The following is a 288,358-nucleotide window of genomic DNA, read 5'->3' as shown; positions in this document are numbered from 1 at the left end:
AGTGTCTCAGGGACCTTGGGGACAGCAGGAGGGCCTGTCCTGTCCCCTTGAGGCTCTGGCACTTTGGTGATCCCAGCACCACCCCGACAAAGCTTCAAGTCATTTGGTTGGCTTTCCGCTTCTTCAACATCCTTCCTGCTCATCCCCAGGCCTGGGCCCCCAACCTCCTGATTTGAGAAGGACCCCAGAAGCCATCTAATACTTCCCTTTTACTTGAATTGGCACCGTCCAGACATACTCCCAAAGTGCAGGTTTCTGTCAAGCCAGAAACTGTGGGCTGCAGACCTGGTCTAAGAGGAAACTGCCTCTTGCCCCAGAGGGGTGAGAACTTGACAAGCCCCTAGCCTGTGTGCTTGTTTCCAGCTCCTAGCCAGACCCTTGTGGAAGTTGCCCTCAAGACCAAGGTTAGAAGAGCCCTTTCCAAGAGGCTTCCCCTCTCTGGTACTTCCTAGCAGCCCTCGTGTCTAGTCTGAGCAATAGGCTTGTCCCTGACTCACTGGTGGGACTCTGGCAAGTTGCTGGGTGAATGAGCTCATGCACACTGAAGTCTTGATCAGTGTGTTTATCTCCCACTCACCCACCTCTGCAGTAACTGAATTTCTTCTCCTTGCCCTTAGGGTGTCTTTCCTCTCCCAGCCTCCACAGCCAAGCATGAGTCACTTGCTGCAGAACCAGACATCCAGGCTGCAAAGGCTCAAAAGCCACTGGTCCAGGCACAAGGCAGGAAGATGCTGATAGACAGGGTTTTGTGTTGGCTGGGGCTGAGGGGGAGGAGAGGTGGGAGGGGACCCTGTGCCGGATTAGCCTGGATTAGCGTGTCACGAGGCTCCCTTTCACACCCTGCCTTCCTGCTCCTGCTGGAGGACTGCCTCCATGCTCTGTGCTCCGTGTCGCTGCATTGCCTTGAGAAGCATTGTAGGCACCTGTGGTCACCAATGGTCGGTTGGCTCGCCAGCAGTGCTTTGGAGAGGAGTGACACTGGTCTGAGCGCCAGGAACGAGAGGCTACTTCCCCATTCTGGTCACCCTCCAGAATGAAGGCTGGAGAACCGTGAGAGGGGACAGTGGCATAAAGAGAAAGACATTTCCTGCCCCAGGTCATGGGAGCAGAGCTTTGCAATTGCTCATGAATCCAGGAAGGCTGTAGGACACATCACCCAGATCACAGGCTAAAGGTCTGCCCTGTGCCTCTAGGACAACAGGTAGGCTCCCTTGGGGGCAATACTCAGTTCTGAACTTTGGTGTCCGTACCAGAGTTACAATCCAGAAAAGAGGGACGGTGCAGTCACCCGTGGAACTCTGCTAATTCACAGTCATGCTGCTGAGAAGTTCCTGGTCCTGTGGCGAGGCTGTGCCTGTCAATCAGCTGGTGGGGCGTGAGCTCTGTCCGCTGAAGCGATCTTGAGGCTAGGGGACTCACCAGAGGAGGAAAAGCTTCTAAAAAGGATAGTCCAGAGTGCTGAGCCTTGTGGTCCAGCAAACATTTCCTGGAAACTCCCTGGCTAGAAGCCTTCGTATCTGCCCCTCTGGTATCTCCAAGTCTGTGCCAGAAGTTTCCCGGGATGATTTCAACTTGTCCACCAGACCCCAAGCTCCCTGTGGGTGGTGGGGCTCAACACCAGAATCCTAATTTCTGGCAGAGAAATTAGGTACTCTGCAGGTCTTCATTGCTATTTGCTGGAGAAATGAATTAATTACTCCCAAGTAGACAAGAAGCGGTCAGCTAGTTACCATCTGGCTTAGGTCTGATACAACCGCTCAAATACTGGAACTGCACTGGTCACGTCAAAAATCAGAACTAAATCTACTCAGATGCCACGGTTAAAAAGACCCAATGATATATTGGCCTGGTGGTTTCTTTTATGAAAACAGCACTAAAGCGTTACCTATTTTTCACTCAGAGCTCACTTAAAGCACGTTCCATTTTGGACTTTATAATTTATTTTAGGGCTCCTGCTGCATCTCTGCTCTCTGAGTCTTGCCATCACTCTGGGCTAAAAGAAATAACCGACCTCCGAAGAAGAAGGAGAAAGGCTCCGCGTCGCAAGAGCACAGCCTCTGAAAGGAGAACATTTTCTGGACACCTCAGGTGGTAGCCGCAGCAAGCTGCCTTCCATCCGGGAGGCCAGCTGAGGCCACCTTTCATCAAAGGCTGCAAACACTTCAGCACAAAAACAACCCACAACCACGGAGTGGGAAAGGTTCTGCTTCCGTGTGCGGGCATCGGTTGCCAATACCCCAGTAATAATGAGTAACGTTTGAGTAATGCTTGGGCAAAGTTTCCTGGCGGGTGGGTGGAGGCTCCGGGAATGCTGGCTGCGCCTGGCATGTTTGGCCACCAGACGAGGGATCCTCTCCCGGGGCTGCTCCCCAAGGGTGGAAGGGGCACATCCCAAAACACTTCCAATGTTAATTGTTATTTGTTTGAGTTGATCTATAGCAGAAAAAAATAATACCCTCATGCAGCAAACCTGTGATTTCACACATTACTTTAAAGAGGAGGGTAAAGGTATTTAGATTTAAAACAAGTGAGTCAATTTGCTGGAAACATGTAAGTAACAGTATACATAGTACATAGGTGTAACAGAACTCACGGGAGGGGCTGAAGTGTGGGGAGAGTGCCTTTGTGCTGCGTTGCTGTGGCCCAGGGAAGCCCACATGGACCCAGGCTCCCTGTTTCTGCCTTCTGTTAACAGTAATGAATGTTTCTGAAGCCATAGAGTGGTGGATCCAATACGAATCCACAGTGGGATGCGGAGGGAAGATGGGGGAAGGGTTTCTTCTCCTCCTCCTCCTCCTCCTCCTTCTTCTTCTTTTTTCTGGTCTCAATAACCTCCTCCCCAGATTTCTTTGTCTCATCTTTACAGAAGGAGATAATCAAGCCATGAATGAGAGATCAAAAAGAAACGGACCATATGGGGAAGTCTAGCCCTGTCACCCATTTCACAGAGGAATAAACCAAGTCTCAAGAGGTGAAAGTGAACTAGTTATATGGTAAGTTAGAACTGGCTTCAGAAAGGTCTTTCAAAGACAAAGCCCAAGTTTCCAGACATGGAAATAAATGCCCACAAATCAGTAAGAAGAAAGACCCAGTAGAAAAATGGGAAAGGATTTCAAAGAAAACACAAACAACTTTTAAATATCGGAAAAGACGCTCAACCTCATCCATAATAAGAGAGATGCAAATTAAAATTATATTGACACATCTGCTTCTAGCTATGATAGGCTAGCTTGTATCAGACCAATCATTCTACTGAGAATAATTAGGAAAACTGGATGAAACTGTACAAAAACCACTGTTTGAAGATACTGGATCACTACCAAGTCTCCAAGATCCCAGAGAAAGGGGAAGCTCAGAGAGGGAAGCCTGATATCTGGCAGTGCTCTACCTCTTGAGGCATTTTCTAGTTCTAAAGCAGGAACTGAGAGGCTGAGAAGAGCTTCTGGCAATTCTGTGGGGTTGGGGAGACAAAAATTGGAGTGCAGGTCTCTGAAGTAAGGACCCTCTTTGTACACCCATGTTCACAGCTGCTTATTCACAATAGCCCAAAGGTGGAATCAACCCAAGTGTCCATTGACAGACTGGATAAAAAAATGCAGTGTATACATAATTCTGACACCTGCTACAACATCAATGAAACTTGAGGACATTATGCTAAGTGAAATCAACCAGTCACAGGAAGACCGATACTGTATGATTCCATTTATAAGAGTTACATAGCGTAGACAAATTCATAAAGACAGAAAGTAGAATGGTGGTTGCCAGGGGGTGGGCTCGGGGACAATGGGAAGTCATTGTTCAATGGGTACAGACCTTCTTCACTTTTGTAAGATGGAAAGAGTTCTGGAGATAGAAGGTGGCGATGGAAGCACAGAGCAATGTGAGTGTAGCTAATGGCATTGAACTGTACATAAAAAATGGTTCAGATGGTAAGGTTTATGTTACACGTAGTTTAAAAAGAAAGAGAGAAAGAGAGGAAAAGGAAAGAAAGAAAGAAAGAAAGAAAGAAAGAAAGAAAGAAAGGAAGGAAGGAAGGAAGGAAGATGTGAGGACCCTGGTAAACAGCCCAGGCTTTCACTTAGGACCCAAAGGATTATATACTAGGAGTATTATATACTAGGAGTAAATGCCCCAGAACTAAACCAGCCCTCTCTCAGGGATGGGCGGCCCATGTCAAATCATCTTAATTCCTGATTTGATAAATGCAGCCTGAGATGACTGGTGCTCCTGGCTTAGGAAAAAGTAGAAGTAAATTCTCCTTGGAGAAAGGTAACATCCAGAGCCTCAAATTACCTTTTCCATGTTCATCTAGTATGTCTGATACTCCATGAAATACCAAAATGTAGAAATAAAATGAATGGGACAAAAATCAAGAGAAAAACCACACATTAGAAACATATCACAGGGATCCGGATATTTTAGGCATCAGGGCTAGACTTTAAAATAACTGTAGTTACTGGGGTGCGGGGTAGGGGAAAGAAATAAAATAACTATAGTTACTATGGTCAACGAATTCGATGACGAGAAGAATTTCAGCAGGGAACTGGAAACTATCAAAAAATAATCAAATGGAAATTCTAAAAATGATAAAAGGAGATGATAAATTTGACAAAAGATGTGCAAGATCTGCACATGTAAAACTCAAGACATTGCCGAGAGATTAAAGGAGATATAAATAAACAGAGAAATATATGTGTTCATGGATCAGAAGACTCAATGTGGTTAAGATGTCAGTTCTCCCCAAATTGATCTATAAATTCAATGCAGGATTTTTTTTTTTTTGGTAGAACTTGACAAGTTGATTCTAAAATTTATATGGAAAATACAAATGATCTGGAACAGTCAAACATTTTGAGAAAGAAGAGTAAGTTGGGGGAACTTACAGTACCTTATTTCAAGACTTATTATAAAGCTACAACAGTCAAGACAGTGTAGTATTGGTGTAAAGGCAGACATATAGATCAATAGAGCAGAAATGTGAGTCCAGTAGTAGACCACACTATTTGACAAAGATATCAAGGCAACTAATGAGGAAGGGCTATTATTTTTAAGAAATTTTGCTGGTGGGATGCCTGGGTGGTTTAATCTGTTAAGTGTCTGACTCTTGATCTCAACTTAGATCTTGATCTCAGGGTTGTGAGTTCAAACCCCGCATTGGGCTCCTTGTTGGGTGTGATGCCTACCTAAAAAGAAAAAAAGAAGAAGAAGAAGAAGAAAGAAAGACACATTACTGGCACACTTGGATAACCATATGCAAAAAGAAAAATAAGAACCTTGACCCTTACCTTACACCACGTACAGAAATTAAGTTGAAATAGATCATAGATCTAAACATGAAAACTAAAATTATAAAGCTTCTGGAAGAAAATATTAGTGATCTTAGGTTTGGTAAAGATTTCTTAAATATGTCACAAAAAATGAGCTATAAATGAAAAGTCAATAAATTAAATTTCATCCAAATTAAAAATATTTACTCTTCACAAGACATGATTGTGTTTGGCAGTGTTTTAAAAAATTAAATATACACTTGTCGTATGACCCAGCAATTCTAATCCTAAAAGAAAAGATAGGTCCACGCAAAGACTTGCATGTGAATAATCATAGCAACATTATTCATAATAGCCAAAAATTGGAAATAATCCAAATGTCCAACAAATAGTGAATCATATAATAAATACTACTTAGCAACAAAAGGAAATGAGTTACTGATAAATGAAACGAGATAGATGAACTTCAAAAATATTTTACCAAGTGAAGTCAGACTAAAAAAAATAATTTTTTTTTCAAGATTTTATTTATTTTTGACAGAGATCACAAGCAGGCAGAGAGGCAGGCAGACAGAGGGAGAGGGGGAAGCAGGCTCCCTGCTGAGCAGAGAGCCTGATGTGGGGCTCGATCCCAGGACCCTGAGATCATGACCCGAGCCGAAGGCAAAAAAATATATAATTTGTATATTTTTACTTACATTAAATTTCTAGAAAAGGCAGAACTATAGATAAAGTAAACATACCAGTGATTTTCTAGGGCCCATGTTGGGAGTAAGGAGTGACTATAATAGGCACAAGGGAACTTATGGGGGTGATGAAATTGTCCTAAAATGGGATTGTGGTGATAGTTCAACAACTGTACTATGTACTAAAAAATCACTGACCTATACACTTACAATGGTAAATTGTATGACATGTGAATTATACTTTAATAAAACTGTTAAATATGGGAGGAAAAGATGGTATTCGGAACACTGAAAGTAAAAAAAATTTGCAAAACATAGGTCTAAGAAATGAGTTGTATTTAGAATACATTAAAAACTATTACCATTCTATAATAAGACAATTGTGAGACAAACTCAATTTTTAAAATGGGCAGGTACTTATTCAGACACTTTACCATTGAAGATAAACGGCTGTCAAATATGAAACATGAAAAGATGCTCAACAACACTAGTCATTAAGGAAATGCAAGTTAAAATCACAATGAGATTCCACTATGCAGCCACTATAATGGCCAAAATTAAAAATGCTGGTCATACCAAGTGTTGATGAGGATCTGGAGCAACTGGGACTTTCATGTACTGTTGATAGGTAAACAAAATTGGTATACTTATTTTAGATAATAATTTGTTACTTTCTCAAAAACTTAAACAGACAACTACCATAAAATCCAGACATTCTAGTACAAGGTATTTGTCAAAAGAAACAAAAGTGTGTCTGTGTAAAGATTCGTGTATGAGTGTTCGTAATAACTTTCTTGCAATAGCCAACAACTGTAAAAACCCAAAGGTCCAAAATCCAAAATCATCAAGGAATAGATAAGCACATTGTAGGCTATCCATATAATAGACTACTTCTCAGCATTAAAAAGGAATGAACTATTAATACAACATAGTTGATGCATATTGATGCAACAACAGGGATAAATCTCAAAATAATTATTCTGAGTTAAAAACAAGTCATACCAAAAATAAATTCATACTCTATGATTCCATTTACATAAAATTCTAGAAAATGCAAATTAATCTATAATGATAAAAAGCAGACCCGTTATTGCCCAAGGAAAGGGCACAGAGAGGGACAGGTTAAGGACACGAGGAAACTTTGGGAGTGATGGATATTCTCATTATATTCATTATGGTAATGGTGTATTCCTATGTCAAACCTGATCAAAGTGCATACTCCAAATGTGTACCGACATTTATTCATCACTTATGATCCAAAAAAGCTGTGTAAAATGGAAAAAAAAAATCTTAAAACAGAACAACTGAAAGCAAGAACTAAATAATTGGGTACAGACACTGCTGAAGGGAAGATTGTGGAACTGTAAGACAAATATCCCAGATTGAAGTATGAAAAAATTACAGGAAAGAAAATAAAGAAAAGAACATAAGGGACATATGAGTCATGTAATAAGTATTTAGAATCCAGGAAGAAGAGGAAAGAGAAGATAGAAGAGTAGGTAGTTACAGTGTTTGAAAAGATAATGGCTAGGAATTTTCTGAAAAAACATACAAAAGAGATATGCCATAGAGTCAAGCAGTTGGGAAAACCACATCTAGGTATATCAGTATAAAACTACTGAAAATCAAAGACAAAGAGAAAATCTTGAAGGCAGTCAGAGATAAAACAATTTTTTGTCTGTGGAAATTGACAGGCTCGTTCTAAATTTTACAAAGAAATATAAAAGATGAGAAATAGCCAAGACAATCTTGCAGAAGAAAAAGGAAGTGGGAGGACTGGCACTGTCAGATATTAAAATTTAATATAAGTCATTAAGAAAGTGTAATATTGGCACACAGGTAGACAAACACACCAATGAGACAGAATAAAATTCAGAAACAGATATACACAAACATGTGGAAATTTGGTTTCTTATGAAGCTGATATCACAGTGAGAAAAAGATGGTCTTTCCAGTAAATGGCAGTATCAATTGGATAGCCATATGGAAAAAATCAATCTTATCTCTTACCCCACACCATATGAAAAGTGAAATAATAAAGCTGCTTGAAGATAGCATTGGAGATCTTTGTGACTCTGGGGAAGAATGGCACTAGGAAAATATTGATAAATTGAAAAATTGATAAATCAAGGAAAATATGGATAAATTAGACTACATTAAAACCAAAGACTTCTGGGGGGTGCTGGGGAGGGGTGCAGTCAGTTAAACACCTGACTCTTGGTTTTGGCTCAGGTTATGATCTCTGGGTCATGAGACTGAGCCACATGTTGGGCTCTGCACTCAACACAGAGTCTGCTTGAGATTCTCTTTCCCTCTCCCTTTGCCCCTCCTGCTTGTGCTCTCTCACTCTCTCTCTCTCTCAAATAAATTAATAAATCTTTTTTTTAATTTTAAAAATAAAGTACTTCTATTCATCAAAAAAAAATACTATTAGGACAGTGGAAATTCCATCCACAGAGGGGAGGAACATATTTTCTGGCATATTACTGGTAAAGGACTTTTGTCTAGTACATAGAAGCAATTCCAACACATCAAATAAAAGAAAAAAGACAATAGAAAAATAGGCAAAAGACTTGAATAGGCATTTCACAACAGGGATTAAGGAATTGGTCTATAAACACATGAAAGCATGTTTACCTTCTTTAGTCATCTGAGAAAGACAAATTAAAACCACATTAAGATAACTACTACAAAAATTAAGATTAACCTTACCAAGCGTTTGTTGAATTGTATGGTAATTCTAGTTTAAGTTTTTTCAAGGAACTACCATCCTGTTTTTCACAGTGGTTGCACCATTCTACATTCTCTCTGAAAGTGGTCAAGGGTTTCAATTTCTCCATATCTTTCCCAACAATTATTATGTTCTGGGTTTTTTGGTCTTTATTTAGGGGGGAGGGTAGCAGCTATTCAGATAGGTGTAAGGTGATATCTCATTGTGGCTTTGATTTGCATTTGCATAACGATTAATTATGCTGAGCATCTATTCATGTATTTATTGGCTATTTGAATATCTTCTTTGGAGAAACGTTTATTCAAGCCTAAGGGAAAACTGTTTCTCTATTCACAGTACTTTTGACACCAACTGTATGGGAGTTTTTCCCTCATACCAACCAATTTTCAAACTGTCTGGACACCAACTGGGTGTTTTACAATTTAATTCAATTCTGACACTAACTCTCTGGAGTTAGCATCAGACTCTACGGGTTAAGGCCTCAGTTCCACAAGACTGCCCACTTCACATGCCAGTCAAAAGTAATGCGTCCTTGGGGTATCTACACTTCTCTCTGACTTGGCTACAGAGTTAGATATTCCCATAGCACCCCATAAGGTTCAATAATTTGCTGAAAATGGCTCACAAAACTTGAAAACATTAACTTACATTTACTACTTTATTATAAAGGGTATTATAAAAGATTTAAATGTACAACCAGATGAAGAGGCACATAAGGTGAGTTTATAAGGGTCCAGAATGCAGGAGCTTCTGTCCCCATGGAGTTGGGACGTGTCACCCTCCAGCATGTGGATGTGTTCACCAATTTGGAAACTCTCTGAACCCTGTTGTTTAGAATTTTTATGGAAGATCTATCATGTAAGCATGATTGATTAAATCATTGGCCATTGGTGACCAGCTCAATCCCTAGTCCCTCTCCTCTCCCTGGAGATCTAGGGATGGGACTGAAAGTTCCAACCTTCTAATCACGTGGTTTGGTTCCTCTGGCCACCAGTGTCCATACTGAAACAATCTAGGGACCCACCAAGAGTCATCTCATTAGCATATGGAAAGATACTCTGTTCTTGAATGTTATCTACTTTTTCCATTAAAACCCTTAGCATATTAATATTTTTTAAAAAATCGTTTTATTTTTTTTAAGTCACGTCTACACCCAATGTGGGGCTTGAACTCATGATCCTGAGATCAAGAGTCACATGCTCTACCAACTGAGCCAGCCAGATGCCCCTAGAGCCCTTAGCATATTAATCATAGTTATTTTAAATTCCCAATCTAGGCCACCTGGGTGGCTCAGTTGGTTGAGTGTCTGACTCTTGATTTTGGCTCAGGTCATGATCTCAGAGTGGAGAGATCAAGACCTGTATCAGGCTCCACCCTCAGTGTGGAATCAGCTTGAGATACATTCTCTCTCTCTCTCTTTGTCTCTCTCTCTTTCTCCCTCTGCCCCTCTCCCTGCTCACACTCTCTCTTTCTCTCTCATAAATAAATAAATAAATAAATAAAATCTTTAAAAAAAAATTCCCAATCCGATCATGATCATTCCAACATCTCTGTCATGTCTGCATCTGGTCTGATGCTGTTCTGTCTCTTCAAATTGTGTTCTTTTGCCTTTAAGGATGCCTTGTAATCTTTTGTTGAAAGATGGACATGATGTACTGAACAAAAGGAACTGTGGTAATTAGGCATTTAGCAATGTGGTGGTAAGGTGTTGAGTGAGGGGAAGCTTTCTGCAGCCTTATGATTAGCTCTGACTTTTAGTGAGCCTGTGCCATGGACTTTGACCTTTGCAAGTATTTCTTAGTTCACCACCACCATCTCTTCCTTCTCCAACTCCACCTTGGATGGAACAGGAAGGCTACACTGGGCTGCAGGTGAGTATTTTCCCCTGACACTGAAAGCTAGATGGGGCTGAAGTTGGGTATTTCTCTCCCACCAGGTCATTTAAGCTCTGGCAGAATAGTTCCTCTTGAGGGGGCAAGTAGGCCTTATTAAGAGGAGCAGAATGTTCTGGTATATTTCAAAATGGCTACTTTCTCCCTTCCCCTGCCAGAAGATAGAGGGGAGTTAGTTCTAATCTTCACTCTGAATACTTGGTAGTGCTTCTGGAGGAAATACTCACAAAACCGTGGGGGCCTCCCCAAAAGTGGGTCCCCCATGAGTTTTTAACTCTGAACTCCATCCACACCAAGCCTCCAGCATTTCATCCATGATAGTCTAAGTTTCCCTACCATGACTGGTTCTCTCAGGGATTTCTATTGCTGGGTTTCTGCTGTGAGAAGTTGTGATTCTCTGTATCATAATTTGGGGAATGGTAATTTGTCCTATGACTTCCATTCCCTTCTGGGTCTAAGAAAAGTTGTTGATTTTCAGTTTGCTCAGCCTTTCTCTTCTGTGGATGGGAGAGGTAACTTCCAAGCTCTTTGTCTGAACTTCAGTCCCATATCTTTACCATTTTTTATTACGGACATGTTTAAGTATGCATAAAAGGAGAAAGAACTGTATAATGAGTTCCCAGGTACTGATCAGCTTCAGCTCTGACAAATATTCTGCACTTCTCGCTTCACGTGTTCCCTCTTCCATAATATGGACTTTTAAAAAAAATTTAACAAATGCGAGTTTGTTCCCTCTGACCAGCAATTTCATTTCCAGGAGTTTATTGGAGAGACATACATGCATATGAAAAAAATGACTTCTGCCCAAAATTATTTATTACAGAATTGTTTGGAATAGCAAGAGACAGGAAACGATATGAATGTCCATCCACAGGGGACTGGTTCAACTCACCATGGAAGGTCTATGCAGCAGAGAACTATCCGGATGTAGAGATGACTGAGGAACCGTGTTACGCACCAATGTGGAGTACTCTCCAAAATATATTGTGAAGTTGGGAGAAAAACACAAAGTAAAACAAAACAAGGGGCCAAAGGATACATCTAGTGTATTGCCATTTGTATAACAAAAAGGAGACGGGTGACATGAACCTATTTTCTCATGGGTGCATAAAATATGTCTAAAAGGTTAAACAAGACACAGGCAACACTAGTTGCCTTTGTAGAAAGGAACTGGTGCCCTGGGAACAGTGGTGTGAGGGAGATTCTCACTGTACACCCTTTTCTACCTTTTGATTTTTGAATCATGGAAATGCATTACCTTATGAATGAATGAATGAAACTTAAAAAAATGAAGGTGGGGCGCCTGGATGGCTCAGTCAGTTGAGTGTCTGGCTCTTGATTTAAGCTCAGGTCATGACCTCGGGGTGGTGTGATTGAGCCCTGCGTCATACTCTGCTCTCAGTAGGGAATCTGCTTGGGATTCTTTCTCTCCCTCTCCCTCTGCCCCTCCCCCTGCTGCCTCTCTCTCTCTTTCAAATAAATAAATCTTTAAAGAAAAAAAGAAAAGAAACGAGGGAAACTCCATCCCCTGTAACCTGTACACATTTATCAGATTACGCACACCACTGGGCTAACCTACTTACCATACAGTGCTCCCAACACTCCTGGGAGGTAGGCTGTTTATACCCATTTCACAGATGAGAAAGCTGGGGCTGAGAGAGAAGAGGAGCTTGGCTGAAACAGCTGCCACCAGTAAGAGTCAGAGCCCGCTGAGAGCCTGGGTCTGACTCTGACTGATTCAGCTCCTTCCTCTGTGGGGAGTAGACAAGGTAGCCTCACTTCCCGAGTGACAGTCATAAGAGCAGATCAGAACTACGGGGGTCTCCCAGCATGACCCCCACGTTGCTCCCTGGGGAGCCAAGTCCACCATGGCGGCCAGAGCAGCCGTACCTTCAGGTTCATCCGTTCCCAAGGCAGAATCACCTGGCTCCTTCCCCAGGGATTTTTGAGCTGCTGGATGAATCCCAGCATTCTCACTTCCCCCACCTCTGAAAACAAGATCCAATTTAATTTAGGGAGAAAAAAGTGCACAAAAGCCATAACACTCTGTTTATCCCTTGAAATGCAATCAGGCTGAAGGAAAGAATTAATTTTTAATTCCATCTTAATTACTCAGAGAAATAATCTATTGGCACAGCCTGGCCCTGGGATAGCCCTGCCTGATCTCTGCCTGCTGCCACGGGCACCTGAGGCTCACTTCAGGGGCTGACGGGACCTGGGAGTGGGAGGCAGGGCCGGGGCTGGGGCTCCTGCACGGGGTATCCTTTGCTGAGGAGAGTTATTCACTGAAGAAATTCCTGTGTTATCTTTCCTTTAGCCTGATCTCAGATTCCTTTAAGAAAGCCACAAGATTGATTCCTTGGAGATGTACAATGGGCAGGGTAGGGGAATCTGCAGCGTACGCCAGATCGTTTGTGACCCTGGGCTGAGGGGTTCTGCCTTCCTCATCATCTCCCGCTTGTTAATGAAATTTTAGTTGAGTACCTACTATGTGCCAGGCTTCTTGTGGGAGACAGGGACCCAGCAGAAGAGCTCCCTGTCATGGAGCTGACACTCTAGGGGGAGGGGACACAGACAGCCAGTAAGCCAATATATATGATCATTTCAATTGGTGATAAGCACCTTATTATAAATAAAATAGGGCAATGGGTTAGAGAGTGATTGGCAAGGATTTACATCAATGGATAGGAAGTCAGAGAAAATCTCCCAGGAAAGGGATCTTGGGGAGTTGAGACTTGAGAAGAGCATGCCAAGCAGAGGGCATAGCAAGTGAAAAGGCCCTGAGGCAGGCACCCCTGGACATGTCCATGAAGGAGAAGGGTTGGTATAATGGGAGGGGCTGAGCTATGGGAAGGGTAGGAGTTGCCACTTCGCACCTCATTCTTGGACCAGGGAAAGCCACCGTATGCCCACCACACGCATACACCGGAGGTGCTCACTAAGTGCTCGCTGCAGAAACAGCACCCTCTGAACTGCTAGCATTCGGGAATCCGTTTACTGCCATTTTGTCCCTTCCCTGCTGCCAGAGAAATTCAGACAACTGCTAATGTCCAGGAAGCCGCCCTCCGCCAGCCCTCACCAACACTGTTTTGATGTGCTAACAACTCTTAATGAGGATCCTAATGAGTCACTAAAAATGGCATCATTAGGTTGAGAACAGAACAGTCTACACAAGCAAATGTCCAAAACAACCAGGCGATTAGCCAGGGAGCAGACACTGCCCCCTTCCAGCCTGGGCTGGACAAGCCGCCCCTTTTCCCAAACAAGCAGGAAGCCCATTTTTCTGCCTGTATCTCCCTGGCTGTCATTCCCTATCCCAGCGCACTGTCACAGACTGTTTTGTTTCTACCGTTCCCCACCCCCCCCCCATGAAGATAAGACAAGAACGGAGAAAAACCTTTCTCCAACCAAAAAAAAAAAGTATAAGAATTTGCCTGGATATAAAAGTAGACGTGAAGACATAGCTTGAGGCTGGTCCAGACTTCAAGTGCTAATGCATTAGGGCTGAGGTTCTAGTGAGGGCTGCAGGCTGGATCTGACATGACTGTGTTTTATTTGGCCTATACAGCAGTTACAAAAAAAATTTAAATCAATTTCTGACATTAAATTATTGGGAGAGCTTATATACAAATTTGGATATTCAGTTTCTCCTGAAAAGCCTGAAGCTCTGGGGTGCTGGGCTGGGGTTGGGAACAGGCCATCCCTTGGAACTCTGACCTCTTTGTCACAGTCTCCACCGTCCCTCAAGGTCTCCCCACCCCGAGGCCAAGTGTCAGTTGCCATTTGTCACCAAGTTGGCCCGGCTGATTTCCTCTCTGGAGATTTAAGAAGAAAGGAATATAATTCTCAAAACTCCTCTTTATTGAAAGTGGTCAAACAAAACACAGAGCAAGAGGGAGAAAAGATGGGGGAGAGACTATTTCTTGGCCATGGAGACAATTCTAACACGTTTAATAGGCAAGCAAAATGTGTCTGCCTGCAAGCAATCCACTAAGACGCTGTGGGAAATAAGCCCCACGCCACCCCATCCCACATCACGACCTGACCCCTCGTGGCATTGAAGGATCCTGCTTGTCCTTTCTGCAGTGGGGACGATTCCTACAGCATAGATACAACCTTGGGAACTAAGTTTTCACTACTGGGATCTCTGTCTGTGTCTCACTTGGGAACATCTTGAGTTCTGAAAGCTGAAAGTTGCCATTGTTTCATTTGAATATGGATTTCAAACCCCATAAGCAGGACCTTCCTGACATCTGCTGTGGGTTCGGCTGTGGAACCCACAAAAGATGTTTAAGGCCATCCTCTGCCTTGGTGAGCTGGACACTCTGGTCAGGGCCTCGAGTATGGGCGGTTGGCGTTCTGATGAGATGACATGTGTGAAAAGACCCTTTTAAGGTGTTCAAAACATTGGCTAGCTGGATTTCTTCAAGTTTGTAAAAATAAGTAACGTGCTCATGGGAAAGAAGTCGGCAGCCTACGGAGAACGGTGTATGAGAAGCGAGTCTCTGCTCACCTTGACCCCTGGTCTCTTGATCTTCCTTCCCAGAGACCTCCGCTCTCCCATGGAACTGAAATCCGAAGTAGGTCGAATGGTGGAATGCCCCCCATAACTATGCCCAGGCCCTAATTCCTGGTACCTGCGAATGTGACCTTACTTGGGGGGTGGGGGAGAAAGGAGGGTATTTGCAAATATAATTGAGTAAGGATCTGGAGATGAGGAAATTATCCTGGATTAGCCAAGTGGGTCCTAAATCCAGTGTGAGCATCCTTATCCAACAGATGCAGGGAAGGGGGGAGGCAACGTGGCAACATGACCCTGGAGACAGGGACTGGAGCACTGGGGCCACGAGCTGAGAAAGGCTGATTGTCACCAGAAGCCACAAGAGGTAACGAATGGATTTCCCCCAAAGCTTTAGGACCGAGTGTGGCCCCGCTGACACCTGGATTTCAGACTCTGGCTTCCGGGACAGTGAGAGAGAGAGAGAAAAAAAAATTCTTATTGTTTAAGCCAGCAAGTCTGTGTCATTTGTTCCAGCAGCCACGGGAAAGTGATCCGGAGTTCCTGCTCCTGTCTCTATCTCTCCTCCTCATTTCCACACGCGTGAAGCGCAGCCTGCTCAGTGTCATTCCTCTTGCTTTTTTCATTTAACCATTGCTCGAGAATCTTCACATGGACAACTGCCATGGTCTCATCTACGTTTGCCTCGTATCCCATCGTATGGATGCACGGTGGACAGGTCTCCCCCGCCCTTTACTCATGACTTTGAGGTTGTTCCCGATCTTTGACTCCCATAAACAATGCCAAGAGAAGCATCTTTTCCCACACGGGTGTGAATGGGCATGCAAACGCCATTGGACCCATTCTCACAAGCAGAATTGCTACACGTAAGAATGTACGCGCTTCCCACTTTCATAGGTATTGCCAAATTGCCCTCCGAGGACGGTATGGCACAGATTCCTTTTTCTCATTATAAAAGTAATCTTTTAGTAGAATTCTTAAGTGTGATTTGATTACACCCTGTAACCAAAATCTTTTCTAGCAGAACATAGTCAATGGGAAAATAACATCAATTACCTGAAATTTTCTTGCCAGCCTGGCTGGACTGGCCCTCTTCTGTTAAATAGTGGGTTCTTGTATTAGGTGTCCGTTTTTCCTCCAGATGGCCTCTGCTGGGGGCTCTGAGACAGGGCAGGAGGACATGGCTCTTTGAGCCTGGATGGAGGCCTGGAAGCCCCCCTCCGCTCTGGCCAATGACTAATCCCCACCCCCGTGTTGTCTCTGCGGAGAGAAGAGGAAGTGAAAGGAAAAGTCACTGCCACCATCTGGATGCTCCTGTATTGGGTGTTGTATGTCCAATTTGTCCTTGTTCTTTGTGTTCCCGGACCAGCCTTTGTCTCAGAAGAGATTTCCCCACCCCCCCACCAAAACGGAGACAAGGATTGCCTGGTTCCTGGTGAGGCCACCCAAATTCCATCCCTTAGGCAGAGGGGGCCCTGACTCCTTAGCTCTTGGCCTGGATCGGCTGCCAGGACTGAAAGTCTCCTCCACGGTGTGCCCACTCCCAGGCAGTCCCCCACAATGGCTTTGAAGTCCCAAGAGACCATCTAGTCGGGTTCCTCCTATTAGGGACGCACACACCAAGGCCCAGGGAATGAATTGACCACGCTCACAGCGGCCTTGGAGAAAGGCTCTGAGGTGGGCCTCACTTTCTTCTCCAGTCCCATCTCCTGCCAGGCCCCGCCTCACCTGAAAGGGCTTGAATAACTCTAGGGAATTTGAAGTTCTCCTGCTATTGCCTTCCACTGCCTGGGCCCCCACCATACACACAGCCCCAGGCTGTACCTCAGCTCTCGCCCAGGCTCACCCCTTCCTTCCTCTGCCTTGTCTCATATTTTATGATGAAGCTCAGATACCCCCTTTTCCAGGAAGCCTGCCCTGATTTTCCCTAGCTGGATTAGGTGCCTATTCTGGAAGCCTGAGCTCATCTTTAGGGCCTCACTTGCCACATTCATCGTGATCTGCTTGGGGTCTACCTCCTTACCATGACCACATGGAGCTCTTTGAGGGCCAAGAAAAATGTTACCTAGGTATTTCTATCAACACAGTTGTTGAATGAATGAATGAATGAACAAATCAGAAGCTAGGTGACAGTCCCGCAATGGAGTGGAAAGAGGGAATCCCAGGCTAAGAATCAGGAGACCTCTGCAATTTATCATTTATACACCATTGGGCAAATCCCTTACCATCTTGAAAGCTCAGTTTCCTCACGTGCACAATGGTGTGATTTGACTGTATCTCAGTCAGCTATTGCTAAGTAACAAACAGCCATAGACTCTGAGTGGCAAACAACAATGAGCATTATTTGATTCCCGTGTTTGCAGCTGTCAGGGTGTTGGCCAACCCAGCCTAGGCTACACCAGGTAGCAGGCTGGGTCTAGCTCTAGAGGGAGTAGCCAGTTCATGTCTTCAAGTGGGGATGGCAGAGGCCCAAGACGAAAAGCAGAAATGTGAAGAGGACCCTGAAGGCCAAGTACAGGCACGTTTGCCCACATCCCATTGGCCAAAGCTTGTCCCATGACTTAACCCAAGTTTCAAGAGCAGGAGGACATTCAGCTTCTGTACAGACAGACTGCAAAGTCACACAAGAGAGGAGTAGACATCAGGACCAACAAGTCAGTCTGTGCTGGGCTTACGTGGTCTCTGAAGACCCTGGCAGGCCACCATCCTCAGAGGTGCTCCCATCCCCTGTCCCCTGCTCTGTGTCCCCTCCTGCCTCCTGAACTTCCCCTGCCTCTTTCTGTCAGCCTGGCCTAGCTCTCTTCCAGTGGAAAGTCTGAGAGTACAATTCTGTCTTCTTCCCATCTCAGCCGCCAATTTCACCTGTATCTCTCCTTCTTGCTCACTCTCTCTCAAGTAAAGAAATACATAAATAAAATATTTAAAGATTTTATTTGTCAGAGAGAGAGAGAGCACGGGCAGGGGGAGCAGCAGGCAGAGGGAGAGGGAGAAGCAGGCTCCCCGCTGAGCAAGAAGCCCTGTGTGGGGCTTGATCCCAGGACCCTGGGATCATGACCTGAGCCGAAGGCAGATGCTTCAACGGAGCCACCCAGGCGCCCCAAGGAAATAAAATCTTAAAAAACAAACAATAACAACAACAAAATCCCACAAAAAAAAAAAACCAGAAAATGAAAACCAGGACATTAGCTCCCTTCTCCTTTCCTCCAGGCTCTCACCAAGGCTTGTGGGTAGGTTTCACCTCCCTGCTCCCTCCTGACTCCGCCACCTCCTCTGGTTCCATCTGGCCCGGGTACGGGAATATCTGCCCCCATCATCTGTCCTCTGAGTCTAGGTCTTGCCCCCTCCAAAGGCACTGGCCATGCTTTTAACCTGTAAAATCTTTGTAAAGGCAGATCCAAATGGTCCAAGAACACTTTTCTGGATCTTCACTCTTTTTTTTTTTTTTTTTTTTAAAGATTTTATTTATTTATTTGACAGAGAGAGATCACAAGTAGACAGAGAGGTAGGCAGAGAGAGAGAGAGGGAAGCAGGCTCCCTGCTGAGCAGAGAACCCGATGCGGGACTCGATCCCAGGACCCCGAGATCATGACCTGAGCCGAAGGCAGCGGCTTAACCCACTGAGCCACCCAGGCGCCCTGGATCTTCACTCTTAATGGCAGAGACAGTCAGGCAGGAAATATTAAGACCACAAAGGGATGGGTAGGTGAGTTGTGCCTCCCCCATAAAAATATGTTGGGAGTTCTAACCCCCAGTACCTCATAATGTGACCTTATTTGGCAGTAAGATCTTTACAGGGGTAATCGAGTTACGATGAGGCCATTAGGGTGGGCCCTAATCCCTTATAACTGATGTCCTTATAAAAAGAGAAAGTTTGGACAGAGAGACATGCATAGGGGGCAGACAATGGAGAGAGGGAGACAGGGAGATTCTCCCTGGCAGACCGGAAGAATATCTCAAGAATGCCTGAGGCTACCCAAAGCTAGGAGGGAGGCATGGAACAGATCTCACAGCCCTCAGAAGGAACCAAACTTGCTGATGCCTTGATCTTGGACTTGGGGCCTCCAGAACCATGAGACAATGCATTTCTGTCACTTAGGCCACCCAGTTTGTTGTACTTTGTCATTAGGCAAGCCTAGGAAACTAATGCTGTTGGTGGGAATGGGGAACAAAGCATTAGCACAGCAGGGGGAACATAAGTGGTAGGCAATAGGGAGTGGTGTAGATTCTGGCAAACTGGAGAGACCATGACCTGGTGAAGGGCCTCTGGTGGCTTACTGCCCCGGAGGGTTGAAAGCCTGGTGTAACCCGAGCTTCAGACTTTTTAAGGAACCCCGGGAATCTATATGTAGATTAATCAGTTCATCTTTGAATGTTGGCTAAACAATACAAAAATCTGTGGGACAGAATTGGCCTGTGGGCTGCCAGGGTGTGGCTCTGGGCGGGGAAGGGGGATTGACAAACTACAGCCACGGCCCACACCTGGGCGGTGGCTGTTTTTATAAATAAAGTTTACTGGAACACAACATGCCCGTTCATTTACATACCCTCAAACGCTGCTTTCACTCTGCGGCAGCAGAGCTGAGACATTGCAGGGGAGACAATATGGTCCACAAAGCCTGAATATTTGCTCTCTGGTCCTTTACACAAGAGGTCTGTCAATCCCCAGCTTAGAGGATAAATCCAAACCATTTGTCTGGCGTAAAGCCACGCCCTTCCTTGTCTGTCAACTCAGGCTCCCCGCCTCTCCACGGTTCATACACACCAACCCGCCTCACCGAACTTCTTTAGTTGACAGATTGGTCCCCACAGGGACAGTGCGCTTGTCCATGCCGGCTGCGCCCATCCCTGAAGACTGCTCTCCACTTGTCTGCCCACGGAGCAGGGGCTGGTCTCCCTGGCTCAGTTGGTGCTCCCAGGGCGCTCTTTCCACACTCGGTTATGCAGACTCTGAAACCTTCTTGTTTTCACTTGTTGTGCTCTGGGTCCTCGGGAGATTGTAAGCATCTTGGGGGTAGGGCCTGCCCCCGTGGTGCCCTTGAGTACCGTTGGCTCAGCCCCAGCCTGTCCCATGGGCCTGGTGTTCCGGGGGGGGGGGATGGAGAAGAGGAGCAAAGGAACAGAGGTACCAGAGATGGTGTGTCTGCAGGAACCGCACCCTCCCGGGCACTCCGCACCCCTCAGGTGCCCCCCTCCCCGCCCCACAAGGGAACTGAGCTCTTGGTGTCTTCTTCTCCACCCACACTGCAAAACCCTCACCAGACAGATGAGTTTGTGCTCTGCCAGCTGTGATCTCCAGCTCACCTCCACTGCAGTGAGAGACACTAAGCCTGGATGCGGGTGTCCTGCCTGTAGGAGTTCATTTGTTCATTCATTCATTCGTTTACTTGACGCATTTTCATGCAGACCCAAGCCAGTAAAAAACAAAGTTGTAGGACAGTGGGAAAGCAAACACGATTAAGATGTGGCCCTGGAATGGATTGGATTGTACCCCCATTTCTCCCTCCTCCCTGCCTTCAGCAACAGACTCCCCGAGAGCTGAGTACATCTCCTGAACCCTCAGCTTAGAACTTGGCCAATGGGACTTGCTTCGCCCAGTGGCAAATGGGCAGAATTGACAGCTCAGAAGGCACTGTGTGTTTCCTCCCTGTTTTGCAGTGCATCTTTGTCGCTGCCCAGGAAAGACACACTTGGCTGCCTTGCTGGTCCAAGGGGATGAGAGGAACATGAAATAGAGCCACCCACCCCAGCCAACACAGATGCCCAGTGAGACACTGAGGGGACCAACAAGCAACTGCTCAGCTGAACCCAAGCTGATCCCCAGATGTATGAGTGACAATAAAGAAGTGTTGCTTTCAGGGCGCCTGGGTGGCTCAGTGGTTTAAGCCGCTGCCTTCGGCTCAGGTCATGATCTCAGGGTCCTGGGATCAAGTCCCACGTCCGGCTCTCTGCTCTGAAGGGAGCCTGCTTCCCTCTCACTCTCTCTGCCTGCCTCTCTGCCTACTTGTGATCTCTCTCTGTCAAATAACTAAATAAAATCTTTAAAAAAAAAAAAAAAAGAAGTGTTGCTTTCAGCCACGGAGTCTTAGAAGGGATTGTTACATGCTGTAGGTAATCCAGTCTGTCTTGTCCTGTCCTCTAGATGCTTCCACCACTACAGAAAATAAACCAAGCCCCCAGGGTAACCAGCACATAAAGCAGGTGGGCCAAGTGTTTTCTGCTGGGCACCCACGGTAGTCAGAATAATAGCCCTCCAATCATGTCTGCGGTCTAATCCCCAGAACCAGGAATGTTTTAGATTGCACAGCAGAGAGAATTAGGGTTGTAGATGGAATTAAAGTTGTTAATCAACTGACCTTAAAATAAGATTATCCTGGATTCTTTGGGTGGGCCCAATGTAAGCACTGGGGCATTAAATGGGGGTGGGGGCAGAGGATGAGAACCAGAGAGATGGCTGCATAAGGCTTGGCACCATCCGTGGCTTTGGAGATGGGGGAAGGGACCATGAGCTAAGGAATGCAGGCGGACACTAGAAGCTGGTAATGGCAAGGAAACAGATTCTCCCCCATAGCAACCCGAAAGGAAAGCAGCCCTCCTAACATCCTGATTTTAGCCCCGTGAGACTCATTTAGGACTTCTGACCCCCCAGAACTGTAAGAGAATAAGTGTGGGTTGTTCAAAGTCACCGAGTTGGTGGTGATTTGTGATAGCAGCACTCAGAAACCAATACAGCACCCTCCTCCACCTCCCACCTCCACTCTGTGCCCCACTCCCTCTGCCCCTTCTCTCTCAGCTGTGTGTGGGGGGGGGGGAGGCTGACGCTCTCGAGGCTGCACACCCAGGCTCCCTGGACCTCAGGCTCCTCCTTGAGAACATCCCCAGGACACTAGGGGGTGGAAGGAGAAAGGGGAATATCTCTTCCCTTCCTCGCTCCATGCTTCCGATGAGGGCAGCCACTATGGAGGGTCCTTCCCTGCCACAGCTCTGATCAGCTCTGGTCACACCACTCCTCCCTCCCCTCCTCTGCTGGGTGGGGGGGCGGGGCTGTGGCTTCCCAGTGGCTTATCCCCGGTGCTTCCACACCCATCGTGGCTTCCCTTTTAACCCTGCCTGCATCTCTGCAAACGAAGCCCTCATTAAATTCTTCTCAGAGCTCTAGCTGAGCGCCCTCTGTCTCCCGCTGGAAACCTGCCTGATAACGTAGGGGGTGAGCATCAAAAAAGATGTCAGTTGATTTCTATGGGGAGGTTGAGGGAGCGCTTCAGGAAGGAGGGTATTTGATGTGGCATTTGCAGGGTCTGCACGGGTAGGAGTGGGAAACGGGGATGCTGGAAGCAGGAAGGGGTTTTGAGCCAGGCACAGGAGGTTTGGATTCTTGACCCTCTCCCTATAATTAGGTGAGCAGAGGGACTCACCCGACCTCTCTGAGAGCTTGCTTGCCTGTCCCTAGAAAGGGCGGTGATGTATAGAGCCTGTGTTGGGAACACTATAAATGGTGGCTGTTTGGCCCATGGGGGCATTCCGGGGACAGGGCGGGACTAGCAAGACAGGATGTGCCTCGGGAACAGCCAGCAGCCAGAGTGCCTAGAATAGGAAGATCTAGCTCGAGAAAGGTACGAAAGGTACGTGGAGATCATGGCCCAGGAGGCATTTAGAATCAGGGCCAAAACTTTAGATTCAATTTAGTCGGCAGTGAGCTGCTGTGAGCAGGGAATGGCACGGGCTCTCAGTGATGCAGGAAGGAAACACAGAGAGACAGAAACAGAGACAGGGAGAGACAGAGAGGATTCTGAAGGTAAGGACCTTTGGCAATTCTTTGGAGAATTTTTCAAAGCCATCTGTGTCCTCTTTTGTTCGTGCAAAAAGGAGAAATAGAGCTAAGCAGGGCTCAAGAAGTAATGTTTTGACAACTTGGGGCCTGAGAGCGATTGTTTTCTTGGGTACTGTGTTTTTCGATTAGAATTCTTTGCCAGCCTAGTATTTGGGAGTGGCTGGGAACAGGCAGAGCCTCCATGTTGAGTGCTCTGGCCAGGGGGCACTCCCACTGGGGTCTCTAGGACCCTGTAGAGCCTTCCTAGGAGACCGGGGAGCAGGACTCATGTGGGACTTGCCAGACTTCCCTGCTCTGCCTAGAGCCCCCACCCTCCTTCCCACTGGGCATGGAGGTGGGGCACACAGCCAGCCTTCAGGACCCTGCTAACTAATTGTGCCTCCTGTTTTTCCCTTCAACAGGAAACAGAGGAAAAACCTGAGCCAGTCAACAAAGTTGCAGAGAGCCACCTGGTAACTGAGGCTGGTGGAAGCTATCCCATCATTTGAGAGTCACAGTATACACCAAACGCTCAAGAGAAAAGCACCACTCTATTTACCCAGCTACTCAGAGCCTGGCTCGCACAGAGGGGCCGGTCTGCTCTCAGTACATTTATCCTGTTATCGATCTTGTCTACTATACCAGTCATTCAGGACTTTGGCACCTTGTAAAATGCTGTCATTGTTATTTCCTTAAAATGACTTCTTTGGAATATTTACTATATTCATCCATACTTTTTTGTTTGCAAGAATCAGAAACCCAACTCAAGAAAACGAGGGAACTGGGAAGTCGAAGGGTATGAGCTACAGCATCAGGCATGGCTGGATCCAGGTGTTAAAAAAAAACCACTGTCATTAGGATTCTGCTCCTCTCCCACAACCCAGGTCTGTTTCCTCTGCACTGACTTTATTTTTCATCGGCCCCTTCCATGAAGTGGTCCCCAGCAGCTCCAGATTTGTGTTCTATAGGCCAACTACCCCAGAGGAAAGAAGGGGCTTCATTTTTCATGATGTAATAAATGACCCAGAATGGAGTTCCTCTTGTCTTGTCCAGGACCATGTGACCACCCTGACATCATTATGTCAGGCATGGCAGGCTTTGGGTGGACAAGCCTTGGCCAGGTAGGTGCCTGTTCCAAGTGGCCATCTCCTGAGAGGGGTGGTTTCAGAGGAAAGGTATCTAGGCAAAGAGATTGAAGAGGAGGGTGGAAACTGGGCTGGGTGCTAGAACAGGGGCCACTCTATGTTCATTTCTAATTTTCCTTTTTATTTTCAATAGCCCAATGTGCCTTCTAACACAAGAAAACGTGAGCTAACAAGTCTACATGTACACTGATTTACCACTGGAAGCATAAATTGGCTAGCTAAGTCAGCTGTATTCTTGCTCACCTTCTTGGGAGCCAGGGTCTGGGAAAAAAGTCACGATATGGACCTTCAAGGAGCCTGGGCAAGAGCATCTGGCCCCTTCTACTTAATGTATTTGTCCCCAGAGTGACAAGCAGCCATGGTTGAACAAACTAAGATGACCCAGCTTTCACTTGCGGAGGGAGTAACAGAGCCAAGAGCTCAGACCCACGCAGGTCCTGAGTCTGCTCTCTCTCGCAAGAAACTGGGAAGAGGCCATTACAGGGTCAGCTGGGTCCTTAAACAGGGGGTCTTGCCATATTACTCAGAATCTTTTCAGTTACAAGCAAAAGAAACTAAATTCAGATTGGCTGAAGCAAAATAGCAATAACAAAATTACCATTCACAACATACACACCACGACAGCAACAATAGTAATTAATAGATAATTATATCATTTTAAACACAATCATATCACTATATAATCTAATAATTATTAATATCATTATAAATAAGATTATTTCCTGGCTCCTATCATTTCAGGCACTGCTGGGTCCAGGTGCTCAACAAGCCCTCAAGAAGTTGTAAGTTCCCACCTCTACGCACCTTCCTCTGCCACTTACTTCCCTGTCAAGTACTCGGGCAGCCTCAGGCTAACCCACTCAGCTCAGCAGTCCCAGCAGAAAGAGGACTCCTCCCCGCAGTCCCGGGATTGGCCTTGATCAGACTCTGGTCTTCCTGTTTATCTCGCAACTATTCTGATAACCAGGGCAATGAGGTATGCTGAGGGCCAGGCCTGGGGCACGCACCCCCCCCCTCCCAGTGATCAGCTCCTTCCAGACCTCAAGGACTGAGCAAGGGGGAGGGGCAGTCACGCAGAGGGGGATGATGCCTGCAGGAAAAAAACAACAGCTGTCCCTCACTCGGGGAGGGGGCTGGTGGGGGAGCGTTGGAAGTACAGAAGACGGCTGTGTGCCAAGCAGGAGAAGAAGGCTGTTGCAGGGGGGAGGAGTCCAAGAGCAGAGAATGGCAGAATGGGGTGGGGGGCGGATACAGCCGGCTGGGAAGCAGGTGTGGAGTCACAGATGGCAGGGGTCCTCCTCAGCAGAGCCGCTGGGCAGCCCTGCAGGTGAGATAGAGCTAAACAGAAGCTGGGGTCAAAGGCCCAGAGAGCTGTGTGCATCTGGGGAACAGTCCTGTCCTCTCCAGCTTGGAGTCTGACACTGCCTTAGCTGGCAGGCATGCCCTTCGCTCCTGAGGATCTTAGCTGCTGGGTAGCTGCTAGTCGGCGGTTTTCTGGGGTTGCCCCAGATGGGCAGGGGGTAAGGAGGACACTCCTAGCAGAAGGCATTGGGGGCTGCTGCTCTGAAGTCTGTCCCAGTGGCTTCCTGGAGTCGGGAGGGTGTCTTTCCGAGTGCACACGTGGTGTGAGGGGAACAGACAGGAGCTCATTTTCTAACTGAGGCCAAGGACGGGCCCTTGGTGTTTTCACTGGGCTCTGGCACAGAGTCTGGTTCCTGGATGGGCTTCGGGAAGTGTCTGTGGGATTAAGGCGGCAGTTTGGTGGAAACGGGTCTCACTGCCCACTGGAAGAGGAACTGCCTTAGTCCGTCCTACCTATATCTGGCTGGGTGACCTTCACTTAGTCACCAACCCTCTCTGGACCCCTAGGTTCCTCACAGGTCACATGAAGGGGTTGGAGCAGCTGGTCCCCGAGTCCCATCCAGCTCTAACAGGCTTTGGCGCTGCTGCGGTGACGCGGGTTGCACCCCTTGTCTCTGGAGGCCTAGCTCCCCAGTGGGGCTTCCCGGTGCCCCTGGCAGAGCAGGCCTGGACCAGCCAGGGCAGGGGGAAGAGGCGTTCAAGGCGCTGTAATTATTGTAAAGAGGAGAGTTTAAGTGTTTAGTTTTATGAGCTAGCCGGCCCTCTCTGTCAGCAGAAAGCCGCGCAGCTCCCTGGGTGAGAGTTAATTTCCTCCGTGGCTCGTTTCCTCGCCTGCCGTCATTTTTCTCTGCTGCTTTACGGCTTTCGAAGCTGCTCGGAGCAGTGTGTGGTGGCGGTGGCTTCTCACACCGGAGCGGGAAGCCCCCCTCCCCGAGCCGGACCCAAGGGCCGCCTGGCCCTGTGGGGGGCAGTGGGTCTGGTGACCCCCGCACTGACTGCGACTTGAGGCCAGGGCAGCCGGCAGGGAGGGCGAGAGGAGCAATGAGGTTGGGCCAGACTGTCCCCGGCCAGGCCATGGCCCCTGGCACTTCCTTGACAGGCTTGCAAGGAACAAGTCTAAATTAAATGGTGGTCAGGCCAGCCTTGTAGAGGTCCAGGCACCTCAATTAAACAGCGCCAGACTCTGCCCTGTGGCTCATAGAGAACAAGGGCGCGGGGGAAATGCATCACCTTTGGCCTCAGACAGACCTGGGTTCAAATCCCAGCCACCACAGCTGTATCACCTGGCCAGGTGACCTTCTCCCCCCAGGCTTGCTTTCCTGAGCCGCTGTCACTCACAGAACTATTTTCCCGCTTCCCTGGTGAGCCCTGGGGAAGCCACCCGAAGACCTCTAAAAGACACCATCGGTCCCCCAAGACCCCCAAGCGGCCTCTCACCTACATCAGGTCTGGCCATGCACGTGATGTGGTCACAAGGAGGACCCAAGGGGACCCGCCAAACAGCCTTGCAAGGTAAGGATTGTTGGTTCCACTTCAGGCTGAGGGCCCTGAAGACCTGGGCTTGAACCCACTATTCCACTTGTGACCTTGAACAAACCATGCATTCTCTCACCCACAAAATGCCGACAGCAGCGACTTCGTGGGGCACTTGTAGGGGATTGGATTAAAGGAGGGGAGGGCTGGAGAGGGCTGTGCTCATAGTGAGAATGTTGTGGTGGTATCCCACCTAGGCCCAGAGGGGCAGGGAACTGGGAGACCCAGATTCTCTTTTGGATTCTGTCTCCAGCTCGCTTTCTAACTTGAGCACGTAGCTGCCCACCTCAATGAACCTCCTTCAGGCAGCCGACCCCTGTGAGGCTTCATTAAGTTGTGGATTCTCTGCCCAGAAAACCGCACACACGGGACCCCGCGGATTGGCAAGTAATTTCAGAGGTTCCTGTCTGTGCATCCTAGGTGAAGACGCCTGAGCTGATGGTTCCTCCAGCCCGAACCTTCTGTGAATTTGTGTGGGGCCTGGAGTGCGGTTGACCGGGTTCCTCTTGTCCTTTTTGAACCCGGCAGCACCTGGACTCAGAGATAGGCCGCAGCCTGGAGTCCCACCCAACTGTATTCTGGGGAGGAAGAGAAGCTGTTACAAAACTCCAACAAGCCCCACAGTGGCTGGCTTGCTTGGCTCCTCCACGTCCTCCACGTTGAGGACATCTGCAGTTTGCCCCTCAAAGCCAGAAACCAGCCTCCAAACTCCCCTCAGGACCACCCCTCCCATATCTCAGCCTTGATTGGTGCACTGATTCCACACCCACCTTCAGGAGCAGACCATCCGATTGGCCACCCACCATAGTCCCTCCTCCTGGCCGTGGCTATTGCTTCAGAGATGGTCAGTTATCGTAATTAGAGTCAAGGAAACACAAGAATGTTCCTAGAGTTTCTGGGAAAGCAAGCCTGGAAGAGATCTTCACTCTTCCGCTGAAGGATGCAGTATAAGATGAGAATGGTGGTAGGATTTTGCTATCAAGAGGGGTTAGCGTGGAGTTACACAGGCGAGGGTCGGCGGAGGCTTTGTGGGGAGCCCCAGGGTGACACTGTCAAGGAAGAGAAGCAAGGTCTCTGGTGACATCTTGGGAGTTGCTGGACCAAGCCTCACCTGATGCTAACGCTACCTCCAGACTTTAAAACTGCAGAGCTCCACAACCCCCTCTATGATGTAACCAATCAGACCTGAGTTTTCCTGTCACTTGCAACACAAAACGTTCTAACTGCAGCTCTGCCAGCTGGACTAAACTAAGAAAAGATCAGGAAGGAGAGCTCGGGAGTCAGGAAGACGAAATTCTTCCAAAGGATGTGGGAAATCGGAATATCCACCCACTCACCTGGTGCTGGGAGAACTTCAGAAAAAAAGCCAGGGCTGAGAGAGTAGATGATTTTTTTTTTTTTTTTTTTTTTTGGTATTATTTGTCTGGACAGGAGGAAATGTCAGCTATTTTGAGTTTGATTAATCACAAATTCTCATTCAAGTCCAAAAATGTTTCTTGGAAGCCAGTCAGATGCAGGAACCTGCCCAGCGATGGAAGACACACGTACAAACAGGATAGTCCTCACAGCAGGGAGTTGCCAGTCCGGTGAGGAAGACAGGCTCAAGCAGAGCTCACTGAATCCCAAGCAGGGCGAGGAGTGCCCAGATGGAGATTGAGGCCCCTGAGTCCTGGGAGCCCCGGGGAGATGGTGCAGGAAGGCAGAACCCAGGAGACAGGGTGAATTTCTCTGTCAATGAAGTCATACTGTTACCTCCACCCAGAGGCCAGTCTTTCCAAATTGACACAAAGACACCTTAGGGGCTAGCATGGTCCCAAGCACCAGGTACGGTGGGGGAGCAGTCCCTCCACACGTAGCCCTATTGAATTCTCCAGATTCTCTGTTCCCCAAAGTGTGGGATGAGGACCATGAAAGGTGGGGGATTTTAGGAGGTTCTGAGCATGGCACCAAGCCAACTGTCTCACTGGGATGCTGAGGAAGTTGTTCCCATGCAGTTGTCTCTAAAACCTATCTGGGACAAAGTCTCCGTTTGGTGCTGGCCTGTCTTTAACACCTCTCTAGCACTTGCTGACCCCTCCTCTTAGCAGAGGGGGTGTTGGGGGGAGAGTGGGCCTCAGCCTCTTGCCTTCTGCAGGCAATAGGCTCTTGCTCAAATTCCCTCACACTGTTTTGTTTTCGTGGCATTTATTTTAACAGTTGTCTTCTATTTATGGCAAGTGATATTGGCTTTCCATTTATGGCAGTGATAAAAAGCTTTCTTTTACATTTCATTTCTGTAAGTTTTTTAAAGGGGGATGGTTGAAAGAAAAATATTAGATAAGACAAGTGGGAAACAGCTATGACCACAACTGTGAAGGTGGGATGCGAATGACCAAAGAAGTTTGGAGGAATATTCATCGCACAAAAAAGGACTGCCTACCAGCTACCACGTGCTGGGAATCCAGCAGGGAACGGAGCTGGCCAAATGCTGGCCTCACAGAGCTTGTAGTCTAATGGTGCAGGAGGGAGGTGAGACATGAACAAAACAAATAAAATGCACAGATTGTTAGATGGGGGTCGGGACCTGCATGACTGCAGAGTGGGGACAGAGCAGCCTGGTCAAGCTTCATGGAAAACCTGGCAATGAGTGCGGGCTTGGAGGAGGTGGAGCCCTGGTTTCACAGGGAAGGCCTGCAGCAGGTGAAAGAGACAGAAGGACCCATCCGTGCTGCCAGCCTCTCCTGCTTGGGACTAGTTTTAGACACTCCTCACAGTCACAGCGACATGTCCCAGGAAACCTCACATCAGTGTCCCGTGCTCCTTTCTTCAGTACAAAAAAGCAAAAAAGCAAGGGATGGCCTGCCGGGATGAGAGGTGTCAGCTGGAAAGCAGCCTCCTGGGGCACAGCTTGGGGCCACAGCAGCTTCATCCTGGTCCCACTCGGGCACAGTGGTGGCCCCACACTGGAGATCAGGACCCAGATCGACAGGGCCCTGAGGGTCTCTGGAATCATTGCCTCCTGAGTCATCAAAGTGCCATTAATTTACAGTCAATAATAGTGCAGGGTGCTAAGTGCACTTTATTATTCCACTTTGTTGGAAGTTGGTCATTTATCTGTGGTCACCTGCAGCCCGGTGGGTAGGAAAGCCGAGAATCTGAACTGTGTTCCCCAGTTTACAAGATGCCAGCTTCTGGGCAAGTTCCTTTATTCTTCTGAGCTTTCATTTTCTTCTGAATCAAATGGGGGTCCCACACTGAATGGTCCCTTGGTTTGTTCTTGGCACGGTTAGCCAGTCAATAAGATTGTCCTGTCCCTCTGTATACCTAACTCCACGTTCCCCAGAATGCTCCCAGCTCCTTCCACAAATCGGCTGTTGGCACGAGGAGGTAGACAGGAAACCCGTGTGCTCTTTCAACAAGAATTTACTATTCCACACCAGGCACTGTCCCAGCCACTGGAAGTACAGCAGCAAACAAAGAGAAGGTCCTGATCCTATGGGAACGTCCTCAGAGCAGTACAGGAGATTTCAGCATGACAAGGACCATGAAGAATGTTCAGGGGAGCCGACTCAGATTGGGTATTCCGGGAAGGATTTGCAGAAGAGGAAACACTGGGGTGAGAAGGGGTGTGCTCTAGAAAGGTTTTGGGGGAGAGCACTCCAGGCAGAGGGAAGAGCAAGGCAAAGTCCCTGACAGTTGTCTGAGAGACAGAAAGCAAGCCAACTGCGGGGGAAAGTGGGTGCTGGAGAGTAGATTACAGGAGGAGGAGGAGGACAGTCAGCCCCTGTTGGGCTCAGGCAAGAGAGAGACCCCTGAGGGGTGGCTGTGTGGACCGGGCAGGGTGGGGAAGCCTGCTGTGTCCATTCGGTGCCCTGGCCTCTTTGAAAGAGTCTTTAGAAACCCACGACTTGATCCATAACCCATGCTCCCACCCGCACAGCTAGGCCCCCTCTGCTGTCCGCCGGTGCCTCTGGGGTCAGTTTAATGTTGACCAGACCCACAGGGCATCCACGTGCTGGCCGGACTCCCCCTCACCGAATGCCAGTTCTCCTCCAGGTTGGAAGAAAGCTCTGTGGTTTGGATGAAGGAAGGGATGAGGAGGAGGGGGAGAGAGAAAAGTGTGTTTGCTGGCACCAGGATCATAGCAGAAGCCAATGCTGGAACCCTTCCCAAGTATTTAGAAATTAAAATAATAAAAGAAAACTGAGCATATGGAGTTTGTAAAGTGCCGTCCATCTTCGAGAAGGGATCCGACTTGCTCAAAACACGCGGCAGAGCTGGGGGCTAAGGGGAGGTGGAGTAAAGATGGTCACTCCTCTCTCAGGTGGGGATGAGGGGCAGGGGCATGCACGGCTCCAGGCACACGGAATGAGGGGATCCCCTTTGGGTTGTGCTTTTGAAAGAGGAGAAAGAATGTCCTTTGTGTCTCCTCCCTAACTACATAGGAGTCCCCAATCCTCCCCCATCTAGGGAATGCCCCCTCCGCCCAGCTCAACCTTAAACATAGCTTTCACTCTTCCTCTTCTATATCCAACTCCAGAGTGGTCCCATGGGCTCAACCTCTAAAACACACCCAAATGCAGCTGCTTCTCACCCCCTCGCCATCTCCATTCCAGTCCAGCACCCTCCTCTCACTCAGCTGACAGCAGACACCCCTACCTAATTGCCCAATACCTCCCTCCCTTCCCCACCTCGTTCGTCCTGTCCTACCCACAGTCACCAGATGGATCTTTCCTCCAAACACTTTCATCCCACATAGGATGAAAAGCTCAACTCCTCCTGCTGCCCTTCAGGTCCTGCATGATCCAGGCCCTACTTGCTCCCAATATCACTGGTCTTCCTTCTGTCCCTCAAACAGGCCAATGTCCTTCTTCCCCAGGGCCTTTGCACATGCGATTCCCTCCGCTGAGCACACTCTTCACCCCTTTTATGACCAGTTCCTCACTGGGTTCTTAGCCCACCAGAAAAGCCCTCCCTAGCCCCCTCAACTAAAAAAACCCCTTTCCAGTTCCTTTTGACTTCACTCTATTTATTTCTACATAACTATCACTATCTAAAATCACCTCGTTTTGGGGCACCTGAGTGGCTCAGTGGGTTAAAGCCTTTGCCTTCAGCTCAGGTCATGATTCCAGGGTCCTGGGATCGAGCCCTGCATCACGCTCTCTGCTCAGCAGGGAGCCTGCTTCCTTCCTCTCTCTCTACCTCTCTGCCTACTTGTGATCTCTGTCAAATAAATAAATAAAATCTTTTTAAAAATACAATAAAATTATCTTGTTTATTTTTGTGCTTGACTTGTCCCTTTGCCATGTGAGGGCCATGAGCCCTGGACCTGTCTGTCCTCTTTCCTGCTCTGCCCTCCATATCTGATACAGTGCAGAGCCCAGAGCGGGCCCTTCACAGACATCTACTGAGCGGAGACTGAGGGAACACCAGAGCCACCTGGTTTATTTGGGCATAAACCAGGTGTTCTAGGTAGCACCATGCACAGCCTTGCAATTGCTGAGTGGCAAACGTCACTCAGGCAGAACTCCTGAGGTTCCAGGGGAGCCCACATGGCCATGAGTCAGGGTACTGTGGAGTGAGCCTGTTCGCAGCCAGATCACCAGACAGCACGTGCTGGGGGCTCCCTGTCCCGATGGAGCAAGAAACCGGGCAAGAAAACTCAACTTGCCCCTCCTCGGATAGGAAGCGCACCTGGGAGACTCAGGTGCCCCTGGTGCCAGCTGGCACCAGCTAAAGAGGTGAGCTGGCTGGAAGGTATGGGCAGCGGGACAAAAGTGGAAGGCAGGTGTCCCATGAGCCCTTTAGGGTAGGAGCCCAGCCAGCCTATGGGCCCTGAGGACCTTGAGAGGTCTTGAGTGCTTTGGCTTGAATGTGCAGAGGTAGCTGTGTGGACACGTGTAGACACTCCGCGGCGGACCCCAGGGGTGGCTGAGCCTGTGGAGGGGAAGAGAGGGTCCCTTCCCCACAGCCCGTCCCCCTCTACTTCTCCATCCTCCTCCTCCGTCTGGCTGCTCCTCTACCGCTTTGCTGCACGCTGGCCTCCGCAAGATGGATTTTCCTGGCTGTGCCAATCTTGCTGCCACCTGTTCGCGCTGTGCTGGAGCCAGCAAAGTGGCTCAGCTTCAAACCCAGAGCAGCTGGGAGAGCGGTTGCCAAGCCTTGCTGTCCCCCTCGCTCCCCTCCTTTGTTGCAACAGCAGCAGCTTGGGATCCGAGTCATCCTGTCACCTGCTGTCAGCTGGGCAGCCCCTTCTCTCTCCCACCACACCCTCACCAGCCCCCTCCAGCCACCCCCAGGTGTCCCTAGCCCTCAGCCCCCATGGCCAGGCTGCAAAGAGGGGCACAGGCAGGGACATTCATAGCAGCCCTTGCCACCCTACCTGCCTCCTACCCACAGCCCAGACTCTCAACCCCTTTCCTCTCCCCCACTTCTCATGGGATTCCCCAACTTACTGCTCCCCAGAGCCTCCCCCAGGACTCCAGACAGGAGAACTGAGGCTTGCATCAGTGACCTGAAGGAGCCAGGAGGTGTCCAGTTCTACCCGGAGAGCCTATAACAGAGCAGGTGGCCCAGGACACTCCCCAGCAGAGCAGGTTCCCAACCTCCGGGAGTGGGAGAGCTCTGGAAACTTTCTGCAATAGCAATCTAACCCATGCCAGAGGCTTGAGTCCAGCCCTGCCCCTAATGCTAACTAGCTCTGTGACCTTGACAAAGCCCTTCTAAACCTCAGTTTCCTTGGTTGCCAATGGACTAGGTCGGCGCCTGCCTATCCCGCAGCGTCACTGCAAAGAACAAACATAGGACTAGTGCCTTGAACTCCTTCGGGAACAAGACAAGGATATAATTAAACACATGCGTGGGACAGAGAAATGCAAACTGTAAAGTACTGTGCAGCCCAAGGAGCTGTTTTGCTCTTTCTCACGGGCTGTGGACCTGCTCCGAGAGAGGCAGTCCGGCCCCGCGGCCTGAGAGCATGCACGCCCGGCCTCCAGGAGAAAGATCCGGGCTGTCTGACTTCAGAAAGACCAGTGGCAGCTGAGGGAGCATCTGACGGCTGAGACGGACACATCAGAAGATAGAGCAGGACATAGGCAGGCAGACAAACAAAGCCAAATGAAATAGCCGGTGTGGCCAATGGCTCTCCTCATAGGAACGGACAGGCAGTGGTGGCTGGATTCCTGTAGCCTGAGGCCTCTCTCTGCTCCACCAGAACCTCTCCCTGCCTGCTGCCCTTGGTCATCAGTGCTCACACACACAGCCTGAGGGCACACTGGCACAGCATTTGCACATGCATGCACCCTAATGCTCATCAGGGGTGGGAGGAGTCGGGGCTGGACCGTCTGGAAAAAAATTTCTTTGGAATTGGGCATGGAACCCAATGCAGGGCTTTGATCTCATAACCCCGAGATCGAGACCTGAGCTGAGATCAAGAGTTGGATGCCCAACCAACTGAGCCACCCAGGCGCCAATGGACTCCCCCAGATTAGAAGATGCTACTGAGGAGGGAGTCTCTGGCGGGGAAGGGGTCTTCTCTTACACAGATTACTCGGAGTCTGAGGAGGTGTGTCTCTGTTAGTGACAGTAATAGGAAGGTACAGACCATTTTAATTACAGAAGCAGGTGTGGAGAGTGTTGAACCCTGGGGATGAGGCATCAAGGAGAACTGAGGATGCTGGTGGAGAGACTCTAGTGTCTGCTCAGATTGTGAAGTGCATCTTTCCCTGGGTGCCCAGAGCTGTTCACCAGGACCTTCAGATGAGTGGAGAGCTCAGGAGCTTTTGACGTCATCTGATTGCTGGGGGTGGGCTGGGCTGTGGGGCACTAGCTCCAGCAGGGTGTGGACAAGGCGAGGGCTTGGGCTGACAGCCCTGCTTCCTCTTTGCCCCGCTATGCATCCTCCCACCACTGCCAGACTGCTCTATCCAGAATGAGCGCTGGATCTGTCCCTCCCCTGCTTACGTACGTATGGCCTCCCACTGCACATTTAATAAAGTTCAAACCCTACTCATGGCTGACAAGGCCACCAGGGTCTGCCCCATCTACCTCTCCCGCCTCGTGTCCTACTTCTTCCTCACTTACTGCTCTCCATCAACACCAGCATTATTGTTCCTCCAACCTGGCTCCACCTCAGGGCCTTTGCATTTGCTGTGCTCTCTGTCCTGGACATTCCAGTTGCCATTTTTGCTTTAGTTGCATTATGATCATTTAGGTCTTGGATGGCCTGACACCATCCCTGTTAGTGTCCCCCTCCTTCCTCTGAGTACTATCACACCTCCCTGGGTTTTGCTTATTTGCATGCTGTGCAACATAGAGCCCTATGTGAAAATATGTCCTCTGTAAGTTTTTAGTCTGCGTCTGCCCTATAGGACGCGAGCTCTTGTCTTGTTCACTGCTGTTTCCTACTATCTGGAGCAGAACCTGAAACACAGTAGGCATTTAATAAATATTCCCTCAGTGAAATGAGTGAATCACAGAGGGAAAGGCCAAGTGTCCCCAGAATGTGGAGCTCACATCCAAGAAACCAAATAGAACAGAGAGGAATGCAGATGGAGACAGGAGTTAGGACCACAGAGACCTCCAAGGCACTCATGATGTCAGTGCTCATTTGACCACAGGTTTTGCTCAGTTTACCCCATCGAAAGTTCATCACCTGGAGCTGGTGTATTACTAACCCCATTTGCAGACGAAGTAGTTGCAGCTTAATTGTTAATCATGTATTCAAAGTTTCTCCTCTGTGGCCTGTGGCCTCCCAGCTGGTTGGAGAAAGGTCTTAGGGGCCTGGTCTAGGTCCCTTGAGCCACTCCCTGTAACATTCCTTTTTTATATAATTCTATTTCTATTCGATTAATATATAGCATATTATTAGTTTCAGAGGTAGAGGTCAGTGATTTATCAGTTGCATAGAACACCCAATGCTCATTACATCACATGCCCTCCTCAATGCTCATCACCCACTTACACATCCCCCCACCCACCTCCCCTCCTGAAACCCTTAGTTTGTTTCCTAGAGTTAAGAGTCTCTCTCTCTTTTTTTTTAAGATTTTATTTATTTATTTGAAAGGGAGAGAGATCACAAGCAGGCTGGTGGGGCGGGGGGGGGGGGGGAAGCAGGCTTCCTGCTGAGCAGAGAGCCTGAGGTGGGGCTCAATCCCAGGACCCTGAGATCATGACCTGAGCTGAAGGCAGAGGCTTAACCCACTGGGCCACCCAGATGCCCTGAGTTAAAAGTCTCTTGCAGGGACACCTTGGTGGCTCAGTTGTTGAGTGTCTGCCTTCAGCTCAGGTCATGATACTGGCATCCTGGGATCAAGTCCCGTATCGGGATCCCTGCTCTGCAGGGAGCCTGCTGCTCCTCTCCTTCTCTGTTTCTCATGAATAAATAAATAAAATCTTTTTTTAAAAAAAAGAGTTTCTTACAGTTTTTCTCCCTCTCTGATTACATCTTATCATTTTATTTTTCCCTCCTTTCCCCACGATCATCTGTTTTGTTTCTTAAGTTCTATGTATAAGTGAAATCGTATGATAATTGTCTTTCTCTGATTGACTTACTCCACTGAGCATGATACTCTCCAGTTCCATCCATGTCAGTTTAAATGGTAAGATTTCATCCTTTCTGATGGCTGAGTAATATTCCATAGTATGTATATGCCACATTTTCTTTATCCATTCATCTGTCGATGGACATCTGGGCTTTTCCCGTAGTTTGGCTTTTGTGGACATTAATGCTATGAACATTGGGGCACATGTGCCCCTTCAGATCACATGTTTGTATCCTTTGGTTAAATGCCTAGTAGTGCAATTGCTGGTCATAGTGTAGCTCTCCCAGTAACATTCCTAAAGGGGCCTTGCCTGCTTGAAATAGCAGAAGACAGGGGTCACAGGCAGCAGGCTTACAAGGATCCCAGGCCAAAGGGGTCAGTGGCCAGACGAGAAAAGCCAGAAAAGTGGGTCATGCTCCTTGGTAGACAAAGGAAGGGCTAACAGAGGTCTGGCTCATGACTGAAATGAAGCTCCTGGTGGATGTCTTGCATGGCAGCCTCGCCCTCACCTCCAGGATGGGAATGACTGAAGACTTCGGTCTGAGTACAAGCCCTACATCTGGCAACATGGCTCAGCTTTCAGCCTCATCATTCTCCTCTATGGACTGGAGATAATAATGCCCACCTCCAAAGTTGCTCTAAGAGGGAACCAAGCCTCGTTTGTGTAAGGCTATTTTTATAAACCTTCGAGGATGGTTAAAATATGCCTGAGGAATCATTTGGTTTCAAGGGTCAGAAATACCCCTCAAGGGGCACCTGGGTGGCTCAGTGGGTTAAAGCCTCTGCCTTCGGCTCAGGTCATGATCTCAGGATTCTGGGATCGAGCCCCACATTGGGCTCTCTGCTCAGCAGGAAGCCTGCTTCCCTCTCTCTCTGCCTGCCTCTCTGCCTACTTGTGATCTCTCTCTCTCTCTGTGTGTGTCAAATAAATTTAAAAAAAAAAAAAAAAAAGAAATACCCCTCAAACTGACTGAAACTCAAAAGGGTTCTTATAATTAAAAAGTCCTCCTAATTGAATTTAAATAAAAAGATAAATTAAAACAAACAAACAAACAAATAAATATCTAGCTTCAGGGTCTGCACTCAGCAGGGAGTCTGCTGAGGATTTCCCTCCCCTCCATCTACCCTCCCCTTTCCTTTTGCACATGTGTTCTCTTCTCTCCAATAAATAAATAAATCTTAAAAAAAAGTTAAAAGTCCTCTATATGGGGGATGTTGGCTTCAGGCTTGGCTGGATCAAGGTGCTCCAACAAAATGAGTCCCTCTCCTTGTCTTCTTGTTAGCTCTTCTCTGTAGGGCCTACCTTCTTAAGTAGGCTGTCTTCAGTGGGTGGCCATCAGCCATTCCAGGCCCCCAGGCTCGCAGATGACCAGTCCCATCTGAAAGGGAGCTTCTCCTATATAAACCCTGGCTAAAGTCCCAAGATTGATTCCCATATGAACTAAAACTCAACCTGAACCAACCATCATGGAAGCCAGGAGACTGGGAAACCCTGGCTGCCACCTTTGGAGCCAGGGGTGGGACTGGCTCAGAACCATGGAGACTGTGAGTGGTGGCAGTAGAGGTTCTCCAAAGGAGAATGGGGGTGCTGCTCCCAGAAGAGGGTCTAGGCGCCTGGCTGGCACATATAGAAGCTCCCAGCAAGACCAACAGTGGTATTCTTCCTCTTCCAGCTGGCATGGCAGAGCCGCACCCTTTAGGGCTCCAGATCCCAGGAGGTTCCACTCTAGGGCTGCTCTGCAGGGGCCTGGACAAGCTGCTTCCCCAGCAAAGTGCTGAATGGGGCTGCTGGGAGGGTTAAACAGAATCATTCTGTGAGTAGGATTTGTAAATAGTGAAACACCCTTCAAATGTGAGAGATTATCCTTAACCGTTTAGAATAGAATAGGGGCAAGAACAACAGGATTCTGGAACTGAAATAGGGCCTAGAAATCACTGGCCACCCCCACCCCCTACTTTACCATAGTCAATACAAATCAGCCAGAAGAATGACTTCAAGACGCAGATCACATCATGTCGCCTTCCCTGTCTCATCCCTCTGCCTAACTCTCAGATTCCACCCCCCTTCTCCTTTGGTACCACTTCCACACTGCTATTCCTTTGCTTGGGCAAATACACCAGGCTCATTTCCTTTTCAGATGCTTTGCATATGCTGTTCCCTCTGCCCCAAACACTTTTCCCCCAGATCTCCAAATGACTGCCACTTTCTCCTCACTCAGGGAAACATCATCCTTTCATGGGGTGCTCAGGTGGTTCAGTCAGTTAAGCATCTGCCTTCAGCTCAGGTCATGATCTCAGGGTCCTGGGATCGAGCCCAGAGTCAGGCTCCCTGCTCAGTGAGAAATCCCACTTCTCCCTTCACTGCTTCCCTTGCTTGTGTGCTCTCTCTTCCTCTCTCTCTATCTCCAATAAATAAATAAATAAAATCCTAAAAAAATGAAAAACAAAACAAAATCATCCTCTCAGAGATGTCCCTTGGCCACACTTCTGTACTGACGTCCACCACAGCTCTCCCTCACTCCCTCTCACTTCACCTATTTTATACTCTTCATCATCTGGAATTATCTTGTTGGTTTGTTTGCTTATTTACTGCCAGTTGCTCTCCTGCCTGCCACCCTCACTGGGATGATCGGATCCAAGAAAACAGAATCTACACACAGTACCTGGCCTGACAGAGGGTCAATAAGTACTTGTTGAATGAATGAATGTGTGGGTCGACAGCTGGTCGGTGGATGGTGGATGGTGGATGGCTGGGCAGGAGGATGGGTAAAAGTGTGGGTAGATAGATGGGTGAGTAGGTGAGTGGGTGAGTGGGTGGGTGGGTTGGTGAGTAGATGGGTGAGTGGTTGAGTAAGTGGATGAGTAGATGGAGAGTGGGCTGAGCCCATGCCTGTCTGGTCCTGCCCTAACTCACTCACTTATTTCTTGCCCTTTAAAAAAAAACTATGTACTGTTGCCCTTTTCTTTTTTTTTTTTTAAAGATTTTATTTATTTATTTGACAGACAGAGATCACAAGTAGGCAGAGAGGCAGGCAGAGAGAGAGAGGAGGAAGCAGGCTCCCTGCTGAGCAGAGAGCCCTATGCAGGGCTCGATCCCAGGACCTTAGGATCATGACCTGAGCGGAAGGCAGAGGCTTAACCCACTGAGCCACCCAGACACCCCTGTTGCCCTTTTTCAACTGAGAGTTCTGGTTGCTAAAGATCCTCCAGACCCCCCACTTCACACCAGATCATCCACTGTGGCCTCAATGCCACCTGCTCTAGTCATTGAATTCACCTGATTTCAAAGCCCATTAAACCGATCGTTAGGAGATTAATAAAACCTTTCCCCCTGCATGGTCACACGCCCACCCTTGCCTGCTGCCTGCTGTGCCCATCAGCTGGGCCTGCCTGTCACTGTAACCAGGAGCCAGGAGAGGGATTGGCCACCTCTTTTGCCTGGCAAGCCATGAGGTTGAGCTGAGTGCCTTTGTCCTCACGTCAGCTCCCAGGGTGGGGTGCCCCTCTAGAACTGTTCTGGGATATGAGAAATGGGAGGTGGCCTGTCACTTTGAGGGCTCTGCTCCTGAGCTGGGGGGATCCGTGGTTGGCATGTGAGCCTGAGGGTGCCTTACATACAGACAGCCTGCTGTGAGCTGCCCTGATGTCTCAGGGACAGAGGCTGAAGGATGGAAGGAAGGTGTGCTGCAGGGACTCTGGTTCATTCCAGTCATTGAGGAGCAAAGGGTCCCGGGGAACAGTGGGCAGACAGGCTAGTGGGTAATTGACCCATGGGGGAGCAAGGTGGACCCACTGGGCTGAGAGCCCACATTCAAGGGATGCCCTGATGTAGGTCGCAGGCCATTCTTAGCATAAGGTCCTGAGGACAAGGGAGGCTCCTCTCCCTATCTGGAAAATTCCATTACTGCGAAATCTGTTGGAAGAAACATCAAGTCTCCACATCACTGTTGAGTGGGGGGTGGGAGGGAGAACACACTGCAGGAGGAAGCATACAGTAAGACCATGTTGTAAAAAGTCACAAATCAAATGAAACTATGCCTAGTCGCTGTAACAAACATACCCGTATACATGCAGAGAAAGGCCCAGAAGCCTACATACTGGACTTTCACCTGCAGTTTTCTCCTTAGAAAAAATCCCTGAGACTTGGGCCAAGGTTGTTTGTAGTCTTTTTTAAAATTTTTATAAAAATAAGGTATTTGTGTTTTATATGAAAAATTAAAAATTATTTTTTAAAGCTATTCACCAAGGTTGTAATTTGGACAGTGAGGGTCAGACCTAACTCTTAAAGGAAGTGGCATGAAGGGTCACAAAAAGACACAAGAGTGTCCTGGCTGGCATAGGTGATGATCTGGGCCACCACCCCAGGAATCCTGCCTGGGCAGTAATCCCCACAGGTGCTGGTGTTTACCTTTGAGGTTCCCTGGGGCCGGGCACCCCGGACTGCCTTCCTAGACCAGACCCTTCCAGATCCCACACTGAGGTGGCTGCAGCAGACCCAGGAATCGGTTCCAGGACTTGAGGAGCAGAGAGGGTGGGAAGCCAATGCCCAGAGGGAATGCGGAACATTCTGCTGGACTGATCCCACAATACCAGAGCGGCAGCATCTCTGCTCCCGCTGGCCGACTGACAGCGTCCGCACGCTCATGCAAGGGGGGTTATTTTATTAACCAGATAGATTAAGCATCTCTCCTTCTAATTACCAGTTTAATTAACCTTGGCACACAGTATGTACCAACCCCCGAGGGACTGAGTCACAACTGCCACGCTGGGTGAACATCGCCCATCTGCTCAGTGCTAGCTTCAGCTAGCCCTCAAGGGACTGGAGCAGTGAGCTCCAGAGGGCCTGGGGTCTGGTGGCCCTGGAGGAGCGTCGGGGAGGGAAAAGTGGGTGGAGCTTGTTAGGGACCTGTCAGGAGGGTCTTGCTGTGGATGCTGGATTCCAACAGGGCCCCTCTTCCACAGCCCTCCTGCAAGTGACCCTGGGTGAGATGAGACAGAGAAGTCAGCCTGGGCCACCCCACTCAGGTCTCCCAAGTGTCTGCAGGGTAGCCTGGGGACCAGGAGTTGTGTGTTCATCTACCACTTGCTGGATGGGGACCGTGCAGGTGCTGCACTCGATTTTCCGAGCCGGGGTTTTGTCATCTGTAAAATGAGCACCCTAATACATAGGACATGAGGCTTCACGAAGACGACGAAGGTCAAGATGCCTTGTAAAATTGCATTCATGTATTCATTCATTTATTCAGGGCATATTTATGGCTTATGCGCTGCATGTTAGCAAAGGTGAGCAGTACAGCGATGAACAGAGAGAATTTAGAGACCGACTTCTCTGGAAACTGGCTGTGTCTGCCTCACAACTCCAAAGTCACCCTCATGTGCCTGGACACACACATGCACACGCACACACAGCGCCCCACATTTAGCACACCACAGGCAGGCACACACATTCCCCTTCGCAGCCACGAACAGAACGTGCGCCGACTCGGAAACACGCCCACATTCATGGAAGGACCACATGGCTCCTCTGTTCTCGAGAAGTGTGAGGCCAGAGATGTCACATTAATAAGACGCATCGAGGCTCTGAGAGAGGGGTTTTTATATATTTATTTATTTGAAAGCTTATTCAAATCCTAACCTAGTCTTCTCTTCACTAATGCAGTGTTATTGGAGCCTCCTGATGTCTGTGTGGGAGGGTGAAGACAGGAGTGTGTGTATTTGCATATGTGTGAGCGAAGACTTTCGATGCATTTGTGTTAGGGTGTGCTGGGGGTGGAGGGTGTGCATGTCTGTGTGTGTGTGTGTGTGTGTGTCCCTGGGTATGTGTGTACGTGTCTGGGTGTGGAGGGTGAGTGGGGTGTCATGTTTTTATGCTTCTTAGAATCTTTTGGTGGTGAGCGGTTTCTCAGTCAATTTTTCACTATCACCCCCATAAAGAGTCTTTGTAGACATTTGATTCTGAATCGCCCCCTCTCTGAATTGTATACCTCAGATACACTACAGATCTCCTTATGTACTGTATATAGATCTGTGCTTTATATAGAGAAAGAGTCCAGCTTTTTTTTTTTTTTTTACCTGTCACCACCCCCAAAGAAAAATTTCCACCCCCTTGGGGGTCACACTACCCTTGTTGAGAATTCATGAAGCAAAGCAAGAGTTTCTAGCTCCAGAGGTCTGGGACCCCTGATGTTGTGTGCTCCTGGGCAAGGAGTCTAGGAATCCAGGTTTTAGAAAGCTCCCAGGGATTCTGATGCCCTGACTGGGAATGGAAGGGAGTTTAGAACCATCAGGGACCATCTAGTCTGAGAAGGGGTTTATGCAGGGCCTTCACCTAGTCCGAGAGAACTTGGAATCTCAACCCACAAAGGCTGGGGTCCCCCCCAGCAGGACCTTCCTATATCAGACTGCCCCAGGGCTCCCCAGGGGAGAGTGAGGCAGGCTGGCAGCTGGGCCAGAACTCCTCCCACAGACCTAGTCCTTTCTCAAGGCAAAATGAGGAATGTGTCCCCAAGACCAGGATCATGCAGCTGGAGTCTGGGACAAATACTGATCCAAGGTGTCTGGAGCCCCATTTTCCATCTGTTCAGTAGAGCTACAGATGCCCATACACTATCCTGGACCTCCCTCCTGGGAGCCCCAACATACCCTGGTCCTGGGTACTCAATATGCCAGGCACTGGGAGAGGAGGCAGAAGGTTACTTCAGCCCTGTCAGCCCAGCCCAGCCCTGGATTTGGAATGGGAATTCCAAGCTGTCAAGGGCTGGAACCCTGTCTGGGAGTTGCCAAGGACCTGGTAGCAAAATCAATCAAAAAGGGAGACCTCCTACCTGGACCTGCCCTCTGTTGGGGCCAAAGAATAGCTGTGCCACTTTGGAGGCCTGGACCCGTGCCAAGCCCCAGCCCTGGGTGTCTGAGTGATCAGAACACAGGGGACCAACTGATGCACCGTGGGCAGTGGTCCAGTACAGGGCTGGCAAGGGGCAGATGGGAGGCTGGAAAAGGGAGGGAGGGGCCATCATGTGGCCAAGGAGTGGGGTGGGAATAGAAATGACTCTGTTGAGGGTCTGATGGCAGGAGAGGGGACGATGGGATGACAGTGGATGGGAGATGGAGGGAGCCTGATAGAGGGAGCACAGAGAAAGAGTGAGGAGGAGGGGCACTGTGGTTTGGTAGGGAAGCCAAGAAGCCATCCTTCTTCCTCTCTTAAGCTTTTAAAGGCATCAGAGCATCTTGCTAATTGTTCATCTCCCAGAGACGCTAATGAAATTAACTGTGCAAAATGCCCATCAGGTCATCTGCAGAGGGCACAGTGCCAGGCTTCTGCTTGGTCCAATCCTCTCCTTCTCCTCCTCCTCCTCCTCCTCCTCCTCCTCCTCCTTCTCCTCCTCCACTTCCTCCTCCTTCTCCTCCTCAGCTCCTCCTGCTGTTTCCTGATGATTCTCCGCCCCCGCCTCTTCAACAGGCCCTTCAGCAGGGAACATCTCACCACTGAACCTGCCTAAGAGTGCCCAGTGAGGAAACCAGAAATGGGGGCTATGTAGCTCCTCAGAGTCTGGGATGCCATGGAACTGGAAAGGTCTCTGGGTGTGTATGTTTCTCTATGTGTGTTTCTGAGTACAAACATTTCTAGGGCGTCTTCTAGGTTTAAGTCCCAACCCTCTTACAAGTTGAGTGGCTTTAGGCAAGTTGCATCCCCTCTCTGTGCCTTAGTTTTTGTATCTATACAATGGGGATAATAATAGCATCTACCTAATAAAGAGTTGTGAGAACTGAAAAAGGATAAACCAGGTAAGGGGCACCTGGGTGGCTCGGTTGGTCAAGCGTCTGTCTTTGGCTCAGGTCCTGATCCCAGAACCCTGGGATCTAGCCCTGAGTTGGGCTGTAGGTCAGCAGGGAGCCTGCTCTCCCTGCTTGTGCACTCTCTCACTATCTCTCTGCATCAAAAAATAAATAAAATCTTTTAAAAAAGAAAAAAGATTAACCAGTTAAGAATCTTGGGGCGCCTGGGTGGCTCAGTGGGTTAAAGCCTCTGCCTTCGGCTCAGGTCATGATCCCAGGGTCCTGGGATCGAGCCCCATATCGGGCTCTCTGCTCCGCGGGGAGGCTGCTCCTCCTCTCTCTCTGCCTGCCTCTCTGCCTAGTTGTGATTTCTCTCTGTCAAATAAATAAAAAAATATATATATAAAAAAAAAAGAAAGAAAAAAAAAAGAATCTTAGTCCTGTGCTGAGCACAAAGGAAGATCTGGAGAAGTGTTGGGCACTGTCCTTGGTTCTGGAGGTGCCAAGGCAAGGAGATCTCCATCCCTGTGCTCAGCACAGGAGAGGCCCAGGCACAAAGTTCTCTGTAGCATAGGGCAGCTAGAGAGTGCAGTAGTCGGGACATGAAGGAAATGGGGATATCTGGAAGTGTTTTCACGTGTATGTAAGTATATACGGAAACGTGTTTTTATTGATCATGTTCAGTTGCTGGGCATGCACGTGTGTGATTTGGATGAGGGAAGTGCACTTGTGTTGGGAACAGACTGAGTGGGTGCTGGCATGCTGTGTGTGTGTGTGTGTGTGTGTGTGTGTGTGTCTGTTGGATTCAGGGATGGGTGGATGTTGGAGCTCTGTGTGAGGGAGACACTGGTCCAGATATGGCTGATGGTCCTCTGAAGAGGCTTGATTCTAGTTCTCTCTCCCTTTTAACCTCTACACATTCTTCACTTGTCTTACGACCTGGCTCTCGTTCCACCCTAACATACAACTGGGAAGACATCTATGTCTTCTCCCACAGGCTGCAGTTTCCCCAAGTGGATGGCATTAAGCCTTGCAAACAGTAGGCACTAATAAATGCTTGTTCCATCTTGGGCAAGGCTCGAGAACAGATTTTTATAAAAGATGATTCTGTATCATTTTTTAAAGTGTACATGACAGGGTGCCTGGGTGGCTCAGTTGGTTATGTGTCTGCCTTAGTCCTGGGATCCAGTCCCACATCAGCTTCCCTGCTCAGCAGGGAGCCTGCCTCTCCCTCTCCCTTTACCCTTCTCCCTACTCATGCTCTCTCTCTCTCAAATAAATAAATAAGATCTTTAAAAAAATTAAAGTGTACATGACAGAAGCCTTTCAAAATGGGCTTAAACAAGAAAAAGGGGAATTTATTGGCTCATGTAACTGAAAAACCAGGGGTATATCTGGCAGCTTCAGGAGCAGCTGGATCCAGGGGGCTTGAATGATGAACCAGCGTTCAGTGTCTCTCTCTTCTCCAGGTTCCGCTTTTCCTGATCAGACTCAGTCTCAGGCATGTGCCCCTCACGTGGTTCTCCTCTTTTCTGCTCCAAGTTTAGCAAGAAAAGAAATTCTTTCTCTCCTCAGTTCTAATAAAAATCCCAGAAAAGAGCCTGAGCCCTTGGTTGGGTCATATGTCCATCTCTAAGTGAATGACTGTGGCTCAAGAAATAGTGGATACTGAGTGTTTAGATCTGAAGCATGGATTATCCTCTGGAACTGGGATGGGGTAGTCTCATGTGAATCTCATACACTGATGGTGGGGCAGGGTGAGTCCTCAAAGGAAAGACAGGAAGCTCATGCTTCCAGGAGACAGAAGCTGGATGCTGAGCAGCGGGAAAATATAGATGCTTGGATCAAGCCAGGGACTATCAAGAACCAATGTGGGGTCACCAAGAGCAAGGTCAGCCTGCCAAACTAATTTCTTGTTTCAGGTATTGGCCTGGTGGATGACGACAAAGCTTATGAATCTGGGGCTCTGGAGGGTCTTTCTGTGTATTTTCTGGGTGCAGCTATGAGATGGGAGTTGAAGGATGGTGTGGCCAGAAGTTTCCTGAGCGGAGGAAAGAGATGGTGATTTATTGCCCTAGTGCAACTGACAAGGTAGTGGGGAGTGGGCAGCCACTAGGCTCTCTCCTTGGTCCTGCCCTCAGCAACCTGTTTATGAAGGACTTGGTTGAAAGAATGTATGGTTTCCAATCTCATCTGGGAATGACTGGAAGCTGGAGAAATAGCAAGTACCCTGCCTGACAGCTTCCACACCCTGAGAGGGTGCCATATAGGAAATAGGGATTGGATGTAATTCAGAGCAATAGAATTGGGATGAATTGGAAGTCTCTGCACTTAAATTCAGAAAGCCAGTGTCCCAAGCATGGATAGGGAACATCCAGGTGTTGGCAGTACCTATGGCAAAGACACAGGGCACTGTTCCTCAAAGTGGGGTCTTCAGAACACTGGCACCAGTAGAAATAGTCAGGAGGGAGCGGGAGGGGTGGTAAAAGCTCAGATTCCTAGACACGTCCCCAGACATACTGAATCCGAGTCAGAATTAGCAGGGCCTGAAGATGGGCATCTTATCCAGCATCACAGGAGCTCCTGGCACATCTCCAAGTCAGTGATGGCCTCACTGTGGGCTTAGAGGTCCCGCGATGCAGTGGGCACCAGCAGCTGACTGCGACCTTGCTAAAGTATCAGGCACATGTGCAGGAGATGTGCCAATTCCCTTCAAGAGTTGCCTTCTGAGGAGCAGACGTGGAGGAGGGCACTTGCAGTAGGGGCCAGGGCGGCAAGGAGAGGGCCCCAGGGCTCTGTTGCCATGCCAGTGACAGAAGCAGAACTATTTGGTCTAAAGGAGAAAAGTCAGGATAGACCCAGACTTTGTCTTTGAAAGTAAAAAAAAAAAAAAAAAAAAGTAGTAAGAGTCTTCTGAATAACAGAAATGAACATGGGGGCAGTGGGGAGAGAGGTTTGATGAGGCCCCAGAATGTGAATCCAGTGATCCAGTGAGGGGTAGATTCCTGCTGCCTAGCGAGGAGAAATTCCTAGCCAGCAGCAGCAGCTGGAGGTGAAACCCAAACATGGTCACTGGGATATTGCAAGGCGGCCGCAGACACTTATGGGAGGGTCCAGCCTAGGCAGGGTCTGGCCTCTCCCTCCCTTTGAGTCTGAGGCTCAAAGGCAAAGAAGGTTAAAGATGTTAGGAGCCCTCCTATCTGACCATCTACATTTGAGCCTGAGACCAGCATTTCCTGGCAGCCCTCCAACCTGGATTCTTAAGCAGAATTCAGGTGAGACATTTACTCCCCATCTCTGCAAGGACATCCCTGCTCCTTTACCTGACATGCCCTGAGTACCAATCGGAAGGGGACAGCTAAGCCAAGGCCCGAGAGGCTAAAAGGAACCAGCCATGTGAAGATCTGGGGACAGAGTGTCCCGGGAAGAAAGGCAAATGGGATGGTCCAGCAGTGGGGATGAGCTTAGATGCTGGAGAAATGGAAGGGAGGCCACCATGGCTACAGTCCAGGTAGGGTTGCAGAGTGAGGCAGGTGACCCCTCATGCTGGGCTTTGAGGCAGTGGTCATCATTAATGCTACTTTCCTCATATTTCAGCTGCTGGCATGGAGGAGACGTGTACTTCTTGGTCCTTTGGATGGGGTCATGGGGTCAGTTCTGACCAATGAATTGTCAGTGGAAGTGGCATGTGTCATTTCAGGGCTGAGCCATCGATGGCTGCTGGGTATACCTCCAGAGCTCTCTCTTCCTCTGCCTCACTGATCAAAGATGCTCCTGAGAGTGGCTGTTTTGTCAGCCCGCGTCCTCAGTGGAGGATAATCTAGAGCAGTAGATCCATGGTGACCAATTGAGAAACAAAATGGAAGCCACCGAGATTTGGGGACTGTTTGTTACCATGACATAACCTAGTCTATCCTGACTGCTACACAGATCATTCTACTCTAGCTGAAGGAGGCCAGCGAAGTGACCACAGCCGAGAACTGAAGAGAAATACAGACCCTTTCCTTTCTTGTTCCCCAAACCTTATTCCCAAACTCTAATCCCAGAGCAAAAGCTGCAGGAAGAGGAAATGTAAGGAGCACAGACATTGAAGTCAAAGCCGCCCTAGGACCAATCTTAGCTAGCCCTGCAAACATTGAATAAGGCTGGCCCTGGACATAAGGCACTTCCTCTCCCTAAGTCTCAATTACCTCATCTGTATAATGGGGATGATAATGTTCACTTAACAGGATTGCATGTGAGGATCAAATTAAAATGTAGGCAAGGACATAACAGAGTCCAGCAGAGACCATTACGATACCATCTAATATCCCAGTCCCCAATTCTAGTACTTCCTTCTCTTCAGTGCCTAAACCCCAGTTCCTAACTCTCTTCCACCAGGTGCCCCAAATGATCGTCCTAGTAAGGTTTCACCTCTCCTACCCACCTCTTCCCTGGGAGCATGCAAAGCATAGGGTCAGAGGGAGCAGCCTGGGCACACACCGCTCCTGGCAACACACACACATATGCATGCAAACGCACGTGTGCGTGCATACACACACACACACACACACACTCACACTCCAGTTGGGTAGATCAGGTAGACAAAGCCTACATACAAGCAATCACCAAAGCAGAGTTCAAAACCTGGAGGCCGTTGGATATTTGTGGATATTTTCATCTGGACTCACATGAGGTAAAAAAAAATAAAATAAAGATTACTTTTTAGTTAAAAATTTTAAATGCCAAGATTTCACACACAGTGGCTTCTCTTGAAAATGTGGATGATATGGCCGTACTGGGCCCCAGTTCAACACCAGTTGGCACCTGAAGTAGAAAAGCCAGCTGCCCCCCCCACCCCGCCCGCGATGGGATTCCACGCCCAGTGACCGGGTCACCATTGTCTCCTCCACGCAGAAGCCCAGCGTCCGTACTTGTGTATCCGGACATTGGCTGATGTATCTTATACTAGTTAAGAGAAAAGCAAAACATTTCTCCTAACCCTTCTCTATCAAAAGTGGGAAACAAAAGACAGACCGAGAGAGGGCCTCGTGGTTTCAAGAAAAATAGGAGAGCTCATATCGCTTTGTGGAAGCGTAGACCATTATCATAACACCCAGCCTGCAGGACCAATTTACATCATGGACTGGTCCCTGTAGGAGGTTTGGTCTGCGACCATGCCCTCACCCTTCTCGTCCTTCTCCAGACGCAGAGTAGGACCTTCTCTTTTTCTGATAATTCGCCCTGGGTGTATGTTGCGCGTTTGCCATTTCCTTTCTCCTTCAGGGCAACCGTCTGTTTACTTTAACCAGATTAGGGAATGGGGGTGGGGAGCAGGAGACTCCAACAACGGTCACTGCTGGAGGCTCCGGGAGACAACATGACTTGCCCAAGGTCACAGAGCTAGAAGGCGGAGGCGCCTAGACCCTATCCCGGGTCTCCTTAGCTTCCGAAGCCCGGCTCAGTCCTTCACGCCCACATCTCTGGCGTCGTGTGCGCTCGGGGCGCAAACACCGCTCGCTCTGGCAGAGACGCTGTGCCCTGGGGTTGTTTTCCTTAAGCTAGAGGCGCCACGGTGTTAGAGAAATCTTGGGTCACACTGGGATCCACCAGGCTGCACGGTTGGGACTGCAGGTGGCCCCGAGTCTGGCCTGCCCGAGCGCCGGGGACCCGGGTGCTCTCCCGCAGTCCCCTATCCAAGCCGCGGGCTGGTGGCGTACCGCAGCACGCTGACCGCCAGGGAACATTGCCGGGAGGCGGGGAGTGGGGTGGGGTGGGGGGAGAGGACTGCAGCGGAACCTGCCCCCCGCACCCCTGCCCCAGGCGGTTCTCTGCAGGCTGGCTCCGCGCCGGGGGTCGCTGCAGCCTGGGCCCCTCCCGGGCCACCTGTGCGCAGGCTGGCGGGCCTGGGAGAGCCCGGATCCGGAGAACCGATCCACTCCGGGTTTCGGACTCCAGGCCCTGTCCCTGGAGACCGCTCGGGGCGGTGGGAGGCCTCCCCGCCCACCACCCCAACCCCTCCCCGGGGGAGCCTCGGGCAACGCCTGGAGGGATCCCCGGAGCTAGGGGTGGCCCGCGCGCGCGGGCCCCTCCTTCCTTCCCCCGCCCCGCCCTGCCGCCGCCCCGCTCCGCTGCTCCAGTCCGGGTTTTGCGGCGCCCGCCGGCCCGCTCCCCGGCTGCGGGCTCGGCGCGGCGGCTGGCTCCGTGCGCGGCGCGGCGCGGCTGGCGCTGCGCTCCGCCCCGGCTGCATTGCTGTGCTCCCGGTGCCCAGGGGAGCCACGCGCCGTGTACGCCCCGCAGCCGTCCGCCCCGAGGCAGCGCAGTCCGCTGGCATGGGCCCCGGGGGCGCCCCGGGCTGGGGCTCTGGGCTGAGACGCTGAAAGCCGCCCTCCCGCCCGCCGGGCCCCGCGCCCGGCCGGCCCGCTCGCCCGCCCGCCCGCGGCCATGGCAGTCCGGCCCGGCCTTTGGCCAGCGCTCCTGGGTATGGTCCTCACCGTCTGGCTCCACGGCTCGGGTGAGTCACGCGCGCGCTCTGGGGTGGCTTGCGGGGGACTGTGCGCGCGAACGCTCGCTGCTCTGGGGGGTCCCTGACCCGCTCTGCCGGACCCGGCTGGAAGCCCCCCGAGGCCAAACTTTGCGAGGCGGGACGCGGGGGCCGCCTCTCGCTGCTGCGCAGCTTCCCCGCGCGCTTCCCCGGAAGCCTGGGTTCTGCCAAGTGCTGGAGCAGCTGTCAGCGCGCCGGGCTGGCGAGTGTAAACGCTCCACGCCTCCGGGCGGGGGAAGTTTGCTGGTTGCCCGGCCCCAGAGCAGAGTCGGGGGTTGAATGAACGCCCGGGGGAGCCTGACTCTGAGGGTCGCAGATTAGAAGATTTTGACCATATCCCAGTGCCCAGGAAAATGAGGAGGGGGGTTAAGATACCTCTTTCCGGTAGCATCTGACCCGAACAGCTACTCACAAATCCGACTTGGCACCTGGCCTCTGCCCATGTCCAGAACACAGTGTCCTCCTCTGTCTCCGCCACACGCTCGCACACGCACACACTCAGGCGTGGAGGCGCATACACCAGTCCCCGGCCCTTGCAGCCCGCACTGTCAAAGGTCCGTGGCCCCTGGCCAGGGCTGTGGCTCCCAACCTCCTTGGTGCATGGGGGACCAGAGTTGTGTACTGTGGGGTCGCTGCTGCTCTCCCTTCTAGCTTTCATTGCACCGCCCTTCTTTCTCCCTTCATGTCCCGTTGGCCACCCTAACCTGCTTGGTAACTAAGCTCTCAGCCCACCTCCCTTGGGGTGGGGGGAGTTCCCCAGCGTCCTTTGTCTGCTCTCCCTGAGCTTCTACCTGAGCTGAGTTGTTAGGGCCTTCTGATCATCCCCCCTCCCCACCATCCATGCACTTAGCAGAGCTGAGCTTATGTGTGTATTTGGGGGGGGGGGGGTGTCATTTGTTTGATCAAGGGAGCATGAGGCTCACCCTAACAATGCTTGATTCTTGTTGTCCTGAGAACCTGGGGGATGCCTCCCAGCCTGACTGGGCCATTGTTAATCCTAGGGGTCAGAAGGGAGCATTGGGGTTCCTGAGATGCGAAGCCAGACTGATTGGAGATCAATGAGTGACAGCCGAGACTAGCCTGATGATTGAGGCTGATGGCTGTTTCTTTAAAGGGTCTCTGCGTAGCATATCCTGCACCCACACTGCCTGGTTGCCCTCCCCAGTCTATCCCCTCAGTCCTTGCTCTGCTCTACCCCATCCGTTTTCCAACACCCCATCATCCCCCCCACCCCTGAAAGCCTCACTTTAACAAATCCTCCTGCCCCATGACCTCCCCTATTCATCCAGATCGAGCTGGGAGGCTGCGCTGCTGCCGGGTGTGTGTTCCTATTGCACACATATCCGTGTCCGGGTGGTGCGTGCAGCCCTCAGGGGGTGCAGGTTTGGTGAGCCGACCATGGTGAACTGGGGGCGTTCAATGTCCTCACACAGGGGAGGTGTTGCCAGATACCAAGTAGGCACCCAGGAAATGTTTACTGAGTCGGCTGTGTGTGAGAAGGCGGTGTGGTCATATCTGCATGTCGCCCACGTGAGCACGTGTGAGGGCTCTGGCTTGGCATGTGTGCCCTGGCGACGATGGGGGCTGGCAGTGTGTGCGGCATCGGTGTGTGGGGGACCAGCAGAGCTTGTGTGATGACTGGCCTGCTGCACGTGTGTGACGGTTGTGAGCAGTGGCACAGGTGAGCCCGTATGAATAGGATAAGGGGGTGATGCGTGCTGGCGAGTCAGGGTGCCACAGCCTGAGTGGGGGGGGGTTGCCACATGGATGCCTCAGATGGTCAGAGTAGGGGAACCACGTCCCGGGTTGGTGGGGCACCTGTTGGGGCCTGGTCCGAGGTTGCCCCCAGAGCGGGCAGGTGGGCACCAGTGCATGAGGGCCGCCCTGGAGTGGAGGCTGCCACTGAGGCTCCACTCTCAGCCTGTGGGAGGAGCCTCTGAAGGGCATGCAGGGGCCCTTCTCCTTATCTGGGGTCCCTTACTGCTGTCCCCCACAGGCTCTGGGCACACGTGCCCAGGCAGGCTGGCCCAGAGATGACCCCAGCTCCTCCCGCACCTCCTCCCACACCACCCATCATCTCCTCGGCAACAGCAGCCAGTGAAAAATGTGTGTGAGTGGCTGAGGGAGGGATGGGCCAGTCGGGCAGCAGGGGGCGCAGGGGGCCAGCAGGACTGCAGCCTCCTGCTCCCCAGGCCAGGGGCCCACCCTCTGTCGCCACCTTACGCAAAAGCCTGTCCCTTCAGCACACTCACCCCACCCCGTGTGCCCCCCCACACACAGGTACCCCGCCCCCACCCGGCCTCATAGCTTTTCCCCATTCATCCCAGTCACACAGCTGGCACCCGTCTCCCCACCAGGGTGGGCCCCTCACACCTGTTGGTTGCCCAGCCACACAGATCTCTGCACTCCCAGGGGGAGGGACCCGTGAGGAGCTGGCTCTCCTGGAAGGTGGTGCTGAGGGCCTCCAAGCTCTGGGATTATTGTCCATCCTGACCTCAGCCGTCGGTCCTGCTGGTCTCTTCTTCAGGCCCCACCCCCATTCTCGGGGCTGGTCCTGGACCCCTCTGTCCCTCACCCCTGGACTAGAGCAGCTGGTTAGGGGGAACGTGTCTTAATTCTTTAGGGCTAAGAGATACCCTGCTCTCACCTTGCCTCAGGGATGGGTTGGGCTGGACTTTAGGGCCCCACAGGTGTCCCCAGGAGAGGGTTGGTCCTCTGACTGGACTATCTGTTTTCCCTTGTCCACGTTGAGAGGGGCTGGCCTCAGGAAGCTGGGGACTGGCACTGATCCAAGTTCCAAAGCCCCAGCCAGGAGCCACTGGCAGGTTCCTCGGAGTGCCCAGCTCTGGCCTCAGCCAGGGGCCAGGAGCCCTCTTGTCTTATGTAACTTTGTCCCTCCTGGGGCTGCTCTGGGCCCCAGACCTGCAGACCCAAGCCACACAGTCTTAAAGTCAGGAGCTACCTCCAGCCTGGGGTGGAGGGACCCCGTCTCTGTACAGAGGCCGTGGTGTTGGCTGCCTGGGAACACACGTGTCCACATACATGCATGCCTGAGCCATCTCTATCCAGGCCAACCCTCTCCTGCAGGCCCCCTCCTTGCCTTCCCCCTCCCTCTAGTCCTCCAGCCCGGGGCTGGAAACCTTGCAGTCTCTCTTGGCTCTCCCTTCTCCTTCACGCTTCATGTCTAATCTGTCACCAAGTCCTCCAGCTCAGCTCTACTTGTGACATTGCTTGTGTCCCTCTCTTCCTCTGTCAGCACTCCCGCCCCCCAGCCCCTTTCTCCCTCACCTTTCCCACCTGGATCAGTTCAGTGGCCACCCCCATTCATCTCCTTTCTGTGGCTCCAATGCTTTGATTAATGTCCCTGGTATCCAGGCTGGAACCCCACTAGAAAGCCTTCTATGGCTCCCCAGTGCCTGAAGAAGTCCAACCCTGAGCCTGGGGACCCTTAGGGAAACACCTGTATCATTACTGGGACTTGGCTTTAACTGCTGGTGAGCTGGGCATCCGTGCCCCCCAGACAATCTATAGCTCCCTTGCCTTGCAGAACCTGGTGCGCCCAGCCCCTCCAGCCACCCTCCCCACCCTATAGCCGACATCTTCTGCTCTGTCCAGACCTAGGCCAACTCCCCCTGCTGCTGCCAGTCCCAACTCTTCTGCTTATCTCGGCCCCCAGCTTTAGTCCATCTCCCTCCAAGAGGCCTCCCCGACTCCTCCTAGGCCCACGGCACATTGCTGAGCTTCGAGTGGCCTACAGGACAGATTCCTCAGCCCCGGAGAGGCTTGTGGGGCCTGGGGCAACTGCCAGAGCCTCTGGCCTGATCTACCTCCTCACTCATGCCGGTGCTTCCTGCGGGCATTGCCATTGTCTACGGCGCCGTGACCCTGCTCTTAGCCCCTAACATGCTCTGAGTCACGGCCAGTCAAGTGCATATTTTTCCTCCACTTGTGTTTGGGTTCTCTGGCTAGGTAGGGAGGGCTGCTGTGGCTAGGGAGAGAAAGAGAAGTTTACTCTGCCCCCCTTGGCAGCCCTCCCCCTCCCTGTCCCTGAACACAGACTTCTTTACTCTGGAGAGGTTGGAAATGGCTCCTGGCCAAGGTAGGAATGAGCAAATTAAAGTCCCACCATGGGGTGTCTGTGCCTTGGACCCTCACACAGATGGCAGCCCAGCTCATGTGATCATGTGTGTTTGTGGGTCCTTTGTACAGGTGTACAGGTTGTATGCCCAAGACTACTGAGTAGGAACGTCCCTGCTCATGCCTACCCCTCCTGGGCATAGATGATCCCAGATCAGTGTTTTGTCATGCAAATGATGTCATGCTGGGCCCCAGCCCTGAGGACTCAAGCCCTTGGAAGGTGGGGTAGGGGGGCACGGAACCATGGCATTGCCCATCCTGTCCCCGCCCATCTGCCCTGGTGGCCTCTTCCTTAGGCCCCATCCGGTCCGTCCTAAGGAATGGAATTGACACCAGGACTCCGGCTGCTCTGTGCAGAACCTGTTGGGACTTCTGATTCCTGAGACGGAGCACCAGGACAGTCAGGCCCCTGAGCCCCTGGGGATGGTTTCCTCACCACCCAGATGGAAGCTCAGCTTCCTGTGATCGGTCCATCCCTTCACTCCTCTTGTCTGCTCCCATGGCAATGGCATTGACAGGTGCTTCTGCCTTCTGGGGAGCCTCAGCCCTTTCCTCCTGTCAGGTAGCATAGAAAGGGCAGGGGCTTGGAAGACAGACAGGCCTGGGTTTTAGTCTGAGCCACTTGGCCTTGGACAAGTAGCTTTTATTCCCCAGCCTGTTCCATGTTTTTGAATAGGTTATAGTAAGGAGATGATGGGTCGCAAAGAGGGCCCCGGATGAAACCCAACATGGAGCAGACAGCTCTGGCGTTTTAACTCCTCCCATTTTCCCTGGCGTTGAAGGGGCATGAATTAGGACAGATCTAGAGTCTTGAGGTGATCAGGGCCTAAGTCCAGAGATAAAAGAGAAAAACATTTGTCGCTGCTCCAGCCCCAGGCAGGAGTCCCAGGAAGGAGTCATGGTTTTAGGTGGAAGAAGTAAACACCCGCCCTTCCAATCTTTACACATACCGCCCCCTGCAGGGACTTGGGCCTGACTCACACACCAATTCCTCCAGTGTGCAAAGAACTTTGGGGCTCTATGAAAATGATGATTTGGGTTCAGCTTGTCCTAGAACCGGGTCCTGATGGTCAGCTCTGACACAGACCATGGCAGCAAAAGGGTGCAGACCCTGGACCGGACTAAATTCTAGTCCCAGCTCTGCCATTTGATTGCTTTGTGATCTTGGACAAGTCACTTAACCTCTCTGCGCTGTTTGCCTCTTAGTATCCCAAGCATCAGACTCGATGACTCTATTGGAGCAGAGGCTGATGCACAGGGAGGCTGCCTTGGGAGCCTGGGGTGGACCGTGCCCTTAGCAGCAGGTTCCCCCAGGACCTGCTCACACCTGCCCAGCACCCACTGAAGCCCCCAACGACCCCCGCGGTAGCCGCCTGCATTGCCTTGGAGCCAGGTGTCTGCCAAGGCAGGGCCGAAGGTGGCTGTGAAGCAGGGGTGGCAACTGTGAGTCCCAGAGCCTGAGTCAGGAACCAGGGCCCTGCCTTAACTGATGAACACCCCCAATGGCAAAAACAGGCCTTCTTAGGGCCGCCCAGAAGGTCAGAGTGTCAGTGTCCGCAGCCCACCCTCTCCCCGGGGCACAGATGTCAGAAGCCGCAAGCAGCCTTTGGCCCTCAGGAGCCAGGATCCCGGCTCGAGGTGGTGGTGGAATGGCTGAGTCGGCAGTTCCAGAGTCTGGGTTTGGACTAGGACTTGGACGAGGGTGAGGAATTAAGTCGTGCAAGTGCAGGGTCAGCCTCCTTCAGTTTTGTGCCCTTGGCACCCCCTGTGCGCCGCCCTAGTCCTAGCCAGCTCTCTGGCTTTCTTGTCTATAAAAAATGGTGTGCTGAGAGGACCTAATTCACAGGGCTGTTGCGTGGATTAGGTGGACTAATGCACGTCATTGGTGTGTCATAGTCCAGGCACGCAGTAGGCACTCCGTAAATGTTAGCACTTGATGGTGATGGATACGGCAGAGGACACTGTTTTGTCCTCACTTCCGGGGAGTCCTTGGTGCGGGAGAGGGTGCAGCTGGGGGTCTGGGTGGGAGGACAGAGGCCTGAGGGGAGGCCTGCATTTTGGCTGGCATTTTTTTCTCTCTTTTGCCAGCCCCCCCCTTCCTTTCTCCAGGTGTGGTTGTAGACAACCCCATCCCAGCTCTGTTTGAGAGGGGAAAGAGGGAGGGAGAGACTGAGAAATCTAGAGAGGCCTGAGTGGCAGCTGCTCTACCTACCCAGGGTAGGTCACAAAGAGGCAGGATTTAGGTCCCACTTAGATGGGGGAGGGGCCCCCTGAAGAGAGCACCAAGGGCCAGCGCCCTGATGGGTGAATTCCCAGAGCTAGGACCCTCCCCACACCTGGATGTCAGAGCTCTGTCCATCTGGAAGGCTCAGGGTCACCTTGAGCTCCAGGCAAATATGTCCTGCGATTTGGGGAGGGGAGTCAGGCTAGACTGAGTCCGAACTGCAACTGCAGGGCCCTTGGCGTAGAGAGCTCGGACCCTGTACTACACCTCTGCCGGGTACCTCCCCAGCCAGGAGGGCAGGTAGGACCCTACCTCCCCCCACCGCCCCACCCCAGCACGTCCCGCAGAGAGCTTGCTGGGAGTACACTACCCCTCCTAATTGGGGCAGAGACCACATTGAGTTGAGAGGCTGCTGGGTACCCCCCCGCCTGCTTCTTTCCAGCCCTCTCACTCCTCCCCAACAAAAGGGTGCCAGGCACGGGCAGGTAGAAGTGCTTCCTTAGAGTCCCCGCGTGACCGGAGCCTGACCTGCTTCCAAAAAACCATCCCCACTCCGCGGCCCGGTTGTTCGGGTAGCTTGGCAGGCAGGGGTCCCACCCGGGCTAGACGCCGGCTGCCCGGCACGTTCGCGGTCGAGGGGCGGCAGAGACCCGAGCCAGTGGGAGCGCGAGCCCGCGGGATTAGCAATTAGCTGGCTCGCCCGCTGGGGCTCTGGGGAGGGGCACCCTGGGGGTGCGTCCGGCCCCCGCGGCCCCGCCCCTGCCCCGGCGCCAGGGCTGATTGCGCCGAGTTCCCGGCGGCCGCGGGGAAGAGGCAGGGGCTGGGGAAGGGGCGGGATCCCTCCGCCCGCCAGCCCGCCCGCGGCCGCCCGCGGGATTAGCGGCTCTTTGTTCGGGGCCTGTTAACAAGTTCCTGGCTGAGCGCTCGGCTGCCGCCGGGGGAGCGGGCGTCCAGCCTCCAGCCTCCGGGCACCACGGCTCAGCGGCCTCCGCGGCGCCTGGATTCTAGCGCCCAGCTGCACCCCCCCGCCGCAGCCCTCCCCGGGCCCCCGAGACGGGACTAGCCAGTGGGCCCCACTGGCGGGTGGGGTGGGGTGTGTGGGACTTCCAGGGCACCCCCAATGACCTCGCTTCCGAAGGGACGAGAGCACGGAGCTCCGTGAGCACCTCCTGTAGGCCGGGGCTTCGAATGCGCCGCCCCGTTGGTCCTATTTTACTCATGAGGGAGGGCACGGCTTCCTGCAGTTCGGGCCGAATTAGGCAGGGCTGGAGTTCGCGTCCAGGTCTTTGACTCCAAAACTCATCCTGCGTCTGCTAGGCGAGAAGCCTGAGGTGGGGAAGAGGTGGAGCCTTCAGTGGCTGTAAACTGTTACCTTTTTTACTCCTAATTAAATTCGTAATGGTAATAATCATGGCCCAAGCTGGGCTCTGCCTGCATCATTTGATCAGAACCTCAGGACAACCCACAAGATACGTGAAGTTAATCCCATTTATTAGATGAAGACACTGAGGCTCAGAGAAGTGGCAGGGCTGGAACCTTGTTACTGCTCAGCCTGACCCCCTTCCCTACCCCCTGCCACACTGTGGGGAGCAGAACACTGTCCCATGTGGTCATTTACTATCAGGATCTTGTCTGGTGGCCCATGGACATGAAAGACTGTAGGAGAGTCAGGGGATCTTAATTCTCTGTGTGGTCTTGGGCTAATCCCCCCACCTTTCCAAGCTCATTGCCCCCTCTATATCCTGCCCCATCTTGGGTGCTTCCTGAATGTCCAGGCCACAGGGTTTTGAATATAAACTCCCTGGGTGTTGGCTTTCCAACTTGCCCCCACCGTACTCCTTCAGGTGGTTGGGACTGTTCAAAGCCACTTTCTTAGAATGAGGAGGAATCCTTCCCAGTAAGCTCCCCCAAATGGCTCTTGGCTCTTCCTTCTGGGGCCACGCTGAATGGCTTCCCCCTTTTCACTTATTTAAGACAGGGCCCCAGCCTGGCCCCATCTGCTCTTAACAGGCCGGGCACCTCCAGTCCTTTCAGCTGTTCCTCATGTAGCATGGTTCCAAGCCCCTTCTCTGTCCCCTGCATCCTTGTTACCTGCCTCTGGATGTCAGTCCCAGCTCAACCCACTGTGACACAATGCCCTGGCATGAACTCGCAAAGGATACTAAGTGTATCCATTGCAAATACTGGGAAACCCAACCCAAAGTGACTTAAGCAAAAAGGGATTTATTGGCATGTGGAACTGAAAGACCAGGAGTAGGTTAGCTTCAGGCATGGTTGGATCCAGGAGGAACACTGAGACCAGGATTCATGCCTCTTCTCTGCTCTTTGGGGGCTGGCACCGCTGTCCGACAGCCTCTACCCTCCCAGTTCCAAGGTGACTGCCACAACTTACCAGGGTACATTCTTGCAGGCCCAGTCCAGGGAGAAGGAGGGAGCATCCCTTCCCTCAGCCATCCAACAAATGCCCGGGTCCTTCTTCATTGGGCCAACTCAAGTGCTGTGCCGTGGGAACCAGTCCCCACAGCCAAGCTGTCTATGCCACTGTCCTGCGTGCCATCACTCACAGCTTGTCCACCGAGAAGAGATGGCACATTGTTCTCGGGTTTAACCAGTGTGTCATCAACGTAGGTTGCCCAGATATTTAATAAGAACGCTGAAGAGCACCAAGGTCACAGTCTGAGGCTCAAAGGGGAAGACCCAAATTTGGATCCACATTAGCTATTTAATCAGCAGTGTTAGAAAACAATGCTGGCGGTCCAACTGGTTTTGCATCCCTTTAAATATGCTGCCATCCGGTTCCTGTGTCTCCATTTGCAGATCCTGAGATACTCTATCAGGTGTCTGGCGGAAATCCAGACACACTGTTTCCAATCTGGCCCTGACCCACCAGAACAGTAACTCTGTAATCAGGGAAGCTGGTCTGGAGGGAAGGGTCTGCGGGAGTCCCAGTATGGCCTTGTGTGGCTCTACCTTCCTTGCTCAGCTGTAGCCAACAGAGAGGCTCCACTGGAAGCATGCCGGGGGTTTGCATCCGGTCCTCAGGCTGAGGCCCCTTCAGTGGACATTTTTTGGGTTTTGCATTTGTCCCGCTTCCATCACTGGGCCCACTAGGACCCCGTGACCTCTTGCCTTTTAGATACAACCTTAGTGGGGATTTTGGGGAGCCCGTAATCTCAGCAGCAGGACCCAATAAAACAGGTAAGTCATTTCCCTGCTCCTAGTTCCTTTCTCACTTCAGGGCCTGCTCTTAAGCCTCTTGTCCCTTCTCTCAACGACCTAATTTCTTGCCAGGATTTTCCCTTTTTTACTTAAATTTGTGAGAATGGATTTTGTTGCTTACACTTGAAAAACCCTGATGCATTCACCAAATCCAGCTTGCCTCCTCTTCTGAAAATTTAGCTGCAGCTCAGGCATCTCCTGCTCTATGACCACTCCCACTCTCTCGGAGATCAGTACGAGATCCCCTGCCAACACCTGGGGTGGGATGTGTCTGGCCCAGAAAACCTGAACTCATTCCAAACAACCACTTGGCCTCTCTGATCATGCCTTCTTGATCTTCAGTGCTTTCTTACTAGAGTGTGCCCTGCCCCTCCAGTTCAGTGTCCTCAGCTACAAACTGGTGGGGTGGGAAGTCTAACTTCCCAGAGCCCCCCCAGACAGCAGGCTTGCCCTTTCCTGCTCTTCCTCCTCCAAGCCCCCCCTGCACTGTGTGGCTTTGGCATTTCCCTGCAGGCCACAGCTGGACCTGAGCTCAGCCTTCCCTACGTGCTTCTCCATCCCATGTCTCTTGTCAGTGGTTTTGTACTTGGTTTGGGGCCATCTTTCCGTGTTGGTCATGTCTGGTCAGAATCTGAGCCTACCAAAAGTCTCAGAGCTTCCCTGACACTACCAGAGCCTTTTTTTCCTCCAGATGCTTTGGGATCATACAGCTAGAGGTCCACTTTTGAGACCCACCCATTCCTCTCAAGACCCCTTTCCTTTTAGATCCCTGGCTCTACGGGGGGAGAAGGGGCTGTTTTTGTGTGGATTGCCTGAAGCCCACCACCCACAGGCCAGGCTGCTTTTCTGAGGGTGGTCAGCATTCCCTCTCCAGCAGCCATGTGCTGCTAAACGTTTAACACTTGGCACTCTGGGAGAGCTGGAGGGCTGATTTGCCAATTTCCATGGTGTAAATACTCCCACTATGGCCTATTTTAAGCTACCAACATGATGTCAACTGGCTTGCAAAATTCTAGAAATTTTAACGAGGGGTTCTCTCTCTGTGTGTCTCTCTCTCTTTTTAGATATATTTATGTATTTTAGAGAGAGAGCACACGTGAGCATGAGGAGGGGCAGGGGGAGAGGGACCAAAGTGATTTGGGAATGGACCCTGAGACTATGGGCTGAGCCAAAATCAAGAGTTGGACACTTAACTGACTGAGCCACCCAGGCACCCCAGTGATGGGCTCTCTTTAGCAGAGGCTGTTCCCTGGTTACCCAGTCCTCTGAAGAAGTGGACACAGGAAGGGAGTGACAGAGGCTTCTTAGTCCTCAGCCTATAGGCTTGGGTTGGAGGGCTGCTCCTTCTGAACACCAGGCACTTTGGTGGGCTAAGGCTGGGGAGTCCCTAAAGCAAGAGAGCCACTATGAGCCAGGGCTGTGCAGGTGATGGTTAGAATCTTCAACTGGGTGACCTTAGGCAGGGGACTTCAGCTCTCTGTGCCTCATCCAGAAAATATGGATAATGAAAGGTTCCTGCCTCATAGAGTTGCAAGGAGTAAATGAGATATTCCATGGGGAGCAACTTAGCCCCATGCCAGGCCCACACAGCAGGGGCTGCCCATGCTATGGGGACACTTTGGACCTCCCTCCCGGGACCACAGCCCAGAAGTGTAAGGGAGTGGAGCCCCAGGTCCTTGGTGGACAGAAATGGCAGAGAGCCGTAAGGGCAAGGCCCTGCCGGCCTGGAATCTTGGGAAGGTGCTTATTCTGGGGTACGAGCTTTCATGGGAGGGTTTGAGAAGGAAGGCTGACATGGTGAAGGGTGACGCGCCTCCAGTCACCCTTGTGGCTAGGTGTGACGCCTCCCTGCCTAGAGGCTGCAGGATGAGCAGAGCAGAAGGGTGGCAGGGGCCACAGCAACATTGGAGAGCCTCAGTTGGCTGGGCAGGGGTAACCTACCTGCCGGCCTGCAGACTGGGCAGAGCATGGCTCCAGGGCTTTTCCTGGCTGCCCCCATCCTCTGCTCCCGAATTCCAGGGGCCCCCAGGCCAGAAGAAAGGAACTCCACCTGGGGCCTTGGCAGGTGGTGAGATGGGCCAGATGATGAAGGCACAAGAGTTCCCTGGTGACTGTGTGTGTACGGGGGACGCTGGGAGGCACAGCCAGCTGGAGCAGACGGGGCCTGAGGGGAACCAACAAGTGATAGGGCTGGCTTCGTAGTCACTGGGGAGTGACAGGAGGCGAGTGGTGTTTAAGGAAGATTAATCTGGCAGTGTGTGGAGGATAGATGGGAGCAAGGAGAGGCTGGAGGCAAGGAGACCCAACCAGGAGGCCGTGGCAGTCATCCAGGCAAGAAATGATGAGCCCCCCGCACTTTCCCAGTGAGCAAGCGGCAGGGATGGAGTAAAAGAGATGGATGTGGGAGACATTTGAAAGGAGGAGCCCCTGGATGTTACATGTTGGGGGCAAGGGAGCGGGAGGAGGCAGACCTGATTCAGAGCTCTTGAGTCAGGGGAAATGATGTCAGAAAGAGAAAATGGATTGTGATCTGTGTAATGGAGGGGAGAGAGGCTGAGAGAGCAAGAAGGCTGCCCAGCGCCGGGGGCTCCAACCAGGGAAGTGCACTGTGCCGAGCCCGCTTCAGAGCACGGCCATCCACCTGGGCGCTTTGGCCATAGGCGACAGCACCTGCCTCAGGCCTGTGGGTGACCAACAGACAGACTTCAGTCTTGTCCTAAGAGAGAAGTCCTCAAAGGCCTGGATGGGGATGGGGTTGTACTATTTAATTTCAGGCACTGAAGCCAGGAAGGGAAGGTAGATAGGCTTTGTTCTGTGTAACCCCACAGGGTAGGGTCAGGACCAGCAGCGGGAAGACACAGGAGACTGAGAGACCATCCTAACAGGTGGTGACGCAGGTGGTCTCAGCAGGCAGTGAGCTCCTGGTCTGGCAGGAGGAGGGTGTGGGGGAGGCTGTTGAAATGAAACAGGCCCTTTTGGGGCCTCTCAAGGAGACCATGGGTGGGAGGCAGGTAGCCTTGGTGAGGCTCTGTGGTAAAGGGGCAAGGCTGAGGATCCAGAATCGACTTGGGCTCTACTCTGCCCCTCATTGCCCTTCCTCATTGCCCTTGGGAAGTTTTAGGCCCTTTGGGAACTGGGTTTCTGGCAAGTTGACCCCCATTGTGTGGGATGTTGCGGTTTCTCTGTGGTTTTGAGCATTCGAAACATGTCCTCATGGGCACAGCACCTCTCCCCTTAGGTGACTTTCTCCCTGACACCAGGTGGTCCTGTTGGGACGGTCAGTCACAGGCAGATCCTGGTGCAGATCCTGGGCTCTGTGATTGGTTCCAAGCGTCCACGTGACCAGTCGGGATTCTTCTTGTGGCTTTTCCCACGGGGAGGTGAAGAAGTTGCCTTCTCTGCCTCTGGGGCTGGCAGCTGTGAAGATGCAGGTGGGGATTTGGGCCAGCGGCAACTGCTCCCTCCTTGTGTGGAGAGAGCCTGTTGGGTAAGGGCCATGAAGCCAATCCATAGGGAACTCAGAGACAGACAGCAGGGAAGATCGTCCTGGTGGCCCTAAGGCCCTAGAGACTAGGGTCCCTGCACTCTTCTGTCAGTCCCATGAGCCAAGAACTTCCTCTTTAGGCTTACAACTGGTGTGGGCTGGGTTTTGGTACCGGCACCTGAAAGGGGCCTGGCGCAGGATCTCAGGAGAACGCCATGCGGTTGGCAAGGCACGCACCGGAAGGCAGCAGTGTGGAGAGCATTCGGCCCCCAGCTTGCAGATAACAGCATTCTAAAAAATAGAGAATTCACACACAAAAAAACCCAGATCTTGGGCTTCCCTTAAAGAGTCAGATCTGGGTACTGAGACCCCATTTTCCTGAGCAGGCAGCAGCCAGGACCAGGCTGTCCCCTTGGCTGGTGTGCCCCCACCGCTCATGCACACAGGCTGCGTTCTGTGCCTCGCACACTGTGCTCGGCATGCGGTGGGCATGCTCCTGCCCCTCCCTGCCTTCCAGCTTGAAGAGCCTGCATTTGGGGCCTTGGATGTCACCTGTGCATTTTGAGGCGGCAGCAGAGGGTCAGGCGGAAACATCTAAATGACTGTTGGGAAGGCAGGACTGGCACTTGGAGATGCGGTGAGCGTGGGAAGTGGAGATGAAAAGGCCCTTTCGTAAGGAGCTGGTCACGGGCACCATGAGCTCAGATCCCATTCTGAGGAGCGACTGGGGATGGCTGCCACTGACACGGGGAAGAAAAATTTGGGAGGAGTTTCCGAGGAAGCCAGAGGCAGACCAAAGAGAGAGCAGTGGAAGCCAGGAGGGTTTCAAATTTGGAGCAGGGCTGGGAGGTGGCGGCAAGGAAGGCTGCAGGTGGGGACGGAACTTGCAGCTGAGGCCTAGAGGACCCACGCCAGTCGAAGGCCAGCAGGAGCCGCTTGGGACCTATGCTTGGATGTACAGAACCAGCACTAGAGAGCAGAGAAGAGTGGGTGTCAGGACACGGCGGATGCTCAGAAATTGTCGAGCTGGGGTGCAAGGATATTAGAGCCAGAAAATGTTCTGTTCCTGGTAGATTCTTCAGAGGAGGAACCTGAGCAAAGGGAGCAGGGGCAGCACGAGGTTGAGAGCTGAGTGTTTGCAAAGCGCTTGTACAGAAGCTCTCGGCAGGTGGGCTGCGACATGAAATGACCACCCAGAGTCACACCCGCAGAGCCAGGTTGCAGCCCCCGCCCCTCTGCATGCCATCTGTGGAAGAGGGTGCGGCAGGAGGCCCAGAGCCCCAGGGAGCTTGTGAGGGAAGTGGAGCGGATGGACTGGGGGACGGGGCGAGGTGAAGGTGGGGGCACACCCGTCATGAAGAGTTTGATCGAGCACCTCCTGGTGCCCGGCCAGGCCTCCTGCACTGTGAATACGCGGTGAGCAAGGCAGGAACTGTCCCTACCCTGAGGAACTCCCATTCTAGTGGGAGGAGATGACCATCAAGCCAGTAGCCGCAGATAATGAGGAATGTTCTCCAGGAGCTGGAAGGCAGGCAGAGAGACCGCATGGCCAGGTGACCATGAGCGAGCTCATGCGGGCATGTCAGGTGCTGGTTAGACTGGATGGTCAGACGTCTCTGAGGAAGTGATGTGTCAGCTGAGTCCTGAGTGACAGGCAGAGCCAGAGCGTGCACCAGCCTGGAGGTGGGAATGAACTTGGTTACTAAGGGGTCCGTTGTGGTCTGGGCGCAGGGACCTATGGAATTACGTGAAGAGAAAGCAGAAGGACTTCTCTCTGTGTTCATTGTTGCGATAGCCCCCACCCCTTGTCTACGAGAAAGGCACTAAAGTGCTGAAGTAGATCTGATGAGGCCAGCAGGGGTGACAGAGGTGGCTAGGAGGCAGGGCGGGCCACTGGAGAGCCAGGTCTGGAGCGGCCAGACCCTGCTCTATCCTGGGGGGGAAGGGGCCAGAGCCCTAGGCCAGATGTGCGCCTTGGCCTCACTGTGAAATGGAGCCAGTAATCCAGAATGACCCAGGCCTGGGCTGTCCTGGAGCTGCTCCTGAGGCAGGGGCGGGGAGAGGGCGGGAAGTCGGGAAGGGCACAAGGAGAAGGCAAGACAGGCCTGTAGTCTTGGAGCCTGCTGCTCCCACCACCTCCCGGACCGAATACTGGCCTGTAAAATGCGCGGAAGGAGGTCCAGCGAAGCTGAGGTTCATTCCCTTCTCAAGTGCTTTGATGCATGTATACATACACGCACACATATATTTTTTAATTGGCCTGAAACTCCCGTCGCATTTTAAAGTACACGATTTTGTGGCGTTGAGTACATTCACAATGTTGTATAACCATTACCTCCTTTTAGTTGCAAAAGATTTTCTTCATCCCAAGGAGTTACCCCATTAGCAGGTGCTCCCCACCCCTCCTTCCCCCCAGCCCCTGGCAGACACCAGCCTGCTGGCTGTCCCGTAGTGGCCTATTCTGGGTAGTTTTCATGTAAATGGAATCGGACAACATGTGGCCTTTTGTATCTGGCTTCTTTCACCCAGCGCAGTGCCTTCCAGGTGGCGCCACGCTGGGGCGTATATCAGTACATGGTTCCTCTTTATGGCCGAATAATACTCCTTTGTAGCGATAGACCACGTTTGTTTATCCATTGTCATCCGTTTGGGTTGTTTCCACCTTTTGGCTCCTGTGAACTGCGCCACTTTGAACACTTGTGTGTCAGAATTCGTTTGAGCCCCTGTTCTCAGTTCTCTTCGGAATATACCCCGGAGTGGAATTGCTGGGTCCTATGGTAATCCTAGGTTTCATTTTTTGAGGAAACACCAAATTGTCTTCCTCAGCAACTGCACCATTTTATGCTCCCACCAGCAATGCATGAGGGTTCCAGTGTCTCCACATCCTAACGCTAATTTCTGATTCATTAAATTCTTGCAAAAATTGTTTTTCTCCTCTCCTGGTGCTCCTGCTTTGCTCACACCTGAATCCACGTGGAGCGTGCCACGAGGCCGGCCAGTGCTGCGCAGTGTGGCTCTCAGGGTCCAGAGATGGCATCGGAGAGCAGGCCCGGGGGTGTGCCTGCCCCCAGGCGGCTGGGGACACCTGGTCCTGCAGCAGGCAGTGGGTCAGGCCTGCTGTCAAGGTTGGGGCTGGGCCTTCCTGGGCCCTCAGAGACTCCCCTGCACCTCTGCTCCTCCCTCTCTCTCCATACCTGCCCCCAGCCCCTAGCTGGGAGCTGCCCTCGCCACCCCTCTGCTCTGTTCTGTGTGTGCGTCTCATCATCAGGATAAATGTAGCTACAAACAATGCGGCGGGCTGGGTGCTAATTTGTCAGACGCAGTGCATGGCTGTGATTCCGAATACATTAACATTTTCACATGAAATCATTTCAATTTTTAGTGATTAAGAAGTATTTGTTTTAAAGCATCAGGGTGATTTACTGCAGGCCTGGGAGGTGGTGGGGGCAGGGGTGGGGGAGCCCCCAGGTGTGATGTCATTCATGGGCACCAGCGTAAGCCAAGCTCACGCCAGTCGTCACCCTGTGCCTACCTGTGCCCGTTACAGGCTTCCTGGGTGTGGGGCTGGGGTTGGCAAGGAGTGGGGGTGTTGTAGGACCAGGGGGTAGAGACAGTGGTCTGAGGGTCCCTCAAAGGCACTGGGGCCCATAAGCTTCGGCTGCCACTATCTTTTCTTGCCTCTTCTCCATGCACTCAAGCCTCAAGAAAGTCACCTCCTCACAGAGATTCCTCTTGGCCCCCTAGCCTCATGTGTCAGCTTTGCAACATCAGAAGTGACCTTCTTTATTGATTTACTTATTTGTTTATTTTCTCTCCCCCATCCCAATATTAACTTCTTGAGGGACTTTGGCCTCCCTCCTGCTATATCCCCTATGCCTAGAACAAGCATGGCGCTAAGTAGAAGCTCAGTATTTGTTGGATGGATGGATGGGCGGATGGACAGGTGGATGGATGGATGGATGGTTGGATGGTTGGATATGGAGTGGCACGGAAGACCCCTCACCGTACGTCGCATCCTATCATCTTTGAATCAAGCTCTCTGTGACTTGCAGAAACCCACCGCTTTCCTGGCAAGTCACCTCTGGTGTGCCAGACTCTGGACACCTGGGAAATACAAGTTCACTAGCACTGGGGCTGTACTCATAGGCCTCCAACTCACCCCCCAACTTGTCCTCATCACCTCCGCTCTTTAGAACATCTGTGCCTCCCTCTCTGGATGGACAGGAGCTGCCGGAAGGGGTTCCCAAGGGCTTTGAATAGATGAGTTCCTCCAGGTCGCCACTGCTGCCAGCCCTCTCCTCCCCTCCCAGGGGAGCAGTTCATGGGGCAGCCAAGGTGTGGGGTGAAGGTATGTGCCTGCAGGGGATGCGTGTGTGGCATGAATCTGCTTGTGTACTAGTCTGTGTGTGATAGGAGGTACTCAGAGCTTTGCCAAGTGGGAATCGGGCTCCTGCTGGCCTCTCCCCACAATGGCCACTCAGGAGGCCCTTTCTCACCCTTCTGTACCTCCTAAGCTTACGTGGCTCCACACCCTACCCCCATACCCCCAGATCAGACCCCTCCCCCACTCACCCCAGTGAAAGGAAAATAACTGGAAGCTTTTATCGTTCAGCAGAAGCAACATCAGAAAACAATTATTGTTTTAATTACCTGCTGTCGCCGTACAAGACAGGGAGGTTGTAAAGCGCGATAAAATCTTTCATGTTAATGGACTGCCAGCCTGGGCCAGGGCACGATTTATGGGACTGCAGCTGGCAACTCCAGTCAGCTGGTATAGGGCCCCCAGGGCCCCCCTCTCCCTGTCCCTCAGGCCAGGTCTCCTGTGCCAGGGGTGATATGCCAGCCCGTACAGTGGAGCCTGGAGGCTCCATTCCCTGCAGGGTGAACTTTGGATTGACCCCTCTTTCTGCTGCATGGAAGACATGCCAGCATTGGGCTGGAGCTAGAATGGAGGCCTGTCTCCCCACAACCCTGCTCCACTCTGGCCACCCCCATCCTCCAGCCACACAGGGCCATTGCCCTGGGCACCATCTTGGACTTGAGCTCTGTGCAGAGCTGATCCTCCCCATAAGCCCTGTCTCCTCCTCATCTGTCCTCTTTCCCTCAACCAACCCAACCTTACTGCCGTCCGTGTATCTCCCCAAAGCCCAAAATGGCCCACCCCTGCTTGGGGGAACCCCCCTCCCTTTTAAGCACTTTCACACATTTGCTTATCACAAATGGGTTTGGGTTTCCCAAATGTGTTGGGTTTCCGCAAGTCACAGAGCTTTGAGGGGGTACCATCATTACACTCCTTATTTTACAGATATAGAAACTGAGGCATGGAGAAGTCAAGCGTTTGGTTGTCAGTCTGAGTTCAGAGAGAGGGGTGGTCTGAAGAGTAAATGGGGTAATAGTTGTGAAGTGCTTGGAACCGTGCCAGGAATCGAGTTCATGGCCAATACATTTTAGCTCTCATAATAATCCTTGTTGTTGTTATTGCTGTTCAACTTGGAGCAAATCACTTAGCTGCTTTAGTTACACCTTACTTTCCTTATCTATAAAATGGGGGCATTGCTCACCTAACCTATAGGATGAGGGTGTCAAAATAACCCATGCCATAGTGAGTGGCCTAGGGCAAGGTGTGTGGTGAGAACTGAGGACCTATTAGCTGCTGGCCTTGCTGTTGCCATGGTAACGGTGGCAAAATTTGAGGCTGTGGAGATAAGTTGAGTCCACATTATGTTAAGGCCCTTAATGCCACACCAAGGAGTTTCAAGCCATTCCAGAGACAGTGGGGACCTGCTGAAGATTTGAAATCAGGACACACGTGATCAGATCTGTGTTTTAGAAGGTTCATGGTGGCCCAATGGCATATGGATGGGTGAGAGAGCAAAGCTCAGACCCAGAATGATCCAGAAGAGGGCTGACAAGGCCCTCGCCCTGGCCATGGCAGGGCGAGGCCAAAGCCATGAAGACCCAGTGCCAAGCATGGGTCTGGCATGTGTGGTGGCCTCTCTCGTCTACAGTATGCAGGTAGTTGGCTAAGTCCCAGGGCACAGCAGGAATAGCTGGGGCTGCGGCCAAGTCCAAGTACGGAGGAGAATATTTGGGCCATTGCCAGGGACTGGGGTGGGGCTTTCTCTGAGCAACCTTAGGAGCCTGGCCGTGTCTCTCCTGGACAGGGTTGGGTGCAGGCTGGGAGTCTGTGTGGATGGCTTCACTTGTTAATTCATTCATACACTCCTGACTCCAGTCCTCAACAAATGTTTGTTGAGCACCATTTCTGTACCAGGCTCTGAGCTGGCCCCTGGGGATGCTGGGAAGTATGGGGGCGCCGTCCTGAAGCTGCTGTTCTAGTGGAGGAGATGGGCAACAAGCCAGTGAGCAAATGAAGAAATGAAATAATTGCATGCTGTCGTGAGTGCAGAGGAGAACAAAGGAGCTGAGATGGGGGTCCCCCTCCTTTCTCCTCCTCTCAGTCCCTGGCCTGTCTGCCTGTGAGAAGTGGCTCGTGGCTCCCCAGCCCTGCCGAGATGCATGGTTGGCATCAGTGGCCCAGGCTGCCCGATATGTCTCCCTGTCTTCTCTGGATTACTTCCACCATTTTGGCCATCACTTCACCACTCTAATCTATCCCCCAGGGCCCGGGAGGGGCCATTCATTTAAAGATCTTTCTATGGAGCCTTCTCCTCTGAGGACCCCGAGGGAAAGAAAAATGCCAGGAGAGGACGAAAAAGAGAGCAAGAGGAATCTGATTTCAGAACTCCCAAGCAGCAGGACAGATGCCTTAGGGATCAGGGCCCAGCTTGCTCAGAGACATAGCTATCCAGTGGTGTAAGTACTTCCCCTCCCTTCCACCTTCTGCCTGCACCCCTGCAGGAGTCTAAGCCCTGACATCCCATGCCCATCAAGGGCAGGCTGTCCTCAGGTGTTGAGAGACTGATTATAATTCAGTTTGCAGGCGTTCCTCCCTCCTCCCTCCCTCCTCCCTCCCCGTTTCTGAGGGGCCTTGTGTGTCCCGGGAGGGCTCCTGTGGAGACAGCCTTGGTGTGCTCTGACCCCTAGAGTCGGGCCAGAGTGGCCACCCCGTACCAGGTGGCTAGAGAAAACAGACCAGCGTGACAGCCCCAAGACAACATGGAAGGCAGGAGGGAAATAAGCATGCTCTGGACCACAGTTGGAGCTCAGAGGACTCTTTAGGCTAGGAGTCATTGCCCCTTCGGGATTTCAGGTGGCAGCTACTTCTCATGAAAGCATTCGGAAATTCTAGGTCCCTGCCTGGCACTGCACATGACCTCTGTACTCTGCAAGCGGTGTGGCCAGGGAGAGAGGTGGATTCAGAGTGTCTTAGTGGGTCCCAGGAGTTCTCACATATCTCATGAGGCTGGAAATGGGGTCTCTAGCCAGGGGCTGGCTTTGCACACCTGGTATTGGTGAGACTGAGAAGATACGTGGGTGAAGGTGACCTCACTGCATGCTCAGAAAGCAGGGATTCCTGCCCCTGGGGGCTTAGGGTCACCTGCCAGGCCTGCATCTCTTCTAAGTGTGAACAGAGGCTGCCTGCCCAGTCCACTGTATGGCAGCTGTGCAGCTAGCTGGGTCCCTGCCCATGGCTGAGAGAGGTCCTCATCCTGGCTTCTCTAACCACCCTAGTCCAGATTTCAGGAAATTCCCTGATCCCCTCCCAACAGTTCCAGATGCTCCAGAGCCTCTGATCCATTTCTCTCATGTGCTGGCATTTTTCTGCCTGGCTCCATCCCCTTCCCTCCTGTCAAACATGGGAAATCACTGGGCTCCTCAAAGGCCAATGCCAAGTCTCTCCTCAGCATACAGGTGTATATGTGAGTGTGGAGGGAAGTGTGGTGTGTGAGTAAACACTTGTGTGCCTGAGCATCGGTGTAGAGGCATCAACATCAGTAGAAATAGATGTTTTGATAAAAGGTGTGTGTGTGCATCTGTGTCTGTGTGTGTGTCTGTGTCTGTGTGTCTGTCTGTGTGTGTGTCCATCCTCTGATTCTGTATCCTAAGTGTTCTGGGGTGTGGGTCCCATGTGTAAGTGTATCTTAAAAATGGATTAATCTGGAATTTGAAGCAACTGTTTTATCATTGATAAGAAGCTGACAAAGAAAGGAAACAAAGGGTCTGAATTAATAAACAGTGTTCTAGATAGAGAAGTGTAAGATGTGAGCTCAGCCAAGAATTGGAGCTAATCTTTTTTTTTTTAACATTTAAATAAAAGATCTGGAAGAGAATGTGTACAGTGAAATCACCAAGTTTGCAGTTAAATCTAAACTCTCCTGGGTGGTAGTAAAATGCCAAGCTGGTGAAGGATAAGCTTTAGGAAAATCTTATCTTGAAAGGTAGTGGGCTGGGCAGAGAATGGCCAGCAAGTTTTAGTTGGGGGGAAATAATGTGAATGGTGTCTGGGGAAAGTTTTTTTTTGAAGTTTGATATTTGAAGTTTCTTTCCTAAAGAGGGCCCAGAAAGGCAGTAGAAGTCTGGACATGGTTGGGAAGGGAGTCTGAAACAAGCCATAAATGTTCCCTTCTCCTGTCACATGAGGAAAGGGCACCTGCATTCTGATGTACTTGTAGTCATGCCTCCTTAGGAGAGCCACCCACCCGAGACAGGGAGAACCTGGGTTTTATTATAGGCTTACATGATCTGAGTAATTCATTTCCCTTCTGTTGCCCTCAGTTTGTATATCTGTGAAATGGAGGTCATGATCCCTGGGACCTGCTTCATAGGAGTGTGAGACAGACTGAGATCTTGCACCGATGACAATGTATGGGTCATTATAAAGTTCAGCACAACCACGTGTGGTTGTTATCAAGAGGGTTGTGATGAGAGGGGAACTGTCATATAAAATCAGACTAGCCCACCTGGGACAACTTCTGGGTACAGAGAGAAGCTAAGCAGGAATATGGTAGAAATCTATAGCATCAGAAAGGGTGTAGAGAAGAACAGGGGCTCCTTCACTAAATCCCAGCCTGACAGAATGAACCCCTCCCCACTCTTGGACCCCACCAAAGCTCAAGAGAAGTAAGCTTAAAACCAATAACAGGAAATCTTGCTGTACTCAGCAGGGAATAAACTTTGAAAATCATTTCCCCTAGAGGTGATGTAAGCTGGAAATATAAATTGCTTCCAGAAAGATTTAGATAGGTTCATGGATGGCAGAGTCAGAGTGGTTCTTAGGCAAAATTAGAATGTTGGGAGGCCTCCACCCCATGAGGATGATGTCAGAAGGGAAGTCTTGTCAGCGCCAAATGCCTGGGCCACACCTAACCACCTGGTTACCCTGTCTCTGTATATGTTTGTGTGAGCCTGTATTTGGAGCTACCTTGTCCCTATCTGATGAAAATGGCTTCTCATTCATCAGTCCACTGCTGTTCTGAAACTTTACTTCCTCCCCATTTCTTTACCCCCATTGCCGTTCCCTATCTCTGCTCTCCAGTTTCCACCTTCACAGTGTTGACCTGTGCTCCTTCTTGCCCCTTCCATCTCACCTGCCATCATAGTGCAGCCACATGCCCTCCCTCTGTTTACTGTCTTCTAGCACAGGCCCCTTCCTTGGCAGCGCCGGTGAGCCAGGGAGGACTAGATGCTCCTGCCAGGCCCTCCACTTAATGCTGTTGGCAGGCAGTCTCTCTCTCCGGCTGCCTGCCCAGGGCCCATCTCTGCCTGGCTGTCTTTCCCAGGGTCCCCAGCAGAGGCTGACCGAATGAAGACTGACGTTCAAGCCCTTCAGGAACCCATAACCCTGGGGAGCTTGGACACCTGAGGATGGACTAATACCTATGCTGGGGACAAGGTTACCATCAGGAAGCAGGCCTGCTTGGGTCTGAGCCAGGTTATCTGTCTCATGCAGAAGGTCTTGGGGGACTTGGATTAGCAAGGGGAGGCAAGGTTGTGAAGTCTGCTTCCCCACAGTGGTTCTTAGGTCCTCTGAACCCTTTCCATGTCACCACGGATGGGCCGTGGGCTCTAATTTCAGCACCACGGATAGCGGTCCCTGAGGCGGCCTATGCTTTCAGCACCATGGACAGTTTCACATGGTGCTGCTGCGCTCTCTCTGTTCACTCTGGGGGCTGCCCCACTGCTTACCTCTGCTAGCTCTCCTGGGGAGGTCCCCACCACCACCTCCAGAGAATTCATTTATCCATTCACCAGGATTTACTGAGCACCTGTCTACTATGTGCCAGCCTCTATTTTAGATGCTGAGAGCACATCACTGAACAAAACAAACCCTTGCCCTGTGGAGCCTCCATTCCTCCAGGTGTGGACTCCTGCCCGATAGGCTTCCATTGATGTTCCCAGAGCTTGCTCCAGGCAAGGTGGCCCTGCATGCCCACAGAAGGGGAACAGGTAGATGATGCCTTCTTACAAACCTGATTCTGCTGCTTAGCTTGTGGGAGGGAGCTGGAGAGTTAGAAGGTAGGCATTGGTGAGGTCCAATTCAGACGGTATTTTAGGATTCTAGGAAACCAGCACATGTAGTCATGCCTCTGCTAAAAAACCTTCCATGGTTCTCCAGTGCCTCTGCAAATGAGTAGCACTTCCCCAACCTGTCATTCAAGCCCCTGGTAAAATGTTGCTGCCCCATCTTGCCGGTCCTGTTTTCATGCCTCTCTTCTCATGTTTCCTACACTCCAGCCAAACTGGATTCTCAGTTAAGCATCTTATGGTTGCAGTATGACAGAAAGCTCAACTCAAACAGACTTAAACAGTAAATGGATGTTATTGACTCTTGTAACTGAAAAGCCCAAAGGTATGGCTGACTTTGGGCAAGGCTTGATCCACTGGCTCAAACAATCTCACTCCACAACTACTCTCTCCATTTCTCTGCTCTGGCTTCTGTGCCATTGGCTACATCCTTGCCATCCTCAGGGCACCCCCCAACAACTCTATACTCTCCTTGTCTTGGTAATAAAATGGCTGTAGCAGCCCAACCCCCACATCCTGGCCCCCACATCATTCATTTACTTACTCCTGTGCCTCTCCCAAACCAATCACCAAATCCAGGACAGGAAATGCAGTTGGTTTAAGCCAATCAGGATCCACTCCTGGAGCTGGTGGGAGTGTCATTTCCACCCAACACACACAGCTGGATGTAGAATAGCAGGGGAGCCCCAGAGAAGTGGTTTGGGGCAATGAGAGAGACGGAAGCTGGGGAGGGGTCAGCAGGTGTCCAGTCATTGAGCCCATTATTTTCTTTTCTTTTCCCCTGATTTTGTACCAGCTGCTCCCCTGTTGTCTCACCTGCTGATACCCTGTGCCACCTTCATGGCCTTTCTCAAATGCTGCTGCCTTCCTCACACCACTCCAGTTCCTGACTCCCATCAGGAAGTCCTGTCTACCTCTTCTGATCCCTCACTGCACTTAGCTCGCTTCTCCCTTCTGTCTTCTCCCCGTTAACCTGATCCATAAGCAGCGAGCGGAGTGGACATGCATCCCAGGGCACATGTGATGGATGGCCACTGTCACATCGGCTCAGTGGGGTGGGATAACAGCATTGCTGATCCACAGACAGGCCAGGAGGATCCGCTGGCTGGGCAGGCTGGGGCCCGTCCCTTATGGCCATGGCCACAGGGCTTGGGCTGTCCCTTGCCATCACCCCCCATGAAGGCTTATACTTGCCCAGTCAGTGGGTAGAGTCTTTGCCTCTGAGGCTGTCCTGGCAGTGCGAGTCTGGAAGTGACAGGAAGGCCCACATGCATGGTGACCTAGCCTGAAAGTGGAGGCACTTGGGGGAGGGTCCGATGCTAGGATCCAGGCAGCATCCTGGGTTCTTTTTCTTCCTGCGGCTTCGCTACCTCCTCTTTCTCCTCAGTGTTAACCTCCTTCAGGCTTCTCTCTCTGGCACTGGCGGGGAGAGGGAGGACTTGTGAGGAACCTGCTGGCCTAAGAGATGTGGGGCACTGGAGTGGAGTGTCAGAGAGAAGGGTGAAGGAGCACAGCCATGCGGAGGGGGAGGCAGACATGAGGTGCCCTGACAAGAATTGGGCTATGAGTCTGGGGAGGGACCAGAGCCATTATTCATTCCCACCACCAAGCCTTCCAGCTTCCCTCAGTGAGGTCACACTCACACTTTCAAGCTCTTGTTTTAAGAGCTGGTTGGGTCCAGCCAGGGTCTGACCACATCTCTTCATTTCTTTCTTTTTGATAGGGACCCTCACCCTGTACAGGAGCCAACTGATCGGGAGCAGACTCCAGGGTGGCCAAGGGCTCAAGTGAGGGATGAGTAGGGATTCCCTGTGAAGGAGCTGGTGGACAGGACAAGAGGGAGGCTTCTCCCCAACCTGGCTCCAGACCTTGCTGATGACCGTCTTCTGAATCATTAAACAAGGGGCTATATTACATCCAGGACAACTTCAGACAAATCTCATTCTGCAGTGGAGCAAATGGGACCCAACAACAGGAAGACCTGCCCAGGTGACCACACACTGACAGCCTTGCAAAAAGGCAGGTGGTAGCAGGGTTGGTGAGAGCTTTCTGCTTCCCCCAGTCTTGCCCTCCTCGTTGATGTCCCCGGTCCTTAAGTGGCTGAGGTGGGGAAGGCTGCTGCCCTCTGATCCCCTCCTTCTGGATATTTGGGCATGGATTTCCTCACTGGAAACCTCCATCCACAAGCCAGAAGGTGTCTCAGTCCATTTGGGCTGCTATAACAAAAATTACCACAGACTGGGGGGGCTTATAAACAGAAATCTATCTCTTGGTTCTTGAGGCTGAGAAGTCCTAAATGAAGGCGCTGGCAGATTCGGTGTTTGGCGAGGGCCCGCTTCCCAGTTCACAGACGGCCACCTTTGCCCTCTGTCCTCACATGGCAGAATGGGAGGCATGTGGCACATGGCAAGCTCTCCATGGTCCCTTTTATGAGGACACTAATTCATGAGGGCTCCACACTAATGATCTTGTCACCTTCCAAAGGCCTGCCTCCTAATACCACTGGGGATGAGGATTTCAACTTAGGAATGGAGGGGACCCCACGAGCATTCAGTCCGTAGCAGAGGCGGGTGAATAGCTAGGCATCAAATCCAGGCCATGTGACTTGTTGTGCGTCGAAAGCCACGGCAGGCAATGGGAGTATTCTTTCCTCTTCCACTGAACTTGTAAGTCCTGAGGTCCGACAGCGAGGTAATGAGGACAAAGCTCAAGTTGTAGGAGGTGCCATATGTCTGCTCCAATTTATTTTCTTCAAGCCCCTGAGCTGCTCAGGGATATAGTTGCGGGTGCTTTTGGTGAATAGGGATGTGCCAGAGGCTAAGGGACTGGTACAGGGCATACCGCGAGCCAGGGGTGAAGCTGGGACTAAGACCCAGGACTTCAGCACTCAGGTCGGAGTTCTGTCCCCCATCCCAAGCTCACCCAGGGCTCAACCCAGGAATGCTATGAGAGGCAGACTTTCCCAAGCCTCAGGATGTACATCCTGGGGACAGACTGCTGGCTCTTCTGCTCCTGGCAGTGTGAACTTGGGCAAGTTACTTCCCCTCTCTGAGCCTCAGTTTGTCTTCTATAAAATGGGAGTAATGATAGTACCTAACTCATGAAGTTGTTGAGAGAATTAAATGACATGTTATACATGAATATATGTGGTACATAAAGAATTCCTAATCAAGTTAAGCCCAAGCTCACCATATGTCCTTGTAGTCCCACTCCCACGAGAAATGAAGACTTGTCCACCAGAGCCTGCATGTGAACGTTCACAGCAGCTGTATAATCACCAAAATCTAGAAATAGCACTGGTGAACGAGTAAACAAGCTGTGGTACTTTTATGTAATGGAATACTGCTCAGCAATAAAAAGGGACCAACTACCAACTGAAGCAACAACACCGATGAACCTCAGAAGCATGGGGCTGAGTGGAAGAAGCCAGGCCCAAAAGGCTGCAGACTGTATAATTCCATTTCTGTGACGTTCTGGAAGAGTGAAACTATGGTGACAGAAAGCAGACCAGTGGTTGCTGGGGTTGGGAGAAGGGATTGATAGTAAAGGGGCTATAGGGAACTTTTTAAGGGGGAACAAAACTGTTTTCTAGCTTGATTGTGGTGGTGGATACACTTGACACTTGTCAAGCCATATCAGACCGTAGATTTAAAGGGGGTGAGTTTTATTTTCTACATTAAAAGAATAAAACCTGATTTTTAAAAAATTATTTATATATTTATTTATTTGAGAGAAAGAGAACAGGAGGAGGGGCCAAGGGAGAGGCAGAAACTCTCAAGCAGACTCAGCACTGAGGGTGGGGTGTGATCTCACGACCCTGAGGTCTTGAACTGAGCCAGAACCAACAGTCGGAGGCTTAACCCACTGAGCCCCCTAGGCGCCCGAGACAACCCTGATTTTTTTAAAAAGCAGAGCCTAAGGCATAGTAAACACGATGCAAGTGTTAGCTGCCGTGATTATCATTATTATTCCTCTTCTGATGGTGGTTACCCAGGGAAGTCTCTGGATTGGTGGTTCACCGTCCCAGACCCACCCTGGTCATGCATCAGCACCCACCCTCCTGTTCGGGCTGGCAGGGGAGGACACTGTGAGGAGTCTTGGCCCACCCCACCCACTCTGTGCTTGTGGGTAGACGGGGAAGGCAGCGCCTGGGGAGGGCGCTTGGCTGTTTCCTGTGTCTAGTTTCCCTCCTGCTGATCCTGTGAGGCACTCAGTGACACGTTAGTGAGAAAGACGCCATGAGAAATAAAGTTTGTTATGAATTATTCTTCTTGAGGCTAATTATAGGCACAGAGGATTATTTACAGAAGCAGGAGGCAGCAGGGAGGGAGAGGGGCTCAGAGGCGAGGCGTAGAAACACAGCGGAGGGGCTGGAGAGTTGAGCAAACGGGGCTGTGTTTGGGGGAGTAAAGTCACGTTTTAAATAAAAGCTATAACTAAACTCAGGTCCCCGCTGATGAAAGCATCTCAGTACACATATCTGAGGCCCCAGGCTTTGTCATGTCCTTGAGATGGATTGGGATGGATCCTATGGGTCTGTGGGGTTCTCTGGGTGGAGTATGGGGCAAACATGGAATCCCAGGGAGTTGTGGGCCAGTGTCCGCCCCATTGCCCAGCCCTGCTCTCTTCTCCTGGACTTTTCTTGTTCCTGTTGACAAAGGGTTATTTCCACCCACAAAGGTAGGAGTGGAGGCCAGACTGAGCCAAATGTAGGCACCTGCTGACTGTAGCAGACCAGTAAGAGAAGGGAACTGTGTAACCCCTAGAGAGTGTAGCCCATCGTGGCTCCGGTATGTATGCCCCAGCTTCCTTCTTCACAGGAGATAGAAACCAATGTTTGTGTGAAACTTCCCACTCTTTAAATGCTGGTTGAAACTTACAAGACACATCTGGAGGCCTGTGGACCCACAGTTTGCAGCTTCTGAAACCCAGCCTGGTGTCTTGTTGGTCCATTCAGAAGACTGAGGCCCAGGCAGGGCTGAGGCTCAGGGATCAGGGACTCTGTGACCTACTGTACTCAGCAGCCCACAGAGCGCAGTCCAGCCATGGACTCCTGCCTGAGGCTGGAGGGACAGCAGTCACCGGGGATGCCACACCGTGGGTCGATGGCTCCCTATGCTTGCCAGAGGGCACCGTTCTTGCCCTCCCCTGAATGGGAGCAGTGGGCTTTTCCAGTTATTTATGCCTGGCTGCGTGGCCATCTAGCCGTTCAACCAGGCAGGAAATGACAGCCTCATCCCTCCCTCCCTCCCTCCGGGCCAGGGGCATCTCCTTACCCCCGCCCCCCACCAGACGCTCTCCCTGGGGCCTGTTCCAGGTCATGCTGCTCCCCCTGTGGAGTGGCACAGCCTCCACTCTCCTGCTCCCACAGCAGAGCCATCTCTACCGCCTTGGGATCCCATCGGCCCTGCTTCCCCACATGCCGTGTCCTGGCACAGGCACAGACCTTGTCTAATCAAACCTCTGCTGCCACTGGATATGTCCTGCCTCAAATTCTTTACTTCCGCCCTTCCCCCAGCCTGGAATACCCTTCCCCACTGCCCCTCCAGGCCCCTGCCTTGCAGTGCAAGTGTACCCCCTGCCCTCATCCCTCCAGCCGGGCACACACACACTGCTCACTGTACCCACCGGCCACCCCCGCTGGACGATGAGCACCCCAGAACCCCACTCCACAGTACGGGGCTCGGGGCCTGGCACCCCGCAGGTCCTGCACAAACTTACTTATCCCTTCCTTCAGAAGTATATAGTGAGGGCCTCCCAGATTCAAGGCCCTGTTCCAGGGGAATGAGACAGGCATCTACTCCTTGAGCTGCCCTGCTGCTCCCAGGCAGATGGACAGCAAGCAGGTCAAATAGGGAAGCTGTCAGAGAGTGCCACGGGTACCATCTGTGATGGGGCACTCGAGGAAAGCCTCTCTGCAGAGGTATCCTGCGCCAAGATCTGGACGATGAGGGTGAGCTACAGCATCAGTAGGAACAGCATCCTGGGCAGAGGGAACAGCAGGTACGATGGCTCCAAGGCAGGAATGATCTTAGGTAGGAGAACAGGTGAGAGGCCGAGGGTTAGGTGGTGTTGAGGGCGGGTGAGGGTAATGGCCTATGACATCTGAAGGAGAAGAGAAAAGGGGACGGGAGAGGCAGAGCCAGCAGCTTTCCAGCTGGGGTAGTGATGGTGCTGTTTGCATGGGGAACTGACCATTTGACGTGGCCATGCAGGGTGGCTGAGAGGACACATTCTGCAGCTACAGGCCCAAAGGTCCTGCTGTGGGGATTTTGGAGTTTTCTGCCCCAAGGTGTTCGTTGAAGCCCACCATCCTCCAGAGTAAGGAGAAAGCAGATCAGAGGGCCAGGATAAAGGGAAGAGCCTCAGCAGGGCCCCTACTGTGGGGTCCAGGAGGAGCTCCTGAGTCAGAGGAGGCAGTGGCAAGTGAGAGAAAGGGTTTCAGTGGAAAAGTGGAGGTAAAAGCCAGACAGTCACAGCTGAGCCAGGAATAGGAGGAGGACCGAAGTACGCTGAGGGCAAAAGAGAGAACGGACCCAGGCTGGAGAGGGGCAAAAGAGATGAACAAGTACTTTTCTTCTCCGTGATGGAGGAGAGTTGAGCATCATTGGAGACCTGTGGGCCTTTGTGACATTTTACACAGCTCGGTGATGCTGCCTCCAGGAAGCCCTCCTAGATGCTTCAGATCAAGCCCCCTAGTTACGTGTTCTCATGCCACCGGTGCTTCTCTGCCAGAACTCTGACTGGGTTATAATCCTGGACTTCCTGCTCTGACAACTAGCCAGTGTCTGTCTTCCATAAGTGGGTGAACTTCTGAGAGAGGGGCCTGGGTTTTGCCCTCTGTGTAAAATTTGGGCTGTCACCCAAGGCCTGGTAAGACAGGCTGAGGATGCCAGGGAGAGTAGGCACCGTTCTGGCGTGGAGGCCCCAGAGGGAGCCAAGGCTGCTGGGTGGTGAATTGGCCCAGAGGGAGGTCACGCTGACCTTGAAGCCAGCAGGCCTGTGGGCTGAGAAGCACATCCCAGCAGGGGGCAGATGTGCCAGGAAGCAGGGGGGCTCCAGACATGACAAAAATGCTCTTAGGCCTGGAGCTTCCACAGGAGCACCCCAGCCTCTCCCAGCCCCCCCCATCCCCATCACGCTCTGCACAGCGCAACGACAGCAGCCCCCACGTTCTGTTTCAGGGGCAGACGAAGGTCTGCCTTGTTCTTGTCCGTCTGCTCTTGGGCTGTAGCCAGCTGTATGCACCCAACAGCAAGACCAGGCCCTGGCTGGGTCCTTGTTGGACAGAAGGGTGCTTAGATGACCCTCCCCATTCCCACCTAGCCCCTTTCTCTGGGGTGGGGTTTGGCAGAGGGGCTCCACACACCCCAGGGACTGACCTGCCGTCCCAGCTGGTCCAAGCAGGAGAGCTGGGCTGTGTGGCCTGGCATGCTGACCTGTGAGTCGTCTTCAGGGCCTCTCTTGAGTGGGGACCCCCACCAGGGAACAGGAGCCAAGGTGGGAGACCCTCAGCAACCCTGAGCTTCCCTCAATTCATTAAGACCTGTAAATTTCTCATTAATATACTTAAAGTTCGTTTTAAGGGGAACAAGTGCAGAGATAATTGATAATAAACCCTCAGTTAATGCCCTCGGTTTACTGTATGTAATTTATATCCACAGATAGCGTCTCTCACTCCCAATTACCCATTTAGCTGTGGCGATAACAGCAGTTCAATCAGACCGATACCAACTTTTATATATTCCAGCCCGAGAGCCATAAATACCCACACAGGGAGACTCACTGGGCCCGCTGTATTTTTTTTATTAAGATTTAAATATTCATGCAATTATTAGTGATTTATTAAGAGCTAATGACCCCTTCAAGAGGCTCTAAATCTTCACCCACAGAGGCCCTGGCCCCCCCTCCCCCTTTGCCCCATCTCTCCTTATTGCCCCCTCCCCCCAGATCAGAGAAATGAGCTGCTCTTCTGCGGCCCAGATGACATCATAGCATCACCCGTGTTTCCATGGCTACGGCAGACAGGTGAGGTGGAGGCCAAGGACCAAGGTCAGGCCCAGGGAGAGGCTGGGCTTCATGAGACTGGAGGCTCCTGCTCGCTTCCCAAGCAGACCTGGAAGACTCAAGGATGAGGAGGCTGCCCACCAGCCCGGCCACACCCCTGCTGACCCGCAGCATCTGCATGGCACCTCCTCCAGGCTGGTTTCCAGGAGCACCAAACCCCCCCCATCTCATTCTGGCATTAGCATGGTTCCACCCACCCCCAGCCCTCCCCCAGATCCCTCCTTCCTTCACATTTGTCTGCCTCTGCCCATCCCTTTAGGGGAGAGAGTATGCCAGCTTCTCTCTCCCCTGCTGCCCTTCCTTTCCTGTCTTATTTTTAAGTGCTCCACCCCCATTACATCAAGGATGAGAGAATATGCAGGGATCTGGAGTTCTGGGACTCAGGCCCAGAGAGGGCAGTGGCTTGCCTCAGGCTGCACAGCAAGGCCCAGGCCACCTGTCTCTCCCTCCTCCATGTTCCCTCACACCCTCTCGCCTACTTGCCTCTAGTCCCCGCAGCAACCCCCTCCCAAGACCTCGGAGCCCATTAAAGGGGCAGGAAAGATAATGAACAAACCAGGAAAACATGAAATCAATATTAGGAGAAAAAAGTACGGCTGCCATTAAGTAAAATAAACAAGCTGGTAATTATTTGGACAGCAGGTAATTAAAATGGGGTGAGGGCTCATTACTGTCTCGTCAGGGGTATGATGGGCTCAGCCATACACCCTCTTCCCTGCTGGAAGTTCACAGCCAGGCCTGGGCTCCCACCCACCCAGAATTGCGGTGGGGGGGGCGGCGGAGGTGGGAGGGTCGTCACAGGATGTCTCCTCTGTGGTTGCCCAGCCCCATCCTACCTGTGTCTCTGTCTTCAGCAGCCTTCTCTGGCTCTCCGTGGGTCAGGATCTGAGGACTAGACCCAAGGCAAGCAAGGCAGGGCGACCCCTAACCCGCAGTCTGCCCCTTCTCCTGACACCACTGTCTGCCCCCAACAGCAGGAAGCTTCTCTCCCCTTTCTCCAGCCCTCAGCCTCTAGGGGAGGGGCAGTGCCTACAGGCCTCAGTTGAGGGTGGAGGACTGTTCCAACAGTTAAACCCCTGAGGTGGTAGACAGAGGACTCCTCCTGCCTCTGCCCAGACCCCAGGGGACTTCCTTCCTGAGGCCCAGACCCCAGGGGACTTCCTTCCTGAGGCCCAGACCCCAGGGGACTTCTTTCCAGAAGCTGTGATGAGGAGGGGTCGGGGGAGAAGCCAGGATGGTGGGGTGCTGGCAATGGTGAGAAGAGTCAGGGAGGAGGAGGAGACCAGGAGGGCAGAGCAGTGATTGGGGGCCCCTTACCCAGCTCAGACCCCAGTTTCTTTGGTCTGTAAAGTGGGAGGAGACCTTGGACATTGTCTAGTCTAGCTCTGGCCTGCCAACTAGCTTGGCCCACAAGGTTTTTAAATGTTTAAGTTAGTTCAACATTTTAAAACAGGAAGTTCTGCATAAAAATGGATTTCCAGCTTTTCTTCAAAGACAAAATCTCCCCCCCCCCCAAAAAAAAAAGACTAAAACCTGGTGGTTTTAGCCAGTCACTGGTAAGGATAGAAACAACCCAGCGCCCAGCCCAGAGCTTGCCGGAAGTAAGCCACAGTTACTGCCCCCCCAGCTTGCTGGTCCCTGAGGGAGGACACTGCAAGGTGGTGGCCCACACCTGCTTCACGCACTTGAGGGTGCACAGACTGACGGAAGAAGGAGCCGCTGCCCCCCAAGCCCATCCGTCAGTAATGCTCTCTCAGCCAAGGAGCCAGAGGAGCAAGCCTGGCATCTCTGGTACAGAAGACCTAGGGAGGCACTGCAAGAAGGTGACACCTTGAATTAGGTGTCTACAGGGCTGGTGGGCATTAGGAGTTAGTGGGGTGCCATGCAGGTGCAGGGGAAGTTAGAGTGAGGGGAAAGGTGCAGGCGTACGGTGAGAGGGGTCATTGGGGGCACTGACTGGCTGCAGGGCATGGGCTGGTGGCCGGGATGAAGCTGCTGCATTGGGTGGGGAGTGTTATGAGGAGCTGACCTTTACCCTGTGGTCAATGGGAACCATTTCAGAGGTTTGAAGTGTGGGATGAGATTTTCTTTCTAGAAATAGCTCTGTGGTGGTACAGTTGAGGATGGCATGAAAGCCAGGAGTGGTCATGGGAAGGCACATTTGGGGCAGTGTGGGGTGGGGGCTGAGGAGTCGGGGAGCCATACAGCAAGAGGAGAGAGGAAGCAGTGGGTGAGAGAGAGGCAGGGGGCACTCAGGGGCTCAGAATAGTGGTCAGGGAGCAGGATGGCCTGGTGGGTCTGGGACTCCCCATGAGGCTCCTTAGGGGTATAGCCCTCTGACTGAGAGCAGTCCCTGGGAGCAGGAGGTTTGGGGGAGCCACTGAGCCCAACTTGGGATGCACCTGGTGTGAGGTTCTGGGAGGCGTCCAGAGGCAGGAACAGTAGCGTTCAGCAGTGAGGGGCACCGGGGACCCTTGCTGGGGGGCCATGGGAGCAGAAGCCTCAGGAAAGAGGAGAGCAGCGAGGCAAGCCACATAGTGGGGAACAGAGGGGGAGCTGGGGTGCAGGTTCAGGTAGGCTGCTGTGGTAGCAGGATCTGGACTGCATTTTCCTATGGGTCCCCATAGGTAGAGAGGTCCAGGTGGGCTCAGCTGCCGAGAAGGGGGTTACAGAATGGCTGATGACCTGTGGTCTCAGGGTTACCATCATAGCGAGGGCATTGGCCACCCCAGCCAGATTTATCCCAAAGGACAGTAGGCAGTGTTGCTGTGTGTGTGTGTGTGTGTATGTAGGTACAAGCCTTGGTGTGTGTATGCCTATGGATGCCAGAATACTAGGCACAGTGAGTATGATTCTGGAATGCTGTGTGCCTAGGACTTCCTCGGTGGGACTGTGACCACTGGACACTGCATAGGGCAAGGAGTTGAGTCTCTCTGGGGCACTGCTGTGTGGCCCGTGCCTAGCACAGTAGCTGGAACATTGCATCCAGCACGGACTTGGTGAACGCATGTGTCCTGATTAATGGCCTAGGGCACTATAGCCATCAGGCCTGGGTAGGAATCAATCATTCACACTTAACTCTACCTCTCTGTTCCTTGGGTTTATTGCCTTACAGTTGGGATTTAAAGTAGCTCTTCGCCTTCTAGAATTATGCGGAGGGTTAAATAAGAAAATCCCATGTTCTGCTAAGACTGCGTGCATGTGTGAGTGAGTGTGTGTGTGTGTGTGCGTGCATGCACGTGCTTGTGGGTGGGCATTTGCTGGCTGTGGTTGTGGGCAGCAGCTTCCACCCACCAAGGGCAGGTCGCAGTGCGCCTCCTTCCTGTCGCTGGGCTCTGCTCAGCCCCGTGCAGTGCTCGCTGAACCAACCCAGGTGAGGGAGTGAAGCCACGGCTCCTCCTTCCACCCCTGGCCTCCACTCTGGCCAGGCTGGCATTAAACCGCTGAGATATGAAATGCCACCCTATCAGAGACAGGGTCTTTAATTAAATTAATTGCCAGCAACATTGTAAAAATGCTGATGGGGTCATAAATGGCGCATGGGCGATGCCGTTCTTCATCCCTTCGGACTCGCCGAGGCCTCACCTGGCCTGGCAGGGCTGAGAACCCCAGGGAGCTCTGCAGCCACCAGGGCCTCTGGCAAGCAGGCCAAGGGGGAGGGGAATGGGGCACTTGTTTTAAGGATGCACCTGTGCAACAGTTGCACCTCTTGCAGCTCAGCCCGGGTGGTTACCTGGTGCGGGGCGGTCTGGGGCTGGCTGGGGCAGCAGGGAGGGAAGGGCAGGCGGCATCCTTCAGCCTGCTGGCAGGTCAGAGGTACCCTTGATCCATGGGGAGTGTGAGAATCAGACCCAGCCTGGCCACTGATCGCTGAGTGACCTTGAGCAAGTCTCTATCCCCTCTGAGCCCCAGCTTCCTCATTAGGAAGACAAGTAGACCCCCACCCCACCTGCCTGTCCAGAACCCTCCTGGCCTCCCTCCCACAGCCTCCTGCCCTGCAGGGAACGGTGCCAGAGATCCTGTTAAGTCCTTTCAGCCAGGGCAGCCATAGGCACTGGCAGGGCCCAGAGCTCGCATGCTGACCTCCCACTGAGCACTGGCGAGGAGGCTGGGCCGGCGCCCACTGCCCACCTCTGCCAGGTGAAAGGTGGAGGAAGCTTGCCACACACACGCGCACACACGCATGCATGCACACACACCACCACCACCACCCCAACCAGGAACGCCCACAGCAGCACACACTGCACCAGCCGAAGATTCCGTAGTAGGAGAAAGCCCTCCTTCCCTAGTTCTCTCTGGGCTGTGCGACCACATAATTACCCTGGATTCCATTCTATTTAATTGCAGCTTATTAAATTCTAACCAGCCAATTATCAGCCACAATTACAGCTTAATTCAGGGACACAATAGCTATTTTATCGTTTGTTAATCAAATGCTTATTTAGGCCTCAGCTTTATTAACTATTTCTCTGGCCCATAGCAAGGCCCTGCGGTAGGAAGGGGCAATGGGAGGAGGCCCCTGGGACCTGTCCCCCCATCACAGCTCTCCCTCCCTTGGCATCCTGCTAGTTTCTAAGTGTCCTTCCCTGGTGGGTTTGGGGACCTTAGTGATGGTAGCAGTGTGACGGAGTGTGGGCACTGGGTCAGGTCAGGTCGGAAGACCCAAGTTTATGGGTTCCTGAGCTTAGTGCTTGTTTATCAAGCACCTACTATGTGCCAGGCCCAGGGCTGGGTTCTGGGATTACAGCAGTGAACCTAACGAGCATGATCCCCACTGTCATGAACATTTCAGGGAAGAGGACATGGAGAGTAACAAGCAAGTAACAAGTTCCCAAACAAGATGACTTCTGGTAGTGGTGAGTGCTGTGAGGAAAATAGCCTGGGACGGAGATGGAAGGCTAGAAGGGGCACCTTCAGACACGGTAGGTTGGAGGAGGTAACAGTGCAGCGGAGACCTGAGGGATTCAAGGGGGCAGCCGTGGAAGAGCAAGGGGCAGCATGTTAGAGGCAGAAGAAGCAAGTGCAAAGGCCCAGGGGTGAGATAAGCTTGGAAGGTTTGAGAAAGAGAGAGCTTCGGCATGGACACAGAGTTAAGCAGAGGACGGCAAGGTGGACAGGGCCAGACACTGGTGCAGTCAATGCCCAGAACCCCTGCCCTGTGCCTGGCCGGGCTGAGAGGTGTCAAGAACCCACTCAGCCCTTTGGAGCGTGATGACCTAACATAAGTCCTGAGCTTGCATTCCCTGCCTGTAGAGTGAGGGGCCAGCAGAGCAGCCCTGAGCACAGCTCCTAGGTGACACGCCTGGTGTGTGGCAGCCGCGGGCAGTACGGCCTGGCCACACCAGGTGTGAGTGTCCCTCAAGCAGACAAAGTGGCACCATCCCCCACCCCTACCTGCTTTGTCCTTTGCAGTTAGGACTGTCTGCGTGTCCTCCTCGTGGCATCTGTGTCTGTCCTTGTGACCAGGCCCCTGGAGCTCACTGGGGAAGGGGGTGACTTTCTTCTGATCTTGGGGGGGGGCTGCTGCTGCTGTGGCACTTCCGCGCAGGCATCGTCATGGCAACGGGAGTGCCGTGCACGTGTGTGTGAGTGTGTGCCAGGGTAGCAGCCCCCACCCTGTTACTGCCACCTCATGCACACTCCTAGAAGGGAGACGCTGCAGCTGCGTCCTTCCTCACTCACTGACCACACACCCACTGGGGTGAAAGAGCCTGACTTCAGACCTGTGCCGCTGCCCAGGGAAGTCCTCACTACTGGGAGCGATAAGCAGTGGCCCACGAGACGAATGACTGAAGGATGGGCCCAGGGGCAGAGCAGGGAAAGAAGAGAGGCTTTGGTGGGCGCCTCCAGTCCCCAGGCAGGCGGCAGCCTGGTGCGGGGTCAGCATGTGTGCCCTGGATGGGAAAACCGAGGCTTAAGAAACAGCAGCAGCCGGGGTGAGGGGGTCCTGCAACAGCCGAAGGAGCCCCAGAAGCAGCAGACAGGCTGCGCAGAGATTCATTACGTGTTGGATTTGGAGGGATTCTGAGGCACCTACCCCAGCTTGGCCTGACCCTGTGGCACCCCACTGTCACCTCCAGGCAGGTCCATGTGTCCGAGCTGTAGCCTTGAGCCTCAGAGTTCTTGGTGTGGCTCCCAGGTCTGTGGTCCCAGGGCCCCCAGCCCACCATTCCTCCATGGCCACCCCGTCCCGCTGCTGTCTGTGTGTCTCTGACAGCAAGTGCGGCTTCGTCCCTGCTTCTCAGAGTCTCTCAGGGGAGCTCCGTCATCGTGCAATTGCCCACATTTAAAAACTAGTAACTCAGGAAGCAATCTTGGGCCGTGGAACTGCAAGTTGGCAGGAGAGCAGAACTCGCCGGTCCCCTGCATGTCTCCGCCACCCCCTAGCTCCCCACCTGCCACTGTGGCCCTGGCTTCCTGCCCCAGCCCCTCCCCAGACCTCTTGGGCACATTCTGCCTCCCTGGAGTTCAACACAGGTGCTTCAGAAATCGGGTTCCCCTCCCATTGATTTCCTTGATCGCTGGCTTGATTGATTGGAGGGCAAGCAGAGCCGGCTTCCCGTTGGATTTGAGTGTGTGTCCTCTACTTCCAGTCTTCCTCTCTGGGTATTGGGCTCATTTAAGGGGGTGATGTTCACCATGCATTCAACAAACACCTACTGGGCACCCGCTGTGCGTCACACGCGGCCAGGCTCCGGGGACGTGCAAAGGGATGTCACCATTCAGTCTCTGCCTTCACGGTACTGACTGTGGGGAGACAGACTTGTGAATGGGGATGATATGAGTTTGGAGGCACTGGGTCAGTTCAGCTGAGCTGTGGGAGATCAGAGAAGGTGTGGCGGGCTCTGGCTGGGGGTCCGGGAAACTTCCCAGGGGAGGACGTATTTGAGCAGGCCTCGAAGGGCAAGTAGAAGTCACCCAGGCAGATGGAATTACCAGGCCTTTGGGACTACCCAGAAGAAAGAGGTTCCCTTCCCAGCAGCCCCACCCGAATCCCACAGTCCCATCAGCTCACATGGGACGACCTGTCCATCTGGGAACCAGTCAGTGTCAGATGCCCACTGCTGGGACCAGATATGGGCTCAGCCCACCTGGACTGAATGAGCACATGGGCTGAAGGGGGTCGGGGGAGAGCGTCCTCTGCAGAAAAGCAGGTACCCTTAGCCAGAAGGCGAGGGAGGCAGAGCCTGGCACGCAGTGTGCACACGCCCTTGAGGAACTGCAGAGTCAAGGTGCCATCCAACCGGGCACACTTGGAGGGAGGCCCTAGAGGCAAGGCCAAGTGGCAGCTCGGGCCCTGCACCAACAAGGCCTCCAGTGCCCGGTGAAGGGCATGGATCATTAACCTGCAGCACTCTCTCCTCTCCCCCGCCTATGAAGCCTGGACGCCTAGGCCCCATGGAGACCTACCAAATGGAAATCTCCAACCAGGGCAGTCTAGAAACTTAAGTTCCCAGGGGTCAGGGGGCTCCAAGCTGGGTGAATGGGCAGGAAAAGTTCAGGCTAGAGAAATAGAAAGATGCCAGGCCCCGGCTCTCTCCTCCACCACATTTCCAATCCCAAATATGTCCAAGCATAGCCAAAGCAGGGACTTGTGGCTCTGACTGCCAGGACTGTTGGGAGGATGAAAGGAGCGGGGTGGGGGGGTGGGGTTGCAGCAGGGGCAAGGCAGGCCAGGGAAGCAGCGCTCACATCTCCTGGCTGAATGAGGCTGGATGACACCCTGCCCCTGCCCCCACCCCACCCCCAGGACTCAGTCTTTGCTCAGATAATACGAGTTCATTAATAGCTTGATTAATCACACCTCATATTTTCATGGTGCTTTTAAAAATAAAACATTTGAAAGCACTTTCACACCCACCCTGGGCCTCAGAGTTGCACGGTGGGTCTTATCATTCCCGCCGCAAGTGAGAAAGGGAGCGCTCAGCCTCTGAGGAGCAGCAGGGCAGGGACCACACGTGCCCATGCAGGAGCCCTCTCCCTGTGTACAATTCCACCTGCGGGCCTCTCTGCACAGCCTCGGGCTCTCCCTGCAGGGCAAGAGTGAGGTGGCCATCCTTGGCAGAACAGCTGAAATTCAAAAGAGAAGAAGGGGTAGTCATTCAACCACTCAACAAATACTCCATCAGCATCCTGAGCTCCCGCCCCAAGCAAGTACAATAGTGTGCAAACTATTCTGAAAGTACCAGTTCTGAAGGCACCATGGAGAGAGGCTCAGGGGACAGTGTGGGCGCTGGGACAAGTGACAGACAGTGTGGTTCCAGGAAGGCATCCCATAGGAAGTGGCACATTTGCTAAAACTTGAAGACTGGGTGAGAGCTCCCAGATGGACCGCATGGGGCAGGTCTGCCACGGGGTTCCCTCCCTCAGATGCTCCCTCGTCCACCTGCCCGCTCCCTCTCCTGCCTCCCTCCATTTGTTCATGTGGGAAGATCTCATCATCCCCTTGCACACAGCTCTCCAGAGGCTCCCATTGCCATTGCAGTAGAATCCCAGCTCCCTACTAGACCTAAAGACCCCAGGTCAGGCCTCTGCTCCCTGTCTCTCATGAGTCTTCCCTGCCCTCCCTCCACTCTGGCCATGCTGACCTCCTCACGGGCCTCACACAAGCCTATCTGTTCTCTGCCTAACAGCCTCTGCTGCTCCCTGTTCCTAAAACCCTTTTGCATCTGGCTTTGGCTTTCAGGGCTCTGATACCACCTCTGCAGAGAGATCTGCCCCGAGTCCTCCTCCCCTCCAGAGCCCTTGCACCCACACCCTTTCTGAAATAGCACCCGTTTTACCTGCGTCGTAACCCTCAGCAACATCTGGAATCCTTTATTTTGTTTTTTTTTTCTCCAACTTGGAGAGCAGGGGCTGTGTTTGTCTTGCTCACTCTATCCCAGAACAGGTCTGGCACTCCCGAAGGTTTGTTGGAAAGAATGAACAAATGAATACATTTCAGGTCATGGGAGCCCAATGCGAGGGGAGCGAGTCAGTCCCAGGCTCAGCTCTGGCCAAGCCCCCACATGCCTCCACATACACACAGATGAACCTATGTGGTCTCCCAAGCCCTTCTCCCTTGTTGTTCATTATGAGGGCTGCTGGGGGTGGGGACTGCTTGGAATGTTGCTTCCACCCTTAATGGGGCATCCAGAGCAGGGGTGTTGGCTCGGGCTGACTTAGGCAGCCAGTGCCCTCCCAAGACAGGTGGGGGCCAGCTGGCCAGCCCTAGGGCTCACTAGAAGTGGGGTCATGCTTTGGAGTCTGATCTGTATGCAGGTGACCAAGAGCCTATTGGGGATCTGTCAGTAAGTGAAAGTGGTTTTCTAACTGATTTCCGGTAAGGCAGCTGGGCCACACAGCCTTAGCAGGTAGGAGAGCCTTGGCTGGGGCCTGGTAAACCAGAGCCTCTTGGGGAAGTGAAGGCTGGGGTTTGGGGCCTGCCAGGGCTGTATGCGGCCTGCACCTGCCAACCTTCCTGCAGCCCCTGGGTGTCCAACCCAGCAGAGCAATCCTCCCATGTTCGTTGTCTCAGTGACCCCGACGGCAGCAGCAGCCGGCAACCCACTCCAAGTCCCCAGTTGTGAATGCCAGAACTAGGCAGCCTTGAGCTTAGCTGCCCACCTGTTTCTCCTGTGTAAGAGTTACAGCACCAGTGAATCCAGGCCCTGGGTGCAGAGGGCAAAGCGATATGTGTGGTTGCCTGGGGGAGTGAGGTGGGGGACCCCTCTTTCCAGAGGAAGTGACAATAGAGCTGGGCCCTGAGGAGAAGGTAGGGAAGTGCTGACAGAGCAGGGAGGAAGGGGGTTGGAGACAGAGAAGACCATAGGCAGAGACCTAGAGGGGGTGGGGGTGGTGCCTCCAAGGGGTCAGTAAGTGTTTCTGCACAGGAAGACTAGAGTGCTGTCTGTGCTGGAACGGAAAACTCAGGGATGCCAGCCAAAAGCAACTGGCCCCATCCTGAAACACTCATGGGAGCCAGGCACACAGTAGAAAGCAGAAGAGGCAGTCCAGGAGCAGGACAATAGGGAGTGGTGGGGACTGTGGCAAACTAGAGAGCTTGGGCCCTGTGGGAAGGATCACCTGTCACTGGGCCAGGAGCATGGACTGTTTGGTGTTGTCTTTTTTTTTTAGACAAGTACAGGATTCAGTCAAAGACAGAGATGCTCACTCTAGTGGCTTGCAGTATGGAGGGGGAGAGACCGAAGCCCGAGGGGGACATTGAGGGGTCAGGCCAATCATGTGCTGACCACGGGGTGGCAGGCTTCAGGGAGAGAGGAGGAGAAGCCCACTCCGGCCGCCCCCGAAGCCTCTAGTAGCTCCAAGAGGACATCCAGTGGGACCTGAATTTACCCCTAACGGTAGCCTCAGAGTGTCCTTGGTAGAGGGCATAGCTGCAGCCTGGAGGCTGCCCCCGGGTCCACCCCGTAAATGCCTCCCCTCAGGGTGAGGAGGGTAAGGCCGCACCAGCGTGGCGTGACGGAGGCCCTGGAGAAGTGAGCTATGTCCCTTATTGGTCACAGTACATTTATTTTTCATTAGCAGTTAAATGCAGACATGAGGGATTGTGCTGGGTTCAGCAGGCAGCTGACGTGAGCAGTGCTTGGTGCCGCGAGCAATAGGGTGGCTAAAGGGCCACTCGCTGCCCGTATTCCCGGCCGGGACCCCTGCCTTTCCAGCCCTGAGCTAGTGAGCAGGCACCGGCCATTGCTTCCAGCCTCCGTGAAGTGAGGTGCAGGGAAGCCTGGAACCTGCCACTGAGGGGTCCCATCCCCCGCTGGAGCTGCTGACTCCTGCCCCCCCACCCCTCCAGGCCCCACTCTGTGGTCAGGCTTGGCCCTTCTCTGGCCAGCCGTGGGGTCTGCGGAGACACCATGTCTAGAGGGGCTCCAGGCCTGCTGGCTCCCTACTCCAGGCCTGCACGCAGGAGCCCACACTCCCGTTCATGTGCCCACCTTAGGCCTGCACCTGCCCCAGCCCTCCCTAGCGGAGTGGCGAGTGGCCACCCAGTGACAGTGAAGAGGAAGTGTAATAACAAAGGTCAGGACACTCTTTGAGTCCAGGGTCCGAGCCAGGGGGTGTGAGGGCTGTGACTTCACCCTTGAGCTCAGTTTCCATCTGTAAGATGTCTAGACCTCTCCTCCCCTCTGCCTGCACCCCCACGTTCCTCAGCCTCCACCAGACCCCAGGGGGCACTGGCAGAGCCCTGGAGCAGGCAGGATGGAGAAGGGGAAGCTTTGTTTCCCCAACCGCAAGTGTGCTTCCTGGGCAAGTTGGCCTTGGTCTTGGAGCTGAAGGAAAGTGCACAGGCCAAACGCCAAAGAGAGCTCAAAGAGGAAAAGACAGGCTGGGGAGAGGCGGCAGGGGGGTGGGGGTTGATGGCTGTGCTGCAGATGCCATCTGGCTGAGTCAGAAACACCCTCCACACCCCCCCATCCCTCCCACCCAAGGGCATGACTCCCCACCCCAACCTGAGGGCAAGGCATCTGGCTCTGTGCCTCAGTTTCCTCAAAGACATTTCTGTATGGCTGCTGAGTTAGGGGAGAGGCATTCCTTTGCCCTCAGAAATGCAAAACCACTAGGCCCTGGTGTGAGCCAGGCACAGTGCCTTTTCTCATCTCCTCCTCACAGCTGCCCGAAGAGTGGGGTGCTCCCTCTGGCAGGCAAGGAGACAGGCTCGCGGTAGGGGGGTGTGTGCCTGAAGTCACACCAAGTATCAGCCTCTCTTGGCTGGCATTCCCAGCTCACCTGAGCTGGCCCAGGACACCCACAGGACCAGGCACAGATCCCCTCCCCAAAATCACAGTCTGGGGGTGGAGAGGACAGACTCCCACCTTGGAAAGAGAGACCCTGTGCAAACGGGAGGGAAAGGGCCGTGTGGCTGCCCTCCACACAGGGAGGGAGCCAGGCATTCTTGGGTTAGAAGCCCACTGTGGGTTTTGGACTGCCCCCAAAAGGGTAGATGGTAGAAAACCCAAGAGGCCAACCACGTAAGTGATCTCCAGAGTCTCCTGAGGGACGGAGGGGACCTCGGTGTCACAGATGACTAATGGGTGAATGGCTAATTCAGTCAAGGTCACCACTAGCAAAGAGTTGCGTTGGTCTCTGAAGCCCAAGTTCTTTCCTCTTTATGCCCAGAGGCCACTGTTGATTGTGAGAGTGGGTTGTGGGAAATCACAGTGGCCCTGAGGGAAAAGCCAGGCTGTAAGGGGCCTGTTTGGTGGGCGACTGGCTGGAGGCTGAGGGCACCCCGTCTTCATCTTCCCACTCCCTCCCAACTTCACCCTCCCAGGGGTCCTGCTGGTCCAACAGACTGTCAGACTGCTGTGGGGGAGGGGGGATGACCTCCGCCAAAGGCTCAGAGCCAATTACCTGTGTCATTAGCAACAAATGACTTGTGGATGCTTGTGGTTTTCAGTTAAAATTAGAAGAAAGCATGTATTCGGGTCTTCTTGAAGGGGCAGGACCTAGCCTAGGTCTCTCAGGCTCCCAGACACACACTTCTAGCTCCCACCCTGCCTGGCAGCACTGGCTCTCCCCACCCACCCCTCCCCTGGGCCTCTCCTATAGCACGGCCACCAGCAACCCCCATATTCTCCCTCACAGCTGCCCCTTCGCCTCCTTCTTTCACCTGCTATTTTCTGAGCACCCCCTGCTTCCAGGGGCCAGGAATGGAAATGAACCCAGAAGTGGCCCCAGAGATGCCGGACATGGGAGGAAGGGACCCTGCCCACCTGTCCTGCTGGGGTCCTCTCCCTCCAGTATTCCCTGGACCTCTGAGGGTGGTGGCCTGCCTCCCCAGGTCCCTGAACTTCTACCCGAGTAATAGGAGGCCCTAACTTCTGTTGTCTGTGGAGGGCCCCCTAAGTGCTGAGACTCCTACCCCCATCTCATTTCTGCTCTCCATAGTCTTCCGGAGTGGGTGGGCTCTCCCCATTTGGCAGAGGGGACACTGAGGCTCAGGGGAGCATTCAGTAGCCTGGATCGCTGGGCTGGAGGTGGGAGCCTGGCCCCCCAGAGCCCAGCCCCAGCCCCTAAATGGGCACGCAGCCCCCACAGGCCCCGAAAGCCTGCCAGTGGCCCCGGCTCACCTTCCCACTCTGCCCCCACTGCAGGTGCCCAGCAGAGTGCTACGGTGGCCAACCCGGTCCCCGGTGCCAACCCAGACCTGCTTCCCCACTTCCTGGTGGAGCCTGAGGATGTGTACATCGTCAAGAACAAGCCGGTGCTGCTGGTGTGCAGGGCCATGCCTGCCACGCAGATCTTCTTCAAGTGCAACGGGGAGTGGGTCCGCCAGCTAGACCACGTAATAGAGCGCAGCACGGATGATGGCAGCGGTGAGTCCTGGCTCCGCGGCCAGGCAGGGCCCAGGGAAGGGGAAGCCAGTCTCCACCTCAGGGAAAATGGAGGCCCAGAGGGGGGCTTATGATCGCCTCTGGCTGCACGCCTGTGAGCAGGAGGCCAAGATGTCACCAGCCCCTTGCCCACCACCCAAGCTCCCCAGAAGAGGCAGGACTCCCACACTTAGGTCTTCCTGTATGTACACCAGGGCCTTACTAGGAGGCTGCACCCTCACCAGACCTGACCACTTGGGAGGGCGTGAGTAAAAGGGAACCCCCTACAAAGGCCCCCAGATGCTGCGGTTGGAGGGGCACAGGGCTGGGCTAGGCCGGGGCAGCCTGGCGAGAGGTGCCAGCAAAGAGAGGGCGTTGGGAGGGAGTAGCTCCCAGAGGACAGAAGAGCTCACAGGCCTCATACTCCGTGAGTGTTTGATCTGCGTGCCCCGTTCACTCATTTGCGCATTCCCTGAGCACCCGCTTTTGTGCCAGCGACAAGGGACCACCCTCAGAGAGCCCCAACTCCTGCAGAGAGGTGGTTGGCACGGGGAGCTCTCAGTGAGCCCTGGGGGCTATAGTGGCAAGAGGAAAGCAGACTGAGGCTCCTCAGAGGAGGTGACGTGGAAATGAAGGGGTTCTGAGAGCTAATCCGAAAGAGGAGAAGGGAATGGCATTCCAGAAAAGGGGCTCAGCATGAGCAAAGGCTTGGAGTCAGAGAGGCTGGCGTGCCGCTCACGGTCAGCAGGGAGGGTGGGGTGTGTGCACAGGGAACAGTGGTGCCATCTGGAAGACTCGCCCATCAGCCTCTGGAGTGGGGTCACTGTCCCATGGGATTTCAAACTGCCCAGTGGCATGGTCAGAGCTATGGGTGACATTTGGGGCCTATGAGGGTGAGAGGACTGATGGAAGGGGCAGACCCAGAGACACAGAAGAGAGGGAACCAATAAGACTGAATAAAGATGTGAAGGGAGGGGTTCCAGGAACCGCAGGCAGACTCAGGAAGTACCCTTCCCATGGGGTACCCCATTCTGTGCCCCTACCCTGGCCTCAGGCAGTGTGTGGGCTTTGGGATGTGAGTGAGAGCGCTTGTCTGGGTCCCAGCACTCCCCAAGAGCAGGCCTGGTGGAGCTGACGACCCTCCCTTCCTCCTCACTAGCTGGTCCCCAGTCCAGTTTACTTCCTCTCCCTTCGCTCTGGCGCTCTGTGAGGCCCCCACGTATGAGGAGCCCTCAGGCTGAGTCCTGAGACACACAGCACACACTTTTGGGGCTGCGGCCACCAGTGTGAGATGAGCACAGGCTGGCCGTGCCCAGGACAATTCATGCTGATGTCAAGGCAGGCAAGAAACCTCAGGCCCAGAAGGGTGGCCTAAGCTGCCAGGCAGGAGGGTCTGGGTAGCCCAGGAAAGATTCCAGATGAGGAGTAATTTCTAAGCGTGAGTCTTAAAACCTCCTGGAATGAGCATTTCCCAGGCTGAGGGGCCACAAGACCCAAACGCAGAGACCCAGGTATGGACAGAAGGGGCCCTGGGGGGCATGCAGCAGGACATGGGGTTGCGACCACACCAGAACCTTGGAAAGTTGGTGCTGGGCAGAAGGAGACAGCGGGACGGGGCCTTGCCTGGGAGAACTTGGAAGCTCTCCCAGTAACCATGATGTGAGTAGCCTTGAGTTTAAGCAGCGGGTGACTTGGTCCTCAGAGCCAGCCTGTCATGTTTTACAGATGGCTGTGACTCATCAGGGCCCCAAAAGGGTTCCAACCAAACATTCCAGTCCCTAGAAGTCACACCTGACTCTCTTCTGCTCAAGTCAGCAGGGGCAGGCCTCCTTGCTGCCAGGTGTTGGCTTCCGAGTAAGTGGTTCCTGTCCCGGCCCGAGCCCTGCGCTGGCTGGGCCTAGACACAGCTGCTACTTGCAGCTTCTTTCTTGCAGTCCTCAGAGGTTAACCCTGTGCCAGGCCTAGGTTAGTGCCCAAGATGATCCGCCACCTTCGGACCCCACCTTCAGACCCCAGCAGAGGTACCAGAAGCCTCCCTGCCTCTGCAACTTTAGGGCCTGGTGGGATGTCTGCCCTCCCTGCCCTGGGCCTTGGTTTCCTCATCTGCAAAATGGGAGTGAGGAGGGTCCCCTTGCAGGTTGGTGGGAGAAGCCATGAGAACTCATGCACCCTGTGTGAACCCAGCTCCAGGCCTTTCTTCTCTTCCCACCCCACACCCAGGGCCCAGCACCACTTTGGGGCACAGTGAGGCCTCCCACTGACAGAGCCCCCAGGGAGAGGACAGATGAGGAGAAGGAAGCTATAGTCAGAGACCTGCCTTCTTGTATCATTAAGGGCCTGTCTGGAACTTCTTAGAAGTTTGAAGGCTCTAGGCCAGTCTCCAGCTGCTCCCAGGTTCCCCTTCCAGGCTTCCCCATAGACCCCTCCTTGTCTCCTGCCATCAGGAGGTCTGGAATCCAAGGCTTGGCTGAGACCCAGGTCAGGGCCTGCATAGCAGTCACAGGCTGGGCCACATATGCCAAGACCCACCACCCCAAACTCCCCAACAGGCTCTTCTGGCCTTGCTCCCTTCAAACCAGGTGGAGAGCAGAGCTCGTGGGGACATATCCCTCCCATAATCACCGCGGCCCTTTCCTGCCCTGAGCATACAAACTCAAGCGTCCCATGGCCAGCACATCTGACTTTGTATTGATCTTGATTTCTCAACCCAAAACCATTGAGTGCTTTGAGAAGAGATAGGCTTCCCTTGCTCAGGAACAGAGGGCACTGCAGTGGGGAGTGGTGCCAGGCAGGGACTCAGACCGAAAACCCTGACCCAGAAACGTTCTGTTGTCAGGCGGGTATGGAGGAGTCCTAGGTCAGCGCAGATCTGCAGCTCCACCCATTCTGTGTGGGTGGCTGGGTGGACACCCCAGGAGACAGCATTCCTCTCTTCCCCTCACTTGTCCCCATTCCCCATCCAGAAGGCCAGGAGGAGGGACCAAAGCCTGAAAACCCTCAAACCCAAACCTGCTGATGCTATAAAAGCCCAAAATCAGAGAGACCAAGCCTTGGAGTCCCACCTGGGAAGGTAATTTTATTGTGTGTCAAACAAACTGGTTATTAGAAGCAGATTGATAAGAAAGTGAGAATCTAAACCGCAATTTGGCCTCAGAGCCCAACCTCCAACCCCCCTCACCCTCCATCTCCCAAAAATACTCAATACATCCACACTGGGGCCTCCCCATGTGCCCACAGCATTTACACACCCACTCACACCCCACACACTCCGGGGCCAGCAAGGACACTGCATCCTTCCTCCCCGGCATCTGCCCAGTGACCTGCAGGGAGGAAGGCAGCATCTTCACATCGAGGACCATCAGGGCAGTGTCTGGGTCTCCTCCTGGATCCACCACCCTCCTGGAGCTTGTGGGCCTCGAGGGTGCTGCCGGATCTGGGACATGGTGGACAAACTTGGCCCTCATTCATGGCAGCAGGAAGGAGATGAGGGGGTGGCAGTGGCAGGACAGAGAGGGGAGGAGATGGGGATAAAGAAATAGGAGTGCTTAAATTTAGTGCTGTTCTCCCCAAACTGAGTTGCCTGAGCTCCCACCACCACCATGGGGGATGCAGTAGTCCATCCATCCACAGACCTGTCCACTCAGGAAGGGTACCAGGTTCAGAATGTTCTAAAAGTCTCTCACAACTAACCCTAGAGGCTGAGAGCTGGAGGGCCCTGCCACCACCCCCAAGTGTATACACAGCTCCTTGTGCTTGTCAGGTAGCTAGAGCCCAGGGCCCTTCTCCTGTATACAGACCCTGTGACGGACCCTGTGTTCTCAGCCCTCACCCTACCACCACAGAATACACACATTTTTCACCTTCGAGAAAAGGGGTTGCAGGCAGTGGCCAGAACAGAGGGAGCTCAGCCATGATGACCTCAGCCAGAGGTGGACACCGCCCCCCTCCACCTCCATGTCTCCTGTGAGAGCTTGCTGGGGGCATGGGCAAGGGGGAAAAATCTGGGGACCCGGTGTGGGAGCTGGAGAGACTCATGTGGAGGGGTCTGGGCAGGGGTCAGGGAAAGACATGTTAAAGAAGTTAAGAGGGAAAACAGCCTCCCGGCCTGCCTACTCAGCTGGGCTGCCCCCCCTCCTGCAATGCAGCCCTAATTGAATTTCTCTGTTAACAATGGAAACACATTGGTTGCCCGGCCTCTCTCCCTTTTTCCGATAAGCCAGTGACCCGAGGGAAATTGGGGTCAGGAGAAGGAGAAATTGGAAACAGTCTTGTCTCACTCCTGGGGACACTGGTTTTGGCCAAAGGCCAGGGGACTAGAAGAGGGCTAGTATCTCCTGTCCAGGGTCCTCAGAGGATTTGGCCTCCTTGGTGTCCCATTTTCGGGGTCCAGGTATGGCAGAAGATAGAGGGGCTCAGTCTGTCCTTGAGCGGGGTCTCTGCAGACTGCCCTCTCACCCCCCCCACCGCTGCTCCGTGAAATGGGCAGGGGGGGACCCCTGAATGCACTGTGGATTCAGACAGCCCTGAGCAGCTACAGCAAATCACCGTCTCTCTAAGCCTCTGTTTCCTTATCCATAGAGTGGGAGCAATACCATCCAAGGGAGTAGATTGAAGAAAATAAGCCAGCATGTGGGAAACCCTGGCTAAGCCCCAGGGGTCTATTATCATACTACATAATCGCTGTAATTATACTGTTAATAGCTGTTATTATATTATCACATGTCATAATCTACCTGCTAAACCCCAGGGAGAGCAACCAGATCCTTCCTCACCATTTTTAACCACAAAAGCCCCAGAGCTATCCTATCTGCCCCACCCCTTCTGCCTGGGGTCGTTAAAGGCCAGCCTCTGTAGCCCAAAACGCCTCTGTACTGTTGTCTCTGAAACAACAGCAAGCCCATTAGTTTAGAGACATTTCTGTGGCTGCAGGGAGACAGGCCTTGGGTAACAAAGTACAGTGAATGGAAGTGCTAAGGACTGGCTCCTGGCCTTCGGGAGATATAAATGAAGCACGCCCTGGGGCTCCCCCAGAGTTCCTTCCAGGCTAAGGGTTGCCTTCAACCCTTCTGAGCCAAAGACCCCCACACATCTGGGCGGCAAGAACTGTATGAGGCTTGGCACAACCAGAACTCTGGCTACCCGCCCCTCCTGCCCCTGCCCCTGCCCCCAGGGCTGCCCGCCATGGAGGTCCGCATCAACGTCTCGAGGCAGCAGGTGGAGAAGGTGTTCGGGCTGGAGGAGTACTGGTGCCAGTGTGTGGCGTGGAGCTCCTCAGGCACCACCAAGAGTCAGAAGGCCTACATCCGCATTGCCTGTGAGTCCAGGGCCTGGCCCTTTGTCAGGGGTGGACGGAGGGTATCACCAAGGGTAAGGGTCTGTTAAGAAAACCTCAGGTCCTGCCTAGATGGTGGAGAAAGTGCCTCTCTCCACTCCCCAGCCACTCCCGTATCCCCCTAGTCACTTGGCACTTTCTCTAGCCATGCGCCACAGCCGCTGCGGGACCAGGGGACAGGGCCAGCGAGGCTGAGCCACCATGAGACACTCAGGCTGGAGGACATTTTTGCTCTTCTCCCAGATTTGCGCAAGAACTTCGAGCAGGAGCCGCTGGCCAAGGAGGTATCCCTGGAGCAGGGCATCGTGCTGCCCTGCCGCCCACCCGAGGGCATCCCCCCTGCTGAGGTGAGAGGGGCTCTGGTGCCCGCTCCACAGGTGGGTAGGGCTCCCAGGTCTTGGGTCCCGCCTGCCCTGACGCCCCCAGGGGCTACTCTCGCTCCAGGTAGGGCCAGCATGGGCGGGCAGTGCAGTGGCATGGCTCCCTCCCCCAGGTGGAGTGGCTCCGGAACGAGGACCTGGTGGACCCGTCCCTGGACCCCAATGTGTACATCACAAGGGAGCACAGCCTGGTGGTGCGACAGGCCCGCCTGGCCGACACGGCCAACTACACCTGCGTGGCCAAGAACATCGTAGCGCGTCGCCGCAGCGCCTCAGCTGCTGTCATCGTCTACGGTGGGCCCCAGTGCTGGTGGGGCAGAGGGGCTCCCAGGCATAGGGAGATGGGCAACGATGTGTGAGTGGCTCCCCATGGAGCCAGGGCCCAGTGGACCAGGCTGTGGCCTCCCTGGGAAGGACAGGGAGAGGGCTTGCTGTGGCTATCTGGGAGCCAAGGGGCATAACTGGGCTGAGGTGTGGGACAGGTTGGTGTCCTCTGTGGTGAGACCTTCCCTTGGGTTACCTGTGGGCCAGGGACATTGTGCAAGTGGAGATTAGGGCACAGGATGGGAGTCTAGGAAAAGTAACAGACCACAGCCCATGCTCCTGTGTCCCAGGTGTGGGAAGTTGAGTGTTCCAGGCACCCCAGGAGCAGGCAGAGGGGGCGGGTGCCGGAGTTGCCCTTGTGAAAGACTGGGGTCTGGGCTGGAGGAGCATGGGAGCTGCAGCTAGGCCTGGCTGCCCTGGGCGCTTGCAGAGCCTGCTGGGAGAAGGGGCTGTGGAGCCGGTACTGCCAGGCCCTGGGGGCTAGCGAGCACTAGCACGGGCTCCCCTCCAGGGCTTCTCTACCAGCACAGCCACAGCCCACCCCTTTCCAGCTCACAGCCCCTCTGCCCTCCTGCCCTGGCCCCTGGGCCAGCGTGTCTGAGGAAGCCCCCGCTCCCTGACCCCAGTCCTTCTCTGTCCGGCCAGTGAACGGTGGGTGGTCGACGTGGACCGAGTGGTCCGTCTGCAGCGCCAGCTGTGGGCGCGGCTGGCAGAAACGGAGCCGGAGCTGCACCAACCCGGCGCCTCTCAACGGGGGTGCCTTCTGTGAGGGGCAGAATGTCCAGAAAACAGCCTGCGCCACCCTGTGCCCAGGTACCAGCGGCCGCTGCCTCCCGCATCGCTCCTCACCACGCCATCTCCGTGCCCTGGCTCCATTGTGCCCACCAGCCTGCCCCCCATGGCTCCATCCCACCCACCCACACGCAGGGCCAGGCCTAGTCCAAGGCTGGGATGGGGTTTAGTGTGGTTGGAAGCAGGGCTTGGTCTGTGTCCAGACTAGGCCTTGGCAGAGGGGCTGAGTCACAGACTCTACGGTACAGTCAGGACAGATACAGACAGTGTGGGGCAGGCGCAGGGCACCGCCTGAGGCTACAGAACCACCTATGCCTGGAATCACAAGGTCATCATGGGACCAAGTGCCCTTGCTGCCCCAGGGCCAGGACGGCCCCATAGCGTGGATAGAGTAAAGCAGGCCCGGCATCATCGTGCCTCCCGTCATTAGCATGCGTCATTCAGGCCAGCCGGACACCAGAGGGTGTGCTCCTTACCACAGCATTGCACCTAGGTCTGGATGCCCAGCAGGGCCGTACTGGCGAACTGCCTAGGCTGCTGCCCAGGCTGACCACACCATCTCCTCTCTGTCCCTCTCTGTCTCCTCTAGTGGATGGCAGCTGGAGCCCATGGAGCAAGTGGTCAGCCTGTGGGCTCGACTGCACCCACTGGCGGAGTCGTGAGTGTTCTGACCCAGCACCCCGCAATGGAGGTGAGGAGTGTCGGGGTGCTGATCTGGATACCCGAAATTGTACCAGCGACCTCTGTGTGCACAGTGAGTCCACTCTGCCCCAGGAGTCCTCTTGATTTTGCCAGGATTGGCCCTGACCAGTCCCAGGGAGGTGACAGCTAAGGGAATCAGTCCCCTGACACAGGCTGTACCGCCTCTCCAAAGTTCAGGACCCTTGGGAACTCCCCATCACTAATATACCCACACATGTGCCCGTGTATCCCCAGTACCTCCCCCGCCCCCACTCCTGAAACATGCATACATGGGAACCTTTCCCATGTCCCCCAGGCTTCTGGATCCCCCTCCTCTCCTGCCATTTCACCTCCACGCGGTCCCCCAAGTGCACACACGAGTCCTATGGGGACACCCGGCTTGCGCGGCCTGTTAATTACAAGGCCATAACTAACAATTAAAGATCTCTGTTGGATTTTTTTTTTCTCTAGAACACACCCTCCCCCATTCTTTCAATTAAAAACCTAATTATCTGTGTCAATTCCTTTCTGATGGACATTTCTTCCATTATGCAAAGCCCTTCTAAAATCAATATAGCTTCCTCCAGGCAGTCAATCACCCCCACCCCAGCCCTGCCTCCAGCCTGGGGAGGCAGACCAGGAGAAAAGCCCTGGCACCCCAGCTTCTGGCCCAGGGACGTGGTAGGAATTAGATTAGCAGACCCTCCCCTCCAGGAAGTAGAGCCCCTACTTTGGGGATCCCAGGAGTTTTTGCCAGCCCCAGCTTCCCTGGGCCCCAGAAGAGTAGGTTCAGGCTAGCAGCCCACTAGGGCTGCCTGGGAAAGCCTCTCCTCCCCTCCTCCATCCTTCAGTAGCAGCAGCCTCAGACTGAATGAGCAGTGAGAGATGTGATTTGCCCAGAGTGACACAGCAAGGTGGTGGCAGATGCAGGTCTGAGGTGCACACATGCTGACTCCATGCTCCCTGCCACCAGCATTCGCAGCCCCGCTAGTGCTGATGCCCAAGGAGTGAGCACCTCATCCTCCTGGGGTGTAGACCGCTGACCTCTCCTTCCCGGCCTCCTGCACCCTGCCCCTCCCAAGGCCGCGCTCTTTCCCGCAGCTGCTTCCGGGCCCGAAGACGTGGCCCTCTACGTGGGCCTCATTGCTGTGGCTGTATGCCTCCTCCTGCTGCTGCTCGTCCTCATCCTTGTTTATTGCCGCAAGAAGGAAGGGCTGGACTCGGACGTGGCTGACTCATCCATCCTCACCTCAGGCTTCCAGCCCGTCAGCATCAAGCCCAGCAAAGCAGGTGGGGTGCCCCCTCACTCCCAGCATTCCTGCCAGGCCTCCACACCAAGAACTGCCCAACAGGTCACCTCAGTGCCACCCCCTGAGTCTGTCTTTACCCTTTCAGACAATCCCCATCTGCTCACCATCCAGCCAGACCTCAGCACCACCACCACCACCTGCCAGGGAAGTCTGTGTCCCCGGCAGGACGGGCCAAGCCCCAAGTTCCAGCTCGCCAATGGGCACCTGCTCAGCCCGCTGGGTGGTGGCCGCCACACACTGCACCACAGCTCACCCACCTCTGAGGCCGAGGACTTCGTCTCCCGCCTTTCTACCCAGAACTACTTCCGCTCCCTGCCCCGTGGCACCAGCAACATGACCTATGGGACCTTCAACTTCCTCGGGGGCCGGCTGATGATCCCTAATACAGGTGAGAAGGACTCCAGGGTGCCCCAGGGAGCTCTACGGGGCAAAACTAGCCTTGTGGAGGAGGACAGGACAGCTCTTGATGTTTGTCCTGGGCTGCTCACCCTTACCCCAAGTGCTGAGCCAGGCACCAAAGAATGGGGAGAGAGTTTTGGAGAGAATCCAGTCATGACACTGAGGCCATGGTCAGGGTGTCTCCCTTCTGTTACTTCAGGGCACAGGACTACTAGCCATTCATTTGCACAGCCAGCCAGCCCATGCACCAGACTCTGCGTTGGGCCCTGGGCCCAGAGGTAGGACAGGTGCCGGCCCCAAGTGTGGAACTAATGGAGAGATTGCAGAGGACAAGTGCCCGGACAGGGGGCTGCTCCGCCCTCTCACGGAAACCCTTCTGACAGGGTCCACGATAGGGACTCCACAGACCCTTTCCATAGTCCTCTTTTGAGGAAGCACAGCAGCCTCTGGTGTTCCCACCCTGAAAGTCTCTTCTCCCTCAGCTCAGATGACCCCACTTGCCCCTGATTTTCTTACCCCTCTCCAGCTGCTCCTGGTGCCTGTGCCCTAAATGTAGGTGTTCCTCAGAGCTCCCTCCTGGCACCCTCTCGCAGAGCAATCTCGCCTACTCCGTGGCTTTAATCGCCATGTCTGTGCAGATCACTCCCACTCCTCCATCCCCAGCCACATTTCTCCTGGGCGACAGAATCATACACCCAGCTGCCTCCTGGGCAGCTCCATCTGGATGTCTCACAGTACCTCAGATTCCTGGTGCCTAAAACAGCACTGTCTCCCACCCTCCCCCAGAACCTCCTGCTTTCTGGCTTTCCCCACCTCAGGGACAACAGAGTCAAGTTGCTCTAGCCAGAAACTGGAGGTCACCTTGACCTTCTACTCTTTTTCACTTGCCCCCCTCATCTCCACAACAGCTTTAGTCAGTCACACACCAGTCCCATCATTCTTCCTCCTCAAATGCTCCTGGTTTGCCTCTTCCCCACTGCCTTTTCTGGCTCAGGCCACCATACCTACCTCTCATCTGGTTCAAGGCAACAAGCACTCACCAATGAAGCCAGACTTAATCATGTCCCTCCCTTTCTTGAGCCCTTTTCAGGGCTCCCCAATGCCCCACACAAAGCCCACGTAACAAGGACACAGTGATCTTTCTGTCCCCTGCCAGCTAGATGCAGCAGCCTCTACCCTCCTTTGCACTTTTTTCGTGCACACGGCAGTCACAGTGGGCTCTCGGCAGTCCAAGCACACCATGCTGCCCTTTGCACACATGGTTCCTTTGCCCCCATTCACTGACTCCTCTGCTAGCTCTCATTCAGGTGTTGGCCTGGCAGCTCTCCCTCTCTCTGCCTCTTGTCCTCCTCACAGGGCTGCTAGAATGATGAGGTGAGGTGGTCCATGTCAAGCTCTTAGAAAGGGACAGGCACACAGTGACAGAGACCATCAGCCTTTCTTGCCCCTGGGGCAGGGGGGCTTCCCCCCCCAACACGCTTTGCTCCACTTGTCTTTCTGCCCCACCCCCCCCCGGGCTGAGTGCCTCAGGAGAACAGGGCCCCTGGTTTTTCCTCACTGCCCTGAGCACTAGATGTGAGCATCTACTGAATGTATACGTCCGCCTCAGAGAGCAGCCACACATGGATCCCTGCGACCGTCACCAGCACTGGCAGCCAGTACCAGGAGGCAGCACAGAGCTGGTGAAGGGAGCAGTAGCTGTAAATAGGGCATCAGTGCCTTCCCTCTCCTGTGCTTCAGCTTCTAGGAAGTGGTGAGGCTCCAGCCAGCCCACCTCAGACTTCACTCTGGAGCATAAATGCAAGCTTTGGACTTGGTGGGATAAAGTCATAGAATTCCTTCCTCTCCCCAGTCATGTGCCTCCGAGGTCCCTCCTGATGTAGGCACCCCTGTCCCAAAAGAGCAGGAAGGTAGAGCAGAACAACTCCTTGACATCCTCAGAGGAACTCTGCAGCCCCTGCCCCACTGGCTCTCCCCGGCAGCCACTCCTCACTGAGCAGTCCCTTCTGGTGCTGCCAAGCAGGTCACTGCAAAGAGCTGAATCCACCAGACAAGAGGACATGAGTGCAGTGACTCCCAAACCAGGGAGGGCTACCAAGGCCAGCAAGACTGTTAAAGGCCTACCCAACCTGCAGGCGCCGCTACCAAATGAGGAGCAAAGTCATGGTGGCTGAGAATGGCCATCCCCAAAGATGGCCAGGGCCGATAGGAGGAGGAAAGCTTGAGCAGAGCAGGAGGACAGGGCACCCAGGCAGAGGTGTGCTCAAGAGAGGGGCTTCAGAATAGCCAAGAATACAGCACAGGCTGGGCTGAGGAAGCTGCTGGAAAGGCAGCTCGGGCCAGAGGTGAAGGGCTAGGCCAGGGAGCTGGGCCTATGCTGGAGTCAGGGAAGGTTTTTAAGCAGGAGTGCCCTGTCCCCACCCAGTGTGTTTTGGGCGATAGGTCAGGTAGGTACAGAACACCTAGCACCTTTTGTTCCAGAGCTTTCTGTGCTCAGGCTAACTAGGCATGCTTTTTCCACCCGAGTTCCCTTAGCCTCTCTTGGGGTCACTAGGACTCTGTTTCATGCCTGTGTGGGTAGATGGACAGCCTGGCAGTCCCTGTGGCACCTCTGTCCCCTAGTCCAGGCTGGCACTGGTCAGTCCTCAAAGGGAGGTGCCTGTAGGGGCTGGGAGAGAGGGGTGTTTGATGCCTTTTCAGCCCTGGTAAACCCCAGGCCTCCTCCTACTTTGTCACAGGGATCAGCCTCCTCATTCCTCCAGATGCCATTCCCCGGGGAAAGATCTACGAGATCTACCTCACGCTGCACAAGCCAGAGGATGTGAGGTGTGGGCGCGGGCCCTGTTGCTAGGGCTGGGTGGGTCCTGCCCTCTGCCTTCAGTCACCTTGACATCCCCTACCCATCCACTGTCAGACTTGGTCTGGCCTAGCCCTGGGGAGGGCAGGGAAGAACTGTCCATAAGCTCCACCCAGCCCTGGGGCCTCAACCCTGGGGTGCCAATTGCCCTGCCCCAGCCAACTCCCAGGACAGCCCACTGACACCTTTCCCTCTCCACCCATATTTTCCCACTTGAGGTTGCCCCTAGCTGGCTGTCAGACCCTGCTGAGTCCCATCGTTAGCTGTGGGCCCCCTGGAGTCCTGCTCACCCGGCCGGTCATCCTCGCCATGGACCACTGTGGGGAGCCCTGCCCAGAGAGCTGGAGCCTGCGCCTCAAAAAGCAGTCCTGTGAGGGCAGCTGGGAGGTGAGCAGGAACGGCCCTGAGCCCACCCACCTGAGCACTGAGGAGTTCAGAGTGGAGCCTGGGCTTCCCTCCTGGCCCTTGAGCCACCCTCTCCTCAGTCTGGCCACCCCTCACAGTTGGACTTGGCCATGAGCTGACCTATCGGGCCCTTGCCTGCAGGATGTGCTACATCTGGGCGAGGAGGCACCCTCCCACCTCTACTACTGCCAGCTGGAGGCCGGCGCCTGCTATGTCTTCACTGAGCAACTGGGCCGCTTTGCCCTGGTGGGAGAGGCCCTCAGTGTGGCCGCGACCAAGCGCCTCAAGCTGCTTCTCTTTGCCCCCGTGGCCTGCACCTCCCTCGAGTACAACATCCGAGTCTACTGCCTACATGACACCCACGACGCACTCAAGGTACCCCCTGCCCCCACCCTGCCACAGGGAGGCCGCACCACCACTGGCACTGAGGGCCTCTCCTCCTGGGAGGGGCAGCAGTGGGGAAGGGTGCTCCGGGCCCCAGACTCAGCTGACCGCCTGGGGTGTGCTACAGGAGGTGGTACAGCTGGAGAAGCAGCTGGGGGGACAGCTGATCCAGGAGCCTCGAGTCCTGCACTTCAAGGACAGTTACCACAACCTGCGCTTGTCCATCCACGATGTGCCCAGCTCCCTGTGGAAGAGCAAGCTCCTCGTCAGCTACCAGGTGAGGCTGCTCAGGGTGCCTAGAGTGGGCACACCCAAGGCTGGGCACACCTGACTCAGCCTCTCTGCCCACCCCCTCAGGAGATCCCCTTTTATCATATCTGGAACGGCACCCAGCAGTACCTGCACTGCACCTTCACCTTGGAGCGCGTCAGCTCCAGCACCAGTGACCTGGCCTGCAAGGTGTGGGTGTGGCAGGTGGAAGGCGATGGGCAGAGCTTCAATATCAACTTTAACATCACCAAGGTGGGCAGAAGGGGGCATCAGCACTGCAGAAATGTGCCTCCCCCACCCATACACACTGGGCCTATCCTGCCACCAAGCCCACCACCTCCTAGAAACTGCTTAGCAGCTTCCCCCAAGTCTCCAGGGAGAGAGGTGCAGATGCAAACAGACAGATGCAGACAGATGCGATTGCAGTCTGACTTGGGGGTGGAAACTGGAGAGGATGTGGGAGCAGCAGGAGGGAGAGACAGAGCCTGGGGGCCTTGGGGTTTCCAGGAGGAGGAACTTTGTACAATGCCTTGAAGGATGAGTAAGAAACAGAGTAATGAGGGAAAGGGGGCTTCTGGCAGTGGGAACTGAGTGGGGAGGACAAAGATAGTGAGATGAGCACAGTGAGTTCTGAGTAATCAGTAGGGGTGACTTGCGGAGGGATGATGGGGAGAGGAGAGGGGAATGAGGCTTGATAGCTCCTCTGCTCACTGGCTGTGAGACTTTGGGTAGGTCACCATAGCTCTGAGCCTTGAGACCTTCTAAACTCTAGTGAGCAGAGCTCTGGCATACCAGGGGTGCCCAGGAAATAGTACCCATGCTACTCCCATGCTGTGGTGGTTTGGGTGCTCCCCCAGCAGGTGGTGGCAATGGGCCTGGACCATGAAAGTTCTAACAGGCACCTCCTCCCCTCCCCCACCTCCAGGACACAAGATTTGCTGAGCTGCTGGCTCTGGAGAGTGAAGGGGGGGTCCCAGCCCTAGTGGGCCCCAGTGCCTTCAAGATCCCCTTCCTCATTCGGCAGAAGATCATTACCAGCCTCGACCCGCCTTGTAGCCGGGGTGCTGACTGGCGGACTCTGGCCCAGAAACTCCACCTGGACAGGTGGGTGGGAGATGGGCAGGGAGGGGCTGCAAAGGCCCCCTGCAGTCCTTCCTGGCGGGAGAGGATGGGTGGGGTGGGTAAGAAGCTCAGTGGGGCTTGCACCCTGATCACCAGCAGCCAGGGTATCCAGTGCACTTGGCCAAGGGGAGGTCCTGCCCTTGGGTGGGCTGAGAAGCAGAAGAAGGGTACAGCCTGGGGTGAGGCAGGGCTGCTGACTGGCTCCTGTCCCCTCCCTTCCACAGCCATCTCAGCTTCTTTGCCTCCAAGCCCAGCCCCACAGCCATGATCCTCAACCTGTGGGAGGCGCGGCACTTCCCCAATGGCAACCTCAGCCAGCTGGCTGCAGCAGTAGCCGGACTGGGCCAGCCAGACGCTGGCCTCTTCACGGTGTCAGAGGCGGAGTGCTGAGGCCAGCCAGGCCTACAACGCCTATATTCTCACCAGCTTTGGCACCCGCCAGGGACGGGCAGAAGCCAGATGGGGCCCTTTCCCCTACTCAGGGGGAGCTGTGTGGACAGGCCCCCTCCTGGCAGACACTGTCCCTTAACACTGGCCCTTCAGACCGTGCCCACACTTCCACCCCTCCAAGGCCTGCCTGGCCAGGCTGGCACTGCCACCTGCTCTGACCCTGCCCCAGTCTCTGGGGCTCCGGGTGGACAGTGACTAGAGCCCAAGCCAGGCCCAGCCCATCTGTGTGTGTGTATGTGCGTGTGATGCTACCTCTCCTCCTGCCCTGGCCAGGAGGCCGCATACACACGGGCATACACGCACACGCTGGGCTCGGGACATGGCCCCCAGAGCTCCTGCCTGAGCTGGACCTTATGCAAACATTTCTGTGCCTGCCAGGTAGGGGCACACCTGAGGGGCCTGGCTCCAAGCCTATGAGACTGGGGGCCACAGCTGGACAAGGGGCGGCCCCTGGATTCAGGCGTACGACCACCACGCGGGCATGTGCCCATGCATGTCTCGTGTGCTCATCTCACATACTCCCCGCCAACCCACCACACACACACACACACACACACATCTCATGCTGTACACCCAGAGGCCACTCACGTCTCTCACACCCAGTGTCAGTCCACATCTGCCTCTCACATGCTGCCCTTCTCCCACCCACCCAGGGACACCCAACGGCTCCTCCCTGATCCTCCCCCTGCCCCCAGCCTGGAGGAGCCCTGCCCAACAGGGCATGTGAATATGCAATGGGAGTCCCGGGCTGGACAATGGCAAGTGTGCGTGCCGTGGTGTGCCCGTTCCTGGGGCTGGCTGGTTCCCCCATGTGGGGCCTGTTGTGTGAAGCTCGTGCCCTGACTCTGTCTTAAGTGCTTTCACGCACTTACACTTGGCCTTATGTACACAGCCTTGCCCGGCCGCCGGGGCGCGTAGGGATTTTAGCGGACGTGAATGTAAATAAATTATATATATATATTGCTAACCCGAGTGCTACTTCTCTCTGGGAAAGCCAGAGGTCAAGGCTAGTGGACACAGAAGGGCCACACTTGGGCTCTTTGGGAGTCCTGCATGGCTGGGAACAGGTGGGACCTGGGCTCTGGTCCAGCGAGGGTAGTTCCCAGAGATTTCTTCAAACACAGGCTGTCTGGGCAAGGCGGCAGGCAACTGCAGTGACCAGGGCTGCACCTTTGCCGGACCCATCTTCCGACTGCAGGAAGGTGACCACACAGCGAGGGGCCAGCTTCCTCACTGTGGCTGCCACCAGGCCAGAAAAGCTGTGGGGAGGGGAACTGAGGTGAGCCCAGGCCAGCCAGATCCTCCCGGGCCATTCCTCCCTGCCCATCCCAGCACCCAGACTCACTGGGGATGCAGTTTGTAGAGGGTCCCATCCACCCCTACGGACACAGTCAGCTCTTCTAGGCCCCGGTTCTCACGGATCTTCTCCACTACAGCAGCCACACCTGCCCCACAGAGCTGAGCAGCCCGCTGGGACACAGCCTGGCACACCTCCAGGACCATCAGGGCATCATCTGAGGTCAAAGGCAGCCCCAGATCCTCCAGGATGGCTCGGACCTGCCTCAGAGCCAGGCTGTCACTGGAGGACAGGAAAGAATAGAACACAGAGAGCCAGGGTCCTACATTAGCTTTCCCACCTCATGAGTTCTCCGGAATGGACCTCCTACTAACTAGCATTTTATCCAAAGTGGGTAGATAGATTCTCTTGGGAGGTGGAAGGAGGCAATACAGGCCTTAGGCACCTTTCAATCTCAGAGAGAAACTTGGTCTTGAAGATGTCCCTGGTCTGAAGGCGCTGGGTCTGCTGGCCCCGGAAGAGAACTCCAAGGCTGGTCAAATGCAAGAGAATGTGGCGGACGATCTCCCCCAGGTACATGCCACTGATCATCTTCTCAAAGCTGCATGAAAGCACAAAGGTCAGGAGACCCTACCTGCTTCCATAACTGCCATGTCCGCCACCACCAGCTGCCCTGCCCAGCCCCACCCATACCTCTGCTTGCCAGGGTTGATGGATGCCTGGTCCACATTTGCATCAAAGCAGGTTCTAAGCAAGTCCAGAGAGCCATCATCCCCAAAGGCACCCCACTCCATATTGATGCACATATGGCCTGAGTCCCCAGCCACAGCTGCCACATTCCGAAGCTCCTCCATGTAGCAGGCATTGGTGCCAGTTCCTGCAGAGAGGCCGGACAGGGTGGAAGTCATTTACTGACATAGATAAGACCCCTCTGTGCCCTTCCCAAACTGAGATGGCAAAATTTAGGCTCATTTCTGACCTCTCCATTTCCTCAAACCCACAACTTGTCTTAATGTCCTGGTCTGCCTTCTTTCCTGACATTCCTTCTGCAGACCCTGGCAGCATCAACCCCTGTGGACCTCCTCTGCTTTCCCTACTCAGGCCCTACTCAGATATGAGTGAAAGATCACCATCAGTGTATCTTCCGTGCTATGCCAGAGCACCCCTGGGAGATGTGTGAGAGCTCCCCCACTATCGGCAGTTGAGAGGCCCAAGCTCCCTGGACTAGCTTTCCAGATCTTTAGTCAAACTAGCAGGTTCTAGGGACATAGACCAGAATCAGATATGAGGAGCCCCATGGTGGCCAACGCATGGGCAATAAGCAGCTAACATGATATTGCCTGTATGTACCCAAGTGCAAAGAAGAGCATGATGGGAGCCTTGAGCATAGCTGTCTTCCCGCCGAGAGGGTCAGGGAAAGCTACAGAGAGGAAATGATGTTTGGATTTGATTTTGAAGCCAGGAACACAGAAAGGAAAGGAATTCTAGGTAGAAGGCACATTCTGGGTTAAGATACACCATTTCTCTCCCCAACACATAGTCAGCTCTAGGCGAGTGGTCTCCTTATTAGCCCCACCTGGATTTCCTCTGACTAGTTTATTCATAAAGTAATCTAGGCATACCTCTCCTGAGCACCTCCCCACTCTGGGCTCTATGTTCAAGAAGCTCCCAGTTTCAAAAGGACACTGTCGTATACCTCCTGACCTACCCTGATGCCTAAAGAGCTATGAGAGCCGTCCTCCCCCACCTAGATAGACACTCTTCAAGTCCCACTCATGTTAGGACCACTTTCTTTCTGATCTTAACCTTGCCATCCCGTTATGCAGAGTCAGATTCAGCTCTGACCACCACATGCTGTCCTGGGCTTGATCCCCACTAAATGGTGGGTTTTGAGAAGATAGGTATTACCCCCATCTTTATGTATAGTCTTCCTGTCCCTTCATCCAGCCTCTATCTGGCCAGAGGAGGAATGTTTAATAAAGACTTAGGATCTTGGACTACCTGAAGGACAGCCTCACAGCTCACTCTCTGTCCTCCACCCCAGCCTCTACCCAGTTCCAAGCACTGAGCGTGTACCATGGGCCAGGAACTGTGCCACACTTTGTTCCCTCTCCTCTCACTCTCACGATTCTTGAGATAGGCATTGCTATTATCTCTGTCTTAGAAGAAAATGGAGGCTTTGGTGATTTGCCCAAGGTCACACAGAAGGAAGTGGTAGAGCTAGTATTTCCACCCAAATCTCTATGACTCCAAAGCTCATATTCATTTAACAGAAGGGCAAACTGAGGCTCAGAAAGCTTAAATGACTATGAATAGTATAGCTAAGCTGAGCAAAGTTCAGACACCCAGCCCATATAAGTGTTGCAGGGCCTAGCTGAGTCAGGTGGGAATCACGCCACATCCCCAAGGCCAGAGGAACGTCCAAGCTGAGGAATCAACAGAAGGCAATGAATTAACATCAGGCAGTAGGAGCACAAAAGAACAGGGCCCTCCTCACCAACGATGAGGCCGACCTCACAACGGGGATCCTCATAGCCACAGGACATCATGGTCCCCACCGTGTCATTGACAATGGCAACCACATTCAGCTCCACTGCCTGCACACAAAAGGATGCTGCTAGTTGCTGGGCAACGTGGTTGTCACGGCAACCAGTGCTGGACCCAGAGGTCTCTACTACAGAGAGCCACCCACTCCACCCCTCCCCAGGTCAGGAAGCAGGAGACCCTCTGCTCCCTTCAAGTCCTGCCACAGCCCCAAAGCACCCCTGGAGGCAGACTCCTCACCTGTCTTCGCCTGATGGCTTCCCGCAGCAGACACACAACGTCTTGGCCCTCACAGTCAGATGCATTGAAACCCTTTGTCCAGTTTAGGAGGATGCCCTGGGGTGGGACAAAGGTGGGGCCAGAAGGTGAAGGCCCCTTGGAATCTCACTCTCCCTCCCCAAAGCCTGTATCTCATCAGAAGCATATGCTATCCCCTCACACCAAGCAGGATTCCATGCCCACTCTGCCACATGGCTGAGGGCCTTACCCTCTGCCCCCTCTGAACTCCCCAGGAGCCTTCCAGTGTAAAGAAACCTATTAATAACCATCCGACCTGTGTCTTCTATTATTAGTGCCAGAATGCTCAGATGGTCTGAGAGTCTGGACGTTTTAAGACGGCTGCCCAGAAGGAATGGCCCTTCATGATTGGGTTAGGAATGAACAGAGCTGATAAAATGAGTGCTATGTATGGGAAGGGGGAGGACAGAGAAGGCTCAGAGGTCCAAATGACAGAATATTCTGCTCTTTTAGAAAGAACTAGCAAGAGTCATTTGAGAGGAAGGAAACTGAGGAATTAGGGACTGAGCCATGTCAAAAAGAAACTCACTTGTGTATTCCAGATATGAGTGAAAGACAAAAGGAAAAGCCAGAACCCAGAACACCTAGGCAGAATGGGAGGAGAGAAGACAGATAAGCCTTTATTGTGAGAAACTTGCCTTAAATTATGAACTTATTGATGGGCTTGACAATCTAGGACTCTCCTTTTCTAAGTGTGCTTCCTCTCAGAGAGCAGGCAGGGGGAATTATTCTCCTGCTGTTAGAAAATGACAGCTCTGCCCAAAGTAAGAGCATGCAAAGCAGATATGAAAATCTTTGGGGGGCACCTTGATGGCTCAGTCAGTCAAGTGTCCAACTCTTGATTTTTGGCTCAGGTCATGATCTCAGGGTCCTAGGATAGAGCCTTGCATCTGGGCTCCATGCTCAGCACACAGTCTGCTTGAGATTCTTTCTCTCCCTGTCCCTCTGGCCCTCTGCCCTGCACTCTCTCTAAAATAAATCTTAAAAAAAAAAAAAAAAAAGGAAAATCTTTGGGGCAGAAGATTTTAGAGATACGAACTGACTCTTCCTCTAACAACATTTCCTTTTATCCCCTACCCTATGTAACCACAGCCAGAGTGCTGAATGCTCACGTGAAACACAGAAACTAGAAGCCAGAGAGTGAGAGGGCAATTAAAAAGGAGGGCTACTGTGGGGGAACCCAGATCGCAAGTAGCAGCAATACTTCTCTGCTCTCAGATGAAAGACAGACCCCGGTCTGGGGAGGGGGAGCTGGGGGGACCTCAGAGCCAGGTTTTGGAGTTTCCTGAGACAGGCATTCTTTACCTCTACCTGGGCCATACCCCTATGGGTAGGAAGGAGACAGATCTGAGTGATCTGACAGCAGAGGAGGTCTCTGTCCTCCTTCCCCATGGAGCGGAGGGTGAGTTGTCAAGGGAGGTGTTAAGAATCAAGAGGAAGTGTCAAAGTCCTCACAGCTGGGGCCTAGGCATTTCCCGACTTCCCTGAGTGTCTGCGCATACACAGCAAAGGGTACTGTGCAGCTGAAAGGGGCCCCTACTTGGGGAAAGAGGTCCCCAAATTGATTATCATTAAGCCATCCCCCCAAAAGAATATGGGCTCAACACAAATTAAGTTCAGTTCTAGATAGTGAATAGGACCCTGTTTTTTTCCTGCACACAAGATTTTGCATACTGAGTTCCACCTGCTTCTCACATCTTACAAGGAATAATCAAATGGTGCCAGCATGCTTAGTCTAGAGTGGGGCAGACCAGCAGAGAGACACTGCTGAATGCTTGATTCCAAAGGGCCACTGTGTAAAAGAAAGCCAAGTGCAGAAGCATGTGTCTGAGAGAGGTCAGACCTGGAGCAGAGCCGAAAACTGCATAAAGGCTGGGTGGAGTAAAGAAGGCAGAGCTTTTCAGGAAGAACACAGTGGATGATTTTAGGGTCAGCAAGCTCCTCCTCACTGAAGGCAGCTTTTTGGCAGAAGTTAGGGGTGTTGAGGAGGAGACTCTTGGGAGCTTGGACCAGAGTACGGGAGGAGCTGTCTCCATGACAGCCCTCTGGTGTGTGCACTGAGAAGTCCAGCATTCTTCTTGAAGGACATGTAGAGGTGCATGCTCAGTTGGTGCTGTGTTTAGATCTATGTGTGCTGCTCTACCATTCCAGTCAGGCACCCAACACCAAGCCAGGCATGAGAGGGACACAGTAAGTTCAGGAAGGGGAGATAGGGCAAAGAAACCAGGCAACGGTAAGCCCTTTCACGAAACAGGAACTAATGCTGTTTCCTGCAGGTCTCCTAGATTAGTACACCAGGCCTGTGGAGTAGACAGTCAATGTGTTCCTTCATCAGCCCTGATCTGGGCCTACACTGCTCCCAAGTGCCCAGACCTAACCTGGCTCCATTTTCCTGCCCATTGGCAGCCCCCAGGGATATCCATAATCTTTTCCATCCTGGGCCTCTTTACAGTCCTGGATTCCAGGTAACTTTACCGCACCCCCTTCACCTGCACACACCATGTCTAGTGAAACCAAGGCTAGGGGCTGGCTCAGCCCAGCAGTGCTGCTGCCCACCCCCACCCCCAGCCCAGGAGACTTGAAGCCCTCTCCCCAGCCTCCTGCCCATTCCATGAAGGGTATGAGGGTGTAAAGCCCTTGGGGATAGTTTCTCTTGGCCCTCCCTCCCTCACCTGGTCGAGGCCAAGCTGCCTGCATGGGAAGGAGAAAGTGAAACCCAGTGGGAGGCTCTGCCTACTCAGGCCCTGCTTCTGCTGGAAGTCCACAATGCAGTCCACGATGTGGTCGAAGAGCTGAGGTGCAAGGCAAGTCAGGGGGTGGCCCAGCCCAGGTCCTTCTCCACCCCTGACATTAGGTCCAAGCTCTGGGTACCTGCTGTCCAGAGCCCTGGGCCACATACTCCGGGATGGAGTAGACCTGGCTGGTGATCTTCACACCTCCTGCTGTCACACGCACCAAGAGGACCCGAAAATTGGTGCCCCCCAGGTCCAGGGCCAGGAAGTCCCCACGTTCTGTGGAACAGAGATCTCCAGTGTCGGGACAAAGCACGTTCTGTGACCTCCATGAACCCATATCCCAGCCCCGCACTCAGGCCAGATCCTCACCAGTGCCATCAGGTGTGGCCCGGACATAAGTGGGCAGCATGCGGAGGGATGAGGCCTCCCCTCGGAGCCCCTTGACCATGGCCTCCCGCATCTGTGCCTGCACCACTGCCAGCTGCTCATGGTTCAACCGGAAAGGTGCCAGGGTCTCTTCCAGCAAGCGCCGGTGAGCAGCCAGGCGGGCAGCCACAGCAGTCACCATTGCCACACCCCGGCCACCCCCATCCACAGAGGGAATGAAGGAGACATCACATTCTGGGGCCAGGAGCATCACGGTGTCCTGCAGGATGCTGAGGAAACTACACAGATACAAAGCAGGCATACCTGGCTTGACACCTGACCCTGAACTCCAGGGCTTGCTGAAGCCCTGGGCCCCATCACTTCAAATCCCTTCAGTTCTAAGTCCAACTGTATACACCAACCTTATGCCCCATATCTCCAGTGTTCCCAGTGCCCTCAGAGTCCCTCTCCCTTGCATACCCCCCAAAAAGCATCTTTCCTCTCTTTTGACTTCATCTGGCATCCCTTATTCCCCATCTGACCTTACCCTGCTTGGGTGCCACTCATACCCACTGCCTTGCACAGATGGAACTAGAGAGCTAGAGTGCCCTCTGGGTCTTTATGGAAAACACGTTCTTGCTACCTGCTCACACAGGAAGTGTGTATTTCCAGTACCTGGGGTGTCGCTCAAACACTCGGCCTCCGGTGGCCACAGCAATCTGAAGCATCTGCAGCTCCCGGCTGTGCCGGAGGCGGGAGAGAACAGCAGCCAGGGCGGCGGCACAGAGCCGGGCAGCCCGAGTCAACACGGCTGCACACACGTACTGCACGAGCTCAGCGTCCGAGGCCCCCACACTCAGGCCCAAGTCCTGCAGGATGGCATGCACACGGGCTGCCCCAGCCAAGGGACTGGAGGGACACAGGGTACTGCTTTGGGACTCAAGTAGCCCCAAAGCTCCCTGCCCTCCCTCAGCCCCATGGCTACCTGGGGGAGAGAGCATCCTCCCCTCTCCCAAGTCAAGAAGCCCCTTGTCTAATCCCACTGGCTTTCCTTACTTACTCCTCCATCTCAGCCACATGCTCCAGGAGGATGCTGCCTTGGGTCAGCAGGGGAGAGGAGGTGCAGCCATCAAAGAGGACCCCTTGCTGGGCCAGGTGAGCCAATACAAGCCTCACCAGCTCACCCAGGTACAAGCCCCCAATCATCTTCTCAAACCTACAGGTAGGAAGGGTGGCTGGACAGAGCTTTCCTTAAGTCCTTAGCCCACTTGGTCCCACCTCCAAGGGTCCCAAAAGAAGGATCATTTTCTTTGGGGTCCCCCAGACTGGAGGTTCCAGAAGCAATGGTTTCCCAGGAGATAGGTGGGTGTTTATCCAGACCCTGCTGCCGCCTCAGGCTTAGATTAGGTTCAGAGGGGCTTCTGGAGGACAGGGAACACTTGCTACCCCCACCCCCAACACTGGTCAGGAATAAGGGAGGGCTATGGGTTGAAAATTCTGGGTTCTAGAATCTTGAGCCCTTCCTTTTTTGAGCATAGCCAGGGCCCCCTCAGATGCAACCTGGAAACCCTATGAGCAAGCAGGAGGGAGGGGCCCAAGGACCTGAGTTCAGGGACAGCAGCGAAGAAGGGAGCAGAAGAGTGATAGGCCCTAGAGCAGAAGGTCAGGCCACCTCTGGGCACCAGGATTCAGGGACTCTTGGTCCAAGGCATGGTCAAAGGTGGTCAGCACTGGTCCCAGGACCCCATCATCACTGAAGGAGCCCCACTCAACGCTGACGCAGACGCGGCCCCGGTCCTCATCCAGCACTGCCACATGCCTTGCCTCCTCCATGTAACATGCATTGGTGCCAGTGTCTGGCAGGAATGAATCCATCAGGACCTGCCCATCAGGTAGCTGTACCCCCTCACCCATCATCACAAATGGCCCATGGCTCACCTACAACAAGCCCGACCTCACAGGGCCCAAACCCTGGCTCGCAGCCCATCATGGTGCCCACTGTGTCATTCACCACGGCAACCACGTCAATGCTGTAGGCCTAGACAATGGAGAGGGCAGAGGTCATGGCTGACTTAAGTGGGTAATGCAGGGAACCTGGGGGATGGGCAAGGCTAGGGCCTTGGCTTTGATGGAAGGGCCCTGGCCTTGATGGAGGTGCTCAGAGACCATGAAACTCAGTGTGTGTTCATGCCCACACATATACTCTAGGTCCTCCCACCCTACAGAGAATTTTCCTCCCATCCCACACTCCCCCTTGTCTCTTCCACCCTCTACTCAGGCCCTGGGGCTCTCAAAGGCTCCCGACCTCAGTCATCACCTCCAGAACACCAGTGCTCCCCACAGGACCAAGATGATTGTGAGCAAGCATGGCACCTTGAAGACTGCACTGTAGGTACCTGACTCTCTAAGTCAGCCCCTCCTAGCCCTGAATTCCATCCACTAGCATCACAGTTAGTCCAGATGGATCCAGATCCACCTTTCTTTGGTATCCAAATGTTTGCACATACCTTTCTCTGAAAAACAGATCTTCCACCCCAGCCTCAGCTTATGCATCTGGCAAACTCCTTAAAGCCCCTGCCCGAGTCCTGGTGTGCCCTTCCCATGCTACCAGAGTCACTGAACTCCCTCCTTGACAGAGACAATCCTTTGTTGGAATGATTTCCCTCTAGACTATGAGGTCCTTGAATACAGGATCAAGTCATTTCATCTTTGTTTTGCCCTATGGTCCTGAAAATTTATTTGTCCTTTCTTAGCCTTTAGTCTCTACGTATGAAGTGGGAATGGTAGCAACAATTACCCCAGGGTTAGACTGGATAAAGGATATAAATAGAAAAGGAAATCAGGCCCTCCCAGAAGCACAGGCACAGTCTATGTGTGCTGGGCACACAGGCAGCCTTCCCATTGCCCCTGCCTCCACTCACCCCCTGCCTCTTGATGGCATCTCGCAGCAGCTGGACCACATCATGGCCTTCCACATCGCTGCACCTAAAACCTTTGGTCCAGGAAATAAGGGTGCTCTGGGGGGCAGAAAACCTGGATCACTCCTCCAGTCGCCTTCATGGGGCTGCAAACCCTCCACCCACTGTCCCCATGCCCACTCTGCCTCACCCTGTCCAGGCCAGTCTGGTGACAAGGGAAGGAGAAGCTGAACCCAAGCTGCAGACCCTTTTTATCCATGGGGATTGCATTCAGGAACTCAGACAGACAGCGGGCAGCAAAGTCAAAGAGCTATGGGACAAGTTAGGGTCTCAGCTCTGCCCACCAGAGCCCCAGCCACCCAGCCAGTTCCCAGAGCCTAGGCAGTGGGCTCTTACCTGCTGACCAGGACCCAGCATCACCTCTGGAGGGATCACAAACTCCTGACTCCAGGGCTCCATCCTATGCCCCTCATTGCCCACCAGGGTCACCCACAGAACACGCAGTGAGGCCCCTGTGGCCCCCAGCTCCAGCACCACAAAATCTCCTTGCTCTGGGGCAAACAGGACACAGAAAGGCATGCAGCTGGCAAGACTTAAACCCTCTGCATCCCAGAAACATCCCCAAGGACTGCAAAGTCTCATTAAGGGAGCTTAGAATTGGGATTCTTAATGGGGAAAGGGATAAGGAACTCCCTCCCCCAGATCCGAATTCTCTCCCTAGGTCTGGCCACCCATTTTGGTCTATGCCACCCACCAGTGCCATGTGGGATGGACCCCACGTATGTGGGCAGCATCCGGACAGAAGAGGCCGGGCTGGCCTGTCCCTCCAGTGCATGCTCCATAGAGCACAGGAGGCTGGCTTGGATCTGCCGTAGCTGTGTCTCCGTCACCTTGAATTGCTGTAGACACGCCAGCACCTGGGGAGAAACAGGCTAATATCTGGTCAGGAGCCCCATTGCCTAGCCAAGTTCTCTGACTCCAACCAGGACTGCCCCGCCAAGCTTGTTCCTCCCTTTACCAGTCCAGACCAGCACCTCCCTTAGCTTTCCCAGGAACTGACTAGAGCCCTGCCTAAGCCCTGAGCCTTGCTGGTCTCCCCAATACCTGCCCAGACCCACTCCTCACCTCTTCATGCACCTAGGTTCTTTTGCTGCCTACACCTCATACTCAGTTCCTGAATTCTCAGAAGTCTCCTTCCTGGAGGGGAGACCCACCTACCTTCTCCTCCTGTTCCATTCTCTGGTGGTTCCTTCTTAACATAGGGATGTTCCCTACCCCTTCCATTTCTTAGAATTCAGAGTTTAGCGGGCCACTCCTGTCATACCATTAATTCACTCTGGCTCCCCAGTACCCAGAGGTAAGCTGCTCAGTGAGTTGTCATTCACCAAATGAGCAAAGAAACAAACAAATGTGGGATGAATTTCAAGTACACGTGCTTCACTCTCCCAATCCACTTGAATCTGGAGCCTAAGTAAGCTCAGCTCGGCAGAACCTAGAGGCCACACTGTGGAGGACAGTCCTCCCGTCCGTCAGCCATCCTTCCCACAGGCATTGATTGAGTACCTATTAGGAGCCCAACACTATTCTACAAGTTGCATAACCCGGTGAGTTCTGTTCTTATCAAGCTCAGATTCCAGCATAGAGGCAGAAAATAAGGAAATAAACATGAAATATGATTCTGGTAGTAACAGTAGCTTTTTTTTTTTTTTTTTAGATTTTATTTATTTATTTGACAGACAGAGATCATAGGTAGGCAGAGAGGCAGCCAGAGAGAGAGGAGGGGAAGCAGGCTCCCTGCTGAGCAGAGAGCCTGATGCGGGGCTCGCTCCCAGGACCCTGGGACCATGACCTGGGCCGAAGGCAGAGGCTTTAAACCACTGAGCCACCCAGGTGCCCCCCCCCCCTTTTTTTTTTTAAGGCAGGAACAGAAGTTTGAGAGTGACCAGGGGAGGAAAAGGTGTTTTTGGATATTGGTCTGGGAAGTTCTCTCTAAGGAAGTGAACAAAATGAAGGAAGGAGACAAGCCATTTGAAGATCTGGGGAGGAGGATAAAGGGATTTTCTTCAGAGTGAGGGGATTGATTTGGGGGAAGGTTGGGCCAGGGGTGAATCAGAGCGATGGGACGGAGTAGATAGGCAAAAAGCAGAAGATAGGATACCCAAGGTTCTTCTCCACCATAACCCACTGTGGGGGAGCTAAGAGGAGCCCCAGTACTCCACCTCTATGTGAAAGCTCCCCTAGATGACCTTCTGGCTTGTCCTTCAAAGAGATGCCAGCAGCCTCCCTGGGGTCCCTGGAGTCCCGAACTGAGGCTCTATTTCCTGGGCTTAGTTTTTCCCAGGTCCTCACTGCCTGTCCCACAGAAATTCCATTCCTATGACTCACTGCCCCACACTGGACCTGTCTGTAAAGTAACCAACCACACAGGCATCTGAATAAGGAGTCAGAGGAACCAGGGAGGAGAAGCTGTTCAGTGAGGGAGATGGGGGTGACTCAGTTCCACCTCTGCGTTAGAAAGAGAATGGAAAACGGATTCCTAAGGAGGCAAATGATCCTAACCGGAGTGCCAGATGTTCAGTTCAATGTTTACATTATAGGAGATGGCTTCTAGCAGCCATGCACACTAGGAAGGGTTATTCCTATGTTATGTTACAAATGAGAAAACTGAGGCTTAGAGAGGAACAGTCATCTGCATAATGCAAGCAGCTATTAAGGGACAGAGTGAGATTTGAACCCAGATCTGACTGAAGTGTTTCCACACAAATGTGAAGTCTTATAAAAACTAGCAATTTCAGGGATGCCCGGATGGCTCAGTTGGTTAAGTATCTGCCTTCGGCTCAGGTCATGATCCCAGAGTCATGGGATCAAGTCCTGTGTTGGGCTCCTTGCTCAGCAGGGAGACTGCTTCTCCCTCTGCCTGCTGTTCCCCCTGCTTGTGCACTCACTTTCTCTCTGAAAAATAAATAAATAAAATCTTTAAATTAAAACAAACAAACAAACAAACAAACAAACTAGCAATTTCACCTGAAAAGAACCCAAAGCTGATGAAGTTGCAGCGAAGAAACCCCACGGGATGAGAAAATCACATATGAGTCTTTGCCCTGCCACTTTCCTGGCTGTGTGGCCCTGGAATAAGGCTGAGAAAATAATAATACTCAGAAGGCCCTTGTGTTCCCAATGCCAGGGACCATGTCATTTCTCACTTCTGTGGCCCAGCCATGAGTTGAATACAAAGGAAATGTTTACAGCAGGGTCTGGGGCAGAGACCAGACAAAGGTGAAGTGGGAGCATGAAATGAAGTGAGGGGTGATGCTCCCCAGTTTGGGCAATAAGCCAAGTCCAGCAGATGTCAGAACAAGCTGGAAAACTAAAGAAACTGCAGGGAACAATTCAAGAATCCTTTCATGGCTGCCTCCCCTATACAGGTCCTTTATCTCCATTAGCTCACTTAATCCTCCAGGGGGTGGAAGGATTAGACTTTATTTTCTTCCATTTTACTGATGAGGAAACAGACTAGGAGATATGAAATGACTTACACAAGTGTTTCCGGTTTGATGTTGTGACATGCAAGTGTTTCTAAATCTTGGTCAAGATGACCGAAAAGAGAAACTCAATCTGAGCTAACCCGAAGCATCGGGACTATGCTGAAAAATAACCTCCAAGTTGAGTTCAGCTCTGAAATCATCTCAGTGTGCCTGATTGCAGTGGCTATGTTGAAGGGAGGGAGATATGCAGGAGACTAGAGAAATAGGGTAAGGAAGTGTCTTAAGAATATAGTCTTCTACCAAAAAACCCCAAAAGGGTCCTTTCTAGACTATGTCAACCCATTCAGGGCAGGGGCAGCATCTGTGCAACAAAGTGGCAGAAGTAATACCTTTGCAACTGAAATACCTCAGCTCAAGCTCCTGTCATGAGTTAAAACTCAAATCAGTTCACCTCTCTAAGCCCCCTCTTTCTCAGCTGTAAAATGAGAAGATAATCCCCACCTTGCTGTTGTTTGTCACAAAGGAGACAGTTACTAGATCAGATCTGAAAGGTTTGATAAACTAAGAAGGGCTGCATGGCTGTGTACTCAGGGCCCCATGGGCTGATCCTGCTCTTGATAGCCTCAAATAGGCATGAATCAGAAACCCAGTGCTGAACTTACCAGCTCAGAGCTGTCTGAGGGGCAGGGCAAGCCCTCCTGGGAGCAGCCAGGAGCTCCTTCCCTTTGCCGCAACCCTACTGGCCCAATGGAGTCCATGTGGTTCCACAATGGAGGGTGGCCACCTATAGGAGGAAAGGGACAGCCTGGGTGAACCACATAGTCCACAGGCCCTCAGAGGCTGTGGCCCTTAACTTTTGTCCTTGAGAAGAGGACCAGGAAGAAAGCTGTAGGCAGAGCTCAGAACCTCTGACCATCAATGATCCTTTAGTAATCAACCAGAAGGCCCCCATTTTCCGGAAGCACGTGTATTAACAGAGCACTGGGAAGGCTGGTTCCTAATCCCAATGCCATTTATTCATTCTGTCATTCATTTACATTTACCAGTTCCTGATACCTACTGTCTCAGATGCTGGAGTATAAAGCAGATGTAGGCTTGTCCTGAGGGATCTTACAGCCTTACCAACAATCACAGTACGCTTGACATATGCAGTAACAGAGATGGACCTGCTACCGTGCTTGGGAGTTCAGGGATGTTCTAGAGGTCTGGAACAAAGAGTGTGAGGTAACAAGGAGCCAAAGACTTGCTGGAGAAGCAGGCAGGCTGGACTATGGATGGCCTTTATGCCAAACTATGTTGTATGAATTTCATCCTGAAGGGAGAAGTGGACAGGGATGGATCTGTACTTCAGAAAGGGGTTCCACTAGTGGCATAACTTCAGGCAGGTCATTTATGACTTCTTTGAATGTTAGTTTTTTCATCTGGGAGGAAATAACTACTTTTACAAAGTTGTTATAATAATTAAATAAGACTTGAAAAATGCTTTGGGAAATTTAATGTGTAACACAAACATCAGCTCATAGGTGGGTTTTGGAAGGTACAGTGATGCAGAATGGAAAGAGTCCTATGCTCAGAGTTAAGGACCCAACTCTCCACAGAAGACCTAGCTCCAGGTCTCCAAATGGGAGCCCTAATTTTCTTAATCTGCCAAATGGGAATCAACATATGTCAAAGAGCTTTGTGGGGCAAATGAAATAATGAAAGCAAAAGGACCTTGTGCAGAATGTACCTTCAGATTTACTTGAATCTGAATTGAGCCTCAATTTCCTCCTCCATAACAGAACAAAAATTCAGTTCTTGTGAGGATTAAAGGAGCTAATGGTTTGCATACTGTAAAGAACTGTAGAAATGTCTGGTATTTTGCTAATTCAAGCTAGAGGTGGTACTGCTATTCCGCTATTCCAAAAAGTTCCCAAGGGAGCCTTCAGTGATTTAGGTGTCTTTCAGGAGTAAAGGAAAAGGGAAATGCAGTGAAGGCCCCAAGATGGGGAGAAGGGATTGGTCCACTGAATCAGTCTTCCTCTCTTCCTGTAGCAACAAGACTCCAGGGAAGGACACCTTCCCATCCCTGCAACCCTTGTCCACCCTCCACTCCCAACATACCCATGAATTTGCCCTCCTCGTGGTCAAACTGAGCTGCTGATTGTCCCATCCCAGTCTTTTCCTCAGTCCCCATCCCCTACTGTCCTCTGTCAGGCATGCAAAGCCATGAGGAATCTCTTCACTGCAAAATTCTCCTCTCTTGGATTTCAACAACTAGCCTTTCCTGGGCCTCCTTCCTGAGTCCCTCATAATCTTCCATTATTTTTTCTCTCCACTCCCCCTTAACAGTGCCCCACCCCACCCCCATTTCTGGTCATAGTCCTCTTCTCCACAGCCCTATCATCTTCAGGTTTTGATTAAAACCTCTGTTTCAGGACTCCCAAAACTCTGTCCTGAGCCAAATCCCAAATTCTGATGATGTTAGATATCCCTCTCCAGATGCTGGAGAAGCTTCTCAAACTCCATAGTCAAAGGCACATTCATTTTCTCCTTCACTTTTTTCCCATGATACTCTTCCTTTCCTCCACCTTGGCTGGAAGCATCAAGGTTGCTTACTCACACAGCTATTCAGGTGCCTGTCTACATCCCTGACTCTCACCTCTCCTCTGCAATCAGGTCTGAGGCTGAAAGAGCTAAGAACATAAAGTGCTCTCCCACATATCCCCTCTTCCTGGTTCCCACTGCCACCGCCCTAGACCTTCTTCCCATCTGATTATTCCAACAACCTCCTAACTGATGCTGTCCATCTCCCTGCCCCACCAACTCCCAACACATCACCAGAATAACTGCACAAAAAATAGATATTTCTATTTTTCTCTTTTCCCCAGATCTATCTCCCCTAAGATAGGAGGTAAACCTTCACATTGTGGTATTTCCCACTGCAGGGGGGAAAAAAAAAGTCTAAAACTCTTTATCATAGCTTTGCAGGCCCCAAGTTTCCTCTCTTGCTACTCTCCCTCACACTCCAGCTACACTGACTACAAGTTTGCCCTGTCTCTTGCTGTCCAGCCTTCATTCACAGTTTTCCTCAAGTCTGGAACCACTGGTCTGAGTCACCTGCATCTTCATCCCAGCACAGGGTTTGACATAGGTACGTGCTAATACAGCTTTGAAAAATTTGGGGGTGGGGGGTGTGGGAGTGGGGTTCTTATTCAGAGAACTAAGAAATCAGTTTCCAGCAAATGTCTTCAAAATCCCATATACCTAATTTCCAAATCTGTCAAATAGGAATGTTAACTCCCCGAATGTTACAGGTTTGTTTCAAGGATAAAACAGAGTAACTGAGGCAATTATAATCTCAGGAAAGGGCTAACCACTACACACAGAGTTAAGCTTTCACTCTCCTTTTGAGGCCCAGCTCACTCAATCATTCTTTCATTCATTTACTCTTATTCATCCACTCTTCTATTGGACATTTATCTGGTACTTCTACATGCCAGAGACTGTGAAGCTTCCTCCAAGAAACCTCAGTATTTACACTCCCAGTAAATGTACTCATATCTGCCTCTTCCAGCCAAGCCCAGTGGGGAGGGACATGTCTCCCACATCACTAGATTGTCAGAACTCAGCTGGGGTCTGCACATGTTTGAGTAACAGTTGGCCTCTTAGCTTAACTCAGCTGGATCAGATACATGAGGTGAGTCTTCCTTCTGAGAAGGATCCCAGGGACCCCTGCCAAGGATGAGAGCTGTCACTGAGGACCAGCTGGCTTAGTCGTTCCAGCCTCTACTCTGCTAGCATGGGCCAAGCTGGAGAGATGGTGACGGGATGGGCCTGAAGTAAGTAGGAATTAGAAGAGGGTCTTACCCGGGAGAAGCAGCAGTTGTTCACTTTCTTCAGGCTTGGGCTCTTCTCTCTCAATGTTAGGCATCCCACTGACCCGGTTTGCACCCAAAAATGAAACTCACGGGTCACCTGGGTTATAATGTCTCACGCTCTTTCTCAGCCACCACTATCTAGACATCAGTTAATTCAGGAAGATGCACTTCCTTCTGAGTCTGCCCTAAGAGACGCCCAGGGCAGGCAGGGCTATGGTGCAAACTTAAGCAAGATAACTGTAGGAAGCTGGAACCCTGAACTAGGTCAAGGACCCTGGGACATCCCCTCTGTTAACACTGGGAGTCCCACCCACTTTACAAACACTCAGAGTCTGAGTTTCGAGGTGGTGGCTCACCTGGAAAGATGGAGGAGGCTAGCATGAGAAATATATAGTACATAGTACAATAGACAATCTTCCAAAATGTTGAAGTACTAATGAGCAAGAGGCAATGTGGAACATAAGAGGAAGAGACTAACTCTGCCCTAGAGTGGGCAGGGCAAGTTGAGGAAGTTGAGCTGTGAAGAAAGACTAGCAGTATGCTGGCAGAGGTAATCCTTCAGAGAGAGGAGAGCCTGTGCAAAATCATGGAGCACAAGGCACCTTCATGGTATGCGGTTCAGCTCCAAAGACCTAAATAAAGATACATGTAGGTGAGGATATATGATGGGAGAGGTAGCAGCCAGACTGCAGAGTCTAGCCCTCAGATGGTAGGCCAGGAAGGGGTAGAGGCGGTGTAGGTTCATACCCTGGGTCTTCTCTACCAGAAGGGGAAGGGTAATCTCAGGCTACAGTAGAGTTGTTGGCCCCCACAAAGCTGATTTCCCCCCAAACAGTCTTCTTGAATGCATAGGACCTTGGGGCATCACTATGACCACTGCTATGGTCTGAATATTTATATCCCCCTCCACACTACCAAAAAAAATTTTGTTGAAATCTAATGCCCAAGGTGAAGACTTTAGTAGATTGGGCCTTTGAAAAGTGATTAGGTCATAAGGGCAGAGGCTTAACAAATGGGGTCAGCATCCTCATAAAAGAGGCCCCAGAGAGCATCTTTGCCCCTTCTGCAGCACGAGAGGATACAAGAAGTTGGCAGTCTGCAACCTGGAAAAGGGTCCTCACCCAACCATGCTGGCACCTTGATCTGAGTTTTCCAGCATCCAGACCGTGAGAAATTTCCATTGTTTATAAGCTATTCAATCTGTAGTATTTTGTTATAGAAGTCTGTACAGACTAAGATACCCACCATGATAGGAGATGACATAATGTATTAATTTTCATTTCTGGGAAATTGGTGAGCAGGTATTTTAAAATTTGGGCTACCTCATTAGCAGTTAACCCTACCATTATCTATAGATAGAACATGGCCTCCATATGACACCAGGATGGAGACCAGGGACAGTGGCTCTTGTATTAATTTTGGCATGACTGGCCTTGAAACATGCCAGATTATCAACCCTGCTGCACATTTCACTGGGTACCAATCAGACACACAGGCTCTGAAAGACAGGGAAATTGGTGGTGGGGGTAGGGAGGACACCCATAACATAACATCCTGCCTAGCCTGGGGCTCTGGTCTCTCTCAGCTTTGTCTAGTTGGGAAAGAATATGGAACTGAATGTGATTGATGCTGACAGTCAGAGTCCACAGTCTTCTGGGCCAGAGTAAGGATATGTTCCTGACAAGTAATGCCAGGGTTTTTTAAACCATGTTTCTGGAAGTCCTGTATCTATTTCCCCAGGAGAGGGGTCCCTAGTTAGAGTGTCGGGGAAGGTCTGCGTCAGTGCCCATGGAGGGTGGAAGTGCCTTAGGCTTAAATTCTGTGAGCAGCTGTGACAACCCTGGCTGTAGCAGCAGTGTAGTAGTGGCCAACAGTTCACTTCACATGCCAGATGGCACTGACCAACAAGGAGAAGGACAAACCCTGACAAGCCTCCTTCATAGCCCCTTAGTACCAATCTCCAGCTGTCCAGAAGGAACTAAGAAATGGGAACTGGTGGTCAGGGAAAGGTGGGTTGCAGCCAGGGTTGGGCTAGGAGCCAGGCTCTCCCTCCTCTGAGCTATTCACAGGCTTGCTTCTCACAGTTGACACAAGCCCTCAATAAGCTCCCCACCATTCCCTGTACACCCTTTTACCCCAGGTATGCCTTGCAGATCTTCTACACCCATCAAGCTGCTGCTTACTCTAAGTCTTTGCTCATGCTTATTTATCTGGAATAGCCACCCCTCTCTTTGTCCTCTCCAGCCTTTTCACCTAGTTTTTCCTTACCCTTTAAAGTAGACTTCAGTCACTGCCAATGCTGTGGAGCCTTCCCTGATGAGTTCCTCTTGGCCCTAACCCCGGCTGAGTGTGGTATATTGATCCTAGTGTCTTGGATTAGCTTACATCATTGCACTGACAACAGTCTATTACAATAATCTGTTTAGGGGCACCTGGGTGGCTCAGTTGAGCATCTGACTCTTGATCTCAGTTCAGGTCTTATCTCAGGGTCCTGAGTTCAAGCCTTGCATTGGGCTCTGTGCTGGGTATAAAGTCTACTTAGAAAAACAAACAAACAAACAAACATCTGTTTATGTGTTTGTCTTCCCTCATTATACCGTGGACTCCCAGAGAACGTTTCTTGTTCATCTTTCGAGCTCCAGGGCCCACGATCCAGACCTGACACGTAACAGGTATCAGTTTAATTTTTGTTAAATTGAAGTACCACAACTTCAATAGTCCAGGGCTTTTGTAACTGAGAAGAAATATGTAAACTCTTCCTGCCTTCCTGGTGCATATGGCTTCAGCAACCTTTCCACTCTGGGTTTGTACTTTCTTCTATCTTCCCACTGGTACTACCATCCACTTACTACCTGCCTTCCCTTCAGCCCAATTTCTATCTATTAAATCAACTTAGGGCCAAAGCTGCTGTGCTTTGAGCAGAGAGAATGAGCCCATCCAAACTTACAGTTTCCACTGAGTTTTGGGACTCAAGTGGGAGGTGAGAGGTAGTAGTAGTGAGGTACAAAGAGCATCAGCTCTAGTGTCAAGCACACCTAGGTTCAAATCCCATCCCATTTACCAGCTGTATGACTTCAGGCAAATCCATTCACGTCTCTGGGTCTCAAGAGTTTTCCAAGCATAAAACACAGAGACTAATTTCTCCATAGGATTTGTCTTAGTTTGGGTTTCCCTGGAGGCAGAACTAATTTGCATGCAAATACCTTAACTGGGAAGCAATCCGGCCAGGGCTAGGATTAGGGTGATGCATGTGAAGTGCCTAACTATAAAATATAAAGAGGCCTTCTTACCTTCACGTTAAGTACCCACTCTGCCCTTAAGTACCCTAGACTGAAGGCCCCTCACCCTAGTCTCAACCCTGATCTAGAAAGTACTGACAGGGGAGCTGGAAGTGAGGTAGGAAGGAAAAAAAAACAATAGTGCATATATAATTAAGTTGCTGCTGGGAGCTACTGAGGTTCAATCCCACAGAGGAACTCTCAGAATTCTGGTGGAGAATGCACCCACCTAAGAGGTAAGGAGGCTCAAATATTTAGCCCCCAACTTCCATTTTTCACTGGCTGAGGACTGCCTCAGGGGCCTCCGTCCTGGCACTCCCTGCCTGCACCATACACAAGTCTAGAGATTGTACTAAGGCAGAGAGCTGCAAGTTTTTGCAATAGGACATTGTGGGTATGTAATAGAATGGTGAGTACCCAGGGGAAATGTGCAAGCCACAGCCTCTGCTGGAAGGCTGTTGTAAGGATGAAAGGAAATTACACAACCACAATGCCTAACACAGAGAACTCTTCTTCTCTTTCCCAATTTATGGTAATAGCTTGTGAAGTTCATGGAGATTTCCAGCTCTTCAAGAGTTGGCAACACCAGCAGAACTGCTTCCCATCTTTCAGAAGAAGCAAAAACAAAACAACAAAACAACCCCAAATCTAAGGGTCCTAGGTGAGCTCTAAATGCCCAGGGACCCAAACTTGTTGTGGAAGGCTGGTAGTCGATGAAGCTAACACAATCAAAGGGTCACTCCTCTAAGAACAGTCTCCTCTTGCATCTGCTCCCCATCTCTGGCTTTTTTATCCCTCACCCAAACACTACTTATGACATACAAAACTAGCATTAAATTCATAACTGCTGCCACTTACTCATCATCTTCATGTGACAGATACTGTGCCTTTATACCCATTAGCTTACTCCTTAGAATCCTGTAAGTATGATTTCCCCATTTTATGGACAAGGAAACTAAGTCTCAGAGGGATTAACCCAAGTCAGAAGCAGGATTTCAGTCTCAGGCTGACATGATACTCTTTCCGCTGACTTTTTGTCTCTTCATTGTCTCACTAATGCCCCTCCCACAGGACCACAGGTATACGGAGAATAAAACAAACAGCCTTTATCAAAGCCATGTTCTAGAGAGACTGCCCAATTATAAGCTAAAAAATGCACTTTCTAGAATCAGCATTTCCTTTTCTTCTCTTCAGGCAAAGAGATAAACATACTATCCCATTTATAATGTTCTACCTCTAATAAATTGCCATTTAATGAGAGTGACTAGTGAGAATTAAGTTGATGGGACAGAATAAACTACTTTTTGTTAGAAGGAAAACAGGAAAATAATCAATACTAGAGTGAAAATAAAGCATTTTCTTTAGGACTGAACATGAGGGGGCACTGTGGTCTCATTGCCATGGACCAGAAGTGGCTTTATTTATTCCCCTGAGCCTTTCTTTGTTTCCTCACCTGAAAATTAGAGAGGATACTACCTACCTCACAGGGTTGCTGTGAGGATTAAATGTAAGTACACACATTACCCAAACCATAGTAATTCCTCAAAAAAAGTAACACCTGTTCTTTATGTGATGCTGGCCACAATGTCAGTGTCATCCAATACCGAAACATGGAAGAAATCAGGAGCCTGGGGGCACCCGGGTGGCTCAGTGGGTTAAAGCCTCTGCCTTCGGCTCAGGTCATAGTCCCAGGATCCTGGGATCGAGCCCTGCATCGGGCTCTCTGCTCCACAGAGAGCCTGCTTCTGCCTCTCTCTCTGCCTGCCTCTCTGCCTACTTGTGATTTCTGACTGTCAAATAAATAAATAAAATCTTAAAAAAAAAATCAGGAGCCTGCCATCTTGCCTTCTTTTAACTCAAAAAGCTTGTGTGCAATGGCATAGGCAAGAAACGTATCTTAGGAGCATCTGGGTGGCTCAGTTGGTTAAGCGTCTGCCTTCAGCTTGGGTCATGATCCTGGGGCATCGGGCTCCCTGCTCAGCAGAGCCTGCTTCTCCCTCCCCACCCTGCTCATGCTCTCTCTCTCAAATAAATAAATAAAATCTTAAAAAAAAAAAAAAGTATCTTAAAGGACCATTTGGTGCTTTCCATCTTAGCTATCTCTCTGAACCCCCCTCCCCCAGTCTAATACCTATCTCATTTTCACCTTAAAATCAAGAAAAAGGTAACTTTGAATTTGATCAATCAGAAGTTAGTAGAGTCTGAGTGATATCCCTATTTATCCTGTCCCAGGATCCTTTCCTGGTCAGCAGCCACCTCCCACAGACTTTTATTACATCTTCAAATCAGCTTGGGCCAAAGCTAGCTTTCTTAACATCCTTGTTTGGTCATCTCCCTCAGGTAGTTGCTTCTGCTGTCTGACATCCTCTCATCTTTGAAGTCTGCAAGTACACTGCAGACAGACCACATCTTGTTCTGCACTGAAAGCTCCTGGGCAATGTGGTCAAGTACGTGCACTCCTCTACCAGTAACATACTGAAATAGAGATGTTATTTCCTGGTGCTGCTATGACCTTTGACAGCAAGAGAACTAATCTTGGCTTTAATAGATGAATATGCCTAGTATCCCCACTGCTTAATCTAGGAAGAAAAATAATTGCACAGGAATTAGTAACAGAGCATTCACTTACAAATTCCTGGTAAGAATGGCAAGAGATACCCCTCAAAGGTCCTATGCTCTGGCTGAGAATTCTTAACTAGGTGAAGCAGCAAGATGAAGTAACAGGCTGCTGAATGGTAGGGATAGCAAAATAAGAAGTAGGATTTGATACCTTGGCACTTTCCACAGTGATGTCAGAAAAGGTCAAGGGAGTAACCACACAGTGCTCAGAAATATGCACTATACATTCAGTGAATTTAGGCAGTATGTCAAAGACCAGTAATGGCATTAATTTGGAAACATGTAATTTAGCTCCACAATTTAAATATTCCCACCCCAAAACCTGTAACACAGAGGGGAAAAAAGGAAGATCTCCATCTTATTGAAATAAGATTTCATACAAACATAAATATATTTAAATTTCTTTTAACTATAAGTGAATCCAGACTGTTATAAAACAGAATACTATACACAATCGTCTGTATAGCTTATAGAAAACATCAAAACAAGAATGCTGAGTGGATGCTGGTGGTGAAAACTGCAGGGCCAAAACTTGCTCAACAATGAAACAGGGGCCACTAAAACTTAATGACCATGGCCCACCCCTACTGCTAATGGTTTTTTCAACGTCTGGACCCTAGAAATTCAGGGTTTTCTCCTTCTTCCTCTGCCTGCTTTGGTCCGTGTCCGGCTACCTGGCCGGACGGTAAGTTGCTTTTTAAAGTCCACTAAGCAATCTGTGGCTTCTGAAATGGAAACAAAAGACTTGATGGGAGACTCATTTAAGTCAAGATGTGCAAGGGCACTCTGCATCTCTTTGCTGCAGCCTGCCTCTTCCATCCTTGGTGAGGGCACCCTAAAGAGAAGGGGGAAAAAATTCAGAATTCAATATACACCTACTAATAAGCACTAAGTATGAGTCATGCATTATACCAGAGGCTTCTACATACATTTTTAGTTCATATCATCTTAGTAATAATCTAATCAGGTAAGTATTATCATTCCCCTTCCACAGGTAAGGACATTGGGTAAATCATATACCCGAAGTCACACAGTGAGATACTGAGAGAATGAGAAGTCAGACCCAAATTCCCAAACTTTTTTTTTTTTTTTTAATTATTTTTTTACCAAATTCCCAAACGTCTTGAAATCTAGGTCAGAAGACCAGGGTTAGGAGGGAAGAATAAATCACAGCTTTTGCTCTGCCTGTTTTAATGCCATGAAACTGAACTAGTCGTCCAATTCTTAGCCTAGATATGGGGGGAGGGTAGCACACACAGAGGCCACACAGTTCCATGGTGATTTCTACCTTCAATAGTTTGAATATCACACTATACACAGAACCCAGGACAAGGCCTGTACTTCTCTAGAACTACTGACAGCCATACTTCAGTGTATATCCCAATTTACCTGAAGCCTGCTGTCTCTGAAGACTTGGTCTTTATTTCTGCATCTATAAGAGAGAAAAAGTAATAATGTTAATAGTGTTGCAATCATACCACTTCTCACTGCTCGTGTGCTTTCTGTGTTCTGGGCAGTGTTTTTCATCAGTCTTAAACAAGTAGCTCAGATCCCCATCCCCAAACCCATAAAATATGAATACTCCCATCCAACAGGCTCAGCTGCAAAAGTATCAAGGTGAACACTTTTGAATGAACAACCTCTGAATAATCTACTTCAAATCTGGACTTGAGGAACAAGGAGTTGCCAAGAGAAATCTGCCACCTGCAGAGATTCACAACATGCTGATCTAGAAGCAGCAGGCTACAGGGCTTGGAGAGGCTGCCTTTTTATAGTCATCAGAAGGCAAAACAGATTTGCTTAGTGGGAATGAACTGTTAGAATGAGAAGGTAAGCAATCTCACCAGGCTTAAGCAAAAGCTCCTTTTCCATCTGCATCTAGTGAAATTTAACAACAGCAACTAATAACAGTAATAATAGCAGCTAACATTTATCAAGAGCCTACTTATGTCAGGGAGTATGTTTGGAACTTTACTAGATATAATCCTTAAAATATATGAAGTTGGTATTGCTAACTTTATGCAATGCTCATAACCAATCCACTCTACTGCTCCCTAAATACTAGGCACAAAGAGACAAAGTTACTTCCTACAATCCCTCTGGAATGCAGGTTGGGACAAGTAACAAATGATGCACAAAACATTAGGAGAAGGCAGAAATATCTGCACGTCTGGTTTCCCAAGCCTGTTCCTTTGGAAGGTATTTGGGGCTGTGTCATTCCCCTGTTGATTTGGAAATTTTTTTTCCCTTAACAGGAAGTCCTGTTCCTTAGTTAAGGGAACCTAAAATGAATCTCAAAGTCTGGCTAATGGGTCAAATGTACATCCACGTAACTCCAACAAATAGTGAGTTGGCAGTAGCCATTTTTACTGGAAGGCCTATGACATAAGCCCAGAAAACTGGTTCTGGGGTCTTCACCTGCAGTCCTGTGCTCAGACTGTTCCAAGAGACTGATGAGCCGGCCTTCACTGCGATTTTTTTCCTATGATAGAGAAAAACAGATCAAAGGGTTATCTCATGGCAGAGAATCTAAAATACAACTTCCTTAGCCCAGATCACACCTATCTCCAGGAGAGAAGGAATGTAGGACATAGCTCTAGGAAAGTCTTTTGCTTTCTAATAAATGAGGGTATACAAGTAAAAACTTTGTGTTTTTACAAACTGAGATGATGAACAGAATACATCTTCATGCCAAGAATATTATCCAAGAATGGATAACCAGAGTCAAGGCAAATTATTCCACAAAGATATTAAAGAACAGTAACCATCGACCTATGATAGATTTGGAGAGATTTTAAAATAGAAAATAACAGTTTCAGGGTAGCTTCTCGAAGTAGTGATGCCAGAAGAGCCAACTGGCTCTATGATACAGGCACTTACCTATAAGCCACAACTCTCAATCACTACCACAAAATCACCCCATTCATACCAGGGTCCCTTCTTTTGTCATGACAGATAATGGCTTATCCATCTTAGTGTGCAGTGATTGCTAAGTGAGTAAGCCTAGCATATGGAGCTGCTGCTTCATCTTTGATCTCTAAGTCAAGACTTGCTCTTCCTGATCTCTAACTGCAAAGTCCAGAAAGCACATTCATCTTCCCAGTGACCAGGGGCCAGACCTCACAGCTTCCTAAGACCAGGCACACAAGGTGCTAAATAGAGTTGATCTCAAATATGTGCCTGGCAGTGGGGGTATGATTGGATATCCTTTCTGGAAAGGAATTTGGTGGTACATTTCAACAGATTTTAAAATGTTTATATGAGTTCCACTTTAGGAAATCTAAGAAATAGTGGTACACAGATTAATGGTTCAAATACAATCTTATAATACAAAGAAGTAGAAAGAAGCTGAATGTCCAATAATATAATGGTTAAGCAATATAAACATTAAGAGTAATTTTTAAAAACAGTTAGAAAATAAACCCAGTGGGGCACTTGGGTGGCTCAGTAGGTTAAGCGGCTACCTCTGGCTCAGGTCATGATCCCAGGGTCCTGGGATCGAGCCCCACATCAGGCTCCCTGCTTGGCAGAGAGCCTGCTTCTCACTCTCCCTTTGCCTGCCACTCTGCCTACTTGTGCTCTCGCTCTGTCAAATAAATAAAATCTTAAAAAAAAAAAAAAAAAGGAAACCCAGGAATGTATTTATGCTATAAAGTTTATACACACACACACATATACACACATATATATACACAAATGGTCTCAACTACATTAAAAATGCATAGAAAAAAAGAAAATAGGCCAAAATACTAACAGTTATCTGTAAGTAGCTCAATTGTGGGTGGTAATTTCCCCTGATTCTTTATGCTTTTTTTTAAACTTCCTATATTTCCTACAGTGAGCATATATTACTTTTTAATTGAAAGAAAATATAACTTTAAAACAAAATCTTATTTCTAGATACACAGAAAAGGAAGGAGGAAGGAAAAAAAGCACAGAACAGAACTTTGGAGAATTTCCTAAAGCATTCCATACACACCTTTTGATTCTTCAGCTGCTGCTGCTGCTTCTCCTCCATAACTGAACATACCTTCCCACTCTCTTCAGGCTCACCTCCTTGGTCACCCCTTGCAAGCTGGAGACAGGAGTCCACATGATTCTGGTACTCTCTGAATGGGACCAGGGATTTACAGAGATAACACTTCTCATTCCTAGCCAATCAGAAGAAAGGGGAAAAAAGCAGTTTTAAGATTTGTTTTTGCCTCTGGGCTCCTGGATAAGTCTTAAATTGTGTTTTTATGTTATTCTGTCTCAATTGTGTTTTTACGTTATTCTGTGGAGGAGACATGTCAACCAATGCAGATTCGCTCAGCGGGATAGCCAATAAAACTAACCCGACGCCAATCAAAAGGACTGAGTGATTAGCGGTTTTCCCTGGCTGCTTCTCTGTATCCTGCTGTTGCAGCAGTGGGATGGTAATGAAATCAGTTCTTCTAACTATCTCAAACAATGCTGATTGCTCTTCAGCCATAAAATATTCTGTCAAACTCTTCTGAAATTAAGTGTAATAGTTTTTTCAAAGGGAAGTTAAGATTTAGACAGAAAAAGGAACACCAAGTGCATTAAATCAAGATGACATTTTTACCAGGGTGGATGAACTTGTCTGATTAGTAAATCAAGTCTGTATGCTGACTTCCCTAATCCTACAACCTGCAACATCAACTAGGAAGTTACCAAAACCATGTAGTTCTCCTAGAGTCTTTTGTGTAACTTCATATACACAGCTATTTTTATCTTTTTATAATAGTATAATCTGTAGAAAGAGAGGAAACTGTGTCCTTGAAGTAAGGTTTATTGGGCATCAGTGAAAATGGAATCACTGGGGACAAAGGAAGGAAATGAACAATCATTAACTATTTTTTCTGTAGCAAAGAACTGGTATAACGCCCTTTAAACACAATTTCTCAATTAATTCTTTTGCCCTATTAAGAAGGTACTTTTCTCCCCAAGGTCTTATTAGCTAATAAATATCAGAAGCCAGGTCTGCTTGATTCTTAAGATCATCTTAGTTTTAAGAAGCTAAAGACAACCTTCCAAAGCTTGCTATTTTAGACTCTTTCTGGCCTTTACTAGTCAGTTACTATACAGCAAGAGTGATCTGAATTAGCTCTAAGGAAACTTACTCTGGAGGGCTTTAAAAATAGGAGCAAAAAATTGCCTTATGAGAAAAGCTAGACCAGTGTACCTTTAAAAATTTATGAATTAATGCAAAAATCATATATTAACCCCCTACTATATGAGAGACAGCAGCACTGTGCAAGGAGCTTAAGTTTTTGAGTCAGGTGGGCTTTGCCAGTTCTGGTCGCATGATCTTAACCAGTTCTAATTTCCCTCCAATTTCTTTATTGAAAAACTATCTTATCAGCTATTGTGAGAGCTATGAAGTAAATCAAACACCTAGCACAGTGACTGGTACATAATATCAGGTGTTAGACAAACAGCTATTACTGTTAACGGCTGTCTCAGATGCATTTTATTAGATGCTGAGGATATAAATATGAATGAAGGCAAGTATATGCCTTCAAATAATTCACAGCCTATCCAGGAAGACTGAAATATCAAAAGAGAAAAAAAATTACTGCAATATGGTGGGATGAATATAGTCCTAGAGGAATGGCCACATGACAGGATTCCAAAAGGAACAAATGATCCGCTCTGCTCAACTGAATTAGGGAAAGCAGCCCTGAAATTTCAGGTCTAAAATCTATATTTCAAAGATAAACATTTCTGCCTAATGACTACTGCTATAATGTATTGTTGGTAATGTCTTTACTTTCAGGAGGTGTCACTTATACCCAATCATCCCATAGAATGTACTTTCTTAGTCAAGCTGCAACCCACAACCCAAGTTAGTCACCTATATTGCTCAACCTTTTGCAACTCAACTTCTGTACTATTACATTGCAAAATAGCTCACTGCTTTCCAAAAGTACCAAACACCAATACACAAATTCAAAGAAAACAGAAATCTAAGAGCAATGTACAAATGGAACGGGTGGCAGGCCTTTTTTAGGGTAATTAAACATATAGAGGCCATCTACACTGACATAAATTAGGAATAAAAAGATACAGAGGCCATCTACACTAATATAAATTGGGAATAAAAAAATAAATTCAGACATCAAAGCAATGAAGTGATTGGAAGGCCAACGAAAACCAGGGTAGGAGAGGAATGGATCTCTTTATTCAGTATAAGCCGTAGCATGTCAAAAGCGCTCTGAGAACACAGCATTACCTACTTACTTGTCAATGTCTAGGGAAGTCTGGGCAACTGTCCCACTGTCACTCTTGCCTTTGGCCTCTTTTTGTCTCCGAGTCAATACTTTCAACAAAAAAAGAAGGACAGGAGGGAGGGAAAGAGGAAGGAAGAGAGGGAGGGAGGAAGAGGAAGCAAGGAAGAGGGGAAGGGAGGGTGGGTGGGTGGGGGAGAGGTAGGGCAGAAGGGAGGGAGGGACAAAGAAAGAAAAAGAAAAAAACTGTTAGTTGGCAGTAGACTACAAATATAAAAGACAAAATGTATGCGAAGAAGCAAAGTTTAAAATCCTATTCCCCTGGAAAAAGTGCACTGTGTGGGAAACCTCTGCTTTTCTAGCAGAGAATAACACCTGTAATGTATGAACTGATATTCCTGCTAATGGGAGATCTTTTTATCCCCTATTGCCATGAGATCTAACAATCTAGTCAAGGGGCACCAGGTGGCACAGTCAGTTAAGTGTCCCCCTCTTGGTTTCAGCTCAGGTCATGATCTCAGGCTTGTGAGATGGAGCCCCAAGGGCTCTGTGTTCAGTGCAGAGTCCACTTGTCCCTCCCCCCGCTCATTCTCAGGCATGCACTCTCTCTCTCTAAAATAAATAAAATCTTTAAAAAATATTTTTTAATTAAAAAAAAAAAAAAAAGATCTAGTCCACATAAGGAAAGGTTTTTTTTTTTAAATTTTTTATTTATTTTTTTTTTATTTTTTTTTTAATTTTTTTTTATTTTATTTATTTGTCAGAGAGAAGGAGAGAGAGAGAGAGCACACAGGCAGGCAGAGGTGGAGAGAGAAGCAGGCTCCCTGCCGAGCAAGGAGACCATGCGGGACTCGATCCCAGGACCCTGGGATCATGACCCGAGCCGAAGGCAGCGGCTTAACCCACTGAGCCACCCAGGCGTCCCAAGGAAAGGTTTTGTATAGTACCCCAACTAGCAACACTGAATCCCTTTACACTTTCCCAACCAAAATTCTGTCTGGTGTGACACACACTCCAATGATGTATTCTATGACATACAGTAATGATAGCTACATCTATATGAGTATACCCGTATTAGCTCTAATCTTTACTCTAGGAAGTGCTCCAATTTTAAGAGGAAAAAAGTTCACAATGGTTAACACAACCAGTTTTTCCCACCACACTAGGACCACCTTCCAGCGCTAGTGGGTAAAAAGCTTTAGCCCAGGTAGCATACCAATACTTTGTCTCACGCCAAAAGGCATCTATTTATAAAATAACAGTCTCTTAAAAGATGTTGGAGGTTAAACAACTGTTTTCTAGTCTTCAATCCTTGCAGTAACAAGAAAAACTATAACCATCTCATTTCCAATCTTGTCTTCTTCCCTCTTGACTTGAAATCCCCATGCCATAGAATTTAGGAAGATTATCAGTTCACAAAATAATTAGTTTGTAAAGCACTGATCTAGTCAGCAGTCAGGAAACTTTCTCTAAAGGGCCACAGTAAATACTTCAGGCTTGGCAGGCCATATGGTCTCTGTCACACTACCCAACTCTACACTGTACTAGAAGGCAACCACAGACAACACATAAATAAGGGGTGTGGTATGTTCCAATAAAACTTTATAAAAACAGATGTCTGGCTGGATTTGGCCCCCAGCTGTTCATAGTTCACTTGTCCTTCTAGTTCAACCCTCTACTCATTTAAAAAAAAAAAAAATGCCTTCTATAAGCATCCCCAACAAGTAATCATACAGTCTCAACTTGATTATATACATTCACTGAGGGGAATTCACTTCCTCCTAGGGAAACTCATTCTATTGCTATACAACAACCCAGTTCATTCTGTATTTACTGGGGGCTGTATAAGTAAGTTTACCTCCTTTTCCATAAGTCAGCTCTCTGAACATTTAACAAGTTACATTACAATCTTGGATTTACTCAGGGACTATAGCTAGTCATTAATCCAATCTCTAATGAGTGCAGAAACTTTTGATTCCCTAGGTTAATTCTAATCTTTAAAACAATCCTCTAGGGGCGCCTGGGTGGCTCAGTGGGTTAAAGCCTCTGCCTTCGGCTCGGGTCATGATCCCAGCGTCCTGGGATCGAGCCCCACGTCGGGCTCTCTGCTCCGCAGGGAGCCTGCTTCCTCCTCTCTCTCTTCCTGCCTCTCTGCCTAGTTGTGATTTCTCTCTGTCAAATAAATAAAATATTAAAAAAAAAAACAACAATCCTCTAGATTGGTAGTATTATTCTGCCCTACTCTAAAGGTATGGAAACAAACTCAGAGGAATTAACTTTGCCAAGCTATCACAAATGGTAAGTGGTAGAACTCAGGATAGATCTAGATCAGTCTGATTTCCAATACCCAAGTTTTACGTTCCTAGTTGACCTTCACATACATCCCCATTTGTCAGTCTCTCTCTTTATGTGTGAAACCCCCAAATGGACCAAATACTCAACAAGCAATCTGACCAGTAGAGAGAATACAAGAACTATAAACTAACCCACAGAGACTCATATTCTACTTATCCAGCCAAGACTGTATTTGCTTTGTTGAAAATCTTAAATTGAGCTTAAAGGTAATTAAGATTCATCCCCTGCCCTTCCAAATTATCTTCAAATAAAATATTATCAAGACAAGTCTCCTAATTCTAAACTTAGGTAACAAAGTTGTTGGTTATTTTCCCTCCTTAAACACAGGACTTTATATTTATCCCTGTTCTTTTCAGCTGAACATTCTAGTCTGTTGAGATCATCTCCAGTCTTGATTCTGTCATCTGATGTTATCAACTCTCTTTTCCAGCTTTTTGTCATCTGCATATATGACAAGCATGCTTTCTACATCTTCATCCAAGTCACTGAGGAAAATGGTTATAATAAATGACATGGCCAAGGAAAGAAACCTATGGCATTTTACTAGATAAGCCTGTCTTCTTCCTGGTCCAAATTTCCTTTAAATACTTAAAGCAAGCAAGTATTTATTGAGAATCTTCAATGTGCAAGTAATTTGGGGGATATACAGGAAATTATGTAGTAGGGTCCTTGTTTTGTTTTTTTAAGATTTTATCCATTTATTTGATAGGGGGCGGGGAGAACAAGCAGGGGGAGCTAAATAGGGAAGGGGAGAAGCAGGCTCTCCACTGAGCAGGGAGCCCCATGTGGGGAATCCATACCAGCACCCTGGGATCATGACCTAAGCTGAAGGCAGGCACTTAACTGACTGAGCCACCCAGGTGCCCCAGGGTCCTTGTTCTTAAGCTTACAGTTTACTAAGGGAGACAGCACATACATTAAATAACTATAACACAAGGTGTAAAAAGATAACGCATAATAAAACAAGATTATATATACACAAGCAACTTTTTTTCCTCCTCCCTCACTCTTTCCTTCCCTCCCTCCTTCCCCTCACAAGCAACTATTAATAGTGTTTGTCTCTGGGGAGGATGACAGGGACACTTGGGGAATGCAATAGGAGGGTGGCATATTTTTGCACTATATACTTTTCTCTACTGTTGAATTAAAAATTAAAAGAGAAGAAAAAAAAAGACCAGATTATAGAGAAGTCTTAGATACAAGTTAAAGTACACTATCTATTTCTAAGGTTCCTTCCAACCTACAGATTTTTATAAGTAAAAATAAAGTACTGTAGGAGAAAACCATCCTGGACATAGCCATATAACCACCTTCAAATCCACCTCCTATTCTATCAGCCAGTCCACATTTCTCCATCTTATGTATAAGGACTTCATGATTTTATCAAGTATCTTGCTGAAATCAATTCTCAAAACACTGGCACCTCACAGATTACAGAAACCTTTATGGGTTGTTTTTTTCCCTCTATTTGCCCTCCATCTTGAATACCAAGTATTTTTCCCAAAGAAATACTTGGAAAGCACTACCCAGGCAAGGCTGAGAAAATAATTGCTTCTAGCACTTTATATATACCCCTATTGCACTTAGCACATTTCTGTTGTTTATATGTCAGTCCCCCTTCTACACTAAGCAACTTTCTGAATTCAGAGATTCTGGGTTTTGTTTCTTCAGCATCCTCAGGAGAGTACAGCATTAATTAGATGCTAATAAACATTTGCCAAATTAAATCACAGAAATGTACTCAAAAAAGCTCTTGTTTTATGAGGACATTCTCTGTGCCAGGGACTTTATAAACGTAATTTCTATTACAACAATTCTGCGAGGCATATATGATTACCTGTACTTTTTAGATGATGAATATTAAATAACCTGATCAAGATCACAAAGCTAAAACAATAACAACAAAGAAACATGGCACCAGGAACACAATAAGAGTCTAACTTTACAGAAGCATATGTTGGGGCACTGGCTAGATTAGTTGGTGGGAGTGTACAAATCTTAATCTCAGAGTTGTGGGTCAAGCCCCATGTTGGGTGTAGAGCTAAAAAAATAAAATCTTAATGGGCTGCTTGAGTGGTTCAGTCATTGAGCATCTGCCTTTGGGTCAGATCATGATCCCAGGGTCCTGGGATCAAGCCCCACATCAGGCTCCCTGATCAGTGGGAAACATGCTTCTCCCTCTCCCATTCTCCCTGCTTGTGATCCCTCTCTAGCTGTTTCTGTCAAATAAATAAATCTTAAAATATAAAATAAAATAAAACAAAGAAGTGTATGTTGTTTTATAAGAGCAGGCTGTCTTTCCTGGGAAATAAGAGGGTAAAGGATGCGAAAAGAAAAAGTTATAAGTGGTAAATGAGTGGGCAAGTGGAAAAGAATACGAGGGGAGAGATTTGGCCCATGGCTGAAAACTATATGCTAATTCTATTATTAAATGTTATGAGCAGAGTGAACTGGACTGGACCCTACAGCTATATTTTCCCTTTGAAATATATTACCCTATGAAGGAGCACGAAGGTATATGTTGTTCTAAAGGAGCCTACAACTTCAGTTCCTGAGGGCTGACACAGCCATTTCAAATAGCTGCAGGAAGAAATTTAAGTCCAAAAACCTAACTACTGGTGACAACAGCCAAAGATTTCAAAAGGAAGCAATGGAGTCTGAGGACAACTACCCAAAAAGCAACTACCAGGTAGGAGGGATAGAACAGAAAGGAGGGATAACACTGAGAGCTGAGAGAGCCACCTATAACCTACAACCATTAACTCAGGCCTTTATGTAACACTGGATGGAAAACATCCTCAGGAGCTATGCTTGGGACTTGGCTTGGCACTGTTAATACATAAAAAAAGCAGTAACATCTAGCAGAATAAAGTGCATTGACTTCAGAGTTGTCCAAGTTAGGATTCTACCAGCTGTGTTGGGTAGAGTAACTTGGGCAAGTAACTTAACTTTAGTATCAGTTGACTTACCTACAAAATGAGGTAATAGCATCTACCCTCATAGGTTTTGGTAAAGATCCTATCAGATAATCCAAATAAGTTGAATAGTGTCCAGCCCACAGAAAGTCCTCAACAAACCTTTGTTGTTGTTATTATATAATTCCTGTTATTATTCCAAATTATTATTACTTCTTAGCTTTATCTAAAGATTTAAGACTACCCTTAGAATGTTAATTAAAAAAATTTTTAAATATTTTTTTTAAAAAAGACTACCCTTAGAACCAGTGCCAAGCTTATCTATAATTTAGATTAGGTCTTAATCTTTAGTTCTCATACTAATTTGTACAAACAGAATGGTCAAGTAAGTATAACCTGGTCAAGTAAGTAACCAAAACCTTACAGAACAATTATCAATACTGTGTAAACATTTGTTTCTACACTGTTTCCAAAATCTAAAGACAAGCAATCAAAAATAAAGACATGTGGGGGTGCCTGGGTGCCTCAGTCTAAGCATCTGCCTTGGGTTCAGTTCATGATCTCAGTGCTGGGATCGAGCCCCAAGTCTGGATCTATGATCAGCAGAGACTGTCCCTCTCCCTCTGCCCTTCCCCTCGCTCATGTGCCTGCTCTCTCTCTCTCTCTCAAATAAACCCCTCTAAAAAGTAAAAACATGTGGCCTGGAACTGTAAACAGTGAAAATGATGACTCCCTGAGGAGAGTGGAAATTATATATACAAACAAGAGAGATTCTACTCAGTCTATCTCCCTCAAACTCAAAACTATCTCAGCAGAAAAAATGGGAGGCCACAGTGGTGCCTGGGTGGCTCAGTTGGTTAAGCATCTGCTTTCTGCTCAGGTCATGATCCTGGGGTCCTGGGATCAGCCCCATGTCCATCTCCCTGCTGAGCAGGGAGTCTGCTTCTCCCTCTCCCTCTGACACCCCCATGCTCATGCTTTCGCAAGCCCTCTAATGAATAAATTTAAAAATTGTAAAAAAAAAAAAAAAAGGGAGGCCACAGAATTGTATGTATGGTCCTGCTAAGACTAACCATCCTCCAACCTAGCATTTCCTCAGTGGGAGGTAAGAAGAAGAAGGGGAGGCATGTTCCATCCGCATGATGTGTATCTCAGTATTACCAGCCTCTCCTTGAAGACCCAACAAAAAGGCTATCATTAGAATTATCTACCATTTTCTGAGATGTGTGGCTATTTAAACTTAAATCTTAATTAGAATTAAATAAAATTACAATGAACACTGTTATGCTGTAAATAAACAAATAAAAAAATGCAGAAAAAAAAGAAATAAAATTTAAAATTCAGCTCCTCAGTCACATGAGGCATGATGACACAATCCAGTCCACTGTAATGTTCCTGTTGCCTCAAGGACTTTTTTTTTTTTAAAGATTTTATTTATTTATTTGACAGAGATCACAAGTAGGCAGAGAGGCAGGCAGAGAGAGAGGGGGAAGCAGGCTCCCTGCCCAGCAGAGAGCCCAATGCCGGACTCGATCCCAGGACCCTGGGATCATGACCTGAGCCAAAGGCAGAGGCTAACCCACTGAGCCACCCAGGCGCCCCTGCCTCAAGGACTTTAAATATTTCTTATGAATAAGTCTTTGGTGATGAATTGTTTCAGTGTTAGTGTATCTGAAAAGTCTGTATTTCATCTTTTACATTTTTTAAACAGTTTTTTAAAGATTTTATTTACTTATTTGACAGACAAGTAGGCAGAGAGGCAGGCAGAGACAGAGGAGGAAACAGGCTCCCCGCCGAGCGGAGAGCCCAATGCAGGGCTTGATCCCAGGACCCTAGGATCATGACCTGAGCCGAAGGCAGAAGCTTTAACCCACTGAGCCACCCAGGCGCCCCACATCTTTTAAATTTTTAATAACATTTTTAGTTTGGAATAGTTTAGAATTGTAAAAAAGTATTAAAAAGACAGTGTAGAAATTTCTTTATAACGTTCTTAATAACACTTTCTCCTAATGTTAAAATCTCACATAAACATGGTACTGTTGTCAGAACTAAAACATTAACATTGGTACATAATTTTTTTTTTTTTTTTTTTTTTTTTTTTAAATAGGCTCCACACCCATTGCGGAGCCCAACACAGGCTCAGACCCACAACCCTGAGATCAAGACCTGAGCTGAGACCAAGAGTTGTCTCCCAACTGACTCAGTCACCCAGACACCTCTTTGGCATACAACTATCAACTAAACTCCATACTTCATTCAAATTTCACCAGTTTTTCTACTATTACCCCCCCACCCCAAATATTCTTGGATCTAATCTGAGGTACTTTATTACATTTAGTAGCCTCATTTTTAAGATTTTTGCTAGGCATAGAAATTTAGGTTGGTAACTTTTTTTTCAGAATTTTATAAGATTTTGCCTGACTGTCTTCTTGCCACCCCACCAGCTACCCCACTTCCTTTCACATATCACTTACAGTCTTATCTCTTCACCACTCCTGCCGTCATTCTTGGTGACTTTAATATCTGCTTATTAGACGGAACCATATGGAGTTGCAGTGTGTTGTTCCTAACAAGAAATCTGATTAATTCTTATTTTTCCCATCTGCACGTAACATGTCTTTTTTCTCTGAATGATATTCAGGGTTTTTCCCCCTATCTCTGGTTTGAAACAACTTGATTATGATGTGCTTTTAAAATTTATGATGCTGTTTCTTTTTTTTTTTTTTCCTTAAGATTTTTGACAGAGAGATCAGAGAGACACCTCCTTTGGCTAGCAGCTCCTTTTTTTTTTTTTCTAAATTAAAAAAAACTTTTTAAAAAAAGATTTTATTTATTTATTTGACAGACAGAGCTCGATCCCAGGACCCTGAGATCTTGACCTGAGCTGAAGGCAGAGGCTTAACCCACTGAGCCACCCAGGTGCCCCTATGATGCTGTTTCTTATGCCTGTGCTTCCTAGAACATCCTGGATCAACAGATTTATAGTTTTTATCAAGTTTGGAATTTTCTGAGTCATTAATTCCTCAAACTTTTTTTTCTGTCCCTTACCCCCCTATAGGGACTGTGGTTACCTGTGTATTAGGCCACCTAAAAATGGTCTCATAGTTCAGTGATTTTTTTTCATTTTTGTGTGTGTTACATTTCAAGTGCTCAATCACCACATGTGACTGCTGGCTATCATATATGACCTCACAGATATAGAACATTTTTGTCATGTGGACACCTCCTTTGGCTAGCACTGTTCCTTTAAGAGAGAACCATGACTAATCCTATCCCACCTTAAGTGTTTACTTTGGACACCACAGCAAATCCAAGCGTCCCATGGCAGCTCTCATCACCTAGATTCTCAGCCCCACCTGACTGTCATCTGGAGGGACTTTTGTAAGCTAACTTGATCTTCCTATTCTCAAAATGACTTTCTCCCTTGGAACCCGTGTCAATGATCAATAAAACCCCCGATGTTTTCAGCTGCTTGTGTGAAAGTTTCCTTCATCCTCTTGGTCTCACTGAAAGACGGCTGTCCTCCGAAGATACTGTTTCTCTTTGCACTTCTCAAGTACTGGCTATTTCTTCTTCTTTATAAGTACTACTGACCTGGAAGTGGGATAAACAGCCTCCCATTTGTTTCCAGACTACTAGAAAAACCTAGTTTGAAACACAAACCACTGCTACCCGCCCGCTGAAGTCACCTACTATCCTCCTGGTCACCTGCCCCTTACCAGCCACACCACTTCCTGGCCACTCATTGAAAACTTTAACATAGCACTTACTATCTTATCTCTTCACCACTCCTGCCGTCATTCTTGGTGACTTTAATATCTACTTATTAGTCTGAAGCATATGAAGTTGCAGTTTTCATAGGTTCAACCTAGGGTATGGTCTGTCGAATATGCTGGCCTCTCAGTTCCTTGACCTTTTGGCCATCAACTCCCGTGGATCATACCATCTCAGCCTTTCTCAAGTGGGGTTCTGAGAGAAGAGTAGGCCTAATGCCCAAGACATCCATTGTATGTAATGAATTAGCCTCTGTCCTTTGCATCTCGAATGGTACCAGTTATGTGCGATCCTTGGGAGAAGTAAGAAAGAGCCAGTTCATTTTCTGTGTTCTCCAGTTCCAATTCAAGAGCCCTGATTCCTCAACCCTGGTTCTGGTTGAGCCTGCCAATAATAACTGTGCCACTTCCAAGATCTCATTTTCAGATGTCCTGTTCTCTGATCTCTGATCACCACCAGCTATCTCTTCCAAGTCACTCCCTCTAATACCCTGACTCCAATAATCTTTCAGCCCCACTGGGATGTTCCAGTTCTAGACTATCACCTTTTCATTGTCCATTACCTGTCATGGCCTCACTGTTTACCTAACTTAGATTTCACGGTTATCGTATTAACCATTCTCTTGAATATTCTCTCAACTCATTTCTAATTTCTATTGTACTCCCTGGCAAAACTCTATTTAGGTTAAATCCAACCTTCTACCTACTTAATACGTGTCCTTACAAGCAGCACAACAGTGCTGATGGGCTCACAGTATATTTAAGACCACACACCTCAAGTGGCCCCTCAGTACTGCTTAGCAATCATCATGTTTCCATAGTCAGTTTATTCTTCTACTCTCCCAGAGACTATTTAATTTCTCCTCTGCTATCCTCAAACCTTTAGTATCCATCCTGACTCTGGAGTCATCGTTTTTTGTTTTGATACAACAATTTTATTGAGATATGAGTCACATATTACATAATTCATTAACTTAAAGTGTAATTCAATGGTTTTTAGTATATTCATAGTTGTGCAACTATCACCACTATCAATTTTATAGTATCTTCAATAACTGAAAAAGAAACCTGTTCCCATTAGCGGTCACTCTCCATTTCCCTGCTAACCTCCAGCCCTAGACAAACCACTGATCTACTTCTGTCTCTATGGGTTTGCCCATTCTGGGCATGTCATATAAATGGAATCATACTATATATGGTCTCTTGTGACTGGCTTTCTTCACTTAACATATGTTTCCAAGGTTCATCCAAGCTGTCGCATATATCAGTAATGCATACCAAGGAATTTTTTTTCGGGACCACTGCACCATTTTATATTTCCACAGAAAATGTATTTGGGGGGGTTTCCAATTTCTCCAAATTCTTTCCAACATTTGTTACTTTTATTTTTTTTAAAATAGCGATCCTAGTGGGTGTGAAGTATCTTGTGGTTTTGACTTGAATTTCTCTATTAACTAATGATGCCGATCATTTTTTCATGTGCTTGTTGGCCATTTGTACATCTTTGGAGAAATATCTACTCGAGTGCTTTTGGTTTATTTTTTAAAATTAACATAAAATGTATTATTTGTTTCAGGGGTACAGGTATATGATTCATCAGTCTTACACAATGCACAGCACTCCCCATAGCACATACCCTCTCCAACGTCCATCACCCAACAACTGCAACCCTCCCAACTCCTCCCCTCCAGCAACCCTCAGTTTGTTTCTTGAGATTTAAGAGTCTCGTGGTTTCTCTCCCTCTCTGGTTTCATCTTGTTTCATTTTTTCCCTCCCTTCCTCTATGATACTCTGTCTTGTTTCTAAAATTCCTCTTATCAGTGAGGTCATATGATATTAGTCTTTCTCTGATTGACTTATTTTGCTTAGCATAATACCCTCTAGCTCCATCCACATCATTGCAAATGGCAAGATTTTGGTTTTTTGATGACTGAATCGTATTCCATTGTGTGTGTGTATATATATATATGTATATATATATATATATATATATATATATACATATACCACATATTTACCCATTCATCTGTTGATGGACATCTAGGCTCTTTCCATAGTTTGGCTATTGTGGTCAAGTCCTTTGTTTTAATTGGGTTGTCTTTTTGTTGTTGAATGGTAAAAGTTCTTTATATATTCTGGAATCCAGACCCTTAAAAGACATAAATTCTGCAAATATTTTCTCCCATTCTGTATATATATATTTTTTTAATATTTTACTTATTTATTTGACAGAGAGATCACAAGTAGGCAGAGAGGCAGCCAGAGAGAGAGGGGGGAGCAGGCTCCCTGCTTCTGGAGAGCCTGATGCGGGGCTCGATCCCAGGACCCTGAGATCATGACCTGAGCCAAAGACAGAGGCTTTAACCCACTGAGCCACCCAGGCGCCCCTCTTTTTACTTTCTTGATAGCATCCTTTGATGCATAGTAGTTTTAAATTTTGATGGTGTCTAATTTACCTATTTTATCTATTTTTGTCTTTATTGCTTAAACTTTTGGTGTCATATCTAAGAATCCACTGCCAAATCTAAGATCCTGAAGATTTACCCCTAAGAGAGCTACAGAGTTTTTAGTACTTACATTTAGGTCTTTGATCTATTTTTTGTATATAGTGTGAAGTAGGAGTCAACTTTTTCTTTTGCATGTGGATATTCAGTTGTCTTAGCACCATTTGTTGAACAGGCTATTTCCCCCTACTCAATTATCCTGATAGCCTTGTCGAAACCTGGTTAGCTATAAATGTTTGGTTTTAATTCTGAGCTCTCAATTCTATTCCTTCCTTCCATCCATCCATCCATCTATCTCCTTATGCCAGCAGCATACTGTCTTGATTGGTAAGTTATATAATTAGGAAGTGTGAACCCTCAACATTGGTCTGTTTCAGGACTGTTTTGGCTATTTTGGATCCCTTGAATTTCCTAATCTCAAAAAATGGAGTCATAACTAAACAAGTTGCTTAGGGCAAAACTATGGTGTCACCTGAGTTTTCTCTTTCTGTCTTACTCCAAAAAATCCTGTAAGTTCAATCTTCAACATACATCCCAAATTTGGCAACTTCTTTACCTCATAGCTATCACTATGATCCAAAGAAACATTAGACCCTGCCTGGAATATTCCAAGTGCCTCCTGGTCACTTCTACTTTTGCTCCTGGCCTTCTACAGACTACATTTCACACAGTAGCCAGAGCTGGATTACATCACTTCCTTGCTCTCAACCATTCTATGACATTTCATCAAATTTAGAATAAAGTGCAAAAACCCAGATGATCTGATCACTGATCTGATCTCTCCTCTCTTTTCCCCTGTTGCTCATCCCACTGTACTCACTGTGGCTTCCCTGCTGCTGTAAGACACATGTCAAACACACTCTTGCTTTAGGAGCTTTATAGTTATTCCCTTTACCTGGAATGACTTGATTCAAATGTCACCTTAAGAAGTCTTCCTTGATCTAATAATTTAAGAGCTCCCTTCCACCCACCGCCCACTGCCTTCCCTGCCCTTCCCTCTCTATCCTCTGATTCTTGCCTTATTTTTCTTAAGTTTTATTTATCATTTGTTTTCTTCATGAGAATGTAAGTTTCATGAGAGCACAGATTTCTCTTTTGTTCTGAACTGTATTCTCAGCTTGTATAAGAGTACCTGGGTTATAGTAGGTGCTATATGTAAATTGTTGATTGGGGTTGTCAGTAAAGGAACATAAATAATACAGTATAAATAATATAGTCATCTTCTGAATTTTACTCAGGGGGACTCTCTAAGTTGAGCACCCTACTTAGGCAGAAACCTAAATCAAAGCTCCCTTCTTTCAAACTGATCCCCAATCACAAAGTGTGATTGATTCTCTCACTGAAAGATTCTCCTATCTGTCCACTTCCACTGACACTCCTTTGTTTCTTCTCTCCCTGTTTCTAGCCTCAACCCTTCCAATCTTCCATACTGCTCTCAAAATAACTCAGGCCCAGCATTAACAGTGGCAGTACCCAGGAAGTCTTCCCTGACCCAAGAAGCCCCCAAACTTTACACTTAAACAGGGCCCTCTGTGCATCTATCACAGCACTTTTCACACAACACTCTATTTACTGCTTTACCTACTTATCTCCCCCAGCAGACTGTCTCTTAATCACTTCAGTATTCTACATTCCTGGCATAAAATTGACACCCAATATAAACATATATATAATTCATCAGCTTGGCAAGGTAGTTTCTTATTCACAAGTTTTCCAGAGTATTTCCTGGCCTTAAGAACAAGAGAATATTTTGGGGGTGCCTGGGTGGTTCAGTCAGTTGAGCGCCTACCTTCAGCTCATGTCATGACCCTGGGGTCCTGGGACTGAGCCCCATTTCTGGCTTCCTGTTCAGTGGAGAGTCTGCTTCTCCCTCTCTTTCTCTGCCCCTCCCCCATGCTTGTACACACAACTCTCTCCATCAAAATAAATAAATACAATTTTTTAAAAAGAACAATAGAATATTATTATAACTTAGATGAAATTGTCTCTTGAATCTGATCTAAAATAACTTTTGAAACAGAAAAGCCATATCTACCTCATTCCATTCAATAAATAAATTCCTTTTGCTCTCTCAGGTACTAGACTTGATAATCTTATTCTACTAAAGATAGCTTCTAATTCAAATACTCTAATGATTATGTTGACACTTCCTAAGTATAAACAACCCTAAAACAGGCAGGCATCACTGGGTCCAATTTACAGATGAGCAAAATAAAGACTCAGAGGCCTCAATTCTGTAAATACCTGGTCTTGGATACAATTCCAAGCCTGTTAGACTCCAAAGCCAGTACCACAATACCAAACTGTCTTCTTTGTTTCAGAGAAGCCATAAAGGTCCCCTGTCCTATTCAAGTTGCAGTAATTTCCTCTCAAGTTTAGAGATAAGCTTGCTTTCTCAAGAGATGCACTTGAATGTTGAGCTCCTGACCCTAACCTTCAGTGCTGCTACAGTTAGCCATTGCATCTAAAGTGTCAGCATGACCTGCTCAATACCTATCCATACAAAGACAAAAGTAAAAATATAAAAATATTCTTAGCAGTGCCCCTCAACCTGAGGCTAAAGGCAAGAGTAAATACTGAGAAAAATCTTTAAGTCACATAATCCCTACTTAAGATACAGAAATAAAGGGTCTACCACCATTATATTTTTATGAACAAAATTCCTCAATCTATGAGGTATTGAGTAATTTAGAGGTCTTAGAAAAGCAGTCACTTGTCTAGTTCTTACTAGTACTTGTGCATTATATTTATAGCAGAATTTTTTTCTTTAACAGCTGGAATTTTTATTTAAACAATTTGACAATATTTATCTAGAATTTTAAAATAATTCATATCTACTGACCCATGAATTATACTTTTAGAATCTATATTGAGGAAATTATCTGAATTTAAATGAGATTTATAAAACAAAGATATTTTATCAAACCATTATTTGTAACAATGAAATATTGAAACAACCTAATGTTTAAACACAAGATGAAATACTACACAGGAATTCAAAATAAAAACAGAAAATATACCAAAATATTAACTGTAATGGTGTGTGGGGGGGTAATGATTTTTCTGTTGCCTGTTTTTTTTTTTTGTTTTTTTTTTTTTCATATATACCACTTTATAACTGTTTAAATATTAGGAGACAGGGTGCCTGAGTGGCTCAGTCAGCTCGGGTAGTGATTTCAGGGTCCTGGGATCAAGCCCCACGGCAGGCTCCGTGCTCAGCAGGCAGTTGCTTGAGATTCTCTCCCTCTGCCCCTCCCCCTACTCAGAAGGTCTCTCTCTGTCTCTCTCTTAAATAAATAAATCTTTAAAAAATATATTAGAAGACAACCTTCATGAAATAACAGATCTAGGCAAAGATCACCAATGACCGTTAGTTGAAAGCACTGGCTTTCTAATGAGTGAATTAGGTTGACCCTACTGATCAATCGTAACATCATAAAAGATAACATCATAAAGATTGCTTCCCAAACTGATGCAATATGGAGCATACAATATCATCTATAATATACTCTTCTCAAAAAAAAAAAAAAAAATCCAAACTGAATCTGATCAAACCTTGAATCTGATCAAACCTGAAATCTAACTAGAAGTTTTCAGAAATCACTGTCTAGAACAGAATAACACTAAAGATAGAACAGGGATACAATCAGCAAAATCCAGAAAGGGAATTCTGAAAGACAAAAAGCTAATCTCTTTAACAAATAAACTGTAAAGAAAAAAAGAGAGAGAAAGGAGGATAACAGAGATTAAAAGAGACTTGAGTGACATCAACCAAATGCAATGTGTAAAACCAAACCATTTTTAAAAAACTTATGAGATAATTAGGGAAAAGAGATGCTGACTGGTGTAATAATGGTACTGTGGCCATATTTTTTTAAAAAATAGTCCTTACCTTTTAGAGATATAAAGTACTTATAAATGATATATGCCTAAAAATTGCTTCCCCAAAATCTAGTGGGGGGGGTGGGTGGAAGGCATGTTATAAGTGAAAAAAGATTTGTCATATGTTGATACTGCTGAAGCTGGAAAATAAGTTTATAAGGATTCATTATACTGTTAAACAATGAAAATTAAAACTAGGCTCAACATAAAATGTGCCAGTAAAAACTATGTTAAAAAAAAAAAAAAAGGAAAGAAAGGATACATATCAAATTATAGCAGTGGTTTGGATTGGACAGGGCCATGGATAAATTTTTTCTGAATAAAATTTCCCTAAAATCATCTAAAATAAAGACATGATGCTCAAAAAAACTGTTAGAAGGCAAAACAACCTAATGATTAGGAGTAGAGCCATTGGGAAATGGCAAATTCCAGATCTAAACAGGGTAAGTCATGGTAACCTATAATTTCTTGGAGTAAAAAGGAAGTGCTCAAAAAAATTGATGGGCACATGCCCAAAATTTACAGAAGACAACCTCAAGGGACTTCCACTGATCAAATCTGGAACAACTGGAACACCAAAATGACTACTGGAAAGAATGAATTACAACACAATGAATTTAAAAAATGAATCCAGGGCACCTGTCTGGCTCAGTTGGAGGATCATGCAAATCTTGATCTTGGAGTTGTGATTTTGAGCCCCACAATGAACACAGAGATGACTTCAAAATAAAAAAAACTCAAGAAAAAAATGAATCCATGAGTTCATTCCATCTTAAAAAATACTAACAAGGGATAAGGAACAAAGTTCCTCTTCACAAAAGAATGTCAGCTAATCAATGTAGAAGAACGGCAGAAATAAAAAAAAATAATCATTTACTGTTATAGTAGTAATTAATTTAAGCAAGAATCACCAATTGATGCTAACACCATGGGTGAAAGCCTGCTTGGGAATAGAATAGTCATATAGCCTCAAAGCACTACCCCATAGATGACATACTGATCACAAAAAGGGGAAAGGGTAACTTCATAGAAAAAAATCTGGTAGACACCACCTTAAAGAGAAGATCAAATTTAACAAAGCCACTAGTACAAACTGATGATGATTTGCCCTTGATGTGATGTTATGGATTGAATGCTGGTGTCCCCCCCAATGTGATAGTATTAGAAGGTGAGGCCCTTGGGTAGTGATTAGCTCATGAGAGAGTGGCGCCTTCATGAATGGGATTAGTGCCATCATAAAGGCCTGAAGAAACCAGAGTTTTTATCACATGAGACATAGCAAAAAGTCAGTGATCTATAACCCAGAAGAAGGCTCTCTCTAGAACTCAACAATGCTGGCACCCTGATCTCAGACTACCAGCCTCCAGAACTGTGAGAAATAAATTCTGTTGTTTATAAACCACCCAGTCTGTGGTACTTTGTTACAGCAGCCCCAAGTAACTAAGACATGATGCATTTAGAAGACTACAACATTCCCTTTGTTATATTCTTGCCAAAAATGTTTAACCCGAATCTATTCATATAAAAACATCAAGGGGGCGCCTGGGTGGCTCAGTGGTTTAAGCCTCTGCCTTCGGCTCAGGTCATGATCTCAGGGTCCTGGGATCGAGCCCCGCATCGGGCTCTCTGCTCAGTGGGGAGCCTGCTTCCTCCTCTCTCTCTGCCTGCCTCTCTGTCTGCTTGTGATCTCTGTCTGTCAAATAAATAAATAAAGTCTTTAAAAAAAAAAAAAGATTTAAAAAACATCAGACAAATCCAAACTGACGAATATGGTGAGAGGAAAAACTTGAAAAGAGAAGACCCACTTTTTGTAAATAAACTCTACCCAGGTATCTGACTGACTCCAGAACCACTCATGTACAAGAGAAAATCCAGTTGAGGATAAAAGAATCAAATTAAGATTTGAACTGCCTCCCCAAAGAAGAATGTGCAGTTTGATTCCAACCCAGTTAACTAATAAAACAAACAATACTTTGAGAAATAAGACAGACTCTAGAATATCCACAAAATAACATTCACAGTGTCCAATATAAAATTCAAGATTACTTAACATACAAAAAGAATGAGGCAAATGTGACGTTTTCAACTTACAGGGGTATAACAATTTGAATGATCACAGATTTCTTATCAGAAAGTATGGAGGCCAGAAGAAAGTGGAATAAAGTCTTGAAAGTGCTAAAGGGAAAAAAATACATATCAACCCAATTCTATATTCAGTAAAAATATCCTTCAAGAATGATGGTGAAACCAAGATCTTTTCAGATAATAATATGCTAAGATTGTGGCCAGTAGACCTACACTGTAAGAAATGCTAAAGGCAATTCTTTAGGCTGAAGGGGATGATACAATATGGACTCAGATCATTGGGAAGAACTTCAGAGTATTAGAAATGATTACTATCTGATAAAAACACAAATCTTTAGCACTGTTTTGTGGGGTTTAAAATATATAGAGATATACATGTGACATTTGACAACTATAGCATAAAACAAAAGGGAAAATACAGTAAATGGACTTACATAGTTATGAGATTTCTATACTTTTTTTAAAAAGTGGTGTAAGTAGACCGTGAAAAGCCTACTATCCCCAGAGCAGCCACTAAAGATACAAAGAGGTATAGCTTTAAAAAATTCTATTAACATATTCAAATAATCAAAGGGTAAGAAAGAAAAAAAAATAGGGAAAAAAAAAGACAAACAACAAAACAATAAAACGATAGATCTAAATCCAACCATATCAATAATTATATTTTAAATGTCAACTGGCTAAATTTTCCAATTAAAAATTAGAGATTACAGAATGGATAAAAAGCATGACTCAATGGTTGGCTGTCTAGAAGAGATTCACTTTAAAAATAAAAATCAAAATACTGGGGCACCTGGGTGGTGTATTCAGTTAAGCAACCAACTTGTTTTTGACTCAGGTCATGATCTTAAGGTGATGAGATCCTCACTCAGCATGGAATCTACTTAAGTTTCTCTTTCCCTCTGCCCCTCTGCCCCTTGAGCATCTGCTTTCTCAAGGGATGGAGATCTCAATTTATTCTCTCAAATGAATAAATAAATCCAAAAAAAAAAAAAAATACAGGGTACATGGGCTGCTCAGTCAGTTAAGCATCTGCCTTTCGTTCAGGTCATGATCCCAGGATCCTGGGAGCGAGACCCACATCAGGCTCCCTGCTCAGTAGTGAGCCTACTTCTCCCTCTCCCTCTGCCACTTCCCCTGCTTGTGCTCTCTTACTCTTTCTCTCAAACAAATAAATAAAATAAAAAGAGAGAGGCACCTGGGGCTCAGTGGGCTAAAGCCTCTGCCTTCGGCTCAGATCATGATTCCAGGGTTCTGGAATCAAGCCTCACATTGGGCTCTCTGTTCAGCGGGGAGCCTGCTTCCCTACCCCCACCCCCACCTACTTGTAATCTCTCTGTCAAAGAAACAAATAAAATCTTAAAAAAAAAAAGAAAATACAAATATGTTTAAAAATATATATACTAGGCAAATAGTAGACATAAAAGGGCTGAAATAGCTAACACTGTTAAGTTGTTCTATCAGATAAAATATACTTCAAGGAAAATATTAACAGAGATAAAGTTGGAAACAAAGGAATATACTTACAAGTTGACTGTAAAATTTATATAGAAATTCAAAAGGCTGTAATATCCAGCAATCTTAAAAAAGAACAAGGGGAAATTTGCTACCTGACTTCAAGACTTACTATGAAGCTACTATAATCAAGATATTTGCATCATTGGCATAAAGATAAACAAACAGATCAGTGAACTATAACAGAGAACCAAGATCTCACTTACATGGTCATTTAATTTTTCTAAAAGGCAACAAAGTGATTGGGAGGGAGACAAACCATAAGAGACCCTTAATCTCACAAAATAAACTGAGGGTTGCCGAAGGGCAGGGAGAGGGTGGCTGGGTTATAGACACTGGGGAAGGTATGTGCTATGGTGAGTGCTGTGAAGTGTAAACCTGGCGATTCACAGACCTGCACCCCTAGGGCTAATAATACATTATATGTTAATAAAATATTTAAAAATTTTTTTAGGGGCACCTGGGTGGCTCAGTGGGTTAGGCCGCTGCCTTCGGCTCAGGTCATGGTCTCGGGGTCCTGGGATTGAGCCCCACATTGGGTTCTCTACTCGGCGGGGAGCCTGCGTCCCCCCCTCTCTCTCTGCCTGCCTCTCTACTTGTGATCTCTCTCTCTCTCTCTGTCAAATAAATAAATAAAACCTTAAAAAAAAATTTTTTTTAAAAAGGCAACAAAGTATTGCATTAAGAAAAAGAAGTTTTTTCCACAAATGGTGCTGGAACAACTGATAATCATACAGGAGAAATAAACCACAACCCTTACTTCACATATTCCACAAAAATTAATTCAGAAAACAAGCTTAAAAGAAAAAAACGGACAAATTAAATTTCATCTTAAAACTTTTGCTCAAGACACCATTAAGAAAACAGCAAGTCACAGACTAGAAGAAATTGTTTAACAACATGTGTGTGACAAATGACTAGTATTCAGGACATACAGAGAATTCCTCTCTTAGTAATAAAAAGCCAAACAAACCAGAGGCCCCTGGGTGGCTCAGATGGTTAAGCCTCCAACTCTGAATACTGGCTTAGGTCATAATCTCAGGGTCATGAGATGGAGCCCTGCATTAGGCTCTACTGCTCAGTGGGGAGTCTGCTTGAGATTCTCTCTCCCTCTGTCCCTCTCTAACTCAAGTAAGTAAATCTTTGAAAAAAAAAAAGGTCAAACAATCCAATTTACTAGCTTGGTGATTTTGACAAAGTTACCTACTACTCCTTGGGAATGACAGAATTTAATTTTAAGGTTGCTACAAAGATCAGATAAGATAAGGGTAAGTACAAATACATAAGTGCATAGTGCTTAAAACAAAGCAATAGTAATAGGAGTCACTGTTATAAAGACTAGGAATATGTTATAGACCTGTAAACTAAAACTTTTTCTTCCTAAATGAAAGAATTCTGTTTCCAAACAAAATCTCCTTTGACACACAATATATAAAAACTCAAAAGCAGAGTTATGAATGAGGTAAGTGGTAAAGATAGACTCTTACAACAATACTAGTACTGGCTACCATACCCTTTCCACACTTCGACAGAACTCTCGTGATCTAAAGTACGGACATTGGGGAGGGGAAGCGAACCATAAGAGACTATGGACTCTGAAAAACAACCTGAGGGTTTTGAAGGGTCAGGGGTGGGAGGTTGGGGCAACCTGAGGGTTTTGAAGGGTCAGGGGTGGGAGGTTGGGGGAACAGGTGGTGGGTAATGGGGAGGGCACGTTTTGCATGGAGCACTGGGTGTTGTGCAAAAAGAATGAATACTGTTACGCTGAAAAAATAAATAAAATGAGAAAAAAAAAAAAAAAATGAAACATAAAGACGTTAGCTTCCAGCTACTGGGAACTTAAAAAAAAAAAAAATAAAATAAATAAATAAATAAATAAAGAACACATTCTGAAAAACCAATGCTGTAGAACAGGGATAGGCAAATTATGGGCTGACAACCTGTTTTTAGAAATAAACCTTTACTAGAACATGGCCACCTAATTCATTTATCTATTATCTCCAGCTGCTTTTGTGCTATGAGATTACAGTTGTATAGCTGAGACAGAGACCATATGGCCTGCGAAGCCTAAAATATTTACTATCTGTCCCCTTAAGAAAAGTTTGTCAACTCTGGCTTTAAAAGAGTACATTTTCAGAGGGCCTACCTGCATAGCACTGTTAAGATTCTGTGGAGGGAATAAAAACGACTATGACACAGTTACTGTTAATAACAATCCTAAAATTATCTGTAGAAATCATGAGTGTTTTAAGTCTTAAAAAGGAACACTTTGCAGGTGTGATTTCTGTAAATTAAGAGTGCCTAAGATATCAGTATCAAAAACTCTCTACATTGTATAAACCTCACTGGATCCTGATTTCAAACAATCAGAAGACTCAAGGAGATGTGAACTCACATCTATAATAATTTTTAGGTATAACAGTATAATGCTTAGATTGGCTTTTTTTTTTTTTTTTTTTTTTTTTTTTTTTTTAAGATTTTATTTATTTATTTGACACACAGAGAGAGATCACAAGTAGGCAGAGAGAGAGAGGAGGAAGCAGGCCTCCCGCTGAGCAGAGAGCCCGATGCGGGGCTCGATCCCAGGACCCGGAGATCATGACCTGAGCCGAAGGCAGTGGCTTAACCCACTGAGCCACCCAGGCGCCCCAGATTGGCTTTTTTTTTTAAAGAGATCTTGGAGTGCCTGGGTGGCTCAGTCGGTTGAGCATCCAATTCTCTCAGTTTTAGCTCAAGTCATAATTTCATGGGTCACGAGATCCAGCCCTGCACTGGGCTCCGTGCTCAGCAGAGAGTCTGCTTGAAGATTCTCTCCCTCTACCCTTCTAGTGCTCTCTCTCTCAAATAAAATCTATTAAAAATAAAATTAAAAAGTAAACAGATCTTCTCTTTCAAGGATACTCAGTAATAATATAATGAAAGGATATGTGGGATCTGATTTGAAATAATCTATGGAGAGGAGGTTATGGATGGAATATAGGTAATACAGCAGTGACCATGAGTTGATGAAAGGGTGGATGCTGGGGTTCAAAGTACTACTATTCTCTCAATTTTTATGTCAAATTTTATGTCTATATTTAAAACAAACACATGCATGGTCCTTCTGCAAGACAATAGTAAAAATTAAGCTGGCCGTTTTCTTTTTAAGAAACTGATATGAAAGGTAGCACAGATATAAAGAACCCAGAAAAAAACCCAAGAGGCTTCTCTCTATGATGGTACTGGCAACTAGGTGGCTCAGTCGTTAAGCATCTGCCTTCGGCTCAGGTCATGGATTCCAGGATCCTGGAATCGAGCCCTGCATTGAGCTCCACATTGAGCCCTGCATCAGGCTCCCTGCTTGGCGGGAAGCCTGCTTCTCCCTCCTCAACTTCCTCTGCTTCTGTTCCCTCTCCCACTGTGTCTCTGTCAAATAAGTAAGATCTTAAAAAAAAAAAATCATTAATGGCAATTATATCAGTGGTCACATACTGTCATCAGAGCCTAAATTAAGGTAATACTAAATGTGTTTTGTATGGAGGAAAAAAAACCTCTGAACTTTTCTGAATTTTACTAGTTGCTGCTTTATCAAGGCTCCTATAGAAATGAAATGAATGACAAGAAGTGTAATAGAACATATAAGCTCTTTAAAATGTTAATAATATATACAAAAGAAAATATATCCAAACCAATCACCCAACTTAAAAACTACACTATTCTCAAACTGATTATTTAACTGTGTACTTCTGATCCCATCCTCAGCCTCCACCTACCTCCACCAAGAAGAACACTTATTCTCAAAATTATATTATCATCAGTTTGTTTTTACAGAAATATAGTTTTAATGTAAATTCTTAAAATGATATATTAACTATTATATTAAATTTAGTATTCTGAATCTTGTTTTTGTTTTTTTTTAACCTGAACATTCCTGGATAAGTCTTTGCAGTACAAGCTTTTTCATTAAGGCTGATTGTGTAAAAAATAATAATAATAAATAATAATAATAAAGCTGATTGTATATAGCCCAGTTCCTTCCACTTTGTAGGTATGTGATATTGGGGAAATAATTTTTCCTCAAATTATTTTCCTCAGTTTCCTCTTCTAGTGGAATAATATCTGCTTCAAAGGTTGTTATGAGAATTAAAGCAAAATACATAAACAGCACAGTTCCTGGTATATAGCAGGTACTCATAAATGGTAGCTCTTATTGGTTGATATTAGGTATGACTTGTAAAGACTCAGCAAATTAAATCCTTTTACTTAATGGAAAAATAGTATCTTGCTATCAAGTGTTTCCTTTATATTATGCACTTAGACTCCTTAGTAACAAGTCAGCCTGTGAACGGACAATTTCCACAGCCACCACCAGAAGTAATTCTGATAGAATCTGATCCTTTCACTTTGCACACATGCTTTTCAGAGGTGACTTACATCATATCAACTCTGTTCACTAGGAAATAGTCTGAATCCACAAGTTTTTTCCAGGTAACTGAAAAGCTGACAAGGTCAATTCTGATGAGATCAGATTTCATGTTTGCATTCAGGGATGAAGGATTCTAGTACTCTGGCTTCCTAAAACTGACTGAGGCTTCCATGGTCTCCTCAAACTTTCCTGACTGTGTATATTCCCATCTCCAGACATGGGAAGGCAGATAGAACCTGTAGCAATGAAGAATGCTAGCCCTGGAATCAAGCTAACCTGAGCTTTGGCCCTGGTTCTACTGCTTATTAACTACCTGATGCTGGACAAGTACTAAACCTCTCCGATGCCAGTTTCCTTGTGAATAAAGTGAAGATAACACTAATACTTATCTTCTAAGGTAACTAAAGTCCTGTCTATGGCCCTAAGATAGTTCTAATGGAGATGAGTTATCTAATATTAATTCCTTGAACCTTCTTCTTTCTCAAAATGCTCTAGATGCTGAATTAAAAGGTGTGACTAGATCATGAAGTGTGAGATTAGAACTTCTCTAAAGTGGTTTTTAGCTGATAATACTCCTTCAACACATAATGCTTTGGGTATTAACTCAGGTGTTAATAAGAGCTATTTTATTTTTCAAGGAAAGAATAAGCACATCTGGCAGAAGAAAACTGTTAAAAGAAATCCTGAGGTCTGGCTCTTTAGCAGCAAGGCACAACAAGCAGAGGTAACTGAAGCAAAGACAAAGTCAATGTTAAGAAGAATAAGATGAGAAGAGTGAAGGCACCTAGGACTCAAACAGACCCAGACTACAGTCAGACTGCCATTTCATATGCCAAATCACACAACAATTTTATTACTGTATCACAATGGAGCAGATATTAGGAAATGTTCCACAGAAAGGCTGAACAGAAGTTGGCAGAAGACAACCAAGATGCATGCGGAGGGGAGGGAAGAGGTACACTGCTGCTACATTATTAATACAAGAAAAGAAGGGTTACATACAGTGCAACTTAACAAGTCTGGGGTGAAAGTACTGGTCTAAGAGTTCATCCAGTAGCTATGTCAATAGGCACTCAAATAAGATGGTGGCCATTCCAGAAAATGCCAAACAGTTCTGGAGTCAAGTTATCAAAGAGGAATCTACTAAATAACATACCAGTTTGGGCATCTGGCTCCTGCCAATTCCTCCTGCTGACTCGTACCAGGCCACAACCTTCTCCTACCTAGTCAATAGCAATAAATTCTTTATCCTTTCTCCTTGATGCCTACCCCCTCCCTTAATTCTGCTTGGATTCCAATACTCTTTTCCCGTATCAGTGTCACCTCAATTCACACCAATTAGATCTTTCTACAGAATCAGCACTCCTGTTCAAGAAATAAAAGCTTTGACAGTATCCACACAAGGAGGTTACTGTCTCAGGCTGCAAAAATCTGGGAATTTGGTGAAAACTGATGAATGGATGGATAGAAAAAACCTGGAAAGCATCCTGGAAGCAAAAGGCAAATCATTTATAAAGAACTTATATAAATGACTAAGAACCCAAAAGATACCTGGGCAAAGTTGAGAGAACAATTCTTCAAAGAAGAAAGACAAATTGGCTTTTCTAAAAAAGAAAAAAATCTCAAATTACTACTAATCAAAGAAATATAAAGTATAGTGAAATGCCATTATTTATCTATCAAATAGGCCAAGATCTGTAAAAAATAAAAAAAAATATTCCTCAGCATTTGGAATGTTGTGAAGAGAACAGTCTCCTATGCTAGTGGTGAGAATTGAAATGGCTGAAATCTTTCTAGAAAGCAATCTTAAAACTTTATAGATATAATCCAGTAATTCCACTTTTAGTAATCCTAGTTTAAAGAAGTAACTCTAAACAGAAATTCAGACAGTGCTTATGCCACCAGCATGCTCAGTTTTCTTTATTAAAAGATTTTATTTTTAAAGTAATCTCTACACCCAATGCGGGGCTTCAACTCATAACCCCAAGATCAAGAGTCACATGCTCCACTGACTGAGCCAGCCAGGCACCCCAAGGCTCATGCTATCTTAGATGTTTATCTCTAACAGAAAAAAAAAGGGGGGGTAAAAAACCCATGCTTGATATTAGGGGAACACTTAAATAAGAATCTGTTCTTTTTCTTGCCAACCAAAAGTAATCCCTTCCACCTTTATAAGTGGTTAGTGCCTTGATTTTAGTACTTCAGCTGATTTGTTACCATACTTAGCTATGCCCAAGTCTATTTGCTACACTGGACTGTAAATTCCCTGAGTATGAATCTGAGGTCCCAGTCACGCTCTCTCACATCCCTTTACCACCTCCTGAGCACCCCCAGCACAACACTTCACTAAATAATTTAGAACACAAAAATTTCTGTTAAGTTGAATCACTGTACAAAGCAAATTAATCAACGACTTCAAAGACAGTATAATTTTATACACATGAAGACATAAACAAATACTAAATTTAAAATTGACCTAATTCCACAAGATTATAAGAATATTAGATTCCTAAAATATAGAAGTATTAGACCACAATAGTCAGAATCTACAGCCTTGTCCCTTTGACCCCTCCTTCCTGATTGGAACACAAATGTGAGGTCTAAAGATTTAAAAAAAAAAAAAAAAAAAGCCACCTTGGGACACCTGGATGGCTCAGTTGGTTAAGCCGCTGCCTTTGGCTCAGGTCATGATCCCAGGGTCCTGGGATCGAGTTCCGCATCAGGCTCCTTGCTTGGCAGGGAGCCTGCTTCTCTCGCTGTCTCTGCCTGCCACTCTGCCTGCTTGTGTGTATTCTATCCGACAAATAAATAAAACCTTAAAAAAAAATAAGCTCTTCATACCTGCAATTCAACGAATTACATTTTTTTTTAACGAATTACATTTTTTTAAAAATAATAAAAGCCACCTAGAAACCATGACTCAAGAAACTACAAGTCGGGGCGCCTGGGTGGCTCAGTGGATTAAGCCGCTGCCTTCGGCTCAGGTCATGATCTCAGGGTCCTGGGATCGAGCCCCGCATCGGGCTCTCTGCTCCGCGGGGAGCCTGCTTCCTCCTCTCTCTCTCTGCCTGCCTCTCTGCCTACTTGTGATCTCTCTCTCTGTGAAATAATAAATAAATAAAATCTTAAAAAAAAAAAAAAAAAAAAAAAAAAAAAAAAAAAAAAAAGAAACTACAAGTCAAGCGTTGTAGAGCCCAAAGAGAAAAGCCTAAATTCTCATTAACATTGCTGAGCTACTGCCTCATTTTAGATACCTTGTTACGTGAGAAAAAGAAACCCTATATATTTTATATATATATATAAACCCATTGTTAATGGTGTTTTCTGTTACTGTGATTTATAGAATTCTGTCACAGATATCAACAGGGTTTTCTGTTACTCGTTCTGACTTATAAACAATGCATACCCATCTACTTGGTTACAGTGACTAGACCACGGATGGACACTTAAATCAAATAAAGCCTAATCAAAAGTCTTTCTCTAGAATGACTTATAGTTTCAGGAGAAAGCACTCCTTCTTTCCATTAAAGGCTAAAAGTCTACAGCTGCAGGCATACATCTTGTTCATCCTTGAAAAGACCTATCTATTGAATACAGACAAGCAGAATCAGGAGATGGAGAGACATCATCTGAGACCTTAGATCGAGCTCTGTCTGAAACCTACACCAGCCTTCCCAATTTACCATACAAACTAACTTGTTTTTTGCTTAAAGATTACTTGAATTATATTTTTAACACTTACATCCCAAAGAGTCCTATATACCATAGTGAAGTAAACATAAAAAATTCATTTACAGTTGAAAAAAATTCTACCCTATATTAACCAACATATTTCAAGTTAATTTGTCATTCTACAATTGCCTACTATTTTCTTTCATACTGCCCATACTACAACCACACTGAATCACTTGTTCTTTCCCGTATACTGTTCATATTTTTTATGTGATTTTGCCTTTTACATGAATGCCCTTCTATCTTAATCTCTAATCACATTTCCTCAGAGACTGTATGTCCATTAGTAATTCTAACCTTGTGCTACAGTTATTCGTGTGCATGCCTTTTCTGCCCAACTGCGCTATAATCTCAGTATGCTTGGATTTGTGTATCTCCCCACAGGCCTCTGTCTCCAAAATCCATGTTATTTTTACTAAACCTATGCTATTTCCCAATTGTTAACACCTCAATAGTTAGGTGTCAATAGGAATATAGTTAATCTAACCTCCTTGGTACAACAAAAGCCATATTAACACAAGTGAGAAGACTAAGTGGGGACACAAACTAGAGTCAGGTAGATAAATTCACGTATATAAAACAGAAATAGTCAAACTTTGTCTAATTAAAAAATTTTTTTCATTAGAGATGTTCAGGTTTTATGATTTTTGCTTTGTCACCCAAGTCAAGCCTATTCTAGGCCTCAGTCCTCTATTAGCTGTCAGGCAAGTCTATCTACAGCAAGGACTCTCACACCTCCATCCACCCACTTACCCATTATTACTTTTCCAGGAGATATCCATGAAGAGAATATCTACTCTTAACAGTATCCTGACTCTAAGCCACACCCCTGTATCTAGGCTCAAAGTGTACACAGCTAATGCCCTCAGCTCCCCTACCTCTTCTACAATCTATTTCTCACTAGCTTATTATTCTTACCACCTTACCACTTCCTTGCCTTTCATCTTGCCCTTAGCTCTACCTGGCTGATGGCTTATTCTTTACGTATTGGCACACAAACACAGACTTCAGAAAGACTACACAGGCAGGAATAATATTCAATAATAACAGCAGCTACCATTTATTAAACATTTACTGCATGCTAGGCACAGGGCTAGGTACTTTATAAAGTGTCTCTGATTTTTTTTAAAAAAATATTTTATTTATTTATTTGAGAGGGAGAGTGAGAGAGAGAGAGAGCACGGGGTGGGGGGGAGCGGAGAGAGAGTGAGAAACAGACTCCTCTCTGATCAAGGAGCCCAGTACAGGGCTCAATCCTGGGACTCCTGGATCATGACCTAAGCTGAAGGCAGACACTTAACTGACTGAGCCACCCAGGTGCCCCTAAAATGTCTCTGATTCTCATGATAATCTTAATGAGTCAATCTAATTTTACAAACAAGGCATCTGATCCTCAAAAAGGTAAGGTCATTTGTCAAATATTATCCAGCTGACAAGTATTACAGCTGAAATTTAAATTCAGATCTGTCTAGTTCCAAAGCCCATGTTTCTCCCATTTTATCATACTGCCAAAAATAAAATGTTGGATGTTCTCCCAGCCTCCATTCTTCTCCCCTGCCCCCACAATCTATACATACAGCAGAGTGATCCTTTGCTCCAATATTAATTCATTCTTTGCTCAAATCCCTCCAATGGTTCTCCCCGACCCGTTGCCCTTTGCTCAGGGTAAAAGTTAAAATTTTTACTATGGCCTAAGAACCCTATCCAATCTGTCCACGTGTCCCCTCCCCAATCACCTCTCTAATCTCACTGTTTATCTTTCCCTCACTTACTTCACTCCAGCCACACAGGCTTCTTTGTCATTCCTCATATACACCAAGGCTGTTCACAACCAAAGGTCTTTGCACTTACTGTTCCCTCTACCTGTAACCACTCTCCCCTCCACCTTGAAATCCCTCACTTCCTTTAGGTCTCTGCTCATATGTCACCTTCTCAATGGGACCTTCCCTGACCACCTATTCTAAATTGCTACCTCTTGACTTCAGTACTCCCTAACCTCCTCGTCCTCTGCTTTCTTTTCTTCTCCAAAATACTTATCACCACTTAATATACTATATGTTTATTTATGTTAATTAATATTAATATAACATACATACCATATGCTAATTTATTTATTGTCAATACCCCACTGCTAGAATATAAACTCCATGAGAACAGGAGCTTTGTATAGTCTGTTCATAGTACTTGGTATAGAGCAATTATTTATTAATTACTGAATGAGTAAATGAAGAGCTTCAGTTTTCGTAAATGTTTAAATAAAAATGGTCTCAAATACATTTTCCAGAAAGCAGATACAAAGGCAACCTGCCTTTGTCCTAGTCTAGATTAATTTAGCAAATCCTCTCCCCTCAAACAAGACATTTAAAGAACACTCACTCCCTCTAATTTTCCATCCTTGTGGATAGCCATGTCATTGAGCAACAAACTGAGCAGACTGAGCCAACTTACCCAGAGTGTAGTATTATAATCAAATAAAACTTACAGCAAAGTTAATCAGACACATATTTAATGATATGCATAATTGTTATTGTGCTGCATGGTAACTAGGCATAAATGGTAGACACTTCATGTAAATGACTCTAATTACTATTTCTTTTACACAGCCAAATCAAGCATGTCTAGGATCAGATTTGGGTGAAAACAGGAAGGAAGGGAAAGCTGGACACCTAACTCCGGGAGGTAAGTCCTCTCTCTTATTCCCCTTTAGGCATTTGGGCTAACAGTCTCTCAGTCTGGTTTACATGTTTTCAAGAATAACTCTTTCCTTTCCATGGCAGGAGAGGCTCCCTTTTACCAAAAACTAAGTTGAGGGCTTGGCCTCTGATTCCAGTCATAAAGAGGAATCAGAACAATCACTACTATCTCTGGCAAGGAAGACAGGGAGGAAAGCTGGTGAAAAAAAAAAAAATACAGCAAACTTATTGAGGACCTACAATATGGCAGGCACATGGCACACTAGGAGGTGCTTTACATAATTCCTCTACTTCCCCACCCCACCAAAGCCCCAAACTCTGTTCCTAGGACACAGGAATAAGCAAAGAGTGGGACAGTTCCAACGGGGACTCCCTGCTCCAAATTCTCTTACAGGGTCATAGAGAGTTATTTTAGGTTAGCAAGTCAACACTACTAGGAAGATTAAGTGGAAGCTGTTGTTTAGTGGCTGTTTCCCTTGCTTCCTATCTTATCTAACCTATACGAGGAGAAAGGGCCCCCTACTTTGCCATGGATTTATCCAAACCTATCCAGCCTTCCCAGCCCAGGCTAAACCCATCCTCTCAGAGACATCACCCTTATTCACTGCAGCTCTCCTTTTTCCTATTGAACTTACTGACAGAATCATTCATTTGAGTACAATATCATTGACTTTGTGTCATCTTGTTAATTAATTTCTTAGGTTACTGCTTATTTCCCCAATGAGACTGCAAGCTCCTTAATGGCAGAAATTGTCTTAAACTTCTTTAGTAACCCACATAAGTTCTATCACCATTAAGAAAAGAAAAATGTTCCGTAAGTATTTGGATGAACTAATGTTGAGGAGCAAGGCAATACGTGATAGAAAGGAATCAAATTTCTCATTCTAGGTAGACAAGTTGGTGTTGAAATTTATAGTATTCTCCTGAATGAATTTTTAAAACATATCTCCCTATGAAAATGAAAGTTTTGGGGCACCTGGGAGATTAGTCAGTTGGGTGTCCAATTCTTGGTTTCAGCTCAGGTCGTGATCTCATGGGTCATGGGATCAAGCCCTGAGTTGGGCTCTGAGCTCATTGCAGAGTATGCTCTCCCTCTGCCCCTCCCACCAACCTCAGGTGAGCACCTGCTCTCTAAAATAAATAAATAAATCTTAAAAAAAATTATAAAGTGTTACTGTCATTCAGGACACAGTAGACATCTTTGCATGGAGGTTTGAGACATCTGGATCAGAGCTATAAGACATACAGTGCTGAGAATATACAGGCTTCCAAGTCTATCAGAAAACATACATACATATATCTATATTTGAAAGAGTCCTCACAACCAGAGTGTAAATCCCATTGAGCAGCATTAGACAGGGTCACTGACCCTTGTTTCAGTGGAATAAAAAGAATCTGAAAGGCTTTCCCTAAACGAATGACAGTGCAAATCTCAAGTCTCCTTTGCCCACCTGATGGTCTCAGCTTCTCAATAAGTTCAATGAGAAAACCTGGCTCTGGTGGTATAAGTCTGCATTTGGTTTCAGACTACTCAGAAACAAATCTGAATCAATTTCAACAGCAAGTATTAGGGGCTGTGAGTTGCCCCATCACATCCTAGTAAGGAAAAACAGGCTAAAAGACAAGTATTATATAGCTTAAAGATGTCTTTGGACAGTAATCAATACCAAAACCTGCTGTTTAATCACAAACTATGAGAGTTCAGTCTCAGAGGTGTCAGTAGGAACCACTTTATACTACCCCTTAACTAATAACCCTGACCAGAAGAAGGTTATCATTCCTAGAGCTCAAGGTACATTCAGCTTCTCAAATTCATTTATTTTTGGATCTCAATGCTGAGTAGGTTGTTGACTCATAACTAATACCAGTTGGGTAAGCATGGTGAGATAGGCAAGATAGTTTCTTCCTTCTCTGGTCACCAAATGTCCATCCCCAGAATTCTTTCAGTCACTGGAACTCTCTGCTAAAAAAAAAAAATCAGACCTGAAGAGCTATATCAAGTTAAAATTACATCGAGAACCCTAGTCCTTCAGTGTTCTTCTACTAAAAAGAGATAAAGGCCAGATTTAGGCCTTCAACTTTCACTGTATTTAAAAGATAACCATGCTATTAAAATGATGCTTAAAAATGATGACAAAATCTCTAACCCAGTAATTCTACTACGGGGAACAGTAACAGCAGCTAAAAGTCCTTAAGTATTTACTCTGTGCTAGGCACAGTGCTATGCACTTTCCTTAAAATATCCCATTTAACCTCACAAAAATCAAATAAAGTCCTTACTATTAACTGGCCAGTTGCATAACGGGAAGCTAGAAAACTAGCACAAAATCACACACTGGTAAGTGACAAAGATGGGATTTAACCTCAAACTGACTAGATTCCAGAACCCATCTTTTTTACTATCACCTAAACTAGTATCACATTATATCCTTAGGAAATAACCACAAAATATAACAACTTTAGGCACAAAAGGCTCAATGATATATAAGTATAATGTGGCAAGCTGAAACATGCTAAATACACAACAGCTAAGTAAGTGGAGGCAATTCAGATTAAAGAATATTACATAAGCATTAAAAATATTTTTACACATACTTTAGTGACATGGGAGAAATTTTATGCTATTAGTAGAAAAAACAAAATACAAAATTTTATAGATAGCAAGATCTCAATTATGTAAAAAATATATCTGTCCATGGAATGATCTAAATTTACTGCTAAATTTTAAAAAAAACAAGTTGTAGAATAATATATATACTGAGTGTGTGTGTGTGTGTGTATACTGAATATGATCCCATTTATGTAAGTAGTATCTGACTCATTTTAAGTGTTCAATAAATAAAAGCAATTATTACAATGAACATGGTTACTTTATAATCAAAAAAATCAAATTTATTTAAATTATAAGCTTAGGTAGTACCTTATATAATAAAAAGAATATTACTTCAGAAAAATTAAATACCATGTGCCTTTTTTCCTGGAAATCTTTTTTTTTTTTTTTTAAGATTTTATTTATTTATCTGACAGATATCACAAGTAGGCAGAGCGGCAGGCAGAGAGAAGGGGAGAAGCAGGCTCCCTGCTGAGCAGAGAGCCCAAAGCGGGGCTTGATCCCAGGACCCTAAGATCATGACCTTAGCCAAAGGCAGAGGCTTTAACCTCTTAACTGAGCCACCCAGGCGCCCCTTTTCCCAGAAATTTAACCTATAAAATACCTCACAATTATACAATTTCCGACTAAATACTTTTTTTTTTTTTTAAAAGATTTTATTTATTTATTTGACAGAGAGAGATCACAAGTAGATAGAGAGGCAGGCACAGAGAGAGAGAAAGAGAGAGAGGGAAGCAGGGTCCCTGCTGAGGAGAGAGCCCGATGGGGGACTCAATCCCAGGACCCCGAGATCATGACCTGAACCTGAGATCATGACCTCAGCGGCTTAACCCACTGAGCCACTCAGGCGCCCCTCAGATTAAATACTTCTAAGTTATGGGAATAAAACAGGACTGAGACATGCAACACTTGCGATCATCTAAGGTATGGTTATATTCAACACGCTGGACCACAGAGAGCTGAGCTGATACTATTATATTTAGAAATATACAGAAAGGCGAGATTAGGAGTGGTAATTCACAGGATGTGATGAACAAGCAGATTCTCTTGGTCAGTAACTCACACTGCACCAAAATCAAGATTTTTCACGTTCTCTTCAAAAAGTAACCAATAGTCCAGGCTGACGCAGCAGAGGTTACAGGACATGAACTGAAATTAGGGATGTTTCTTAGCTACAGTCTTAACACAGAACTTTTACACATAAAACCCCACAAGGGACTTATCTTGAATAAAAAATGGGTAACTCTTCTAACACTATATGTCAACTATACTTTAATTTTGAAAAAAATGGGCAACTCTAGAACTTATTTCCTCAAGTTTCATAAGGAGTCTCAATATCTGAATATATAAGATGAAACGCAAGGTTGACAGCATTGCACTAATTTTTGGCATACATATACCAAAGAACAAGTTGAAACATTAAAAAATGAAAGATTTTTCCCTTCCCTTTCTCGTGAGTATGTGCAACAAAATAGCATACCTGCCAAAGCACATGAAAAGTATGGAGAATTAAGTAGATAGGAGAAAGAAAAACAAACCCAACAACTTTAACTTTGAGGAAGAGTGATCCGTTTTTCCTGTACTATACTGTACAGGATTACAAAACTACCATGCAAAGAAAAGAGTTTGATAAATCCTGATAAGTTTTACCTGTGTCTTGCCCTATCAGCCCATTGCAGTACATGGCATGTCGTTCAATCTTTGTGGGTGGGAAGCCTTGGTCACATAGCGGGCAGGAGACTTGGGTACTGGATGAGACTGTAGAAATAGGTACTTCCTTCTCAGCATTTCCCCTGTTACCAACCTGAAGAAAATAATAAATGGCAACTGTAATACCTTTACTTTATAAAATACCTTTTCCCTCAAAGAACTGCAAGAGATTCCATCCCATATTTCATTTACTTTCAAAGAGACAATACTGAGGCACCTGGGTGGCTCAGTAGCTTAAGCCTCCGACTCCTGATTTCAGCTCAGGTCATGATCTCAGGGTGGTGACATTGAGCCCCATATCAGGCTCCACGCTGGGCATGGAGCCTGCTTAAGATTCTCTCTCTCTCTGCCCTGCTCTGCCCAGCCCTCATCCACCCCCACTGCATGCTCTCTCTCTCTCTCTCCCTCTCGCAAGAAAAAGAAAATATCAGTTTGCCAAATTCAGATCTGAAGATTGGGAGAAACACTAATATACTTAATAGTTATTCAGAACTTGCATACTATATGCTAAACACTCTGCATGTAATACTCATTTAATCCTCATAGTAATCTTACAAAGTATTAAAATAACCTTTCCTACACATGAAGAAAGTATTGCCTGGGCGCCTGGGTGGCTCAGTGGGTTAAAGCCTCTGCCTTCGGCTCAGGTCATGATCCCCAGGGTGCTGGGATCAAGCCCCGCATCGGGCTCTCTGCTCGGCAGGGAGCCTGCTTCCTCCTCTCTCCCTCTGCCTGCCTCTGTCTACTTGTGATCTCTGTCTGTCAAATAAATAAAATCTTAAAAAAAAAAGAAAGTATTGCCCAAAACAGTAAAGCAACTTGCCCAAAGTTATATAACAAATAGGAAGCAGAGCTGAAATTCAAATCAAGGACTATTTAGCTCCAAAACCTGAAGGCATTCCTCTCTATCAAGATCTTAGGTCAGCAGGGCACCTGGGTGGTTCAGTGGGCTAAGCCTCTTGCCTTCAGCTCAGGTCACGATCTCAGGGTCCTGGGATCAAGCCCCGCATCAGGCTCTCTGCTCAGCAGGGAGTCCTCTTCCCCCCGCCCCACCCGCCTCTCTGCCTACTTGTGATCTCTCTCTCCATCCAAAAAAAAAAAAAACAAAAACAGTATGTTGTGTCTGCTGTGTTTCAAACAATCTACGTATCAACAGCATCTCAAAGAAACTTTTTCAATCTCATAAAAGAACTGTGAGCATTCCAAGTGATTTCAGACATAAGGAATTAGGAATCAAAAGAGTTCTAAGCAATAGTAGCACAACTAAAATTTAAGATCTAGACCTCAGCTTAGACCAGTAAGATATACCACCTCTTCTGTTTTATCTGTGACTTTTGGATTAAAAGAGGAAACAGAACAGAACTAAGACCCAACTATTTAAGCAGACTCAAAAGACCTTAAGATATTTCTGCAGAAGCCATTCTTACACCTTCTCTTATTCCTCTCAGTGTTTTATAATCACCATTTTTCCTACAGTTCCCAGTGTCTGAGAGGCGTTTTATTTTACCTTTACAGGCCAGAGCCAAGAACTCTGCAGTGATTAATTCAACAGTATGCGTGAGCACTGCAGCACTACTGCCTAACACTTGCTTCAAAGGACAGCATGTCCTAACCAATCAATGTGAAACTGTCCTGCATAGCCACTGCTTCCATTTAAGTGCAAAGAACACCTGGGCTGTTATTATGCCTTACTACGGGGAAAAAAATAAACCCTCTTCTGGTACAAGATCAAAACAAGACCAAAACTGCAATGGGTAGATAATTTGAGCTCTGAGGCAAACTGGAGGGTTTTTGTTTTTTTTGTTTTTTGTTTTTGGTTTTTGGTTTTTTTTGGTTTAGGCCATCCCTAAAATCTACTGCTTGTGAATGTGATCCAACAGAGGGAAACAGGCCATCTAAATACCAAGTCAAACAGTTTCTACAACTGCCAGAAACTGTCGTTTTCAACCCACCTGCCTTTTACTTAAAAAGACATATTCTGAAAGGTGAAAAGAAGAAAGATGAAATAGGAACTAACAGTGCTTGAGTTCATTTTCCATATCAGGATTAGCCAAGCATTTTCCATACCCATCACTCACAACAATCCAACTGGCAGAGGGATCACTAGATCAAGTATTACAGAAGAGGAAATTGATGTTTGTTTAAAAGGTAAAGTAACCTGCTGATCACAAAGTTAGTAAGTATACAATCTAGACTCGAATCCAAGATTCTGCAGTATCAAAACTTCAGTACTTCTATTTTACCAAATTGTGGCAAAAGCAAAAAAAGTATCCTCTCTACTTTGTTGCTGACCCTGCCAAATATTGGGAGACTATCTGATTCTATTATCCTTCTCTAGAAGGTGGAGAGAGCCAAGTGTGTCTGGAAGTTCTAGGTGTTATTTATTCCAAGCTTAGTCACTCAGCTTCTCACAGACCCCAGTTCTTCTGTTCATAAATCTTATAAGGCAAAACTGTCTTGGGCATGCAAAGCCATTTGAACAGAGGGGAGAAAAATCAATATACCCTAAAATTTGCAAGTAGTCTTGAGTTACTGAAAGTTAATGGCAACTGAGCAGTTACTTGGCATTCTAAAGTTTGCTAAGCACAGAAATGTTCTATGATGTGAATGTTACTGGTGCTCACACCCAACACTATACTCCTTTGTATTCATCACCAGCTCTATAAAATGCACGGAATGTACCTTCAACTATTAATGTATTCAAAAGGGAGTAGTCTATTATTGTCTTATTGTGAATACAAGACCACTTCCAATCACATTCATAGACAACTCAGAGGTTCTGAACGTTTTTACATAAAGTAAGATTTTTTTCAGCATCATTTAAAAGTTCTATTTAAATATTAACTACAATAGAGGGACTTTAAGAGGAAAAAATATAGCGAAGCAGCTTTTATTAGGACTGTGCAGTCAGGGATTCAGTCTCTGAAGAGCTGCTTCTACTTCTTTTAAAATATTATATAGTCATTTCTCAAAAGAGATACTTGGACACTGAATCTTGATCTCTTAGAGGTTGGTCCTTACCTTCTGGCCTCAAAAGAAACCTCACCTCAATAAATGAACTGGGTGAAAATAAAAGTTATGTCCTACAAAGCACCAGTCCTGACCCTTCCCCCACCCAGTTTATGTGCAGCTTAGAAATTAGAAAGCTCTTTAGATCTTTCCCCTCTTTCCATAAGACTCAACACAGTTTACTTAAAAACCACTGGCTAAACCAACTGTTTGATTCTGAATAACTTCAATTTTCTAAAAAAAAGAATATCTCCAACCAAGGGATTATCTCAGGCAAGATAGTCAGAAAATATTATTTTCAAAGGAATCTGACCACTGCAGGAAATCAAATCAAGAAGGATTACAGTTCTGCCATGCTATTCCAAATAACTCAAATACTGTTGAGCAATTCTCTGTCATTCGTAAGCTAATATCACTGAACAGCCACAATGTATTACAAAGCAGTAAAATAATAACTGGTTCCACATGCATACTTCCTCTTGTGCCAAATCTTTGCTATGCATTTCATATTTTCTAATTTAATCTTCAAAGCAACTCAGTAAAATAGATTACTTTTTGTCTCCATTTTACAAATGAAGAACTGAAATTAAGAAAAACATTCCTCTTCTATGCTTCCCTAATGCCCTGGGCATCTCTCTGTCATTATATTTGTCAGACACAGTATAATTATCTATGTGTCTGTCTCCTCCCTTATCAGGACCCTCTGAGGGCAGGCACTGTTTTGTTGTTGTTGTTGATCTTTATACCTCAAGAGTCTAAAATGAACAACTGGCATACAGTACATAAACTATAATATCTTACAAATATATGAAATGAATAAAACAATTAATTTGCCCAAGGTCACAAAATTAAGTGATAGGGTTGGGATTCTTCTAATTCCAATGCTCAAGCTCCTTGCACTACACCATACCACCTTCCGATAAACAAGAAATTTTAGGACAAATGACCTTATACACAGACTCCAAGAGCAAGAGTCCATACCCACTATGATACTATCTTTGTGCTCATAAAATATTCAGATTCTACCTTTCTAATAAGTGACGTGTAACAAAGTAAGTGGTGATTACTCAATGACTTAAAAACTATAGTATCTCTAACATCTTTTAATGGAAACAGAATTCTAAGACTATTTACAGACATCCACAGATACCAGCAAACAGCAACAATGAAAAGAGGACATTCAATGTGAGAAAGGCCATATAATTCCATCCCTTTGATGTGTAGTGGTGTAGACATATACACTATAAATTCTAAATAGGGTTCATACTCTTTGCCCCAAACAAAGAACAGTCTCCTTTGCAGTCATGGATGGATAAGAAATCAGCCTTCATTAACAAAAGGATTGTAGGGTTCTTCTGTAGTTAAGATGACTATGTTATTAACAATCTGTTCCCTATCCACATTTAGAAGTTTCTGGTCCCTCCCTGGAAGCCATTTTAACATTATCTAGCAGATTATGTCCTCAGTCACTGTTGCAGGGAGTGTCACCATCTTCCCTACCATCACTGGCATCAGAGAATCTTGGTCTGTCAGTTGTGACAGATCAGGTTCCAAGGAACCAAGCAGTGTGCATGATTCATGAAAACAGAATTTCTACCCAGCTACCTGCAATGCAGAGACTGGGCAAGGGATCTACCTTTTACTGTAAAACTGTTTTCAAAAAACCTAGAGTATAAAAAGGAATAAGAGAAAGAAACCTCTATTTTTAAATGCTCAGGGTAAGATAACATACACAAATGTAACCAAAATATTTATTTCCACAGAAAAATTTAATTCTCAGGCTGCTTTTCGGAACAAGAAATTTTAAAGATTCTGAATTCTTTTTTAAAATTCTTGGTAAACTATTGTGTAAGGCTCAATATGATAAATATATACTGAGAATCTCAATCAGAGGTATGAACTTTAACAACTATCTTTATGGATGATGGCAGATATGTGAAACTGGAAAGGTAAAAAAGCCAATAAAAATCCACTTATTTTTTCCTGCTGCTATCCTGATTGCATTTCCGATACCATGCAGAAATTAGAGCTGAAAGTTATGTATAATATAAATATAGTGACTTTTTCCAAGATTGTTCATTTCTGTTACTTATCAGTAATCTAACAGAAAATATCCCAGACTTCGGAGATGGATCCATGTTCAAATTATTAGCATTTTGAGTATGAGTGAATGACAAACATTCTAAGCCTCTGTTTCCCCCATCTGTAACAGAAATAATAAAGTACATTAAGAAATCAAGAAATGGCAACTACTCCTATTTTTAGAAACAGTGCTCAACCGAACTTAACTGTAGTGCTGAGCTGAACTTAACTGTAATAATCTCTGACATAATCATCTCCAAAACTACAATCTTTTGTCACCTAAATCTTTTCAGCCAAGATCAATGTTGTATCAGAGAGAGGAATATCAGTAGAAAGAAAACACTAAGAAAAATTGTACAGAGTATTCACCTCCTTATCTGCCATTATTATTCTTACTTCATCCAGGATCTCTCTGCTACCTGGAGAGACTTCTTTTTTCAAGTCAAATGTTTCAGGAGAACTTAGCTGTGTCTCTGTAATTTATAAAATTAAAAAGTCATTTTCATTTTGTATTTTCATAGTTAAAAAAACAAATACCTATTCCCCCGAAAGTTTATAGTGATTAATACTGACTGCAGTGGTAATACTGACCTAGTCTGATTCTCCTTAAAGCTTTACTAAGGCATAATGTATGTACAAAACAATTCATCAATTTTCAGTATGGGCAAATGTATATAATCTATGCATGGTAACTTTTTTTTTTTAGAGATACCCATATATGGTATCATTTAAACCACATAATAATCGCAATCAAGATATAAAACGTTTCTGGGGTGTCTGGGTTGCTCAGTCAATTAGACATCTGACTCTTGATTTCAACTGAGGTCATAATCTCGGGGTCCTGAGATGGAGCCCTGTGTCAAGCTGGGTTCTGGGTGTGGAATCTGCTTAAGATTCTCTCTATCTCCCTCTGTCCCTCCTCTCAACACCCCCCAAACCCCCCTTAAAAATATATATATAAAGCATTTCTAAGCACCTCCCAAATTCTTATGTATCCCTTTGCAGTGAACTCCCCACTGCTTGGCTCCTCGCAATGACCAATCTACTTTACTTTCTTAGAGTTTTCCCTTTTCTACAACATTACATAAATGAAATCATACAGTGTGCCATCTTTTGTGTCTGACTTCTTTCATTTAGTGTGTGTTTGAAAAGCAACCATGCTGTTACATATCAATAGTTCACTCTTTTTTACTGCTGAGTAGTAGTATTCCACTGTATGCAAGTATCACAATTTGTCCGTTCACCAGTTAATCCATCTGATTTCTTTTCAGCATAATTGGGGTTTTAAAGCATACTTATTTTTACAGAAAACAAAACATGCCAATGTTAGTTCTAAAGTTAAAGGGATGATTACAGAAGACAGAAAATTGGGAGAATAAATAGAAAATACATTCTAAACAAAGATATGCCTTTCTTTAATACATTCTTTAGGCAGCATCTATTCATTCAACATTAACTCAACAAATATTTATGAACAAGTTCCGGGCACTATACAGACTACAAGCAATAAGATGTAAGATGGTGTCCTTCATAGTCTAGTTCAGGAGTCAGCAAACTATAGCTCATGACCCAAAGCCAGCCACCTTCCTGTTTTTGTAAATAAAAGTATTATTGGAACACAGCCACACCCATTTTTCCCTGTATTCTATGGTTGTTTTGTGCTAAAATGGCAGCACTGAGTAGTTTCAGTGTAAGAGCGGAGTCATTTAGCCCACAAAACCTAATATATCTACCTAGTCTTTTACAGAAAAAGTCTGCCAACTTCTGGTCTAGCCACCTATCATGTAATATAATAGGAGAACAAGGGCGCCTGGGTGGCACAGTTGGTTGAGAGACCAACTCCTGGTTTCTGCTCAGGTTGTGATCTCAGAGTCATGGGATCAAGTCTCACATGCAGAGTCTGCTTGGCATTCTCCTTCCCTCTCCCTCTGCTCCTCCCACTCGTGCTCACTCTCTAAAATAAATAAATGAATCTTAAGAAAAAAAAAAAGAACAGTAACTCTATGTCAAAGGACAACTTCTTTGGAAAAGAAACTTATCTCAGAATTCATACCCAGTTACATTCTTTCTTATCTAAACTGCACATCTTACTGATACTTATGTGCCTCACAAATACAATGAATGGCCTATGTTGGGCAAATAAAGTACCTATATAAGATACTGAGGTATCTTCTCAACATCAAAGAGGGATTAAATAAATTTCTAGTGTTAACTATATTTTCATACCTTATTATTTTTTGAAAAATGAATATACATGCTCACACACACAGATTTTACCACCTTGGCAGAAAAAGGCTTATAGTGCATAAACTTCAAAGTTGTCTTTGTCAGGAACCCCTCTACTTGCTACAGGAGATGCTGCCCAATTCAAGAATCATTTAATAAAACCAATTAAAAAAAATTTTTTTGGCAAGTTTCCCTGAGATATTAACCAAAAAAGACATTTAGTCTCTTAGAAAATAAGAGCTACTCATTGTCTGTACTACTTTAATAATAAAAAGTCTTTAATTAAACTTTCTGTGAATAGCTCAAATAGTCAACTATAAAGAAAAGAGAACATTAGCACCTTAGAAATAAATAATACTAGGAGCATACACAAGGTGGGCATAAGTCTATAATCCTGTTTCTTCAACAAAGTGAGTAAAAAAAGATGTTATAATTTTGAGTATCAAATCCCTGGAACTTTCAGAAATGTAAGACAAAACAAAATAGAGAAGATGGACTACTACACTCAATCTGTAATTCATCTATTTAGAACACACTGAAAACTCAAGTTTTCTGGAAAATTTTAGATGGCATAGCTTCTAAATTTTATATTTACAAAGAGATTCAGGAGTCTGGCTTCATGGAGAAGTAGTTATACTTTCTCAGCAAAAGGAACAGTAATGTTATGAAAACCTTTTGCAATCTCATTTAGGAGTGGTTTTTGTCAAAAACAGTTGGACTAATTTAATTAGCAAGCTAATGACAGCAAGTCATGATCATGAAAGTTATCTAACCTCAGTCCTGAAGGGCCTGCTTTTCCCTCTCTCATCAACTAGGGCTTTCAAAATTATTGTATTCACAGGTTCCTCCTGCAAAATCCCTGGGCAACATCACATGCCATCATCTTAAACAAACTGAGTGACTTCCTAACAGGATGGCGTAAGTCAGCAATCCAAGATGGGCAGGTGGTCGGAGGTGGGGGGTGGTCAGCTGTGGGAGTTGTAAAGTTTTCTTTTCACAAAGATAGCACAGAATTCCTGAGTGTTCCTGCCAAAATCACTTGGTAGTGAGGTCTCTTAATGGATATCATCAGGATATCATCAGTTGAATGATATGGATATCATCAGTTATTTCAAATATATTTTATATGAATATAGAAACCCACTTTTAATAGAAAGCAACATAAGTAAACGTAAAAGTAAGTAAAGAAAGGCTTTTTATGATATGCTGCCAAATGTTTATAAATGTTTATAGGTCTTTCCTAAAATAATGTGCAAACTAAGTTTAAGTCTCCATTAGAAAAAAAATTGAAAGAAACCAAAATAAGAAAACTATGAATCTCTCTGACCCTGATAGGTAGGTTATATGAGACCCAAGGGAAACTAGGTATGACTTATGGTAACATGTGTACAATACGTACTGCCCAAAGAGTTTAAACATTAATAGAAGTCCCTTAATCTCATATGAATGAGGTTACTGAACAAGTGGCCTCACTTTTAAGAAGAGCAAAAAAAGGAAATATAAGCTAAAACAAATTCCTTAAAAAGTAGTGGTTCATATCACAAAATAATTCTTCATATTATACAATGATTTAGCTCCAGCGTTCCCTTAGATAATGGGTTTCTTAGTTTATGGGTATCTTAGTTTATTTTAAATTATTTTGTGTGATGGTGCCTGGGTGTGGCTCTGTCAGTTAACTGTCTCCCTTTGGCTCAGATCATGATCTCAAGGTCCTAGGATCCAGCCCTGCATCAGGCTCCCCGCCCAGCCAGGAGTCCACTTCTCCCTCTCTCTGCCCCATCCTCCACCCCTGTTCATGTACTCTCTCACTCCTTCTCTCAAATAAATACTAAAATCTTTTTAAAAAATTATTTTGTGAGGGCATCTGCGCGGCTCAGTTAAGTGTCTGATTTTGGCTCAGGTCATGATCTCAGGGTCGTGGGACTAAGCCCTGAAGAGTCAAGCCCCATATCAAGCCCCTCATTGGGTTCCACACTCAGCAGAGTCTGCTTGAAGTTCTTTCTCTCGCCCTTCCCCCCTCAAATAAATTAATCTTTTTATTTACTTATTTATTAAACACAGAGAGAGACAGCGAGAGCAGGAACACAAGCAGGGGGAGTGGCAGAGGGAGAAGCAGGCTTCCTGCTAAGCAGGGAGCCTGATGCGGGGCTGGATCCCAGGAGACCTGAGCCGAAGGCAGACGCTTAATGACTGAGCCACTTTTTTTATTTTTATCAAAAAAAATATTTATTTTTATTTTTTTAATATTTATTTTTATTATCAAATAAATAAATCTTAGAATAAATAAAATCCCATTAGCAAAAATTTTTTTAAATTTTAATAAATAAAAGCTTGTAATTAAAACAAAAAATTATTTTTTATGTCAAAATCTATTCATGTGCAACATGGAATGAGCGTCTCTTATACCTAAAGTATGGAACACAAGGTCTTTTCATCTCTACAATTAACAAAAGGCAAAGTGTGGTACTTAACCAGGTTAAATGCCTTATCTGAGATTAAAAATAAGTGAATGACAGAACTGTGCACAGAACTCAATTTCTAGACTCCCTCTGCTATAAAGGAGTGAATGGCAATGTAAAACTAGAAAAATCTGTTTAATGACAGGCGTATTTGAGGACAGCCCAATTTGGAGAACCCATCAACCAAAAGACAGAGTCCTCTTGCCTCTGAACATACAGTTAACTGCTACTCCTGATGCTTTGCTGCCATCTCTGAGGAGGCTGGTAAGCAAATGAGGAGACAAAGAGCATACTAATCTCAAAACTAAAATATCTGAGAAAAGACAGAGAATCAGAGCTAATGTCCATTAAAAAAGTGTGTGTGTGTGTGTATGTATATCTATGTGTACATGTATATATGTGGAGGAGATACACACACATCAATCACACATAAACCTCTGGAAAGTGGGTTGGAAAAGCCAGAAAAATTTATAGGCACAAAAAAGTAGATAGCTAGGGATCAGAAATTCAGCTAAGATCAGTGGGTTGCTTACCAGGACACACCGTGATCTCCTCTGCAGAACTCTCTGGCATAAGGACTGAGCTCCTCTTACTGGTCAAAGCAGCAATGCTGAAAAAGAACCAAACCTCAAGTGAATCCCAGTATAATAAATCAGAACACAGGGACAAAAGCAATGGTGAGTCATTTGCAAAGCCACAGGTAATCTGATACCTGCTGTCCAAAACCACAAAATCACAACAGGGAAGCAAGGAATTGGTAGTGAATACTCTAGGCCGGAAATGGGGAAAATAAACATGCTTACAACTCTGGTTCCAGCGAAAGCACTGAATCCAAAGAATCCCCTTTTTGAGTCTTTACAAAGGAAAGTTGAAGGGTAAGGACCATCTGTGAATACCCTAGAAGATTCCACTCCCATATAAGAATGTCAACAGGGAAAAAAAAAAAAAAAAAAAAAAAAGAATGTCAACAGGGGGGGGCGCCTGGGTGGCTCAGTGGGTTAAAGCCTCTGCTTCGGCTCAGGTCATGATCCCAGGGTCCTGGGATCGAGCCCCGCATCGGGCTCTCTGCTCAGCAGGGAGCCTGCTTCCCCTCTCTCTCTCTCTCTGCCTGCCTCTCTGCCTCCTTGTGATCTCTGTCTGTCAAATAAATAAATAAAATCTTTAAAAAAAAAAAAAAAAGAATGTTAACAGGGGGCACCTACGTGGCTAAGTAGGTTAGACATCTGACTCTTGGTTTCAGCTCAGGTCATGATCTCACACAGGTTGTGGGACTGAGTCCTGCATTGGGCTCCCTGCTCAGTGGGGTGTCTGTGCTTAAAGATTCTTTCCCTCTGCCCCTCGCCCTGTGCACACACTCAAGTGTGGAGAGAGAGGAAAAAAAAAAGAATGTCAATTGTGTTTCATAGCTTCCATCTCAGCCTTCTGAAGGTTAGAGATTTATAAACTCCTAAGAGAAAATATGGAGATTCTCTTGACAACACTCACTTTCCCTCACCTTGCAGTTAAATTTTCTCTTTATCTCAAGATGTGGCTTTCCAAGCAACAAAAAGATACAATTCCAAATTGCCCTACAGCAAAACCTGCCCATACAAGTTAAATAGCTCTTCTGAGAGTAACATAATTATGTACCGCTCCCATCATCCAACCTTTTAGTTTACCCTGCCTGTTCATGGACTGCAATCTCTTCCTGACACAGGAACACACGGCTGAGAGATCTGAGCATCTGAGCTACCCCCCTCCATGCTTCATGGAGCTTTATGACTAGTTTGATCAAGTATGCAAGAGGATGCTTAAAAAATAAAACCTCACATCAACCAAGAACCACAGAGAAGAGAGACTAACCATCACTGATTCATGATAAATAACTAAATTCTGATAGGAAACCACAAGTGATTTCTCTTTCTAAATAAAACATCTTATAACATTTATTGTAAACCCAAGCCAGACACAGTTTACTCTGCATGTAACATTAGGGCTCTATTCAAAGGGTCCATCACAAAACAATTTGCTGACATTTATAAAATGGGCTAATCAATTTGAAGTCAAACCACATTGCCTGCAATTCCAACTCTCTCCTGGTGACAAAGCATATAATCATTTATTAAAACTTACATCTGCTCTGCACAGGCTCACCACAACAAAGCAGAGGGACCTAGAAAAAGCAAAAGGCCTATTCCAGTTAAAACCACTTCCAAAACCATCTTAACAGCGGGAGAATCAAACCAAAACCATATTCTTCAACTCAGAAAGAAATACCTAGTACTATCAATTTAACCAAAACCCTAAGAAGCACAACCAAAGTACAGCAAATGGTAATTGGGCCTCAACTTTCATATGAGAAGTGGAGGTCACTCAACACAAAATTAGCTCTTGAGTAATCCCCAAAGGTCAACTACCATATAAAAGGGAAAATTAAAAAACCTGATCCAGTTGATAAGCAGTTTGTAATCAATCAACCACTATATATTATTAAGTGAGAAGACCTAAGAAGGTAACCCCATCAGTCAATCGGCAAGAATAACTGAGGAGGTAATGCAAATACAACAATTTAAGGGAAAAATAAGATACAACCAGATTAAAAGTGGCACAGTACAGGGAGTGAGGATGACCCATGTTCTCTGTGACCTGAATAATACGAATAATAAAAAATATAAGTCTTAAGAGTAGACTTAAAAGATGTATGCAATTTGGACATGCAGACAAAATAAGCATAAGTAGAGGAAATCAAAGGGGACAGGAGGACTAGAAGGACTGCAAAGAAACTAGTCGAGAGCCTTCAGATTGACAAAGGAAGTTAGGTTAAGAGAGCAGCAGAATGTAAACACTTTTAGGAATGGTAAAAATGGGATATGTGCCAAGATGGCTGGACTATAACAAAACAATGACAACACCTCCTAAGATCTCTTCCATTCTAATATGCCAGGCTTCTATGAGATACATATTTGAGAACTGGAAGATAATGATTTTTCTCAGTCTGTACTTATAAAGGAGCTAAAAGATCCCTGGCAAGCTGTCCCTGTACAGTCTCACTCATGTGCTTCATCTCTCTTAATCTAGCACCATCAGGAAATTCAGACCCAGAACAACTTATATTCTTACCTTTGTGAGGCAGGTACAGAGTTTCCTTCTTCAGAAGTTTCTTCAACAAATAGCCCTTGGGAAGACTGCAAAGAAATATAACATCCTAAATATATAGGCACAGATGAACTGGTTTCTCCTCTTTAAAAAAAACCTTTTAATTGCTCAGCATTACCACTCTGCAATTAGCAGTAAGAATAAAACATTTTACGTAAATCAGTAAGTTTCAGTAGAAAAAAACATATCCTATGGAGTCAGAAGAGTGGGATTTACATCACAGGTGGATCATCCCTTAACTCCGTAATCTAGGGTGTCACATCTCAATCTGTTTCCTCATCTTAAAACGATTACTGGATTGCCTCACAGACTGTTATTGTGAGAATTTAAAAAGATAACATAGCTGATGTCCTTTGTAAAATGCAAGACACATAAATATTAATTGGTGAGTCAAATGAATCATGATTTCAAAAAAACAACTATAAAGTTCTGTTGCAGAAGGAGGAAACATAGAGAAAAGCCCAGTTTTCAATGGGAAATATTTAACTGGGGAAAACACTGCAATCTGTGAAGAAGTCTCTCTGAACACAACCAAACCATAACACAGAACATCCCAAAGGGAAGATTATAAAGATTCCTTTCGCTACAAATCTGCCACTATGATTTTATTATCTGGCTACAGGGATATCTTTTTAAAAATGTAACAAGTAGGGACTGGATTTTAAAAAAAGATTATTTTCTATGATTAATAGTGAAGCTGGAGCAAAGGTCTACTCATTAAATGTAGGTGTACAGAAAAAGCAGGTACTGCTGCCTTAGGGAGACTTCAAAGAAGTACCTGAGCTGAGAGGCTTCTTCCAATAGATAGAAAGCTACTAGCTGAAGTTTTCAGGGTCTCCTAATGGGATATAAATAACCTAAACAAGTCTGGCATCTCTGTACCACTCAGGCAAATAATAAAATATACTAAAAGACAGAAATAGCTGAGATGAGCCTTCCTTCAAAGGAAAGATAAAGCTGTACAATGATCAAGAATACAGTCATTATGAAAAATGAGGGTTGAACAAAACTGTCAAAAGGGCTAAAATACAACAGCAATAAATACGTCACCTATTTGTTTCAATTCAGTAATGATAAAAGTTTCATTACTGAAATATCAAAAAAAAAAAAATAGTAGATACTGACACCTAGTGTCCATTTAATAGATTTTACCATCTTAGAATAACTAGAGTTGACTAAACTTGGGCTTCAGAAGCCATGAAGGCAATGCTAAATTATAAGATACCTCCATCTCTACCTTCAGCTAAAGCATATCTTTACCTTTCTGTTTTTTTTTAAATTACTGTACACCTACTAAGTGCCAAGCCTTTATGAAAATCACTTTACATTATCTCCTTTAATCTTCACAAGAACCTTCCGAGGCAGAAACTATTAAGTTTTTTTGGAAATGAGGAAAGTGAAACTTTGACGGGTTAAACAATTTGCCCAAAATTACAGAGTTGGTCAAAAGTAGAGCTGGGATCGGACTCCAAAACACATGTTCTAACCATTATTGTTTATTCAAATAATCTTACAACCATTTCGACACAGAATTCCAAGAATATCTTCATTTCAATAAATCATTTTTAATTTCTAAACTTATACCTCCATGATAGCAATCTGAACATAAAGGTAAAGTGAGGTTCTTCTAGAATATGAAAATAACATAGCAAAACAAGCAAACAAAATTTTATTAGAATACCCAAATATAATCAATTTGAACAGGGATGCATGATATGAATGTAACTTAACCTAAGGAAGCTGTGGCCCAATCAAGACGTTGAATTTGCCTATAGAAATAAAATGTTAATGAAAAAGGGATGATAGTCTGAATGAATCTAAAAAAGAAAAATCCAAAGATTCAGAATCAAGCAGTGTCTTCAACACCATAGCTTGAGAAGTAAAAATGAACAGACACATCATTTGGTCACCAGAGAAATGTCCTCTATTATCATGTACTAGTAGCTTATCGGTCTTTCCAAAGACTAGTTGAATCATCCCTTAACTATTACCATTTCCTGATTACTATTTTCAGCCCTTTAGGTACCTTCATCCTAGGAGGTACAGTAGTAGAGGGTGGACCTGAATACTGTGGTCACCAAAAATGTCTATCTTGTATAGTAAATTAACAAACTGTCATTTGGTGTACATATCAGCTTGAAGTTTGACAAGTCAAAGTCAGTTCTCACACCCCCCACACAATCCAGCCATTTCTGAAAAACAAATTCCAGTATCTGGACTGAAAAATTAAATATCAGACCCAGAAAAGTAGTGACCACATCAATATGCTACTACTCCACTTCCCTGCTGTACGGCCATCAAGATGACCTCTCCATCTTCATCAACAACCCCTCTGTTGTTTCTGTGATGCCAGAAATTAGTTATGATTCGAAAGCTTTTATAACCTTCATATATACTTAAAGTGATTTGCCCTAAGGTGAATGTTTTTCTAAGTCCCTAGTTCTGGGAACCTTTTGTTATCTCTGTCAACCAAGGAGTCTCACAACTGGGCAGCTCCAGCAAAGTCATAACCAACAGAAAATGTTTAATAAGCACATAAATTCTTTATACCCACAGTTCCTGAAAGCAAAAGACCAATGTAAGTGGTGAAATTACAACTGCAGACTTACATTAGACTATAAAATTAGTAAGTTTATTTATTTTGTCTTTTAAAGATACTATTCTGTGTTGGCAAGACTGCAGTGAACTAGGCATTCTCATGCATTGTGGAGAGGAAGAAGCACACATATGATCAACCTTTCTGAAATGCAATTTGGCAATAAATAGCAAGTCCTATTTTTACGTTCATAGCTCTTTAATCCAGAATTTTCCTTGCTCCTATCTCTAAGAATAATTATTTTATTTTATTTATCTTTTTAAGATTTTATGTTTAAAAGTAATCTCCACACCCAACATGGGGCTTAAACTCACAATCCCAAGATCAAGAGTTGCACATTCCACCAACTAAGCCAGACAGGCTCCCCAAAGGATACTAATTGTAAATAAAATAGTATTTTATTTAAAAAAGATGTTTATCATAAGCAAAATATCCCACAATAGGAAAAGGGTTAAAATATTATGATAAATTCATAAACCAGAATATTACATAGTCATTAAAAGTGAAATCTATAAATAATTTTATAAGAAAATGTTTATATAATGTTAACTTAAAATACAAAAATATGATATGATGGAAACCATATAAAAATAGGTATAGAAGATAAGATGAAGGAATATATCACTAGATAACAGGACTGTGAATGCTTTCAACTTTATTCTTTAAACTTTTCAGCATTTTTCAACAGTTTTGATTTCTAAAATTAATGTTAATGACAATGACTATATTGGATACTTACTAGGTTGTCTGCCTGGTCTCCTTTTACTGAGGCCAGTACGTCACCCCTCCTACTATATTATAGCAGTGGACTCAGCCATTTGTACAGTTTGACACAGACCTCACTTTAGGCCACAGTCAACTGGGCTGGTGAAGACTACTAACTGCAAAGGGGCGGTTAAGTCCTTTCCTAGAAATTTGAAATTGGTATTGAGAAAGAAAAAATCTCCTTTAACCTGTATTTAAGTTTGGGAATTGTAGGATCAGTGTCTTCCACCAACCACTGTGAAAGAGAAGCAAATGAAGCCAATACACAGGGGAGAAAAATGAAGAAGATACAATATAGCAATGAGATACAGAAAAATTATTCTAGACCCTATACCTTGTCCATGCTTGGTTACCATCCTGTTTTAGAATTTATGAGGCACCCGGTTTCCTTATGATAAAGTACTCTTTTTAATTAAACTAGCTTGATTTGATTGGTTGTGGCCAAATAGTAGCAATCAATAATACTATTAGTAGTAGTTGGTGGCCAGTTCAGGGAAGTTAGAGAACTTCAACCAATGGCCGCCATTAGGTTCTGAACACTTCCAAGTTATTCCAAAGGCACATTTCAAATGTCAGAACTTGACAGAAGTCTATGTTCTACAACTCTGGCCCCTGGGATTTTCAAGCTAACAAAATGAATTACAATAAATCAGTCAACAAATATAATAAATAAATGTTCATTCTTTAGAGTTCATTTATTCTCTTAAGTGGAAGTCTCTCTTAGTTGCAAAGAACTAACAAACAAAACATGTTATCATAAGCACAAACTAACCTTCCTTTGGAAAAGAGCCAAGTTGCTAAAAGAACTCTTAAGAAAAATGCTTTTTCTTTCTATACAGCAACCTTTCCAGAATGTGGATGAATAAGGCTGCTGAGGAAGAATGATTCCCATAGGTACCCTCAATGAATGGCCTTCTGATCCTTTAGAGAGAACTACCATTTAATGAGTGCCTACAATCTCCTAAGCATCATCGCAGACATTTTACATAATTCACTTTAATCATTAAAACTATTGTTCATGAACTGCTATTCCCAATTTACAGACGTAAAAACTAAGATTCAGAGAGGTTAAATGGCTTGCTCAAGGACATATACAAAAGTCAAAATTCAAACTCCAAATCCATGCTCTCTACACTATACTATGATGTTTCTCATAGCTTCCATTTCTTAAACCCTTATTATAAGAAAAATAAACAATAGCAAAACAAAACCAAAAACTCAGAGCCCAAAAACAGAAACAGCAACAAAGAACAGTACAGTCATAAAATAGAATACTCTCTAAACTTATAGTTTACACAGTTTATAACTATATGATTGCTTTTATAATACTCAGAGGAAAAAAAAAACAGAACATAAGCTTTGATATATAACACAATCTAGATATGTCAGAAAAAAACTGAAAAGACAACCTAAATGTTCCGAAACAGGGGACTGTTTTTGGTAAATAAGAGAAAACCACCACAAGCAAAATCAAAAATATACCATCATGTGGGGTAAAAAATATACTGGAAAACTATCGGCTCTTCATATCAAAAAGGACCACTTCCCCTAATAAAGGGTACCTACAAACCACTAAGAAAAAGACAGTTGAAAAAGAAAAATGCCCACAGATCTAAACAGACAGAAAGGAACTATAAACGGGTTTCAACTGCAACCCAATAACAGAAATGCAAATTAAGACTGTATTGAGATAGTATTTTTCATTCCTCAAATTGGCAAAGGTCAGAAAGTCCTGATAGTATTGATTTGGAATTGGTAGTGGGAAGCTGGTACTAATACACTGTTGTGAGTGTAAATTGATACAATCTCTATGGAAGAGAATTTGGCAAGAGTAACAAAATTGTAAATGTGTATGTCCTTTGATCCACCAATTACATCTATAAGAAATTATGCAAAAATTTCCCATGTGGGTGAAACATCTTCATAGAAGAGTAATCAGTGCAGTAGTGTTTGTAACAGTAAAATATCAAAAACAACCTAAAGTCCACCAAAGGGGTACTGGATAAAATAAACTCATCTGAACACCATATATTACACACCCAAAAAAAGGAAGAAATTCTTTATGTATGTGTGTTATGGAATGATCTCAGAAATATTTCAGTGAAGAAAAGCAAGGTACAGAATAATGTATAGATTATGTGGTCGTTTGTGTAAAAATAGGTGAGAAAAAGAGTATGTATACAGATCTGTTTGTACCACATATAATATCTTAGAAGGATATACTAGAAACCAATAATATAGACTGACTTCAAGGAAGGGACTGGTTGGCTTGAGAAGGGGACAGGAGACAGACTGCACTGACATCTTTCTGATCCATGGGCCATATTAGTATTGCTACCTATTCAAAAACTTATCTTTTTAGAAATAATAAAAATTTTAAAACATAAAAAATTATGATACATCCATATATAGAATGTTTTCAAGTATACTTAATAGGAAAAGATCTAACATAAACTACTAAGTGGGAAAAAGAAACAGCTTATACATTAGAGTCTTCATTTTGTTGAAAATTTTAAGAGAAAAAATATTTTTAAATGCATAGAAATAATGATGATTGCCTCTTGGTCTGAAATTATGGGTAATTTTTTTCTTCCTTACACTCTTCTGTACTTCCCTAATTTTCCATAGTGAGCACGTGTTACTTTAAAAATCAGGAAAAAAAGACCACAAAAAGAACAAATAGCTATAATAATCCTTGTTTTAAACTGTGAATAAATCATCCTTAATCACAGCATCACTGACCCTTACCTGACCATGACTGGTTGTTGGTTCTTCCTCCAACAAAAGTTTCTCTTTCAAGCTTTTAATTGGGCTTTCTTGGAAATCCTTGGTTTTTGAGTGCCAGACAGATGCCCTAGACTCCTGCCTCTCCTCTTTGTCTTCATCTCCCATATCTTCTGAGACGCCTTCATTTTTTTCACTAGCCTGATCTCCTTGGCCACATTCATTCTGGATCAGAGAAGGAGGTCTAGGTAACACTGGTTCCCCAAACCCTTTTTTTTTAAAGAGCTGCCTCTGAGCCATTTTTAGGCTCTTTTGATAAACCTCCAACTGGCAGAGAATGACCTTGGTATATTGGTTAGGATCTACTCCAGCAGGGCAGAATGGAATACCCCAGAAGTAGTGCACAGTGCCCCCAACATCCTGGGGACCTTTGGCATCTGCTGGCATAGGCAGACAGTGCCTAGATGTGTCCCCCCTACCCTGGGCAGCTTTGTGAAAAACACAACCCCTCCCAGTACTTTCCTGTGGCTTCCCACACTGTGTGTGCTCAGCCAAGTGGCCAGTACATCTGTCAAAACATTTAACGTTCTCATTCTCAAACACTGGCTGGCTTGACTGATCCCAGCTTCCTGAGCTGCCAAAGACCGGCTCCTCTTCAGTTTTTTCAGTGTGGTCCCAAGGCTCCTCTCTTTCCTCAGCCTCGTTTCCCTGACTGATATGTGAGCCTTTAAACAGTGATGGAGGTACCAGCTGCCATATGCCTGTAGGTATTTGAGAAAAAGTAGGGCTAAGGACAAACTGTTCTTTATTAAGAGGGCTTGGTAAGTAATCACTTACCAAGAATTACATAATGTGGGTAAAAGGCTCTTCTTTGTGCTTAACCAAATGTTGACTTTTCCTTGGAGATAAAAGTATGCTGGGTATTAGTGAGATCTCAACTATTTTCGGATTTAACCTCTTTAATACCACCAAAGGGATTTGGGGCATTTCTGTATATCTACTCTCAGCACGAGATCCCTGTGATATAGTTATACTTGATGAGTGGAAGGAGTCAGAACAGGGAGACATGCCTTCAGTGGTCCCAGAGTCTGTGGTTTTCTCTTGGTGGGACTGTGAAGATGGTCCAGTGGCCAGAGGTCGAGATCTGGTAGCAGAAGCATCAGAAGGCCGGCAACTCTGAAACAAGTGATCCCACACCAGACCAGGTTTATTATTAAAATAGCTATACATGAAGGGTCACAGGAAGGACAAAACAGGGAAGTCACTGTCCCCTAAGAGATTCTCCTGTCCAAAACGTAGATGCTCAATTCAAATGACTTCCACAATGTGTACCAAAAGCCTACTATGTGCAAAATGCTATAGTAGATCACCATACTAAGCCCTTTTCTAATATAGAAACATGAATGACATAAAGGATGGCTCAGGATCTGCCACTGGCAAATATCCTTCACATTTAAAATAATTTCAAGTATACATATTCAAATCACAATTTAACATTATTTGAAAATGTTTAACTGCTCATTTTTTTCCCCAAAACCCACCTCTAGTTTCTCATTGTCTTCGATCTCCCCCAAAACAGGGGAGGTAAGCGCCTTATCTTACTCCTTTTTAGTTTCTTGGGACTTTGTAACTCTTCAAAAGCTGCCAACTACTAAACTCTCTTAAACCATGTATTGAAAAACTGTGGGGTGGAAGAAAACTCTTTCATATAAAATTAACAGAACACTTCAAATTGGGTTCACCAACAATTCGACAAGCACTTTAAAAATTATTATGGGAAATATTTGTGAGTTAAAAACCCTATGAACTACTAGAGCTAGTTCCTAATGCAACTGTAGCACTGCAGAAGTAATAAAAATATATATACTGCTGATCAAGCCTCACAAACTCTTTCAACATAGCATATTTACATTCAGGCTTTCTGCAATGGCTTTTCTCAAGAGCTCCTCTTCTTCCTCCTCCTGGCTGTTCATCTCCCTAGCTTCCTGCTCACTCATTTTGAGAGCCAGAGCAAACTGTTCCTCTTCTGTCATTTCTGTAAGAGGATAAGAAAAAGAGAGGAGAGGAACACTGCAAATATTACTGAATAAGCACAGAAGCAAGAAACAGAAATCATTAAATTTTTCAAATGAAAACACTACAGACCATTTAGTACAATTTTATACTCTTATAAATGAGGAAAGACCCAAAAGGCAAGATGTTGGCCAAGATAAGTAACAGTTGTTTCAATAAGTATCTTGGGTTAACTAGACTGTAAACTCTCATAAAGGCAGAATTTTTGCCAATTTTGGTCACTGTTGTATCTCCTATGTATAAAAGAGTGTCTGGCACCTGATACTCAATAAATACTTGATAAATGAATAGAGGAATTGGCTCCCATTCCAGGGCTTTTTGCTACATATCACATTGCTTTGTGCTCAATACTTAACCAGAAGAATTTTACGTTTCAGAATCCTCTTATTTACCCAGCAGAAAAGAACATCCCTAATGACCAGAATGTGATTTCCAAACACTATTTCCATTAAAGACAACCGGGGTACTTTGGAGAAAGGTACCAGGGCTGATACAAAGGTATAGTGGCGTTCCAGGTCTGGAGCATGAAATACAGAAGATGAGCTAGAATATCTGTTGTGAATGAAATATCTATCAGACACTACTAGGGTTACATCAAAAGAACTTAGTAACTAATTTTAAAGGGTTCCACCGGCCAAAAATTGAACAACTGGAATATCAATAAGAATAATCACTGCACTGAATTAAGACATCAAATATGTTGACATTTATGAATTTTAAGGACACTTAAAAAAAAAAAAAACCTGGGGTGCCGGGGTGGCTCAGTGGGTTAAGCCTCTGCCTTTGGCTCAGGTCATGATCTCCGGGTCCTGGGATCGAGCCCCGCATCGGGCTCTCTGCTCAGCAGGGAGCCTGCTTCCCCCTCTCTCTCTGCTTGCTTATCTGCCTACTTGTGATCTGTCAAATAAATAAAATCTTAAAAAGAAAAAAAAAAAACACAAAAAACTGGGGTGCCTGGCTGGCTCAGTCAGTGGAGCATGCAATTCTTGTCTTGCATCTTTGGGCTTGAGTTCAAACTCCATGCTTCATGTAGAGATTACTTAAAAATAAAATCTTCAAAAACAAAAACAAAAACACACAACTAAGTGGTTACCACTGAAGAATGTTAGTGGATCAACTATTTTGTTTTTTCAAATGTTTTTCTTAAATTTAAATTTTAGGTATTGAACATACAGTACATAGTGGTTTCTGGAGTAGAAGTCAGCATTTTATCACTCACATACAACATTCAGTGCTCATCATAACAAGTGCCCTGCTTAATAACCACCACCCATCCAGCCCATCCCCTTCCATCAACCCTCAGTTTGTTCTCTATCATTAAGAGTCTCCTATGGCTGTTTCCCTCTCTCCTTTTTTTCTCTTCCCCCTTTCCATATGTTCATCTGTTTTCTTTCTTAAATTCCACATACGAATGAGATCATATGGTATATGGTGGATCAACTGATAAAAAAGAATCAAGCTTGTGTCCTACTCTTTCAATACAAGCAACATTACAGGATAACCAAATAGATGAAGAGAAGTTTCTCTTTAAAGAATTATTCCAGGGTGCCTGGGTAGCTCAGTTGGTTAAGCGTCTGCCTTCGGTTCAGGTCATGATCCCAGGGTCCTGGGATCAAGCGCTGTTTTGGGCTCTTGGCTCAGTGAGCCTGCTTCTCCCTCTCCTCTGCCTAATGCTCCCCCTGCTGTTCTCTCTGTTCTCTCTCTAGTTCTGTCAAATGAATAAATAAAATTTTAAAAAAAGAATGAGGGATCCTTAAAACTGAATCCAAACATAAAAAATGCACCCTACTGAATATGAAATGACCTTAATAAGAATGAAAACATATCAAGATTTGTGGGATGCACCTAACCACAATATTTATAGAAACATGTATAGATTTTTATGATTTTTTTAAGATTTTATTTATTTGACAGAGAGAGAACACAAGCAAGGGGAGAGGGAGAAGCAGGCTCCTCAATAAGAGCCCATCACAGGGCTCAATCCTAGGACCCCGGACCCATGACCTGAGCCAAAGGCAGATTTTTAATGACTGAGCCACCCAGAAACCCCTCATGATCATATTACAAAAGAAAAAAGTTTAGGGGTGCCTCGGTGGCTCAGTCAGTTGAGTGGCTGACTCTTGATTTCAGCTCATGATCTTGGGGCCTCAGATCGAGCCCCTGCGCTCAGCATGCAGTCTGCTTGAAATTCTCTCCCTCTTCCTCTGCCCCCCCCCTGCTCTCTCTCTCTAAAATAAACCTAAAAAGAAAAAAGTTTAAAATCAATTATGTAAGCTTCACACTTTAAGAAACTAGAAAATGAAGAGTGAAATTAACCCAAAGTAAAGAGAAATATAAAGAATAGAAATAAACAAAATAGAGGGTGCCATACAAAAGGGAAAAAATTAAAACAGCAAAAAACTGGTTCTATGAAAAAAATCAAAATTTATAAAAATGTAACTAGATCAAGGAAAAAAAGAAAACACAAATTAATAATATCATGAATACCACAAGGGATAGATACTACAAATTTTACAGTCATGAAAAGAATAAAGGAATACTGTGGGTAATTTTTTTTTGAATATTTTATTTATTTATTTGACAGAGAGAGACACAGTGAGAAAGGGAACACAACCAGGGGAGTGCGGGGGAGAGGAGCAGACTTCCTGAACAGCAGGGAGCTGGATGCGGGGCTTGATCCTAGAACCCTGGGATCATGACCTGAGCCAAAGGCAGACACTTAACGACTGAGCCACCCAGCTGTACTGTGGACAATTATAAATCAACAAATCTGACAACTTGGATCATGCATTCTTAAAAGGGGTGACATTATCTCCAAATGGACAAAAATTGGTTCTAGGAGATCAAAAAAATCTTACTCTCTTATTTATAAAACACAGATATACAGGGGCGCCTGGGTGGCTCCGTTGGTTAAGTGTCTGATTCTTGATTTTAGCTCAGGTCTCAATCTCAGGGTCTTGAGCTCAAGCCCTACACTGGGCTCCACACTAGGCAGGGAGCCTACTTTAAAACAAAACAGAAAACAAAACAAAACAAAACACACACAGATACACAAATCAATATATAAATGGGATCTATAGCATTATCTGTGGTATTAAAATTTCATGGGGACAGGTAGGGAAAAATATCTAAAAAGGATCCTTTGCGGAACAACAAGGAAAAGAGGATTGAAACACTGATTGTGTTGAAATAAAACAAAATTATTGAAAAACAAATTATGAAAAATGACACAAGAAACAGAAAAACTGAATAGTTTTATATCTAATAAGAAATTAAATTTATGATTTAAAAATCTTTTTGTTGGGGCACCTGGGTGGCTCAGTTGGTTAAGTGTCTGCCTTCAGTTCAGGTCATGATTCCAGGGTCCTGGGAACGAGCCCGCATTGGGCTCCCTGCTCAGCAGAGAGAGCCTGCTTCTCTCTCTCCCTCTGACTGCCACTCCGCTTACTTGTGCTATCTCTCTGTCAAATAAATAAAATCTTAAAAAAAAAAAATTTTTCCTTAAAGAAAATCCCAAAACTATGTGACATTCATCACTGGTGCATTCTATCAAAGAATAAAGAGAAAATTAATGTCAAACTAATTCAGAAAGTAAGGCAACAATCTACCCAAACTGATTTATAGAGTCAACACAATCCCAATCAAAATCCCAACAAGCTTGTTTAAATGGAACAGAAAAGAAAATTCAGGAATAGACCCACACATTGATTTTCAACAACAAGGACAGGCTTTTCAACACACACTGCTACAACAACTGGATATCCATGAGAAAAATTATCCTCAATCCTTATCTCACACTATATATAAAAATTAACTCAAAATGGATCACACATCTAAATATAAAAGCTGAACTATAAAAATTCTAGAAGAAAACATAAGTGAAAATCCTTGTAATCTTGGGGTACTCAGACTGCTTAGACAAGACTCAGAAAAAAGCATAAAAGAAAAAAGCAGACTTTGTCAAAATTTAAATCTTCTTAAGAAAATAAAAAGGTAAGCCACAAAATGGGAGCACACATTTGCAACATATATTCATACATTAGATATGTAATCTGACAAAGGACTTATATCCAAAATAAAGAATTCCTTCAATTTAATAAGAAAACAAGTAATCTAATTTTTAAAATAATGAGAAAGGGATCTAAACAGATACTTCACAAAAGAAAATACCGGAATGACTAATAAGCACATGAAAAGATCATTAGTCATCAGGAAAATGCAAATTAAAATGAGACAGTAAGGGTGCCTGGGTGGCATCTGACTTCAGCTCAGACCATGATCTCAAGGGTCCTGGGACAGAGCCCCACAGTGGACTCTGCATTCAGTGGGGAGTCTGCTTCTACCTCTCTCTCTGCCCCTCCCCCTGCTCATGTTCTCTCATCCTCTCTCTCAAATATTTTTTTTAAAAATTTGAGATGGTACTAATGCCACTAAAATAGCTGAACACTGACATTCCTATCAAGTCACTAAATCATAAAAAAAAATCTGATTACATCTTTAAGTTCAATTTAAGAGAACCAAGAACTATGTAATGCAAAAGAGATAATTCTGAGTTCTTTGTAATACTCTCCTTTTCAAAACACTATTTCCCTAAAAGTTCTGGAGAGATAATACTTTGCTACATTAACTGATGTATTCTCCAGATTCTTCCCTCTTGCTCCATCATTAGAACAAAAACTTTAATTTAGTAACACAGTGTGTTTCTGTTTTCTAGTACACAGGGAGGAAACTCCAGAAGCAGTTTTCTTGGGTTTAAATCTTGATTATTTACTTCTTTAGTTGTCTAGTCTTCAGCAGGTTACTTATCCTGTATACCTGGGTACTGGCGCTGGTCTTTAATAATCTCTCTCCCTTTTTACTTTGTTTCATTTAATCTATTGTGGACATGCATGTAGAGTAATTATACTCTTGACTTTAGGGATTCTCATGTAAATGCCATAATTCTATAATACTTACTTTGGGTCAAACATACATAAACTTGAGGTAATAATATTTAAGACTGTTATGAGGATTAATTTAATACATGTAAAATGGCCTAGTGATTGGCACATAACAAGGATCCAATAATTGTTCATTACTATTAATTAATAATTAAATTATGCATTGTCATTATGTATTAAAGAAATCCAAAACCTCAATTCAGATTATCTTTCTAACAGTCATTTTATGTATATTTTATTAACAGCTTATAACCACATAACTTGACAAAGCTACCATTACGTACTTAATTTAACCACAATCAGAATTACTGTCACTCACTATAACCGTCTTTTATTTTCACATATCAACCATGCACTGAGACTAAAGTCCAATAAAAATCACTCTTGACTAGGATTCATTTTACTTAACTTCTCTACTATATAAGTACCTAATCATTAGTAGAAAAGGAAAAGCAGTTTTTCCCCAGATCATGCACCAATAAGGAAAATATGAGCAAGTGTCAACCTTAGCATCTCTAAATAAACTGACTCACTCAGCTTATCAAATGATTCTGCTGAGCTAAACACACAGTAGTACACAATTTGCATGAGGCTGATTATGCTGATCATAATTTATGATGATTAACGTCTCCCAACATCCAGGTTAGCCTCCCACTGAGATGTGCAAACAGGCTGTTAACAAACCAAATCACAGAATTAGACAGTACCTATCAAGAGAACCTGTATAATTTGGGGGTATTTGAAATGGCTGAAAGGGAACATTTCATACAACAAAAAAATGAACAAGATAACTTATTTTCCTGCTGAAATCTTTTCCTAAAAACTTTCTTTTCCAAAACAACTGTGGTAAAGCTGATATACCTATATACAGGAGTTACAACGTAAATTTGTAAAACACATTTGAAAGGCACCATGTCATAACCTTTATAGATGTACATTCTCAAATGAATTGATACCATTTTTGAGAATTGATCCTAGGCAGTCACTGAAAAGAAGTGCTATACACAAAAAGATGTCCACTATACTATCATCTCTAAGAGTACGGACTTAAATGCCTTAAAAAAAGGCAATGGTTAAGTAAGTTATAGCATGTTAACTCAAGAGACTGAGATGTTATTATCAAAATGCTAATCACAAAACCATATAAAAATGATAAACTGTATAAAGGCCAGAAGAAAATATAACGGGGACGACACAACCATTTCTGGTTCCACATATAAGAACTTAAAAGTCGCCATTCTGTCCTAATAAGAAGTAAAAAGCTGAAAAGACTGAAAAATCAACAACTCTTCTTGAATCTATGAAAAGGAGAGGACATAGGGCAAACTACTGCCCCCAAACAAAGAGATCAACAGGGAAACACAGGGAGTTAGGGCTTATCAGAGCAGAGATTCAATAGTGGAAAGCTCTACAGAAACCACTGCCAGGGTAGAAAAACATAAACTATAATTTAATAACATTTATAATATTAATAACATTTAATAACATTAATAACATTTAATGGAGGCTCAGTGCATTACAAGTCTGAGTATTAAAAACTCCACAGGAACTCAGTCATAGCAAACCCCCACACTTTTGTTGGGTATTACCTCCAAGAATGCAACTAGTGTTCTCACAATAAATATAGCAAAAATTTGCTCTTGAGCACCCCACAGAGGTAGGGGAAAAGGAACTATTTTGAAGTATGTCAGAGTACTCTGTTCTTTTTAACAGGGTATGTCCTAGGTCAAACTAGTTAATCAGAGCCTACACTTATGGGGTATGATCAGTATCAAACTGACACACACAAAAAAAGGGAAATAGCAAATTTTAAACTTCTCTAGGCATCCTGTTCCACATAAAGGAAGAGCGGGTGAAAAAACTGAGAAACACATGTGAGGTTCACAGTCCAGAGGCAGAGACACTGAAAGACTGACACCTAACCACAGACCTGCAGAATACTTTCCCTACCCTCATAACTTATGAGCATATCACCAAAGACTCATTTATAATAGTTTCTTTCTACCTGGTACATCATGTCAAGCTATTAAGAAAAAATTACAAGGCATACAAAAAAGCAAAAAAAAATTCCAAGGAATACAAAAAAGCAAAAACACAAACTGAAGAGACAGAGTAAGCATCAGAACCAGACATGGTAGAGATATGGGAATTACTAGAGATTTAAAGCAACTATGATTAGGGGCACCTGGATGGCTCAGAGGGTTAAGCATCCAACTCCTGATTTTGCCTAGGGTCATGGTCTCAGGGTTGTGAGACCAAGCCCTGCACCAAGGTTCTGCACTGGGCATGGTCTACTTGGGATTCTCTCTCTCCCTTTCCCTCTGCCCCTCCTGCCCTCTCTCTAAAAAGAAAAATGTTTTTAAATAAATAAATAAAACAATTATGATTACTATGCTAAGGGCTCTCATGGATAAAGTAGAGAACATGCAAGGACAGATGGATAATATAAATAAGGAGATGGGAATCCTAAGAAAGAACCAAAAAGAAATGCTAGAGATCAAAAACACTATAACAGAAATGAAGGATGCCTTTGATGAGCTTATTAGATTAGACACAACTGAGTATATATCAAAGAAACCTCCAAAACTAAAAAGTAAAGAGAACAAAGACTGAAAAGGAATAAAACAGAATATCCAAGGACTATACGACAATTACAAAAGGAGTGACACACACATAATGGAATTACCATAAGGAAAAGAGAAAGAAATGAACAAAAAAAAAAAAAAACCATGCGAAACAGTAATGATTCAGAATTTTCCCCAAATTAATGTCAGATACCAAAACATAGATCCAGGAAGCTAACAAACAAAATAAAACACACCCAAAACCCACACCACACTTAGACATAATATTTTCAAACTACAAAATAATCTAAGATAAATCCTAAAAGAAGCCATAGGAAAAAAACACCTTACCTATACAGAAATAATGATAAGAATTAGGGGAAGAAGGTGAGGGGGATGGTGTAACTGGGTGCTTGACATTAAGGAAGGGAGGTGATGTAACGAGCACTAGGTGTTCTCTAAGACTGATGAATCACTGACCTCTACCTCCGAAACCAATAATACATATGTTAACATTATTGAATTTAAATTTTTAAAAATTTAATTTAATTTAAAAATGAAATTTTTTAAAAAGATAAGAATTACATCTGACTTCTCAGAAACCACGCAAGCAAAAAGAGAGTGGAGTGAAATGTTTAGTGTTGAAAGAAAAAAACTCACCAACACAGAATTCCAATACCCTGCAAGTTATTCTTCAAAAGTGAAGAAGAAAAAAAGACTTCTCAGACAAAAATGGAGCGAATCTGTTGCCAGGAGACCTGCCTTGCAAGATGTGTTAAAAGAAGTTCCTTAGTCACAGGTCAAAAACTCAGATATAAGGGCTCCTGAGTGGCTCAGTTGTTAAGCATCTGCATTCAGCTCAGGTCATGATCCCAGGGTCCTGGGATAGAGCTCTGCATCTGGCTGCCTGCTCAGCAGGAAGCCTGCTTCTCCCTCCCCCACTCCCTCTGCTTGTAGTCCCTGTCTCTCTTTCTGGCAAAAACAAAACAAAACAAAACAAAAAACCCACTCAGATATACATAAACAAAGGAAGAGTATCAAAGAAGGAATAAATGAAGGTAAAACAAAAACTTATTTTTCTTATTCCTAATCTAATAGAAAACAGTTTGCTCAAAAAGCTAATACTATTAAAGTATTTGATTGTGTATGTTTATATATCTTATTTTTATATATGTGTCTGCCTTTGTGAAATAAATAACGATGATACAAGGAATGAGAGGAATTAATGTAATTTTGTTATTATAAAGTACTCATAAAACACATGAAGCATTGTAGTGTTATTTGAAAATGGACTTGGATTTGTTGTAAAGGTATACTGCAAACTCTAGGGCAACCACTAAAAATTGTAAAGAAAGAATTCCAAGTGAAATATTTAAAAAAGAAAGAAAAGGTAATCATATAAGATGCTCAATTAAAACCATAAAATGCAGAAAAAGAGTAGAAGACAAAAATGGGAATGAAAAAGAGAGGCAAAAACAGGTAACAGTAACAAGTAAGGTAGATATTAATCCAACTATATTAATAATCACCTTTAATGCCGCCACGGACTAAATGCACAAATTATAAGGCAAAGACTTTCAGAGTGGATCAAAATACAACACCAAACTCTACAAAGAAACCCACTATACTTTTTTTTAAAAAAGATTTTTTTTTAGTAATCTCTACACCCAATGTGGGGCTCAAACTCACAACCCTGAGATCAAGAGTCACAATTTCCACTGACTGGGCCAGCCAGGCACCCCAGAAACCCGCTTTAAATATAAAGGCAACTACAGGTGTGCCTTGGTGGCCCAGTCGGTTAAGCGTCTGCCTTCAGCTCAGGTCATGATCTCCTGGTCCTGGGATCAAGCCGATATTGAGCTCCCTACTCAGTGGGGAGAGTTGGCTTCTTCTATTCCCTCTGACCCCTACCCTCACTCTCTCTCAAATAAATAAATTAATTAATTAAAAGACAACTATAGATTTAAAGTAAATAGGTGGTATAGCATAGGGAATATAGTCAATAATATTGTAATAATGTTGTATAGTAACAGATGGTGACCACACTTATTGTGCTATAAGAACTTAGTAATGTAAAGAACTGTTGAATCAAAAAAATTATTGGATCAGTATGTTGTACACCTAAAATGAACACTGTATGCTAATTATATTTCAATAAACAAAACAAATAACAAAATGAAGGATAAAAATCATATGACCATCTCAAAATATGCAGAAAAAGCACTTGACAAAATTCAACATCCATTCATGATAAAAACTCACAACAAAGTGGGTTTAAAGGGAAAATACCTCAGCTTAAGGGCACCTGGGTGGCTCAGTCAGTTAAGCATCCAACTCTTGATTTCAGCTCAGGTCATGGTCTGGGGTTGAGCCCTGTATCAGGCCCCCGGCTCAGAAGGGTGTCTGCTTCTCCCTCTTCCCTGGCACCCCCCCTCCCCAGCTCATTCTCACTCTCTCTCTCACACTCTTTCTTTAAAAAAAGAAAGAAAGAAAGAAAGAAATCAACAGACAAGTTGAGACAAACCAAAAGCTGGTTCTTTAAGAAGACCAATAAAATTGATAAGATTCTAGTCAGGCTAAGAGAGAGGACACAAATTACTACTGTCAGAAATCAAAGGGGACAGTACCACACATCTTGTGGACATTTAAAAAACAGGTAAGGAATACTAAAAACAACTCCATATTCACAAATCTGATAACCTAGATGAAACGGACCAATTCCTTGAAAGACAAAATATGCCCAAATTGACATAAGAAGTAGACAATCTGAATAGGTTTATATCTACTTAAAAATAGAACCCATAATTAATAACCTTCCAAAACCAAAATGCATCAGGTCCAGATGGGTTCACTGGTGAATTCCACTAAACATTTAAGTAAGAAATAATACAAATTCTCTATAATCTGTTTCAGAGGACAGAAAAAGAGGCCACACTTTCTAATTCAATCTATAAGACCATCATTAAACCTAATACTAAAATATTACAAGAAAACTACAGACAAATATCTCTCATGAACACAGATGCAAAAATTCTTTTATTTCATTTTATTTATTTGACACAGAGACAGAGAGTACAAGCAGGGGAAGTGGCAGGCAGAGGGAAAAGCAGACTCCCTGCCAAGCAAGGAGCCTGATGTGGAACTCGATCCCAGGACCCCGGGATCATCACCTGAGCTGAAGGCAGACACTTAACCGACTGAGCCACCCAGGCATGCCAGATGCAAAAATTCTTCACAAAACATTGGCAAATCAAATCCAACAATGCATAAGAAGAATTATACACTACGACCAAGTCAGATTTATCCCAGATATGCACTGTTGGTGTAACACTGAAAAGTGAATGTTACCAACACATCAACAGGATAAAAAAGGAAAATCACATGATCATAGCAATAGGTGCAGAAAAAGCACTGGGTAAAATCAAACACGTTTCATGATAAAAAACTCTCAACAAATTAGGAATAGAGGGGAACTTCCTCAACCTGATTTAAAAAAAAAAAAAGTCCAAAAAAAAACATACAGCTAGGGGCGCCTGGGTGGCTCAGTGGGTTAAAGCCTCTGCCTTCCGCTCAGGTCATGATCCCAGGGTCCTGGGATCGAGCCCCGCATCGGGCTCTCTGCTTGGCAGGGAGCCTGCTTCCTCCTCTCTCTCTCTCTCTCTGCCTGCCTCTCTGCCTACTTGTGATCTCTGTCTGTCAAATGTATAAATAAAATCTAAAAAAAAAAAAAAAAGATCTTCTAAAAATAACATACAGCTAAAATCAGGCTTAATGGAAGAACAACGCTTTTCCACTAAGGACAAGAAAAAGGCAAGGATGTCAACTCTCACTATTCCTTTTCTACATCATGGTGGACATACTAACCAATGCAATAACAAGAAAAGGAAATACATACAGATGGGAAGAAAGAAAACTGTCTTTGTACACAGATAACATGATCATCTACGTAGAGTATCAAAAGGAACTGACAAAAAAACTCCTGGAACTAGTAAGCAATTACAGAAGGGTTACAGGATCTAAGGTTAATATACAAAAGTTAACCACATTCCCATATACTGACAATGAACAAGTGTAATTTAAGATTTACAACAAAATACAATTTATTAGCATCCCCCAAATGAAATACTTATAATTTAGGTATACATCTAACAAAATAATGTATAAAATCTACATGAGGAAAACTACAAGTCTCTGATTAATAAAATCAAAGAAGAAATAAATGAAGAGATGGTCCATGTTCACAGACAGAAAAACTCAACACTGTCAGGATGTCAGTTCTTCCCAACTTGCTCTGAAGAATCAATGTAATCCCAATCAAAATCCCAGCAAAGTTATATTACAGATACCAACAAACTCATTCTAAAGTTTATATGAAGAAGGTAAAAGATGCAGAAGAGCCACCATAACATTTAAGGAGAACAAAGTTGGAGGACTGACGCCACCCAACTTCAAAACTTACTATATAAAGCCACAGTAATCAAAAACAATGTGGTAGTAGCAAAAACCCAAATAGTTCAATGAAACAGAATAGAGACTGGAGAAATACACCCATATAGTCACCTGATTATCTGTGACAAAAGAGCAAAGGCAATACAATGAAGCAAATAGAGTATTTTCAGCAAATGTTGCTGGAAAAACTGAATATCCATAAAATGAATCTAGACAATGACCTAACACCTTACCCAAATTAACTCAAAATAGAGCATAGACCAAAATATTAAACACAAATCTATAAAACTCCTAGAAGATAATGTAAGAGAAAATCTAAATGAACTTCACATATGACAATGACTTTTCAGACACATCAAAGGCATAATCCATGAAAGCAGTAACTGATAAACTAGACTTCATTAAAAATAAAAATTCTGGGGGCGTCTGGGTGGCTCAGTGGGTTACAGTTACAGCCTTTGCCTTCGGCTCAGGTCATGATCCTGGAGTCTGGGGATCGAGTCCCACATCAGGCTCCCAGCTCTGCGGGGAGTCTGCTTCTCCCTCTGACCTCCCCTCTCATGCTCTCTCTCTCTCTCTCAAATAAATAAATAAAATCTTTAAAAAATAAATAAATAAATAAATAAAAATAAAAATTCCGGCTCTGCAAAGGATAATATCAAGAGAATGAGAAGACAAGACACAGACTGGGAGAAAGTATTTACAAAAGACACATCTGATAAAGAAATGTTACAAAAAACTTTTAAAACTCAACAACAAGAAAACAAACCAAACAGGGGCACCTGGGTGACTCAGCGGGTCAAAGCCGCTGCCTTCAGCTCAGGTCAGGATCCCAGGGTCCTGGGATCAAGCCCCGCATTGGGCTCTCTGCTAAGCAGGGAGCCTGCTTCCTCCTCTCTCTCTCTCTGCCTGCCTCTCTGCCTACTTATAATCTCTGTCTGTCAAATAAATAAAATCTTTAAAAAAAAAAAAAGAAAGAAAGAAAACAAACCAAACAAAAACAGAGCCAAAGACTGTACCAGATACTTCACTAAGATACACAGATAGCAAATAAGCATATGAAAAGACATTCCATATATATCATCAGGGAAATGTAACTTAAAACAATAATGAGATATTAACTTTACACCTATTAGAATGACCAAATACTGGAACATTGAAAATATCAAATGCTGGTGAGAATGTGGAGCAACAGGAACTCTCATTCATTGCTGCTGGGAAGGCAAATGACAGACACTTTGGAAAACAGTTTGGTGATTTACAAAACCAAACATACTCTTACCATACAATCCAGCAATCATGCTCTTTGGTTAGTTACCCAAAAGAGATGCACACAAATGCACACAGATGTTCACAGAAGCTTTAGTCTTAATTGCTAAAACTTGGAAGCAATCAAAATGACCTTCGGTAGGTGAGTGAATAAACAATGTTATTCAGAAAATGAAATTATTCACCTATAAAAAAGAATCGATTTACCAAAACATAAGAAGACCCAGAAGAACCTTATATGGATATTTTTTAAAAGATTTTATTTATTTATTTGACAATCAGAGATCACAAGCAGGCAGAGAGGCAGGCAGAGAGAGAGGAAGGGAAGCAGGCTCCCTGCTGAGAACCCTGAGATCATGACCTGAGCCGAAGGCAGAGGCTTTAACCCACTAAGCCACCCAGGTGCCCCCTTATACGCATATTAATAAGTGAAAGAATCCAACTAGAAAAAGCTTCATACTGCAGGATTCCAACTTATATGACATTCTGGAAAAGGTGACACTATGGAGATAGTAAAAAGAGCAGTGGTTATAAGAGATTAGCGGGGGGCAGGATGAATAGGGAGGGCACAAGGGATATTTTAGGACAGTAAAAATGTATGACACCATAACGATGGATACACATTATATATTTGTCAAAACCCAGAGAATGGATAACACCAAAAGTGAATGCCAATGTAAAGTATGGACTATTGACATATAATATGTCAATCCATGTTCATCAATTATAACAAGTATTCCACTCTGATGAAGGCAGCTATACATGTATGAAGTAAAGGGTAAATGGAAAACCATGGTATCTTCTTCTCAATTTTGCTGCAAACATATATATATATATATATGTATATATATATATATATATGAATATATATATATATATATATATATATATATATATATTTCCCCCCACCCCAGGATGGGTTATTAGCAAGATGAAACAGGAGTAGGAGACCTACTAAATTTCATCTGGTCCCAGGAATTCATCTAGATAATTATCAAACCACTTACAGACTCAATAGGAAATCAAAGAAAGAACAGCAGCAACCCTACAAACAGAAAAGCGACCACCTTCTGGAAGGTAGGATGTGCAGAGAAGTGCGGAGAAGTGAATCTGAGGCGATATATGGGAAGATAGACTGCAGGGGGTGGGGAGAGAAATTCTCTGTCAGCAGTGACAGAGCAGCAGAGTATAAAATCGGAACTTTTATAAGTCTGCTCCAGTGAGGGGCATTGCTTTGTGGCTTTATGGGGGGTGGAACCCTTGCTGGGACAGTGTGGTCTCAGGACCCTCGGGGTCACAAAAAGACTAAGGGTACCTGAGTGCAGCAAAGTTACCAGGTATCTGAGTGGGGAAGTCAGCTACAAAGAATGAGCCCAGGAGTGAGCTCTCAGGGCAGGGTTGCCATAAACTGTGATCTGCAGCACAGCTGGGCCACTGCTCTTCAAGTGGAAGTGGGAGTGGGAGTGGGAGACTTCCTCTCCTGGGACAAGTGGCACAGGAGCTCGCTTGAGAAATCTACTGGCTCTGGAGACTCCAAACAGGGTTATATGCCAGACACAGAAACACTCGGTGACAGGCCAGGTGAGCACAGAGTGCGACTGGAGACCAGGGAGACAGGAGTGATTGACTGCTTTTTTCTGAGGGTGCCCTGAGGAGCAGGGCCCCAAGCTCTTGGCTTCTCCAGGGCCAGAGACTGGGAAACCGCAATTTTCATTCTCTCCCCTAAAGATGTAGAGAAAGCCTTCAGGGAAACCCAGGCAGATTACTTAGTGTGGCCCCTGGCAAGTGTGGTGCAATTCCGCCTGAGGTAAAGACATTTGAGAATCACTCCAACAGGCCCCTCCCCCAGAAAATCAGCAAGAACATAAGGCCAAGACCAAGTTCACTGATCAATGAGAAGTGCAAAACTCCAGTGCTAGGGGATACAGCACAAAGAATTCATTGTTTTTTTTCCCATGATTCTTTAGTCTTTCAAAGTTTATTTAAAAAAAATTTTTTTTTCTATTTGTTTTTTTTTTAGAATTTTTCTTCTTTTTTTTAAAGATTTTATTTATTTATTTATTTGACAGAGAGAAAGACAGCGAGAGAGGGAACCACAAGCAGGAGGAGTGGGAGAGGTAGAAGCAAGCTTCCCACTAAGCAGGGAGCCCGATACGGGACTCAATCCCAGGACCCTGGGATCATAACCTGAGCTGAAGGTAGACACGTCACAACTGAGACACCCAGGCGCCCCTCTTTTTTCCTTTTTCAACCAACTTCTTATCTAATCAACTCCTTTTTAAAAAATTTTTAATTTTCATTTTTACAGTCATATTTTATCCCTTCATTGTATATAACCTTATTTTTTGTATACACATAAATTTTCTTTCTTTAAAATTTTGGGATGCAGTTTCTTCTAATAGACCAAAATATACCCTATATCTAGTGTATGGCTTTGTTCTATTCATCCACCTGATCACATTCTCTTTTTTTTCTTTTTTCTTTTTGTCAATCAACTTATCAATTCCTTTTTTAAAATTCTTTTTAATTTCATCTTTGCAGTCATATACCATCCCTTTGCTGTAATTACCCTTATATATGTTTTTCTTTCTTCTAACAGAAGGCAGTTTCTTCTAACAGACCAAAATACACCCAAAATCTAGTGTGTGCTTCTGTTCTATTCACCAGCATGATCATATTCGGGTTTGTTTTTTTTTTTTTCCTTTCTTTCCTTCCCCCCCAGTTTCAGGTCTCTTCTGATTTGTTTAGTGTACATTTTTCTGGGGTCATTGATACCCTTTTAGCATTTTGTTCTCTCATTCATCTATTCCTCTCTGGACAAAATAACAAAATGGAAAAACTCACCTCAAAAAAAACAAAAAAGAATAAGAGGCAGTACCAACTGCCAGGAACCTAATCAACATGGACATCAGTAAGATGTCAGACCTAGAGTTCAAAATGACAATTACAAAGACACTAGCTGGGTTTGAAAAAAACATAGAAGATACTAGAGAACCCCTTTCTGGAGAAATAAAGCTAATCAAGTTGAAATAAAAAAGGCTATTAATGAGGTGCAATGAAAAATGAAGGCTCCGACTTTTAAGATGAGGCAGAAGAGAGAATTAGTGATATAGAAGACCAAATGATGGCGAATAAAGTACCTGAGAAAAAAAGAGATAAACAGCTAGTGGATTACGAGGGGAGAATTCAAGAGGTTAAGTGATATCATTAGGAGAAACAACATTAGAATAATTGGGATCCCAGAAGAGAGAGGGGAAAGAAGGTATATTGGAGCAAACTATAGCAGAGAACTTCCCTAATTTGGGGAAGGAAATAGGCATCAAAATCCAGGAGGAACAAAGAACTCCCATCAAAATCAATAAAAATAGGTCAACACCCTCACATCTAATAGTAAAACATACAAATCTCAGAGACAAAGAGAAAATCCTGAAAACAGCTTGGGACAAGAGGTCTGTAACCTACAATGGTAGAAACATTACGATTGGCAGCAGACCCAGCACAGAAACCTGGCAGGCCAGAAAGGACTGGCATAATATACTCAGGGCTAAATGAGAAAAATATTCAGCAAAGAATACTATATCCAGCTAGGCTATCACTGAAAATAGGAGAGATAAAAAGCTGCCAGGACAAAAACTAAAAGAATTTGCAATCACTAAACCAGCTCTACAAGAAATACTGTTAGGGGTCCTCTAAGCAAAGAGAAAGCCTAAAAGTAACATAGACCACAAAGTAATAGAGACAATATACAGGAACAGTCACCTTACAGGCAATACAATGGCACATCCTTTAGCACATGTACCAAATGGCACATGAATGCAATTTATATCTTTCAATATCTACCCTGAATGTAAATGGGCTAAATGCCCCAATCAAAAGACACAGAGTATCATACTGGATAAAAAAACAAGACCCATTGATATGCTGTCTCCAAGAGATTCATTTTAGACCCAAAGACACCTCCAGATTTAAAGTAAGGGGGTAGAAAACCATTTACCATGCTAATGGACATCAAAAGAAAGCTGGAGTGGCAATACTTGTATCAGATAAATTAGATTTTAAGCCAAAGATTAGAGATGAGGAAGGATACTATATCATACTTAAAGGGTCTATCCAACAAGATCTAACAATTGTAAATACTTATGCCTCTAACATGGAAGCAGCCAATTATTAAGCCAATTAATAACAAAATCAAAGGAATACAACAACAATAATACAATTAGTAGGGGCCTTTAACACCCCCCTCACTGAAATGGACAGATCATCTAAGCAAAAGATCAACAAGGAAATAAAGGCTTCAAATGACACACTGGACCAGATGGACTTCACAGATATATTCAGAACATATTCGAAAACAACAGAATATAGATTCCTCTCTAGTGCACATGGAACATTCCCCAGAACAGATCACATCCTGGTTCACAAATCAGGTCTCAAACGGTACCAAAAGATTGGGATCATTCCCTGCATATTTTCAGACCACAATACTTTGAAACTCAAACTCAATCACAAGAGGAAAGTTGAAAAGAACTTAAATACATGGAAGCTAAAGAGCATCCTACTAAGGAATGAATGGGTCAACCAGGAAATTAAAGAAGAATTTTTAAAATTCATGGAAACAAATGAAAATGAAAACACAACTGTTCTGGAGCACCTGGGTGGCTCAGTCATTAAGCATCTGCCTTCGGCTGAGGCCATAATCCTAGGGTCCTTGGATCGAGCCCCGCATTGGGCTGCCTGCTCGGTGGGAAGCCTGCTACTCCATCTCCCATTCCCCCTGCTTGTGTTCCCTCTCTTGCTGTGTCTCGATCAAATAAGTAAAATCTTTAAAGAAAGAAAGAAAGAGAAAACACAACTGTTCCAAAATCTTTGGGATGCAGCAGAGGTGGTCCTAAGAGGGAAGGATAGAGCAATACAAACCTTTCTCAAGAAACAAGAAAGGTTTCAAATACACAACCTAACCCTACACCTAAAGGAGCTGATGAAAGAAGAGCAAATAAAGCTTAAACACAGCAGGAGAAGAAAATAATAAAGATCAGAGCAGGTATCAATGAAACATAAACCAAAACAACAGCAGAAGAGATCAACAAAACCAGGAGCTGGTTCTTTGAAAGACTTATTCAGTAAGACTGATAAACCGCTGGCCAGACTTATCAAAAAGAAAAGAGAAAGGACCTGAATAAATAAAATCATCAATGAAAGAGGAGACATCACAACTAACACCAAAGAAATACAGACAATTATAAGAATATATTATGAGAGGGGCGCCTGGGTGGCTCAGTGGGTTAAAGCCTCTGCCATCGGCTCAGGTCATGATCCCAGGATTCTGGGATCGAGCCCCGCATCAGGCTCTCTGCTCAGTATATTTTATGAGAGTTTTATAATTTAAAAAATTTTAATGAGCAAAGGATATGAGTCAACTTTTCCCCAAAGAAAATATACAAATGGCAAATAAGCACACAAAAAGATGATTAACACCATTAGTCATTAGAGAAATGTAAATCAAAACCACAATGAGATATCATTTCATACCCAGCAGAATGCCTATAATTAAAAAAAAAAAAAAAGGAAAATACTGGCAAGGACAAGAAGGAACTGGAACCCTCATACAATGGTGGTAGAAATGTAAAACAGGTAGCTACTTTAGAAAACAGTCTGGAAGTTTCTCAAATAATTAAATACTGAGTTGCCATATGGCCCAGGAATTCTACTGCTAGGTATACACCCAAGAGAAATGAAAACATGTCCACACAAAAACTTGCACATAAATGTTCACAGCAACTTTAGCTGTAATAGCCAGAGTAGAAACAATCTAAATGTCCATCAAATGAATAAACAAAATGCAGCACAGCGGTACAATGCAATATTACTTAGCAATAAAGGAATGAAGTACTGATGATGCCAATGTGAAAACACTAAGCTAAGAAGCCAGTCACAAAAGATACATGTTCTATGATTTCATTTACATGGAATGTCCAGAATAGGCAAATCTACAGAGACAGAAAATTAATACGTAATTGCTGAGGGCTGAGTGGGATGAAGGCTTTAGGTGACTGGTAAGCATACAGGGTTTCTTTTGAGGGTGATGAAAATGTTCTAGAATTAGACTGTGGCAAACGCTGCACAACACTTAATATACTGAAAACCACTGTATACTTTAAATAATGAAGGAATTGTATGATGAATGAATTGTATGGTACCTGAGTTATATCTCAATAGTTACCATGAAAATGGGAAAAATAAAGACTTTTTCAGACAAAAACAGAATTAATTGGCAACTGATCTACATTATAAAAGTGATAAAGGAAGCTTTCCAAGAGAAACTGGGATTTACACAAAGAAATAAACAGCCCTTGAGATGGTAAAAATAAAGTACTTAATTCTTTAGTCTGTTTTTTTTTAAAGATTTTATTTATTTATTTGATGGACAAAGATCACAAGTAGGCAGAAAGGCAGGTGGCAGTTGGGGGGGGGGGGGGCGGGAAGCAGGCCCCCTGCTGAGCAGAGAGCCCAATGCAGGGCTTGATCCCAAGACCCTGAGATCATGACCTGAGCTGAAGGCAGAGGCCCAACCCACTGAGCCACCCAGGAGCCCCCTGAATTCTTTAGTTTTTATTTCCATTGCTCTAAAAGATGACTATCTAAACCAAAATAGTATTAATGTATTGTGTACTATAACAAGTGCAAAATTAAAATGTATGGTAAATATAACACAAAGCAGAGTAGACAAAAATTAGGGAGTACACTGTTACACAGTCTACACTACACATGAAACAACAGAATATTATTTGAAGGTGACTGTGATTAATTAAATGTGTGTACTAGAGACTCTAAGGCAACCACTAAACACATTTTCTTTTTTTTTTTACTAAACACATTTTAAAAGATATGACAGAAATAAAATGAAATCAAAACTAATATTCAACAAATACAAAAGAGGGACAGAAAGGGACGCCTGGGTGGCTCAGTTGGTTGGGCGGCTGCCTTCAGCTCAGGTCATGATCCCAGCGTCCTGGGATCGAGTCCCACATCGGGCTCCGTGCTCGGCAGGGAGCCTGCTTCTTCTCTGTCTCTGCCTGCGATTCTGTCTGCCTGTGCTCGCTCTCGCTCTCTCTCTCTCTCTCTGACAAATAAATAAATAAATAATCTTAAAAAAAAAAAAAAAAGAGGACAGAAAGAGAATAAAAAAGACAAAACAGTTGGAACAAATGAACAGCATTCAAAACTGTACATTTTAATTCAGTAACACCAATAATTACATTAAATGTCACTGTAAAAGACAAAAGACAAAGTTGTCAAAATATATAAAAAAGATAAAAATGTCATCAGACCAGGAAAAAAAGCATGATACAATTAAATAAAAATGTAAAACCCAATTTGATTGTAAAGATTCAGAATAACCAGACAACTATCAATAGTCCACCTATGATGACATCAACTACCAATTGATAAAGATTATTGCATCTCAAAAAAATAACTATTATCAACAATTTTCAATACTGAAAATAACTTGAGTACATTCGACAGATCTAACCTAATGACCGCTACCTCTAGACATAATGCAATGATTTTACAACAAAGAACTGTCTGTGGTTAATCTACCTTAAATCATTGAAATTCAAACTAATAGTGAAATAAAGCCTTGCTTATCTTCAATAAACTTTTGTAAAAAAGTAAATATAGCAAATAAAGCAAAAAAAGAAAGCAATACACTTTTGTTAAAAAAAAAAAAAAGAAAGCAAAACCTACAACAAAAAATTTTAGTGCTATTCTGACTTAAACTAATAAATATATATTTGATCTTTGTTGCCTGGCACAGAGCTCCTAAGTCCCTCAGAATTTCCTAACTGAAAAGAACAATAAGGGTAATCTTTTCTTATTTGTAACAAATCCTTTCAACCATACCTGAGAGTTACGTTATGCACTTACTTTTGGAAAGCCCCTAAGTATGAGGAAACCAATCATGGGTTTAGCGGGTAGGAACTTCCATCCCTGTCCCCCAACCTGGAGGGAAGAGACAGAGGGGCTGGCTGGACTTTGAATGATCACCAATGGCCAATGATTTCATCACTCCTGCCTATATAACAGAGCTTCCATAAAAAATCTGTAAACTACAGGGTTTGGAGAGCTTCTAGTTTGGTGAAGATACTGGAAAGGTTGGCAGAGACACTGGGATACTCCTCTCACATTTGGAGCGGGCATGAAAGCTCTGCAGCCCTTCTGCCATATCTTGCCCTATACATCTCTTCCATCTGCTTGTTCCTGAGTTATATCCTTTATAATAAACCAGTTATCTAGTAATTAAATGGTTTCCCTGAGTTTTATGAGCCATTCTAACCAATTAATCAAACCCAAAGAGAGGGTAATATAAACCTCTGAATAGCCAGTCAGTCAGATGCACAGGTAATGACCTGGACTTGCAGTTGCTGTCAAAAAGTGAATGCTGTGGGATCTGATACTATCTCTGGGCAGACAGTGTCAGAATTGGTTAAACTGAGATACTCAACAGTGTCTGACTTAAAACTGGAGAACTGCTTGGTGTGGGGGAAAAACTCCCAAAACATGTGATGACCAGACTGAAGTGTTAAGAACAGAAAAGACTTTTTCCCTTACAATTTAACAAACGTTAAAAGGAAGACCACAGGTCCACACAGCATCACTTGGACCAGGTCAAGTCACCAAACCCGGGCTTAATACCTAACTTCACTACAGTTTCAAATTTCCCCAGAAATTTAAGTCTTAACCCGTCAACCCGGAATTTTCTGATTAAGCACCAATGAGATAATCACATAAACTCTCCATCCCAAAGGAAGATGAGGTAATTCACCTAATAAGACCCCTATCCTTCCCAGCAAAGAAAAATTGTCTTGCCTAAAATAATTCTTTCCCTTTTTTTTTGCTAACAATTTTCTCGCCCCACCCTCCTTTCTATAAAAACCTTCCATTTTGGACAATTCCTCAGGAGACCCTCTCTATTTACTAAATGAAATGTTGCCCAACTCATGAATCATTTAATAAAAGCCAATTAAATCTTCAAATTTACTCAGTTGAATGTTGTTTTTTTAACATGACAAAACTAGTACCATTATAGTAGGTACTACTATTTGAACCACTAAGTTATTATATCTATATTCAGAGGTAGGCTGAAAGCACTAACTTGCCTAAAGTCCATATAGTAAGGGCTAAAGGAAGGATTAAAATCCAAGTGTGCCTAATTCTGAAGTTCACATTCTAATTTCAAACCTCTGCCAGTAATAAGTCAACTGTTAAAGTTGTAGGTAATGGTGAATCCTAAGATTAATGGAATCCAAAATAAATAGGAAGCACATACATCCTTATTCAGAGATATCTCTTTTTAATGAAGAAATCAGTGTCAATTCTATGCTACACTTTTCAAAGCATTCTCAACACAAAAATAAAAACATACGTGCAATTTTCCTTTTAGCCAAACACTTTGTTCTATTCGACTGTTTTGTCTTCATTTTCTGCAATCCATTCTCCTCCTTTGGTTCCTGTTGCAAAACAAGAAATACCATCAGGGTGGCTACTATTAAAATTAGTACTCTTTCTGCCTCTTCTGTAAGAGATCACTGAGCCTCTTGCAGAATCAGTGGCTATTGTAAATGTTCACAGAAAACAGCTGAAAAAGATCCTTTATGGTACAATAAAAAATGTAGATCTGGAACAATTAAAAATCATAAAAATTAAAATGTATAATATATTGACATTATTATTTGTCACATGGACACTCATGTATAAATTGGCCATCTGCATAATGCCAGTAAGCATGGACTCAAGTTCAGAGAAAGCTTGATTCAGGACTTAAAAAATGAGTAACTATGGGGGTGCCTGGATGGCTCAGTCAGTTAAGCATCTGATTCTTGGTTTCAGCTCAGGTTGTGATCTCAGGGTGGTGAGATCAAGCCCCGTGTCAGGCTCTGCACTCAGCACAGAGTCTGCTTAAGATGGTCTCTCCCTCTCTCTCTTCCCCTGCCCCCCACCACTCTTTCTATCTCTCTCAAATAAATATTTTTTTTAAATGAGTAACTATGTTTAAAGTCAGTGTGTATTCATCTATTTTTAAATCAGTACTTAAAAAGCAACAGAACTAGGGAAAACTATGCAACATAATTATCAGAGAAAGGGCTAATTTTCTTTATCTATAAAGAGCTCTTACAAATCAGTAAAAAGACCAGTATTTAACCTCCTCCTATAAGCAAAGGCCATGATAAGATAACCCATAGGGAAAAGAATATACAAAGGGCTATTAAGTATATGTAAAGACGCCTGACATAAATCAAAACAGTTATATACTTTTTAAAATCTGTATTAATAGCAAAAATAAAATGTTTTATAAAACACTTTATGTGGGGAAACAAATATACCCTTATACCACTGACAGGATAAAATGGATCCAATATGTTTAGAGGGCAAATCAGCAATAACCTCTGCAATCATTAATGTACATAATCTTGCCCAGAATTACACTTCTAGGAGTTAAATCTAGGATACACTCACCAGCACAAAGATGTGTGCACAATAATGCTCAAAGTAGAATATTTTGTTGTTGTAAAACCTGAATCAATGCTACAGAAAACACAATCTATAGATGAGTGGAAATTAGCACACTGCCTGTTACTACTCTAACAAAATAAAGATAGAGGGGTACCTGGGTGGCTCAGTCAGTTAAGTGCCTTGGCACAGGTCATGATCCCAGAGTCCTGGGATCCAGCCCTGCATCAGGCTCCCTGCTCTATGGGGAGCCTGCTCCTTTTTCTCCCTCTGCCACTCCCCCTGCTTGTACCCTCTTTTTCTCTCTCATATAAATAAAATCTTTAAAAAAATAAAATAAAATAAACATAGAAACTGAGAATAAGCATTTAGAAACTTATACAGTGATTTGACATTGCCACAACATCCAAGCACATGATAAGTAGACTTCCATGATGAAAACTGCAGACTAGTCACTTGCAGAAGGACCAGCCATTACAAGTTGAAAATATTATAAACTGAAGATGTACTGAATACACCTAATGTACCAAACATCACAGTTTAGCCTAATCTACCTTAAACAAGCTCAGAACACTTACAATGGTCTGCAGTTGGGCAAAATCATCTAACACAAGCCCTTTTTTTATAAAAAAGTGTTGATTATCCCATATAATTTACTGAATACTGTACTGAAAGTGAAAAACAGAATGCGTTTATGGGTAAAGAATGGTTGTAAATGACCAGCTGTGACCTTCACGCTTGTGTGGCTGACTGAAAGCTGTGGCTCACCACCACTGCCCAGTATCACAAAAGAGTGTCATATCATGTACTGCTATCCCAGAAAAAGAGCAAAATTCAAAATTCGAAGTTCAGTTACTACTGAATGTGTTATCACTTCACACCATCATAAACTCAAAAAGTCAAAAACTCATAGTCAAGCTATCAAAACTCGGGGATTGTCTGTATATAAAACTATCAAGAAATTAGCAGAAGATTGCGAAGTTATCTGCTTGGAACTGCTGGGTGAATCTGAGGCAAAGAAGGTAGTTGTCAAGTACCATATTTCAATAACAACATAGCCTGACACATTCAGGAAACAGATCATGATATGGAAGAACAATTAGTAAAACAAAGCCAAACAACATTCTTTTCACTGTAGCTTCAAAAATGCATAGATATTGGCAACACAGCAATTATTTTAAGAAATGTGTGATTAACTGGATGATACAAAAATTTGCTTCACTGTCAACAACTGTTAACTAAACTTTTAACTGTACAAAAACATAAAGGACTAAACTTTTAACTATCACATAGCCAGAAGGAACTATGGGAAAAACATCCTAGATTTAAGAAGCTTGTGGCAGGGGCACCTGGGTGGCTCAATGGGTTAAAGCCTCTGCCTCCGGCTCAGGTCATGATCCCAGGGTCCTGGGATCGAGCCCCACATCGGGCTCTCTGTTCCGCAGGGAGCCTGCTTCCTCCTCTCTCTCTGCCTGCCTCTCTGCCTAGTTGTGATTTCTCTCTGTCAAATAAATAAAATATATAAAAAAAAAAAGAAGCTTGTGCCACAGTTGCTCAGTACACAGTTTCTATTACTGAAAAAAATGTCAGCCAAACTAAATACTGTGCATAGTAGAAATTGTAAGTTATATAAGGCTAAGGCAAATCCATTCAATTCAAGAATATTTTTTGATACATAATCACTTTATTATGTGATATGTAAATGTATCATAAATAACTGTTATTACTTGCCATAACAGGATTTATTAAAGGGGAAAGGTCTGTGGAGAATTCCAAATTATAAAATGAATGCTTAGTGTTTCTAGAACTTTTTAGGACAAGGTAATAAAGTAGAAAGCAAGATTTATTTTTCTGATATGTTCAGTATTTTCAGTGAACTTAATACTTCCATGCAAGGAAAGAATGTTTATGACAAGTAAGATCAAAGGACAGAAATGAAAATTAGATTATTAGAAGGACAGAGAGTCTATAGATCGTGATGTTCTATAATTTTACAATAAACATCAGTGAAATGGGTGGTAAACTTGGTATTTTACATCTGCAAAACATTATCATCCAAAACTTTATAAATTTAATAGAACTTTCCAAATTCTATATTACACCAAAAAATCAAATTCATGGATCCAAATTCCATTTCTTTCCTCAAAGGATAATTAAAACGTAATTATAGAAGCATCCCAAGTGGCCATTAATAGATGAATGGATAAAAAGATATGGTATGGGGCACCTGGGTGGCTCAGTCGTTAAGCACCTGCCTTCAGCTCAGGTCATGATCCCAGGGTTCTGGGATCAAGCCCCACATTGGACTCCCTGCTCGGCAGGAAGCCCGCTTCTCCCTGTCCCACTCTCCCTGCTTCTGTTTCCTCTTTTGCTGTGTCTCTTTCTGTCAAATACAAAAATAAAATAAAATAAAAATATATGGTATATATAAACAATGGAATATCACTCAGCCATAAAAAAAGAAGGGAATCTTGCCATTTGCAACAACACAGACAGATCTAGAAAGTAAAATGCTAAATGAAATAAGTCAGTTGGAAAAAGACAAATACCATTCAGTTTCACTCATACATGGAATTTAAGAAACAAAACAAAGAAAAAAGAGACAAATCAAAACAGACTCTAAACTCCAGAAAGCAAACTAATGGTTACCAGAGGGGTTGGATGAAGGGATGGGTGAAAGGTAAAGGAAATTAAAAGTACACGTATCATGATGAGCACTGAGTAACATTATCAAATTGCTGAATCACTGTATTGTATACCTGAAACTAATATAATACTATATGTTAACTATACTGAATTTTAAAATAATAATAATAAGGTAACAGAAATTTAACTAACTTTTCAGAAAAAAATTGCTGGAACAGAGGATCAAAGATGATTTTTGAAGTATAGCATTTTCAAGCTAGTTTTGAATAAAAATACTACAATCTTATTGAAACTGCTTTAAAATTCTTCTTCCGGGGCACCTGGGTGGCTCAGTGGGTTAAAGCCTCTGCCTTCAGCTCAGGTCATGATCCCAGGGTCCTGGGATCGAGCCCCGCATCGGGCTCTCTGCTCAGCAGGGAGCCTGCTTTCTCCTCTCTCTCTGCCTGCCTCTCTGCCTACTTGTGATCTCTCTGTCAAACAAATAAATAAAATCTTTAAATAAAAAATAAAATAAAATTCTTCCCATTCCTTAATGTAAAACTGATTTCTTCAAACTGAATTTTATCTTTTTAAAAATATAGGCTTTAGGTAAACAATATCCCCTGTGACACTGGCATCGTCATCAACCCAAACTAGAATAGCAAGTTGTTAAGCAAGAAGAAAGTTCATTTGTCAAAATAAGAACTTTAAATATTGATATACACAGTGTTCATTGAAAGGATATGATTGGATGCTTAATACACAGTTCACTATTTCACACATAACTTTGTTTAGTTATAATTATGGAAAGAAAAATTTATCAGTAAAATAGACATTCTCTATATCAAATTGCTCATAAACACAAATTCATGGAACATGTACCATTTTTTTCCTGTTTTCCTATGTTGTATTTGTTCTGATTATATTTATTGAAATGAAGCCTTATGTTTGCTGTCTATAACAATAAAAGATACAGGCCCATATTTTGTCTTTTTAAATTTCATTTTCTGGTAATTCTTTTTTACTGTATTTTAAAAGTCTGTGACAGACTCGATTTTTTTTTAAAGATTTTATTTATTTATTTGAGAGAGAATGAGTGAGAGAGAGTATGAGAGAGGAGAAGGTCAGAGGGAGAAGCAGACTCCCCAAGGAGCTGGAAGCCCGATGCGGAACTCGATCCTGAAAGTCCGGGATCATGACCTGAGCCAAAGGCAGTCGTTCAACCAACTGAGCCACCCAGGTGCCCCAGACTGGATATTTTTTTAAAGACTTTATTTATTTACTGAGAGAGAGAAAGAGAAAGCAAGCGAGTAGGAGAGGGAAAGGAAGAGAGAGAATCTCAAGCATATTCCCCACTGAGTGCAGAGTGCAGCACAGGGCTCAATCTCACCACTCTGAGATCATGACCTTAGCTGAAACCAAGAATTGGACACCCAACCAACTGAGCCACCCAGGAACCCCAAACAGACTGGAAATTTTAAGAAGCAGCTAGTATTACATCACAGATTGTGTTAAGTGCATGGACTTATGATCATGAATAACAACACAGTAAAATATATTACGGTCCATTCAGAATACCACGTTTTCATCTAGAAGAATGACTTTTGGGACACCTGGGTGGCCCAGTTAATTAAGCGGCTGACTCCTTTTTTTTTCCTTAAGATTTTATTTTATTTTATTTGAGAGACAGAGGATGAGCAAGACAGGAGAAGGAGAAGGAACAGCAGATGGAGAGGGAGAAGCAAAGGCTGACTCTTGACGTCAGCTCAGGTCACGATCTCAGGGTCATGAGATCAAGCCCAGCAAATGGTTCCTCGCTGATCATGGAGCCTGCTTAAGACTCTCTCTCTCTCCCCGTCTCCCTCTGTCCCGCCCCTCCCTCACATGCATTCTTGCTCTCAAAAAAAAAAGGGGAGGGGGTGCCTGGGTGGCTCAGTGGGTTAAAGCCTCTGCCTTTGGCTCAGGTCATGATCCCAGGTTCCTGGGATAGAGCCCTACATCACCTGCTTCCCTTCCTTCTCCCTGCCTGCCCCTCTGCTTACTTGTGATCTCTGTCTGTCAAATAAATAAATAATTTTTAAAAGACTTTTGTTTATAAATACTCATATGAAAATATTTCCAAGATAAGTGATTAAAATAAGTCAAGAGGCAAAATAGTAAGGCTAAGACATATCCGTATTTTCTATACAATCCCCCCCAAAAATCAGATAAATAACAAAATTGCATGTAACCTGCATTTTCTGCATAACTCCAAATTTCAAATTACTTGCAAGCAAGAAATAAACATCAATTTTGAATAGGCAAAATCACCCCAAGAAAGAGAATAAGGAATATCCTTATTCTCTTATATATCTTATATCATATCCCTAATATGAATAAGGAATATCCACTAAACTTATATCAATCCCAAGGAAACATCACTCATAGAGGAGAACAAAAGAAGTAGGCAAACAGATAAGAGACACCCTATGGCCACTGGGTGATAAAGGAAAAGAAAAACTGGGTAAATTAACAGTTCTATATAATAAAGAGAATAAAAAACACCAACCATACCTTGCCTCAAAATTCAATAAAGGTACTGTAGGAAAAAAAAAAATATTCAACAAAACAAAAAATGAAACACGGAAAGGAATAAAAATGATCTAAGAGAAAGTAGCTGTAACAGAATATAGGCAAAGATCATCTAATAAATGTATAACTGGGGGCGCCTGGGTGGCTCAGTGGTTTAAGCCTCTGCCTTCGGCTCAGGTCAGGATCTCAGGGTCATGGGATCGAGCCCCATATAGGGCTCTCTGCTCAGTGGGGAGCCTGTTTCTCCCTCTCTCTCTGCCTGCCTCTCTGCCTACTTGTGACTTCTCTCTGTCAAATAAATAAAATATTAAAAAAACAAAACAAAACAAAACAAATAAATGTATAACTGGGAGCTCTGATGAAAAAAACAGAACAATGACATAAACTAACATTAAAACTATAATCAAAGGGTCACCTAGGTGGCTCCGTCGGTTAAGCTTAAGCATCCAACTCTTGATTTTGGCTCAGGACATGATCTCAAGATCGTAATACAGAGCCCCGCTTTATATGGGGCTCTAGACTCAACATGTAGTATGCTTGTCCCACTCTCTCCCTTTCAGCCCCTCCCCTAGCTCAGGCTCACACTCCCACTCTCTCTCTAAAATAAATAAGTAAATAAAATCTTTAATTTAAAAAAAATTATAATCAAAGAAAAATTTACCCAAAACAACCCTGAATTCATATACTGAAAGCACCCACCATTTATCTGGGAAAATGGACCCTGAACAACTATTTTTCAGACCTATACTATTATACCTATTGCACCTTAAAGATAAAGAAATTCTTAAAGTGTTCATACTAACAAAAAGGCCTAATCACAGAAAAAGGAAAGTAAGTTGGACTTTTCAAATGCAACATACTAAAGCAAAAACAGAAACAAAAACCACAAAAGCAGCATTTTTAAAGAAACCTGAGTGGGGGAGAATTGTAAGCAAGAATTTTTGATCCCATAAGGAGTCTTTCAGGTATCAAAACAATAGAAATACAACAGAAGAACAGAACTCAGGAAATACTGCTTACAAGGTCTTCCTGATGATTCTAATGAATAATAAGCTAAAAAAATATTTTTAAGCTAAAAAAATTAGAGAAATTATTATAAGAGAAACTTTGGCAAAGAACTGAGAGTGAATATTTAGTATTTCTAATTTTAGACCTACGACTAAAACAAAAGTAGAGATGACAATATAACAAAAACGTAATTATGTATTTTAATAATGTAAAAATTATCCAACTAATAAATGAGAAGAGATAGAACTGGAAAGTAGAGTAAGTTCACTAAATACTGCATGGGCTATAAATGAAAGCCAAAGAACACCATTTACAAGTGGCAAAATAGATTACGAAATGCTATAAGAAAAAGAGGAAGAAATTATAAAAGGCACTAATATAAAGTCAATGTCTAGAACAACAACAAAAAAAATACTTTCTAAGTGCCAAAAGGTATGACAAAACAAAGAGCCAAAAAAGCGAAAAATATATAAATATACACTGAATATAAGATCTAATAAGGTTATTATATAAAAAACTCAACTATAATATAGTGATCCAGAATGGCTGAAAATGAAAGATCCAAAAGATAATGGTAATTTCTTAAATCTGAATCTCTCCACAAATCCTTCAGGAAAAACCACAAGACTAAAAGGTGAGAAAAAACTGCCATCTCTGACCAATGTCTTCAGCATGAGAAAAGGCAAACCATAAACTTCATATAAGCAGCAAGCAATAAATAACATATTCCAACAGAACTCCCACTGCTGCTGCAAGTCTTTGGGTACACAGAACAGAGGAAGGAGACACTTAAGAGCTTCCATGAAAAATAATGGAGACTCCATGAAAAACACATTAAAAAAGTTAAAGCACAGGCAAAATCATCCCAATGATTAGAAAGTCCAACACTAAGGCTAAACACTAAGCACAGGTCCAAGATGTGGTACTTCACATAATTAGCTACAATAAGGTACTTAAAAGTGAGAGCAGCCAAAAGTGACAACCACAGAGATGCAGTGTTATTAGAACAGACGGAGATAAACACAAGAAGTGGTGCCCTTCAGGTTCCAAGAAAGAAAGGAAGGAACAAAGAAACAAAAATGAAGGCTCCTACAGGAAAAAAACAAAACAAAACCCAGACCTGTCAATCTATCCTCCCCACCCTAACAGCCCACTAACATGAACAGTATCATCCATAAAAGAAATTATACTTCACTAAAGAGACAAAAGTAGAACTTTTAAACTAGGACATATACCCAGTAAATGATAGAAATAAAAAAAGAAATTCCAAACTAAGCAACTATAAACAAAAAGGCAAATAAAAACATTTCAGCTTATGAACACTATCCCACCCCCCAAAACCACCATAGAAAAGAAAATCAGTGTAACATTCCAATAGTTACAAAGACGCATCCAGAGATTAAGAAAAACTCCGAATCAGAAACTAAAAACTTAAGCCATAAACGGACAAAAAAAAAAAGAACAAGTGAAATCAAAGTTCATCAAACTTAAGAAAGAAACTGAAGACAGACAAAACCATCTCAAAAAAGAAAAATGAATTACTATGTCTCCAAAGGAAAACAGATTCAAGTAATAATTTAATGATGGTCATTGGAGAAATATAAGATAGTAAATGAAAGAATGAAAAAAATAATTTATAGGATATATTGTACAGAGAAAAGAACAAAATGCAAATAGGCATACTACATTTCACACACAAAGAAGCAGAATTGAGAAAACATGTGCTGGCTTAATTTTCCTTTAAAGCAACATCAACAAGAATAAACAATAAATAAAACTAATTACCAACAGGGATGAGGGGTGTGGAACAGGCAGTACAGGATAGAGATGCAATATAATTTAAGTATACCTTTCTCTACAGATTTGACTTTTTTGACTTTTTCAATAGATAAAACATTCTACATATGCAAAAATTAAATCATCAAGGATGGGGAGAAAACTAAAAACCAATGCAAAAAAAAATCTGAAAGACAATAAATTTTTTTGAAAGATAGTAAATATTAAAGTACTTCAATAACCATGTTAAATATTAATGGTTCTACCACCACACTGGTTTAAGGGAAAAAAAGATGCAAGCTTGTATAAAAATAGAAAGACCAAGTATGCTATACATGAAACCAAATCAAAATATAAAGACATATATTAAAACATGAACATATGGGGTGCCTGGGTGGCTCAGTGGGTTAAAGCCTCTGCCTTTGGCTCAGGTCATGATCCCAGTGTCCTGGAATCGAGTCCCGCATCGGGCTCTCTGCTCCGCAGGGAGCCTGCTTCCCTTCCTCTCTCTGCCTGCCTCTCTGCCTACTTGTGATCTCTATCAAATAAATTTTAAAAATAATAATAAAAAATAAAAATAAAACATCAACATATGATGCTAGGAAAACTGGATATCCACATGCAAATGAAGAAAGCTGGACCCATCTTACATGATATACAAAAGCTAACAAAAAGTGGATAGAAGACCAAAACATAAAGCTACAATTTTATTTTTATTTTTTTTTAAAGATTTTATTTATTCATTTGACAGACAGAGATCACAAGTAGGCAGAGAGGAAGGCAGAGAGAGAGGAGGAAGCAGGCTCCCTGCTAAGCAGAGAACCCGATGCGGGGCTCGATCCCAGAAACCTGGGATCATGACCTGAGCCGAAGGCAGGGGTTTTAACCCACTGAGCCACCCAGGTGCCCCAAAAGCTACAATTTTAAAACTCCCAGAAGAAAACACAGGGGGGAAAGCCTTATGACACTGGATTTGGAAATGATTTTTTGGATATAACACCAAAAGCACAAGCAACAAAAGAAAAAATGGATAAACTGGACAATTACAAAATTTAAAACTACTGCGCATCGAGGACACTATTAATAGTAAAAAAACAATCTGCAGAATGCGAGAAAGTATGTGCAAATCATCTAACTGATAAGGGGTTAATATCCACAATATATAAAAAAATCCTACAACTAGGAGCCTGGATGACTCAGTTGGTTAAGCATCTGCCTTTGGCTCAGGTCTTGGGATCAAGGCCAGTGTCAGTCTCCCTGCTCAGCAGAGTCTGCTTGTCCCTCTGCCTCTGCCCCCTCCTCCGCCCTCCCCCTACTCACGCTTATGTGTGTGTGCACTCTCTCTCAGATACATAAAATCTAAAAAATAAAAAAAAATGAAAGAAATCCTACAACTAACCAACAATGTGAATGTATCTAATGCCACTATGCACCTAGAAATGGTTAAAATGGTGAATTTTATGTTATGTATATAACACCATACAACATGCATGTACATATACACATATGACTACCTCCATACCACATATAAATATTAGCTCAAAATGGATCAAAGTCCTAATGTAAAGAGCAAAAATACAAAACACTTAAAGATCAATCATCATGATTTGCATTTGACAAGAGAGTCTTTGGTATAACATCAAGTACAAAAAAAAAGCAAAAGAAATAAACTGGACTTCATCAAACTTTAAAACTTTTGGGCATCAAAGACCATCAACAGAATGAAAAAGAAAACAAAGAATGGAAGAATATATTTGCAAATCATATATATGATAACGATATAATAAGCACAACAGAAAAAGAACACTTACCATCCAACAACAAAGAGACCTGCAATTAATAAATGGGCAAAGAACTTATGACACTTCTCCAAAGGTGATACATAAATGTCGAACACAAACATAAAAAGACGATTCAGATCATTGGACACTGGGAAAATGCAAATCAAAACCATAATGAAATACCACTATACACTCAACAGGGTGGCTATAAAAACTTTTTTTTTTTTAAAGATTTTAAGTAATCCCTGTACCCAACTTGGGGCTCAAACTCACAACCCCAAGATCTAGAGTTGCATGCTGCACCAAGTAAGACAGCCAGGCATCCCTACAACAACCTGGTGATGGGTATTAAGGAGGGCATGTTATAGGTAAATAATGGGTGTTATAGGTAAACAATGAACCTTGGAACATTACATCAAAAACTAATGACATACTGTATAGTGACATAATAAAAAGAGAAAAAGAAAGAGATGTTTAGAAGAAAAAAAAAAAAAAAAAAAACATGGGGCACCTGGGTGAGGCATCTGTCTTAAGCTCGGACATGACCCCAGGCTCCTGGGATCAAACCCCACTGAGCTCTGTGTTCAGTGGGAAGGCTAATTCTCCCTCCCCCCCTGCTTGTGTGTGTGCGCGCTCTCTCTCTGTCAAATAAATACATAAAATCTTTAAAAAAAAAAAAAAACCCACAGAAAATAACAACTGTTGCCAAGGATGTGGAGAAACTGGAATCCTAGTACATTGTGGTGGAAGTGTAAAATGGTATAGCAGCTGTTTTTGTTTTTTTTTTTTTAAAGGGAATGAATTAGGGGCGCCTGGGTGGCTCAGTGGGTTAAGCCGCTGCCTTCGGCTCAGGTCATGATCTCGGCGTCCTGGGATCAAGTCCCGCGTCAGACTCTCTGCTCAGCAGGGAGCCTGCTTCCCTCCCTCCCTCCCTCTCTCTCTCTGCCTGCCTCTCTATCTACTTGTGATCTCTCTTAATAAATAAATAAATAAATAAATAAATAAATAAATAAATAAAAAGGGAATGAATTACTGATACACACAGCAGCCTGGATGAACCCTGGAGACATATGTTAAGTGAAAAAATCAGTCACAAAAGACCAAACATAGGGGCGCCTGGGTGGCTCAGTGGATTCAGCCGCTGCCTTTGGCTCGGGTCATGATCTCAGGGTCCTGGAATCGAGCCCCGCATCGGGCTCTCTGCTCCGCGGGGAGCCTGCTTCCTCCTCTCTCTCTGCCTGCCTCTCTGCCTGCCTCTCTGCCTGCTTGAAATCTCTGTCTGTCAAATAAATAAATGAAATCTTTAAAAAAAAAACAAAAGACCAAACATAGTATGATTCCATTTATATGACATGCCCAGAATGGGCAAACCCATAGACAGAAGTAGATCAGTGGTTTGTCTAGGGCTGGAGGTTAGCAGGGAAATGGAGAGTGACCGCTAATGGGAACAGGTTTCTTCTTCAGTTACTGGAAAATACTATAAAATTGATAGTGGTGATAGTTGTACAACTATGAATATACTAAAAACCATTGAATATTACACTTTAAGTTAGTGAATTATGTAATATGTGAATCATATCTCATAAAGTTGTTGTATCAAAACAAAAAGAACAGTGACTCCAGACTCCAGAGTCAGGATGGATACTAAAGGTTTGAGGATAGCAGAGGAGAAATTAAATAGTCTCTGGGAGAGTAGAAGAATAAACTGACTATGGAAACATGATGATTGCTAAGCAGTACTGAGGGGCCACTTGAGGTGTGTGGTCTTAAATATACTGTGAGCCCATCAGCACTGTTGTGCTGCTTGTAAGGACACGTATTAAGTAGGTAGAAGGTTGGATTTAACCTAAATAGAGTTTTGCCAGGGAGTACAATAGAAATTAGAAATGAGTTGAGAGAATATTCAAGGGAATGGTTAATACGATAACCGTGAAATCTAAGTTAGGTAAACAGTGAGGCCATGACAGGTAATGGACAATGAAAAGGTGATAGTCTAGAACTGGAACATCCCAGTGGGGCTGAAAGATTATTGGAGTCAGGGTATTAGAGGGAGTGACTTGGAAGAGATAGCTGGTGGTGATCAGAGATCAGAGAACAGGACATCTGAAAATGAGATCTTGGAAGTGGCACAGTTATTATTGGCAGGCTCAACCAGAACCAGGGTTGAGGAATCAGGGCTCTTGAATTGGAACTGGAGAACACAGAAAATGAACTGGCTCTTTCTTACTTCTCCCAAGGATCGCACATAACTGGTACCATTCGAGATGCAAAGGACAGAGGCTAATTCATTACATACAATGGATGTCTTGGGCATTAGGCCTACTCTTCTCTCAGAACCCCACTTGAGAAAGGCTGAGATGGTATGATCCACGGGAGTTGATGGCCAAAAGGTCAAGGAACTGAGAGGCCAGCATATTCGACAGACCATACCCTAGGTTGAACCTATGAAAACTGCAACTTCATATGCTTCAGACTAATAAGTAGATATTAAAGTCACCAAGAATGACGGCAGGAGTGGTGAAGAGATAAGATAGTAAGTGCTATGTTAAAGTTTTCAATGAGTGGCCAGGAAGTGGTGTGGCTGGTAAGGGGCAGGTGACCAGGAGGATAGTAGGTGACTTCAGCGGGCGGGTAGCAGTGGTTTGTGTTTCAAACTAGGTTTTTCTAGTAGTCTGGAAACAAATGGGAGGCTGTTTATCCCACTTCCAGGTCAGTAGTACTTATAAAGAAGAAGAAATAGCCAGTACTTGAGAAGTGCAAAGAGAAACAGTATCTTCGGAGGACAGCCGTCTTTCAGTGAGACCAAGAGGATGAAGGAAACTTTCACACAAGCAGCTGAAAACATCGGGGGTTTTATTGATCATTGACACGGGTTCCAAGGGAGAAAGTCATTTTGAGAATAGGAAGATCAAGTTAGCTTACAAAAGTCCCTCCAGATGACAGTCAGGTGGGGCTGAGAATCTAGGTGATGAGAGCTGCCATGGGACGCTTGGATTTGCTGTGGTGTCCAAAGTAAACACTTAAGGTGGGATAGGATTAGTCATGGTTCTTTCTTAAAGGAGCAGTGCTAGGGGTGCCTGGGTGGCTCAGTGGGTTAAGCCTTTGCCTTCGGCTCAGGTCATGATCTCAGGGTCCTGGGATCGAGCCCCGCATCAGGCTCTCTGCTCAGGAGGGAGCCTGCTTCCTCCTCTCTCTCTCTCTCTGCCTGCCTCTCTGCCTAGTTGTGATTTCTCTCTGTCAAATAAATAAAATATTAAAAAAAAAAAAAAAAGAAACAGCATCATAGGGGCACCTGGGTGGCTCAGTGGGTTAAGCTTCTGCCTTCGGCTCAGGTCATGATCTCAGGGTCCTGGGATCGAGCCCCATATCGGGCTCTCTGCTCGGTGGAGAGCGGCCTCTCCCCGCTTGCTCTCTGCCTGCCTCTCTGCCTACTTGTGCTCTCTCTGTCAAATAAATAAAATCTTAAAAAAAAAAAAAAAAGAAACAGCATCATAAATTTTAAAAGCACATCATAATCAAGTTGTTTCAAACCAGAGATGGGGGAAAAAATCCTGAATATCATCCAGAGAAAAAAGACATGTTACGTGCAGGTGGGAAAAATAAGAATTAATCAGATTTCTTGTTAGGAACAACACACTGCAACTCCATATGGTTCCGTCTAATAAGCAGATATTAAAGTCACCAAGAATGACGGCAGGAGTGATAAAGAGATAAGATTGTAAGTGATATGTGAAAGGAAGTGGGGTAGCTGGTGGCTCAGTCAGTTGGGCATCTGTCTTCAGCTCTGGTCATAATCCCAGGGCCCTGGGATCAAGCCCCATGTCAGGCTCTCTGCTCAGCGGGGAGCCTGCTTCTCCCCCTCTCTCTCTGCCTGCCACTCTGCCGACTTGTGCTCTCTCTGTCAAATAAATCAATAAAATCTAAAAAAAAAAAAAGGTCAGGTACCGATGATAATGTTTCAATTCCAACAAATGTATTGTGGTTACATGAGATGTTAACATTAGGAGAAAGTGAGTGAATGTTATAAAGAAACCTCTATACTATCTTTCCAATACTTTTACAAATCTAAACTATTCCAAACTAAAAGTGTTATTAAAAAGTTAAAAGATGAGATAGACTTTTCAGGTATACTAATTCTGAAAGAATTCATCACAAGACACCTAGTCACAAAAAGGTTAAAAGTCCTTGAGGCAACAGGAACACTCCAATGGCTGGATTGTTTCATCACACCTCATGGGACTGAGGAACTAAATTTTAAATTTAATTCTAATTACGATTTAAATTTAAACAGCCACATGTCTTCCCCAACCCCATTAAAATTCATACACTGAAGTCTTAATCCCCAATGTACTGGTATTTACAGTTGCCTCCTTTGGGAGGTAATTATGGTTATGTGAAGTTAAGAGGATTAGTGCCCTTATAAGAGACACCAAAAAACTTACTCTCTTTCAACCAGTGTATGCAGGGACGACAAGCCATACAAGTAAGCAGTGAGAAAGTAGCCATCTAAAACCCAAGGAGAGGGTCCTGACTAGACAGTGACCCTGCTAGCACCTTGATCTTGGACTTCCAATCTCCCAAACTATAAGGAAATAAATTTATGTTGTTTAAACTACTTAGTTTATCACATTTTGCTATGACAGCCCATTCACACTGAGAAACACAATACCAGGATACCAAATATAAAGTTACACAAAAGATTGAAGAACTTCAAAAATGGAAAATACACTAATAAACATATGACTGTTTCTCTTAATCTTCAAAAACTGATTGTTTAAACAAAATAATAACAATGTATTGTGGAGTTTACAATACATGTACAAGTAAAACACATGACAACGGTAACATAAAATTCAGGGATGAGTAATGTATGTAAACTACATAAGATGCTTACATTATTAACATCATGAGATTAGACTATGATAGAAAAATATGCATTCTAAAATCTCTAAAGAAACCATTAAATAACAAAGAATTGTAACTGGTAAGTCAAAAAGGGAGATAAAATGATTAATCCCGAAGTCTCAAGAAGAGTCAAAAAAGGACACAAAGAACAAATGGAACAAACTGAATACAAACAGCGAGATGACAGACTCAAATCTAACCATATCAATAATCCTTAAAATGTGAATGTTCTATATGACAAAATTAAAGGCAGTGATGGTCAGACTGGATAATAAAGCAAGGTTCCACCACATATGCTAACTATAAGAAATTCACTTTAAATGTAAAGAATCAAATAAATTTAAAATAAGAGGATGGGAGGAAAAAACAGCATGAAAGACAAATCAAAAGTAAGCTTAATGGTCACAACATAATGAATATAACAACAAAGAAAGCAAATACAAGCATGAGGCCAGCACTAACAAAAAGCCATCCAGGGGCACCTGAGTGGTTCAGTGGGTTAAGCCTCTGCCTTCAGTTCAGGTCATGACCTCAGGGTCCTGGGATCGAGCCCCACATTGGGCTCTCTGCTCAGCAGGGAGTCTGCTTCCTCCTCTCTCTCTCTGCCTGCCTCTCTGCCTACTTGTGATCTCTTATCAAATAAATAAATAAAATCTTCTTTAAAAAAAAAAAAAGCCATCCAGCAAAGAGACAAAAAAATCTCGGAAGAATTCTATACTAAGTAACTAGACTGGCACACCTATAGCAGAACGATCACTTGAGAAGTTTGTAATGGTTTCCATTTGAAATACTGAGACTACTGAAAAGCTTTAAAATTTTATAGGTCTAGGTTTTGATGTTTAAAACTCATTCTGAGGGGCGCCTGGGTGGCTCAGTAGGTTAAGCCTCTGCCTTCGGCTCAGGTCATGATCTCAGAGTCCTGGGATCAAGCCCCACATCCGGCTCTCTGCTCAGCGGTAGCCTGCTTCCCCCTCTCCCTCTCTGCCTACTTGTGATCTCTCTCTCTCTCTCTGTCAAATAAATAAAATCTTCTAAAAATACTTTTAAAAACATAAAAATAAAAATAATAAAACTCATTCTGAAGGACACAAGGGTGGTGCAGTAGGTTAAGCATTGAACCCTTGGTTTCAGCTCAGGTTGTATCTCCGGCCCCCAGACAGGTTCCCTGCTTAAGAGAGGCGTCTCCTTGAGATTATTTCTATCCCTCTCCCTTTGTCCTTCCCCACTGTGCTCTCTCAAATAAATAAATCTTTAAAGAAAAAACTCATTTTGAGGAAGAAAACTGCTTTACTTGCTTTAAAGTAATTAAACATTATTGTTAATTGTACTCATGTAATAGTAAAAGGTATATCATATAGTGAATATGGGGAAATTCCATCTAGAAAAGATAAAATGTTTTTCCAGAATTATAGTTGTGATATATTTTCAATGAGTTTACATATGCTAATGTGTAACTGACAGAAAAAAAAACTGTCATTTTAAAAACTATCTGCATAAACCTTTTCCCCAAATATTGTGGGTTCTGTGTAGTTTTTTAAATCTTGGATTTACAAACTATCCTTTCACTCATTATGAAATTTTGTAGAAGGTAAAGAATTTTACGGAGGGGCCTGGATGGCTCAGTAGGTTAAGCAACCGACTCTTGGATCCAGCTCCAGTCATCATCTCAGGATCATCAGCCCCATGTCGAGCTCCACGTTCAGCACACAGTCTGTCTGTCCCTCTCCCTCTGCTCTTCCTGTGCTCTCTCTCTAAAATAAAATCTTCTTAAAAAAAAAAAAGGATTTTATTATAAAATGTTACACTTACATAAGTACTGATAAACTCCTTTTATCAAAAGTTCATTTTAGGGCGCCTGGATGGCTCAGTGTGTTAAGCTGCTGCCTTAGGCTCAGGTCATGATCTCAGGGTCCTGGGATCGAGTCCCGCGTCGGGCTCTCTGCTCAGCACGGAGTCTGCTTCCCTCTCTCTCTCTCTCTCTGCCTGCCTCTCTATCTACTTGTGATCTCTCTCTGTCAAATAAATGAATAAAATCTTTAAAAAAAAAAAAAGTTCATTTTACTCTCCCACTCTACAATGTGTTACATTATCTTGCTTCTCTGTAACAATGTAGAGTTTTTATGCCTTTCTGTAACACAACCAGATACTCAACTAAAGTTGAAGTAACAACTGTACAGAGTACAAAGCCTGAAGATAATTTAGTTTTGTAATTAGAAGTTCAGTAAAATCACATGACTTTCCTTTCTACAGAGAGCAGAATGGCTATACATAGGAATTAGTCTGGTTTAGGGTTATAAACCCTCTTGAAATGAATCATCTAAGATCCCTGTAAGTATAGTAGATAAAATTTAAAATAAAACCAAAAGTTTGTTTTTGAGAAATGTCTCAACTTTTTAAAGATTTATTTATTCGAGAGAGAGGGAGAGCACACAAGTGAGAGTGCAGTAGAGAGAGGCAGAGAGGCAGAGGGAACCTTAAGCCAACTCCGCACTGAGCACAGAGCCCAATACATGCTCCATCTCACAACCTTGAGATCATGACCTGAGTCCAAACCAAGAGTTGTACACAAAACCAACTGCACCACCTAGGCACCCTGAGAAATGTTTCAACTTTCTAAATTTTCTTTTTCTTAAGTCAAATTCATTAAGAAAGTCATGGAAGTAGTATTTTCTTAATTGGGGGAAAAAATCAATCTGGGTTGCTTACATAGTAAATCTAAGTAAATACAACCTTAAAAAAGTAACCTATTTGTAAACATGGCTATATTAAAAGGAAATTTTATTTTCATATCTAGTTCACATATGTAACAGGACTTCAAAGAATGTACACATTTGTATAAGACTGATGGTTCACAGAACTGTACCCCTGAAAAAAATACATTATACATTAATTTAAAAAATGATAATAAAAATAGTCAAATGACTGGCAAAAGAGAATAAGAATGTACACATTCATTTCTTCAAGGCAGCAGAAAAAGTAAATGCTAGCACTTTGATGGTATGTATATTAACAAACATGAACTAAATCAGGATGAACCAATGTTAACAACATTTATGGGAATACAGGACAGCATTTTAAAAATATTATTTCAAATATCATTTCATTTGGTAATTTTTTTCTGAGCTTTTTTATTTTTAATTTTAGTTAATAAACAGTGCAATATTGGTTTCAAGAGTAGAATTCAGTGATTTCACTTAGCAATTTTCTTTTCTTTTAAGACTTTATTTATCGGAGAGAATGAGAGAGAGAGGAGTGGGCAAGCACACAAGCAGGGGAAACAGCCAGCAGAGGGAGAAACAGGCTCCCTGCTGAGCAAGGAGCCCGCTGTGTAACTGGATCCAAGGACCCTGGGATGAGGACCTGAGCCAAAGGCAGATGTGTAAACAACTGAGCCATCCAGGCATCCCTCATTTGGTAATTTTCACTAGCTAAAAGATACTTCTACTGATCTTGTTTTGTTTTATTTTAAATACTTTTTTTTTTTAAGGATTTTTATTTATTTATGTGACAGAGAGAGAGAGATCACAAGTAGGCAGAGAAAGGCAAGCAGAGAGAGAGGGAGAAGCAGGCTCCCTGCTGAGCAGAGAGCCTGATGCGGGGCTTAATCCAAGGACCCTGGGACCATGACCTGAGCCAAAGGCAGAGGCTTAACCCACTGAGCCACCCAGGTGCCCCTACTTCTCATGTTTTGAAACTAAATAAGTTGGGGCATGAGGGCAGGATGGCTTAATACAAGATAGTTAAAATTTTAGGCCTGTGATTTTTAAGTTCCATAAAAAAGTATTTGCATGTGACATGTGTTATGTTTTAACCCCTTGGTTAACCATCTTCATCCACAGATTAAAATCTGAATTATCTTAATATTTAGACGTTTTGCTTTTCATAGGTCTTAAAATGGAACTAGAACCCATTATTTTGAAATAATTCTATTTCATTATACAAACCAGTCATTCTATATTTGGTCCTTAATACAATTTTAATCTGGACAGACTTATTCTAGTCAAGCCATAAGTATTAATATATAAGCTTGTTTTGATTAAAGAATTTTCATATGAGTAAAGGAATACCTATATAAATGTACTCATAAGTGCATGTCAGAGCAAAGATTATTATAGTGATTTAAAAAAATTTCATAATGATAAAGGGGTCAATTATCAAGAAAAGATTAAATTCTTAAATGTGCACCCACCTAATTAAAAAAAAACTCAAAAAAACATGAAAAACTGACAATACTGAGAAAGACAAATCTACAATTATAGGCAAAGCCTTTATTTAGTATCTCTGTCAAAATAGTTGTAATATTTGCAGAAAATCAATAAGGATTTAGTAGATTTGACAACACTATCAACCAACTTGATTAGACTGACATTTATAGAAAGAAACCACCCAAAATACACATTCTTCTCAAGTTCACATGGAATATTTTACCAAGATAAATGATATTCTGGGACACAAAACAAATTTCAATCAATTTTTTAAAAGAATCAAATCATACAAAGTATACATCCCCAAATGATTAAGTTAGAAATCAATAACAAAAAATCTCTAGAAAGAGTACCAAGTATCTGGGAACTAAATAACACACTTTTAAATAACCCATGGATTTTTAAAAAAGGGAAATCAGAAATTAGAATGAAAATGAAAACACAGCATGTTAAGAATTTGTAGTATGCTTCAGTTTTTAATGGGAAATTATAGCATTAAACACCTATATTAAAAAAGAATAATGCCTCGGGGCGCCTGGGTGGCTCAGTGGGTCAAAGCCTCTGCTTTCAGCTCAGGTCATGATCCCAGGGTCCTGGGATCCAGTCCTGTATCCGGCTCTCTGCTCAGCGGGAAGCCTGCTTCCTCCTCTCTCTCTGCCTATCTGCTTACTTGTGATCCCTGTCTGTCAAATAAATAAATAAAATCTTAAAAAAAAAAAAAAGAAGAAGAAGAGGAAGGTACTGCATCTATACATTAAAAAAAAAAAAGAAGAAGAATGTCTCCAATCAATGATCTCAGTTAGCTTCCACATTAAAAAAATAAAATCAGGGGGCACCTAGATGGCCCAGTAAGTTAAGCATCTGCCTTCAACTCAAGTCATGATCCCAAGATCCTGGGACTGAGTCCTGCATTGGGTCCCTGCTCAGTGGGGAGCCTGCTTCTCTCCCTCTCCTGCCCACTTGTGTTTTTTTGTTGCTATCTCTGTCTCCCTCCCTCCCTCTCTCTCTCAAATTAATAAAAATCTTTAAAAAAAAGGAAAAGAAAATCAGAAGAAATTAAAATAAGCAGAAGAAAGGAAATAATAAAGACCAAAGTAGAAATCAATGAAAGAAAACAGAAAAACAACACAGAAAATCAAAGTGACGGGAAAAGCAATAAAAACAGACTCATGAGGATGAAATAAAAAAAAAAAAGAATTACATCAGAAATGAGAGAGGTATTATCACTACACATTCTACAGATTTTTAAAATGATAACACGGGTTGCCTGGGTGGCTCAGTGGGTTAAAGCCTCTGCCTTCAGCTCAGGTCATGATCCCAGGGTCCTGGGATCAAGCCCCACATCGGGCTCTCTGCTTATCGGGGAGCCTGCTTCTTCCTCCCTCTCTCTCTCTCTCTCTCTGCCTGCCTTTCTGCCTACTTGTGATCTCTGTCTGTCATATAAATAAATAAAATCTTTTTAAAAAAATAAATAAATAAAAATTTAAAAAATATAAATAAAATGGTAATACTAATATAAGAAACAACTTAATTAAAAAAAAAAAAAAAAAAACAGGGCGCCTGGGTGGCTCAGTGGTTTAAGCCGCTGCCTTCGGCTCAGGTCATGATCTCAGGGTCCTGGGATCGAGTCCCACATCGGGCTCTCTGCTCGGCAGGGAGCCTGCTTCCCTCTCACTCTCTCTGCCTGCCTCTCTGCCTACTTGTGATCTCTCTCTGTCAAATAAATAAATAAAAAAAAATCTTTACAAAAAAAAATAAAATAAAATAAAAAATAAAAAAAAAAACTTAATATTAGCAACGTAGTTGAAATGGACAAATTCCCTGAAAGACACAATCAAAGCTCACTCAAGAAAGAGTTAACTCAAATAGCCTTGTATGCAATAATGAAATTGAAATTGTAGTTAAAATCCTTTCCACAAACAAAACTTCAAGCCCAGAGGTCTCTACTGGTAAATTCTATCGAACATTTAAGTTAGAAATAATACTAATTCTACTGAAACTCTCCCAAAAAACTGAAGATGATCTATATCTCAACCCATTCTGTAAAGCCAAAGTCACCCTCATATCAAAACCAAAATATTATGAGAAAACTACACACCATTAACTCTCATAAACTAGGTGTAGATATCCAAAGTAAAATTTTACCAAATCAAATACAATAACATTATGAAAGGATAATATATCTTGAGCAAGTGGAGTCTGTCCCAAGAATGCTTAACTACTTTAACATTCAACAATCAATGTAATTGACAATATTAAGAATGGAAAAAGGAAAATTATAAGTTCAACTCAACACAAAAATGCATTTGACAAAATTCAATATTCATTCCTGATCAAAACTCTCAGAAAGAGGAATCTTTTTATGCTGTTGGTGGGAATGCAAACTGGTACAGCCACTCTGGAAAACAGTTCCTCAAAATGTTAAAAACAGGGGAGCCTGGGTGGCTCAGTGGGTTAAAGCCTCTGCCTTCAGCTCAGGTCGTGATCCCAGGGTCCTGGGATCGAGCCCCACATCGGGCTCTCTGCTCCACAGGCAGCCTGCTTCTTCCTCTCTCTCTGCCTCTCTGCCTACTTGTAATCTCTGTCTGTCAAATAAATAAATAAAATCTTTAAAAAAAAAAATGTTAAAAACAGAACTACCCCACAACCCAGCAATTGCACTACTAGGCATTTACTCAAAAGAAACAAAGACAAAGATTCAAAGGGGTCCATGCACCCCAACTTTCATAGCAGCATTACCAACAATAGCCAAATTATGGAAGCCACCCAAGTGTACATTAACTAATAAATAGATAAAGAAGATGTGGTATGTGTATATATATAATGGAATATTACTGCCATCAGAAAGAATAAAATCTTGCCATTTGCAATGGTGTGGATGATGGAACTAGGGTGTATTATGCTAAGCAAAATAAGCAGTCACACAAAGATAAATACCATACGATTTCACTCATATGTGGAATTAAGAAAACAAAACAAATAAACATATGGAAAGAGCTAAAAAAAAAAAAGAGGGGGGGAAGCAAACCATAAGAGACTTAACGATAAAGAACAAATCAAGGGTTGACTGAGGGAGGTGTATAAGGGATGGGATAACAGGTGATTGGTATTAAGGAAAGTACTTGTTAAAATGAGCACCCGGGTGTTATATGTAAGTGATGAATCACTAAATTCTACTCTTAAAAACAGTATTACACTATATGTTAAGTAACTAGAATTTAAATAAAAATTTGGGGAGAAAAAATCTCTCAACAAACTAGAAACAAAAAACTTCTTTAGGGCACCTGGCTGCCTCAGTTGAAAGAGCATGTGACTCTTGATCTCAGGGTTGTGAGTCTGAGCCCCACACTGGGTGGTGTAGAGAGTACTAAAATAAAATAAAATAATAAATAAATTCTAAAAAAAAAAAAGAGAGAACTTCTTCAACCTGGTAAAAGGCATCTATGGAAAAATTACAATTAACATCATAATAAAGAAAGACTACATGCTTTCCTCCTAAGATCAAGAACAAGACAGAAATGTCTACTCTTGCCATTTCTATTCAACTTTATACTGGAGGTTCCAGTCAGGGAAATTCAACAAGAAAAAGAAATATAAGGAACCCAGATTGTAAAGGAAAAAGCAAAACAGTTTCTATAAATAAACAACATGACCATCTGTGTACAAAACTTGAGGGAATCTACAAAAAAAAAAAAAAAAATAGCAGAGTAAGTTTATCAAGGTTGCAGAATACAAAAAAAACAAAAACAAAAACAAAAACAAAAACACCACCAAAAATCAATTCTATGCAGGGACAACCTGGGTGACTCAGTCAGTTAAGCATCTGTCTTCAGCTCAGGTCATGATATCAGAGTCCTGCAATCAAGCCCCACATCAGGCTCCTTGCTCAGTGGGGAGTCTGTTTCTCCATTTCCCTCTGCCCATCCCTGCCCTAGCCCCTACTTGTGCTCATGCTCTCTCTCAAATGAATAAAAAAAAAAGTTAAAAAAAAAAAAATCAATTCTATGCATATATTCTGGCACAAAAAAACCTAAAATTTTGAAAGAATTCTATATACAAAACATCAAAAACCATCAAATATGTGGGATCAAATCTGACAGAAGATGTGAAAGATCTGTACACTGAGAACTACAAAATATTACTAAGAGAAATTAGAGAGAACCCTAAAGACATGGAAACATATACCTTATTCACTGGCCAGAAGTCTCCATATTAAGATAACAATGCTCCCTCAAACTGATCTATAAATTCAACACCACTCCAATCAAATTCCTAAGAAAATTTTGGTAGAACTGCCAAACTGATTTCAAAATTCATACAGAAACGCAAAGGAACTAGGGCGCCTGGGTGGCTCAACTGGTTAAGCATCCACCTTCAGCTCAGGTCATGATCCAGGGGTCCTGGGATTGAGCCCTGTGTTGGGCTCCCTCCCTCTCCTTGTTTGTGCTTTCTCTTTCAAAATAATTTGGCATTTATTTATGTCAAATAAATAAATAAATAAATAATCTTTAAAAACAGAGAAGAAATGCAAAGTAACGGGACGCCTGGGTGGCTCAGGGGGTTAAGCCACTGCCTTCAGCTCAGGTCATGATCCTAGGGTCCTGGGATCAAGTCCCACATTGGGCTCCTTGCTCAGCCGGGAGCCTGCTTCTCTCTCTCTGCCTCTGCCTGCCACTCTGCCTGCTTGTATGCGCTCCCTCTCTCTGACAAGTAAAATCTTTAAAAAAAAAAAAAAAAAAAAGAAAGAAATGCAAAGTAACTAGAATAGCCAAAAGACTCTAACAAAGATCAAAGAGGACTGACACTACTTGGTTTCAAAAAGTTAAAGTAATCAAAGCAGCATGACAGACTGACTTAAAAGATTAGTGGAATAAAGTCTAGAAGTAAATTCACATATAAAAACATGACTGATTTTTAACACAGGTATGATGGTAAAGTGAAGAAAGCGCTAAAAAAATTGAAAATGATGTGGAAAAAAATGAACACGGAGTTATACTACATCATATATAAAAATTTACTCAAAAATAGATCATAGATCGAAATGTAACACCTAACATGATAAAATTTCTAAAACAAATCATAAGAGACAATCTTTGTGAACTTGAGTTAAGCAGTTCCTAACATACACCATCAAAAACATAATCCTACAAGAACAAATTGAGACATCATTTTAATTAATAACATCTGTATTCAAAATATTGAGAATGAGAAGACAAGCCATGAACTTGGAGAAAATATTTGAAAAGCATATATCTAACTTGCAGCTAGGGGGCGCCTGGGTGGCTCAGTGGTTTAAGCCGCTGCCTTCGGCTCAGGTCATGATCTCAGGGTCCTGGGATAGAGTCCTGCATCGGGCTCTCTGCTCGGCAGGGAGCCTGCTTCCCTCTCACTCTCTCTGCCTGCCTCTCTGCCTACTTGTGATCTCTCTCTGTCAAATAAATAAATAAAATCTTTAAAAAAAAAAAAAAAAAGACTTGCAGCTAGAATATATAAAGAAGTCTCAAAATTCAACAATAAGAAAACCAACCCCATTCAAAAACATAAAAGATCTGAATACTTCACAAAAATTCATGGCAAATAAGCACATGAAAAGATGTGCAAACAAAAATGTTTGCCTGTGTTACGGCAAACACTCTTGAAACAAATGGAAAGACTACAAGTCTCAACTGATAAAAAGAAGCTATAAAAAAGAAAGCTATAAATGGAAATGTTATAATACAATAAGCAAAATAAAACATTCATTGAATGGGCTTAAGAGCTGAAAGGAGGGGTGCCTGGCTAGCTCAGTCAAAGGAGCATGCAACTCCTGACCTCAAGGTCATTGAGTTCAAGCCCCATGTTAGTGGTAGAGATTACTTAAAAATAAAACCTTTAAAAAAAGAGAGAAAAATGGAGATGACAGACCAAAAAATCCTAGAACCTGAAGCTACAAATCATGCAACCTAAACAACAGAGAGAAAAAAAAAAAAACTACAAAATAATAAAGAGAGCAATGCCTGGATGCCTCAGTTGGTTAAGTGTCTGCCTTTGGCTCAGGTCATGATCCCAAGGTTCTGGGATGGAGCCCCACATCAGGCTCCTTGCTCAGCAGGGAGTGTGCTTCTCCCTCTGCCCCTTCCCCAGCTTGTGTGCCCCCTCTCTCAAGTAAATAAATAAAATCTTTTTTTAAAAAGTAATAATAATAATAAAGAGTCTCAGGAACCCATGGGACAATATCAGAAACTATAAAATTTGTGTTATCTGAGGCCCTAAATAAAAGGAGAAAGGATATGGAGTAGAAAACATACTTGAAGAAATAATGGCTAAATCTAGCAAAAAGAAATAAATTCAAAGAAATCCACATCCAGACACACCATAATCAAAGTGCTGAAAACCAAAGGTGATGAAAAAAGTCTTAAAAGCAATGAGAGTAAAACAGCATACTACATAAGAAGAATGATCAAGGAACTTGGAATTTCTTATCAGAAACTATGGAAGCCAGAAAGTGAAAAATGAAAAGAACTGTCAACTGAGAATTCTATTTCCAACAAAAACATCCCTCAGGAATAAGGTGAAATAAAGACATTCTTAGTGCACCTGGGTGGCTCAGTTGTTAAGCATCTGCCTTCAGCTCAGGTCAGGATCCCAGGGTCCAGGGATCGAGCCCCACATTGGACTCCCCGCTCAGCAGGAAGCCTGCTTCTCCCTCTCCCACTCTCCCTGCTTGTGTTCCCTCTCCTGCTGTCTCTCTCTGTCAAATGAATAAATAAAATATTTTTTAAAATAAAAATAAAAAAATAAAGACATTCTCAGCTATAGAAGCTAAAGCAATTTGTCATCAACAGACTTGCTCTAAAAGAAATGCTAAAGAAGTTCTTCATGGTTCTTTTTAAGATCAATAATAAACTTCTAACCAAACTGACAGAAAAAGAAAAATACTAAAATGAAGGAGGGTAACCATTTCAGACACTAAAACATGAAAAGGATCAGGAATATGTTAACGTAATACATCATGACCAAGTAAGATTCACTCCAGATTGCAAAGATGTGCCAAAATTAGAAAATATATTAATACATATTAACTGGTTAAAGGAGAAAAATAAAACATCATCTTGTTAGATAATGAAAAGGCATCTGATTAAATATCTATTCTTAAAAATACTAATATTATATAAGTAATTAAAGAATATTTCTTGGGGCCCCTGGGTGGCTCAGTCGGTTAAGCGGGTGCCTTCAGCTCAGGTCATGATCGCCAGGTCCTGGGATCGAGCCCCACATCGGGCTCCCTGCTAAGCGGGGGAGCCTGCTTCTCCTTCTCCCTCTGCCTGCTGCTCTGCCTACTTGTGTTCTCTCTCCATCTCTCTAATAAATAAATAAAATCTTTAAAAAAAAAAAAAAAGAATATTTCTGAAACATAATAAAGAATAGAAATATGAAACAAAGAGCAAAATATCTGAATAGTTTACAATCAATTTCAAGTCAAAAAAAAGAGGTATTCAATCACTGAAATCAATCAATATTATTCTGGAAGATATAGTCAATGTAATGAAACAAAAACATGGTATAAATATTAGAAAGGAAAGGAGAAAATAATCATTATTAGCAGGTATAAGTGCCTACCTAAAAAACCCAAGATAATCAACAGAACTACTATTTCAAAAATCTTTAATGGATCAATGGAACAAAACAGAAAATCCAAAAACAAACCCATTTATAGAAAAGATTTTAGTTTACAATAAAGATAAAACTCCAAGTCTTCAGAGAAATGATTATTGAAAAATACTGGTAAAAGCATATAACCACTGAGACTGTTTTTTAATATAAATGTACTGTGGGGTTTTTTTTAAGGTTTTATTTATTTGAGAGAGAGAGTAAAAGAATACATGAGCAGTGGGGAGGGGCAGAGGGAGAGGGAAAAGCAGACTCCCTGATGAGTCAGAAGCCCCACACAGGGCTCGATCCCAGGACCCCGAGATCATGACCTGAACCAAAGGCAAATGTTTAACAGACTGAGCCAAGCAGATGCCCCTACGTGTACACATAAATGTGGTAAAACTATTAAAAAAGCATGGAAAACTGAAACAAATACAGTGGTTACCTCTAGATGGGTGGAAAGGGATACAACAGGTGAGGGGTCATACTAAGTCAAGAGGACTTCTAAGATAGTAAATACGGGTGTTCAGATTATTTTTTAAAACTATGATTTACCAGGTGCTTGGGTGGCTCAGACCTTAAGCGCCTACCTTCAGCTCAGGTCATGATCCCAGGGTCCTAGGATTGGGCCCTGCAGCAGGAAGCCTGCTTCTCCCCCATCCACTCACCCTGCTTGTGTTCCCTCTCTTGCTATAGTTCTCTTTAAAATTTAATTTAATTTAATCTTTAAAACTATGATTTACATTTTATGTAAATGTAAAAACCATATGATTATTTCAATATGTAGAAAAAGCATTTCACAAAGTACAACATCCATTCATGATAAAAACCCTCAAAAAAGTAGGTGTAAAGGGAACATATCTCAACATAATAAAGGCCTTATACGAAAAACCCAGAGTTAACATCATACTCAATGGGGAAACACTGAGAGCTTCCCCTAAGGTCAGAAACAAAACAAGGATGTCCACTCTTACAACTTTTATTCAACACAGTACTGAAAGTCCTAGCCACAGCAATTAGACATCAAGAAATAAAAGGCATCCAAATCAGTAAGAAAGAAGTAAAACGTTCACTATTTACAGATGACAATATACTATATATAGAAAACCCTAAAGACTCACCAAAAAACTACTAGGACTGATAAATGAATCCAGTAAAATCACAGGATACAAAATTAATGTACAGAAATCTGTTGCATTACTATATACTAGTTACCTTTATATACTTATACCATATACTAATAAATATACTAAAACAAAGCAGCAGAAAATGAAATTAAGGAAACGGTCCCATTCACAATTGCACCAAAAACAATAAAATATGTAGGAATAAACTTAGCCACAGAGTGAAAGACCTGTACTCTGAAAACTATAAAACACTGATGAAAGAAATTAACTAGGACACAAAGAAATGGAAAGACATTCCATCTCATAGGTTGGAAAAATAAACATTGTTAAAATGTTTATACAGCCCAAAGCAATCTACACATTTAATGCAATCCCCATCAAAATATCAACAGCATTTTTCACAGAACTAAAGCAAACAATCCTAAAATTTGTATATGAATAGCCAAAGCAATATCGAAAAAGAGAAACAAAACTGGAGGTATCACAATTCCAGACTTCAAGTTATACTACATAGCTGCAGTGATCAAAACAGTAGGCCCCTAGCATAAAAACAGACACATAGATCAATGGAACAAAACAGAAAACCCAGAAACAAACCCACAAATACATGATCAATTAATCTTCAACAAAAAAGGGAAGACTATACAGTGGGAAAAAGTCTCTTCAACAAATGGTACTGTGAAAACTGGTCAGCTACATACAAAAGAATGAAACTGGACCATTTTCTTACACCACAGACAAAAATAAACTTAAAATAGATTAAAGACTTAAACTACGAGACCTGAAACCATAAAAATTCTAGCAGAGAGCGCAGGCACTGGTTCTCTAACATTATCTATCTAGACTATAGCAAAAGTTTTCTAGATATGTCTCCTGAGGCAAGAAAAATAAACTATGGGGACTACTCAAAATAAAAAGCTTCTGCACAGAAGTGCCTGGCTCAGTTAGGCATCTAACTCTTGGTTTCAGCTCAGGTCCTCATCTCATGGCTCATGGGATCGAGCCCCAGGATAGGCCCCACACTCAGCGGGAGTCTATTTGGATATTCTCTCCCTCTGTCCCTTCTCCCATTCATGAGCACACTCTATCTCTCTCAATAGATCAATAAATCTTTAAAAAAAAAAAAAAGTTTCTGCACAGCAAGAGAAAAAAATCAATAAAACTAAAAGGCAACCTACTGAATGGGAGAAGATATTTGCAAATGATTTATCTGATAAAGGGTTAGGTATCCAAAATATATAAAGCTGATACAGCTCAACACCCAAACACCAAATCATCCAATTAAAAAATGTGCAGATGACATGAACAGACATTTCTCCAAGAAGACATCCAGAGGGCCAACAAAGAAATGACAAGATGCTCAGCATCACTTGTTATCAGGGAAATACAGAACAGAAACTATAATGATATATATCACTTCACACCTATCAAAATGGCTAAAATCCAAAGCACAAGAAACAAGTGCTGACAAGGATGTGGAAAGAAAGCAACCCTCTTGTATTGTTGGTAGGAATACAAACTGGTGCAGATGCTATGGAAAACAATATACAGGTTCCTCAACAAGTTAAAAATAAAACTATCCTTCAATCCAGTAATCATATGCTACTGGGTATTTATCCGAAAATACAAAAACACTACTTCAAAGGGATATATGCACCCCTGTGTTCACAGCAGCACTATTAACAAGAGCTAAATGATGGAAGCAGCTCAAGTGTCCATCAACAGATAAATAAAGAACATGTGATACATACACACATATATACACAATGGAATATTATTCAGCCATAGAAAAGAGCAAAATCTTGCCATTTACAGTAACATAGAGCTAAAGAGTATAACACTAAGTGAAAAAGGTCAGTCACAAAAAGACAAATACCATGTGATTTCACTCATATGCAGAATTTAACAAATAAAACAAATGAGCAAAGGAGAAAAAAAGAGAGAGAAAGAGAGAGAGAAACCAAGAAACAGACTCTTTTAACTATAGAGAACAAACTGATAGTTACCAGAGGTAAGGCTGGCGGGGGAGCGTGGATTTGGGTGAAATCGATGATGGGGACTTAAACAAAAAGTGCAGAACCTGGGTGGCTCAGTCAGTTAAGTGTCTGTCTTCAGCTCAGGTCATGATCTCGGAGTCCAGGGATCAAGCACCACATTGCACTTACCTCCTGCTCAGCAGGGAGTTTCCTTCCCCCTCTCACTCTGCGCCCCGACCCCCACATACTCACCCAATCTTTCTAATAAATAAATAAAATCTTAAGAAAAAAAAAGAGGAATGAATTAAAGATAATTCTGAGCTTCACAACAAGACAGTGAGTAGCTTTACTACCAAATGCGTTATAAGATGAAGTAAAAAAATAAGTGAACTTGGAAGAAAAAACAATGACTTAGTTCACTGCTTTCCTGAATGTGACCTACAGACAAGGGGAAATCTCTAATAAAGAAATGGAAAAAAGGAATAAAGGACAGGTGTTAAGAGTTAAAGCAGCACTGTCCAATAAAGCTTTCCATAATGAGGGAAATGTTCTATTACTGTGCTGTCTAATACAACAAACACCAGACTCACATGGCTTTGATCACTTGAAATGTAACGGTCCAACAGAGGAACAGATTTATTTAATTTTAATTAATTCAAATTTAAATAGCTACAGGTGACTCACAGCTACCACACCGAACAGAGTATATCTAGACACTTAATAACATTTACATTCTCTTTCTCTCACTTTCTAGACACATAAATATTAACATTTACATCTGACTTACATTACTCTGATAGTTTAAAAATACCACCTTGGGTTAAAATATTACAAAACTGAGGAACTATGATCCATCCTCAGCCAAACAGTATGATAACTTTAAGTAATTCTTAATTCCATTTACAAATCAAAATGATGCTGAATAAAAAAGTGCATGCTCTGGGGCACCTAGGAAGCTCAATCAGTTAAGCGTCTGCCTTCAGCTCAGGTTGTGATCCCAGAATCCCGGGATTGAGCCCCTCAATGGGCTCCCTGCTCGGCAGAGAGTCTGCTTCTCCCTTTGCCTCTCACCCTGTTCATGCTCTCTCACTCTCTGTCTCTCAAACAAACAAATAAATAAATCTTTAAAACAAACAAACAACTGCATGCTCTGGCAAGCTGGCATTAAGGTATAGCTCCAAAACAAACCAGTCATGGAGAAGGCATAGTTTGAGACCTAGAGCTCTACTCTTCAGAATACTGACCTCTCCATCACTATCAGATATCACAATGAATGCATCTTCAAGTCTCCGTTTCCTCTTCAGACTGACAGAACTGGCAGTTTCTGCATCTTTCTTCTCCAGGTTCTGAGCTTCAGAGGTTTCTTTAACTTTTTTCTTTCTCCGTGGCATTCTTTTGTCTGAAAACACAGGGTAAGTAATTTACTCAAGAGTCTAAGTTTTCCAGATGCTATCTGTAACTTAGTCATTTAACAGAAAAAGGTTTCCATCTAAAAGAAGTAAAATGACTTCTGAACATTTCCACTACTCATTAAAATAGTAATTTTTCTATTTAAGAAATTGTATCTGGAAATATGTCATTTCTGTAGGGACATTTCAATGGAAATAATACAACAATTTTTTTTAAAGATTTTATTTTATTATTTATTTGACAGACAGAGATCACAAGCAGGCAAAGAGGCAGGCATAGCGAAGGGGGAAGCAGGTTCCCCGCTGAGCAGAGAGTCCGATGCAGGGCTCGATCCCAGGACCCTGGGATCATGACCTAGGCCGAAGGCAGAGAGGCTTTAACTCACTGAACCACCCAGGCGCCCCAGAAATAATACAACAATTTATCCTCGTTCCTTAAACATTAACTTAGATAACTGGTTGTTTTTAAAGATTTCTTTATTTATTTGAGACAGAGGTTCCATGCCTGCTTCTCCCTCTCCCACTCCCCATGCTTGTTTCCTCTCTTGATGTCTCTGTCAAATAAATAAATAAAATCTTTTAATAAATAAATAAATAACACTAAAAATGGGAGCCTGGGTGGCTCAATCGGTTAAGCGTACAACTCTTGATTTCAGCTGGGGTCATCGTCCCAGGGTCCTGGAATCAAGCCCTGCACTGGTCTCCACACTCAGCAGGGAGTTAGCTTGGGGATTCTCTCTCTCCTTCTGTCCCTCCTCCTCCCTCTGCTGGTGCTCTTTCTCACTGTCTAAGATAAATTCATAAATCTTTAACAAAAACAAAAAAATAAAAATAAGAAACACCAAGGACTCCACTGAAAAACTGTAACTAATGAAGAAGCTCAAAAAGCCTGTGCCATGCAGTCAATATTCAAAACATCAACTGTACTGTTATCTACGAGCAATAAATAATCCAAAAAGGAAATTTTAAAAATTCCATTTCTCGGGGTACCTGGCTGGCTCAGTTGGTGGAGCATCTGACTTTTGATCTCAGGGTCTTGAGTTCAAGACCCACGCTGGGTGTAGAGGTTACTTAAAATAAAATCTTTAAATAAAATAAAATCTTTAAAGGCACCTGAGTGGCTCTGTCAGTTAGCCATCTGACACTTGATTTCAGCTTAGATCATGATCTCAGGGTTATGAGATCAAGCCCCATGTCAGGCTCCACACTGGGGGTGAAACCTGATAAAGATTCTCTCTCTCCCTCTCTCTCTGCCCGCCCTCCTGCCGACTCACACACACACTCTCTCCCTCTCAAAAATAAAATAAAGTAGTATCTTTAAAAAATAAGAAAAAATAAAATTCAATTGCTAATAGCATCAAAAATAATAAAATTCTTAGGAATAAATTTAACAAATAAGTGCAAGACTTGCAAATGAAAACGTAAAAGTACTATTGAAGGAAGAGTCCAGTTCAAGGTGACACTGGAAGATTCTGAATTAACCTCCTCCTATGGACACACCAAATCTACAAATAAACAAGCAACAACTCTAACATAAACCTAAAACCTGGCAGAGCATCCCATTCACAAATGAGAGGGAAACCACATTAAAGAAAGTAGGTAAGGTTAAGAGACTATCAAAAACCCCACCCCAGGCACTACAACCTAAAATGGAGAGGTAACTCAACACAGAAGCTTCTCCCTGAAGAGAGACAGGTTTGAACCCCATATCCGGCACCACAACTTTTAAGACTTACCTGAGAAATAAGCCCCCTAAACTTCTAGCTTTGAAAGCCAACAGAGCTTGCATCTACAACACTCCCAAAACTAAAAGGAATTGAAAAGCAATTCTCAAAAAGCTGACATGAAAATTCATGCACCCCAGAGCTTAGCACAAAGGCAGTCAAGTGAAAAGCACCCAGACTTTCTGTGAAAAAGGCTTCTTTGCTTATCTTAAAGCATCAGCCTGAGAGGCAGGCATCTAATTCAACATACATAGGTGCCTACTTAAGTATTTCAAAGACAGAGGCCAGCAGGAATCATCTTTGCATCTCCCTCTGCCTCACTCAAGCTCGCCAGTATCTCCTAGAAAGGAGTTTGTACCCTTGTGTGACTGCTTTCCAGGTCATACTCCCAGATCACCTGCTTCTGGTGGCCACCAGGGCTTATGCTGAGAGTCCTGCAGGACTTTGTATATTTGTTTACTTCAAAAGCTACAGCCCAAGAGTCTGGCTTTCAATCAGCCTTAATCTAGGTGGTAATTAAGTTCCTCCCATTTGGGACACTGACAGTTCTCTGCATACCTTCAAGTGCTGGGAGCCACTAAAAATATAGTAGGCTGCTTGGATAACCACAAACATTTGAGAGAGAGCTAAATGCCAGGCAAGGTTAAAAGATAAGGTTCATTTCCCATATAAGACCATTCTTTCAAAACTCAGAGAGCTGCTGGTTTGGTTTTTTTTTTCTCAACTATTTTAATTTAAATTCAATTAATTAACATACAATTTATTATTTGTTTCAGGGGTATAGGTCTGTGATTCATCACAGTCTTATATAATACCCAGTGCTCATTATAACACATACCTTCCCCAAGGTCTATCCTCCAGCCCCTCAGCCTCCAACCCCCCTCCCCTCCAGCAACCCTCAGTTTGTTTCCCAAGATTAAGAGTTTCTTATGGTGGGGCGCCTGGGTGGCTCAGTCGTTGAGCGTCTGCCTTTGGCTCAGGTCATGATCCCGGGGTCCTGGGACTGAGCTCCACATAGCGGGCTCCCTGCTATGTGGGAACACTACTTCTCCCTCTCCCACTCCCCCTGCTTGTGTTCCCTCTCTCACTGTCAAATAAATAAATAAAAAACCTTTAAAAAAAAAAAAGTGTCTTATGGTTTGTGTCCCTCTCTGGTTTCATCTTATTTCATTTTTTCCTCTCGTTCCCTATGATCCTCTGCCTTGTTTCTTAAATTCTACATATCAGTGAGATCAAAAGATAATTATCTTTCTCTGACTGACCTATTTCATGTAGCATATCACAAGATTGCTTTTTTTTTTTTTATGGCTCCAAGAGTTGCTGTCTTTATCTAATGCACAGAACCAATATGGAGAGTAAAGAAAATGAAAAAAAAAAAAAAAAGAGTAATATGTTCCAAAAAAAAGAACTAGATAAAAGTTCAGAAAAACACCTTAATGAAAGAGAGGTAAGTGATTTACCTCACAAAGGAGTTTAAAATAATGGTCATACATCCAAATGGCCAACAGACACATGAAAAAGTGCTCAACATCACTCGGCACCAGAGAAATACAAATCAAAACCACAATAAGATAACACCTCACACCAGTAAGAATGGCTAAAACTAACAAGTCAGGAAACGACAGATGTTGGTGAGGATGCGGAGAAAGGAACCCTCCTACACTGCTGGTTGGAGTACAAGCTGGTATGGCCACTCTGGAACACAGTATGAAGGTTCCTCAAAAGAGCTGAAAACAGAGCTATACTACAACCCAGCAATTGCACTACTGGGTATTTACCCCGAAAATACAAATGCAGTGATCCGACAGAGCACCTGAACGCCAATGTTTATAGCAGCACTGTCCACAATAGCCAAACTATGGAAAGAGCTCAGATATCCATTGACAGATGAATGGATAAAGAAGAAGTGGTATATGGGATATTACGCAGCCATTGAAATAAAAAGAAATCTTGCTATTTGCAATAACATGGATGGAACTAGAGAGTATTATACTAAGTGAAATAAGTCAGAGAAAGACAAATATCATATGATCTCACTTAAACGTGGAATTTGAGAAACAAGGTAGAGGATCATAGGGGAAGGGAGAGGAAAATGAAACAAGACAAAACCAGAGAGGGAGACAAACCATAAGAGACTCTTAACCTCAGAAACAAACTGGAGGGTTGCTGGAGGGAAGAGGAGTGGGGGAATCGGAGGGCTGGGTGATGGACATTTGGGAGGGTATGTGCTATGGTGAGAACTGTGTATTGTGTAAGACTGAGGAATCACAGACCTGTACCCCTGAAACAAATAATACATTATATGTTATTTTTTTTAAAAAAACCTCTAAACAAAACACACAAAAGAAATAAATATTTGGTATTTACTCCTAAAAAAAATAAAATAATCATCATAAAATTGCTTCCTGTGTTCAGAAGAATGGATAAACAAAGTAAGAATTTTAATTAAAAAATTAAAAATATAAAAGTATCAAATAGAAGTCACATTACTGAAGAATACAATAACTGAACTGAAAAATACAGGAGAGAGCTTCAACATTAGATTAAATGAATTAGAAAGGATCACTGCACTTGAAGACAGATCAGTGGAACTCAATTAGAGCAGCAAAAGAAAAAAGATGAAAAATGAGTGGATACATTAAAGAACTTATAGGACATCAAGCTGACCAATATTCATATTATAGAGGTCCCAAAAGAGGGAACAAAAGGGGCAAGAAAATTATTTGAAGAAATAATGGATAAAAACTTCCCTAACCTGGAAGTCCAGAGAGTTCTAAAAAAGATAAACCCAAAGGAATCCACACCAAGACACATTATAATTAAGGTATCAAAAGACACAAGGAAAAAATCTTAAAAATAGGAAAGAAAATGTAGTCATTTTCTTACATAAAAATAGGAAAGAAAATGACTACAATAATTTGTTAAGGGACACACAAGATGTTGGGGGCACCTGGGTGGCTCAGTCAGTTGAGCATCCAACTCTTGGTTCAACTCAGCACATGATCTCGGGGCAGTGGGAACAAGCCCTGCATCTAGCTCCATGCTCAGCAGAGAGTCTCTGCCTCTGCCCCTCCCCTCTTAAAATAAATAAATAATTTTTTTGAAAGATGATGTAGGAAGAGTAAAAATGTAGAGCTTTATAGTAAGTTCAAACTTAGTTCTCTAGCAACTTAAAATAGACTGCTATACATTGTTTTAGGTCAGCCTCATGACAATCACAAAACAAAAACCTGTAGTAGATACATAAAAGATAAAGGAATCTAAATATACCACAAGAGAAAATCATCAAATCACAAAGAAAGAGAGCAAGAAAAGAAGGAAGAGAGGAATTACAAAGGAGCCAGAAAACAACTAACACAAAGCCACACACACACAAAAGGCAGTAAGTACACAGCTACCAATAAATACTTCAAATGTAAACAGGCTAAATTCTCTAATTAAAAGACTCAGAGTGGCTGAATACATTAAAAAACATAAAAACACATCAAACATCTCAAACCTAACACTCTCCAGCTGCCTTTACCTGTTTTACACAGTAAATCTAGTAAAATTAAGACCTAAATTTTTGGCTGAAATTACAATATTCTAGAATAAGAAAAATGTGAAGTCAATGCATTACAAACATATAAAGCCTGTTTTTGCAGTTATATCTCCATTGTTTATCATCATATCATCTAACACAGAAGTAGATATTTATTTTTCTATTTCAAAATTATTATTCTGTTCTTCACTTACCCATTTATTTCTTCTCTCCTCCTAAATGAAAATTAGGATCATTTACAAAGACTGCAACTTTATTTTTTCTTAAAGATTTATTTACTTAAGGGGCACCTGGGTGGCTCAGTTAGTTAAGTGTCTGCCTTTAGCTTAGGTCATGAAGCCAGGATCCTGGGATCAAGCCCCACATCTAGCACTCTGCTCAGCGGGGTGTCTACTTCTCCCTCTGCCTCTCCCCCTACTTGTGCTCTCTCTTTCTCTGTCAAATAAATACATAATTTTTTTTTTTTTTTTAGTTTATGGTGCATATTTATTCAGACTATGTATATTTTTATGGCATTCATACACATTTTTTGTGGTTTTAAAAAGACCTTAGGAAGGTCTTTTTCCTCCATTTCTATACAGGTGTTTTTTTTTTTTAAATAAATAAAATCTTTTTTAAAAAAACTGATTTATTTGAGAAAGAGACAGAGAGAGAGAGCACACAAGCCTTGTGCTTGTGCAAGCAGGGAGAGGGACAGAGAGGAAGAGATCTCAAGCAGAATCCCAACTGAGTACAGAGCCCGACTTGCAGTCCAATCCCACCTGCCCGAAATTATGACCCGAGCTGAAATCAAGAGTCGGACACTTAACCAACTAAACCACCCAGGCACCTCTTAAAACTTCACATGACATCGTGTTGTACAAAGGCAATACAAATGGAATCTAATGAAAAGACTGATTTTTGGCTGCCTAAATTAATTGGCTATTTAAATAAAATAACACATTAAACTGCTAAGAAAGAATCGAAGGCAAAAAGATGTTAAGACTATTTTCGTGATAGTTTATTCAATTCCATTGCTGTGAAGAAGATACCTGTAATTATGTAACACAAACAATATATGCCATAGTAGTTCACAAAAAGATGGGGCCTGGCTCAGCTAGGTTGGGTAAGTTGGGAAAGGCCTTGCTGGAGGTGGACTTTGAGTAGGATGCTGAAGAACTGTATGGGTTTTTATGATGGTTACAATCTTATTTCCTTAGGAAAGTGTAAAGTTACAGAGACAAAAACTGTTTCTTATTCACACCGGAATCCCAGCATTTAGCTCGGAGCTTAGCTTTTAATAAATGTTACTGAATAAGTGATTTAATACTTTAATAACCAAATGAGTATATGAATAAACAAACTGGATTTGGAAAGGCACAGAAGATGGGAAAAAGACAAATACAGTGTGCTTGTTATTCAGGAATCTGAAATATATTCAGACAGAAGTTAAATGTCCCTGTCAAAATTAAAAAGAAGTAGAGACACAAAGAGGCTTAGGGGCAACTCTGGTAGAGTGGTAAGGTTACAATTAACCTTTCAGAGTCTCTTAAATCTCTCATCTCAAAGGATTCTGTATTTTTAATTTGGAAAAGATTTCTTTTTTTTTTTTTAAAGATTTTATTTATTTATTTGACAGACAGAGATTTCAAGTAGGCAGAGAGGCAGGCAGAGAGAGAGAGGAGGAAGCAGGCTCCCCGCTGAGCAGAGAGCCCGATGCAGGGCTCGATCCCAGGACCCTGGGATCATGACCCAAGCTGAAGGCAGAGGCTTTAACCCAATGAGCCACCCAGGCACCCCGAATAAATTACTGAAGAAGCTTTTTTTAATCGAGGTGTCAAAATATTTTCTGAACCCAACAAAAAAATAACAAAGTGAGGGATACCTGAGTGGCTCAGTCAGTTAGGCATCCGCCTTTGGCTCGGTCATGATCCCAGAGTTCTGGGAATGAGCCCTGTGTTGGCTCCCTGCTCAGCCAGAGTCTGCTTGTCCCTTTCCCTCTGCCCCTCCCCAACCCCAGCTTGTGTTCTCTTTCTCTCTCTCTCTCTCACTCGCTCTCTCGCTCTCAAATAAAATCTAAAAAAAAAAAAAAAAAACTGAATTCATCGTTTTCAAGATTAAAATTATAAATACAAACCAATTTTTGTCACCTGTGATAACAAATGCTTGATAATACCAGCGCTGTTTTACTGAATAGCATAGCTCTCACAAGAAAAATCTAACTATAACTGCATACCTCTAAAATTCTAAGTCTATCCCTTTTAATCCTATTTCAAACACATTTGCTCCTTCTGCTCTTACCATGTACCCATCTTTCTCATCTCTAATTCTTCTTTACTACATGTGAAGAGTTACTGATTCTCCAGCATTAGCAGTATATATAGTTGAGAATGATGACTTAATCTCATGAATCCAAGGTGATTAAATTTCCAAAGGAAAAAAACTGACATTGGATTTTGCAATGATTTCTTGGGTATGACACTAAAAGAACAGGCAACAACAAAAATAAATAACTGACTATGACAAAATTTTAAAATCTTATGCATGAAAGGACACTAAAAATAAAGTGAAAAAGCAACCCACAAAATTGGTAAAAAATTTGCAAACTGTTTATCTGGTAAAAGGTTAATACCAAGACTATATAAAAAACTCCTGAAACTGAATAACAAAAAACAACCCAATTAAAAAATGGGCAAAGGATTTGAATGGGCAAAGGACATTTCACCAAAGAAGATATTCAAATGACCAATAAATGCATGAAAAGATGCTTATATCACTACTCACTAGGGAACTACAAATCAAAAACACAAGATACCACCTCTCACTCCTTCAGATGGCTACTGTCCAGAAAACAGAAAACAGCAAGTGTTAGAGAGGATGCAGAGAAACTGGAACCCTTGAACACTGGTAGGAGGAATGGGAAATGGTGCAGCTGTTATGGAAATTAGTATGGCAATTCCTCAAAATATTAAAAATAGAATTTTCATATGATCCAGCAATTTCCCTTCCAATTATATACACAAAAGAAGTGAAAGCAGGGATTCAAACATATTCGTACACCCACATTCACAGCAGCATTATTCACAATAGCAAGGAGTAGAAACAACTCAATGTCCACTGACAGACACAAAATATGATATATCCATACAGCAGATATTATTCAGCCTCAAAAAAAGAAGGCAACTCTGACATATGCTTCAACATGAACAAACTTCGGGCACCTGGGTGGCTCAGTAGGTTAAGTATCTGCCTCCAGTTCAGATCATGATCCCAGGGTCCTGGGATCAAGCCCCACTCTCCCTCTGCCTGCCACTCTCTGCTTGTGCAAGCACACTGTCAAATAAGTAAATAAAATCTTTTTAGAAAATGGGTAAGCTTTGAAGACATTACGCTTATGTAGTTAAGTCAGAAACAAATGGACAAATACTGTACAATTCCACTTACATGAGATAACTAAAGTAATCAGATTCATAGAACAGAAAGCAGAATGGTGGTTGCCATAGGTTGGGAGAAAGGAAGGATGTGTAGTTATTGTTTAATGGGTAGAGTTTCAGTTTAGGAAGATGAAAAAAGTTCTGGAAATGGATAGTGTTGATGGCTGAATGACAATGTGAATGTACTTAATACCAACAAACTGTACACTTAAAATGGTAAGTTTTGAGTATATTTGGTAAAATTTTATGTATTTGGTAAATTATGTATATTTTGCTACAATTAAAAAAAAGAAAACAGCAAAGGCATATGCAGTTGAACTTTGAACAATGTGGGTTTGAACTGTGCAGGTCCGCTTATATGTGGGTTTTCTTACAGTACAGTACCATAAATATATTTTTTTAAGATTTATTTGAGAGAGCGTGTGTGCATAAGTGGAGGGGTGGGGAGAAAGACAAGCAGACTCCCCACTAAGCTCAAACCCAGGAACCCAAGATCATGACCTGAGCCAAAATCAAGAGTAGGATGCTTAACTGACTAAGCCATCCAGACATCCAATAAACATGTTTTATGTTATTTTCTTAATGCATTTTCTTATTGTCAGCTTATCTTATTGTGAGAATATAGTATATAATACACATAACATACAAAATATGTTTTAATTGGCTGTTTATGTTATCAGTAAGTCTTCCAGTCAACAGCAGGCTGTAAGTAAAGTTTTTGAGGAGTCAAGAGTTGTACACAGATTTTCAACTGCATGGGGTGTCACATGCTTAACTTCTGTATTGTTCAAGGGTCAGCTGTACATAATCTCATGGAAAAATTTCCAAGACGTGCACCAATAAGTGAAAAAGGAAAAAATAGTAAATAATAGGGGCGCCTGGGTGGCTCAGTGGATTAAGCCGCTGCCTTCGGCTCAGGTCATGATCTCAGGGTCCTGGGATCGAGCCCCGCATCGGGCTCTCTGCTCCGCAGGGAGCCTGCTTCCTCCTCTCTCTCTGCCTGCCTCTCTGCCTACTTGTGATCTCTCTCTCTGTCAAATAAATAAATAAAATCTTTAAAAAAAAAAAAATAGTAAATAATAGCATGACACCTTTTGTGCAGAAGATTAAAAAAAATCAGCATCGATAAATTTTTCTCAGGCCATCAAAACCAGAAATTAATCAATTTACAACCTTCAGCTCTCATCTCTAGTTCAAAAACGATTTTTAGGAAAAACTTTTTGTTAACTAAAAAACACTTAAAAGCCTTTTGCAGGCTGTTCATTTAAGTAACTTAAATACTTTTTCTAAGTATCACCTACTTTAAAATGTAGAAAAGTAGGGTTTAAACTAAGGAAACCAATTATCAGTCAGAATTGTACTCAACACTAGAAAAAGAAATCACAATTTTGCCTCTCATAACTTGTTACCAACTCTGGGTCCCATCGTCAGCCACTTCAACGGGATCTCTAAATCCCCTAACCTTGGGAAACTACTACTTGTTGTGTACTTCTTGCCCCAGGTATCAAGATTCCTGGAGAGAAAAACCAAGCCAACTGATTTTTCACTGATCACTAACGGACTTCTGATTTTTCACTGATCACTAAAGGGACCTCTGTCTTCAAGTCTTTCCCATTAAGTTCCTCCCAACCCTTTGTATATGTAAGTTCCTTTTAGATCCACTCTATTCCCTTGCTATAAACATTATCAAGACTTCCTGAGCCTAAAAATAAGTTCCCTCAACCCTATCACCAATAAAATTTTCTCTCCTTTGCTTTATCATCAAATGTTTTACTCAGAAGCTATACACTGACACACACTATAAATTTCCAAAGCACTCAATTTCTGCCAAAAGGCAGAAGAGCATGTTTAGTATTATTTTACTTGTGTAAATTAAAACACACACACACACAGTCTTTTGTTTTAAAATCCATCTGTAAGGTTACACAAGAAATTGCCAAAAGTGTGAGAAAGAATTTGAGAGATAGATGGAAGACAGACATATTCCTACTATTTGAATTTTGAACCATGAGCACACATTACTTTTATTTTTCTTTAAACTTTTAAACTCTGGAGAGAATTTGAAGTTTTGACATCAATTTTAAAGAGCACATTCCATATCCATGGTGTCCATTTATCACCCTCTTCTCTTCTAATGTTATATAATCTGAATCTGCTCTCCTTTTAGGATCATCAAAGATCTCCTCGACACCAAATCCATATACCTCTCTTCAGCTTTCATTCCACTAGCCATCTTGGCAAATCCTTTCTTTATGACAGTCTAACTTAGTGTCTGTGACACTGCTTAACTGAGTTTTCTCCTAGATCTGACCTATCCTTTCCTTGCTCTTCCTTCTATTCCTCTCACTAAATAAAAGCATTTACCACTATGCTATACACAATATCCTTCACTCCCTACTTTGAAACTTCACAGTGGCATTCACTCTTGGGCCTTCAATTACAAACTCAATTCAAAGGCCTACAAGATATACAAATGCACCTAGGCCTTTCAGCTGAACTCTCGTCCTACCATTTCTGATTTGCTGTGGAATTCTACTGAACATTTAAAGAAGTAACCATCTTTCACAACTTAAAAAAAAAAAGTCGGGAAACACTTCTCAGCTCATTCTACCTGACCAGTTGATACCAAAACCAGACAAAAACAAAAAACAAAAAAAAAAAACAAAAAAAAAACAACAACAAGAAACCAAGAGGGTCTGGCTAGCTCAGTTGCTGGAACATGTTACCCTTGGTCTCACAGTTTTAAGTCTGAGCCCCATGTTGGGTACAGAGAGTATTTAAAAATAAAATCTTGGGGCACCTGGGTGGCTCAGTAGGTTGGGGCCTCTGCTTTCGGCTCGGGTCATGATCCCAGGATCCCAGGGTCCTGGGATCGAGCCCCACGTCGGGCTCTCTGCTCAGCAGCAAGCCTGCTTCCCCTTCTCTCTCTGCCTGCCTCTCTGCCTACCTGTGATCTCTCTCCATCAAATAAATAAAAATCTTTAAAAATAAAATAAAATAAAAATAAAATCTTTAAGACAAAAGAAAAATAAAACAAGAAACCCAATATGCTATAAATATAAATGCAAAAATCATCAATAAAATACTAACAAACCTAATCCAATATTATATAAAAAGAATTATATACCATGACTAAGATGTATCAAGGGAAGGCAAGGTTGGTTTACGATCTGAAACTCAATGTATTACGCCATTTTCAACAGAATAAAGGACAAAAACCACATGATTATCTTAATATACACAGAAAGAGCATGTGACAAAACTCAATACCTCTTCATGATAAAAACACTAAGCAAACTAAGAATAGAAGAAAACTTCCTCAACCTGATAAAAAGTATCTATCAAAAACTCATGGTTAACATTATACTTAATGGTCAAAGACTGAAAGCTTTCCCTTAGATCGGATCCAAAACAAGCTTGCCCACTCTCAGCACTTCTATTCAACATTATAGTGGAGGTTCTAGCCAGAGCAAATGGGCAAAAAGAGCAAGACAAAAAGAAATAAAGGGGCACCTGGGTGGCTCAGTGGGCTAAAGCCTCTGCCTTCGGCTAAGGTCATGATCCCAGAGTCCTGGGATGGAGCCCTCCCCTGCATCAGGCTCTCTACTCAGCAGGGAGCCTGCTTCCCCCTCTCTCTCTGCCTGCCTCTCTCTGCCTACTTGTGATCTTTGTCTGTCAAATAAATAAATAAAATCTTTAAAAAAAAAAAAGAAAATTCTAAGAAATACAATAAAAAAACTATCAGAATACACAAGTCAGCAAGGCTGCAGGATACAAAATCAAAACAAAACTAACTGTATTCCTATACATTTGCATTGAGCAATCTGAAAATGAAATTAAGAAAACAAGTCCATTTATAATAGCATCCTAAGGACTAAAATACTTAGTCATAGCTTTAACAGAAGACATACAAAACTTATACCCTGAAAACTATAAAACATTTTTTAAACATTTTATTTATTTATTTGACAGACAAAGATCACAAACAGACAGAGAGGCAGGCAGAGAGAAGGAGAAGTGGACTCCCTGCTGAGCAGAGAGCCTGATGTGGGGCTCTATCCCAGGACCCTTAGATCATGACCTGAGCCGAAGGCAGAGGCTTTAACCACTGAGCCACCCAGGCACCCCTAAAACATTTTTTAAAGAAATAAGAGAAACTCTAAATAAATGAAAAACATCCGTGTTCAAGGATCAAGACTTAAGATAGTACTACTGCTCCTAGGCGAACCATAAGAGACTATGGACTCTGAAAAACAACCTGAGGGTTTTGAAGGGTCAGGGGTGGGAGGTTGGGGGAACAGGTGGTGGGTAATGGGGAGGGCACGTTTTGCATGGAGCACTGGGTGTTGTGCAAAAAGAATGAATACTGTTACGCTGAAATAATAAATAAAATGGAAAAAAAAAAAAAAGATAGTACTACTGCTCCTTAAACTGATATACGGATTCAATGCAATACCAAAAAAATCCTAGTTGGGTGTGTGTGTGTAAATTAACAAACTGATCCTAAAATTCACATGGCAATTCAAGGGTCCCAAATATTTTTAATTAATTAATCTTCACAAAAATCCAAGAAGTATGTATAATTATTACCAGTAAGCATAAGTTCAGAAAAGTAACTTGTCAGAAGTCACAAAGGAGGCACCTGAATTCTGTCTCCTGACTCCAATACTTCATGACTTCTTTACACCTCTTCTTTTTTTTTTTTTTTTTTAAAGATTTTATTTATTTATTTGACAGAGAGAGAGGTCACAAGTAGGCAGAGAGGCAGGCAGAGAGAGAGGAGGAAGCAGGCTCCCTGCGGAGCAGAGAGCCCGATGCGGGGCTCGATCCCAGGACCCTGAGATCATGACCTGAGCCGAAGGCAGCGGCTTAATCCACTGAGCCACCCAGGCGCCCCAGAGGAGGAAGCAGGCTCCCTGCAGAGCAGAGAGCCCGATGTGAGGCTCGATCCCAGGACCCTGGGATCATGACCTAAGCTGAAGGCAGAGGCTTTAACCCACTGAGCCACCCAGGCGCCCCTACACCTCTTCTAACTAAAACTGCTGCCTGTGTATGGTATGTGCTGAATGAGGGCACCTGGATGGCTCAGTTGGTTAAGCAGCTGCCTTCAGCTCATGTCATGATCTCAGGGTCCTTGGATCCAGCCCCCGGGTTGGGCTCCCTGCTCAGTGAGGAAACTGCTGCTCTCCCCTTCCCCTACAAGTTTATGTTTTCAAATTAATAATAAAAAATGCATGCTGAATGAACAGTATAATGTATATATTTAAAATTTTTAATACAACATAAAGACACAAAAGGATAAAATTATTATAGGTTGAATAGCATAGGTAAGACTTAGAAGTCGGAGTCAGTTTGGGGGAATTCTAAAGGAATCATAGTGCCCCAGGAAAACAGCTTCCATGGAATAGTTTTCATCTTATTAAATGTCTTCTGTACCCTAGAGCTATTTAAACCAAAATGCTCAAATCTGATATCAAGAGTAGCTACACCACCAAATATATGTAATTTCTTTAAGATACACAAATAAAAACTCTACCCTTCTCTGTAGCACAGAACCACCTGCAATCTCAAAGTGGGTTTTCAAAGAATTAAGCAGATAAGCGACTGGTAAGAAGCATTAAGTAGAGGCCCCCCACAGATTATAGACTCCAAAATTCAGTGCTTCATGAGATTTAACCACATAGTAATTCTAAGAGTAAAAACAAGGCACTGCTTGACCAATTTAAACAAGCTGACCAGCATATAGTGCGGCTACTATTTATTTAAGTTGCCACCCTTAAAAATGAAGAACTCACTAAAATAATGGCTTATCTTCAAGTACTTGAACTGAGGCTAAAGAATGAATTACCACTAACTCTGAAGAAAGAATTGAGTTTAGAGGCCAACAGCCTCATCTTTAATCAAGACAGGAACAAAATGTCTCTAAAAGAATGCACAAACAGGAAAAGTGACACAATAATGAGACTTGTTATTTATCTCACAGGTAGCATTTTTAGTAACCCCAACTTGGGTTATTTGTCATTTTCTTTCAGCGTATCTATCATCTTGATCTATCTGAAGAACAATCGCTGAAAAAATAACTTAAAATTTTGACATTCTACCTACCAAACATGTCAAAATCACTTCAAAAGCTTGGGGATATAGGGACCTTAACAAATCTTCATGAATGATTGACGATATGCTACTCAGTAAGTCACTACTCAAGAAATTTGGTAGCAAACACTACCATCTGATTTCAAGAGCTTGTTTCCTTGGTTTATTTTTTAAAACATTTTATTTATTTATTTGAGAGACAGAGAGAGCAGAAGCATGCAGGAGGGTCAGAGGGAGAGGGAGAAGCAGACTTCCTCCCTCCCAAAACGTAATGTGATGCAGGGCTCTATCCCAGGACCCTGAGATCATGACCTGAGCCCAAGGCAGACGCTTAACCAACTGAGCCACCCAGGTGACCCGTTGCTTCCTGGATTTAAAAAAAAGTAAATGTGGCAGCTCTTTTTTTTTTTTTTTTTTAAGATTTTATTTATTTACTTGACAGAAAGAGATCACAAGTAGGCAGAGAGGCAGGCAGAGAGAGAGAGAGAGGGAAGCAGGCCCCCTGCTGAGCAGAGAGCCCAATGCGGGACTCGATCCCAGGACCCTGAGATCATGACCTGAGCCGAAGGCAGCGGCTTAACCCACTGAGCCACCCAGGCGCCCCTGGCAGCTCTTTTAACCAAAGATCCTGTCCTATGCTTTAATAAAACCACCTTTTTGGGGCACCTGGGTGGCTCAGTGGTTTAAGCCACTGCCTTCGGCTCAGGTCATGATCTCAGGGTCCTGGGATCGAGTCCCACGTCGGGCTCTCTGCTCGGCAGGGAGCCTGCTTCCCTCTCACTCTCTCTGCCTGCCTCTCTGCCTACTTGTGATCTCTCTCTGTCAAATAAATAAATAAAATCTTTTAAAAATAAATAAATAAATAAATAAAACCACCTTTTTGGGGGCACCTGGGTGCTCAGTGGGTTAAATCCTCTGCTTTCAGCTCAGGTCATGATCCCAGGGTCCTGGGATAGGGCTCTCTGCTCCACGGGGTGCCTGCTTCCCTTCCTCTCTCTGCCTGCCTCTCTGTCTACTTGTGGTCTCTGTCAAATAAATAAATAAAATCTTAAAAAAAAACAAACACCTTTTTGTGCCAATAATAAATAAATGTACATACATAAGTACATAAAATAAAAAAGGTAAATGCCTTTACACGCAGACAGGCACACGCACAATTCTCTACTTCCCACTTTATACTCAACCTCAGGACAAGTGTGTAACAAAATCCAAACATATTTTGAGTAATAATTCAATCATAGTCATTTACTGAGTCCTGGGACACTATTCTAGGTATCCCACACGCATTATAAGGTTATCCTCCCAATAACTCTATTGTGGTAGGTATCACTATTTTTATCACTAATTGTTATTTTAAAGATTTTATCACTATTTTACATGTTTGTAAACTTATTCAAAATCAAACAATTAGTAAGTTCTTACTAGGTTGGTAAATGGTTATGTTGACAGAACTGCAGCTCGATATGCCTGACTCCAAAAATACATTCTTTGACTCATCTACATGGCACTCACTGCCTCCCAACAGGAAAAAATAAAGACAGAAGCATAAAACTCTCGCTTTTTCCTGGACAATGCTTATATCTTAGTATGCTATAGTGACTAAATACAAGAACATTAGAGTCAAGCTGCCTGGATTCAAGGCAGCTTTACCGCTTATGAGATCGGTCTTCCATTCTCAGTTACCTCATCTATAAACTGAGGATAATAGTACCTATCTCAAAAAAGTGTCAAGATTAAATAAATGCGTACGAGTAATAGGCTGGAAACCCAGTCATCGTACAGAAGGAAACAGCAGTTCTGTTGGAGTGGAAAGTGGCAAATAATAAGGATTTCCAAACAAAGTATATTTTTCTGGACCAATAACAGAAGGATCACTCCGCAATAAAACAGTAGCCTGGCGGGGGGGGGGGGGGGGGGCGTGAGGCGGAGGAGGCGGAGGGGCCCAGTGCCCGTGGCCTGTCCTCCGGTATGGGGCCCCGCGGGGGGGGTGGGACGGCGAAAACGGAACCTCCTCCCGGGGTGCTCAGCGTGAGGAAGACGCTTTCGAGGGACCGGTGGGGACCAGAGCTCATCGGCTCACGAGAAATAACGAAGGAGCGCCTGGTCCGGGAGGATAAAGGCCGCACCTCCGGTGCAAAGTGGGCAGGCCTGGAACTGGGGGGCGGAAGCCCACCACGGCGTCAGAAGTCGCCCAGCGAAGTCCCCAAGGGCTACCCCGATGTCCCAAAGGGCCCACTGCCGCGTCCGGAGGCGCTCGCCAGCTTCCTGAGGCGTCCCGAAGGGCCCACCCGGGCGTCCGGAGACGCCAACCCAACATCCTCGGGGCCATCCGACTGCCCAAAGGGCCCACCCCTGTGTCCGGAGAGGTCCGCCTCTGCACCGAGAGGGCTCTACCCCGCGTTAGAGGAGCCTCTCCAGGTGAGAAGCAGGCCGTGGCCGCCGGCAGAGAGAAAAGGAGGCGGGAAGAGGGCGGGCTGGAGGTGAGCGGAGACGGCAGGTACTCACCGACCGGCCGGCGCCCCTCTGCCGAGCCCCTCCTCCGGGGCGCTGCGGGTCGCGAGCGTCCGCTGCGCGTCAGGAGCGGCGGGGCGGGGGGGGCGGGGGGGGCGAGACGACGGCAGCGGCGGCGGCGGCGGCGGCGGCGGCGGCGGCGGTCGGGCACGCGCGCGAGGCTGAGGCTCGGCGGGGAGGAGTCGCGCTCTCTGAGCGGATGTGGGCGCCTGCGCCGGCGTACGGGGACGCAACCAACCTGCACCGCGGGGGGAAGCCGCGGCCGGGTCGTACCACTGTGCTAGGGCTGGAGTGCGCCATCGCTGGGAGTCGGATTTGATCTTCTAGCGTAGTGTGGGGCTCTCCACGTGCGCTCGCAGTGTGCTCGCTCGCTCTATTATTATTCGTTAACACGCTGAGGGAATCCAAAGAGTAAAAATAGGGCGCTCAAAACAGTACAGTGAACCCCTTCAAAGTCTCCTCTGCTACATCATGCCTCCTCCCGCCCTTTGTTTGCATGCACTGTTACACTGAAATTATCTGTTCATACCACTACTTGAAAACTGTGGTAAATGTTACAATCTGACCATTTCCAGAAAAAGGAGTCTGAGAAACGTAAACTATAAAGATGTCATTTGGGAGTGTAAAATTAGAACAGCCACTTTGGGTGAGATTCTAAATATGCATTTTATATCCAGCAACTTCATGTGTAAAAGAATAAAGAAACTCTTACAGGTGTGCACAAGGGTGGCTCGGTGGGTTAAAGCCTCTGCCTTCGGCTCAGGTCATGATCCCAGCGTCCTGGGATCAAGCCCCGCATCGGGTTTTCTGCTCAGCAGAGAGCGTGCTTCCCTTCCTCTCTCTCTGCCTGTCTCTCTGCCTACTTGTGATCTGTGTCTGTCAAATAAATTAATTAAAAATCTTAAAAAAAAATACAAATTCATGTTTAAGCCTGTTTCACTGTGAAAATGTGCAATAAAACATACATGAATAAAACGTGTTATGTTCCTATGATAAAATGTTACGACAATTAAAACTGAGTCCTGGGCGCCTGGGTGGCTCAGTGGGTTGGGCCGCTGCCTTCGGCTCAGGTCATGATCTCAGGGTCCTGGGATCGAGTCCCACATCGGGCTCCTCTGCTCGGCAGGGAGCCTGCTTCCTCCTCTCTCTCTGCCTGCCTCTCTGCCTGCTTGTGATCTCTCTCTGTCAAAATAAATAAATAAAATATTAAAAAAAAAAAAAAAAACTGAGTCCTACATGTATCAACATTTGATAGCTTTTAAAAGTTGTAAGTAGCGGGCGCCTGCGTGGCTCAGTCGTTGGGCGTCTGCCTTCAGCTGGGGTCTTGATCCCGGGATGCTGGGATCGAGTGGGCCGTGGAGCTCCCTGCTCTGCGGGAAGCCTGCTTCTCCATCTCCCACTCCCCCTGCTTGTGTTCCCTCTCTCGCTGTGTCTCTGTCAAATAAATAAATAAAATCTTTATTTAAAAAGTTATAAATAGCAACATGACAATTATGTGCACTGTGAAATGACTTATGTAAATTTAACAGAATCACAGTATATACTGATAATGGAAAAAATACATGTATTAAGTATAGAAAATGAACTGGATGGATATGCGGATATGCACCATGATAGTATTGGGGGGGGGTGTAAAAGTCAGGATGGATTGGGACAGGGGATAAACAGGACTTCAGATACATCTGTAGGACTTCAGATACATCTGCCATGATTTTTTTTTCTTAAAGATTTTATTTATTTGACCGAGAGAGATCACAAGTAGGCAGAGAGGCAGGGGGAAGCAGGCTACCTGCTGAGCAGAGAACCTGATGGGGGACTGGATCTCAGGACCCTGAGATCATGACTTGAGCCAAAAGCAGAGTCTTTAACCCACTGAACCACCCAGGCACCCCAAGGTCGGGAATTCTTGACGTCTGTGCACTTAAAGGTCATGCTTCTTCGTGTCTCACATGTCTAATTAGCATGTGAAATTTCCACCTTTAGTATTATAATGAGGGAAAAAAGTTGGGGAAAGGTCAGCATTGATGGCCATCTTGGCACAGACTGGTTTGATCCAGCCCTCACCAGTCTTCATAGTTGAGTCCTTGCTTTCCATAACATCTTGTTTCCACATTCCTGCAAGATATACTACTCAGGATGCATAGAGTTTTAGTTTTCTTTCTATGGAGAGCTAAGGAATGCTGGGTTTTGCAGTGAGGGTTGAGGGGACCTGAGTTTAGTTACTGCTCTGTCTCTTTTCAGGAGACTCATGAACCTTAGAATTGACTACTCCTACTGTTAGAGAAGTGAGCCAGAGCCTACAATATATAATTAATCTAGTTCAAGTACATAAAGCAATATTGGACTTTGCAAACAAAATACTACCAGCCCCCACCAAGGATGAAGCAGAAAGGAGGACCCCTCCACAGATTAACCTAGGAGATCAGGTTCTTCTTAGAACTTGTAGTTCTTCCCCAGAGAACCCATTGTTGCCTAAATGGAAGGGTCCCTACCAAGAGACCCTGGCGACTCCAAATGCAGTCAACTACAAGGAATCCCTAACTGGGCACATCTTTCCAGATTAAAATTTTTCTTTCTCAAACATCCACAGGACCATCCAGAAGACCTGAAGTCATCCTACTCCTGTGAGACTGTAGAAGACCTTAAATATATACTCAAGGGGCACCTGGATGGCTCAGTCAGTTAAGCCTCTTTAAAGCTCTTCCTGACCTCTCTTCAGGGAGCTAGCCTGAAGACTCTTTCCTTTGTGCTATCTTCCTTGAGCCATAGCATAAGGCCAAATAAAGCCTTGGTTGGAAATCCTGTTTGACCTCTTGTCAATTTGTATTGTTTAGCCAGCTCAAGGACCCTTTTCAGCATCAGGGTTAGAGGACGCAAAGAAAGAAATGGTTGAGTTGGATTTTGGAAGATCAGTCGGAGGTAGGTGACTTGGGAAGATAAGAAAAAGTCATTCCAGAATTAGCTGTTACAGAAGGGGTGCCTGGTGGCTCAGTTGGTTAAGCATCTGCCTTCGGTTCAGGTCATGATCCCAGGGTCTTCGGATTGAGCCTGGCTCTCTTTGGGAAGCCTGCTTCTCCCTCTCCTTTTGGCTCATGTTCTCTCTTGCTACTTCTGTTGCTATCTCTGTTTCTCAAATAAATAAATAAAATTTTTTTTAAATGTTACAGGAAATACTAAGAATAATGTAATTATTCTTGTGCTTGCTTGAAGTGCTTGCTTCTGCAGCACATGGAATAATGTAACTAGTTCCACCACTCAGTTGTTAACATTTTGTTATGTTATATTTCGGTTTCTTCTTTTGTATTTTATTTTTTATTATTTTTTAAAGATTTTTATTTCCTTGAGAGAGAGTGCAAGTGAGAGAGAACAAGTGGGGGAGAGGGGCAGAGGGAGAATCAGATTCTGCGCTGAGCAGGGAGCCAGATGTGGGGATCAATTCCAGGACCCCAGGTCTATTACTTGTGCAGAAGGCAGACACTTAACCCACTGAACCACCCAGGAGGCCCAGGTTTCTTCTTTGTTAAGTAAAGAAATCATGACAGGGTGCCTTGGTTGCTCAGTGGGTTAAGCCTCGACCTCCAGCTCAGGTCATGATCCCAGGATCCTGAGATTGAGTCCCCCATCAGGCTCTCTGCTCAGCAGGGAGCCTGCTTCCCCCTGCCTCTCTGCCTACTTGGGTTAGCGGCCCACTACTCTCATTCAGGTAATATTTTTCCCTTTTCCCTTCCTTCCCAATTTCCTTCTCTCCTCCTTTAACCACCCTCTTCTTCTTTTTTTTTTTTTTTTTTTAAGATTTTATTTATGTGTTTGACAGAGAGAGAGAGGCAGCAAGAGACTGAACACAAGCAGGGGCAGTGGGAGAGAGAGAAGCAGGCTTCCTGCCGAGCAGGAAGCCCATGCGTGGCTCAAACACAGGACCCTGGAATCATGACCTGAGCCGAAGGCAGATGCTTAACAACTGAGTCACCCAGGGACACCTCCCTCTTCTTTCCCATGCTCTTACCCCTCCTTCTTATACTATACTAATGAGATGGCCACAAGACAGCTACAGCTTAACTCCTAGGTAACTAACCAGTAGAGATGGAAGAGGCTCAGTTCACACCATGTGGACCTTGGTCAAACAGGTGGTCCCTAACCAGGGACTAGTAAGAGTGATGGAGATATAACCTTCACACAGTGTAGTCTAATAGCTGGAAGTCTGAAAGCCACAGGAAACTTTGTTGTTGTTTTTTTTCTCTTTCTCCTCTCATTCCCTGGTTCCAAGTTGTCTGAATAGAAACATGTAATGGATGGGTTGAAAAAACCAACTCCCTTGGCCTGATCACCCCAATGGGTAGTGGACAGAGTACCTCCCTCCACTGGCCCTTGCTTGGTTTCTTTTTTTTCCTTCTCTCTCTTTCTCCTTTTCCTCTTCCAGCTTCCCCCACTCTGCCTACTGCCCGCTTTCAACCTGGAAACTCCCTGTTTTGTTAACCTCTTTAAAACCTCTTGATACTTCTTCCCCCATCCCTCTCTGTGCAGAGAGGAGGTGCGTGGGCTTCTTTGTCACTGTGCCAGTCAAATTTGTCACCCAGTTAGATCTCGTTGTCTTCTGTGAAGACTGCTCACTATACTAACAGGCCTGGAGACTGCAGAGGAAAGGGCATTGCTTGTCATGCATTTTATTATCTAATCTGCTCCAGACACTAGGAGAAAATTACAAAAGTTAGAGACCAGCCCTCAAACTCCACTGTCATCCTTGGTGGAAGAGGCCTTCAAGGTCTATAATAGCATAGACAAGGCAGAGGAAGCTAATAGAGATAGAAAATTGGCCCAAAAGATGCAGCTTTTGGCTCCCCTAATTTATCCACCAGCTCCAGGTGAACTTAGGAAGCCCAGAAGACCAGACAACTGATAGGAAATCATCAACCTGGGATGAAACCAAGGTAGCTATTGCCAGGATGGACATCGGAAAAGGGAACACCCTGAGTGCCCCTGTTATGGAACACCCAAGGGCAGCCCTGGCCAACCCCTGCTTCTCGCTAATCTCTGGAATAAGAATGCACACACTAGTTGAGGAGACCCGAGTCCAGCGTTGCTCTGTCTCAATCCTAGTACAATTCTACAGCTTGATTCCCTACCTACTGAGACATTTTGTCACCCATGGTATACTGGAGTTATTTGCTATATGTATCCATCTATTTTATAAGACGTGTGAGCTTTCTGAAGACACGATCCGTGTAACCCCAGCAAGCAGCAAAGAACCTGGCCAAAAGCAAACAGTCAAAACATGTTGACTGAATTGAATTAGGAAGTAGGAGATTTAAAAAAAAAAAAAAAAAGCTCTCAGTGCAAGGCCAGAAATGTCCTTTTGAAGCATCTTACTTCAGAGGAGAATGCTGAGTCAATTGTTGGCAGCCATCTTGTAGCCAGCCATTGATAAGCAGCTTCTATTTTTTTTAAAAGATTTTATTTATGTATTTGACAGACAGATCACAAGTGGGCAGAGAAGCAAGCAGAGAGAGAGGGGGAAGCAGGCTCCCCGCTGAGCAGAGAACTTGATGCGGGGCTCCGTCCCAGGAGCCTGGGATCATGACCTGCGCCAAAGGCAGAGGCTTTAACCCACTGAGCCATCCAGGCACCTCAATAAGCAGCTTCTAAAATGGCTCTCCATCATCCCACCTCCTGGCATTCACACTCCTGAGGGGGAGCAATACTTACTTTTTAAAAAATATAATGAGGCAGACATGATGGAATGCATTTCCAAGACTAAGTTATAAAAAGACTGTGGCTTCCTGATTTCCTTGCTGGGCATTCTCACCCTCTACATTTGGGCACTTTGTGGATGGGCATACATGAAATGCCATGTCAGGAGGCAGTCATGTGGAGAGACGCATATGTTAGAAAGAATTTAACTTCCACCACCACCATCCACCACTACCACGACCCCCACAAAGTGACAGTTTACCTACAACCTGATAAGAGTCAAAGGCAACCCTGGCTAAGCCAAACCCAAATTCCTGACCCACAAAAATTATTATTATTTAAGATTTGGGGTAATTTGTTACATAACAATAGATAGCTAACACACAGCTTTGAAGAGAAAAAAATAGAAAATAACAGGGTGAGAGCCCTGATCAGATAGACCTGGAAACCATTCAACTAATGGACTTTCTGGGGCACCTGGGTGGCTCAGCCAGTTATGTGTCTGACTTCAGCTCAGGTCATGATCCTAGGGTCCTGGGATTGAGCCCTGTGTTGGGCTCTGTTATCAGCAGGGAGTCAGCTTCTCCCTCTGCTCTTCCCCCTGCTCGTGCTTTCCCTCTCTCTCTCAAATAAATAAAATATCTAAAAAGAAATAATGTAAAAAACAACTTCTGGATTTTCTGTAATGCAAAATAATAAATGTCCTTAATATTTACATCAATCCTGTTTTGTTACCTACAGTAAACAACATCCTAATTGGTATAAATCTGAACCATCAGTAAGGGAATGATATATTACATACTATAGTATATTCATATAATAGATAATATAGAACAATTAAAAGAAATGAACTAAATCTACAAGTGCCATCATGGTTACATCTCAAAACTAACTTTAAAATACTAACTTTAAGGGGCATCTGGGTGGCTCAGTGGGTTAAAGCCTCTGCCATCGGCCCAGGTCATGGTCCCAGGGTCCTGGGATCGAGCCCCGCATCAGGCTCTCTGCTCAGTGGGGAGCCTGCTTCCTCCTCTCTCTCTGCCTGCCTCTCTGCCTACTTGTGATCTCTGTCTGTCAAGTAAATAAATAAAATCTTTAAAAAAAAAAAAAATACTAACTTTAAAAAGCAAGTTGCAGGATGATGCAAGCTCCATGAGAATAGGACTGTATTCTCTACATTGCTATATCCCTAGGACTTAGAAAAAGGCCTAGCACATAGTAAAGAATGAATAACATGCTCAGCATGATTCCACTTATGTGAACACAAACTCTTATACAAATAATACCACATTTTTTAAATTAACAGATACATGTAGAAGTATTTTCATGGCCTGGGAGGACATATGGATACATAATAAGCAGAAAATATAAGATACTTCTGAAAAGGGAGCCAGAGGTCTAAAATGGGGATCAGACAAAGAGAACCAACCTTAATGCCCTGATTTTATTTTTACAACTACTGTGTAATTAAAAATGAATTAACTAGGAGTGCCTGGGTGGTCAGTCAGTTAAGCGTCTGCCTTCTTCGGCTCAGGTCGTGATCCCAGGGTCCTAAGATCAAGCTCTGCATCAGGCTCCCTGCTCCGTAGAAAGACTGCTTCTCCCTCTCCCACTCCCCTTGCTTGTGTTCCCTCTCTCACTGTATCTCACTCTGTCAAATAAATAAAATCTTTTTAAAAAATGAATGAACTATATATTTTAAAGCAAACAAAGTAATCACCAAAGAACTTTTAGTGATTGCTACATCCAAGATACCTAACGTTTCTGTGCTGATCTCTCTCTGTAAACATTTCTGCATAGAATTTCTTGTCATTTTTAAAGTAGGCCATTTATTAATATTGGGAAAATCCTTTATTTACAATTCCTTGTGTTCCACGTGGAAGCACCAGTGTAATAATCCTGGCCCCTCTTCACTCCTCACTCATTCCTCCCAGGGTAGGGCTGACTCATATGTCTGATAGGCTTCAGAGAAGGAACTACACATTTTCACACAACCCTTCCCTCAGTATCTCCCAGATCTGCCTACCTGCGTGAAGCACGAAGCACACATTCCCTGCTCTTCTCTGCTTTAACTCTGATGGCACTTCACATCACCCCTCACCCATCTCCTCCAAGAAAAGCCAAGACTGGGGAGTTGGGGTGGCTCAATCAGTTAAGCATCTTGACTCTTGATTTTGGCTCAGGTCATGATCTCAGGGTTGTGAGACTGAGACTTGCATAGGGCTCCTTACTGATGGTAGAGCCTGCTTAAGAGTCTCTCTCTCCCTTCCCTCTGCACCTCCCCCCAAAAAACCAAGACTGTTTATATATGCCTATTATGAGGGAAAACCATCCAATTCAGGGTTGAAGTACAAGCAAGCTTACTTGGCTAACACACTAATCTCTTAACTGGTTCCAGTCTTGGGCAGGGGACAGAGCATTATTTATAAACCGTCTCAAACCACAATAACTAGGAAGCTTTTTTACTTTTCTAAAAATGTAGGGCTATATATGTCTACTCATGTAAAACTGTAAGAAAAGAGCTGTACCACAGCACATGTGCACAGCAACCAAAACGCTAGGTGAGTTTCAGGTATATATCTACATTACTTACGTTAGTCATGGTGTGAGGGTTTTGGGGGGGGCATGGGGGTTGGGGGTTTGTTTTTTTGTGTGTGGTTGTTTTTGTTTGTTTGTTTTAGCGTTTATTCCAGGTTTTGGATGCTTTTAAATCTATATCTGTAAGGAATATACACTACTAGGTATGTTCTTGATTCCATTTTGAAATAAAAATTTCCTCTTTTTTAAAAGCTTCAAAATTGGTTTAATTGAAGAACAGCTTGAGACTGCAAGCAACCTATTTTAACACTGTGATAACTGGGGCACCTGGATGGCTCAGTCAGTTAAGCAGCTGGCTCTTGGGGGCACCTGAGTGACTCAGATGGTTGGGCATCTGCCTTTGGCTCAGGTCATGATTCCAGAGTCATAGGATTGAGCCCTGCTTTCAGCTCCCTACTCAGCTTGCTTCTCCTTCTCCCTCTGCAGCTTCCCAATGCTTGTGCTCTCTCACTCTCTCTTGTTCATACACTCTCTCTCAAATACATAAATAGGGGCGCCTGGGTGGCTCAGTGGATTAGGCCGCTGCCTTCGGCTCAGGTCATGATCTCAGGGTCCTGGGATCGAGCCCCACATCGGACTCTCTGCTCCGTGGGGAGCCTGCTTCCTCCTCTCTCTCTGCCTGCCTCTCTCTCTGCCTGCCTCTCTGCCTACTTGTGATCTCTCTCTCTGTCAAATAAATAAATTAATTAATTAAAAAAAAAACAAGTTAAAAAAAATACATAAATAATTTTTTTTAAAAAGATTATTCATTGGTGATATCTTTTAAGATTATATTTATTTATTTGACAGAAAGAGAGCAAGCACAAGCAGGGGGGAGCGGGAGAGGGAGAAGCAGGCTCCCCACTGAGCAGAGAGCCCAATGCAGAGCTCCAACCCAGAACCCCAGGATCATGACCTGAGCTGAAGGCAGACACAACTCACTGAGCAACCCAGGCACCCCTCATTGGTGATTTAAAAATACTAACAACAAGGACACCTGGGTGTCTCAGTCAGTAGAGTGTGCATCTCTTGATCTCAGGTCATGAGTTCAAGCCCCATGTTGGGTGTGGAGCACACTTAAAATTTTTTTTAATTTTTTTAAATTATTTTTAAAGATTTTATTTATTTATTTGACAGAGATCACAAGGAGGCAGAGAAAGAGAGGGAAGCAGGCTCCCTGCTGAGCAGAGAGCCTGATGCAGGGCTCAATCCCAGGACCTTGAGATCATGACCTGAGCCAAAAGCAGAGGCTTAACCCACTGAGCCACCCAGGTGCCCCCAATTTTTTTTTTAAATTTTTAATAAATAAATAAAATAAAAATACTGGAAATAACCAAATGTCCATTCATAGGAGAACGAAACATCCAATTAATGGAATATTATGCAAAGTCAATATGTCCCAGCAAAACAAACAAAACCACATATACACACACACAAGGGGCAACTTAGAAACTATGAACTGGTTATCTACTGGGAGTGGACAGACTCAAAGTGGAAAGAATGATGGGTGAGTAACCATTGGAATGGGATAGAAATGTGAGGAGGGCAGACATCAATGTGTGAAAATGAAATAAAGGAAACCTCATCTAAAATGAAATTGAGAGGCCCTGAGGGGAGACTCAACCAGGTAACACTCACCATAAGAAGCATAACTTACAATCCTCAACTGGAAGAAGTTTACTTTGCATATCCCAGCAAGAAGCAGGCAGAATTTCTCCTTGCCCAAGCATATAGCCTAGCCAATGAGAACTCAGGAAAACACCACTTCTAGCTTCCTCTTTTCTCCTATAAAAGCAAGCCCTCCCCTCTGTTCTTAGGGCTTGTCCACCATTTACCATAGTTTCTTATCCTGAATTATAATTCCTCTGCTTTTCCCAAAATAAACTCATTTGCCAGTAAAATAACTGGCTCTTTTGTTTTTTAAGGCCACTATAAGTTAAAGCCTTTATTGTAGTTCTAGTTTTAGAAACTTGTTAACATTTCCTAAAAAATAGGGGCACCTGGGTGGCTCAGTGGGTTAAAACCTCTGCCTTTGGCTCAGGTCATGATCCCAGGATCCTGGGATTGAGCCCTGCATCAGGTTCTCTGCTCAGGGGGGATCCTGCTTCCCCCTCTCTCTCTGCCTGCTTCTCTGCCCACTTGTGATCTCTGTCTGTCAAATAAATAAATAAAATCTTAAAAAAAATTCCTAAAAAATAAAATGAACAAGGATGAAGGAAAAACTCTGAATGGAATAAAAATAGAAATAAAAAAGCAACCAAATAACATAACCACACTGAAGGAGGGGGTGGAAATTCACACTGAAAAAGAGAAAAAAATGCATACAAATGCATTAAACACACCCACACACATGCGTGCGTGTATGCATATATATATATGTATATATATATATATATATATATATATATATATATATATCTCCCAAGTCTATATACTAAGAGAACCCAGAAGCAATGACACCACAATAGGAATGAGAACACCTAGAGCCCAGATCTTGGTTTTTAAAACCATTGTCTCCCATACAAAACTAGGATTCCTCAGAAAACTGGCTGACTCCAGGAAAAGAACAAGAGGAGCCTGGATCACCTGATTGTTCAAGAAAGTAAAGATAATCTCAAAGAGGGATGCCTGGGTGCTTCAGTCAGTTAAGCATCTGCCTTTGGCTCAGATCATGATCCCAGGCTCCTGGGATCCAGTCCCACATCCAGCTTCTTGCTCCTTAGGGAGCCTGCTTCTCCCTCTGCCTGCCCTCCCCCTGCCTGTACGCACTTCCTCTCTCTCCGACAAATAAGTAAATAAAATCGTAAAAAAATATAAGTTCAAAGAAAAATGAGAACATGTCAAACATATGGAGCCATTTTGGAGGGGTTTTTAGGGTCAGATATGGGATAATATAAAAATCAAAATAAATAATGATAGCCATGGACTGTAACTCATTAAATAAAACAATAATTCTTTTTTTTAAGATTTTTATTTATTTATTTGACAGACAGAGATCACAAGTAGGCAGAGAGGCAGAGAGAGAGGAGGAAGCAGGCTCCCTGCTGAGCAGAGAGCCCGATGCGGGGCTCGATCCCAGGACCCTGGGGTCATGACCTGAGCTGAAAGCAGAGGCTTTAACCCACTGAGCCACCCAGGCGCCCCAAAGTAATAATTCTTAAGTCTATATTGATATAAATATATAAATAAGGGAGAAGGGACAGCCCTCCCATTAGGTGGAATGTCAATTAATAAATGTAGAAAGAATGATGAAATTAGAAAACCACCATTTGGCAAGCAACAGAGTAATAATTAAGGAAGTGTCATCGATGAATACTAAAACTAGTGAATACAAGGTTGACAACTAACAAGATATTTATATAATCTCAAAGAATTTCCTTATAAAATCATTATTAATTACAAAGGGAAAAATAGTAACTTTACAGCAGAAAAAATTGGCAGGCACCACCTTTTTCAAGTGAGTTACTATCACTGGTAAGGAGACACATCAATATCATGTACGATCTGATATGATGCCTTTGGTTTGCTGCCAAAATGCATAAACTTTAATCTAATCATAGAGAAACGGAAATAAACCCAAACTGAGGGACAATGGCATGAAAGACAAAAACTGGGGAATTCATCCAAATTAAAGGAAACTACATAAAGAGACATGAAAACCGAATGGAACATATGATCTAGAATTCTCTTATGCTTTTATAAAAGAAATTACTGGGATCATTAGTGACATTTGAATAAGGTATATAAATTAAATAACGCCATTGTGTTGATGTGATTTTTTTACATTGATAATTGTATTGTGATTATATATGAAAATGTCCTTGTTTTTAAGATATGTACACTGAGGGGCCCCTTGGTGGCTCAGTCAGTTACCTGTCTGCCTTTCGCTCAGGTCACGATCCCAGATCGAGCCCCACCCATGTTGGGCTCCCTGCTCTGTGGGGAGTCTGCTTCTCCCCACAGAGTCCCCTGCTTGACCCTCTCCCACCCCCGCTCCTGCTCTCTCACACTCACTCTCTGTCAAATAAATAAATATTTTTAAAATTTTATTTATTTGACAGAGAGTGAGAGAGAGAGAGCACAAATAGGCAGAGCAGTAGACAAAGGGAGAAGGAGAAGCAGGCTCCCCATTTAGCAAAGAACCTTACGCAGGGCTTGAACCCAGGACCCGGGGAACACGACCTGAGTCAAAGACAGCCGCTTAACCAACTGAGCCACCCAGGTGCCCCAATAAAATCTTTAAAAAAAAAAAAAAGAAAGAAAGAAAAAAGAAATGTATACTGAAGTAAAATGGCAAAGTGGCATCATGTCTACAAATTGACCTCAAGTGGTTCTAAAAATATTATCTATAAAGCATGTGTAGAGAGAATGCTGGCACTAAGGTACTAAATTTTAAAATTAGGAAATCCAGATGAAGTTTATGTGGGAATTCTTTGTGCTATTCTGTTAACTTTTCTATAAGTCTCAAAATATACTCTAAGTCTGAAAATAGTAAGTTAAAAGAACAGGAGTAAAAGACATGATGGCTCTAATACAAAGACTTCAATTGCCTCCTATAATACCCAACTGCAAAATTCTGCTTTTATCTGGACTGCCTTATTGTTCAAATCATTTTAGAAATAACTTATAATTTTTAACTTATAAATGTATATTAATAAATCACCACTTTTAGTCTCCTTCAAACATTAGGAATCTACATAGAATTATGTTTGGAAAAAAGAGCTCTTTTACTAAACAAAGTAAACACTGTTTTAGTTCAATTTCTAATCCACAGTTTGAGAAATTGAATCACAGTGAGAAAAAGTGGCTAATGACCTGCCCAAAGTCACACAGTTACAAAGAAAGTTGGGACTGTCAAACACACAGTTAACCCACAAGAAAATGTCAGCAATAAACAAGCACTAGAACAAAGGTCGAGGGGGAACCTGGGTGGCTCAGTCATTTGAACCTCCGACTCTTGATTTCAGCTCAGGTCATGATCTCAGGGTTTTGAGATGGATTCCCTCATCAGGCTCTGTGCTCAGTGGGGAGTTTTTTTGTGAATCTCTCTCTCCCTCTGCCCCTCCCCATGCTCATGCCCTCTCTCTCACTTACTCTCTAAAATAACTAATAAATCTTTTTTAAAAAAGAATAAATGTAGAGCATCATGAACCATTAAAGAAATACAAAATAAAAGTCCCACAGCACATTTGTTAAATTAGCAAAAACAAAACAGACAAAACTCAGTGGTAACAGGACTATGAGAAAATAAGTATATTTCTTCATTGTGAATGTACTGTAAACAAGTGTAATCTTTCCAGTGAGAAATTTGGCAATAGCTGTCAAGAATCATAAAAATGATCATATTCCCAACCTGAGTAATACCACATTGGGGAATACATCTCATGGAGATGAATTCAAAGGAGAAAAATAGACTGGAACAAAGATGATTATAGCCAAACAGTATATTTGCTAAAAACTAGAAACAATCCAAATGCTCACCCATGGGAGAGAAGCTAACTTGAAACAGGCCATGGTAGAGCAATACAATAACAGTTATTACATTACCACAAGGAATAACAACAAGAGGACCTTGTAGGAATGTGGTAAGAACCTTATCAAGTAAGGATAAGCTAAAGATAGTAGAATCCTGGGGCGCCTGGGTGATTCAGTCGTTAAGTGGCTACCTTTGGCTCAGGTCATGATCCCAGGAGCCTGGGATCAAGCCCTGCATCAGGCTTCCTGCTCAGCAGGAGGCCTGTTTCTCCCTCTCCCACTCCCCGCTTGTGTTCCCTTTCTTGCTGTGTCTCTCTCTATCAAATAAATAAATAAATAAATAATTTTTTTTTAAAAAGGTAGAATCCCAAGAGACCCATACACAATGCTGACAGCTAACAGACAATGTGTATGTAGGTGTCAAAGAGACAAAGAATTTGTAATAAGTAGATAATCTGGAGTTGAAATCTTTTTTAAAAAGATATAACTTTTATTATTTAATGAAATCCGTGTACAGGAAAAATGGGAGGGGTGGCCATGGCCAGAAGCCAGGGACTACAACTCCTCAATCCTGAAACACAATGTGACAGCTTCTCTCTCTTTTTAAAAATGACTGCACTGATACTCTACAACCCAGCAACTGTACCACTAGGTATTTACCTAAAGGATATAAATGTAGTGATCCAAAGGGGCACCTGCATCCCAATGTTTATAGCAGCAATGTCCACAATAGATGAATGGACAGATGAAGGGATAAAGAAGATGTGGTATGTGTGTGTGTACACATACACACATATACATACATATATATACATGTATGTATATATGTACACACACACATATATATATAATGGAATATTACTCAGCCATCTAAAAGGATGAAATCTTGCCATTTGCAATGACACGGATGGAACTGGAGAGTATCATGCTAAGTGAAATAAGTCAATCAGAGAAAGACAATTATTATATGGTTTCACTCATATGTGGAATTTTTTTTTTAAAGATTTTATTTATTTATTTGACAGAGAGAGATCACAAGTAGGCAGAGAGGCAGGCAGAGAGAGAAGGGGAAGCAGGCTCCCTGCCAAGCAGAGAGCCCGATGCGGGACTCGATCCCAGGACCCTGAGATCATGACCTGAGCCAAAGGCAGAGGCTTAACCCACTGAGCCACCCAGGCACCCCATATGTGGAATTTAAGAAAAAAAGAGAGGAGCACAGGAGAAGGGAGGGAAAAATAAAATAAGACAAAATCAGAGAGGGAGACAAACCATAAGAGACTCTTAACTTAGGAACAAACTGAGGGTTCCTGGAGAGGAGGTGTGTGGGGGTTTGGGGTAACTGTATGATGGCCATTAAGGAGAGCACATTATGTAATGAGCACTGAGTGTTACATGCAACTGATGAATAACTGAACTCTACATCTTAAACTAAAGATACACTGTATGTTAATTGAATTTAAATAAAATAAGATTAAAAAATAAATAACTTCATTGAGATGTAATTAACGTACCATATAATTCACCTTCTTAGAGAATCCATTTACAGCATGACAGCATAAGAGCTCTACTGACCTGTGCCCTCAGTGAAACTGGTGAAAATTATTTTAAAAACAACTATTTTGGGGCTCCTGGGTGGCTCAGTCAGTTGAGCATCCAACTCTTGATTTCAGTTCAGGTTGTGATCTCAGGGTCCTGGGATAGAGCCAGAGCCCCAAGTCAGGCTGGGCACTCATCACAAAGTCTTCTTGTCTCCCTCTCCCTCTGCCCTTCCCCTTCTCTGGCACATGCATGACTGCGCTTGCTCGCTATCTCTCAAATAAATAAATAAATCTAAAAAAAAAAATTTCAAGCCTCTGAAAATAGTCCTAGGAACAAACAGTAAATGAAGAAAAACAAAACAAAACATGGCTAAAAACAAAACAAAACAGACACAAAAAACCCACAAACTATTAAAAATTCAGTAAGAAAATGAGACTCTGGGGATGCCTGGGTGGCTCAGTGGGTTAAAGCCTCTGCTTTCGGGTCAGGTCATGATCCTAGGGTTCTGGGATCAAGCCCCACATCGGGCTCTCTGCTCAGCAGGGAGCCTGCTTCCTCTTCTCTCTCTGCCTGTCTCTCTGCCTACTTGTGATCTCTATCTGTCAAATAAATAAATAAAATTTAAAAAAAAGAAAAGAAAAGAAAATGAGACTGTGGAATATTTGAACTAAGAGTGCTCCCACCCCTCCACCTCCCAGCTCAGTGCGGTGAGATTCTCTCCAGACTGCTGTAGCCAAGAATACAGGGCACAATTCCTCCCAGCTCAAAGTCAGAGGTTTCCTTCCAAGGAGGAGCGGGATATCAGTGTTTCTCATTCTGTCTCCAGTCACTTGTTTCTGAGGCTAAGTCCCAGGCAAACACTGTTGAGAAGCTGAGAATCCCCTCACACAGCCCCTGCTCATGGAGTGGAGGCTCTAAGTTAGTTAGGACATGCTGAGAATACTAGGGCCCTGATCACCCTTGCCTGAATTCAAGAAGCAATAGTTCTGAAGCCACTGCCTTGGGCCCCTCTGGCTAACTGAGTAGTTTTAGCAAGTACTTCTACCCTGTGTGATTGATTAAGCATTTCTTTTTATATCTATAGATCATGCACTGTTTCCTAGAAAGATTCAGAAACAAACCTGTTTGCACAACTTCTAGCACCACAATGACTTCTGTAGCTAGCACCACTGAGTCTGCAAGCAATCAGTAAGTGTTACATACTACCATGCTCCCCTTTTACTGATTCAATGTCCTAATGTTCCTTCAAAGATCTTTGGATGAGGCAGAAATTTGGATTTGGTTTTTGGATAAGAGTCCACCTTCACCCCAGGTGCCCAGCCTCCTGAATAAAACTCATATTCCTTTCTAATCAAAACTCCTCTCTTCTCAAGGAATCGATCCCATTTACAAATGCACCAAAAATAATAAGATACCTAGGAATAAACCTAACCAAAGAGGTCAAAGATCTATATTCTGAAAACTATAGAACACTAATGAAAGAAATTCAAGAGGACACAAAGAAATGGAAAAACATTCCATGCTCATGGATTGGAAGAACAAACGTTGTTAAACTGTCTATATTACCCAAAGCAATCTACATATTTAATGTAATCCCTATCAAAATACCATGAGCATTTTTCATAGAACTAGAACAAACAATCCTAAAATTTGTATGGAACCACAAAAGACACCAAATAGCCAAAGCATCCAGAAAATGAAAACAAAGCTGGAGGCATCATAATTGCGGACCTCAAGCTATATTACAAAGCTGTAGTCATCAAAACGGTATGGTACTGGCACAAAAACAGACACATAGATCAACAGAACAGAGCAGAAAGCCCAGAAATGGACCTACAAGTATATGGTCAACTAATATTTGACAAAGCAGGAAGGAACATCTAATGGAAAAAAGACAGTCTCTCCAACAAATGTTGAGAAAACTGGACAGCCACATGCAGAAGAATGAAACTGGACCACTTTCTTATACCATACACAAAAATAAACTCAAAACGGATGAAAGACCTAAATATGGAACAGGAAACCATCAAAATCTTAGAGAACATAGGCAGCAACATCTTTGACCTCCACTATAGCAACTTTTTAGACACATTGCCAAAGGCAAGGAAAACAAAAGCAAAAATGAAATATTTGTTGGGGCATCTGGGTGGCTCAGTTGGTTCAGTGTCAGACTCTTGGTTTCAGCTCAGGTCCTGATCTTGGGGTCCTGGGATCAAGTTCTGTGTCAGGCTCCATGCCCCACATGGAGTCTGCTTATTCCTCTCCCTCTGCTCCTCTGATCACTTGCTCTCTCTCTTTCTCGCAAATAAATAAAAAGAAAAGAGTAAAAGAACAGAAAAAGGAAAAAAAAAATGAACTGTTGGGGAAAAAAATTTTAATTTTTAAAAATGAACATTGGGGGGTGCCTGGGTGGCTCAGGGGGTTAAGCCACTGCCTTCGGCTCAGGTCATGATCTCAGGGTCCTGGGATTGAGTCCCGTGTCAGGCTCTCTGCTCAGCGGGGAGCCTGCTTCCCTCTCTCTCTCTCTCTCTCTGCCTGCCTCTCCATCTACTTGTGATCTCTCTCTGTCAAATAAATAAATAAAAATCTTAAAAAAAAATGAACTATTGGGACTTGATCAAGATTAAAAGCTTCTGCACAGCAAAGGAAACAATCAACAAAACTAAAAGGCAGCCTACAGAATGGAAGAAGATATTTGCAAATGACGTGCCTGATAAAGGGCTAGTATCCAAAATCTACAAAGAACTTATCAAATTCAACATCCAAAAAACAAATAATCCAGTTAAGAAATGGGCAGAAGACATAAATAGATATTTTTCCAAAGTAAACACCTAGATGACCAACAGACACTTGAAAAGATGCTCAATGTCACTCATCATGAGAGAAACACAAATCAAAACCACAATGAGGGGCACCTGGGTGGCTCAGTGGGTTAAAGCCTCTGCCTTCGGCTCAGGTCATGATCTCAGGGTCTTGGGATCAAGCCCCGCATCAGGCTCTCTGCTCAGCGGGGAGCCTGCTTCCTCCTTTCTCTCTGTCTGCCTCTCTGCCTACTTATGATCTCTCTCTCTGTCTAATTAAAAAAAAAAACAAAAAAACCCACAATGAGATACCACCTCACATCTGTCAGAATGGCTAATAGTAACAACACAGAAAACAACAGATGTTGGTGGGGATGCAAACTGGTGGAAATGAAAACTGGTGCAGCTCCTCTGGAAAACAGTATGGGGTTTCCTTAAAAAATTAAAAATAGAATACCCTATGATCCAGCAATTACACTATTAGGTATTTACCCAAGGGATACAAAAATACAGATTTGAAGGGGTACGTGCACCCCAATGCTTACAGCAGCATTATCAACAACAGCCAAACTATGGAGAGAGCCCAAGTGTCTACCAACTGATGAAAGAAGATTAGATAGATAGATAGATAGATAGATACTGGAATATTAATCATCAAAAAGGATGAAATCTTGCCATTTGCAATGATGTGGATGGAGCTGGGGCATTTTATGCTAAGTAAAATAAGTCAGTCAAATGAAGACAAAAATCATATGCTTTCAATCATATGTGGAATTTAAGAAACAAAACAGGTGAACATGGAGGAGGGGGAAAAAAGAAAGGGAGGGAAGCAAACCATAAGAGACACTTAACAATAGAGAACAAACTGAAAGCTGATGGAGGGAGATGGGTAGGGGATGGGTTAAATGGGTGATGGATAATGAAGGAGAGCACTTGTGATGAGCACTGGGTGTTATATGTAAGTGATGAATCACCAAATTCTACTCCTGAAACCAGTGTTACACTGTCTGTTAACTAACTAGGATTTAAATAGACACTTGAAAAGGGGAAAAGAAACCTCCTTTCTTGAATATTGGCTTTTTGAGCTACAGGCAGAACTTGGGTTTTTCAGTAAGAGTTCCACAGTGGGATAGACAGGCTAACAGGTCCTCAGGTCCCAAAACCAAGTCCTCTGACCCTAGAGTATGAGGATCATTCAGAGAGACGCTTGTCATTCGTCCCATTTCCTGCAACTTTAGAGCCCTGGCTTAGATTCTGCTTCCAGGGAAAAGCAGACAGGGTGGAGGGAAGGCGGAGGAGAGAACAGGTGACTTCATTTACAACAAAGCTTGGAGAAGGTCATGCTTAAGGGTGCTCACAAGAAAAGCAGTGGCTGTAGTAAAAGTCAATTGAGAGAAGAATCAAGATGCAGGATAAATCATAGGCCAGCTAGTCTACAGGAAAAAGCTAGGGAGTTATACAGCTGGGAGGAGCACTACTGGAGTCAGAATATATAAACACTGACCTCAGGAACTATTATTTCAAAGAACCCAGATTTGATTGGATGTATTTACAGAGCAATTTATGTCCCAGGGCATTGTTGGAAACATACAGCAATCACCTGGCAATTAGAAAAGTTTAACACAGGGCTCCTGGGTGGCTCAGTCCTTAAGCATCTGCCTTCAGTTCAGGTCATGATCCCAGGACATCAGGCTCCCTGCTCAGGGGGAGTCTGCTTCTACCTCTGCCCCTCCCCCAAACTCATGCACTCTCTCTTTCTCAAATAAATATCTAAACACACACACACACTCACACACTGAGACATCACCTCACACCTGTTAGAAAAGCTATTATCAGAAAGACACAAAATAACAAGTATTGGCCAGGATGTGGAGAAAATGGAACACTTGTGCATTGTTTGTAAGAATACAAAATGGTATGGCCATTGTGGAAAACATTTTGGAGGTTTCTCAAAAAACTAAAAATAGAATTAGCACATGACCAAGCAATTCCACTTCTGGATATATACTCAAAAGAAGTGAAAGCACAATCTCAAAGAAATATTTGTAAACCCATGTTCCATAGCAGCATTACTCACAACAGCTAAAACATGGAAGCAACCAAAGCCTTCACTGATGGATAGACGGATAGATAAACACAATGTGGTATATACATACTGTGGAATATCACTTAGCCTTAAAAAAGAAATTCTGCAATATGCTACAACATGGATGATTCTGGCCCCTGGGTAGCTCAGTGGGTTAAAGCCTCTGCCTTCGGCTCAGGTCGTGATCCCAGAGTCCTGCGATCGAGCCCCACATCAGGTTCTCTGCTCAGCGGGGAGCCTGCTTCCTCCTCTCTCTGCCTGCCTCTCCCCCTACTTGAGATCTCTGTCTGTCAAATAAATAAACATGGATGATTCTAGGACACTGCTAATAAGCCAGGGACCGAAATAAGCCAGAGATGCCTGCGTGGCTCAGTCAAGTTAAGTGTCGGCCTCCAACACAGGTCATGATCCCAGGGTCCGGAAACTGAGTCCCGCATCAGGCTCCTTGCCCACCGAAAAGCCTGTTTCCTCCTCTGCCTGCTGCTCCACTTGCTTGTGTGCTCTTTCTTTCTGACAAATGAATGAATGAAATTTTTTAATTAATTAATTAATTTAGCCAGTATAGAGACAGGAAGTATAATGGTGGTTGCCAGGGGTTGGAAGGAGGAGGGTAAATGGGGAGTTACTGCTTAATGGGTATACAGTTCCAACTTTACAAGATGAAGAAAATTCTGGAGATGATGGTTGCACAGTAATATGGATGTACTCAATATCACTGAGCTGGACACTTAAAAATGGTTAAGATAGGGATGCCTGGGTGGGTCAGTTGGTTAAGCAGCTGCCTTCGGCTTAGGTCATGATCCCAGCATCCTGGGATCGAGTCCCACATCAGGCTCCTTGCTTGGCAGGGAGCCTGCTTCGCCCTCTGCCTCTGCCTGCCACTCTGTCTGCCTGTGCTCGTTCGCGCTCTCTCTCTCTCTAATAAATAAGTAAAATCTTAGAAAAA

General features: G+C 45.0%; 3 protein-coding genes across 6 annotated transcripts; 1 reads left to right on the top strand and 2 right to left on the bottom strand.

Annotated features, from left to right (window-relative positions):
- Nucleotides 1-50,414: 50,414 nt before the first annotated feature.
- Nucleotides 50,415-111,289, top strand: UNC5A (unc-5 netrin receptor A). Of its 3 annotated transcripts, XM_045999399.1 has the most exons (16): nt 50,415-50,732; nt 95,419-95,640; nt 100,808-100,951; nt 101,213-101,316; nt 101,463-101,643; nt 102,319-102,486; nt 103,055-103,219; nt 104,248-104,436; nt 104,542-104,844; nt 107,594-107,681; nt 107,931-108,099; nt 108,259-108,492; nt 108,629-108,778; nt 108,859-109,023; nt 109,697-109,875; nt 110,118-111,289. In XM_045999399.1, the coding sequence occupies exons 1-16, from the start codon at nt 50,663-50,665 to the stop codon at nt 110,281-110,283; spliced, it is 2,697 nt and encodes an 898-aa protein (XP_045855355.1). In that variant the 5' UTR covers nt 50,415-50,662; the 3' UTR covers nt 110,284-111,289. The 3 variants fall into 3 exon arrangements, with proteins under 3 accessions (XP_045855355.1, XP_045855358.1, XP_045855359.1); XM_045999402.1 differs by lacking the exon at nt 102,319-102,486 and having other exon boundaries at nt 110,118-111,288; XM_045999403.1 differs by lacking the exons at nt 50,415-50,732; nt 95,419-95,640 and adding an exon at nt 98,600-98,707 and having other exon boundaries at nt 110,118-111,288.
- A 129-nt stretch (nt 111,290-111,418) lies between these two features.
- Nucleotides 111,419-127,891, bottom strand: HK3 (hexokinase 3). Its single transcript, XM_045999398.1, has 19 exons — nt 127,835-127,891; nt 124,648-124,769; nt 121,255-121,417; nt 120,897-121,051; nt 120,691-120,810; nt 120,504-120,599; nt 119,521-119,620; nt 119,255-119,438; nt 118,643-118,798; nt 118,258-118,491; nt 117,586-117,881; nt 117,353-117,492; nt 117,154-117,273; nt 114,425-114,520; nt 114,138-114,237; nt 112,334-112,517; nt 112,086-112,241; nt 111,689-111,922; nt 111,419-111,602 (listed from the first exon to the last, which is right to left on the bottom strand). Exons 2-19 carry the CDS (start codon nt 124,741-124,743, stop codon nt 111,458-111,460), a joined length of 2,775 nt encoding a protein of 924 aa, XP_045855354.1. The 5' UTR covers nt 124,744-124,769; nt 127,835-127,891; the 3' UTR covers nt 111,419-111,457.
- Nucleotides 127,892-134,131: 6,240 nt separating this feature from the next.
- UIMC1 (ubiquitin interaction motif containing 1) lies at nt 134,132-267,392 on the bottom strand. 2 transcript variants are annotated; one of them, XM_045999404.1, is made up of 15 exons: nt 267,244-267,392; nt 249,803-249,957; nt 217,868-217,952; nt 195,059-195,183; nt 194,219-194,324; nt 193,173-193,909; nt 187,028-187,092; nt 184,462-184,538; nt 179,613-179,716; nt 174,093-174,246; nt 139,986-140,064; nt 137,722-137,893; nt 136,161-136,224; nt 135,132-135,174; nt 134,132-134,577 (listed from the first exon to the last, which is right to left on the bottom strand). In XM_045999404.1, exons 2-15 carry the CDS (start codon nt 249,947-249,949, stop codon nt 134,367-134,369), a joined length of 2,169 nt encoding a protein of 722 aa, XP_045855360.1. In that variant the 5' UTR covers nt 249,950-249,957; nt 267,244-267,392; the 3' UTR covers nt 134,132-134,366. The 2 variants fall into 2 exon arrangements, with proteins under 2 accessions (XP_045855360.1, XP_045855361.1); XM_045999405.1 differs by lacking the exons at nt 217,868-217,952; nt 267,244-267,392 and having other exon boundaries at nt 249,803-249,935.
- Between the last annotated feature and the right edge of the window lie 20,966 nt (nt 267,393-288,358).

This window comes from Meles meles, chromosome 3 (assembly GCF_922984935.1).
Source record: "Meles meles chromosome 3, mMelMel3.1 paternal haplotype, whole genome shotgun sequence".
Classification (NCBI taxonomy): domain Eukaryota; kingdom Metazoa; phylum Chordata; class Mammalia; order Carnivora; family Mustelidae; genus Meles; species Meles meles.
The sequence above is the reverse complement of the archived record's forward strand: the minus strand, read 5'-3'. Positions and strand labels throughout refer to the sequence as shown.

Excerpts from the sequence above, each read along its gene's own strand:
- UIMC1 (XM_045999404.1), bottom strand. The coding sequence starts at position 249,949 with ATGCCACGGAGAAAGAAAAAAGTTAAAGAAACCTCTGAAGCTCAGAAC. Across the intron at positions 194,325-195,058 it reads CCATTGCAGAAAGCCTGAAT|AGTTGCCGGCCTTCTGATGC; the intron begins GTAAATATGCTA and ends CACTTGTTTCAG. Across the intron at positions 135,175-136,160 it reads GTCTGAGCACAGGACTGCAG|ATGCAGAAATAAAGACCAAG; the intron begins GTGAAGACCCCA and ends TCTCTCTTATAG.
- UNC5A (XM_045999399.1), top strand. The coding sequence starts at position 50,663 with ATGGCAGTCCGGCCCGGCCTTTGGCCAGCGCTCCTGGGTATGGTCCTC. Across the intron at positions 101,317-101,462 it reads AGGGCATCCCCCCTGCTGAG|GTGGAGTGGCTCCGGAACGA; the intron begins GTGAGAGGGGCT and ends TCCCTCCCCCAG. Across the intron at positions 103,220-104,247 it reads CAGCGACCTCTGTGTGCACA|CTGCTTCCGGGCCCGAAGAC; the intron begins GTGAGTCCACTC and ends TCTTTCCCGCAG.
- HK3 (XM_045999398.1), bottom strand. The coding sequence starts at position 124,743 with ATGGACTCCATTGGGCCAGTAGGGTTGCGGCAAAGGGAAGGAGCTCCT. Across the intron at positions 121,052-121,254 it reads GTCCATCCCACATGGCACTG|AGCAAGGAGATTTTGTGGTG; the intron begins GTGGGTGGCATA and ends TGTTTGCCCCAG. Across the intron at positions 119,621-120,503 it reads ATGCCATCAAGAGGCAGGGG|GCCTACAGCATTGACGTGGT; the intron begins GTGAGTGGAGGC and ends TCCATTGTCTAG.